This window comes from Pleurodeles waltl, chromosome 6 (genome assembly GCF_031143425.1).
Source record: "Pleurodeles waltl isolate 20211129_DDA chromosome 6, aPleWal1.hap1.20221129, whole genome shotgun sequence".
Classification (NCBI taxonomy): Eukaryota; Metazoa; Chordata; class Amphibia; order Caudata; family Salamandridae; genus Pleurodeles; species Pleurodeles waltl.
The window spans coordinates 708,370,176-708,658,533 of record NC_090445.1 but is presented as its reverse complement, the minus strand read 5'-3'; positions in this window follow the sequence as shown (position 1 = coordinate 708,658,533).

Below are 288,358 nucleotides of genomic sequence, written 5' to 3'. Positions count from 1 at the left end.
TCTGTCCTGCATTGCTCAACTAGCTGAGTTGACCAGCGACTTTGTGGGACTCTCCTTTGTAGTGTTGAGACGACTGCTGTGCTCAGATTTCTTGAATGCATGTTCAAGTGCTTCTACGGGTGTTGCCTGGTTGTGAATGGATTCTCTGTACTGCTGAGTGCCGCCTCTGTCTCCTCCTCCAAGGGGCAACCTCCTGGTCCTTCCCAGGCCCGGTCAGCACCCATTTTTTCAACCGCAACCTTTGCAGATGGCAAGGCTTCTTTGTGGTCTTTCTGTGTGAAAACAACTCTGAATCCTCCAGCACGCCGTGGGACATCTTCTGTGCAAGGGAGAAGTTCCTGGAATCTTCCGTTGCAGAATCTTCAGTTTCTTCCACCCGGAGGCAGCCATTTTGCACCTTCATCCGGGGTTTAGTGGGCTCCTGCCCCCCTGACACTTTTGTGACTCTTGGACTTGGTCCCCTTCTCTTGCAGGTCCTCAGGTCCAGGAATCCATCTTCAGTCCTTTGCAGTCCGTTGTTGTCCTTGCAGAATCTCCTATCACGACTTTATTGTGTTTCTGGGGAAGTAGGGTAACTTTACTCCTACTTTTCAGGGTCTTGGGTTGGGGTATCTTGGACACCCTTAGTGTTTTCTTACACTCCCAGCAACCCTCTATACACTACACTAGGCCTAGGGGTACATTCGGGGTTCGCATTCCACTTTTAGAGTATATGGTTTGTGTTTCCCCAGGCCTATTGCATCCTATTGTATTCTACAGTGTTTGCACAACTTTTCTAACTGTTTACTTACCTGATTTTGGTTTGTGTGTATATTTTGTGTATTTTACTTACCTCCTAAGGGAGTATATCCTCTGAGATACTTTTGGCACATTGTCACTGTTAGACTTTTCATCCTTGGCGTGGTCTCCCTTAACTTTTTGCCTCTGTTCCCCAGGTTATTGATGTGTGCTGGACTCTGATTTTGCTGTTTTTATTACTCTGGGCACTTTACCACTGCTAAAGTGCAAGTGCTCCTGTTTAAAATGTGTATGTAATTGGTTCTCCATGATTGGCATATTTATTTTACTGTTAAGTCCCTAGTAAAGTGCACCAGAGGTGCCCAGGGCCTGTAGATCAAATGTTACTAGTGGGCCTGCAGCACTGGTTGTGCCACCCACACAAGTAACCCTGTAATCATGTCTCAGACCTGCCACTGCAGTGTCTGTGTGTATATTTTTTACATTGTAAATTCGACTTGGCAAGTGTACCGCCTTGCCAGGCCTTAACCTTCCCTTTTCTTACATGTAAGGCACCCCTAAGGTAGGCCCTAGGTAGCCCCAAGGGCAGGGTGCAGTGTATGGATAAGGTAGGACATATAGTAATGTGGTTTATATGTCCTGACAGTGAAATACTGCCAATTTCGTTTTTTAACTGTTGCAAGGCCTGTCTCTCTTAGGATAATAGGATTAAAGTGTAGATTCCCCTAGAGAGTAGATGGACATGTGGAGTTTGGGGTCCCTGAACTCACAATTTAAAAATACCTCTTTTAGTAAAGTTGGTTTTGAGATTGTGTGTTTGAAAATGACACTTTTAGAAGGTGAGCATTTTCTTGCTTAAACCATTCTGTGACTCTGCCTTGTTTGTGGATCCCCTGTGTGGGTCAGTTTGACAGTTGGGTTGTTTTCCACCTCACACTAGACAGTGACACAAAGGGAGCTGGGGTGCAGCCTGCATTTCCTAATTAACCATCTCTGCTAGGAGGGAGGTGTGGAGTGGTCACTCTCATCTGAAAGGACTGTGCCTGCCTCTGACGATGCAGACTCCAATCCCCTGGTGTGTGTCTGAGGCTTTGCCTGGGCAAGGCAGGATTTCATAAGTAAGTGTGAGTCCCCTTTGAAGAAAGGTGACTTCAAAGACTAAAATGGGTATAAGAAGGGCACCCAAATCTACAGACTTGAGAAACACTTCTGGAACCAAGAGGAACCTCTGCCTGGAGAAGAAGAAGAGCTGCCCTGCCTGTGACTGTGCTTTGTGGAGCTATCCTGCAGTTGCTGCTTCTGCCAGAATAAGAGGGCAAAGACTGGACTTTGTGTGCCTTCCATCTTGAGAAGAAATCTCCAAGGGCTTGATCTAGAGCTTGCCTCCTGTTGTTTGAAATCTCAGGGACAGCAAAGACTTCTCTCTGCCAGCACCTGGAGTCTCTGGAGAGACTCTGACTCTGCCCTGTGGTGCCCATCCAGTTCCTGGGACCCTGAAAGGAGAAGCTGGCAGACTAAAGACAAGAAAATCCACGCACAGAGCGCCGTGCGGGGAAAAGATTGACACAAATCTGATCTGAGTCTGAAAAAACGACACGCCGCCGGCTCCGCAGCTGAGAAACGACGCTCGCAGGAAACGCAACTGAAAAATCGACGCACGGAGCAGGAAAAAACAACGTGCAGCATTGCTGATGGAGGCTGGGAGATCACAACCGCCGTGCGGAGTTATTTTTGACGCACACCAGGTATATTTTCACTCTAGCAGCCCTAGTGTGTTTTTAAAACTACTTAAAGACTCTTTTTGATTTTTAATTGATAACTTGACTTGTGTATGGTGGATTTTTGTCTTTTTGGTCTTGTTTTGTTTAGATAAATATTTCCTATTTTTCTAAACGGGTGTTGTGTCATTTTGTAGTGTTTTCATTAAGTAACTGTGTGTGTTGGTACAAATACTTTACACCTAGCACTCTGAAGTTAAGCCTACTGCTCTGCCAAGCTACCAAGGGGGTAAGCAGGGGTTAGCTGAGGGTGATTCTCTTTTACCCTGACTAGAGTGAGGGTCCTTGCTTGAACAGGGGGTAACCTGACTGTCAACCAAAGACCCCATTTCTAACAGTCACTAAAATAAAGTACCTTTATTTTTGGTAACTCTGAGTATTGTGTTTCTTAGGATATAGTGCTATATGATATAAGTGGTATAGTAGGAGCTTTGCATGTCTCCTAGTTCAGCCTAAGCTGCTCTGCTATAGCTACCTCTATCAGCCTAAGCTGCCAGAACACTACTAATCTACTAATAAGGGATAACTGGACCTGGCACAAGGTGTAAGTACCATCAGGTACCCACTATAAGCCTGGCCAGCCTCCTACACTGCTGAGTTGAAGGACCGGTGGGGCTGGGCTGGGCTGCCCAGAGCTGTTACTGTCTGGTTTCCCCTCTTCCCTTCCAGAGATTTGGTAGGTCTGTTGGGGGAAATTAGTCCTAGTGGTCTTGTGGGGACCGATGCTTGGAGGGGGAATCAGCTCCCAGCTGCAGGTGACTGGTGACAGCTTCCAGTATCTGTATATGACAATGGCCCTCACCGAATGGTGCTACTGGGAACTCAACATTGCCCCACTACTGGCGAGAACATGATGAGACATGGGGGAGTGGTTGAAGTAGGGCTTCTCGATTGCCAGCAGGGATCTCTCTTCAAAACGGTGGCCCACCTCCTGTTCTTATACACACTACAACACTATCCTTATCCGCTACCACCTCCCTTTTTTATACAGACCTACAGGCCCAAATCTCCACCTTTATCTGGGTAGACAAGGTCCCTAGAGTCTTTCTTGTGAAATGAAGAGCTTCCCCATTCGAGGTGGGGCTAGGCTGGGTGGACGTCAAATTATATTATTGGGCATCATAGTTGGTAACCATAAATGACTGGTTTCATGCAGATAGAGAAGGCCCTGCAAATAGGCTGGAACTGGAGCTGTTACACCCCTGTTGGCTACTCTCATTACTTTATGACATATCACCCTGTCATTCATTACTTCCCATTATCCTAATTCCCATTCAATGTTGGTACTTTGCCCCATCCACACACAAAGTGGTTTGGCACCCTCACCAGGGTGACCCTCCCTATGGCATGGGACATGGCTGTCTGAGTCGGCTAGACTGGCCAGTAACTCGACCTTGGGGAATGTCTGGGAGGGGAGGGCACATGAAATCCTTCCAGGAGCTCACTGAAATGTTTAATATGCACTCATCCCAATTGTACAAATACCTTCAGCTACGTCATGCCCTTGGCAAACACAAGGCCCAATTGAATGCCCTCCGGGAATTTAGCCCTCTTGACTGTAAACTGGTTGTTGAGAAGCTGGGCGGGAGTGGCATCTTGTGTCTCTATAAGACTAATGACCAACATGCCGGATCCCCTACTTACCCTCATGGCCATATGGGAGGCAGATGTGGGCACCCTGGATGATGACAAATGGGCGGAGGAGAAGATGGCCTCACTTGAGCTAGCTATTTCCATGTGCCTGCATCTTTTCAGCTCAAATTTTTTAACAGATTTATTTTTCCCCTGAGAGACTCTGGTGCATGGGCAGGCCCCGAGGGCAGGGTCTCCTCACTGCGCCCCCTCCCAAGGCTCCCCGGGCTCTCTCTATCATGGGTTGTGGGAGTGTCGGCAGTGAGGGAGTACTGGGAATTAACAGCAGGATCTGGTGGGTTGTCACACACTGTAACTAGACCCTAAAAAGTATGCTGTTGGGGATCATGGATTTGATGGGAAAGACCCATGCCACAAGCATCTTTCTAGCCATCGCATATCTGGTAGCCATACAGGACCAGGCCCGACACTGGAGAGGCAAATCAGCACCACTGCTAGCAATCACGAGTGGGCAAGGGCATGGATTACTATGCAGCAATGTAGAAATTGGTGTATAAGGTGCATGGGTTTCCCCAAAAATATAAGCACATCTGGGCACCCTGGAGGAAAGGTGTCAGACTCCTTGACTGAGAAACTCTCGGGGGGTTCAGAGGAAGTCTCTCGCCTCTGAGCTGACTCAACCAGATAATGTACTACTATGTATGTCATATTCAAAGCTCTGAGCTTGGACCCCGAGCCACAGGGGTTGTAGACGGAATTGCATTGTTGTTTATTCATGTGAAAAACCATTAAAATGTTATAAAAAAAATTACATGGCCAGCGTTGTAAATACACTGTACCAGAGTCTGTTCATAGTCTACTCTAGGGGTGTCTTATATGCATTACAAAGGAAGATTTGGGCCTGGCAAAAGGTTTAGTTTGCTAGACCAAAATAGAAGTTTAAAACTGCACATACAGGGTGCAATGATAGACCTGAGACAAGGTTAATGTGCTACTTTAGTGGTTGGCAGAATCAGTGCTGCAAGCCCACTGTCAGCATTTAATTCACAGGCCTTGAGCACAGATAGTGCCACTTTACTAGGGGGTTACAAGTAAAATAAATTTGCTGATTGGATATATGCTGATTCTGCATTGTTTTAAGGAGAAAGCACTTTACCGATGGGTAGCCGTGGTAAAGTATGTAGAGTCCTAAAGCCACTAAAACAAAGTCAGAAAACAGGAACCTTGAAGGCAAAACGTTAGGAGGAATACCACACCGAGGATGCCAGGTGTGACAGTGATGACTTGGGGTCTGGAAGGGTCGGTTGCAACACAGGAGTTGATAGGAGACCTGAGGGTGAGACTAAGATGTGTGGATAGCAAGGAACCAGAGAGAGAAATTATGCAGACTGGAGGTGAATTTACGAGGATGAAAGTAACATGGGTGTGACACATGTTTTGAGAGTATTGCTGACAAGGAGGAGAAAAAAAACAATGTAAAATAACTAGTGCAGAGGATTAGCTATGTCATAGAGTAGAGTATTAATTGTGCAGAATAACTGTTGGACGTTTGGCTGAAGAGGGGAGGATGTCTTGGTGGTAGTATGATTTGCTTTATCACATACTCATGATTATTTTAATGGCCTATTTGTGGTTTCTGAGGTACTTTGGATCCTTGGCTGACGGGCAGCTGCAGGAGGCATACTATCGAGAAGAAAGTGAATGTGAAACTGTTGTTTTAGAAGATAAAAATTACATCCACGTTATGGATTTCATCAAAGTCACAAGGATTAAATCAGATGTGAACGTATTTTTACACATAGAAATTGCAGTTGTAAGTTGCAAGGCAAGAAACCTCAAGAGTTATGTGGGCGAAGGTGTTATCAGAAAAGGAGGGATCGATTCTGCAACAGCAGTGCGGTGTCAGTGACATAAATAAAAGGCTTGGATCCCAGGTACAGCCATGGTAAAATGTAGGAGCAGATTGGTTATTGTTTAGTTAAGTTTATCTAACAGAGTTGGCCGAAGAAGCTATCTTTTAGTTGTTCTTCCGACTTAAACAGAGTTTTCTGAGGACTATCAGTTGTTGGAGGATAGCAGTCCATTGAAAGGGATATTTAGATGTTTAAATAGTTAAATGATTAAATCAGAGGAAGTTATAATGCTAAAATGGCAACATGTGCAGTGTCAAGATGGAAGGAAAGTGCTAGCACAGTGCATCATTGATAGACAGAAGGTGGCCGTGGGATGGGACTCTGGTTAGTTTCTGCAGATTATGTCGAACAGACATTAAGATACCTGAACCACTTGTTCTAGTAGCAGTTTTAAACAACCCATTTGAATGAAGAGACATCCTCATGACCCTCCATCCTAGGAAAAGCCACTTGGCATTACTGTTGCCATTGCTCTATCCTGAGAGATCTAGCTTCCCTCGCTAAACCTGTGGGGGACGACGAGGATGCAGTTTTCGTCAGGAAGCACCAAAACAGAAACATCTTCAGCACTGAAAGTATTCTTCTGTAATGCTGCAACCAAACTCTGGACTGACTTTGTCCATAAAAACCCAACTAAACCAACATTGTGCGAAGAAACTAATGAAAACACTAAGGTGGTCATTACAACCCTGGCGGTCGGTGTTAAAGCGGCAGTAAGACTGCAAACAGGCTGGCGGAAAAAAATTTGGAATTACGACAGTGGCGGAAACCGCCAACAAAGACAGCCACTTTAACACTCCGACCGCCACGGCGCTACAAATAAACAGCTCGGCGGTCACCGCCAAAAGACAGACGGGAGACAATGTACCGCCCACACTATTATGACAGGCCAATCCGCCACCTTTTCCGGGGCGGATTCACCACGGATAAAAACACAGCGGAAACAGGCATTTCGAAGGGAAAACGCTCACCTCTACACACTCCACGAGGAACGACGACACCATGGAGCCGGAACTCCATATTCTTCCTGCGCTAGTCTTCCTGCTCCTGTACCAGGAGCACCAATGCCGGCGGCGAAGACCACGGTGAGTACTGCGCCTATGACATAGGGGAGTGGGGAGGCAAAAAACAGGGACACACACACGCAACACCCCAACCACCACCCCCACCCTCACCCACTACAGCACACACACACCAATGCATATCCAAACATTACAGTAACACCCCCCAACACCCCCGGAAGAATGCAAAGACAAAAGGAAATGAGTGTAACTATTGTAATATATCAAAATTCAGTAAGCAAATATATACATATATACACTATTAACAAAATATACACCACGAATAGTAGTCCAGGTATTGCACTATTCATAGTCCGTGGACCACTGGGCCCAAAATGCATGGGCGAGGCCCACACAAGATACCCGAACATGACGGAGAGAACACTGCAGGGGCATCAGATAGAAATACAACAGGCACCTCAGGGGGAAGGGAAGGGGGGGGGCACCTCAGCCGGAGGAGTGCACAACACCAGATCCACGAGGGGGCTCCATGCCCATTGATGTATCCTGGGGAGTGCAAAGCCACAGTCTCTCAAGTCTCTCCAGTGGGTGGTTTGCCCACTGCTGTATCCTGGGGAGTGCAAAGCCACAGTCTCTCAAGTCTCTACAGTGGGTGGTTTGCCCACTGCTTTATCCTGGGGAGTGCACAGCCACAGTCTCACAAGTCTTTTCAGTGGGTGGTTTGCCCACTGCTGTATCCTGGGGAGTGCAAAGCCACAGTCTCTCAAGTGGATAACAGTCTCCACTGGTTCTGGAGGGGGACTGGTGCCCAGAGTGCTTCATCCTGTGCAGGACAGACGAAGTGGATGCAAGTCTCCACTGGTTCTGCAGGTGGACTGGTGCCCAGAGTGCTTCATCCTGTGCAGGACAGATGGAGTGGATGCATGTCTCCACTGGTACTGGAGGGGGACTGGTGCCCAGAGTGCTTCATCCTGTGCAGGACAGACGGAGTGGATGCATGTCTCCACTGGTTCTGGAGGGGGACTGGTGCCCAGAGTGCATCACTCACCCGTGACGGTCCCTGTTGCGTCACTGCCCCTGCCGCTCATGGGCTAGCGGTGCTTGAGTTGGCGGTGCTTGCCCTGTTCAGCAGTGCTTGAGTTGGCGGTGCTTGCCCTGTTCAGCGGTGCTTGACTTGGTGGTCCTTGCCCTGTTCAGCGGTGCTTGCCCTGTTCAGCGGTGCTTGAGTTGGCGGTGCGTGCCCTGTTCAGCGGTGCTTGACTTGGCGGTGCTTGCCCTGTTCAGCGGTGCTTGAGTTGGCGGTGCTTGCCCTGTTCAGCGGTGCTTGACTTGGCGGTCCTTGCCCTGTTCAGCGGTGCTTGCCCCGTTCAGCGGTGCTTGACTTGGCGGTGCTTGCCCTGTTCAGCGGTGCTTGAGTTGGCGGTGCTTGCCCTGTTCAGCGGTGCTTGACTTGGCGGTCCTTGCCCTGTTCAGCGGTGCTTGCCCTGTTTAGCGGTGCTTGAGTTGGCGGTCCTTGCCCTGTTCATCGGTGCTTGACTTGGCGGTCCTTGCCCTGTTCAGCGGTGCTTGACTTGGAGGTCCTTGCCCTGTTCAGCGGTCCTTGACTTGGCGGTCTTTTATTGCCCAGCTGGGCTGGGGCTGGCGGTCCTTCATTGGTCAGCTGGGCTGTGGCTGGCGGGGTCCTCCTGGTCAGCTGGGCTGTGGCTGGTGGGGCCCTCCTGGTCAGCTGGGCTGTGGCTGGCGGGGCCCTCCTGGGCAGCTGGGCTGTGGCTGGCGGGGTCCTCCTGGGCAGCTGGGCTGTGGCCGGTGGGGTCCTCCTGGACAGCGATGATGGGGCTGGTAGTGGCGTCCTGGGCAGCGATGATGGGGCTGGCGGTGGCCTCCTGGGCAGCGACGATGAGGCTGGCAGTGGCCTCCTGGGCAGCGACGATGGGGCTGGCGGTGGCCTCCTGGGCAGCGACGATGGGGCTGGCGGTGGCCTCCTGGCCAGCGGGGATGATGGCGGTCTTCTCCGCCGTGCTGCTCCTCCCAGACTTTGAGGGTTTCTTCTGCTGCTTCCCCACCTTGGGAGGAGTCACAGCTGAGTCCACACTCCCCCCGGGGCCCCTGTGAGCAGCTTGGCTGGCTGGAGTCTTCCCCCTCTCACGCCGGGCACTGGACAACTTCTGGTGCTTCACGGGGGGGACTGGCTGTGCTCTGGCTCTGTGATACACTGGCTGGCCTGGTGGCCAGTGCACTCCACATACCTGTGACAACAGGCACCACTGGTGCTGTACGGGACCTATGAGTTGGACGAGGGTGGTGGGAAGTAGGTTAAGGGTGGACAGAAAAAGTTGTTTGGAGACACTGGGACGGGTAGCTGGAGGGGGTTTGGGAGTGGAGGAAGAGGTGGTGGTTGTAGGAGGTGTTACTTTTGTGGCTTTGGGTGCAGGTGCATGCGCTGGAGGCTGTCGTGAGGTGGATGTATGTTGGGTGGGTGTGTGCCTGCATTTGTGTATCTTGGGAGGGGGCATCACAGACACACTGGGAGAGGACACAGGGGACGTGTGAATGGTAGTGGGGGTGGTGACTGCACGTGAGCGGGGTGTGCTGGTGGGTGTGCTGGTGCGGGACGTAGTGGCTGTAGTGGTAGTGCATGCAGTTGTGAGTGTAGACGAGACTGGGAGGGAGGAGGGAGACGAGGAGGAGGGGGACACAGTGGAGGCAGTGGATTTTGGTGTGTCTGTATGTGTGTGTGATGTTTGCGTGAGTGCCTGTGGGATGTGTGGTGCTAATGTTTGCCTGAGCTTCACTTGTGTGGTGAAGTGTGTGCAGGCTGGTCTGATGGTGTGCTTGGGATAGGCAGAGGTACAGGGGATTGGGTCTGGGTGGAGGAAGTTGGAGGGGGGAGCCTAGACACAGGGACAATGGCTGCCATCAGTGCTGAGGCCAGAGTCTGAAAGGTTTGATGAAGGGCAGCCTGACCAGAATGAATGCCCTCCAGGAATGCATTAGTTTGTTACAACTCCCTTTCTACACCCTGGATGGCATTCAAAATGGTAGACTGCCCAACAGTGAGTGACCTGAGGAGGTCAATGGCCTCCTCACTGAGGGCAGCAGAGGTGACAGGGGCAGGGGCTGAGGTGCCTGGGGCGAAGGTGATGCCCACCCTCCTGGGTGAGTGGGCACGGGGCACACGCTGAGGGGTGCTGGGAGGGCGGTGCTGGTAGGGGGGGTGGCGGCTGTACCTGTAGTTTTGGGGGACACAGATGTTGCTGCCACCACAGGGAAGCTCCCATCGGAGGACGAGTCCGTGTCGCTGGTTTCAGCACCTGTCACCGCCATGGTGCTCCCCTTGCCCTCCGTCCCACTGGTGTATTCAGAGTCCGTAGTGTGGCCCTCCATGGCCAAATGGGACGCAGCTCCCTCGTGCTCCGGTGCCACTGCTCCTCCTCCTGATGATGCTAATGCACACAAGAACAGGGACACTGCAAAAAAGGGGGGGGGAAACAGAAGAAAGACAGGTTGAGTGCATGGCTTACCGCTACCATTGGCGGACAAGACAGACACAGCAGCCCCCTGTACTACGTCGCGCTGTTGGGCTCTACAGTGCAAGTCCTGGGAAATGGCCTACAAGGCTATGGATGACATCTGCACACATAGATGACACAGGTGCATGAATACCTGTACTTGGCACTCTACAGCAGTGGGGTGGGGGGGCCACAGGGCCATGCCTTACGAAGGGGCCTAGCCTACGGAACTCGCCCTGGTCTAGGGAAACCCACAGACCTCCTCCCCCACCCAGACCCCTCCACTGCACACAAAGTCAGCTGAATGAGAGTGTACTCACCCCCTTGTGTCTGCTGTGATGCCCTCAAGCGCCCATCCAACTCCGGGTAGGCCACCTCCAGGATCCGGAACATCAGGGGGGGTCATGGTTCGACGGGCACCCCTCCCACGTTGAGAGGCCATCCCCAGCTGAGCCTCTGCCGTCTTCTTGCTCCAGCGGCGAATGTCCTCCCATTTCTTCCAGCAGTGGGTGCTCCGTGTGTGGTGGACCGCCAGCGTCCGGACGTCCTTAGCGATGGCACGCCTAATATCCTTCTTCTGGTGGGCGCTGACCTGCATGAAATGTACAGGGGAAGAAGAGAAGTCATTACCAACTGCGCCGTCAAATTGAGTGGCCCCCATCCCTACCCTTGCCATGTGGCACATGCACCCACCGTCTTTCATGCACGCAGAACTCTGCCCCCTTCCTTCTTACAACCAGCCCTCTCCACACAGGCATAGCCCATACAACATGCCCCCTGTGTACTTACGTGTTGGTCTGGAGGACCGTAGAGTAGCGTGTACTGGGGGAGGACCCCGTCGACGAGCTTCTCCAACTCCTCCAATGTGAAGGCAGGGGCCCTTTCCCCAGATGCACGAGCCATTGTCTCTTCCAGACCGAGGTCACAGCAGCACTTGCAGTGTAGGTCCTCTCCTGTCGAAGATCAGGTATTGAGTGATTCAACAGCTAGAAAATGGCGGTCACGTCTGCGGCGGTCACGTCCGCGGCGGTGCGTACCATCACCGCCGGCGTACATTGTCATTGGCTCCTGGGACCCATAGGGTCCGAAGTTAACCAACGCAGCATTGTGCTGCGGTCTTTGACCGCCTACTGCGATGGTGTACAACGCCAGCGCAGTTACCTCACATCCCATTGTCCCACTTTAGAGGTCAGGCAGCCGCCATTTCAGGGGCCCACGTGGCCTAATTACCAACTGCGTCACACATACCTAGGCCTACTCTCAACACACATACAATCCAGATTTTGTGTATGAATCGTGTTCTGTGTAGACTGTGGGTACATACCTCTGACTTGTTTGACTCCCTGGTCGCTGTTGTCCTTCATAGGCACCATCCGCTGGGACATGTGAGGAGATGGCGGAATCCCCCGGTGTACCGACCGCTGGTGGACCTGTTGACAATGGAGAAAAGAAATCTGATAATCACCTACAGGTTTGACTGTGCCACAATCCAGGAACTGTGTACCCAGTTGGAGCCAGACCTGATGTCAGCATTCCGCCATCCCACAGGAATCCCCCCTCAATTGCAGGTGCTATCAGTGCTCCATTTCTTCGCAAGTGGGTCATTTCAAACAACTGTGGCCATGGCATCAGGTATGTCCCAGCCTATGTTTTCCAACGTATTGTCCAGAGTGTTGTCTGCCCTGCTGAAACACATGCGGAGCTACATCGTTTTACCTCAGGTGGAGGACTTGCCTACAGTGAAAGGTGACTTCTATGCCCTTGGACATATCCCCAACATTATAGGTGCCATTGATGGGACCCATGTGGCTTTGGTCCCCCCCCCCACAGGAGTGAATAGGTGTACAGGAACCGGAAGAGTTATCATTCCATGAATGTACATATGGTATGTTTGGCAGACCAGTACATCTCCCATGTGAATGCCATGTTCCCTGGCTCAGTGCATGACTCCTACATCTTGCGGAATAGCAGCATCCCTTATGTGATGGGTCAACTTCAGAGGCACCGTGTATGGCTATTAGGTGACTCTGGTTACCCCAACCTGTCATGGCTACTGACCCCAGTGAGGAATCCCAGGACAAGGGCAGAGGAACGCTACAATGAGGCCCATGGGCGTACTAGGAGTGCGATCGAGCGGACCTTCGGCCTCCTGAAGGCCAGGTTCCGGTGCCTCCACATGACAGGTTGATCCCTATTCTACTCACCAAAGAAGGTGTGCCAGATCATCGTGGGCTGCTGTATGCTTCATAACTTGGCTTTGCGACGCCAGGTGCCTTTTCTGCAGGAGGATGATCCAGATGGCGGTGTTGTGGCAGCTGTGGAGCCTGTGGACAGTGATGAGGAGGAAGCAGAGGAAGAAGACATTGACAACAGGGACTCAGTCATCCAGCAATATTTCCAGTGAAGCACAGGTGAGAATACATTCCTGCCTACTACAAGTACTTTTACACTTCTACCTCTATCCTGTCTGTCAATTTCACCCAGTGTATGGTCACTGAGTTGTCACTTTCCCTTACGATTTCACAGGTGTGGGTCCCAACGTGTGTCATCTGCTTAGATTCCACAGGGACTAGAGCTGTGTGACATAGGTATGTTGACATTACTATTTCCTGGAAATTTTGTCACTGTAATTGCAAATACACTATTTCAAAATCACAGATAGACTCCAGATCTTTTGGTGCTTTAGGTGTGTTTATTTACATACAAAATGTTGGAGGGGGAAGTTAAATGGTGAGGATTGATGGTGGAGGAGTGTCCATGGCAGAGTCCAGTCTATTTGTCTCATAGGTGCATTGCCCATATGGGCATAGCAAGTGGAGCTGGGGCAGTTTCAATATGGACAGGGTGACAAAGTGGGACAGTGGGTTGACAATCAGGGTGGTCTCATTTCTTGGCAGGGGTCTTGGCATCGTGCTATGTCTTGTTCCTGGATCTCAGGGACTGTTTGCAGGGTGGTTCTCTGTCTGCAGGGGGTGGGGTGCTGGTGTGGTGGTCCTGTGGCGGTGCCTCCTGTCCACTAGCGCCAGCGGAGGTGGTGGGCAATTCATCGTCCATGCTAGTGTCAGGGGCCCCTTGTAGTGCCACAGTGTCCCTCCTGGTGTTGAGTATTTCCTTCAGCACCCCTACGATGGTGCCCAGGGCGGAGCTGACGGTTCTGAGTTCCTCCCTGAACCCCAAATACTGTTCCTCCTGCATGCGCTGGGTCTCCTGAAACTTGGCCAGGACCGTTGCCATCGTCTCCTGGGAGTGGTGGTATGCTCCCATGATGGAGGAGAGGGCCTTGAGGAGAGTGGGTTCCCTTGGCCTGTCCGCCCCCTGTCGCACAGCAGCCCTCCCAGTTCCCCTCCATCCCCTGGACCGTGTGCCCACTACCACTGCCCCCAGGTCCCTGTTGTTGTTGGGGTGGTGGGTTATCCTGGGTTCCCTGTAGTGGTGGACACACAGCTGATTGACGTGTCCTGGGGACAGAGGTATGGGCCCGCTGGGTGGGTGCTGTGCTGGTGTTACCAGAGGGGGGAAGGTCTGTGGTGGCCTGTGCCTGTGTGAGGAGAACCGACTGTCCAGAGGCCCACAATGGTCTGGGCTGGTCATCTAGATCCAGTTGGACAGAGCTGCTGTCATCACTGTGGGCCTCTTCTGTGGGTGGGGTGGAGATGTCTGGACCCTCCTGTCTGGTGACATTGGGTAGTGGTCCTGCAGGGGTGGAAAAGCATGATTATTGCATCTGTGTGTGTCATGGTGTGTAATGGATGGGTGACCGTGTTCCCCAGTGCTGGCATTCCTGTGTGATGATGTTTTAGGGGGGTGTATGGGTATGTGCAGTGGGCATGCTTTAGTGATTGGTGTCCATGTTTTTTGTTGCATGCAGAGCTTGGTGTTGGGATGAGTGGTTTGTGATATTGGTACATTTGTGAGGAGTTGGAGTAATAGGAGTGAGGGCGAGGGTGGGGGTATGTGATAGCATGCAGGTAGGGTGGGGGATGTAAAAGTTAAGATTTGACTTACCAGAGTCCATTCCTCCACCAACTCCTGCGAGGCCCTCAGGATGCAGAATCACCAAGACCTGCTCCTCCCATGTTTTTAGTTGTGGGTGAGGAGGTGGGGGTCCGCCGCCAGTCCGCTGAACCGCCTGGTGGTGTCTTGAGACCACAGAACGCACCTTCCCCCGTAGGTCGTTCCACCTCTTCCTGACGTTGTCCCGATTTCTTGGGTGTTGTCCCACTGCGTTGACCCTGTCGACTATTCTTCGCCATAGCTCCATCTTCCTTGCAATTGACATGTGCTGCACCTGTGCTCCAAATAGCTGTGTCTCAACCCGGACGATTTCTTCCACCATGATCCTGAGCTCCTCCTCCGAAAACCTGGGGTGTCTTTGCCGTGCCATGGGATGGTGTAGGTGATGTGTGGGGTGGTGTGTGTGGTGATAAGTGTGGTGATATGTAGTGGTGTGTGGGGTTTTGTGCGTGGAAGTTGTGTGGGTGGTGGTGTTGTGTGCATGTGGCTGCTAGTTTGTGGATGGTGGTGTCTCTCTCTGGCCTTCTTTACGAATTTTTTGTTGTGGGGGTTTGTGGGTGATGTGGGTGTGTGTTTTATATTGTATTGGGTGTGTGGGAGTGGTGTGTGTCTCAGGTGTGTGTATTTCGAATTGTCCAATGTGGCTGTGTTTTGTAGAAGTGTGTGTATTTTGAGCACAGCGGTGTGTACCGCCAATGGAATACCGTGGTTGAAAGACCGCCGCGTGGATTCGTGTGTCGTGATAGTGTGGGCGTATTTCTGTTGGCGTGACGGTGGAGGTTTTTTTTCACCAGTTTATCACTGACCTTTGGTGTGGCGGACTTGTGTGGGTGTCTGAATTTTGTCGGATTTCGAGATGTGGGTCATAATAGCTGTGGCGGAATTCCGCGGCCGCGATGGTGTGTTGGCGGTCTTCTGCACGGCGGTAAGCGCCTTTTACCGCCAATGTTGTAATGCCCCCCTAAATCTGTTCTATGGGCAACTGGGAGTACCACAAATCCTCATCTCCTTTCTCTTCACTCAATCCCCTTTCTGACATTTCATTTGGCTTTTATTATTAGACAGCAGCCGTTCCAGTACATCATCAGCATTGTTTTTGTTTACTTTCCTTTGCTCTATTCAATGTACACTAAGGCGTCTCAAATTCATCAGTAGTATTAGAATGCTAAATACATAATTGAAATGATTTTTTTTTTTTCTAAGAACATATTACCTCTAAAGGATCCAAAGTTAGAGAGCAAATAGTTACCTATTGGTAATAAAACACAAGCACTGATATATTTCTTAGAATTTCCTAAAATCCCTCACCCATCTAAAATGGGGCTTGGGGCTTAGGACCCAAGAAGCCTGGAAGCACGAAAGACTTCGTAAGTGATTTACCAAATAAAGATATATGTGAAGGTTTTTGATATTTCCTTTTTCTTACACTGTGGAATACTCTAAAATGGTATACATAAATTGCCTAGGCGGTGGAGCTGCATTTGCATGCGTCTATTTTTTTATACAAATCATATTTAATCGTGAAGGATCTAGAATCCTGGCTGCTGAGAAAGATTAGAGATTGTGAGATTATAAAACAAGAATCAAAGCCTGCCCTTGGAAGAGCTATACCCTAGATTAATTTAAAGGGGCATTGAATAATAGGTACGGCATTCTACTCACAGGTTAGTATATTAAATGCACTTATTGTAGGTTCTTGAGGAATACGTTTTTGTGAAAAGTCCAAAAAAGATTTCAAGAAATAAAGGTTCCACAAAGTTCCCTAAAAGCTAGAGCAGTTGACTGGGCTTCGGTGATGCCTGTAGAAGTTAGGTGCTGGATTATCTAAGAAGTTGTTGTCAGTCATTGAATGCAATAATGGTGTTAACTAAACCACAGGCAAACCAGTGGCTGCTGGCAGCTTTAGGAGGGAGGGGGCGGGCGGGAAGCACACACACTCATTCTTTCACACACACACGCACATCCATTAACAGCAAGCATAATATTCAAACATGCACACTCGCACCAAACATTCATTTTAAAAGATCACACACACACACTCATTCTTTCACACACACACGCATGCAAGCATGCACATCCATTAACAACACTCATAACTTTCAAACATGCACACACGCACCAAACATTCATTTTAAAAGATTACACACACACTCACTCACTTACCTTCAGCCTCAGAGGTCCCAGGAGGGTTGGGACTGCTGCCTTCCCTCATTGGTGAGGGAAGGCAGCAGTCCCAACCTCGTCACAAAGTGGGATGGGGTCAGTGAGACTGCTGACCCCACCCCACCCCACTCTGGGACGAAGTATCACTGATTGATACTCGCCCTGGCCGCTTCTGGGCTTAAACCTGAAGCACCCAGGTCGAAGTCAATGGGTGACACTTTCCTCGTCACCCAGGTGATGGCCTCGAGGCACCTCTGCTGAGCCAAGGAGGTCACACCCATAGGAGCTGTGACCTCCTCAGCGCAGCAAAGTTCAGCTAAGGCAAATCTCACATGTCTGCTCCTGGCTGACTGACCTGAACATGAAGAATGTCTGTCAGGCTGATCTTTGTTCAGCCTCACAGACAATCTTCATGAAGGACAAAAGGTGGGGGTCATGGCCCCTCCGCCCTATAGGACGGGCTGCGCCTGCGGCCAACCCTTTCCAGTTTAAAAGCCTCAGTGTTGCAGACTGACTGCAGCTAAATCACTGTGGTCCACAACAGCTATCCAAACCCAAAAGGAATTGCTGGAGAGTGTGACAACCACAGTTGCACATGAACGTTTGATCTTCTGACTGAATAATCACAAACACATACTCCCTGACTTTTGATGCCTTCTGCTCTGTGAAGCTTTGCGATGGAATGTTGTCCCTAGAGCCCCGACGGCTGGGTAAATTCACTTTATCTGACCCTAATCTGTCCCTCAGTTTCTTGAGCTAATACACATAATTGTATAGTTGAATCCCGATGCCCCATACTTCCTGCTAGCTGATTCTACAATTCTGCTTCATTTATTGCAAAAGCCATGGGGTCCACTGCCTGTTAGCCATCTCCCAACCCACCTTTATTACCCAGCTGTCTTGCATCACTTTCAATGTTATCATTTACCATTGTCTTTAAATCTGCTAAAGGACTTGTTCAACTTGTCTGGCTGACCTATATTCCTTATATAAACCTTCTCATACTTTCAGTCCAGCAGGGTAGGATCTAATTTACTTCACTCCCCCTACCCACCATGTTCCCTCTTGGCTTAGGACTTTCATTCTACTAGGCTCAATGTTATGAAATATTCTTAGTCTCCTATCTGGTTTTCTTTAAACTTTTGTGATTTAAAAAATTACAAATGTTCTTTACCACATCTTGGTTAACTATTCCAGTCGGAATAAGTTACCTTTTTCGTGCTCTGTCAGTAATTGTTGCCAGGCCTTGCAAGTGCTACTTTTCATATCTATTGCGCCAAAGACTAATGGTAAGGTGTATTAAAAACAGATCCAAATTAGAAGCAAACGCAAACCATTTCCACACAGCTCTATATTCTACTCTTGAAGAGTGGTGAGGTGCATTATTGCTAGGTTTATGCTCGACAACATCATGCATACTCATTCTCCAATGGGAAATGCACTATGTTGTTTACAGCCCATATTCTTTTATCATGAGACTCTTAAATTGTTTCATTTCTCACTAATTTCCAAAACACTGTCACAATTGAAATGTAATCATCGTTTGTACTATCGAATTCTTTATGTGTGTCTGTGTATATCAAAGCAATGAATGTTTATGATATTGAGCCAGATTTGAATTATTTGTTGTTTGGTGTTCTTGGCAAATAACAGGAATTCTGTCTTGGTTGGGATGAGCCTCAAGTAAATACTGGACTTCCAGATCTAGATAATGTGCAGGCAGTTTCAAAGGAGTTGAATGACTGAAGCAAAAGGGTTTTTCAAGTAGAGTTGTGTATTATTGGGACCTTAGTCACTGGTAATTACTACGCTTTGCAGCCCAGACCATCTCTTTTGCCCACCATGGGCCAGATGTATCAAAGGGTTTTACCCATTTTGTGTCTATGGGAAAATGTGTTAATACATATGGCCCCATGTCACCTTAATTTGGACTCAGCCATATCCAACTTAGTCTTGGCCCTGTTCCATTGCCGAAACAAAATATGTTCTTGTTCAAGGGGACCTGGCCTGGCAGTTCAGGCAAGACTGCTCCCATTGGAGCAATGTCAAGAGTGATTTACATTACAGAGGTATACAACAAAGAGATTGATGGCTTGCTTGCTGGTAGATACTCCAGCCTCATCCTAGTCCATCTTTATTTTGTACCCTGTGCCACCCTCGGTTCGGACCCAGCCATATGCAAATCATTCATGACCCTGCTCCAAGAGGAACAGTCCTTCTCATACTGCCAGACCAGATCCTCCCTAAAAAAATGTGTTCCTTTAAATCTGGCACATAACAGCTGACATTTTAGAAGACCTTAGTATTAACCATCCCCGCAAGCCCCATTCTTGTACCTCATCAGCTTCAACCATGTACACTCTAAAACAGGACTGATTTTAAAGTAAAGAAACAACTTCCCTAAGGGATTTCTTTAATGTAGACCTTCTAGTTAGATCTTTACAGATCTTTACAGAGTCACTGTCTTAATTACTGGGTGTAGGGTGAAGGCTAAGTAGTCACCAGGGTAGGGTAGGGTAGGGTAGGGTAGAATTCATTAGACAGTATAGGAGGGGTTGACCATCCAATTTGTTCATTCCTCCTGAGTATTTCACTTGTGGAGCTCGGGTCAATCATTGCATCAGTCACTGTAGCTGGGCCGCTGCATAGTCTAGCTCATAATTAGGAGTTCCTAGTCTGCCCGCTTCTAAGGGGCATGGAGCTTACCAAGAGCCGCTCGTCCTCTACCATCTCCCCACATGGGCCCATCAATAACCTTGCAAATTCCTGGAAAATGGTTTCTGCATGACCAGCGGGATGGGCGCAAAGAAATGCAGCAAACTGGGCAACAGCAGCATTTTACCAACATTCCTGCCCCTTGGCAATAGTGGTAAATGCTAGATCAGGCTTCACACTTAGAAATGGCACGGTGGGTGCGGATTACAGTCTTGCAAGTACTGAGGGTAGCACAGACTGCAGACAGCAAGTGACGAGGAAGCATGGACAGCAGAGCAGAAGCTGTTGGGACAAGCATTGTGACTGGAAACTGTGACAGTAGTGCAGCTATGAAACTAGAATTGAAGACGGCAGCAGAAGCAGCATGGACGCAAGTGTTGAGGGCGGTGCAGACGTCAGTGCTGCACATTGTGGGGACAACAAAGGTGCAGCAGAACCCACGGCGCTCAAAGTGATGAAAGCATCACCGGTGTTTCCACTTTCTTCCATGTCTGATCATACATTGTACATCCATTCAGTGAAACTTTGCAATGACCTGTCTCTTCCCCAGTGAGCACAGCACGATCTACTTATTACTCTTTTAAGATAAGCCATAAAGGCTTGGCCTTTCCTTTCTAAAGTCTCCATTCATTTTTAATCCTTTTTCCGTTTCTGCCATGCCGTCAGCCACTCAACGTTGTAAGCAGCGCTCTTTTATGAGGGCAAGTAAAGCATGGAGGTTTACTTTGTGAGAGCAAGGCAAGTGGTGTGGTGGAAAACGTGAGGCACCCACATGCTGCAGTGATGAGAGTGGTGAGGGCACCAGAGTCTGGAAAGTTGGACTTGGTAACAAACACGACTAGCTGCTTATCTGTGGCATTTAAAGTTACACAACCTTGTTGGTAAGGTAATTTGCTGCATTTCTGTTTTGTTTCTAGCAACACAATCAACAGCGAGTCTATCTTCAACCTCCAACGAAGGAACGACAGTCCCAGGTACTGTACGGTATTGCAGTTTTTCTTAATTTTACAGATGTATTATAATTGCTTAAAAATAATGCAACTATGTAGATATTAATAAGTACTTATTATCTGGCTTGCCAATTACTAATTGTTTGTCAAGATTGTATATATCACTCGATAAAAGCTGTGGTACATCTGGCCTACAAAATATCTGTACGTAACCCAAGACGTTCTGAACGACATTATATCCCAGGGTGCTGCTGCTTTGTAAAGCATTACTTGTTCAAATGCGCATTTTTCGTCAACAAATGAATACATTATTTCAATGTTAAAAATTATTGTTTTGTGCATGCGGGGTAATTAATACTGAGGAATTAGTGTCTGTAAGAAATTAAGTTATTAGCTAAGAGGGGTGGAAGCCACACTCAAATAATAAGCACAGTTCTTTTCAGGGTGAACCACAAAACTAACTAAAGAAACCTGTGCTTACCCTCTGGTAGTTTGGCACAAAACCAGCCTGGCGTAACTTAGAGGCAATGTGAAAAGAAAGCATGCAACTCTCAAACAGGAATAAAATGAAACCACAACACAAGAAACATCCCAAACCGATTTAGAAGAATAGGGTACATTTTAATACATGAAATAACACCACAATGCCAAAACTCCAATTAGCAGATTTGAATTTTCAAAGTACTTGGTGAAAATAGCACCTATAAGCACAAAACACTAATCACAGTTATCTGGTTCTGCAGGACCGTGGAAAAGTCACAAGTTCAGGCTGACCGCAATTGAGCTTGGGTCAGATACATGGACCTGGTTAGTCCCGCTGAAGAATTACCTTTGTGTTGGACAGCTTTGTTGGCACAAGGAGAAGGTCGGGCTTTGCTGACGGTTGTACAGCAAAGGATCTGTAGTTGCTGGTGCTTTGCGCTGGTGGTCATCCTGCGCTGCAGTCTCAGCTTTCGCATTGGCGTTCGCTGTTAATGGTTCCTGTTGCTGCAAGGAACAGGTCCACGTGGAGCCTTGCTTTGGCGGTCTTCCCAGGCAGTCGATTCTTGTCTGAAGAGGTCATTTGTGTGGTCACGAGGAGACAAGAGGACCAGGACCCTTGGGGCCAGGACTCACTCCAACTTGGCCTGCAACAGTGCTCACGCAGGTCCAGGTGTGTCCAGGTGGTCCTGGTCAGTTGGGCAGGTGGAGGGAGGGCTCTGCAAGCTTATTATCCCTATAGCTCAAACAGAAGGTCAGAAAACTCACCCTTGGAGTCACCCTGGAGAGCCAAGGTTCAGGAAAAGCAGATCCATTCTTCCTTTGTAAGACAGTTGGGCTGTCCTTCTGATTCTTCTACAGGTCTAGGAGTGTTCTGATGAGAGGTTCTGAAGATGCCACATTTAAACCTGGTGCCAGCCTATGTGTGGGACATTCAGTGGCCTATTGCCAAAACTGTTTCTGGTCAGTTATCCCCTGAGTTTGGCTCAAAACTGTCTAAGCTGACAAAGACAAGGGCATGTCTGATGTCAGGTTTATTGTGTGTGCTGCAGACAGAGCCCTTTGCAGTGTATTCAGGGTAGGGCAAAACTACTTCCCAGTCATCCTGTTAAAAAGTCCCACTCCCTCAACATTTAGGCCTCTTTTATCTCAATGACTGGAAGCAATACACAAAACAGACAGGAGGAACATTCACTGTCATATGATCCATGACACTGGCAGAAAGGCACACACGGTTTAGGCAAAAATGCCAACTTTCTTAAAGAGGCATTTTCAGAATAGAAACTTATAATATGACCTTACCATTAATGAGGACTTGTTAATGTGTAATAATGTAATACAGAATTAGCAATGGGAGAGATAGCATTAGAATAGTTAAAAATAAATTTAGGAGTATTTCACTGACTGGACGTTTACAACTTAACTTGTGCTACTTTTTAAATACCGTGCTCACTGTCCTATAAGCCTTTAGAACCTACTTCAAGGGTTATTTACAAGTATTAAATAGGAATTTTTAGGACTGACAAAAGGTTTATTTCGCCAGGTTGAAAATATCAGTTTAAAACTGCATTACAGGCTCCAGTGGCAGGCCTGAGACAAGCTATGTAAGTGGGTGGCACAATGAGCTCTGCAGCCCACCAGCAGCATTTAGTTTACAGACCCTTGGTAGTAACGTGTACTAGAGACTTACAAATAAAATTAAATGTACTAATCAGGAGTAGGCCAATTTTACCATATTTTAGAAAGAGAGCACAAGTACTTTACCACTAATTAGCAGGGAAATATTGTGCTGAGCCCTAAAAGCAAACAAAGTTGGCTCAGCAAAGGGAGGCTAAAATATGGGGTGACCTTTCAGAAAGGGCCAATTTCAAAAGTGACAGAGCAATGTTCAGTAACAAAAATGTTAGCTACTGTTTCAGTGGCAAAGATGAGCTAGGAATAGCACACAAAGGTTCCTAGTAGAGAAGGTCATAACACGGGGGCGAAGAGAATAGAGGTGTACAGGGTAACAGAAGCAGAAGACATAGCACATTTTATAAGCTCTTTTGTAGAGCATGAGTGATGAGCAATCTAATGAGGACTGCTCATCTATCTGTCACATATTCATGTTAGGAGGTGGGTGGTATATGATGGAAAGGAGAGGAAAATTGGGTATTTGGGTATTGTCAGCTTAGTGGTGATAGGAGATTCGAATGAGGAGACAACCTCACAGATAGAAGTGATATGTAGTAAAAAGAGGAAAAGGTTGAGGGATGAGCTTTGGGGATATAATGGTTTGTGATTGTTGAATGCTGTTGGAAGGTTGAGAAGATGAAGCTCACTTGAAACGTGATTGTGGTTGAGATGATACACTTCAATACATGTGTAAGAGCAGCTGCATCAACACCAGATATTAAGGACTGCATAAACTGTGAGTGGAGAGATAGTGTGTGAATCTACAGCATATTAGTAGTTTCTGTGTTTTTGAAAAGAAGGGAAGCTACGAAATAAGTAGAAATTGGAGAAGGAGTATCAGCTATTAATTTCATAAGCACTGATACAAAAGAAATAATTTAAAGAGACTGGAGATACAAGGCAGCATTCTGCAGCCCTACAGCATGATTGTGAGGAATTGGGTTAATGGTTGATGGGGTAGGGTGAGGCACATGCAAACCCCCAAATTAACCGGTGCTCAACCCTCTGGTAGCTTGGCACAGAACAGTCACTTTTACCTTGGAGGCAATATGTAAAATGTTTATGCAGCACCTCAGGCAAAAATACATTGAAAATACAAGCAACACAAGAAAAATCCCACACCAATTTTAAAAATAGAGTAGATTTTAATAAATAAAACAGGGCCAATATGAAAAAATTAAATCAGTAGAACCAGAGACATTCAGTTTTAAAGATGTTTAGTGAAACTGGCACAAAAAGCATGAGGCGCCAACTGAGGATATCTGGTTTCGCCAGACCTGGACAAAGTCACAAGTTCAGACTGATCACGAAGGAGAGCAACAGTCCATTAAATTCTATTTACAGAGCATTGTGAGGTCCTGCATCAAGGATGTGTTGTGCAGCTGGGGCGATGAGTCGGTTCATGGGAGCTGCAGAGCTGTGATGCCAGGTCCTGCATCATTATCAGGGATCCCGTCAACTAGGGCTTGCAAATGTGAACTTCAGTGTTGAGGCTGTGTGACGCAGTCAAGGAAGATGCATCCATTCTGAAAAGCTGTGAGGTTGCTGTGTGAGAAACTGCTTACCGCCGATGCTGCTGTCCATAAGAGATTTGTGATCCAAGGGCCTGCATTAGTGAACATTTGAACAAGGATGATTCTGATGTGGCTGCAAGGTCGATTTGGAGTCCTTGTGCTGGGAGAACCATTGCAGCAGAGGCCATGCGTTGGTTCCACGCAGGACTGCGCCGGGTAGCACAAGTGATGTGTCAGTTCTGCTGGGTCCACAGACAGGCTATCAGAGCACCTTCAGGCCCACTTCCAATAGTCCAGGCTGTGGTGGCATGACTTAGTGGAGTTCAAGTGCTGGGTTGAAGGATGTTGGAGCCTTCTATCCTTGAGACTCTAGTCAGGAAGCCAGCCGACAAGCACTTATAATAACTTTGGGATCCTGAGTTCAACAGATGTAGGTCAATTCCTTCTCACCCAGGCAAGAGGGCAGCAAGTAGCAGGTCAGCAGTCTTTCAGAGCACCAGTCCAGCAGAGTGGCAGTCCTTTCAGCAGCTCAGCAGTACTTCTTCCTGTCAGATTATCCACATGTCCAGAAGTGTACTGAAGAGTTGGTGTCTGAGGTCCACTGTTTATACCTGAGCCTTCCTTTGAAGTGGGAGAAGCTTCTACAGGTTTCCCTTTGAAGTATACAGGCATCCAGCCTTCACTGTCCTGGCTCCATACCAACTACAGGGGGTATGCATCACTTTGTGTGGAGGCAGAACAAAGTCTATTTAAGTATACGTAGGGCTTTGTTCAGCTTAGGCCTCTCATCATGCCAGTGATGGCTCATCCAGGACAACCTAAGCTCTCTATTGTGTGTAGTTGTCTAGGGGAATACCCAAAGTCCAGCAGTCAGCTGCACCCAGTCAAGTGACCCAGGGACAGTCTGCAGGCAATAAATGGCTAAGGTAGGAAAATGCCAAGTTTCTAAAAGTGTCATTTTCAAATTGCCATGATAATGGATTTTTCAATACAATCCCAAAGACACCAAACATGACCTGCGTACCTGCTCCCATTTGGAAATTATGAATTATTAGGCGTAACAATCTAACTCCAATGTTAGCCTATGAGGTAGGTAGGCCGTGCAGTAGTGAAAAAACAATGTAATAGATTTTTACTACCATGTACCACCAAAAAGTACAGGGGGGCAAGGCCAGCAGTCAAGATGGCAGCTGCAAAGTTATAACCTCTGCAGAAGATCCCTCCTCCATCCTTTATAATCCTGAACCCCTAGGCCCCAATCTGAGCTCAAAACAGCCCCTGAGAGTCCCATGTCTCTCCGGACTGTGCATCAGTCACCCCTGTCCCGCGGGCCACCTCCAGGAGCCGACAGGAACAGCCTCGCTGCAGCATGAGCAGTATGGCTGCCAGTACTTGATGGGGTCGGTGGCTTGAGGAAAGTGACGCTGAGGACATCCAAAGTTTGGGACCTGGCAGGCGAGCAACAGCCCAGTCAGAGAGGAGGAGGGTGTTGGCCGTACCAGTCGTGGAGGTGAGAACCAGGAAGGCTAGTTGAGAAACCCATTGCGGTACTACCTCTTCTTTCCTTCCCCTTCCCGCTTTGGATTCCACATCATGCAGAGAGGGGTGAGTGCTGGGGGCCACCACCAGTACCCTTACCTTGATCCATGGCCTAGTAACCTTTGCACAGATGGTGACCGGGCAGTCGGCTTTAGTGGATGAAGGGGCAGTAAGGCCCTATCCCCCCAGGTGAGGAACATGAGGAGTGCAAGAGCACACTGGGAGGTTGTTGGCCCTCCCCAGGATGAAGCGGAGCCCTACACCTACACACCAAGACTCATACAATGTACCCTGGTGCGGTTATGTGGAGGCAGTGACCTTGTACAGAGGGGGAGGTGGCTGAGGAACCTCTCTTGGTGGCTGCTGAGTTGAAGGACCGGTGGGGCTGGGCTGGCCAGAGCTGTTGCTGTCTGGTCTCCCCTCTCCCCTTCCACAGATGTGGTAGGTCAGTTGTGGGAAATCAGTCCTAGTGATCTTGTGGGGACCGATGCTTGGAGGGGGAATCAGCTCCCAGCTGCGGGTGACTGGTGACAGCTTCCAGTATCTGTATATGACCATGGCCCTCACTGAACAGCGCTACTGGGAACTCAACATTGCCCCACTACTGGCCAGAACATGATGAGATGTGGGGGAGTGGTTGAAACAGGCCCTCTCGATTGCCAGCAGGGACCTCTCTTCAAGATGGTGGCCCACCTGTAGTTCTTATACACACTACAACACTATCCTTATCCGCTACCACCTACCTTTTTTTACAGACCTACAGGCCCAAATCTCCACCTTTACCTGGGTAGGCAAGGTCCCAAGAGTCTTCCTTGTGAAATGAAGAGCTTCCCCATTCGAGGTGGGGCTAGGCTGGGTGGACGTCAAATTATATTATTGGGCATCATAGTTGGTCACCATAAATGACTGGTTTCATGCAGATAGAGAAGGCCCTGCAAATAGGCTGGAACAGAAGCTGTTACACCCCTATTGGCTACTCTCATTACTTTATGACATATCACCCTGTCATTCAGTACTTCCCATTAGCCTAATTCCCATTCAATGTTGGTACTTTGCCCCATCCACACACAAAGTGGTTTGGCACCCTCACCAGGCTGACCCTCCCTATGGCAAGGGACATGGCTGTCTGGGTCAGCTAGACTGGCCATTAACTCTACCTTGCGGAATGTCTGGGAGGGGAGGGTACATGAAATCCTTCCAGGAGCTCACTGAGGCGTTTAATATGTACTCATCCCAATTTTACAAATACCTTCAGCTACGTCATGCCCTTGGCAAATACGAGGCCCAATTGAATGCCCTCCTGGAATTTAGCCCTCTTGACTGTACACTGGTTGTTGATAAACTGGGCGGGAGTGACATCTTGAGTCTCTATGAGACTAATGATCAACATGCCGGATCCCTTACTTACCCTCATGGCCAGATGGGAGGAAGATGTGGGCACCCTGGATGACGACAAATGGGCGGAGGAGAAGATGGCCTCACTTGAGCTAGCTATTTCCATGTGCCTGCATCTTTTCAATTCAAGTTTTTTCAACAGATTTATTTTTCCCCTGAGAGGCTCTGGTGCATGGGCAGGGTCTCCTCGCTTACGCCACTTCCCAGGCTCCCCGGGCTCTCTCTTTCATGGTTGTGGGAGTGCCTGGCAGTGAGGGATTACTGGGAATTAACAGCAGGATCTGGTGGTTTGTCTGTCACACACTGTAACTAAACCCTAAAAAGTATGATGTTGGGGATCATGGATGGGATGGGAAAGACCCATGCCACAAGCATCCTTCTAGCCATGGCATATCTGGTAGCCATACGGGACCTGGCCCGACACTGGAGAGGCAAATCAGCACCACCGCTAGCAATCACGAGTGGGCAAGGGCATGGATTACTGTGCAGCAAAGTAGAAATTGCTGTAGAAGGTGCATGGGTTTCCCCAAAAATATGAGCAGATCTGGGCACCCTGAAGGAAAGGTGTCAGACTCCTTGACTGAGAAACTCTGGGGGGGTTCAGGGCAGGTCTACCACCTCTGACCTGACTCAGACTAGATACATTTTTTCTTTTCCTTCCCTTTTCTCACTTGCAAGATGTATTCTGTACCATTGCCGATCTTTGTCAAAGCCACATGCTTGGGATGAGATTAATGTACTACTATGTATGTCATATTCAAAGCCCTGAGCTTGGACCCCGAGCCACAGGGGTTGTAGACGGAATTGCATTGTTGTTTCTTCATGTGAAAATCCATTAAAATGTTATAAAAAAATTACATGGCCAACGTTTTAAATACACTGCACCAGAGTCTGTTCATAGTCTACCCTAGGGGTGTCTTATATGCATTAAAAAGGAAGATTTGGGCCTGGCAAAAGGTTTAGTTTGCTAGACCAAAATAGAAGTTTAAAACTGCACATATAGGGTGCAATGGTAGACCTGAGACAAGGTTACAGTGCTACTTTAGTGGTTGGCATAATCAGTGCTGCAAGCCCACTGGCAGCATTTAGTTCACAGGCCTTGGGCACAGATAGTGCCACTTTACTAGGGGGTTACAAGTAAAATAAATTTGCTGATTGGATATATGTTGATTCTGCATTGTTTTAACGAGAAAGCACACCAAGGATGCCAGGTATTACAGTGATGACTTGGGGTCTGGAAGGGTCGGTTGCAACACAGGAGTTGATAGGAGACCTGAGGGTGAGACTAAGATGTGTGGATAGCAAGGAACCAGAGAGAGAAATTATGCAGACTGGAGGTAAATTTACAGGTATGAGAGTAACATGGGTGTGATACATGTTTTGAGAGTATTACTGACAAGGAGAAGAAAACTAAAGATGTAAAATAACTAGTGCAGAGGATAAGCTATGTTATAGAAGAGAGTGTTGGACGTTTGGCTGAAGAGGGGAGGATGTCTTGGTAGTTGTATGATTTGCTTTCTCACATACTCATGATTATTTTAATGGCCTATTTGTAGTTTTTGAGGTACTTTGGATCCTTGGCTGCCAGGCAGCTGCAGTGGGCATACTGTGGGGAAGAAAGTGAACGTGAAACTGTTGTTTTAGAAGGTAAAAATGACATCGATGTTATGGATTTCACCAAGGTCGCAAGGATTGAATCAGATGTGAACGTATATTTACACATAGAAATTGCAGTTGTAAGTTGCAGGGGAAGGAACCTCAAGAGTTATGTGGGCGAAGGTGTTATCAGAAAAGGAGGGATCGATGCTGCAACAGCAGTGCGGTGTCAGTGACATAGATAAAAGTCTTGGATCCCAGGGACAGCCATGGTAAAATGTAGGAGCAGATTGGTTATTGTTTAGTTAAGTTTATCTAACAGAGTTGGCTGAAGAAGCTATGTGTTTTGGTTGTTCTTCCGACTTAAACAGAGTTTTTTGAGGACTATCAGTTTGTGGAGGATAGCAGTCCATTGAAAGGAATATTTAGATCTTTAAATAGTTAAATGATTAAATCAGAGGAAGTTATAATGCTAAAATGGCAACATGTGCAGTGTCAAGATGGAAGGACAGTGCTAGCACGTTACATCATGGATAGAGAGAAGGTGGCCGTGGGATGGGACTCAGCTTAGTTTCTGCAGATTATGTCGAACAGACATTGAGATACTTGAACCACATGTTCTAGTAGCTGTTTTAAACAACCCATTCGAATGAAGAGACAGCCTCATGACCCTCCATCCTGGGAAAAGCCACTTGGCATTACTGTTGCCATTGATCTATCCTGAGAGATCTAGCTTCCTTCGCTAAACCTGTGGGGGACGATGAGGATGCAGTTTACGGCAGGAAGCACCAAAACAGAAACGTCTTCAGCACTGAAAGTATTCTTCAGTAATGCTGCAACCAAACTCTGGGCTGCCTTCGTCCATAAAAACCCAACTAAACCAACATTATACGAAGAAACTACTGAAATCACTAAGGGGGTCATCACAACCCTGGCGGACGGTGTTAAAGCAGCGGTAAGACCGCAAACAGGCCGGTGGGAAAAAAAAGGGCGGTACAGACAAGCAGCGTGGCGGTCACCACCAACAGACAGGCGGGAGACAAAGTACCTCCTACAGTATCACAACCTACCAATCCACCACCTTTTCCGGGGCGGATTCACCGTGGATAAAAACACGGCGGAAACAGCCATTTCAAAGGGAAAACGCTCACCTCAAACACTCCACGAGGACGGAGGGCACCATGGAGCCGGAACTCCAAATACTCCCTGCGATAGTCTTCCTGCTCCTGAACGATCATCATCAACGCCAGCACCGAAGACAACAGTGAGTACTGCACCTACGACATAGGGGAGGCAAAAGTCAGGGACACACACACGCAACACCCCCACCCCGACCCTCACCCACTACAACACACACACCAATGCATATCCAAACATCACAGTAACAACCCCCCCGGAAGAATGCAAAGACAAAAGGAAATGAGTGCAACCATTGTAATGTATAAAAATACAGTAAGCTAATATATACAGATATATATACACATTCAACAAAATATACATCACGATTAGTAGTGCAGGTATGCACCATTCAATGTCCGTGGACCACTGGTCCCAAAATGCATGGGCGAGGCCCACATCAGATACCTCAGCAAGACGGAGAGAACACTGCTCGGGCATCAGATCGAAATACAACAGGCACCTCAGGGGGAAGGGAAGGGGGGGCACCTCACCCGGATGACAGCACCACGCCAGATCCACGAGGGGGCTCCACGCCCATTGATGTATCCTGGGGAGTGCAAAGCCACAGTCTCTCAAGTCTCTACAGTGGGTGGGTTGCCCACTGTACCATCCTGGGGAGTGCAAAGCCACAGTCTCACAAGTCTCTACAGTGGGTGGTTTGCCCACTGTACCATCCTGGGGAGTGCAAAGTCACAGTCTCACAAGTCTCTACAGTGGGTGGGCTGCCCAATGCTAAATCCTGGGGAGTGCAAAGTCACAGTCTCACAAGTCTCTATAGTGGGTGGTTTGCCCACTGCTTTATCCTGGGGAGTGCAACGCCACAGTCTCACAAGTCCTTTCAGTGGGTGGTTTGCCCACTGCTTTATCATGGGGAGTGCACAGCCACAGTCTCACAAGTCTTTTCAGTGGGTGGTTTGCCCACTGCTTTATCCTGGGGAGTGCAAAGCCACAGTCTCCCAAGTGGATGACAGTCTCCACTGGTTCTGGAGGGTGACAGGTGCCCAGAGTGCTTCATCCTGTTAAGGACTGAGGTAGTGGATGCTGTTCTCCACTGGTTCTGGAGGGGGACTGGTGCCCAGAGTGCTTCATCCTGTTAAGGACTGAGGTAGTGGATGCTGTTCTCCACTGGTTCTGGAGGGGGACTGGTGCCCAGAGTGCTTCATCATGTTAAGGACTGAGGTACTGGATGCTGTTCTCCACTTGTTCTGGAGGGGGACAGGTGCCCAGAGTGCTTCATCCTGTTAAGGACTGAGGTAGTGGATGCTGTTCTCCACTGGTTCTGGAGGGGGACTGGTGCCCAGAGTGCTTCATCATGTTAAGGACTGAGGTAGTGGATGCTGTTCTCCACTTGTTCTGGAGGGGGACAGGTGCCCAGAGTGCTTCATCCTGTTAAGGACTGAGGTAGTGGATGCTGTTCTCCACTGGTTCTGGAGGGGGACAGGTGCCCAGAGTGCTTCGTCATGTTAAGGACTGAGGTAGTGGATGCTGTTCGCCACTGGTTCTGGAGGGGGACTGGTGCCCAGAGTGCTTCATCCTGTTAAGGACTGAGGTAGTGGATGCTGTTCTCCACTGGCTCTGGAGGGGGACTGGTGCCCAGAGTGCATCACTCTCCCCGTGACAGTCCCAGTTCCGTCACTGCCCCTGCCGCACATGGGCTACCGGTGCTTGAGTTGGCGGTGCTTGCCCTGTTCAGCGGTGCTTGCCATGGCGCTCTTTGCCCTGTTCAGCGGTCCTTGCCCTGTTCAGCAGTGCTTGACTTTGCAGTTTCTGACCTGTTCAGCGGTGCTTGCCATGGCGGTCTTTGCCCTGTTCAGCGGTGCTTGCCCTGTTCAGCGGTTCTTGACATTGCTGTCTCTGACCTGTGCAGCGGTGTTTGCCATGGCGGTCTTTGCCCTGTTCAGCGGTGCTTGCCATGGCGGTCTTTGCCTTGTTCAGCGGTGCTTGACTTTGCTGTCTCTGACCTGTTCAGCGGTGCTTGCCATGGCAGTCTTTGCCCTGTTCAGCGGTGCTTGCCCTGTTCAGCGGTGCTTGCCATGGCAATCTTTGCCCTGTTCAGCGGTGCTTGCCCTGTTCAGCAGAGCTTGACTTTGCTGTCTCTGACCTGTGCAGCGGTGTTTGCCATGGCGGTCCCTCATTGCCCAGCGGGGCTGTGGCTGCCAGGGCACTCTTGGGCACTGACTCTTGCGGTGGTCTCCTGGCCAGTGAGGCCCTCCTGGGCACAGACTCTGGCGGTGGTCTCCTGACCAGTGACGATGGGACTGCCCTCCTGGGCACTGACTCTGGTGGTGGCGTCCTGGCCGGTGACGATCGGGCTGGTGGAGGCCTCCTTGGCAGCGGGGATGATGGCGGCCTTCTCCGCCGTGCTGCTCTTCCCAGACTTTGGTGCTTTCTTCTGCCCCTTCCCCACCTTGGGAGGAGTCACAGCTGAGTCGACACTGCCCCCGGGACCCTTGTGAGCGGCTTTGTCGGCTGGAGTCTTCCCTCTATCCCGTTGGGCACTGTCCAACTTCTGGTGCTTCACAGGGGGGGGGACTGGCTGTGCTTTGGATCCGTGTCACACTGGCTGCCCTGTTGCCCGGTGCACTCCACATACCTCTAACAGGCACCACTGGTACCGGAGATTTTTTGGCTGAGGTGCTAGTACGGGACCTATGAATTGGAGGGGGGGTGGGAAAGAGGACAACGTTGCTCAGGAAAAGTTTCTGACGAACACTGGGACGGGTAGCTGGAGGGGGTCTGGGAGTGGAGGAAGAGGAGGTGGTTGTAGGAGGTGTAACATTTGATGATTTGGGTGCAGGTGCATGTTCTGGAGGCTGTCGTGAGGTGGATGGATGTTGGGTGTGTTTGTGCCCGCGTTTGTGTACTTTGGGAGGGGACGTCACAGACACACTGGGAGAGGACACAGGGGACGTGTAAATGGTATTGGGGGTGGTGAGTGCAGATGAGCGGGATGTGGTGATAGGTGTGCTCGTGTGAGTCCTAGTGGCTTTAGTGGTAGTGCATGCAGGTGAGAGTGTAGACGACACTGGGAGGGAGGAGGGAGATGACGAGGAGGGGGACACAGTGGAGGCAGTGGATGTTGCTGTGTCTGTATGTGGGTGATGCTTGTGTGAGTGCCTGTGGGATGTGTGGTGCCTATGTTTGCCTGAGCTTCCCTTGTGTGTTGACGTGTATGCAGGCTGGTCTGATGGTGTGCTTGGGATAGGCAGAGGTACAGGGGATTGGGTCTGGGTGGAGGAAGTTGGAGGGGGGAGGCTAGAGACAGGGACAATGGCTGCCATCAGTGCTGAGGCCAGAGATTGCAGGGTTCGATGATGGGCAGCCTGACCAGAATGAATGCCCTCCAGGAATGCATTAGTGTGTTGCAACTCTCTTTCTACACCCTGGATGGCATTCACAATGGTAGACTGCCCAACAGTGAGTGACCTGAGGAGGACAATGGCCTCCTCACTGAGGGCAGCAGAGGTGACAGGGGCAGGGGCTGAGGTGCCTGGGGCAAAGGTGATACCCACTCTCTAGGGTGAGCGGGCATGGGCGAAGGCTAAGGGGCTGCTGGGAGGGCAGTGCTGGTAGGGGGGGTGGCGGCTGTACCTGTAGAAGTGGGGGGCACAGATGTTGCCACCACCACAAGGGAGCTCCCATCGGAGGACAAGTCCGTGTCGCTGGTTGCTGATCCGGTGACTGCCGTGAAGCTCCCCTCGCCCTCCATCCCACTGGTGTATTCTGAGTCAGTGGTGTGGCCCTCCATGGCAATGTGGGATGCAGCCCCCTCGTGCTCTGGTGCCACTGTACCTCCGCCTGATGATGCTGATGCACAAAAGAACAGGGAGAGCACAAAAAGGGGGGGGTGAGACAGAAGAAAGACAGGTTGAGTGCATGGCTTACTGCTACCGTTGGCGGACAATACAGACAGAGCAGCCCCCTGCACTACATTGCGCTGTTGGGCTCTACAGATGCAGTTCCTGGGATATGGCCTACATGGCTATGTTGGACATCTGCACACATAGATGACACAGGGGCATGTATACCTGTACTTGGCACTCTACAGAACTCGCCCTGGCCTAGGGAAACCCACAGCCCTCCTTCCCCACCCAGACCCCTCCACTGCGCACAAAGTCAGCTGAATGAGAGTGTACTCACCCCCTTGTGTCTGCTGTGATGCCCTCAAGCGCCCATCCAACTCAGGGTAGGCCACCGCCAGGATCCGGAACATCAGGGGGGTCATGGTGCGACGGGCACCCCTCCCACATTGGGAGGCCATCCCCAGCTGAGCCTCCGCCGTCTTCTTGCTCCAGCGGCGAATGTCCTCCCATCTTTTACGGCAGTGGGTGCTCCGTCTCTGGTGGACCCCCAGGGTCCGGACGTCCTTGGCGATGGCACGCCAAATATCCTTCTGCTGGTGGGCGCTGACCTACATGACATGTACAGGGGAACAAGAGAAGTCATTACCAACTGCACCGTCGAAGTGAGTGGCCCACATCCCTGCCCTTGCCATGTGGCACATGCATTCACAGTCCTTCATGCTCACAGAACTCTGCCCCCTTCCTTCTTACAACCAGCCCGTCTCCACCCAGGAATTGCCCATACAACTTGCACCCTATGTACTCACCTGTTGGTCTGGAGGACTGTAGAGTAGCGTGTACTGGGGGAGGACCCCGTCCACGAGCTTCTCCAACTCCTGTGCAGTGAAGGCAGGGGCCCTTTACCCAGACGCACGTGCCATTGTCTCCTCCATACCGAGGTCACAGCAGCACTTGCAGTGTAGGTCCTCTCCTGTCGAAGATCAGGTATCGAGTGATTCAATAGATAGAAAATGGCAGTGACGTCCGCGGCGGTGCGTATCATCACCACCGGCGCACTTCGTCATTGGCTCCTGGGACCCATAGGGTCCAATGTTAACCAATGCAGCATTGCGCAGCGGTCTTCGACCGCCTACCGCGACGGTGTACAACGCCAGAGCAGTTACCTCACATCCAATTGTCCCAGTTTATAGGTCAGGCAGCCGCCATTTCAGGGGCCCACATAGCTTCATTTTCAACTGCATCACACATACCTAGGCCTGAACTCAACACTCCTACAGACAACATTTTGGATTATTTTTCGTGTTCTGTGTAGCTGTGAGTACATACCTCTGAGTTGCTTGACTCTGTGGTCGCTTTTGTCCTTCCTAGGCACCGTCAGCTGGGACATGTGAGAAGATGGCGGAATCCTCCGGTGTACCGACCGCTGGTGGACCTGTGAGCGACATTTAATCATCACCTACAGGTTTGACCGTGCCACAATCCAGGAACTGTGTACCCAGTTGGAGGCAGACCTGATGTCAGCAATCCGCCATCCCCCAGGAATCCCCCTCAAGTGCAGGTGCTATCAGTGCTCCACTTCCTTGCAAGTGGGTCATTTCAAACAACAGTGGCCATGGCATCAGGGATGTCCCAGCCTCTGTTTTCCAACGTGTTGTCCAGAGTGTTGTCTGCCCTGCTGAAACACATGAGGAGCTACATCGTTTTCCCTCAGGTGGAGGATTTGGCTACTGTTAAAGGTGACTTCTATGCCCTTGGACATATCCCTAACATCATAGGTGCCATTGATGGGACCCATGTAGCTCTGGTCCCACCGCACAGGAGTGAACAGGTGTACAGGAACCGGAAGAGATGGTATGTTTGGCAGACCAGTACATCTCCCAGGTAAATGCTATGTTCCCTGGCTCTGTGCATGACGCCTACATCCTGCGGAATAGCAGCATCCCTTATGTGATGGGTAAACTCCAGAGGCACCGGGTGTGGCTATTAGGGGACTCTGGTTACCCCAACCTGTCATGGATATTGACCTCGGTGAGGAATCCCAGGACAAGGGCAGAGGAACACTACAATGAGGCCCATGGGCGGACTAGGAGGGTGATCGAATGGACCTTCGGCCTCCTGAAGGCCAGGTTCAGGTGCCTCCATATGACAGGTGGTTCCCTATTCTACTCACCAAGGAAGGTGTGCCAGATCATCATCGCCTGCTGTATGCTTCACAATCTTGCTTTGTGACCCCAGGTGCCTTTTCTGCAGGAGGATGGTCCAGATGACGGTGTTGTGGCAGCTGTGGAGCCTGTGGACAGTGATGAGGAGGAAGCAGAGGAAGAAGACATTGACAACAGGGACTCAGTCATACAGCAATATTTCCAGTGACACACAGGTGAGAACACTTTCTTGACTACTACAAGTACTTTCACACTTCTATCTCTATCCTGTCTGTCAATTTCAACCAGTATTTGGTAACTAAGTTGTACATTTCCATTACGGTTTCACAGGTGTGGTTACCAACGTGTGTCATCTGCTTGCATCCTTCATGGACTTGTGATGTGTGACATAGGTATGTTGACATTACTATTGAGAACGGATTTTGTCACTGTCATAGCTAATACACATTTTCTGAATCACAGACTGACTCCAGATTGTTTTGTGGTTCAAGGGTGTTTATTGAAGTGCTAATTATTGGAGGGGGTGGTAAAATGGTGAGGGGTGATGGTGGAGGAATGTCCATGGCAGAGTCCAGTCTATTAGTCTCACAGGTGCACTGCCCATATGGGCATAGGAAGTGGAGCTGGGGCAGTTTCAATATGGACAGGGTTACAAAGTGGGACAGTGGGATGACAATCAGGGTGGTCTCATTTCTTGGCGGGGTCTTGCCATCGTGCTCTGTCTTGTTCCTAGATCTCAGGGACCGCTTGCGGGGTGGTTCTCCATCTGCAGGGGGTGGGGTGCTGGTGTGGTGGTCCTATGGCAGGGCGTCCTGTCCACTAGCGCTGGCGGAGGTGGTGGGCAGTTCATCGTCCATGCTAGTGTCAGGGGCCCCTTGGAGTGCCACGGTGTCCCTCATGGTGTTCTGTATGTCCTTCAGCACCCCTACGATGGTGCCCAGGGCGGAGCTGATGGTTCTGAGTTCCTCTCTGAACCCGAAATACTGTTCCTCCTGCAGGCACTGGGTCTCCTGAAACTTGGCCCGGACCGTAGCTATCATCTCCTGGGAGTGGTGGTATGCTCCCATGATGGAGGAGAGGGCCACGTGGAAAGTGGGTTCCCTTGGCCTGTCTGCCCCTGTCGCAAGGCAGCCCTCCCAGTTCCCCTGTGTTCCTGGGCCTCCGTCGCCTGGACCGTGTGCCCACTACCACTGTCCCCAGGTCCCTGTTGTTGTTGGGGTGGTGGGTTATCCTGGGTTCCCTGTAATGGTGGACACACAGCTGATTGACGTGTCCTGGGTACCGAGTTATGGGCCCGCTGGGTGGGTGCTGTGCTGGTGTTTCCAGAGGGTGGAAGGTCTGTGTTGGGCTGTGTCTGTGCGAGGGGAACCGACTGTCCCGAGGCCCACAATGGTCTGGGCTGGTCATCTGGATCCAGTTGGCCAGAGCTGCTGTCATCACTGTGGGCCTCTTCTGTGGGTGGAGTGGAGATGTCTGGACCCTCATGTCTGGTGACGTTTGGTAGTGGTCCTGCAGGGGTGGAAAGCCATGATTATTGCATCTGTGTGTGTCATGGTGTGCAATCGGTGGGTGACCGTGTACCCCAGTGCTGGCATTCCTGTGTGGGGGCTTGTGTGATGATGGTTTAGGGAGGTGTATGGGTATGTGCAGTGGGCATGCTTTAGTGATGGGTGTCCATGCGTTGGTGTTGTATGCAGGGCTTGGTGTTGGGATGGGTGGTTTGTGTTATTAGTACATTAGTGAGGAGTTGGAGTGATAGGGGAGGGGGTGAGGATGGGGGTGTGTGATAGCATGCAGGTAGGGTGGGGGATATGATAGTTAAGATTTGACTTACCAGTGTCCATTCCTCCACCGACTCCTCCGAGGCCTTCAGGATGCATAATGGTCAAGACCTGCTCCTCCCATGTTGGTAGTTGTGGGGGAGGAGGTGGGGGTCCGCCGCCAGTCCGCTGTATCGCAATGTTGTGCCTGGAGACCACGGAACGCACCTTCCCCCGTAGGTCGTTCTATCTCTTCCTGATGTCGTCCCGATTTCTTGGGTGCTGTCCCACTGCGTTGACACTGTCGACTATTCTTCGCCATAGCTCCATCTTCCTAGCTATGGAGGTGTGCTGCACCTGTGATCCAAATAGCTGTGGCTCTACCCGTACGATTTCCTCCACCATGACCCTGAGCTCCTCCTCGGAGAACCTGGGGTGTGATGATGTGTAGTGGTGTGTGGTGTTTTGTGCGTGGATGTTGTGTGGGTGATGGTGTTGTGTGCCTCTGTGTGGTGGGGTTGTCTATTCTGTGCTCTCTCTCTGGCCTTCGTCAATCAGTTTTGGACGTGGGGGTTTGTAGGTGATATGGGTGTGTATTTTATATTGTGTTGGGTGTGTGGTGTTTGTATGTGTATCAGGTGTGTGTAATTCGAATTGTCCAATGTGGCTGTGTTTTGGAGATGTTAGTGTATTTTGAGCGCGGCGGTGTGTACCGCCAATGGAATACCGCGGTTGAAAGACCGCCGCGTGGATTCGTGGGTCGTGATAGCATGGGCGTGTTTCTGTTGGCGTGACGGAGGAGGTTTTGTTTTCCCCAGTTTATCACTGACCTTTGGTGTGGCGGACTTGTGTGGGTGTCTGAATTTCGGCGGATTCCGAGATGTGGGTCATAATAGCTGTGGCGGATTTCCGCGGCTGCGGCGGTGTCTTGGCGGTCTTCTGCACGGCGGTAAGTGGCTTTTACCGCCAATGTTGTAATGACCCCCTAAATCTTTTCTGTGGGCCACTGGGAGTATCACAAATCCTCAACTCCTTTTTCTTCACTCAGTCCTCTTTCTGACATTTCATTTGGCTTTTATTATTAAACTGCGGCCGTTCCAGTACATCAGCAGCAATGTTTTTGTTTACCTTTCCTTTGCCCTATTCAATGTACACTAAAGTGTCTCAGGTTCATCAGTAGTGTTAGAATGTTAAATACATAATTGAAATGAAAAAATGTTTTTCTAAGAACAGATGACCTCTAAAGGATCCAAAGTTAGAGATTAAATAGTTACCTATCGGTAATAAAACACAAGCATTGATATATTTCTTAGAATTTCCTAAAATAACTCACCCATCTAAAATGGGTCTTGGGGCTTAGGACCCAAGAAGCTTGGAAGCACGAAACACTTCGTAAGTGAATACCAAACAGAGATATATGTGAACGTTTTTTATATTTCCTTTGGATACACTGTGGAATACTCTAAAATTATATATATATAAAATGCCTAGGCGGTGGAGCTGCATTTTTCATGCGTCTATTTTTTTATACGAATAATATTTAATGTTGAAGGATCTAGAATCCAGGCTGCTGAGAAAGATTAGAGATTGTGAGATTATTAAAACAAGAATCATAGCTTGCCCTTGGATGAACTATACCCAGATTAATTTAAGGGGGCATTGAATAATAGGTACGGCATTCTACTCACAGGTTAGTATATTAAATGCACTTATTGTAGGTTCTTGAGGAATACGTTTTTGTGAGAAGTCCAAAAAAGATTTAGAGAAATAAAGGTTCCACAAAATTCTTTAAAAGCTAGAGCAGTTGACTGGGCTTCGGTGGTGCCTGTAAACGTTAGGTGATGGATTATATCAGGAGTTGTTGTCCGGCATTGAATGCAATAATGGTGTTAACTAAACCACCGGCCAACCAGTGGCGGCCGGCAGCTTTAGGAGGGAGGGGGGCGGGTGGGAAGCACACACACACTCATTCTTTCACACACACACTCACATCCATTAATAACACGCATAACTTTCAAACATGCATGCACACACCAAACATTCATTTTAAAAGGCCACACACACTCATTCTTTCACACATGCACGCATGCACATCCATTAACAACACTCATGACATTCAAACATGCACGCACGCACCAAACATTCATTTTTAAAAATCACACACACACACTCACTCACTTACCTTCAGCCTCGGAGGTCCCAGGAGGGTTGGGACTGCTGCCTTCCCTCATTGGCTCAGCCAATGAGGGAAGGCAGCTGTCCCAACCTCGTCACAGAGTGGGATGGGATCAGTGAGACTGCTGACCCCACCCCACTTTGTGACGAAGTGTCACTGATTGGTACTCGCCCTGGCCGCTTCTGGGCTTAAACCTGAAGCGTCCAGCTCAAAGTCAATGGGTGACGCTTTCCTCATCACCGAGGGGACGGCCTCGAGGCACCTTTGCTGAGCCAAGGAGGCCATGCCCATAGGAGCTGTGACCTCCTCAGCCCAGCAAAGTTCAGCTCAGGTAGCCACGAGTCTCTGCAAATCGCCTGACCTGAACATGAAGAGTGTCTGTCAGGCTGATCTTTGTTCAGCCTGTCAGACAATCTTCATGAGGGGCACAAGGTGGGGGGCGTGGCCCCTCCACCCTCAAGAATAGGCTGCGCCCAACCCTTTCCTGTTTGAAAGCCTCAGTGTCACAGACTGACTGCAGCTAAACCGCTGTGGTCCACAACAGCTATCCAAACCCAAAAGGAATGTCTGGAGACTGTGTCAACCACAGCTGCTCATGAATGTTTGATCTTCTGACTGAATAATCAGGAACACATACTCCCTGACTTTTGAGGCCTTCTGCTCTGTGAAGCTCTGTCTTTTGGAATGTTGCCCCTAGAGCCCCAGTGGCTGGGCAAATTCACTTTATCTGACCCTAACCTCAGTTTCTTGAGCTTGTACACATAATTGTATAGTTGAAGCCCTATGTCCCATACTTCCTGCTAGCTGATGCTACAATTCTGCTTCATTTATTGCAAATGCCAGGGGGTCCACTGCCTTTTAGCCACCTTCCCACCCACCTTTATTACCCAGCTGTCTTGCATCCCTTTCAATGTTATCATTTACCATTGTCTTTAAATTTGCTAAAGGACTTGTTCAACTTGTCTGGCTGACCTATATTCCTTATATAAACCTTCTCATACTTTCGGTCCAGCATGGTAGGATCTAATTTACTTCACTCCCCCTACCCACCATGTTCCCTCTTGGTTTAGAACTTTCATTCTACTAGACTCAATATTATGAAATAATCTTAGTCTCCTATCTGGTTTTCTTGAAACTTTTGTGATTTCAAAAAATTACAAAAGTTCTTTACCACATCTTGGTTAACTATTCCAGTCGGAGTAAGTTACCTTTTTTGTGCCCTGTCAGTAATTGTTGCCAGGCCTTGCACGTGCTACTTTTCATATCTATTGCGCCAAAGACTAATGGTAAGGTATATTAAAAACAGATCCAAATTAGAAGCAAACGCAAACCATTTCCACACAGCTCTATATTCTACTTTTGAAGAGTGGTGAGCTGCATTATTGCTAAGTTTATGCTCAACAACATCGTGCATACTCATTCTCCAGTGGGAAATGCACTATGTTGTTTACAAACATATTCGTTTATCATGAGACTCTTAAATTGTTTAATTTCTCACAAATTCCCAAAACACTGTCACAATTGAAATGTATTCACCGTTTGTACTATCGAATTTTAAACAAAAACTTATTTCACAAATGAGACCCCGGTCCCACAGTCAATGTTAGGCCTGAAAGGAGACTAGGGCCAGTCGCTCTACCCCCAGCAATATGTCTCTATGTGTGTCTGTGTATATCAAAGCAATGAATGTTTATGTTATTGACCCAGATTTGTACTATTTCTTGTTTGTTGTCCTTGGCAAATAACAGGAATTCTGTCTTGGTTGGGATGAGCCTCAAGTAAATACTGGACTTCCAGATCTGGATTATGTGCAGGCAGTTACAAAGGAGTTGAATGTCTGAAGCAAAAGGGTTTTTCAAGTAGAGTTGTGTATTATTGGGACCTTAGTCACTGGTAATTACTCCGTTTTGCAGCCCAGACCATCTTTTTTGACCACCATGGGCCAGATGTATCAAAGGGTTTTACCCATTTTGTGTCTATGGGAAAATGTGTTCATACATATGGCCCCATGTCACATTACTTTGGACTCAGCCATATCCAACTTAGTCTTAAACCTGTTCCATTGGGAAGAGTCCTGCCCAGAATGCCGGGCAGGTCCTCTCTGAACCGAAACAAAATATGTTCTGGTTCAAGGGGACCTGGCCTGGCAGTTCAGGCAAGACTGCTCCTTTTGGAGCAGGGTCAAGAGTGATTTACATTACAGAGGTATACAACAAAGAGATTGATGGCATGCTTGAATCAATCTCAGCCACTAGTAGATACTGCAGCCTCATCCTAGTCCATCATTATTTTGTATCCCTTGCGACCTCGGTTCAGACCCAGCCATATGCAAATCAGTCATGACCCTTCTCCAAGAGGAACAGTCCTTCTCAAACTGCCAGGCCAGACCCTCCCTGAAAAAATGTGTTCCTTTACATCTGGCACATAACAGCTGACATCTTAAAAGACCTTAATATTGTCCATCCCCGCAAGCCCCATTCTTGTACCTTATCAGCTTCAACAATGTACACTCTAAAACAGGACTGATTTTTTAAGTAAAGAAACGACTTCACTAAGGTATTACTTTAATGTAGACCTTCTAGTTAGATCTTTACAGATATTTACAGAGTCGCTATCTTAATTACTGGGTGTAGGAGGAAGGCTAAGTAGTCACCAGAACTGCATACAGTTCATACAGAGTAACTAATAGCAGCCAACTAAAGTAAAATGTGCAAATACTATTTCTTACTCTTCTTTCCTCCATCACACTGCTAAATGGTGCAACCCAAGACATGATAAAGCTGCCACTCTAGCTACTCATCCACAGCACTAAAAAGCTTCCCTAGGACTTATTGAAAGTACAACACTCGGTCAGCCAAGCACTTCTTTGTGGTATAGCATGCTATCTTTCTGATAATGCACATTAATGCCCTACTATAGGATATGAAGTGCTATACAAAGGCAAATACAGTACAATACAACACAATACCAAAGCAACACAGCTACTATAGTCCTGTAAAAAGACACTGCCCCATTTTGAAAGCTATCAAATCTGTAGCTCCCTTTCAAATGTTGCTATCTGCAAAATGAGGACTATATAGTTGTTATACCGTTTACAAATATGTTCATTGGTTTTGATATATACAGAATGCATATAGCATTTACAGGTCCAGTAACCCTAGCTAAAGAGGAGAAGTTGATGGTGCATTTTTCATGCCTGAAAGGTAAGAAACACAGTGGAGTGCTCACATGCCCCCTGCTATGATATGATTATTGCCCACAAGGGGATAGCAATACATTTGAGCAATCAGACCAATATGTGCAGTGAGCAGCAGGGAAGAGCAAAATGGAGCAGAAAACTCCAGTAACCATATGTTTGTGAAGCATAGACGATATAAAAATAAACAATTATGAACTGTGTGTGTGTGTGTCCAGCCCACCCCCCAAAGTCCTGTGGTTTTCCAGTCTTAGATCAGAACGACCGTCACCCATGTGCTCTCACTTGTGGTACATGGGCATGTGCTCTGCTCTTGGTCCTCCCACTATTCAGGGCATGTGTACTGATTGAATTGATGGGTGTGCAAGGTGTTGACCCATCCCTCCTTGGCCCCACAAGGGCTAACAAACACATTCACTGGGGAGTTTATCAGAACTCACCTCCAATTTTCTTGGTAAGCACCCCAGCACCCTTGTACGCAGCACCCTGTGCACAGCCAACTCAGTGGCCCATTTCTGCAACTGTGCTCACCAGCACTTCAAAGGAGGGGCTCCAGCTGACTTCCACACCATGGATATGCATCTTTTTGCGAGAATCAGGGCTATGTTCTGAAATTGCAGGAGACCCTTTTTCTTCCTAGAGATTTGACACATGTCTAATTGGCACCCGATTGGGTCCAGTTGGAACAGACACTCCGTCACCTCTGCTATACTCTGTGTCCATTGAAGCCAGAAAGAGGATATCACTGTACACAACCACACCACGAGCAGAAAGTCTGCATCAATCATCCCATACTGTGGGCATAAACTGCTCGCTCTTGGGTACATCCTCCCGATCTTCTTCGAGGTAATGTAAGTGTGGTGTAGATAGTTAACCTGAATAATTTGGGATCGAGCACTGTGTGAGATCAGTCAAACTGACTGACTAAAGCGGGTCCACACCTTGTCTGCTATATCCGTGCATAGCTCAGCCCTTTGTCAGTCCCTGAGCGCCCCAGTACCTGCTGCATAGTATTGCCTCAGGTCAACATATCAATGAGTAATGGCCTTGCAACACTCCCCTTCAGTCAAAAATGTCTCCAGTGGAGCTCCTGTGGGTGGAACCCTATGATCAATGCCCCAAGTCTTCCACATGACCCCCCTCAGGGCCGGATGGAGCAATAACTGCTCCAGCCCTAGCTGATATTCATCTTTCAGTTCTTCAAAGAAGCACAACCCCTCCTCCGATGTCACATCTGCCCATGTCTGAATCCCTGCTTCTACCCCGTCTCTACTCCAATACGCTGTACGGATAGTCTCACAGATTAGCATTGCCCATATGGGGAGACTGGGGGCATAAGACGTAAACCCTTGCACCACCACAGATATAACATCTCCAAGTGTAAAGGGCCATCTCCAGTAATACACTGTAAGAGTCTCTTGGTAGGGTAGAAGTCATCAGATGGTACAGGAGGGGTTGACCATCCAATTTGTTCATTCCTCCTAAGTATTTCACTGTGTAGCTTGGGCCAATCATTGCATCAGTCATTGTAGCTGGGCCGCTGCATAGTTTAGCTCATAATTAGGTGTTCCTAGTCTGTCCGCTTCTAAGGGGCGTAGAGCTTACCAAGAGCCACTCGTCCTTTACCATCTCCCCATATTAGCCCAGCATTTTACCAACGATCCTGCCCTTTGGCAATAGTGGTAAACCGGTCCAGAAAGGGAGCGATCAGCGGATTGAAGTTATCGATTTGCCTAGGTTTTCCTAAGTTAAGTTGGCCTTCTTAGATATTTAATATTGTTGAATTCCCAGAACAAGTCAGCTCATGTCAGAGCCGCTCATTGCTTTCCCATCCACAGTGTCAAGGGGAATAAGCAGGACTTATCCCAGTTAACTCGTAGTCCAGCTACTTGCCCAAAGTCCTTCAGTAATGCCTTTACCCCCATGAGCACTTCTGCATCTGCCTTCAGGTAGATGAGCACATCATCTGTGTACAATGATATGATCTAGGGTGTCCTACCACTGATAGGCCCCACTGCTTGCTCGTGCAGAAGGCACCCCAGTGGGTTCATCACCAGGGCATAGAATGACCCCTGTCTTGTCGCTCTACCAATCAGCAAAGATTCAAAGACTACTCCCCCAGTGTGTACGAGGGCTACTGATGTTGTATTCAAAAGCATTACCCACTTGAGAAAGGACACACCAATACCCATTTGTCTCATGATCACGATGAGACATGTCCACCCCAGGGTAACAAACACCTTTTCAATGCCTAATGATGCAACCCAACCAGATGACCATGTTGTGAAATGGCTGGTTCAGGTTAAGAAATGTGTTACAACCTGGTATAAATCCATTCTGATAGGAGTGTATTAATGTTTCACCTACCACCAGCAGGTGATTGGTGAGTAACTTACAAACACCTTACAGACCAGATTTAGGAGAGACAAAGGGCGATAGTATGTCACACTCATGGAGTCTCGTCCACGTTTTGGAAGTACCACGATCATGGCCTCCCTCAAGGAGTTCAGCCGGGACCCGCAAAACATCACCTCCTCATATACCTTCAACAATCTTGGGGCCATTTGGGCCTGGAAGGTGACATAAAACATAATTGGGAGACCATGAGTTTCCGGTGCCACCACATCATGTATGCTACCCCCCCCTTTAAATACCCCAGGGTTAAAGGGCTATCAAGGTTCTGTTATGTAGGTTGATAATTATGGGGGCTCCTATCCTCTGTAAATATGCCATGGCCTTGTCCTCTGACACTTCCATGGTGTCCGGGTATCATTTCCTGTAATAGGCTTCAAATGCCATATTCACATCTGAGTGGGAGTTCACCTTTCGTCCCTGAGCAGAGAGAGGCAGCAGCTGTAGGACTACAAGGGGATTCTGTCTTTAGCAGTGATGCTAAAAGGCTGCCAGGCTTGTCCCCCATTTTGTGTTGTCGCTGGAGGCAGGCCTTGTAGTCAGAGTTAACGTACCTGTGTAGCAGCAGCTCGTATTCTTTTCTCAGCTCTATCAGTGTCACCTGGCTGCCTGGGCATGTCACACACTTGTTTTCCAGTCATTTAATTCAGTACTCTATACTAAGTGTTTCGGCTTTCAAAACATTCTGTACCCCATACACATTCTTCTTGCACATATCCTCAGGACCACCTTAAATGCATCCCAACAGATGAGGGCATCTGACGCTGTTCCCTCGTTCTCCTTGAAATACTGTTCTATGGTTTTGCTTGTCTGTGCGCAGAACCCTTCATCATTGAGAGCAGTCATTGGCAGGCACCAAATGGGGTTTTCTGCTTAAGCCTGTCCCACATGAGTGACACCAGTAGTGGGTTGTTGTCTGAGAGGGGGCACCCCAGGTATTACCCTCACTTGAATTTAGATACCAGGTAAAGGGAGTTCTCACTGTATCTAATTGTGATACCTACCCCACCTGCATGTTGTGAACGCAAGAGCGGGACTGGAGTGCAAGACTGTGCCCCTGACGATGGGGGTTTGCATCTGTTTTTCATGAGATCCAGGGTACCATTAAAGTAGCAGTACCATATGGCTGACACAATAGGGTTATGCAGGAGGGCGGGTGTCAGAAATGCAAAGAAGGCTGCCAGCCCCACGTTCGGTGGACACACAGCCACCAGTGTCAGTGGTACCCCATCTAGTAGTCCATCCACAACTACTACATATCAGTCCCCTTGGTATAACTTAGTGAGTGACTGTGTAGGAGACACCAGAACGCCCCTGGCATACCCAAAAATAGTCATACAAAAGACCCCACCCTGCCAGCACTTATGCAGTTTAGAAAGTTCTGCCTCCATTAGGTGTGTCTCCTCCAGACATGCAAACTGTATCTGGTGTCTCTTCAAGCATGCATAAACCTTGTGCCCCTTTACATATGTACTCATGCATCTCATCTTTCATGTAAGCAGTCAATAGTTCTGTTGTGCTCTGGAGAGTAAATGCACCTGTCTTTCCCTGAGTCTCTGGTACATCGTATTAAGAGGGTGCAGCACACCATGCACAAAAGTACGCACATGAAATCATATACAATATTTTGCCAAATCTCTCCCTTCCGAGGTTGTCACACAACAGTGCTGTACAGCCAGTAAAGGTCTCTGTGGTTAGTGTGGGGTGAGGCACGCTAAAGATTAAATACAGTAAGCTGACACAAGTTACCCATAGCACCTCCCCAAGTTAAGAGTCCACCTCACTCTGACAATTCCATTGATCTAAGCCACCATTATCTCGGCCTAGGACATCCATACAGCAGTTTGCAATCAGACTGTAATACATTTAAAAAGGTACAGCAATATAATATGCATGAAAGGAACTCTGCTGTCATCTGGGTGACTTGGAGAAGCCTAGTGAGGCCTCTGGGATCTCGTCTGGGAGCGATTCCCACAGCAAGGGCACCCTAGCAGCGTCAAAGTTGTTGATTATGAGTGTGTCCAATGTCGGTTCTAGGGACACTTCCAAGTTTTGCACCGCATGAAGTAACCCAGCAAAATTAACATTAGTGTCCTGTAGGGTGGGGTGGTGTCCCTTGCTGTGAAGTCCCTGTGTTGCTCAAAGAGGGTGGTTGTTGGCTCTCCCCTGTCCTGACCCCCTTCTGCTTCACTATTTTGGGATCTCAGGTAGTGTCTTGGGTGCATTGGGAACCTGGTGCCAGGTCACTCCTCACCTCTCAAATGTCCTCCCTCCATGCTGCAGCCCAGTGCTCCCTGGTCCTCCATCTCCTCTTTCTCTAGTTCTCCAGTAGTCATGACGTGGAGGGGGTGAATAGTGGGGGAGAGAGGGCTACACATTTTTCCCGTTCCCCTGTTGGTCCAGGGATCCAGTGCGTTCAGTATGGTAGCACCTTTGGGCCCAGGGAACATCCACCAGGGTTCACAACATTCTGAGGGGCCCAGCACATGTCTCACAACAGGGTCCATTAGTGGCTCACATGTCCCCTCGATTAACCTCCTGTGCTGGGAGGTCAACCAGGCCTCCCATTTACGAGTTCAGAGGGAAGAATACATGCAGCAGAGACTCACATCCATCCCCGCATGAAATTAACCACAATCACTGCTGGGTGGTTGTCCTATATGGCTGCCAGCTGGCTGAACAGTTGTGCAAGGAGCAGTGTTCACTTGGACTCTCACCAAGACCCCTGCTGGTGAGAGCCTGTGTGCACCTACCAGCGCTAAAATAATAGACCTCCAAGGAGCAAGAATCACCAAATGCGTCAACATGCCAGAAGATCATTTGTTAGGGCATGCTAGCTCATCTAAGTTGCATTTGCCTCCATTGTGGCTAGCATCCAGGCCATCTCAGCAGTCAATTATATGGCCTTCTGAGCCTCATAGCATTAGCTTGCACAGCCCCTGACAGCCAATGATGAAGAGGTGGGGCATGAGAAAGGCACAGCTCGAATCCTCTGTCGCCGGAGTGGGCCTTGCCCTGGTCTTGGCTAATGTTATGTCCCCAAGGCCACGTACGGCCAGTCTCCTCACTATGAGAGGCTTTAGGGGCAGGCGGGCGAACTCACCATCACCACTCAGCTGAGGGCCTCGAAGGGAAATGGATCATGCCTGCTAGGGTTGTCTGCACCAGTTGCCGTTTGTAGGCCTCAGAGCACCAGAGAGGCTGCAGAAGGTTATGGGGTGCTCCCTGACGGTCTGCTGGGCATCAGACAGTTTCCCCAATTCACCATTGAGCCAGGAAGAGGGTATGTCAGTGATTTCCACCAGGATCCTTTTGGCTCTGTGACGAAGCTCACAACTATGCGACCACTCCTGCCACCATCTTGGCCATGCCCCCCTAGTTTTTCTGCCTCTTTCTGCTCCTTCACAAGCTTGCCACAGCCATAGAACCAAAAGGATGAAATATATGACCACCATTAGGAGAGGTTGTTTAAATAAATAAAATAAATTTCACAATTATGAAAAACATTTCCCAAAACTAAGAATTGCTATATGGTACCCTATGCATGTCTGTGCATAATCAGCAATTTTTAACTGTGGGAAAAATTGCCACAAAGTGATTGAATTCTTCCGCATTAAGGATAGAGGGTATTAGAAGTGGAGATCTGTCCTCCAAATTTTCAGCTTGTCAAAAACCCTCAAGCATCCAAACATATAGACTGTGAACAAACCTCACCTCACAGTTCAAACCATGGACCATTCCTGTTGTGTCTGATATTAGACACTTACGTCCATATTTAGGAAAAATGATGCAAAACTGCGCTAACGCAGTTGTGAGTCAATTTATTTAGCGCAAGCTAACCCCATTCCATAGCACCATCCGTGCGCCATATTTAACAAATGACGCAGGATGGCGTTCAGAACTTGCTAGCGTAAAAAAAAAGACATTAGCTAGGTCGGAATGGCATTATGGAAAATGGCGCTAGTGGGTCAGAAATGACGTTAGGCTGGTTAACTGCAAAAATCAGCCTAGAGTCAATTTTTGACACACATGCTTCCAAAAAATGACTCCTGTCGAGGTAAAGACAGGAGTCATGACTTTCACCCCAATGCCTACCACCAGGGGACCAGTGTTTCCTGGGCATGACCACAAGACCCAGTGCCACGCAGGGGGCCCCATGTAAGGGGCCCCCAATGGCAAATGAAAAAATAGTGCCCCTCTGGTGTGGAGGAGGGTGTTGCTGGGACTTGTAGTGGACATCTGTGGCCCCATTTCATGGTGTTTGGCCATGGAAATAGGTTCACAGGTACCCTAACGCCTGGTCTGACCCAGGTGTTAAATAATGGCGCTAAGCAGGCTTAGCACCATTATTTGGGTCTGCCTACTCCATGCGTGTCGTTTCTGCGCTGGAGTATAAATAAGGTGGTGGGGGATTAGCGTCATGTTGTGGACGGGAACGCCTACCTTGCATCTAATTAGTGCAAAGTCATTTGCCACATCCACAATATGATGCTAACTCAAATATTGTGATGCTAGATGGGTCTAGCGGCAAAATATAAATATGTAGTTAAGTTTGCGGTGTTTTAGCGTAAAACAATTGCGCTAATGCGGCGCAAACCAACCATAAAATCTGGGCCGTATTGCCCTATTTCTACCTTGGCAGATGACCTGATGGTTCTGCTTGGGGGTGAAAGTTATGATCTCAGTTGCCCTAGCGAAGCACTGTCCTATTTCGAGATCCCACCTACCTGGCAGGGATCTCTGTGCCCAAAAGCGGGCCATCGCATACATTTTTCTGAAAGGTGCTATGTTTAAATTTCCCATTAGATAAATATTTTTGTTGGGAGAAAACAAACTCCCAAAGCAGGAGTTTGTTTTCTTAAAAAAAATCAAATGGCCCCAATACTAATTATCCTTGCACCAGGGACCATTTATTATTTTTACGGCCCATAATGCTTTTCATGGTGGGCGCAAGTAGATAAAATTAATGACAGTCACCTGCCCTCAGAATGGCGGGGCGACCAACACTGACCCAAGGGTTACAGAGTATAGGCTACCATGTTAGAAGTTTTTAGTGCTATATAAATCCCTATTTGGATTGGTTTGGTCCTGTGGTGAACAGACTGCTGGGGCAGGGGTTACAGTCACTGTATCACTCATTGGAACATTGAAATCTTGAGAGCTCCATTGAAGACAAGACAATGGAGTAGCTCCGGGTTTATAAGGGCTGGTATAAGCATGGATGTTTTTATTAAGAAAATTCTACCCCCACTGGGTGGAATGTTCTAATAAGCCTCATAGCCTTTCTACCTTCAGCTATTCCGATTGTTAAAGGGCCTCTCCCTTGCGGCTCGGGCCGATAACTCGGGTTGGGGGCCTTTAACAACTGATATAGCCCATTGCAGCAGGCTATAAGGCTACATTACTAACTCCTATTTAAAGTCCAGCTTTTCTATTGTTTTACTCTCTGCTACATTACAGTGCCTCATTTCTTTTGCCCCTCCTGAAGGAACAAACCCCTCCTACCATTGTAAATTTTATATAGCCATTTCTTTCTCCAACAGGGGAATATCCTGCTGTTAGACTTGTCGATGGATGGAGTCCCTGTGCCGGGCGGGTGGAATTGTACAATCATGGTATCTGGCAACCAGCATGCACTTATCAGTGGGGAGTGAATGAAGCACAGTCAGTATGCCACATGCTCAACTGCGGAGAGCTGATTTCCATCCCAAGTGCCAATTGCCTTGACTACGGGCGGTGCCAGTCATACTGTCCAAGTAACGGAGGGAATGGACCTACAAACAGCCGATGTGAAGAAGCAGCGACCATCTGCTCAGGTATGTTCACTTCAGAAGTCATGGGCCTTCACTGACCGACAGCCACTTGTATGGTGGAATCTGTTGTAAATCTAATTGGTAAACTTTACCATATGATGACTAATGATGGAAATAAAGCATTTTTATGCCACGGTTTTCTTAAGGTAACGGTACTAAGCCACAGAGGGTTTGCATTTTCCTAGGATTCCACACTGTGTTCACGTGGAGAAGACAAGATTAGAACTAAGACAGTGAAGTATCAGAGTTGAAGATTTAACCTTTGGAACAGTTCCTTTTGACTGGACTGTTTTGCCCACCACCTGGCAGTTAAAGAGGCATCCAGAGTGGTTGTAGACTCTGAAAGTCGCAGAACAGCTAAAATGTGACTATCCTAATTTTCCCTTCAGTCTGTCAGTAAGTCAAATTATTTTCAAATCCCAGCACACTTCTTACTCTGATCCTAAAGAAACAGGGAATAGCTGCTAGGATTGCTCAGTCATTTCTCCCACACCCAGAAGTGTAATGAATATTGTTCTTCTCCATGTATCCTCTCTTTTGCTGCTGCAATCGATGGATCAGGACCAATGTGGTTGCCCTCTCAAAATTTTGGACAAAATTTATCACATGAGAGCCTCTCAGTTAGAGTGGGAAGACCTTGATCTTTGGGGGTAGGACAAGGACAATCAGGAGGCTAGACAAAGCATTACTGTCTAGTGGCAGGACATACCCTAAGATGCAGCGGGTAAAGTAAAGCCAATAAATGTCAAGGGGCAGGACATTCTTCTAACTCCAGTACAAGGTGCAGTGCAAGTGACTGGAATGTGACGTAGAATTAAAAGCACTTGTTGAGATTAATTCACTTTTTACGACTGACTTGACAGCGCAGTTGATTGCATTGCGTACCCATTCTTTCTAATATACAGTGCTTTGAGTCAGCCCCTTCAGCCACTGTTTCTTTTCTGCCACTACTTTGCGTGGCTTTGCATGGTCTTGTAGATATGGGGTAAGGCAACACAGTGCAAGTCGCTGCATTGCCTTACTTTGCATCAGGGAGGCGTTTCCATGGATGTTGCGTGGGTGTCCCATGCAACACCCATGGATTATGACACATTCCCAGATTTACATGGTGTTGTAAACTTGGGAATGCGTCAAAACCCTACACTACCCCTAAGGCGGCATAGAAGTGACTCAACAGGGAGAAATATACTTATTTCTCCCCGTTTTTTCCTCTTTGTATGTGTGCACACATAGAAAGAAGAAAACTCCTCTTGGGATTACCCCACCGTGTGGGCGCACGGCAGCAATTTGTGCACCAGCGCAGAGGAAAAAGACAGGAATGTGCCATATCTTGTAGATACGGCGCATTCCTGCCCTTTTGCTTTGATGCTGGGCAGCACAGCAAGAAGACTTACAGCGCTGCTCTGCACCAAAACATTGTGAATATCCCCCTCAGTGTTGTGCCTCAATTCCTACATATATTATAATAATATTTTAAATGTCTAAAAAATGGTTGTGTGCTGTTCATTATGGATGTATGATGGAATACCGAATGCCATTACAATGAATGGCTTTATTACACAAGCGTTATAAAAAGAATGCTTTTAGAACAAAAGGCTTTTACAACTAAATTTATTACTTCAAACATGCCTTTACAACAAAAGTCTTTACCACGGATATGTAAGTATTTAACAAGTAAGAATAAACCTTTTTTACACACAGACACAAACACACAGGCACACACAAAAAATGGGTTTAATTTTACTCATAGTAAGGCATCCATGGTAAAGGTATATATTTATATAGATTTATCTTTCAACCATATAAGTACATATTTATTTGTATTTATATATATATATATATATATACATACACCTTTTAACCAACAACTCCTATACCTTAAAAAAATCCGTCCCACCCCAACATTCCGTTACCACTCCCTTGCCATCCAAACACCCATAACCACCTTAAATCCTACAAGTTCCCCTTACCAACCAAAAACCCATCCACACCCTAAACCCTAAAAATTCCTTTACCACCCAAAAACCCATACCCACCCTAAACCGTAAATATTCCTCTTACCAACCAAAACCCATACCCACCCTAAATCCTAAGAATTCACTTACTACCCAAAAAACTATACCCATCCTAAACCCTAAAAATTCCCTTTCCACCCAAAAACCTATACCCACCCTAAAACCTAAAAATTTCCCTTACAACCCAAAAACTCATACCCACACTAAACCCTAAAAATTCACCTTACCATCCAAAAACCTGTACCCTCTATAAACCCTTAAAATTCCGCTTATCACACAAAAACGTATACCCACCTTAAACCCTGAAAATCCCCCACCACACAAAAACCCATACCCACCCTAAGTCCCAAAAATTCCCTTACCACCCAAAAACCTATACCCGCCCAAATTTCTAAAAATGTCGGTACTACCCAAAAACCTATCCCCACCGTAAACCCTAAAATTACCCTTACCGCTCAAAAACCTATACCTCCCAAAACCAAACATTTACCTTACCACCCAAAAACCCACCCTAAACCCTAAAAATTCCCTTGCCACCCAAAAATCTATACCCTCCTTAAACTCTAAAAATTCCCTTACCACCGATAAACCTATACCACCCTAAACGCTAAAAATTCCCTTGCCACCCAAAAACCTTTACTAAACCATAAAACCCTGCTTACCACCCAATCACCCATACCCACACCAAGGCCTAAAAATTCCCTGACCACCCAACACCTATACCCACCCTAAAACCTAATATTTTCCTTGTTACCCAAAAATGTTTACCCACCCTAACCACTATTATTCACCTTACCACCCAAAACCCCATACCCCCTGAACCCTAAAAATTCCCTTACTACCTAAAAATCCATACCCACCGTAAAATCAAAAATGCATGGAAAGTTTCAAGGTGATCCATTAAGCAGGGGACGAGAAAAAGAGGACTCAAAAAAGGTTGTGTTTCCCATAGTGATTTCCATGGGATTATTTAAACACGACTACAGGTCGAACCACTGGACGGAATTGCACCAAATTTGGCAGAAAGCTAGCTGTCCTTACGTAGATCACGCTTTTGGTTATTTGGTGTGAATCTGTTCAGTAATTATTGAGAAATTTAGGGTAATTCAAATTTGTATATCCCTGGCCATGAAGTATTTGCAAACAAAGACAAGCTCATGCAGGGAAATGCAGAGCTCTGATTGGCTACCAACACCTCAAACCAGAAGTGATGTCAGCCATCTTGGGACTCGGTTTGAACCAAATCCCAGAAAAAAAGTAAAAATAAAATAAAAGGTGCTAGGATAGAGATACCCTGAACCCTAGCCCTGGTGGGGGGTGGGGTCCCAGAGGGACACCCCAGATCAAAAAAAGCTATTCGTGAATTTGCGGCAAAGTTTAAAAAAAAAAAACAAGTGTGGACTCCTGCGCTTGTCTTTCTTTAAACCCCCCCGGGGGTAATAAAAATGTAGTGTGGGGGGGGCTCCATTTCGGGATTTAACAGTGGGACCTTTAAACAGGTACCACTTTCAAAATCCGAAGTTTCATCTGTGTCTCCTGCACACATGCAGGGGACGGAGATGGAATGCTTCAGCAAGCATGGAGCTGCGGTCAAAGCAGCTCGGTGCTTGCTGAAGCTATGGCACTCCAAGGGAAGCCTTAAGGCTTTCCCCGCAGAGCTGGGTAGCCCATAAAGGGCAATTTAGTGGCGCCCTTAAGTCTTCCCCTGCGGTGCCAGATAGCCTGTAAAGGGCTTTTGATTAATGTTTTATATTTTTTGAAAGAAATAATATGAAAGCCCATAAAAGGCTAGAAAAAAAATAATAACCCCCCCATAGCTCAGTGTGAAGGTTGCAGACTTTCACGCTGAGCTACTGAGGTTTGAGTCCAGCTAGACTCATTTTCCTTTTTTTTTATAAAAAAAATTATATAAAAAAATAAAAAAAATAACATATTTTAAATTGGAGACAAAAACTCATTTTAAGTATGTCACGGCCTAAAAAACTCTATCTCTCACTTTCTTTCTCCCTCTCTGTGTCTCTTTCAATCAATTCCCCCACTCACACATCCACTCAGACACTTTACACACCCACTCACTGACCCACTCAGACACTCACACACTCACTCACAGACCCACTCAGGCAGTCACGCACCCATTCACAGACCCACTCAGACCCTCATGTACCCAGTCACAGCCCCAGTCAGACCATCATGCACTTACTCAGACCCACTCAGACAGTTATGCACTCACTCACACACCCACTCAGACTGTCACACACCCGCACACCCACTCACCCTGATGCCCACTCACAGACCCGCACATAAACTGATTCACCCACTAAAACACTGATGTACGCACCCTCACACCCAGACATACACTCTTACAGTCACTCTTATCCCAAGATACAGCCTCTCACACCTATTTTCACACCCGCAGAAGCCGTGGCTAACTTCCACCGTACATGGGAAAAGGGCCTTGCACAAAATTAAGTTGGGTAGTTAAAGTGGTTGGCCGCATGGACTGGCTGCAGGCCAGTCCTTGCAGACAACCTCCACTGTGCACGGGAGAAGGCAGTGCACGGTGAAAGGTTGGTTGCTTATAGGGGGTTGGCCTCAGGGCAGGGCAACTGGAGGAGGTTGGGTTCACATACAGCAATTAAAATTAGTACATATAAAAAAAAACGTAGAAATTCACTGAAAAAAACAAAGGTTGCAGGAAATTTATAGTTAGGTTCCGAATTTTCTCGTACAAAACCATAGAAATTCAGCTGTTATAGTTAGCTTTCTTTCAAGTAACTACAATTCACACCCTAAGGTAATTATAACATGCGCCTTTGCCATGCACAGGCAATTACTTACTCCACATATTATATAATTGATGACATCTTCTATGCCATCTTTCAGAACTATAGGGACAACCACCTCCCCTGGGCTAAATGAAACATTGGAGGAGGACTGCGCAGCCCCCTTGGAAGAGCCATGGATGGCTCTGGGGACTGCCACACCTTAGGACCAGCTTCTGCTAGGTCCTAGGGTGTCCACCCCTGGGACATAATTGTTTGCTCTGACTTGGTGGGAGCCTGGACAGCTTCCATCAACTCGAAGCGAACAATCAGTGGGCAAGAACTGTGAAAGTGCTCTTGCCCACTGGAAGCAGAGGTTTCATCTCTTTCCCTGCCTGCAAATATGAAAGAGAGGAAACGTTTGCTTTTGCAGACAAGGAGCTGCATGTTTAGCAGCTCCCTGTGTGAAAAAGAATTGCCGGCTCCCGCAATAGGCAGTTAGCTGGCTGGGACCTCTAGGGTCTTGAGGCTCCCCCGTGGTCCCAGTGCACCCTGGGTGCCCACAGGGCACCCAGGACATATGGTCAGGCCCCAGGGGATGGGGTCCCCAGAGCCAAATTCTGCCCAGGAAGGGGGTCTGTGTGGCCTCTCCTCCCCCATTGAATTGTAATGGACCTTGGGGATAGGGTCCCCAGGGCTGAAATCAGCTGTGGAAGTGGGGTCACACAGCCCCCGTCCCCACTTAATAGTAGTGGGCCACAGGGGATTGGGCCTCTAGGGCTGAAATCATCCAGGGGAGGGGGCAGGAGGGCCAAGTCCTTGACACTGGACAGTTACCCAACGATGTAGCACTTACTAACCAACCCGTCGAAAGTACTCTAGTTGGGCAGACATTTAGTGCAAAACTATGGACTCTTGTTGGATAAACAAACAGGTGATCTTCCCTTTGGGCCATGATGCTCATGTCACAGAACTTAAACCTCAACAGGAAGCACTGACAAATATGAACATAGCAGGTGTCTCAGTTGAAGTTCCACTTCTGGAAATGACAAATGATCCTAACTCCTGGGTTGGCAAAGGCAAAGCAAGTGAGTTTACTCAGTGATTCCAAACTGAAAAATGATCTGAAATCCTTTTTAGATGTGAATGCATCTTTCATCTATTGCAGCACAATCTGTTTGTGACTGTTACAAGTTGGTTCTTTCTTGTCCTCTCCTGGTGACAGCAGAGTCCCTGGTTCTCTCTTTAAATTGCTACAAGTATGTAAATGTGCAAATCACCTGGACGCTCTGCCTGCTTGGCACCACTCCATCCACCTTAGTAGTATGCAAAGATCTTCCTACCTTTTGCCAGTATGATGGACAGCTTAACAAAGGGTCCCCCAGTGCATTTCCCACCGATTTTGGTGGCTCATTCTTGATGCCGAGGAATATGAGGATATCCCTACCAAACAAAGAAGCACTTACATCATATAGCTAAGAGGAAGGACCGTGGTGTGGTGGAGATACACATCTTTGTAGTAGGCTTTATGATATCACAGAATTCTGGAGAAAGACACACGAGGAACAATAACATTGCCAAACGCACACAAGGTCACTGGAGACATTTTCTCCTGGTCCATTATTCAGCTGTAGTATAGGATACACGCAGGACATTTACCAAAGTAGCACATACTAACTAACCAGTAGAAAGTACTTCAGTTGGGTAGACATTTTGTGCAAAACTGTGGACTTTTGTTGGATAAACAGGCAGGTGTGGTTCCTTTGTAGCCGAGTGTTAGACCTGACAGCCTTGGAGTGGTCATCCCACAACATTTTGCATGCCTCCTTCCATTTTTCTGACCCTGTTTTTGCTGGTTTTAAAACTCTGTGCACTTTACCACTGCTGAACAGTGCTAAAGTGCTATTGGTCTCTCCCCTAAACATTGTAACATTAGTGCACTCACCAACAAATGCACTCAGAGACTCATGTACCCACCCACAGATCTACTCTGATACTCACACGCACTCACAGATCCACTTAGACACCCACGCACTCACAGACACACTCAGAGACTGACGCATCTAATCACAGACCTACTCAGACACTCACACATCCACTGCCAGACCCACTCAGACATTCTCACACCCACTCACAGCCCTTTTGTGAAACTTATGCACTCACTCACACATTCTCTGTCAAAGGTTAGAGGTTACAGTAAGGAAATAAAATTATTTAAAAAAAACTTAGAAATTCACTGAAAAACCCAAAGGTTACAGAGACGTTATAGTTAGGCTCACATTTCATTTGTACAAAACCAGTGAAATTCAGCAGTTATAGTTACCTGAGCTAACTATAACTTACGCCCCTTGAATGCACAGCTTATGACCTGTTGTTACGCCACTTTCGTTCAATTTCAACGCTTAAAAAAAAAATCAGTTTCTTAACTATAACGTCCCTGTACCCTTTGTTTTTTTTGTGAATTTATATTATATTATAATTTATTTTATTATATTATATTATATTATATTATTATATATATACACATATATGTTTATATATATATTTATATATATATATATATATACGCTCATTTTTATATATATATATATATATATATATATATATATATATACATTTAAAGATTTAAATTATTTTTACTTACCTGTATTATACTTACATTGACCACAATTTTCGTTGTAAAAGGCACCCATTGTAAAGGTATATTAGTTGTAAACAATTTCGTTGTGAAAGCATTTTGTTGTAAAGGCGTTTTCGTTGTAAAACCTTCCTCTTAAAGGCCTCTCGTTGTTTAGGCTTTGTGATAAAGGCTGTTTCCTATTCATTATATGACCACTGATTTCCCAGAATGTTCAAGATTTGTCTAACCTTCATGGAGAGACTGCAAACAGCAACTGTAAAGTTGGGCAATCTGAGCTCAACCATTTCAACCTGTTTGTACAGCAATATTAACAAGCATTAGCGTGGCCAATAGTACTGCTTTTAATATGATAATACAGGGAAGTACAGGTAGGCACAAATGTTCATTGTGAATGTCAGTTTGTCTGTGTTAACACATTAAACTCAGAACTTCTGGTTTTGCCAATGCTTGTTTTAACCTTCAATAAGACACATTAAGCTCAATAGGTATAGCCAAGCGTCTATTCTGTAGCTTAATGTGCCACAGGTCTTAAGCTGCACCTCAGTGATGAGGCCAATGAGACTGAAACCTATCCGGTGTTTGTTTTGGTTCTCATCAGAAATGAGATGACCTGTCAGTCATGGGTGAATTATTCCCACTGGAGCAGCATCAAGGCTGATTAACAAAAGGCTGGTCACTCTTTGTAGTGAAGAAGCAAGTAAAACCCGAAAGACTAAGAGACTGGCCAGAGTAATGCCAGTGGCTGAAATTAATTCAAGACTTCTACCAGTTCTTAATTTTTTAGACATTGTCAAGACAAAGCAGGGCCTCACGATCGTTGTGCAAGACGTGGACTTTCAGTCAGTTTCCAGAACCAGGACATTGTTGATAGAAGGGAGGGATATATTTCCAAAAATGTTTTCAATATTATTAAGAATTGTAAATAAGTGTGCTTCTCCCATTTGTTACCTTAATTGTGTATAGTCTTACAGCTTTAATTAACATTATGCAACACACATTTTCTGATTTGTATCTTTTCTTGTATTTCTTCACAGATGCTTTGACGACAACAGATTGTCCACCTGGTAGGTGCAACTGTCCTCAGTAGTAACACAAAGTAGAAACTTTATAACAAGTTAGAGCACATGCAGGGGCCTGGTCGACAAAAATAGTAGCTCCTAACTAGACCTAGGAGATTTTTCTGTAATAAAGCTGTTTGTTTGTTGCTTTTTAAGTTCCAAAATATTTACCATTAGGCCATTAAAAAAAATCCCCAAACACACTGGAACAACAAAGCACGAGCAGCTGTTGTTTGCAGGACTTTAGTGTTTGATTAATGCAAAATGCGTTCTTTGTCAAAAGTTGATGCAAGGACACATTTCGTGATAAAATATGATGAATTTCCAGGTCATGTAATTTCACATAATGTTGCCAAAATGTTGCGTACTTACGAGAAAGAAAATTAAGCATATTTCATACACCCCTACTACTCTAGGGGGGCAGGTAAATTATTTATCACTGGAGCACTTCAGTTGTTAAAGTACCAGCTTCGCACTTTCTCTTTTTTGTTCTACAACCTGCCAAGCAGATCAGGTTGATGCTTAGTTTGCAACTTCAAATCTGCATTTCCCTAGCAGCAGACCACTGCAGAACAACACCATGTCGATCTGTGTTTGAAAAGGTTTGCTGCAGGTTTATCATCAAAAAGTAGCCATGGTAATGCACGTTCACATAAGTACTTGAAACATAATACCTGATTATTTGCAGTTTCCCATCTGTACAGGAGGATGACTTTTAGGCTGCAGTATAGTTTTTGAAGTATGTTCCCCTACCAAGCATTCAGTGACCAAAGCGAATTTTGTCAGATGAAGGTGAGCTTTTCTCTCCCTTACAGCCGATCTATATTATTGAAATGTTTTTGGGGGGGTTCCCATTGAGCTTTGCACTTGATAGATGCTAGGCTTAGAAGCAAAATTTAGAGTGTGTGGCTCTTCCTAATCGGAGGCCAAACCACTATTCGGCATCAGTCAGCAGGGCCGGACTTGCCTTTTATTCCTTTGGCATTTTCCTGGTGGGGTGGAGCCATTGCCCTGGGCCACTCCTGGTGCCTCTGTTATTTTCCGCAACTCCACAAGATTAATTGCAGCAGGTAAAGGAAGCTTCAAGTGAGTGAGATAAAGGCAAAGGAGGGCAAGCGATCAGAGACGGAAAAGAGAAAGAGGCGAGAAGAGAGAGCGAATGAATGGAATGAGAAAGAGTGAGGAGAGGAAGGAAGCGGGAAGATTTAAACATTATTTTGCCAGGGCTGCTTTTGGTTCCCCAGGCCGGTCCTGTCGGTCAGCTCAGTCTGATTCCACTATAAGGGATGGATAGATAAACACTGCTTCCCTTAAGAAACCTTCGAAACCAGGGTCCTCTGGATCCTTTTTTTAAGAAATCCCTTTTCCCTTCAATAAGCTTTTAAACGTGATACCTTCATGGATAACAAATCAATAACACGAGCTAGTGGTTACTTATTTTAGTTTTCAAAATCTCTTAGATTTCATCTCTCTTTATTCGGCTTCTTGACAGTAATGCTTTCATGAATAATAAAACAACAGTGACCTCACAGAGGTATTCGGACACTCACGACCAGAAAGGCAGAAGAAAGGGGAGGAGGTTAGTAAACAAAGGTTTGTGAGAAGACGAAGGCTTTAATTTCTTTCCCAGTAGGTTGCAAGGGGCTGAATGATAAAAATAGATGTAGCAAATATGTATAAAAATTTGGGAAGCAAGTACTTTAAGGGACAGCTACAATCACTAGATTGCTTGTTTTGAGGAATTTTCAGAAATTCAAAGATCGAAGAATGAAAAGGATTATCTTGAGGATTTTCGAGATCCTGTTCATCAGGAGGCATTAGTTGGAAGTAAGCTTGGCAATTTGAGGTTTGATAGTTAGCTGTCAAAGATAATACCAACGCTTAGCTTGTGTGGTTTGAGAAGGTGGAGGGCCCATGCATGAGGGCAGCCATATCTCTGATCAGGAAAGAAGGTATAGGAGCACAGATAAGGGTTTCTGTTTCATTGGTATGTAGCTTGAGCTGGTTCTGCTGCACAAACAAGTAGGCATCTGACAGAGAGCTTTAGATGTGGTCAGCAAGGGGAGACACCTTAGAGGCAGAATGAAGGGAGAAGACAAACTCTGTGTCATTGGCATAGGATAAATCTTATAAAGTGGTCAGTAATCACCAGCATGTGATTCCACCATATTACAATATCCATAGGATATAATGGAAAGGTAGTACAGTGGATAGAATATCTGTCATGTTTAAGATGGAGTAATCCCATCCACCAAGATCGTAATCAGGCAAATAGTGTTGTTCCATGTTACCGATTTAGAAGACAATAAAAATACATTATTCCCAAAAAGGTCTAAGTTCTGTCATACTCCAGCCTATACATTGTCATCATCGAGGTGCATGCACCGGACCAGTGGTTTTGGTTTACTCAACTTCTTTGTGCTGGATGTGAATGAATCACTGGGATTCCTCAGTTGTGCACCTTTGAAAGCACTCATTGTTCAAGGGTGGAAAAATGTCACAGCCTGGGACAAAATGTTCATGCATATGAAGTCCAGAGACTCACTGCTCTGCAGATGCCTAATATCTGCCTCTTTTGGGACACATATTTTCTGGCAACAATTAGAGATCCTACATTATTGTTCCATGTTAAACCTGGCATCCTTGGTGTGGTCTCCCCAAACCATTTGCCTCTGCTTTCTAAGTTGTTGCTGTGTGCTGGATTCTGTTTTTGCTGTTTTTGTTACTCTGGGCACTTTACCACTGCTGACCAGTGCTAAAGTGCAAGTGCTCGCTATGTAAAATTGTATGTGTAAATCGCTTTTCTATGATTGGCATATTTGATTTACTAGTAAGTCCCTAGTAAAGTGCACTAGAGGAGTCCAGGGCCTGTAAGTCAAATGCTATTAATGGGCATGCAGCACTGATTGTGCCACCCACATGAGCAGCCCTGTATTGTTTGTTTGAAAATGCCACTTTTAGAAAGTAGACATTTTCTTGCTTAAACCATTCTGTGACTCTATCTGTTTGTGGATTCCCTGTCTGGGTCAAAATGACACTTGGGCTGTTTGTGAATCTCCTCTAGACAGTGACACAAAGGGAGCTGGGGTATAGCCTGCATATCTGATGAGCCATCTGGGCTCGAGTGGAGGAGTCACTTACACCAGAATGGCTGCCCTCACACAATGCAGTCTCCAGTCACCTGGTGTGTATCTGGGGCCAGGCCTGGGCAAGGCAGGATCCTGTAAACAATGGAGAATTTCCTTTGAAGTTTGGCTACTTCAAAGGCATAAAGGAGTATAAGTATTGGACCCCAAACCCCTGATTTTTAGAACACTTCTGGATTCAGGAGAAACCTCTGTCAAGAAAAAGAGCTGAGGAGAAGTGCTTCCCCTGCCTGTGACTGTGCCTTGTTGGGTTATCCTGCAATTTCTGCTTCTGCCTGATCAAGGGGACAAAGACTGGACTTTGTTGTGCATTCCTGCTTGAGAAGAATCTCCAAGGGCTTGGACTGAGCTTGCCTCCTGTTTTGAAGTCTCAGGGCCATCAAAGACATCCTCTGCGAACACCCGGACTCTCTGCAGAGACTCCTGCCCTGCCGAGTGGTGCCCCATCCAGTGCCTTGGCCCTTGAAAGGTGAAGCTGGCAGATCAAGGACTGAAATCCACGCACAGAACACCGCGCAGGCAATTTTCAATGCACCACCTGCAACGCGGCTGAAAAATGACATGCCACCCGTTTCGCGGATAGAATTGATGCTCCACCTGCATCATGGATGGAAGATCGACGCATCATGGCAGGAGAAATTACTGAACACCCACTTGCAGCTGCTGATGATGCAAACCCTACGCAGCGTGGTTTTCTAACACCGTGCAACAGGATTTCTCATTCATCGTCGCTGGGCATCAAAGTAATCGTGGACCTGCGCAGATCTGACTTGCCCTGTCTGGAAATCGATGCATCACTCTCTTGTGAGAGACAAAAACGACACATCACCTACCTGACTGGAGAAGAAACAACACACAGCCTCACTTGCGAGTAAGGAATCGAAGCATTGCTGACTTTTACAATGCACACTTGCTTGTGCGGCTTTATTTTTTACGCTTTTGACACAAACCAGGTACTTTGTGTACAATCAACATTTCCATTGTTTTCTAAGGAGTAAGACTCTTATTCTTTAGAAAATTCATATATTGACTTGTGTATGTTGGATTTTTGGTGTGGTGTTTATTTTGTAGTGTTTTCACTGTATTACTGTGTGTGTTGGAATAAATACTTTACACATTGCTTCTGAGATAAGCCTGACTGCTTATGCCAAGCTACCAAGGAGCGGAGCAAGTGTGTATCTCCATTGCCCTGACTAGAGTGAGGATCCCTGCTTGGACAGAGTGCAAACTGACTGCCAACCAGAGATCCCATTTGTAACATTCCACATCACTGGCTTGATGAGGAAAGTAAAACTGACACTTGTCTATGCCTAACATTCCCGATGGCATTTAACTGATGCAAAGACCTGGATCTGCAGAAGTGGCACTTCTTTAGCATCAGGCCCTGTTCCCTCACACTGTCAAGAACCTTCAAAAGTTTTCTTTTATGCTAATCACATGTCTTTCTGAATGCAATAATGTGATCTGGGTCGATGAGTACTTTTACAAGATTCATAACTACCAATGTGTAGTGCACAAGTATCTGAATATTCATTTGGGCTCCAGGAAGGCCTTGTAGCATTATTCTGAATTCACAGAAAATCAGTCAGCAGGTTTAGGCTGTCTTTACGTGGTTTCTTCTAAAGTGCTTCACATATCATGTTTTTACATCCAACAAATTAAACCAAAAAACTCCTTGCAATGGATGAAGGGAGCTGTACACTTTAATCAATGTGCATACATCTGGAATTATGAATTATTGAGAATACAGTAATCTGTGCACAGCCGCAACATGGTGTTTCTATGGGCCATTCTGATAAGTGAGCCATGTGTGCATAGGGGCTCCTGGATAATACCAGTAGCTTTAAGGGCTGCCAGGTGCCTTCTCATATTCTGAAGATCTTCAGACCTAAAGCATTGGGATCTCCCTCTGAAGGGTTTGATGTTCTTTTAGTGAAGCTGATGCTCTACTTCTTTGGCTTCTAAAACAACCCACAGACATGTGAGACATCTCTACAGTAGTTTGTATTTGTGTTGATGACTTTGTGCAGCTATCTCAGGCTTTAGGAAGTCATCAGAGCTAAGGAGGTTTGCATGGTTAAACTTCTCTCCTTTTTAGTTGGTAGACTGTACTGCTGTGGCTGTAAGGTCGATCTGTGACAGACTGTTTCCTCTCGGAAAGAAAACAGAACACTGCATCTGGTTTCAGTCACAGCCGGCACTGAATATTACCAGCAATCCACATGTACCCCTAAGTCTACACCTGACTGTCCCCCTGCAGGTTGTCTCTTCCAGTAGCTTTCATAACAGCCAAACATTGGTATGGCATGGTTCTTTGGACTATTTGGCAACTCTCATCATGAATGGTAACTTGCTGTCCTGTAAGCAGAGTAACTGCTTCACCGGTCAGAACTCAGGTACCTCCTTTGCTGGCTACAAACAGAGGTAGGCTCGCTGGCATAGTGGTTGCATCTCCAGGCAGATTGTGTTATCTGTTCCAACTATGCCACAGTTTATGTTAGTGAATGTACTGAATATAACTAAGTTGGTCTCTTCCTTCTTTTCAAAGAAACACACTACTGCAGAGGTAGGCAGTTGATGGTGAAATTCAGGAACCTATTTTGGTAGGCACAATGCCAGCAGGAACTACTCCAGGTGGGGGCAAATACTTGTCCCAATCTGAAAATAGCTAGTCCTACCAGCAGTAAGAAGCCAAGGTAATTTCTGTAGATTAGTTTATAGACAGTGATAGCTTAGCAGCCACTGTCTGGTGTCACCTTAAACATCATCTATTAGCACATTCATTTTGGGGTCTTTAAGTCACTATATATGTTTTATCCGTCTTTAAGCTCTCTGGAATATCAAGATTGGTGATGTTCAATATTTGCAGGGATTAAGCCAAGTACTCTGGTGTTTGGACTGGCGTGGTGCATTCTTTCTTCAGAAGTCCAAGATGCTCCCACTTGAATAATGCTTTTGTTTCCCAGAGGTTCCAAAATATAGTTTAGCTTTTAACTCTCTGGTACTTAAATTGGATTATTTGCATTGAGGCATCTAGTGATGGTTTTAATTCTTTTTCATGCTGCAAACACAATGGTAACATCAATGTTCTCTTTTAGGTGGCTCCTTTCAGAGAAAATGTTTCTGTCTCCCCACAGTTATGTCTTGATATCTCTGGAATCATCTGTTGGGCCTATTCCTCTGTGGTGGGGGTGAGGAATGTCACACATTCAAACCATCTCCCTGTGATTATAGCTCCTTCACTGCTATCACTAAATCTTCCTTCGTATGGCTGGGTGATTGTCTTCTGCATTTTGTGATCCACCTAATCTCAGTGTTGGAGAGATCTGAGGCTCTCTGACCCATTTTTCTTTAATTCTCTCCGGGTTTCTCAAGAAAGCTGGAAGGGCTACTCTGAAGTTATGGTAGCATGAGCCTGAGAAGAATCAATTGATCTTCAATTGCACAGCAGAGCACTGACTTCTTATGTGGTAATCAGATCGGCTAAAAGTAGTACCACTTTAATGGATTCTAGATGTTGACAAATCCAGATTACTTAATTTGGGGGAGTCACGTTACAGGAAAAGAAACGTTCTCAATATAAAAAAGGGAAAATTCTCATTATAAGTCATCAGCAAATAAACTTTAACATCAAGGAGAGGCTTGAGACACGAATCTTATTCGAATACGTATTTAATAGCCAAAGTAATCATTATAAAAAGAAAGGAAGTTACTTAAGGGAATTAGTATAATTGAATCATAAGGATCAAATAGCTGACCAACTCTAAGATAAAGTCTCTCAACAAACCGCCTTAAGAAATCTTACCAAATACTTGTCTCACCACAAAAAAACATGGCTTCTTATAGTGTTTTCAGTCAATGTTGCTTTTGCGTATCAACCAATCATATTATTAGTCATGAAACACTAAAGATGTCACCTACTTCCAAATGAGCGTGACTGATTAAACAAATACATGATCGAACTACCGAAAGTAAATAGCAGAAAATGAAACATTTAACAAAGAGCCTTATCTGCACATTCATAACTACAAACCTACCCTTGTAAATTTGTTCTTTTAAAAGTAAGCTTGAAAATTGTTGTTTGAAAAGTTCGACACACACAGAGACCATGAATGCTTCTGAATTAAAATGATTGTCAGAAAAAAAACATACTTGAACAATCTTAGCTCCTACACAGCAAAATAAACATGCACTTCTTTTTGAACTGCTGCAAGAATTCTGTCAACGTGGTCTAATGCAGCCTAGTCATGTCAACCAAAGCAACCTAATCTAAAATAATATTTTATTTTATTTTATTTGTGGAACTACACTACATTGTAACAGCGGCTCAGATGTTCTCGACAGGATACTTGTCATGAATCAGCACTTCTTTCTTTGTCCCTTGATTCCCTATAGGTCATCGAAGTGGAGGTAACTTTGACTGAATTCTCTGAAAGCTCTGGAGTTGCTAAGTTCATGCATGAAGGACCTCTCAGGGACACTACTATCCTTAATCTGTTCCCTAGCATTACTGGCCCACTCTCTGTCTAGCTGATATACTTGGGCTAGCAAGACAAGGAAAGTTTATTTTCTTTGCAAACTTGATTTTATCCCGAAATGCATTAATGGACAGCATACTTGCTCCATCAGTCTTGGAATAGTTCAACTTGCTGAGAGCCTTTCTCAGTGTGCTGGAGAGAGAGGAGTAGTCCATGTCATCAACATATTCTTGAGATACAGCAGTTGCTGCTGTCATATTATCATGACGCTTACTGGTCCCTTACTCTTTACAAGTCATTTTATATGTCACTGACCTTAAATACTGTGGTTGGTGTTGCAGGGACCCTCAGCGCTGTCAACTATGGCTCTTTCGGTTCTAGCATTTCGATCTTCTGGAGAATCTATCAAATAACTAAGGATATATATATATATATATATATATATATATATATATATATATATATATATTAATCTTTATTTGGTGCAAACGATCATAAAAGCACATACAAATCGTTACATGTACAAAGAGCAATCGATCAAATCCATTAAAATCGGTAAATATAGTATTACATACATTAAAAATACTCTATACAAATCGCTAAGCAAATTACAAAATGTGGCTCCCAATGCTCAATTATATAACTAGAGCACGGGGTAGGCATAATGCACTTTTCATAAATCAATACATACTGTTTCACCAGGGAAATACAATTTTTTTCAAAAATTTGGTTCTCCGTAATGCCATCGCCTAACAGGATAATGCAAGGGTTACAAACTAATACAAACTGTTAAAATCGGATCACATGTTCCACTGACACCCAGGATCAAGCCCGATGGGAGTGTCAAATAACTATAAATACAGTACAGCCAAGTCATTAAAACAATAAAATCTGTTAAGACCAACTGTTCTTTGTGGGCATTAGAACTAGAAGTACCCCTTTCCTAGTGACGCCTTAACTCATTATCAGATTTCCTAATCATAGTCCCCCCTTGTAGATCAAGTGTTAGCCACAGGATTTTGGTTGTTCAATCAATCCTTACCTAAAACTTTGGCCCGCTTGTGCCAAACACCACAGAAAAGGAAGCTACTTAATGAATACACAATTTGCACTGCAGTATTTGTCCTAAATAAGTGCAGCACCACCTGATAATCCAGGACCCCTAAAGATAGACAAATAGGTCAGAGCCATTGACGTCTTGCTTCCCGATGACCTGGACAAGCAATAAAGATATGGTTTATTGACTTCGGAACTCACCCACATACAGGGCATAAGGCAGATACACACTCCTCGGACCATGCACTCCGGATGTGTTCAGTCGCAGGCACCCATACCTAAATCGCAGATGAAGGATCTTGACCAAATGGGGGATAGAACGTCCAGGAAATACTCAAACAACTGAGCAATCTTAACCTCTAAATATCTTTTGGTTAGATGAACCAAGTCAACCCTAGAATATTGGTGCTCAGAGGAATAACTCCAGTATGCAGACTTTACAACTTGTCTGACCGCCTTATGGATCTGCTCTTGATTGCCCCAAAGTCCCAGTATCTTCAATCTCTTGTGCCAAGTATGTACAAACCTCAACCAAGGTACTTTAAGGGCCTGGTCAAGTCTTATTAAATAAAAGTCTTATTAAATCCCCTAAAAAGTCTCTGTAAACATTCAGTTCAGGTGTCGACCAAATACTCACCCAGTAGAGGAGAGGTTTTAACTGAGCAAGGTCTGACATCCCATTAATACCTAGATCATATTGTGGGATAAGTGGCTTTCTGACAGGGACGGCCGCTAGGGCCCTAATGAAATTGTTTTCAGTCAGTGCTAGCCTGTGTGTGTTTGTGTACCCCTAAATTTCAGATCCATAAGTGGCAGCATTCAAGGCCTTAGCACGATAGGCCTTAAGAGCAGGTGAGCTTGATCGAGTGAAAGTTGCTCTAAAGAAGCATAAAATAGCATTGGACCTATGCACCAGCCAACTCTTTAAAATTTGGGAATCCCACTTAAACTTTCCCGACAGGGTGACTTACAGATAATTGCAACCCAACAACTCGTCAAGTTTTTCATTACCCACCTAAACACAATTAGTTCTAGAGGTGTTCTTACCAAGGATCATGTATTTAGTTCTTGAACAATTTATCTCTAGAAATTAATAGCGAGTCATCTGCAAAAAAAAGAATTGGGATTTTTTTCCCCATTCAAAGTGGACGAGTCATTAACACAATGTCTCAAAGTCTCAGTCAAATCATTTATATCATTTATCTAGAGAGAAAATTGAGTCGGGCCAGTACTCCACGGCAAATGGGGATCCTGGATGTCAATTCCCCCTGCTCTCCCCACTGCTCTTGAACATAATTTTCATAATGTATCCAAAACATTCACAAGTTCACCAGGAACACCAATATTCCTCAACACTCTCCATAGGTTATCTCAGGGTATCAAGTCAAAGGCAGCTCGAAAGTTGACAAAAGCTACATATAGCTTCTGTCGACACAAGGTGACCAGCTTCCAATGTAGGAGAGAAAACCGGAACACCTGATCGATGGAACAGATTTTCACCCAAAACCCCGCCTGCAGAGGGGAGAGTATATCCACACTAGAAGCCCAAGCTAGCAGTCTTTCTAATACGTGCCTCGCAAAACATTTTTTTAGATTGTCCAATAAACGAATGAGCCGATAATTGCCAGGGCACCCTTCATGCCCATTTTCAAAAACTGGGATAATTTCAACCCCTTTCCAGGTGCCCAGTATCTCACCCCATTAACTATAGCATTAGAAAGGGTGTTCACATACCAGGTCTATTATTGGAGTTCTGACTTATTTAAGCCCCTCGGATAATATAGTTTGTAATGTGAGCTCTGTGTCAAGTCAAGTTCACAAAATATTGTTACTTATTAAGAAGGCCTGAGACAGATGGTCAGAGGTTAATATAGGCACCTGGTGCAAGACTAGCGTCCTGATAAGGTCTGCCCTACATTGACTATTGCATATTCTCTTGTCTTCCTTATCGCTTGAACAATAAATGCCCCTCACGACATAAACTATTTATAGGAAAGACGACTTCATTTTCTTGGGCTAAATTAGAAGCTTAACCTGTTGTAGATGTTTTTATGTGTTAAAATCTGGGCCGGTATCAATCACTGATCACACTCATACATCTTTCACAATGGATCTCAGATGGGAATACAAAAGATTGTGTCAATGCCAACAGGTGACAAAGCTCGAAGCCCTTTTTCTTCACCTATGGATATGTCTCTGAGATGTCTATGGATCTTTGATGACAAAAATTCTTCAGACTTATTGGCAATAATGTTACAGTTTTCCCAGACTAATTCATATGGCACAACCCGATATTTGGATTAATGGTATTGGGAATTGTTGATAAAGGATATTAGTAGTGTAATAAATATTTCAAAATGGGGAATTTGCGCTATTTCACCTACTGATGATTGAATGCAATTGATAGACATAAGATGATTTGTCACTCAATGGCTCATCTTAGCCTGAAAGAAATGAAATGGAGATGCATTTAGGGATCTATTTACTTAAGACCAGCTTGCCAACCAGCCATTTTTGTTGTGCATTAACTGGTTAGCAATCTGACCTTCATTCTGCAATCCAATTGATGCTAATCAGAAGCATTGCAAACTGTGGAATCACCGATAGTTGCAAAACATCCTCCACAATAATTATTAATTAAGCTGGAGGCATTCTGCCACCCACGGAAAGCAGGAATGGTGGAGGTCTGCAATTCCAGCAAAGGACCCACATAATTGTGTTCTCATTCCTAACATGAAAACATTTATTTTTTAACACACCAATGTTTCTTAAGGTAGAGGTGTTGTTTTTTTTCAAACCTGTTTTTGTTAAAAGTAATGACATTTGTGGGAGTACATAGTAATCCCCTGGAACACTGTCTGTATGCCCTGAAACTGGCAGTCATATTTCCCTTTTGCAGATCAGTCTTCACAACCCATTAATACATCCGTTTGCGACTCACAAAGCACAGGTGAGTCTTCTTTCATGACTGTTCCTGTTTTTTAGTCCACAAAAGGACTTTAATACATTACAAAAAGGTGTTTTGCAAGCCTCATGCTTTGTATATCACAACCTTTTCAACTGAAAACACCTACATTTAGCCCGTTCTTTAGTCCTTTCATTCTTGGGGGTTAGATTTGTTAGGGTTTTATCAGTTTCCAATTTTTATTACCTTAATAAATCATTTTCTGCATCCCTACAGAGCTCCCAAGTTAGCTCTCCCTGGTTAGACAAACTGGGTTTACAACTCAAGTATTCTCCTTGGATGTTGGATGCTAGACCTGAACCTTGGGTGGTACTCCCCCACACTCTTTACCTTCACCCCTCCTATTTTGCTGAATTCATTTTTATTGGCTCTGTGCACTTAACCACTGCTAACCAGGGCGAAAGTGCTTGTACTTTCTCCCTCAAACATGGTATAATTGACCTACATGTAACTGGCACATTTCATTTAACTGCAAGTTCCTAGTATATGGTATTACATGTATCCAGGACCTGTAACTTAAACGCTGCTAGTGGGCCTGCAGCACTCATTGTGCCATTCACTAAAATAGCCTTTTAAACACGATGCCTGAAACTGCATCCCTTAGTGCAGTTATATCGAATGCCATTTTGATCTTGTAAAATATACCTTCCAACAGGCGGCCCAAACCTTCCTTTTTAATACAAATATTTCACCCCTAAGACAGTCCCTAAAGGCTCACACAGCAGGGTGCATTGTATTTACAAAAGTAGGACTTGCAACTTTAGATTTGACATGTTCTGGCAGTGAAAAACTCGAAGTTAATTTTCGCTACTTCAAGACTATTGCCCTCATAGGGTAACATTAGCTTACACTTAATTAGTGACAGATATAGCTTGGGAGCAGATAGGAAAATGATGTTTACACACAAATGAATTGTACTTTAAAATCCTCCGTAATTGTAAAGTCAGATTTTACGTCACAATCCAAAAATGCCACTTTTAGAAAGTTGACATTTTCTTTTCCTAATCATTTAGAGACGGCTGCCTGTGTCTTGGGTCACATGACTGTGAATAGTTTGTCAGTTCTCGTTTGTGCATTCTTTCAAGACAGTGAGACACAAGCGGAATAGATGTTGGTTGGATAGGCCATCCTGCCAGGGTGGTTGTGGAGCAGTTGTTTCAAAGGTCTTCTTCCAGCACACACACACACACAAAGGTACCTGATGTTAGTCTTGTGGAGCCCTGAGTACTTGGAACATTGGCAGGGGATGGGAAGGACTCTCCAGAGCGAGAAGTAAGGGTTACTATTGGGAGATCCCCCACTTCAAAGGCTGGCACCGGGTATACATTTTGGAACTCCAGAGAAGCTCATCAGATCACTTCTGGACCAGTGGATGACTAGAAGAAAGACCGCCCTGCTGCCTGAAGAGGGGAGCTGGGACCTGTTTATTGAAAAAAGGGCTGTTGGAGGCGGCACCTTCTGGATGGCTGTGGCCGGGCTTCACCCCGGCAGAATCTCCCATTCCCGTCGGGTTGGTGATTACACTCACTGCATAACCTGCGCTCATCTATGGGTATGCTTAGGAGGCATTTGACAAACAAAAGGGGGTTGGCCACCACTCAGGAAGTTCACGCACAGGATGTGAAGCAGAAGTGGCTGAGGGCAATAGTTAATTCAATTAGAGAGTTTCCTAACATGCCCTCAGCCACAGCTCAATTCAGCAAAGCACTGGGGGGGGATGAATAGGTCACGCAGTCTCTTGACCCGCCTCCGGCTCTCTGGGCACCGTTCCTTCAGTCGAGTCAGTTACTCTCTCCACTCAGGCCTCGTCTCAGCAATAATACCTGGCACATGCTATCTTCTGGGGCCAGGTGGGGAGAGAGCAGCTAGTTCGTCAGAGGGCCCAAAAGGAATGATCGATAAAGAGGGGAATGTATCATGGGAGGCTTTCGGAAAGTAGAGGTGCCCCGTCAGGTACATGTTGAGTAAAGTTGTACCTAGGCAATCCAGGTACAATGTCTGGTGTACCATGATCCAAGTTGCACCAGACGATTCCGACTTTACATACAATGATGAGTTGCAAACTCCGTGCCTAAATGGAAATGATGCACAACACCCAGTGCGCATTGATATGGGTCACATCAGACAGTCCTGATCACTTACGATAAAGAGTTGCCAATTTCGTGCCTCCCTAAAAATGAGGCACAATGCCTGGTGCACATTAATCAGAGTCACACCAGCCAGTTTCAATCACACACAATCGAAGATCTGCAAATTCAGTACCTCCCTGGAAATGAGACACAATGCCCAGTGCGTGTTTATACAGGTCACACTAGACAGTTCTGGTCCCACACAAAGGTTCATGTTTAGTAGGGTCACATGAGGTAAAATGAGGCACTACTGTGGGCACACACCCACCTCTGAGGGTTGCAACCTGTGAATCAGACACTGCATGCAATGAGCAAGAAGTCGGCATGACGCATAAGGGAAAAGTGGCACGATCGACGAAGCGAGCCACACCAGGTCCTGCAACGAGTGAATCTGCTCACCACCAACAAGATGCTTATGTGTGCTTAGGCCCCACAATGAAGGGGCCACACTCTTTAGGTGCCAGCAGTACTTTTGTGACTCAGTTCCAGGCAATCCAGTCTCCACGCACAAGTCTTATCTTTGCGCTCATACCGTGCTGTCAGTTTGAATCCAGCATGTTGGAAAATGGGTTATTGGTAAGGGCAGGTAGGTACCCACACTTAGCAATAGGCCACTAACCTCCACTAAGGTCCAGTAAGGTTTCAGTAAATTAACCCCAGCTCAACCCTTGGTAGCTTGGCAACGAGCGTCAAGGCTTAACTTAGGAGACAGAGGTGGTCATTCTGACCTCGGCGGTAAAAGGCGCCTACCGCCGGTCAGAAATCCTCCATAATTCCGCCGCGGTCGCAGTAACCCGCCGCGGTCATTCTGACCCGCAGCAGCCAAACCTCCGAAAATCCGACAGCCACAACAGACCGCCAGACCAGCGGTCGGCGGAAAAGTGGAGGTGACCAAACCTCCACCGTCACGCCAACAGAAATACGCCCATGCCATTACGACCCACGAATCCACGCGGCGGTCTTTCAAACGCGGTTTTCCATTGGCGGTACACACCGCCGCGGTCAGAATACACACAAACGAACAAAACTCAGCCACATTGGCCGATTTGAATTCCACACACCTGATACACATACACACACCACTCCCACACACACATTACAATATAAAACACACACTCACATCACCCACAAACCCCTACGACCAAAAATTCAGAAAGAAGCACTGAGAGACACATCAGCGATCACAGAATACCATCACACAGAGGCACACTACACCATCACCCACACAATATCCACACACAAAACAACACACACCACCACACTCAACACACTTAACTACACATACTCCACCCCACACATCATACACACCACTCCATGGCACCCCAAAGACACCCCCGCTTCTCAGACGAAGAACTCAGGGTCATGGTGGAGGAAATCGTTCGGGTAGAGCCCCAGCTCTTCGGCACACAGGTCCAATACACCAGCATTGCCCGGAGGACGGAGCTATGGCAGAGGATTGTCGACAGGGTCAACGCTGTGGGACAGCACCCCAGAAATCGGGAAGACATCAGGAAGCGATGGAACGACCTACGGGGGAAGGTGCGTTCCATGGTATCCAGGCACAACATCGCCGTGCAGAAGACTGGCGGAGGACCCCCACCTCAACCCCCACAATTTACAACATGGGAGGAGGAAGTCTTGAACATCCTGCATCCTGACGGCCTCGCAGGAGTCGGCGGAGGAATGGACACTGGTAAGTTGAAGCTTCACTACTGCTTCCCCCCCACCTGCATGCCAAATCATACCCCAACCCTCACCCCCATCCTCGAACCCCACCCTCACCCCCACCCCCATCCTCACCCCCACCCTCACCCCCACCACCATCCTCACCGCCACCACCATCCTCACCCCCACCACCATCCTCACCCCCACCCCCAGCACACCTATTCCCTGCCAATGTCTCACCATCACAACCCACACATCCCAAAACCTAGGCCTGCATGCGTCCACTAAGCATGGACACCCATCACCAAAGCATGCCCAATGCATATACACATCCCCCCCACAAGCCACCCTCACCAAAGCCCCCACACACGAATGCCAGCACTTGGGGACACGGGAACCCACAGATACACCCATATGCCACACATTGAAACTATAACCATACCTCTATACCCCTGCAGGACCCGACCGTCAACACACCGCCACGGAGGGCCCAGAATTCTCCACACCCCCCACCCAAGAGGCCGTCAGCGATGACAGCAGCTCTGTCGACCTGGACACTGATGACCAGCCCGGACCATCGGGGACCTCTGGACAGTCGGTTCCCCTCACACAGGCACAGGCCACTACAGACCCAAACCCCTCTGGGAACACCAGCACAGCTCCCACCCAGCGGGCCCATGCTTCTGTCTCCAGGGCGCGTCAATCTGCGGTGTGTCTACCACTACAGGGCACCCAGGATAACCCACCACCCCAACAACAACAGGGACCTGGGGGCAGTGGTAGTGGGCACACCGGCCAGGGGGCAGAGGCCCAGGGAAACAGGGCAACTCGGAGGGCAGCTGTGCGACAGGGGGGGGACGGGCCCAGGGAACCCACTCTCCACGAGGCCCTCACCACCATCATGGGAGCATACAACCGCTCCCAGGAGACGATGGCGACGGTACTGGCCCGGTTCCAGGAGATCCAGGTACTGCAGGAGGAACACTATCGGCGGTACAGGGAGGACATCAGAGCCCTCACCTCCACCCTGGTTACCATGGTAGGGCTGCTGCAGGACCTCATCAACACCAGGACGGATACTCAACAACAACAAAGGGCCCCTGCCACTAGCCTGGACCAAGAACAGCCAACCACCTCCGCCGGCGCTAGTGGACAGGAGGCCCCCGCACAACAGCAGCCCACCAGACCCCCACCTCCTGCAGGAGAAGAACCACCCCGCAAGAGGGCCCTGAGATCTCGCAAGAAGACAGAGTAGGATGTCAAGACCCCGCCAGCAAAGGATACCACCTGATGTCATCCCACTGTCCCACATTGTCACCCTGTCCATCCTTGAACTGCCCATGCTCCATCTCTCCACAGGCCTATGGACAATGCACCTGTGTGACTGTTACTCTGGACTCTGCCATGGACATTCCTTCACCATAGCCCCCACCCACTTGAAACCACCCATCCCATTTTGAGCACTTCAATAAACACCTATTTTGCACAAAACTATCTGGAGTCTGGCTGTGATTTCAAAATATTGTAATTGACATGACAGTGCAAATATGTCCTTGTACATAGTGAAGTCAACAAACAGCTGCCACAAAGCTGTAGTCCATGGGGAAACGAAGCACAGGACTCGTAGTGGGGACCCCAGATCTGAAATAGGGAGGGAAAAGCCACAACTCAGTCATCATACACTGGGGCAAATAGACAGGCAGCAGAGATGCAGGATAGTAGTTCACATTTACTAAATTATGTTTGAATTGTTACCTGTGTCCTATTGGAAGTACTGTTCAATGATTCTGTCCCTGTTGTCTGTTTCAGCCCCGTCGTCTTCCTCCTCGTCACTCTCCACAGGTTCCACAGCTGCCACAACACCACCGTCTCGACCATCCTCCTGCAGGAAAGGCACCTGGCGGCGCAAAGCCAGGTTGTGAAGCATGCAGCAGGCCACGATGATGTGACACACCTTCTTAGGTGAGTACATTAGGGATCCACCTGTCATATGCAGGCACCTAAACCTGGCCTTTAGGAGGCCAAAGGTGCGTTCGATCACCCTCCTAGTACGCCCATGGGCCTCATTGTACCGTTCCTCTGCCCTGGTCCGGGGATTCCTTACTGGGGTCAGTAGCCACGACAGGTTGGGGTACCCAGAGTCCCCCAATAGCCATACACGGTGTCTCTCTAGCTGTTCCATCACGTAAGGGATGCTGCTATTCCTCAGGATGTAGGCGTCATGCACTGACCCTGGGAATTTGGCATTTACATGCGAGATGTACTGGTCAGCCAAACACACCACCTGGATGTTCATGGAATGGTAACTTTTTCTGTTCCTGTACACCTGCTCCCTGTCTCTTGGGGGAACCAAAGCCACATGGGTCCCATCAATGGCACCAATGACGTTGGGAATATGTCCAAGGGCGTAGAAATCACCCTTCACTGTAGCCAATTCGCCCACCTCAGGGAAAATGATGTAGCTCCTCACGTATTTCATCAGGGCAGACAACACTCTGGATAACACCTTCGAAAACATGGGCTGAGACATCCCAGAAGCAATTCCCACTGTTGTCTGAAATGACCCACTTGCCAAGAAATGGAGTACTGACAGGACCTGCACCAGAGGGGGAATTCCTGTGGGTTGGCGGATGGGGGACATCAGGTCGGGCTCCAGCTGGGCACACAGTTCATGTATAGTGGCACGGTCAAGCCGGTAGGTCAGGATAATGTGGCGTTCTTCCATTGTCGACAGGTCCACCAGCGGTCGGTACACGCGAGGATTCATCCGTCTCCTCGCCAAACCCAGCGGACGGTGCCTAGGAAGGACAACATGGAGCACACAGTCAAGCAACCCACAGGTACGTAATCACAGCTTGCACAGTAAACGATTCTCTATGCAGTGAATGGCGTGTCTGAGTGGCTATGCAAGGCCTAGGCCTGTGTGACGCAGTTGAAATTGAGCCATGTGGACCCTCGAAATGGTGGCTGCCTGACCTGTGAAGTGTGACAATGGGATGTGAGGTCAATGCGCTGGCGTGGCACACCGCGGCGGTCGGCGGTCGAAGACCGCGGCGCGTAGCTGCATTGGTTAACATTGAAGCCTATGGGTTTCAGGAGCCAATGGCGAAGGGCGCCGGCGGTGGCGGTACGCACCGCCGCGGGCGTGACCGCCATTTTCTATCTACTTATCCACTTGCGACTTGAACTTTCACAGGAGAGGACCTATACTGCAAGTGTTGCTGTGACCTCGGTCTGGAAGGGACAATGGCTGCTGCGACTGGGGAAAGGGCCCCTGCCTTCACTGGAGAGGAGTTGGAGAAACTTGTGGATGGGGTCCTCCCCCAGTATGCGCTACTCTACGGTCCTCCAGACCAACAAGTGAGTTTAATTCAATATGGATTTGGGGCCACTGGCTGGCTTGGGGGCCTGGCGGGGGGCATGTTGGGGCTGGCGGGGGGCCTGGCGGGGATGGGGGGCATGTTGGGGCTGGCGGGGGGCCTGGCGGGGGGCCTGGCGGGGGGCCTGGCGGGGATGGGGGGCATGTTGGGGCTGGCGGGGGGCCTGGCGGGGGGCCTGGCGGGGATGGGGGGCATGTTGGGGCTGGCGGGGGGCCTGGCGGGGGGCCTGGCGGGGATGGGGGGCATGTTGGGGCTGGCGGGGGGCCTGGAGGGGGGCCTGGCGGGGATGGGGGGCATGTTGGGGCTGGCGGGGGGCCTGGCGGGGGGCCTGGCGGGGATGTGGGGCATGTTGGGGCTGGCGGGGGGCCTGGCGGGGGGCCTGGCGGGGATGGGGGGCGTTGGGCCACAACCACTGGCAACGAAAATGCAGACAAACTTGAACGTGGTATTTCTCCCTCCCTGTACGTGTCACATAGGTCCGCGCCCATGAGAAGATCGGGATTTGGCGTGCCATCGCCAAGGAAGTCCGGACCCTGGGGGTCCACCATCGACGGGGCACCCACTGCCGCAAGAGGTGGGAGGACATCCGCCGCGGGACCAAGAAGACCGCCGAGTCTCTGCTGGGGATGGCCTCCCAACGTAGGCGGGGTGCCTGCCGTCAACTGACCCCCCTGATGTTCCGGATCCTGGCGGTGGCCTACCCTGATTTGGATGGGCGCGTGAGGGCAGCACAGCAGACACAAGGGGGTGAGTACAAGCATTATCTACTCTGTTGTCGCGCAGTGGAGGTGTCTGGGTGGGGGAGGAGGGCTGTGGGTCCCCCTAGGCCAGGGCGATATCTGTAGGCTGGGCACCCCCGTAAGCCCCTGTGTCCCCAGCCACCACCCTCAGTAGTGTGTCAGTACAGCCATCCCTGGGCCGTGTCATCCATGGGTGCAGTTGTCAACTCTAGGCGTGTAGGGCATGTTCCACGGAATGCGTAGCGGACCCCAAGTGCGCAACTTAGTGCAGGGGGCATCTGTGTCTGTCATGTCCGCTAACTGTACCGGTGATCCATGTACTCAAAATCTCTTTATTTCTCTCTCCCCCCCTCTTTTTGTTTGTCTTTCTGTGCTTGTGTGCATCAGCATCATCAGGCGGAGGAGAAGTGGCATCAGGGCAGGAGGGAGCTGCATCTCACATGGCACAGGAGGGCCATGCCACAGAGTCTGACTGGACCAGTGAGACGGAGGGCGAGGGGAGCTCCACAACGGGGACGACTGGACCCTGCAGCGACACGGACACATCCTCGGAAGGGAGCTCCCTTGCGGGGGTGGCACCATCCGTGCCCCCCGCCATTACAGGTACAGCCGCCACCCAGCGCACCATCTCCGCCCTCCCAGCAGCCCCTCAGCGTTCGCCCCGTGCCCACTCTGCAAGGAAGCCGGGCATCTCCTTCGCCCCAGGCACCTCAGGCCCTGCTCCTGTTACCCCCGCTGCCCTCAGTGAGGAGGTCATTGACCTCCTCCGAACGCTCATTGTTGGGCAGACTACCCTTTTGAATGCCATCCAGGGGGTGGAGAGGGAGGTTCATCGCAGCAATGCGTACCTGGAGGGCATTCATTCGGGTCAGGCTGCCCATCAGCGATCGTTCCAGGCTCTGGCCTCAGCACTGACGGCAGCCATTGTCCCTGTCTCCTGCCTCCCTCTACTAACTCCCTCCTCCCAGTCTCCTGTTCCTCTGCCTGTCCCACCCACCCCATCAGACCAGCCTGCACACACCTCAACACCCAAGAGCAGCTCATCCAAACATAAGCACCACAGATCACGCAGACATTCACACAAGCAACATTCCGATGCAGACATGCCAACAGTCACTACCACCTCTGTGACCCCCACCTCCTCGTCTCCCTCCTCCCTCCCTGTGACGTCTACACTCACACCTTCATTCACCTCACCATCAGCCAGTGTTTCCATCACCAGCATACCCTCCACTCCAGTCCGCACACGTGCAGTCACCACCCCCACTGCCATTTACACGTCCCCTGTGTCCTCTCCCACTGTGTCTGTCACCCCCTCTTCCACACCACACAAACGCAGCCACCCACCCACCCAACAGCCATCCACCTCACGACAGCCTCCCGCTCCTGCACCTGCACCCAAAGACAGCAAACTTGTCTCGCCTACAACCACATCCTCTCCCTCCACTCCCATACCCACTGTTCCTACCACTCTCCATTGTCCCAAGAAAATCTATCTCTCTACTGCTACCTTCTTTCCTGACCCTGAGCCCCCCCCTCCTTCTCGTCGGGGTAAAAAGAGCACCTCAGCCACCACCAGCCCTGCAGCCCCCTTGACAAGGGTGCAGGGGTATTGGAGCCCACCAGCCCGCAGGTCTGGATCTTCGCCCAGCAGCAAGGGGACAGCCAGCCCACCCCCTGGGAAGAGGAGCAGAAGGCGGAAGGGCCGCCGCCGGAGCCCGGATTCGATATCCCCCCAGGACACTAGCCAGCCACCGTCAACAGCCACAGCTCCAAAGGGAGGAAAGGGCCACAGACTCCCGACTAAGGAGGGCAAGGGCACCAAGGCGGAGAAGTCAGGCAGCAGGCCTGCTGCCCATGGAGGACCCGTCACAGCTGCCCAGGAGGAGCCCGCAACCCCCATAGCCGCTGCCCCGGGAGGAACCGGCACAGCTGCCCCGGGAGAGCCCACCACCCCCATAGCCGCTGCCCAGGGAGGACCCAGCCCAGCTGGCCAGGAGGGCCCCACCACCCACAGCCCAGGTGGGCATTGAAGGAGCACCATCCCCGCTGCCCAGGAGGGCACCACCAGGCAATGAGCAGTTGGCCATAGAATGGCCGCCGTCTCCAGCACCGCTCCGCTGGGGCCCGCCGTCTCAAGAACCGCTGAACTGGGCCCTTCAAGGCAAGAACCGCTGAACTGGGCCCCGCCGTCTCCAGCACCGCTCCGCTGGGGACCGCCGTCTCAAGAACCGCTGAACTGGGCCCTTCAAGGCAAGAACCGCTGAACTGAGCCCCGCCGTCTCCAGCACCGCTCCGCTGGGGACCGCCGTCTCAAGAACCGCTGAACTGGGCCCCGCCATCTTCAGCACCGCTCCGCTGGGGACCGCCGTCTCAAGAACCGCTGAACTGGGCCCTTCAAGGCAAGAACCGCTGAACTGGGCCCTTCAAGGCAAGAACCGCTGAACTGGGCCCCGCCGTCTCCAGCACCGCTCCGCTGGGGACCGCCGTCTCAAGAACCGCTGAACTGGGCCCTTCAAGGCAAGAACCGCTGAACTGGGCCCTTCAAGGCAAGAACCGCTGAACTGGGCCCCGCCGTCTCCAGCACCGCTCCGCTGGGGACCGCCGTCTCAAGAACCGCTGAACTGGGCCCTTCAAGGCAAGAACCGCTGAACTGGGCCCTTCAAGGCAAGAACCGCTGAACTGGGCCCTTCCAGGCAGGAACCGCTGGCCCTTTGGCAGACGTGGCAGGGCAGGATCTGTCTCGGGCAGGGCTGCAGGATGTCCTCTGGCCAACATGCCTCCTCCAGTGGCAGTGGAGTCTGTTATGGACTGTTTGGACTGTGGCTTTGCTCTCCCCAGGATGGCCCAGTGGGCAGGCCACCCACTGTATGGACTGTTTGGACTGTGGCTTTGCTCTCCCCAGGATGGCCCAGTGGGCAGGCCACCCACTGTATGGACTGTTTGGACTGTGGCTTTGCTCTCCCCAGGATGGCCCAGTGGTCATGGAGTCCCCTCGTGGATCTGGCGTCGTGTACTCAAGTGGCTGAGGTGCTCCCCCTTCCCTTCCCCCTGAGGTGCCTGTCCTTTTTTCTTTCTGATGTCCCTGCAGTGTTCTCTCCGTGGAGTTCTAGTCGTGGGACTGGGCCTTGCCCCTTTGCTCAGGACCCCTGTGGTCTACGGACAGTGGTTGGACTACATTTAGTAGCTGTATATATTTTGTACATAGTTTATTTATTTATTTGGATTACTACTGTCCATTTTTCAATATATCTGCCCGTTTGAGATCTCTTCTTTTGGTCTTTGCATTATTTCGGAAGGGGGGGGTTTGTGGGTTGTGACAGTGATCTGTGGGAATGCATTGATGTGTGTGTTGTAGTGGGTGTGGGTGGGTGGGTGGGTGCCGGTAATCTTTTCCCTCCCCTGTGTCGTAGGTGCAGTACTCACTGATGTCTTCCGCGCCGCCGGGCGTGCTCCTGGTACAGGAGCAGGTATAGGAGTGCGGGGATGACCTGCAACTCGGGTTCCATACTGCCGGAATCTCGCGTGGTGTATGTGGAGGTGAGCGTTTTCCCGTTCGTAGTCTGTTTCCGCCGTGTTTTTATCGGCGGTGCTCCCGCCCCGGAAAAGGTGGCGGATTGGTGGGTCGTGATAGGGTGGGCGGTACATTGTCTGCCGCCTGGCTGTTGGCGGGGACCGCCGCGCTGTTTGTTTGTTCCGCCGTGGCGGGCGGAGTGTTAATGCGGCGGGCTGTGTTGGCGGTTCCCGCCAGGGTCAGAATTGCATATTTTGGACCGCCGGACTGTTGGCCTATTGGCCGCCGCTTTATCACCGACCGCCAGGGTCAGAATGAGGGCCAGAGTGTAAAGCATTCAAATATAACAAAACAGTAATTAAATAAAACACAGGAAACAGTTTAAAAATCCAAAACCAATTCATAAAAATAGATTATATTTTTATCTTTAAAATGACACCAAAACAAATAAAATCGGATAAGGGGAACCGGATATATGAAATTTTAAAGATTTTATTTTTAGCGCCTAGAAACAAAAAGCGCCAATCGGGTCATCTGGTTGCACCTCAACCGGGGCAAAGTCAAATTTTAAGGCCGACCGCGATGGAGCCCTGCTCGGCTACAGGCCACGGGAGGCCTCGGTTAAAAGTTTACCTTCACACTTAGGGGGTCATTCCAACCCTGGCGGTCGGTGTTAAAGCGGCGGCCAAACCGCCAACAGGCTGGCGGTAAAAAAAAAAAAATTCCGACCCTGGCGGAAACCGCCAACAGAGACCGCCACTTTAACACTCCGACCGCCACGGCGGGACAAACAAACAGTGCGGCGGTCACCGCCAACAGACAGGCGGGAGACAATTTACCGCCCACCCTATCACAACCCACCAATCCACCACCTTTTCCTGGGCGGTAGCCCCGACGATAAAAACACGGCGGAAACAGACATTTCAAACAGAAAACGCTCACCTCCATACACCCCACGAGGAATCAGGACAGCATGGAACCCAAACTCCACATCCTACCAGCCATTGTCTTCCTGCTCCTCTACCAGGAGCACGAACGCCGACGCAGAAGACAACGGTGAGTACTGCACCTACGACACAGTGGAGGGGGGAGGAGAAAATATTACGGGCACACACATACGCGATACACCCACCCTCACCCACTACAACACACACATCAATGCATAGAAATACATCACAGTTACCCCCCCAAACCCCCCGGAAGAATGCAAAGGCAAAAGGAAATTATTATAAATATAGAATTATATTGTAAGACTGAGTATAAAATATATCACACATCTATAACTTTATATACATAAATTGTCCAGTCCGATATGTCTATCAGCCATTGTTCGTGGGCCACTGGGCCAAAACACATGGGCAAAGCCCAAACAGGATACCTGCCTCCAACGGAGAGAACACTGCAGGGGCATCAGATAGGAAAACTACAGGCACCTCAGGGGGAAGGGAAGGGGTGGCACCTCAGCCAGATGAGTCCATGAAGCCAGATCCACAAGGGGCCTCCATGGCTACTGTGCCATCCTGGGGAGTGCAAAGCCACAGTCTCACAAGTCTCTAGAGTGGGTGGGTTGCCCACTGTGCCATCCTGGGGAGTGCAAAGCCACAGTCTCTCAAGTCTCTACAGTGGGTGGGTTGCCCACTGTGCCATCCTGGGGAGTGCAAAGCCACAGTCTCTCAAGTCAATATCAGTCTCCACTGGTACTGGAGGGGGACTAGTGCCCAGAGTGCTTCGTGCAGCCCTGCCCGACACAGATGCGGGCCTGCCCCTTCCGCCAATGGGCCAGCTGTTCTTGAGATGAAGGGCCCTGTTCAGCGGTGCTTGAGACGGCGGTGCCCTGTTCAGCGGTGCTTGAGATGAAGGGCCCTGTTCAGCGGTGCTTGAGACGGCGGTGCCCTGTTCAGCGGTGCTTGAGATGAAGGGCCCAGTTCAGCGGTGCTTGAGACGGCGGTGCCCAGCGGAGCGGTGCTTGAGATGAAGGGCCCTGTTCAGCGGTGCTTGAGACGGCGGTGCCCTGTTCAGCGGTGCTTGAGACAGCGGTGCCCTGTTCAGCGGTGCCTGAGATGAAGGGCCCAGTTCAGCAGTGCTTGAGATGAAGGGCCCTGTTCAGCGGTGCTTGAGATGGCGGTGCCCTGTTCAGCGGTGCTTGAGATGAAGGGCCCAGTTCAGCGGTGCTTGAGACGGCGGTGCCCAGCGGAGCAGTGCTTGAGATGAAGGGCCCTGTTCAGCGGTGCTTGAGACGGCGGTGCCCAGCGGAGCAGTGCTTGAGATGAAGGGCCCTGTTCAGCGGTGCTTGAGACAGCGGTGCCCTGTTCATCGGTGCTTGAGACGGCGGTGCCCAGTGCAGCGGTGCTTGAGATGAAGGGCCCAGTTCAGCAGTGCTTGAGACGGCGGTGCCCTGTTCAGCGGTGCTTGAGACGGCGGTGCCCAATGCAGCGGTGCTTGAGATGAAGGGCCCAGTTCAGCGGTGCTTGAGACGGCGGTGCCCTGTTCAGCGGTGCTTGAGAGGGCGGTGCCCAGTGCAGTGGTGCTTGAGATGAAGGGCCCAGTTCAGCGGTGCTTGAGATGAAGGGCCCAGTTCAGCGGTGCTTGAGACGGCAGTGCCCTGTTCAGCGGTGCTTGAGATGAAGGGCCCAGTTCAGCGGTGCTTGAGACGGCGGTGCCCTGTTCAGCGATGCTTGAGACGGCGGTGCCCAGCGGAGCAGTGCTTGAGATGAAGGGCCCTGTTCAGCGGTGCTTGAGACGGCGGTGCCCTGTTCAGCGGTGCTTGAGACGGCGGTGCCCAGTGCAGCTGTGCTTGAGATGAAGGGCCCAGTTCAGCGGTGCTTGAGATGAAGGGCCCAGTTCAGCGGTGCTTGAGACGGCGGTGGCCTGTTCAGCGGTGCTTGAGATGAAGGGCCCAGTTCAGCGGTGCTTGAGACGGCGGTGCCCTGTTCAGCGGTGCTTGAGACGGCGGTGCCCAGCGGAGCAGTGCTTGAGATGAAGGGCCCTGTTCAGCGGTGCTTGAGACGGCGGTGCCCTGTTCAGCGGTGCTTGAGACGGCGGTGCCCAGTGCAGCGGTGCTTGAGATGAAGGGCCCAGTTCAGCGGTGCTTGAGATGAAGGGCCCAGTTCAGCGGTGCTTGAGACGGCGGTGCCCTGTTCAGCGGTGCTTGAGATGAAGGGCCCTGTTCAGCGGTGCTTGAGATGAAGGGCCCTGTTCAGCGGTGCTTGAGACGGCAGTGCCCAGCGGAGCAGTGCTTGAGATGAAGGGCCCTGTTCAGCGGTGCTTGAGACGGTGGTGCCCTGTTCAGCGGTGCTTGAGACGGCGGTGCCCAGTGCAGCGGTGCTTGAGATGAAGGGCCCAGTTCAGCGGTGCTTGAGACGGTGGTGCCCTGTTCAGCGGTGCTTGAGACGGCGGTGCCCAGTGCAGCGGTGCTTGAGATGAAGGGCCCAGTTCAGCGGTGCTTGAGACGGCGGTGCCCTGTTCAGCGGTGCTTGAGACAGCGGTGCCCAGCGGAGCAGTGCTTGAGATGAAGGGCCCTGTTCAGCGGTGCTTGAGCCGGCGGTGCCCTGTTCAGCGGTGCTTGAGAGGGCGGTGCCCAGTGCAGTGGTGCTTGAGATGAAGGGCCCAGTTCAGCGGTGCTTGAGATGAAGGGCCCAGTTCAGCGGTGCTTGAGACGGCAGTGCCCTGTTCAGCGGTGCTTGAGATGAAGGGCCCAGTTCAGCGGTGCTTGAGACGGCGGTGCCCTGTTCAGCGATGCTTGAGACGGCGGTGCCCAGCGGAGCAGTGCTTGAGATGAAGGGCCCTGTTCAGCGGTGCTTGAGACGGCGGTGCCCTGTTCAGCGGTGCTTGAGACGGCGGTGCCCAGTGCAGCTGTGCTTGAGATGAAGGGCCCAGTTCAGCGGTGCTTGAGATGAAGGGCCCAGTTCAGCGGTGCTTGAGACGGCGGTGCCCTGTTCAGCGGTGCTTGAGATGAAGGGCCCAGTTCAGCAGTGCTTGAGACGGCGGTGCCCTGTTCAGCGGTGCTTGAGACGGCGGTGCCCAGCGGAGCAGTGCTTGAGATGAAGGGCCCTGTTCAGCGGTGCTTGAGACGGCGGTGCCCTGTTCAGCGGTGCTTGAGACGGCGGTGCCCAGTGCAGCGGTGCTTGAGATGAAGGGCCCAGTTCAGCGGTGCTTGAGATGAAGGGCCCAGTTCAGCGGTGCTTGAGACGGCGGTGCCCTGTTCAGCGGTGCTTGAGATGAAGGGCCCTGTTCAGCGGTGCTTGAGACGGTGGTGCCCTGTTCTGCGGTGCTTGAGACGGCGGTGCCCAGCGGAGCAGTGCTTGAGATGAAGGGCCCTGTTGAGCGGTGCTTGAGACGGTGGTGCCCTGTTCAGCGGTGCTTGAGACGGCGGTGCCCAGTGCAGCGGTGCTTGAGATGAAGGGCCCAGTTCAGCGGTGCTTGAGACGGCGGTGCCCTGTTCAGCGGTGCTTGAGACGGCGGTGCCCAGTGCAGCGGTGCTTGAGATGAAGGGCCCAGTTCAGCGGTGCTTGAGACGGCGGTGCCCTGTTCAGCGATGCTTGAGACGGCGGTGCCCAGCGGAGCAGTGCTTGAGATGAAGGGCCCTGTTCAGCGGTGCTTGAGACGGCGGTGCCCTGTTCAGCGGTGCTTGAGACGGCGGTGCCCAGTGCAGCTGTGCTTGAGATGAAGGGCCCAGTTCAGCGGTGCTTGAGATGAAGGGCCCAGTTCAGCGGTGCTTGAGACGGCGGTGCCCTGTTCAGCGGTGCTTGAGATGAAGGGCCCAGTTCAGCGGTGCTTGAGACGGTGGTGCCCTGTTCAGCGGTGCTTGAGACGGCGGTGCCCAGCGGAGCAGTGCTTGAGATGAAGGGCCCTGTTCAGCGGTGCTTGAGACGGCGGTGCCCTGTTCAGCGGTGCTTGAGACGGCGGTGCCCAGTGCAGCGGTGCTTGAGATGAAGGGCCCAGTTCAGCGGTGCTTGAGATGAAGGGCCCAGTTCAGCGGTGCTTGAGACGGCGGTGCCCTGTTCAGCGGTGCTTGAGATGAAGGGCCCTGTTCAGCGGTGCTTGAGACGGTGGTGCCCTGTTCTGCGGTGCTTGAGACGGCGGTGCCCAGCGGAGCAGTGCTTGAGATGAAGGGCCCTGTTCAGCGGTGCTTGAGACGGTGGTGCCCTGTTCAGCGGTGCTTGAGACGGCGGTGCCCAGTGCAGCGGTGCTTGAGATGAAGGGCCCAGTTCAGCGGTGCTTGAGACGGCGGTGCCCTGTTCAGCGGTGCTTGAGACGGCGGTGCCCAGTGCAGCGGTGCTTGAGATGAAGGGCCCAGTTCAGCGGTGCTTGAGACGGCGGTGCCCTGTTCAGCGGTGCTTGAGACAGCGGTGCCCAGCGGAGCAGTGCTTGAGATGAAGGGCCCTGTTCAGCGGTGCTTGAGCCGGCGGTGCCCTGTTCAGCGGTGCTTGAGAGGGCGGTGCCCAGTGCAGTGGTGCTTGAGATGAAGGGCCCAGTTCAGCGGTGCTTGAGATGAAGGGCCCAGTTCAGCGGTGCTTGAGACGGCAGTGCCCTGTTCAGCGGTGCTTGGAATGAAGGGCCCAGTTCAGCGGTGCTTGAGACGGCGGTGCCCTGTTCAGCGATGCTTGAGACGGCGGTGCCCAGCGGAGCAGTGCTTGAGATGAAGGGCCCTGTTCAGCGGTGCTTGAGACGGCGGTGCCCAGTGCAGCTGTGCTTGAGATGAAGGGCCCAGTTCAGCGGTGCTTGAGATGAAGGGCCCAGTTCAGCGGTGCTTGAGACGGTGGTGCCCTGTTCAGCGGTGCTTGAGATGAAGGGCCCAGTTCAGCGGTGCTTGAGACGGCGGTGCCCTGTTCAGCGGTGCTTGAGACGGCAGTGCCCAGCGGAGCAGTGCTTGAGATGAAGGGCCCTGTTCAGCGGTGCTTGAGACGGCGGTGCCCTGTTCAGCGGTGCTTGAGACGGCGGTGCCCAGTGCAGCGGTGCTTGAGATGAAGGGCCCAGTTCAGCGGTGCTTGAGATGAAGGGCCCAGTTCAGCGGTGCTTGAGACGGCGGTGCCCTGTTCAGCGGTGCTTGAGATGAAGGGCCCTGTTCAGCGGTGCTTGAGACGGTGGTGCCCTGTTCTGCGGTGCTTGAGACGGCGGTGCCCAGCGGAGCAGTGCTTGAGATGAAGGGCCCTGTTCAGCGGTGCTTGAGACGGTGGTGCCCTGTTCAGCGGTGCTTGAGACGGCGGTGCCCAGTGCAGCGGTGCTTGAGATGAAGGGCCCAGTTCAGCGGTGCTTGAGACGGCGGTGCCCTGTTCAGCGGTGCTTGAGACGGCGGTGCCCAGTGCAGCGGTGCTTGAGACGGCGGTGCCCAGTGCAGCGGTGCTTGAGATGAAGGGCCCAGTTCAGCGGTGCTTGAGACGGCGGTGCCCTGTTCAGCGGTGCTTGAGACAGCGGTGCCCAGCGGAGCAGTGCTTGAGATGAAGGGCCCTGTTCAGCGGTGCTTGAGCCGGCGGTGCCCTGTTCAGCGGTGCTTGAGACGGCGGTGCCCAGTGCAGCGGTGCTTGAGATAAAGGGCCCAGTTCAGCGGTGCTTGAGATGAAGGGCCCAGTTCAGCGGTGCTTGAGATGGCGGTGCCCTGTTCAGCGGTGCTTGAGATGAAGGGCCCAGTTTAGCGGTGCTTGAGACGGCGGTGCCCTGTTCAGCGGTGCTTGAGACGGCGGTGCCCAGCGGAGCAGTGCTTGAGATGAAGGGCCCTGTTCAGCGGTGCTTGAGACAGCAGTGCCCTGTTCAGCGGTGCTTGAGACGGCGGTGCCCAGTGCAGCGGTGCTTGAGATGAATGGCCCAGTTCAGCGGTGCTTGAGATGAAGGGCCCAGTTCAGCGGTGCTTGAGACGGCGGTGCCCTGTTCAGCGGTGCTTGAGATGAAGGGCCCAGTTTAGCGGTGCTTGAGACGGCGGTGCCCTGTTCAGCGGTGCTTGAGACCGCGGTGCCCAGCGGAGCAGTGCTTGAGATGAAGGGCCCTGTTTAGCGGTGCTCGAGACGGCGGTGCCCTGTTCAGCGGTGCTTGAGACGGCGGTGCCCAGTGCAGCGGTGCTTGAGATGAAGGGCCCAGTTCAGCGGTCACACATACCTAGGCCTTGCATCAACACTCATACAAGCCATTCAATGCATTGGGAATCGTGTTCTGTGCAAGCTGTGGTTACGTACCTGTGGGTTGATTGACTCTGTGCTCGCTGTTGTCCTTCATAGGCACTGTCTGCTGGGACATCCGAGGAGATGGAGGAATCTTCCCGTGTACAGACCGCTGGTGGACCTGTCGAAAATGGAGGAACGACATTTCATACTGACAGACAGGCTTGACCGAGCCACTATACAGGAACTGTGTGCCCAGCTGGAGCCAGACCTGATGTCACCCATCCGCCAACCCACAGGGATCCCCCCTCTAGTGCAGGTGCTGTCAGTACTCCATTTCTTAGCAAGTGTGTCATTTCAAACAACAGTGGCCATATCATCAGGGATGTCCCAGCCTATGTTTTCCAAGGTGTTGTCCAGAGTGTTGTCTGCCCTGCTCAAACACATGCAGAGCTACATCGTTTTCCCTGAGGTGGGGGATTTGCCTACAGTGAAGGCTGATTTCTTTGCCCTTGGACATATCCCCAACATCATAGGTGCCATTTATGGGACACATGTTGCTTTGGTCCCCCCCAGCAGGAGTGAACAGGTGTACAGGAACCGGAAGAGTTATCATTCCATGAATGTACAGATGGTGTGTTTGGCAGACCAGTACATCTCCCATGTTAATGCCAAGTTCCCTGGGTCAGTGCATGACGCGTAGATCCTGCGGAATGGCAGCATCCCGTATGTTATGGGTCAACTCCAGAGGCACTGGGTGTGGCTATTAGGGGACTCTGGTTACCCCAACCTGTCATGGCTACTGACCCCAGTGAGGAATCCCAGGACAAGGGCAGAGGAACGGTACAATGAGGCCCATGGGCAGACTAGGAGGGTGATCGAGCGAACCTTTGGCCTCCTGAAGGCCAGGTTCAGGTGCCTCCATATGACAGGTGGATCCCTAATGTACTCACCAAAGAAGGTGTGCCAGATCATCGTGGCCTGCTGTATGCTTCACAACCTGGCTTTGCGCCGCCAGGTGCCTTTTCTGCAGGAGGATGGTCCAGATGGTGGTGTTGTAGCAGCTGTGGAGCCTGTGGAAAGTGGAGAGGAGGAAGCCGAAGAGGACGACATAGAGAACAGGAACACAGTAATACAGCGGTATTTTCAGTGACACACAGGTAAGAGTACACACCGTCATATTACATTTACTTAAAGACTCCTACCTCTCTACTGTCTGACTTTTTCCCCCAGTGTATGGTAACTGTGTTGTGACTTTCCCTTCCGTTTTCAGAGATGTGGGCCCCACTGCGTGACATCTGCTTTGTTTCCCCATGGACTACAGCTGTGTGACAGCGGTTTGTTGGCACCACAATGTGAATGTACATTTTGGCAAGGTCATGTCTAATACATTTGTTCTAAATCACAGCCAGACTCCAGATTGTTTTGTGCAATAAGTGTTTTTATTCAAGTGCTCTAAATTGGATGGGTGGTTGCAAATCGGTGAGGGGTGATGGTGGAGGATTGTCCATGGCAGAGTCCAGACTATCAGTTTCACAGGTGCATTGTCCAAATGCCTGTGGGAAGTGGAGAAGGGGCAGTTTAAGGTTGGATAGGGTGACAATGTGGGACAGTGGGATAACAATCAGGGCGGTATCCTTTGCTGGCGGGGGTCTTGACATCTTACTCTGTCTTCTTCCTGGTTCTCAGGGCCCGCTTGCGGGGTGGTTCTCCTTCTGCAGGGGGTGGGGTGCTGGTGGCCTGTTGGTCTTATGTCGGGGCCTCCTGTCCACTAGCGCCGGCGGAGGTGGTAGGCAGTTCTTGGTGCATGCTAGTGTCAGAGGCCCTTTGAGGTGCCACAGTGTCCCGCAATGTGGTGACTACCTGATTCAGGGCCACTACGATGGTACCCATGGCGGAACTTATGTTTCTTAGTTCCTCCCTGAACCCCATATACTGTTCCTCCTGCAGAAGCTGGATCTCCTGAAACCTGGCCAGGACCGTCGCCATCGTCTCCTGGGAGCAGTGGTATGCTCCCATGATGGAGGAGAGGGCCTCGTGGAGAGTGGGTTCCCTGGGCCTGTCCCCCCCCCTGTCGCACAGCAGCCCTCCCAGTTCCCCTGTTTCCCTGGGCCTCTGTCCCCTGGACCGTGTGCCCACTACCACTGCCCCCAGGTCCCTGTTGTTGTTGGGGTGTTGGGTTAGCCTGGGTTCCCTGAAGTGGTGGACACACCGCTGATTGACATGTCCTGGGGACAGAGGTATGGGCCCGCTGGGTAGGTGCTGTGCTGGTGTTCCCAGAGGGGGGGGAAGGTCTGCTGTGGCCTGTGGCTGTGTGAGGAGAACCGACTGTCCCGAGGTCCCCGATGGACCGGGCTGGTCATCTAGATCCAGGGAGACAGAGCTGCTGTCCTCACTGTGGGCCTCTTCTGGGGGTGGAGTGGACATATGTGGACCCTCCTGCGTGGTGACGTGGCGTTCTTGTCCTGCAGGGGTATAAAAGTATGGTTATTGCTTCTGTGTGTGCCATAGCGTGCAATGGGTGGGTGCCCGTGTACCCCAGTGCTGGCATTCCTTTGTGGGGGCTGTTGTGACGGGGGTTGGGGGGGGTTGTATGTGTATGTGCAGTGGGCATGCTTAGGTGATGGGTGCCCATGCTTTTTGGATGCATGCAGGGCTAGGTGTTGGGATGGGTGGGTTGTGATGGTGAGACATTTGCAAGGAGTAGGTGTGATGGGGGTGGGGGTGAGGGTGGGGGTATGAGTTGGCATGCAGGTGGGGTGGGGGGAAGAAGTAGTTAAGATTTGACTTACCAGAGTCCATTCCTCCGCCTACTCCTGCGAGGCCCTCAGGATGCAGGATGTTCAAGACTTGCTCTTCCCATGTAAATTCTGGGGGAGGAGGTTGGGGTCCGCCGCCAGTCTTCTGCACCGCGATGTTGTGCCTGGATACCATGGAACGCACCTTCCCCCGTAGGTCGTTCCACCTCTTCCTGATGTCATCCCGATTTCTTGGGTGCTGTCCAACAGCGTTGACCCTGTCGACTATTCTGCTCCATAGCTCCATCTTCCTGGCAATGGTGGTGTGCTGCACCTGTGCCCCGAACAGCTGTGGCTCTACTCGTACAATTTCCTCCACCATGACCCTGAGTTCATCATCAGAGAACCTGGGGTGTCTTTTTGGTGCCATGGGGTGGTGTGGGTGATGTGTAGGGTGGATTGTGTGGTGCTAAGTGTGGTGATGTGTATTGTTGTGTTGTGTGAAGTGCGTGCAAATATTGCTGGGTGACAGTGAATTGGGCGTCTGGGTGCTCGGATGTCTTTTCTCAGTGTGTGTTCACGAATCTCTAGGAGTGGAGGTTTGTGGGTGATGTGGGTGTGTATTTTATATTGTAATGGGTGTGTGGGAGTGGTGTGTGTATGTGTATCAGGTGTGTGTATTTTGAATTGTCCAATGTGCTTGTATTTTGTAGGTGTGTGTGTATTTTGAGCGCAGCGGTGTGTACCGCCAATGGAATACCGCGGTTGAAAGACCGCCGCGTGGATTCGTGTGTCGTGATAGTGTGGGCGTATTTCTGTTGGCGTGACGGTGGAGGTTTGGTCATCGCCAGTTTCTCGCTGCCCTTTGGTGTGGCGGACTTTTGTGGATGTCAGTATTTTGGCAGTTTGACTGTTGTGGGTCAGAATGACCGTGGAGTTTACCGCGGCAGCGGCGGTGTTATGGCGGTCTTCTGAACGGCGGTAAGCGCCTTTTACCGCCGAGGTTGGAATGACCCCCTTAGTCTCTTTTTCGAAGATTTTTCTTCAGCGGGACGAACCTGCCAGTCCAATCCACCTCCTGGAGCCCTTCTCCGGATACGCGATGCGGAAATCATCAGTGGAGATTTTTACCTTCGGACTTAGTCGTTTTTTCGAGGTGAAAATCCTTCGACCGGGGTAAACCTGGATCTTGATCCAACGTCCATGGAGCCCTCCTCGGATACGCTGGCTGGAAGGTCCCGGTCAACTTTTTACCTTCGGACTTAGGCCCTCATTCTGACCCTGGCGGTCGGCGGAGAGACGGCGGTCGGACCGCGAACAGACCGGCGGTATTAAAAATGGCATTCTGACCGCGGCGGTCCCCGCCGCGACCGACCGCCACTTCTCCACTCCGACCGCCACAGCGGTCATGACCGCGGGGCTGGAGTTTGCGCACTCCGGCCCGGCGGTCGTCCCAAGACCGCCAAGGGTATTATGACCCTGCCTACCGCCGCGGTTTCTTGCGGGCGGGAACCGCAGTGCGAACCATGGCGGTAAGCACTATCGGGGCCAGGGAATTCCTTCCCTGGCACTGATAGGGGTCTCCCCCACCCCCCACTACCCACCCGAGTCCTCCCCCCACACCCTCCACCCCCCTGCCACCCCCCAGAGGTGGTACGAACCCCCTCCCCACCCCCACCCCGACATGCACATACATGCACCCCGACATGCACACACCCCCAACATGCACATATACACACCCCCTACACACACATACACAACGGGGACACATACCCGCACACATACATGCAGACATGCGCACCTGCCGAACAGCACACATTACCCATAGACACAGCAGCACCCCCCGCCCGCATACACGCACTCACACACCCCCTCTACACACTCACACGCACACCCCCATGCACGCCCACATCACACAACACCCCCCCACCCCCTCCCCTCACGGACGGTCAACTTACCTTGTGCGTTGGTCCTCCGGGAGGCGACGGGAGCCATGGGGAGGTGACCGCCAACAGAAGACCGCCAACAGAAGACCGCCACACAGAAATGTGGGTCGTAATTCTGTGGGCGGTGTTCTGCTGGCGTGGCGGTGGAGGTTGACCAGTCTCCACTTTCCCGCCGACCGCCAGTGTGGCTGCTTGCGGTTTTCCGGCGGAACGCTCCCAGCGGTCAGAATGCGCACAGCGGCATACCGCCGCGGTCGGCGGTCTTCACCGCGGCGGTAACTCGGCGGTCTTGCGAAAAGCCGCCAAGGTCAGAATGAGGGCCTTAGTCTCTTTTTCAGAGATTTTCTTTACCGGGACGAACCAGCAAATCAGGCCGGGTCGCGATTGAGGCAAGCCAGCTAGAGTTGCCGCGGCGGGTCGGTCCCTCAATGGAGCTTTTTTACAAAAGTTGTCCAAACTTCTCCAAACTTCTGTGGCTTCTCCCAGATGTCCTTTTAAGGTTATTTTGGGGTCCACAGCTCACCCCAAGGGTCCAGAAGTTCTGAGATGGTCCTTGGGGGGTGCGGACTACAACTCCCAGAATGCACCTGGCGCAAACTCCTTTTTGGCCACTGGACAGTGGTCAGCTGGTCGCTTTCTTCAGGAGTTGGTGCAGGGGACTCTGGTTAGCAATTTTTCACATGTAGCAAACAGGGAGTCCATCCTTGAACCAGTTGAAGCCAGGCAAAGTCCTTCTTGTGGTGAAGTCCAAGTGTGCAGCTGGTGCAGTCCTTCTGAGTGCAGGTTTCAGGTGCAGGCCAGGGGTCCAGCAGGGCAGTCCTTCTTCTTCTGTTGTTCTTCCTTGTTGGATGTGGTAGGGAACTGAGGTGTGGGTGCAGGTCTGCCAGTTTTATCCTTGCTCCTGGGTGAAAAGCAGGGGGGTCCTGGTTCTCCAATCAGGTGCAGGGTCCTTTCCCCTGTGATGACCACTTCCTGGGAAGTGTGGCAAAAATCAATCCCAGGAGGCAACATTCTCTAAAAATCCATCATGGCTGAATCTGATTTTTGGAGGTTACATCTGGCTGAGCCCACCCACTGGTGTGGCTAAAAATCATAAACACTCCCCTCTCCTGCCCTCTCCTAATCTAATCAAGGGGGCACCTAGTTGTCTGGGGTTGCAGGATGTGGGGGAGTTGCTGGTTGCTCCAAATGTCCTTCTCTGCCTTTGAAGACCAGTTTGGCAGCCTTCCCCCTTCCTGTCTCACCATCTGCTGAGGGGAGATTCCTTCCCACAGGCACATTCCTTTGTGTGAAGCCAGGCCACTTCACACCTCATCAAGGCAGCTAAGACAAGCTGCTAAAGGCTGGCCAATCAGAGCACAGCTGCAAAAACAATGCAGGGCTGAAATTGGCAACTTTTTAGGTAAAGTTTAAAACTCTTTACCTGAACAAGTTATATTAAATCCAACAACTGGAAGTTGTGGGATTTATTACAACAATTAATTTGATACCAAATTCTTGGTATGCATCATTTAAGGAGACTTTAAAAATTAAAATAAAGTCTCCCCATTCTAGCCTATGAAGGCCATTTACTACAATGAGGGAAAACGAATTTGGCTGTTTTTACCTCACCAGGGCTTATAAAACTATTTTTATAAAGTCCCTGCTTATAGTTACATGGCACCCAGCCCTAGGGGCACATAGAGCACACCTTAAGGGTGACTTATATGTAAAAATAAGGTAGTTTAAGACTTTGGAACTACTTTTAATTCCAAAGTAGAATTTGCATATAACTTTAATTTAAAAGCAGCCAGCAAGGCAGGCCTGCCTTTAAAATGACACTGGGCACCTCAGCAGTGCACCTATGGGTGCACCACCTATGCTGTAGTCCCTAAACCTACATGCCCTACCATATACTAGGGACTTATAGGTAGGTTAACTTAGCCAATTATAATTAGCCTAATTTGCATATCCATTTTACACAGAGCACAGGCCCTGGGACTGGTTAGCAGTGCCCAGGGCACCATCAGAGTCAGGAAAACACAAGCAAAAAGTGGAAAATGGGGGGAAAAGGTTAGGGGGGCTCTGCAATCAGCCCTGTTTTCTCACACAGCAGATGATGTGGCACTTATGTGGGCACCACTCTCCAGGTGTCACAGGCAGACAGTGTGGGCCCCTCAAAGGAGGTATTTGATATCCCTGAGACCTCTACATAGAACAGGAGGCAAGCTGACAAACCCTTGGAGAGCACACCTCAGGGTGCCGCACAGTGTCAGGAAAACTACTTCCCCTTTTCCTTGTATCCACATTGGTTGCAGCAGCGTCCTCACTCTCGGTGGCTCTTGTGGAGGCTGTTCCTAGAACTAGCTTCTTCAGGTTTAACTGCCACTCAAAATGGTGGTTGCAAATCCTTGTGAGGTCAGCCCTCTAGTGTTTCTAAGTTAGTCTTGTGCTGAAGCTTTCCTCCAGCTGTTTCTCTCTGGGAGCCCTGCACTTCAACTGTCATCCTGAGGAGAATGAGCAGTGTTCCTGAGGCCCTTCGTTTCATACAGAATTCTTCCAGTTTTGAGTAATTAATTATTTTTCTTGTTATGGTGTGCACACCAACTACTTTTCCCCATTTGAAGAAGCTGAATTTTTTCCTTCTTCCAACAACTGGCTGTCGGCTTTCTGAGGAGAATTTGTTTTGGCTTCACAGAACTTCAAGCAATTGCAGTAAGGAATCCTTTTGTATGATTTTCAGACTTGCCAATATATATAAGTACATATATATTCAAGAACTGTTTGCATTGCAGACTTTTCAGTCTTAGAAACAAACCTCAGTGATCAGACTAATTCCTAGAGACTGTGATTAGGAATACTGAGCCTTGAGAAGGAGTTTTCATTTTCTGTAAAAGACATTAGTAGTTTGTATATTTTTGAACTTTTGAACTGTTCTCCAGAGAACCTTGGAAACTGCTGACTCCTGGAGAAAAGAAGATATTAAGTTAACATTGTTCTCTTAGAGAGAGGCTAGTCTCTCAAAAGATCCAAGTTAGGAGAACAATAGAATTGGGTGAATGTGAATGGCTGAACAGTTGAATGCACAGTAGGAATGTACTTATCTATGCTCTTATCATCCAACTGCAGGTCCTTCCTTTAAAGAAATCCCAATAAGAAGAAAGGTGCAAGTTTTCAAAGACACACACTAAGGGCCTCATTACGACCCTGGCGGGCGGCGGAAGCCGCCCGCCAGGATGCCGCCCTCAATAATACCGCTCCGCGGTCAGAAGACCGCGGAGGGTATTATGAGTTTTTCCCTGGGCTGGCGGGCGGTCTCCAAAAGACCGCCCGCCAGCCCAGGGAAAAACTCCCTTCCCACGAGGATGCCGGCTCGTAATCGAGCCGGCGGAGTGGGAAGGTGCGACGGGTGCTACTGCACCCGTCGCGTATTTCACTGTCTGCTATGCAGACAGTGAAATACTAGCGGGGCCCTCTTACGGGGGCCCCTGCAGTGCCCATGCCATTGGCATGGGCACTGCAGGGGCCCCCAGGGGCCCCACGACAATCCTTACCGCCATCCTGTTACTGGCGGGCGAGCCGCCAGGAACAGGATGGCGGTAAAGATTGTCAGAATCCCCTCGGCGGCGCAGCGAGCTGCGCCGCCTTGGAGGATTCTTAGGGGCAGTGGAAAACCGGCGGGAGACCGCCGGTTTTCCCTTTCTGACCACGGCCAAAGCGCCACGGTCAGAATGCCCAAGGGAGCACCGCCGGCCTGTCGGCGGTGCTCCCGCCCCCGTTGGCCCTGGCGGTTCTCTACCGCCAGGGTCATAATGAGGCCCTAAATATCCTATCTTCAAGTGGGAAACACAAGTTGGAACTAGATCTCTTTTTCTATTTCCATTCCCCTTTCCCCCTAGTGGAGGCAGGGTTCAGATAATTAGTTAAAGTCTGAGCACGCATCTGTTGGAGGGAGTTGAGTGAAAAGCATCTGATTTAATGGGTAATCTTCTGACAGATTGAAGTGCCTAAAAATACTTATTTCCACACGAGCAGAATGGCTCAAAGTTTAGATTTTAATGCCTTGGCGTCACTTATAGACGAAATGCAAAAACAGTTAACCCTTACCCTAGATGAAAACAAAAACTTAAGAGAGGAAATAAAAAGATCCCATGTTGAGACCCAACAGGTCTTGAACAAATTAAATAACTTCACTTTTGGGAATATTGCAGGGACTAGTGGGGTTTCAGGTAAAACCTTCCCTACCTCTAACTCAGAAATATCCACACATCATTCATTCCATCTCCCCTATCATTCCCCTGACCCCACCTGAAAGATTTAGTGGAGATCCTTACACGGTGCAGATATTTTTAACCCAGCGCTCCTTACACTTTCTTTGTCATCCCGTTATTTTTACAGAGGATCAGTCAAGATCAACGTTCATTTTGTCTTATTTGAGTGGAGATGTGGCTTCATGGTCCATGCCTTTGGTGTCACGAAATGACCCTATATTATATGATTTTGAAGTCTTTAAAACCAAATTCCTTTGAATCTTTGACCGCAGAACAATTTCCCTAGCCACAGATAATGAATTACTAGACTTAAAACAAGGTAATAGGGGTTTGATCTCTTATCGGGCCCAAATCAACAAATTAATTGTGGAGACTGGTTGGCCTGATAGCAAAATTGCTGCGTTTGTTTTACTGAGGTTTATGAGAAAAACTAAAAGATGCGCTAGCCCAAATTCCAGATCGACCTACTGATGTGTCAAACTTAATTGATCTAGTTTTACAGATTGATCAGCGTCTGTTTGAATGAAAAGCTGAATGCAAGAGACAATTTCTTCTTTTCCCACCCCGTTTCAATAGGAAAGATTTAACACCTCCGAGACACACTCTTCGGAAGAGCCAATGCAAGTCGGCTGTGTTAGAGGTCCCCTGTCTAAAGAGGAAAAGGACAAGCAAAGATCTAAGAATCTATGGCCCTCATTCTGACCTTGGCGGGCGGCGGAGGCCGCCCGCCAAAGTCCCGCCGTCAGGTTACCGTTCCGCGGTCGAAAGACCGCGGCGGTAATTCTGACTTTCCCGCTGGGCTGGCGGGCGGTCGCCTTCAGGCCGCCCGCCAGCCCAGCGGGAAAGAGGCTTCCACGATGAAGCCGGCTCGGAATCGAGCCGGCGGAGTGGAAGCTGTGCGACGGGTGCAGTTGCACCCGTCGCGTATTTCACTGTCTGCACAGCAGACAGTGAAATACATTTAGGGGCCCTCTTACGGGGGCCCCTGCAATGCCCATGCCAGTGGCATGGGCACTGCAGGGGCCCCCAGGGGCCCCGCGACCCCCCCTACCGCCATCCGGATCCCGGCGGTCGGACCGCCGGGATCTGGATGGCGGTAGGGGGGGTCGGAATCCCCTCGGCGGCGCAGCAAGCTGCGCCGCCTTGGAGGATTCAATGGGGCGGCGGTACACTGGCGGGAGCCCGCCAGTGTTGCCGGTCCGACCGCGGCTTTACCGCCGCGGTCGGAATCCCCATTGGAGCACCGCCGGCCTGTCGGCGGTGCTCCCGCGGTCCTCCGCCCTGGCGGTCTTTGACCGCCAGGGTCAGAATGACCGCCTATGTCTCTATTGTGGGTTGTCTGGGCATTTTGTAAGAGAATGCCGAAAGAAGCCTAAACACGATAATTCAGGAAAAGATAAAACTCGTTCTACCAAGAGAGTAGCCCTGGTTGACTTACAACACCAATCACTCCCTGAATCCCAATTAGTGGCAAACACCTTAGAGTCTGCTTCTCCTCATCTTACCATCTCTTTTGACCTCATCTTCAGAGAAAAGAAGCTGCAGGAGGTTTCAGTGAGGATTAACTCAGGAGCTACAGGAAATTTCTGCAACATCCAGTATGCCACAAAAATGGGAATACATTTTGTGAAAAAGAGAATAGCAGAGCCTGTTCATGCGGTGGATGGAACAAACCATCTTCAGGTACTATCAAAAATGAAACTGAAACTATAGTTCTGAAAGATCATCTAGGACACCAAGAAAAGATATCTTTCAATCTCATAGCTGCCCCACAGTTTCAGCTGATCTTGGGCATGCTATGGCTTACGTAACACAACCCTGAAATTAATTGGGAAAAGAGGACTGTGCAATTAAATTCAAGTTACCGTTGGAAGCATTGTAATGGTCCTCAAGAGATAAGTATTGTACCATCTCCTGCTCAAGTTTTAGCTACTAAATCCAATGTGATTTGTGCTCTGGAAAAGGTTGTCATTCCCTTAGAATATAAAGAATTGTCTGCAGTGTTTGACCAAGCAAAGGCAGAGAAGCTCCCTCCCCACAGATCTTATGATTGCAGGATCGAACTTGAGCCAGGTGCAAATCTACCTTGCGGTAGAATCTACTGAAAAGGAGAACAAGTTCCTAAAAGAATATTTGGAAAAATATTTAGCAAACGGTTTTATTCGTCCCACTCAATCCCCAGTCTCTTCCCCCCTTTTTTCATCCCAAAGAAGAAGAATGAAGAGTCAAGAGCCTGTATCGATTATTGAGCGTTAAATCAAGTTACGGTGAAGAATCGATATCCCCTGCCCTTGATTTCAGTACTGCTAGATCAGGAAAAAGATGCAAAAATCTACACTAGATCTTCGTTGCGCATACCATTATTTTATTTATTTATTTATTTTTATTTATAAAATTTTACAGTAATACAGCAACAATAGCCCGGTAGCTGAAGACAGAACAAGAGAAGTCCATCAGTGCGCTCATGATATCACAAGGGAAGCCAAGATAGAACCCTTTTAATCAAAGGACCCACATGCACAATTCCACCAGTCCGAGCGGTCCCCCTTGTATCAAGCAAAGTAATAACGTAAGGCACACTCGTAGGAGTGATCTGAATGCGAGAGATCTCCAGGCACAACTCATTAACAAATACAACAACGTACAAAGGAAGTCGGCAGAGCAGACTCTCGTAGCAGGACCATCCATCAAACATCACATAGTACCCAGCAAGAAACAACCTCCAATGCAAGCAACCTAGAGAGCAATCGTGCACATATTTCAAGTCTTCCCAAGTCAGCCCTGGGACTCCAAAAAAGCGCGAAAGGATGCCCAAATGTCTCTAGGGCGAGAGCACGCAGGAGCCAGCTCCCAAAAAATTGACAGCTGCTCCTGGCAAAACACAGCATCACACAGCCAATCAGCCCTCTGCGGAACCCGTCCCGCCCCCAACACATCGCCACTCTTCTCTTCACCAGCAAGAGCAGCATGCCCACCAGACGTCTCCACTCCGACAGGACTTCATCCAGCAACCCAAGCAGTGCCAGCACTGGGGAAAAAGGCAGATCCAAACCAGTCACACCAGCTATCACACACATCACCTCTCCCCAAAAGGAACGCACCTCACCACAGTTCCACGGCAGATGTAGAAAGTCCGCGTCTGGAGCGCAGCATCGCTCGCAATGTGCATCCTCACGAAGCCCCACAGCACGCAAGCCTCGAGGAGTATAATATAAACGGTGTAGAAATTTCTAATGTATGAGCCGCAGCCTATAGTTAGGCGACAGGGCTCTCATATGGCCACAGCAGCTTCTCCACATAGCCTCAGTAATAGTCTCCCCAACATCCCTCTCCCATTTAACCTTAGCAGCCTCTACCACCACCTTGTGCTGCTCCTGCATGCAGCCATACAATTTAGTGATGAGCCTAGGAGACGACTGTGCGTGCCACAGCAATTCAAGCGCCGTAAAGGTCCTAGGCATCGACGGAAGACCAGAAAATCACGCACGAAGCATTGCATATACGCAAAGTAAATATAACCGATGCAGCCCAGTATGAGCTCCGGGCCGCAGCGCCTCCTCCAGAGAAATCAACCGCTCATTCTCAAACCAGTTCCCCAACAAGGACAACTCCAAGTCAACAAGGAACCCGCGCAGACGTGCGTCGCAAGACATCCTCTCATCAGCAACATCCAACATCTGCAACGTAGGTGCAAAGGGTTCACTCATCCCCGATCGGCGCACCAAAGCAGCCCAAGCCCCAGAAGTACACGCAACCGTGTTCACCACCCTGGAACGAGTCCGGGCCATGCATCCAAGAATCCTCGGCAGCCGGTCCGGCCCAACCACATCGCCTTCGGCCGCCAGATGAGGCAGATATCTAATAGGCCGGATCCAAAAATACGCAAAGTGAGCCTGCGCACAATAATAGTAAAGCTTCAAATCCGGGGCGACGAGCCCCCCCATCTCGAACAGCAGTGTCAGTTTCTCCCAGGAAATCCAGGGCTGCCCGCCCACCCACACCAGCCGAACTAAAGCCGACCTGAGCCTCCGCAAAAAACTTGCAGTGAGCACCAGTGGGAGGTTAACAAAAAGATACAGAAACTTTGGCAACACAACCATCTTGACCAGGCCTATGCGCCCAAGAAGCGAGAGCGGCAACGGATGCCACACTTCCAATCTATCTTCCAACCAAGCCACTAATTTGCCATAATTGGCCAACCAGAGAGTTTCCGCATCACAATTCAACCAAACTCCCAAATAGCGAACCGAGCCATCCGCCCATTCAATGGGATACCGCAACCAAACACGTGTGGTGCCACACGTAAGAGGGAGCACGACCGATTTAGACCAGTTCATCGTTATGCCCGAAAACACACCAAAACAGACAATCTCGGTGAGCAAAATATCAAGATTCACACCCGCCTCTCGCACGTACAGCGCAATATCATCTACGTACATTGAAATTCAAATCGGACGTTGCCTGAACTGCAGCCCCCTATGATTATGATGCTGCCGCAAGAAGGCCGCCAGGGGCTCCATCGCTATAGCAAAAAGGAGGGGGGACAAGGGGCACCCCTGACGAGTTCCCCGGGCCACAGAAAAGGGGGCCGAGATGCAGCCATTTAACCGCAGCCTCGCAACAGGCTCTGTGTACAACAAACGTATCAGCTTTATAAAGCGGCCACTCATACCCACTGTGCCCAACAGCTCAAATAAATATGGCCATGCCAAAGAATCGAATGCCTGTATTGCGTCGAGAAACACCGCCGCCGCCTCATCTTCCGCCACAAGGCTACCCAGAACTGCAAAAAACGTACGCAAGTTATGCGCCGTCGACTGCTCCGGCACGAATCCAGACTGATCCGGGAGCACCAGGTGCGACATCAGCGGCCTCAAACGCAGCACCAACAGCTTAGCCAAAATTTTGTTATCCACATTAATCATGGAGAGCGGCCGGTATGACTCACAACTACAGGGATCCTTACCCAGATTAAGTATCATAACGATCAATGCCTCCCGCAGGGAAGCAGGAAGAGACCCAGTTTCCAGCGCCTTGGCATAAACATCCCGCAGATAAGGGTCCAGAATCTCCGAATACTCCTTATAAAAGACAGCAGTTAAGCCGTCCAAGCCAGGGGACTAATCACCAGGCAAGCCACTGATTACAGCTTTAATCTCATCCACTGAAAAGGGTTAATCACAGTAAGCTCTATGTGCATCTTCGAACCAAAGCAAACTAATTTCTGAAAAATAAGCGTGAACCGCGTCCAGATGCAACTCAGTAAGAGCCGAATATAAAGCCTCAAAATAGCTCATAAAAACCTTCATGACACCCTCCCTGCCAATCACCCGCTCACCTCCCTGTCCCTCGATTTCAGTGACGTAATCGCTTGCCCAAGGTTTACGCAGCATGTTCGCCAGCGTTCGACCCGCCCTGTCTCCCTCCGCGTAACGCCGGGCTCTAGCATATCGCCCTAAAAAACAAACTTCCTGCTGGGAAGCCTCCTCCTATCGCGAGCCCGCATCGCGCAAGGCCACCAACGTCCCACCAGACCAATCCTCCACCAATCTCTTCTCCAGCAAATCTATCTGCAATTCTAGCCCCGCCAGCTCAAGGCGCAGAGCAGGGAGCACACCATGTTGGTTGGAAAGGCACTCTCCTCGAATAACCACTTTAAAGGCCTCCCACAACATTCCAGCCGAGCTAACCGATCCAGAATTCTCAGCAAAATAATGTAGGATGGCCGCATGTATCTCCTCGCGAAATACCTCATCCCTCAGAGCAACTCGCGGCAAGCGCCAAGCAAACGCAGTACCTGGAATCCCAGGGATCGACAGCTGCAGCCTAACCGGGGAATGATCCAAAAGCGTCCGGGCCAGATGCTCCACCGACTGCATCCACATCTCTACATCCCTAGTGCCCAACCAACGGCCCAAACGGGACCAGCTATTGTGCACATAGTTAACACATGTGCCCTCTCTCCGATCGCCATGCTTAGCCCTCCATAAATCAACGAAACCACCATCACTCATCAGTCAGCAAAGTAGCAGCAAACCTGCTCCAAAACCACATTGAAGTCTCCCCCCCACATCACAGCCCCGCCCCCCACTGAGTCAACCAGATGCCACACTTCACTGAAAAAAACAGGGTCATCAACATTAGGGCCGTAAACCGACACCAGCCGACAGGGCCGATCTAGAAGTGTCCCACTCAACAACACATAGGGGGTCATTCCTACATTGGCGGGCGGCAGTCGCCGCCCGCCAAGCAGGAACCGCCACTTGGCCGCTCCGCGGTCAAAAGACCGCGGAGGCCATTCTGGCTTTCCCGCTGGGCCGGCGGGCGCCCGCAAAGGGAGCACCCGCCGGCCCAGCGGGAAAGGCCCTGCAACCCAGAAGCCGGCTCCGAATGGAGCCGGCGGTGTTGCAGGGGTGCGACGGGTGCAGTTGCACCCGTCGCGATTTTCACTGTCTGCTAAGCAGACAGTGAAAATCATGCTGGGGCCCTGTTAGGGGGCACCTGCACTGCCCATGCCAGTGGCATGGGCAGTGCAGGGGCCCCCAGGGGCCCCACGACACCCGTTCCCGCCATCCTGTTCCTGGCGGTAAAAACCACCAGGAAAAGGATGGCGAGAAGGGGGTCGGAATCTCCATGGCGGTACTGCTTGCAGCGCCGCCATGGAGATTCAGCCCAGACAGGGGAAATCCGGGGGCCCCCACCGGTCACCACCAGGCCCACGCGACTCCACGCCACGCCCAGAGAGCAGAACAGGCCTCGCCGCCTCCGACGCGTCCCAAGCGGCAAAGCCCCTCCAGGCCGCGGGTCGCTGGAGGCGAATAACACCTCAAGGGGGGGCGAGGCCCGACAAGACCGCCGAGAGCCCCCCCCAGCAGCACACGCCCCTCACCAACGGAGGCCAAAAAGCACCCCCTGCAGCAACACGCGGCAGCCCGCGCAGGCCGGGCGCGCTTCTCCCCGCGGGCCCAACACCAGCCAGGCCCACCTCTGCGGCACGGCCCAAGGCCTCTTCCCAGCCTGGCACCGGCACAGACGAGGGCATCTGCCCAAACTAAGGGCCTGATTACAACTTTGAAGGAAGGCGTTAATCCGTCCCAAATGTGACGGATATACCACCAGCCGTATTACAAGTCCATTATATCCTATGGAACTCGTAATACGGCTGGTGGTATATCCGTCACATTTGGGATGGATTAACACCTCCTCCAAACTTGTAATCAGGCCCTAAGTATCTCCGGGCCGGTGGGAGCGCTAATCACGCCGCTCCGTCAGGAGAAATGCTGTAAAGAGCCCTAAGTCCGGCAGAGCCTCACTCAGTGACGGCCATCTTGCCGGCCTGCTAGCTCCGCCCCCGCGCATACCATTATTTCAAGTTGCTAAGGGAGATGAATGGAAAACGGCCTTTCGCACCCGGTTTGGTCTATACGAGTACCAAGTGATGCCTTATGGGCTATGTAACGCGCCAGCCGCTTTCCAGCACTTTGTGAACGATGTTCTGAGAGAGTTTTTAGATCAATTTGTAGTAGTCTACATTGATGATATTTTCATCTTCTCCCAGAATTTGCAAGACCATGTAGATCATGTGAGAGCAGCTCTAAAGAAATTGTTGGAAAATAACCTATATGTGAAGTTGGAAAAGTGTGCCTTTCATGCGAAGGAAGTAGAATTCTTGGGATTCGTCTTATTGGAAAATGGAGTTTCCATGGATCTTGCTCAAATTCAAACAATCCTGGATTGGACTTCTCCTAAAACGGTGAAGGAGATGCAAAGTTTTATTGGCTTTGCCAATTTCTACTGCCAATTTATAAAAGAGTTTTCTAAAAAGGTGGTCCCCATTACAAAACTTTAGATAAAAGGAGTACCCTTCCATTGGTCAACTGATGATGAAGATTCTTTTGAGTTCCTCAAAAGAGCCTTTACAACAGCCCCGATCCTTCTCCATCCTAAACCTGAGTAGCCATTTTTTGTGGAAGCTGACGCCTCCGACCAAGCGATTAGTGGTGTATTGTCTCAGAGGCACAAGGAAACAGGTCACCTTAACCCAGTGGCATTTCGATCCAGGAAATTAACTCCTCCTGAAAGAAATTATCCAATTGCTGACAAAGAGCTATTGGCATTGAAGGATGCCTTTCAGGAATGGCGACATTATTTTTTAGGGGCTCGTCATGTAGTCACTGTGTTCACCGATTATAAAAATCTTCAATTTTTAAAGTCTGCTAAGACATTAACTCCAAGGCAATTGAGATGGTCCTTGTACTTTGCAGATTTTAATTTTACCATTACCTATTGATCTGGTTCTGCCAATGGTAAGGCAGATGCGTTATGAAGAATGAATAATATACCTGGAGCCGGAGAAGCTGAAAAGATTCCAATTATTCCAGGAGACAAGTTTGTTTGTACCTTACAATTTTCTGGGAAAAAAAGGGAGGTTCGAGAATCCATGTCGGACCAAGAAATCTTATATTTGCCCAACAAAAAAGAAGGAAGAAGGGTTTTAGAAAATCTTCCTTTTGTTGAAAATTCTTTATATTTGCCAACTCATGAGTTGCAAGAACTAGTGCTACAAATGTGTCATGATGATCCTTTAGCTGGCCATAAAGGAATTTTGAAGACTCCCGAGAGGTATTTCTGGTGGCCTGCCATGATCCCTTAAATAAGACAATATGTTCAAACCTGTCATAAATGCATCCAGGGAAAGACAACACGATTAGCTCCTTAAGGTGAGCTTCAGCCTTTTCCCATTGCAACATATCCCTGACTCAACATTAATGTGGATTTGATTGTAGATTTACCTTCATGTCAAGATTTTGACACAATCCTAGTTTTTGTAGACACCTCTTCTAAAATGAGTCATTTCATCCCTCTGAAGAAGGTTCCCCGAGCCTCTCAGTTAGTACAGTTATTTTCACAGCACATAGTGAGAGCTCATGGCATTCCGGTGGTTGTAATCTCAGATCGAGGTCCCCAATTTTTTTCCCAATTCCGGAAGGCCTTTATGAAATAACTTGTAATAGACTCATGTTATTCTACCAATTATCATCCGGAAACGGATGGACAGACAGATAGAGTTAACCAGGAGATAGAGCAGTACCTATGCTTATATCTCCTGGACCAAGATAATGATTGGCCAGATTTCAGTTGGACAGCAGAATTTGTGTACAACAATGCTATTCATGCCTCCACTGGTTATTCTCCTTTCTATGTGAACTCTGGAAGGCACCCAAACATTATCTTAGGAAGGACGGGAGGCTCAATCCCAGCTGCGAATGAATTCAGTAAGAAAATTCAAAAGACCTACCAATCCACTACAGAACACTTGACCAAGGCGACGGTCTCTTACAAGAAACAAGCTGACAAAAAGAGGAGAGGCAACCCTGGTTATTGCGAGAAGGTCTGGCTGGCCACTCAACATTTACATTTAAGAGGGAACAAAACTTTCCAGCCTAGATATGTAGGACCCTTTAAAATAAAGAAAATTGTAAATCCAGTAATAGTCAAACTCGCCTTGCCCCCTCAGATTAAGGTTCATCCAGTATTCCATGTCTCGCTACTTAAAAGAAGCACTCCCAATGTTAAGACAACCACCCCTCCAGATTCTATCCAAGTAGATTCACATTTAGAACATGAAGTGAATAGAATTTTAGATTCAAAATTTAAAAAAGGAACAATATATTACCTCATTGATTGGAAAGGTTGTGGCCCAGGAGAAAGGTCCTGGGAAGTCTTCCAAAATGTGCATGCTCTAAAGATGATAAAGCAATTTCACGACACTTCCCCCAACAAACCTTCTGTGGGAGGGAGTTCTTTGGAGGGGGATACTGTCAGGAAAACTATTGCCAGCATTGTTAAGTTCTTCCCTCAGCAAAAAGATTGCCTTTTCCTTGTACCCACGTTGGTTGTAGTAGCGTCCTCACTCCCGGTGGCTCTTGAGGAGGCTGTTCTGAGAAATAGCTTCTTCAGGTTTAACTGACACTCAATATGGTGGCCCCGAAATCCTTGTGAGGTCAGCGCTCTAGTGTTTCTACATAAGTCTTGTGCTGAAGCTTCCCTCCAGCTGTTTCTCTGTGGGCGCCATGCACTTCAGCTGTCATCCTGAGGAGAATGAGCAATGTTCCTTAGGCGTTTCATTTCATAGAGAATTCTTCCAGTTTTGAGTAATTAATTATTTTCTTGTTACGGTGCGCACACCAGCTACCTTTTCCCTTTTGAAGAAGCTGAATGTTTTCCTTCTTCCAACAACTGACTATCGGCTTTCTGAGGAGAATTTGTTTTGGCTTAACAGAACTTCTAGCAACTGCAGTAAGGAATCCTTTTGTATGATTTCCAGAATTGCCAATATATATATGCACACATTTATTCAAGAACCTTTTGCTTTGCAGACTTGTCAGTCTTTGAGACAAACCTCAGTGCTCAGACTAATTCCTAGAGACTGTGATTGAGAAAACTGAACCTTGAGAAGGAGTTTTCGTTTCCTGTAAAAGACATTAGTAGTTTGTATATTTGTGAACTTTTGAACTGTTCTCCAGAGAACCGTGGAAACCTCTGACTCCTGAAGAAAAGAAGATATTAAGTTAACATTGTTCTCTTAGAGAGAGGCTTGTCTCTCAAAAGAAGAATTGGGTGAATGTGAATGACTGAACTGTTGAATACTCAGTAGGAATGTTCTTATCTGTGCTCTTATCACCCGAATGCAGGTCCTTCCTTTAAATAAATCCCAATAAGAAGAAAGGTGCAGGTTTTCAGAGACACACACTGAACATCCTATCTTAAATTGGGAAACACGGGCTGGAACAGCATCTCTCTTTTTCTTTTTCCATTCCCCTTCCCCCCTAGTGGGTGCAGGGTTCAGATAAACAGCTAAAGTCTGAGCACGCATCTGTTGGAGGGAGTTGGGTAAAAGAGATCTGCTCCTGTGGAAGTTTGATTTAATGGGGAATCTTCTGGCACACAGCAGCAGGAAGTCTGCCACAATTTAGGATGGGTGCTGTTGGACTTTTTTGCTTATGCAGGGTCATCCCCAATCTTTTTGCCTCCTACCTCCTATCGTTTCTGGCCTGTTGCTGTTGGCTTTTGAACTCTGAGCACTTTACCACTGCTAACCAGTGCTAAAGTGCATATGCTGTCTGTGTAAATTGTATGGTTGATTGGTTTATCCATGATTGGCATACTTGTTTTACTGTTAAGTCCCTAGTAAAGTGCACTAGAGGTGCCCAGGGCCTGTAAATCAAATGTTACTAGTGGGCCTGCAGCACTGGTTGTGCCACCCACACAAGTAACTCTGTAATCATGTCTCAGACCTGCCACTGCAGTGTCTGTGTGTGTATTTTTACACTGTAAATTCGACTTGGCAAGTGTACCCACTTGCCAGGCCTAAACCTTCCCTTTTCTTACATGTAAGGCACCCCTAAGGTAGGCCCTAGGTAGCCCCAAGGGCAGGGTGCAGTGTATAGATAAGGTAGGACATGTATAAATGTGGTTTATATGTCCTGACAGTGAAATACTGCCAACTTTGTTTTTCACTGTTGCAAGGCCTGTCTCTCTCATAGGATAATATGGGGGCTACCTTTAATTATGATTAAAGTGTAGATTCCCCTAGAGAGTAGATGGACATGTGGAGTTTGGGGTCCCTGAACTCACAATTTAAAAATACATCTTTAAGTAAAGTTGGTTTTGAGATTGTGTGTTTGAAAATGACACTTTTAGAAAGTGAGCATTTTCTTGCTTAAACCATTCTGTGACTCTGCCTTGCTTGTGGATTCCCTGTCTGGGTCAGTTTGACAGTTGGGTTGTTTTTCACCTCACACTAGGCAGTGACACAAAGGGAGCAGGGGTGTAACCTGCATTTCCTAATTAGCCATCTCTGCTAGGAGGGATGGGTGGAGGGGTCACTCTCATCTGAAAGGACTGTGCCTGCCTCTGACAATGCAGACTCCAACCCCCTGGTGTGTGTCTGAGGCCTTGCCTAGGCAAGGCAGGATTTCACAAGTAGGTGGGAGTCCCCTTTTAAGAAAGGTGACTTCAACGACTAAAATGGGTATAAGAAGAGCACCCAAATCTACAGACTTTAGAAACACTTCTGCAACCAAGAGGAACCTCTGCCTGGAGAAGAGCTGATTAGCTGAGGAAGAAGTGCTGCCCTGCCTGTGACTGTGTTTTGTGGAGCTTTCCTGCAGTGCTGCTTCTGCCAGAGTAAGAGGGCAAAGACTGGACTTTGTGTGCCTTCCATCTTGTGAAGAAATCTCCAAGGGCTTGATTTAGAGCTTGCCTCCTGTTTTTTGAAGTCTCAGGGACAGCAAAGACTTATCTTTGCCAGCACCTGGAGTCTCTGGAGAGACTCCTGCTCTGACAAGTGGTGCCCTATCCAGTCCCTGGGCCCTTGAAAGGAAAGCTGGTGGAAATCCAAAGAAATCGACTTCGGCCGACTTCGGACAGACGCCGCTGCTGAATCCGGTGACACCGCCTGCACCCGACACCGTGACCTTCGCTGGAACGCGACGCTCTTCGCAGGCCCGACGCCGCTCCAGCCTCGCTGAAGTCCGCGACTCCATGGAAGTCGCCGCACCACGTCGTGACCGAAGCCGCTCAAAGTGCACGGATTCAACGTTTCGCACAGACGCCGCGATCCCCGACTTCGCACATCGGCTTGTTTTCACTCTTCACCAAAGGTACTGTACTTGGGGGTCGATGCGACTCCGTGTCCGGCGCCGCTGGTGTCAGCTTGTTGGGAATGACTCCGTCACGACGCCGTGTTAACACATCATCGAAGCATTTTTGTTTCTAAGCACTATTTTTGAGTTTAATCTTTAAAAATTCATAACTTGACTTGTGTATGTTGGATTTTTGTCGTTTTGGTCTTGTTTTGTTTAGATAAATATTTCCTATTTTTCTAAACTGGTGTTGTGTCATTTTGTAGTGTTTTCATTAAGTTACTGTGTGTGTTGGTACAAATACTTTACACCTAGCACTCTGAAGTTAAGCCTACTGCTCTGCCAAGCTACCAAGGGGGTAAGCAGGGGTTAGCTGAGGGTGATTCTCTTGTACCCTGACTAGAGTGAGGGTCCTTGCTTGAACAGGGGGTAACCTGACTGTCAACCAAAGACCTCATTTCTAACAGGTGCACAGTCCCTTCCAAGGGCAGTTATCCTCCTTGTTCACAACAGATTCCTCCGGCAGTGTGTACCACACAGTCTAGGGTCTATGGTCCAAAGTACCTGAAAGTGTATCTATACCCTGCTGCAGTATGCCAGTAGTTATAATGTAGTGTGTCTTTGAAGTTTGGGGTGGTTCTAAGGTTCTTCCTTTGACCCACAGGTGTCTCTCCTAAATTTCAGTCCTGTCTGTCATGGAGCCATGGAATGCAGATTTTAATCTGTAGTGGGGCCATGGTCTGGCTCACAGAGGCCAAGTGTCAAAACCTCTCGCCCCAATCTATCCAGCCAGGCCCTCAAATGGCAGAGGTCTGTCGTTTCAGTCCTGTGTTGATTGGAGTCAGGTAGAAAGGCACACAATTCATTTTGGAGCAGAGAAATGCCCACTTTCCAGAAGTGGCATTTCTCAGTGATTAATGACAAAGTCACCCTTACCAGAGGAAGGGGTTTGTCACTGCAAAACCAGTGATAAGAAACATCATGAGGCTGCTCCATTGCAATCTACTATTGCAGTTGGGAGTGATTTCAATAATTCCCTATGTTAGCCTATGGGGAGAGCAACTCTCCGCGGCAGTGAAAGCACACATGGAAATTCTTCACTATGTTAAGAAGCACCCTTAGTGCCAGTGCGCACGCACAAGTCTACAATGGCATGAGGGTGTCAGTGGGTCTGTGAGTGGGTGCGTGAGTGTCTGAGTGGGTCTGTGAGTGAGTGCGTAAATGTCTAAGTGGGTGTTTGAGTGGGAGAAATTGATTGAAAGAGAGACAGAAAGAGAGAAAGAAAGAAAGTGAGAGAGAAAGAGTTTATTTAGAATGAGATATTCTTTTTAGATTTAACAAAAAATGTACGTACTGTATTTAAAAAAGTAAATAATTTTAATAAAAATAAAAAAAAGAAAATTAGTCCACCTGGACTCGGACCCCATATCTCAGTGTGAAAGTCTGCAACCTTCACACTGAGCTATGGAGGTTTTCTATTTTGTTTTAGCCCTTTGTGAGCTTTCTAGTGAAAAAAATAGACACACACGTGTGTATATATATTCATCATACTAGGTAGTTATAGTTAGGACCTAGTTTCTATAGAAAAGCTTTTTTTTTACTTGCTCATTTCTTTGGCGCCGGTTGACGAATCTTCATAAATTTTCAAAAAAAATAAGACGCTCACGTCAGCTGCTGTTTGGAAAGATTTGGGGTGATCCATCAAGTGGGGCCGAGAAAAAGGAGGGGTCCTAAAACGTGTTTTTTCATGTTAATTTCAATAGGGATTTTGAACACAGATAGGGGCCAAAGTGCTGGACAGAAATAAACCAAATTTCACCAAATTTAGCAGAAAGCTTGCTCTAGGTCCTGAAAGATCCTTTGTTTTATTTGGTGTAATCCATTTAGTAGTTTATAAAATATTAAAGAAAAAGAAAAATGTGTATATATAGGGACGCAAAGGCTCTGTGAATCCTCCTGATCTTGTGCTGAGATCTGAATCAACAAAGAAGTGTTGGCAGCTATCTTGGGACTCGGATTCAGCCGAGTCCTAGAAAAAAAGATATAAAATGAGAAAAGGGACCAAAATAGAGATGCCCTGTTCCATTACCTCTGGTGCTGGGGTCCCAGAGGCACCACCCACAGGGAAAAAAGTACTTTTCAAACAACAAAAGTTACAGGGTCACAAATTAATGACAGGGGTCACAAATCTGCGGTAACATTTGAATAAAAAAACAAGCTTGGTCTCCTGCGCTTGTTTTAAGAAAGTCCGAGGTGGGCCAGGCCTCGGGGCATGTTAAAAATAAAGGAAGGGGGCACACGGGTCCCCCTTCCTGGGCTTATTTATGTCCTAGGGACTGCCACCTCCCTGGGGTTTCATTTATATAGAATGCGGAGGGCCACAGACCCTGCCCCCGAAGACCTTCGCCTCACTGGGGCTAAAGAAATAATGAATGCGGAAGGCCGCCACCTCCTGGAGCAGAAGAAATAATGAATGTTGGGGATGCAGTGCTCCCCTGAAGCCCCAGGAACCGCCACCTCCCCAGGGCTAAAGAAATAATGAATGCTGAGAGGCCGCTCAGCCCCCCTCCATTCCCAGGGACTACCACTTCTCCAGGTCTAAATAAATAATGTTGCGCAGCTGTATGGCTCTTCCACAGCCCCAGAGACTGCCACCTCTTTGGGGCTAAAGAAATAATGAGGGGGGCTGCACGCCCCCTCACAGCCCTGGGGACCGCCACCTCACCGGGGGCTAAAATAAAAGAATGAAGGGGGTCCGTTGCAGGCCCATAGCCCCGGAGACCACCACCTCCTTGGGGCTAATAAAACATTGCGGGCCACCAGCAGATTCCACTAGTCATTGTGCTCCCCCAGCAACCTGGAACATAAAACTTCTACATCCAATCCAAACCAAATACTTAAAATGTACTAGCTCCTCAAAAAATATCCCTTTTTTCCAACAAGGGCATTACATTTGATGCTTGCCTACTTTTTAAAAACATATTTCTTTGCCATTTCCTTTCGTAAAATTTCAAAACAATGTACTTTTCTTGTGTGAGGCTATACTCCTCATTCACTTCCTAGTTCCATCACGTTTGGGCTACTGTTGATATTTGTTTGTAGGTTTTCAGCAATATGTGATGCTTTCATTTCAACCCATTCTTTATTCTTTTGTCCCCATAAAGAGAGATCTTTCTATTTTCACATAACTCCATTGGGTACTTGTCTTGCCTCTTGAACTGTGTTTAAATATGGTATAGGTCTTGCTTCAATTTATCTGACTAACCTATATTTGTTATATCAACCAGGTCATAATTTAGGTCAGCTGGGCAGTGTCCATCTCCTTTACAACGCTCCCCCGACCCACCATGCTTCCTCTAGGTTTAGGTCTTTCACTCCATCAAGTAGGCTCAAGGTTTTGAAGCAATCTTAACCCTACTATCCAGCATTTCCGATAATTTTGTGAATTAAATAAATATTGAACGTTATTTATCACGTCTTGGTTACCTATACGAGCTAGAGTTAGATCATTTGGACCAGTGTTTTGGGTAAATGTGATTTAGACATTTTTTTTTAAACATAAGCTTAATAGACTCATTAGCTTGCCATATTTATAATCAACATTTAGAGAGTTGTTACAGAATCTTGCCAGCTATGCTTATAAAGACGTGAGACTGAGAGATAAATGTTTAATTTGGAATAAGATTTTAAGAAACTGACTCTTGCATATTACAAGGTATTTATTTATTTTCACAGGTAATGAAACAATCACCCCGATAACGGTAACTGGAACTGTTACTGGTAGGTCTGTTTTTTATGTCTTCCAATCAGTGTTTAATTATTATCACTCTTGTGAGTACAGCATGCAGTTAAGTAATCAATAGCCTAGTCATTACTTTAGCACATTTGGCTGTCTTTCGGTTTTGCTTACCTCTGACTGCCACTTTTCAAACAAAACTTCTACATTCTAGAAGACTATCTTCATGGGATCCTCCCTAAGTAGTACTGCATCATTGGGCTGAAATGCTAATAATAACATCATAATTATGGTGATGTTAACATAAGGTTAATCAACCAAGAACATATTTCACATGGCACTTTCTTACCACAAAACGAACACTAATGAATGTGCATCAGCTGGTGCAAGAATAGTCATGCTGTGCAGAGGAGATGTGGGTTACAGGGGTTATATTACAATCCACCCTCCTCACTTCAAAAAATTGTTTCGTCTTAGACCTTGTCCAACTTCACTTCAGGTTAAGTGAAGGTCAGCTGGCCATACAGTAGACTGGATTTTCTGGTGCATGGCGTCACCAGCCTGTGCCAGGAAATTGTGAGATGACAGTCAGCATCTCCCCACCCCAACTCAGGATTGTGAGTTGATGGTGGGAGTTGGTGGGAAAAACGGTAGACAGATGCACAACTGCAGTTTGAGGCAAGGTGTGGGGCTCTAGAAGGATGGGCATGGGTCTGCTGCAAGTTATACAACTTCTCAATGATGCATACTATCAATCTCTGTAGGAATACTTCCATGTACCCTCTACTCTGGGAGGACAAAGTCTTGAAATCCTTCACTGCAAGCTATATACATTCTCTCACTCTTCATTGCTCCTTTGCTGGTAGGCGTGGCTCTACATAAAATGTTGAAATAAACAAACAAGTAATGGGTCGAATGCTTGAATTAATCTTAGCCACTGGTAATTACTCAGGCCTCAATTCAGTCCATCTGTTTTTGCCCAGCACACCACCTCAGATTAGACCCAGACAGTTATAAGCTTCAGTATGTCCTGCTTCAGTAGGAACAGTTCAGCATGAGCTACCAAGCCAAGGTCTCTGTGAACCGGAACAACTACCCAAGAGCAGTCCTGCCCCAGTTAGGGATCTTCAGTTGGGTGTAGCTTGTTTCCAGTGGCACAGTGAGCATGGAAGCCACATCTGGTTATACTTGTAGAACTTAGGGTGTCACACTGAAGAGCCCCAATCAGAGCTGGGTCCAAACTAAGGTGGCATGGTGTGTGAAATAACAATGGACTGGTATGTGGACTAAGTAATTACCAGTGGCTGAGATTAATTCAGCATTTCACCCAACACGTTTATGTATGCTTCTGTACATGGAATTCTAGCACTTGTAAGTGTTCAAAGGTAGTTAGGACCAGAGGCAGCAGATGTATGCTTATTTGGACCTGGCGTCACCTGCATTAGTGTCCTATGTAGGTCTGGGTTACAACCTGTATCCATATGTGACATGCAGAATGTAGGGTCATGTTAAAAATGTGCCCTTTCTGTAGGGTCATCCTAGATCTTTTGCCTTCTGCTGTTGAATCTGTCTTTGTTGGCAACAGTACTCTGTACATTTTACCCTTGCTAAAAAAGGTTAAAGTGCATTTAAACATATTCAAATTGGCATACACATGTTTGCCACATTTAACTTACTTAAAGGTCCCTAGTATATGGTACTACCAGTATCATGGGTCTGTACATAAGATGTTGCTAGTTGGCTACAGTACTCATTGTGCCACCCACTAAAGTATCTTCCTCAAATATGTCTCAAGCCTGCCATTGCAGACTTTAGGGAATATTAAACTGTCATTTTCACCAGGCATTTTGACTGAACTGTGCTGTCACAGAAAAGTACAGGCTAAAGTTTAGAGACATGTTATCAGAAAGATTAATTAATTTCACAATAATCTACTCATTACATCACTGGCAAGATGAAATGAACAGGAGTGATAATTGTGGAGTTCATTATGTATTCCAACATCTCGTCTACATGTTTCAGTCTTAGAAAATACCAACGGTTTGGTTGGCTTTCTTTGGGACCAATATACACTATTTTGGAATATTATTGTTCTTGTTTGGTCAGGTTTGTGCACCCAAATCACATCATTCACAGTCACACATTTGTGACTGCATCCCACACTTTTTTTACCACACTTCCTGAGGTGCCTCCATAGTTATTTAATTGATTTGTGTTGTGTTCCCTGAGACAGGCTCAATAGGGATGATAAATGACCACAAGAACATCATGCTTTAATCTTGCCATGAGTCCAATTAGAGTCTACAATAAACTCTCATTTTTCAGATTGGTTGCTCTGAGGCTATTTTAGATGTAAGATCCCGCCTAAAACATACAACTAAGAGCTCCCTTGAATCCTTCCAAGGTCTAGCCCACTCACATACCAAATGGTATCTGGTGAGGACTCAATGATGAAGTATGCCATTAAAAGAACCAGCATTGGGTTAGAGTCCTTTAAAAAGGCATGTGTTTTGTGTGAAACCATGAGTTTCACCTGAGCTAATGCCCATTAAACTGCATAAGTTCACTTGGGATTTACCAATATTAAAGTATATTAAAGCTTCTAACCACGCTTGGATGTATTTTGTGGATTAAACCCATAAGGCACTGGGTGGTTGGGTGAATGACAGTAATGTGAATTTTTATTTTGAACTGTACAATCTTTTTATGCAAGAGCACATGTTCCGCAGTTGTTTTCCAGAGTTGTGTCACCACTTAGTTGATTCCAAGCTCACTGTACACAGAAAGCTTGCAAATTAAGAGGACCTCTAACTCAGCACCAGGCTTCACAGGTAGGTATCTAGGAGTGACACCAAGAAGGGTGGTTCAGGTCCCCCTCAGCAGAGTGGAAGTTGGCGTCCAGGGTGAAACAGTTTCAAAAAGGACCTCAAAATAGTGTGGGGGAGGTTTCAGGTGTCCCTTCTGAGACTAAGGGGGGAGGTTCTGATGGGCATAGGCCCATAGCATCCTTCTTCAAGCCAAAGCACTTTGACTGTTTCCACTTAGTTCACGGTCAAGGGGATCCTGTCTGTACCAGGAAACCACACACTGGTGGAAACTTCACAAGGGTGGCCAATGTGACATTAATAGTAGGTACTCCCCAGGACCAGAAGGTAGAGCATGCCCTAGAGTCATTTAAGGCCTGATTTAGAGTTGACAGATATCCTGTCGCCAAAATCTAAACCCCATTATTTCCTATGGGATTTAGATTTCAGTGGATGGGATATCTGTCATCTTTATGATGGAGTAACCCCTCTGACAAAATTTCTATATCAGGCCCTTAGCTGGGAAGGAGACCTATGAGCGAAGCTGGTGATTCATGAGGGTGGGAGTCATCACTTCCACCAGGTCACTGTGAACGGGGTCCCTGTCACTGCTCTGAAGGATAGCCATGCCAATTAGACAATGATAGTGGAAATTATGCTTTCCCCATAACAGTCCCTGTCAGGGCAGGTGTGTGGGGTAACCCAGGTAAAGGGCAGGACTTCTTCTGCCTTGTGGCCCTGGTCTATCTGGAATGGGGTGGGGACGTCACCCAGAGCAGAGCCATTGCTAGTCCCCATGTGCCTATTGACTCTGTCCTGGGATATGAACTTCCACCAGTGATACATGAGCTGGGTTAAGCAGCCATCCACTGCACTCCTAAAGTTCAGTTTTCTGGGGGTACTCTTCCCAAATGGAGAGTATGGAAGTGAAGATGGAGAACAAGGGGTAGGAGGTGGAGGAAATCAGTGACCATTGGATCAGGGATTACCCATTCTGAAAGAAGAGCACTCTCTGACTGACACTAGTGAGGCTACTTCTGATCTAAAAGTACGACCTGTGCTGTATCAGAGGCAGAAGATAGGAGAACTGCACCAGGCAGACACCTGCATGACAGAGAATATCACCCTTGAGGGTGATGGTAGTTTCAACCTGAAAGTCCTGGCTTGCCAGCCACTGATTCAGCCACAGAGTACATATCAATGGCTGAGAGGCCAGTCCTCCATGCCAGCAGTGAGATGGCAGGTGTGAGAGTGGAAGTATGGCACCCATATTACCTTTTTTGCAGGTCACCCCAGATGTTTTTGCCTTCTGCTGCTGACCCCCTTTTTGTTGGACTTAGCACTTTGTGCCATTTACCCCTGTTAAATAGTGGTAAAATCTGTGTGCTTCTTCCTTAGTAGAATTAGCATATAAATGATTGACACATTTCATTTACCTATAGGTACCTGTACCAAGGGCCTGTAAATGAAATGCCTGTAGTGGCCTGCAGAACTCATTGTGCCATCCACTAAAGGGACTCCCTAAACTGTTAGGCCTGCCTTTGCACCCTGTAGGGCAATTATAAGCTAACGTTTCCACATGGCAAAATAAACCTTTTGCCAGGTCAAACCTTCCTTTTAAATAGTTATGTCACCCCTAAGGCAGGCTCTAATCACCTGTAGAGCAGGATGCTTGGTTTCAAAACGTAGGACATGCATATTTAATGTTTTACATGTCCTAAGATCAAAAAAAACTCCAGTAATTTTTTACTGTGGCAAGGCTGGCCTTCCCTACACTAACACTGGTTTACGCAATTACATTCAATAAGTGTTACATTCAGTTTGAAGACACCTATAGAACTACTTTGTTAATTGTAATTCAAAAATCCTCTTTAATGATAAGGTAGGATTTCAAATCACTGTTTTGGAAATGCCACTTTTAGAAAAGTGTCTTTTCCCTGCCTAAGCCTGTTAGGGCCTTTTTGTGAGTGGCTAGTTGCTCTTGGGCTGGTGTTTGCTCCCCCACTGGGAAATGTGTGTTAGCACAGTGGACAAAGAGACCTGGGTGCAGAGGGGAGTGGGACTTCCTGAGAGGATGGCTGGGGAGAAGCTGTGCCCTGTCCTATCTTTTGACCCACTGGCCAGCCTGGACACATAAGGGGAGAAGAACTGTCCAGGACTAGTTTTTGAGAGGATTATCCCCACCCATAGGTTTGCACTGAGTATAAAAGTTGCGTCCTCAGAGCCCGAAATCAGAATACTCCTTCATCTGAGAAGACTGAGAAGAATGTTTGGCCTGCTGTCTGAAGAAGCAAGATTTAACCTGTTTCCTTTGAACCCAGGACCTCAGAAGTGACACCAAGGGTCAGTTGGCTAACCTCGAGTTTGAGCTATACAGGACACAACAAGCCTCCAGAAGCCTTTTCTGCTTTCCAGCTGACCAGGACTTATGGGGCCTGACCTAGTCCCCTCCTCCTTTGGCATCTGTGGGAGTGAGTTGTCTCCCCATGTGCTGTCCTAAAGATCCTGTTCACTTGGCTGGAGTCAGAGTGTACTTCTCCCTGCTTAACTGAAGGCTTCACAGGATCAGATGCGGAGCGGTTCAGAGTGACATAGAGCCTCACATTGCAGGACTGCACATCTCCTGACCAGCAGCTTCACTGAATCTAAAGCAGAGCAATGTAGAGCGACAGAGAGCTTTGCACTGCAGCACTGCACAGCTTCTGCACCAAGGAAATAAGGGACAACTGCCAGAAGGCTGAACCTGGGCCTGCACCCAGTCCATGCTCCATCATGGTCAGCCTGAACTTGTGACTTTGTCCTGGTCCAGGTGTGACCAGATACCTGCTGATGCTGCTTCATGGTCTATTTTGAACATTAAGCTTCAAAAACTCATATCTATGGTTCTTCTGATTTGATTTTTGTAGTTTTTATGTCGTTTATTTTATTCAAATTTTCTGTATTTTTCAAAATTGTTTTGGGGACTTTTCTTTTGTGATGTTTTTGTGTTATTACTGTTTGAGTGTTGCAAAAATACTTTACACATTACCTTTAAGTTAGGCTTGACTGCTTTTCTGTCAGGCTACCAAAGGACAGGTTTATTTAGTGGCTGTTGTGGTTCGCTTTGACAAGAATTGTGGTTATTCTTTGAAGTAGGTTCTCACCCCCTTCTGAAAATACCTCAAGTTCTTACAGGTTAGGTTCTCTCCCCTTTCACAAATAACTTGAGTTATTACAGGTTCCATGTATTTAAACTGCGCTTAGAGAGTAGTAGTGTCAGCTGCTTTGGTAGGGCAACAAAATGCCTTCTTAACTCAGCCAATCTCTATGGCACTCAATACTAACTCCTACTTAATGTGTAGTTTTTCTATTGTTTTACTCTATGTTTCTTTGCAGTGCCTCATTACTTTGGCCCGCCTGATAGAACAAGTTCCACCTACCATTGTAAATTTTACATACACTCTTCTTTCTCCAACAGGGGAATATCCTGTTGTTAGACTTGTCGATGGCTGGAGTCCTTGTGCTGGGCGTGTGGAATTGTACTATGATGGCACCTGGCAACCTGCATGCACTGATCAGTGGGGAATGAGTGAAGCACAGACGGTATGCCACATGCTCAACTGTGGAGAACCAATTTCTGCCCCAAGTGCCAATTGCCTTGAATACGGGCCGTGTCAGTCATACTGTCCAAGCAATGGAGGGAACGGTCCTACCAGCAGCCAATGCGAAGAAGCTGCAACCATCTGCGCAGGTATGCTTACCTTGGAAGTCATGGCCCTTCACTGAAGGACAGCCATTAAAAAGGTGGGATCCATTGGATATAAATGTATTGGTCAAGCTTTACCATATGATTACTAACGATGGAAGTAAAGTTATTTCTAAAGCCCCCATTTAAGCTTGGCAAAGGAACTAATTCAATGAGAGATATAGTGACTGGCATTGCATCACACAATGTTGTCACATGGAGAAGCCAAGTTTAGAAATGAGACAGTCAAGTTTGAGAGCTAAAAATGTAACTCCTAGAACAGTCCTTCTAACCGGATAGTTTTGAATTTGAACACCCTCGACAGTTAAATGGGGCATCCCTGCAAGTCTGCATGTCTCACAGGACACCTAACATGTAACTGTCTCCATTTTCAGAGGCACCAGCTTATTAGGAAATGGACTGTACTTCCAAATGCCAGTGCACCTCTCACTCTGATCTTTAATAAACTTGGCGGCTCAGTGACTGCGCCCACATCCAGAGCTGTATTAAATGTTCTGCTTCTCTTAGTTCTCTTCCCTGTGCTGTTACAAGTTCTGGAACAGAATCAATGTGATTGTCCCTTCAACATCTGTCCTCCTGGCTGCCGTGGGAAGGGCCTTACTGCAGTGATGGTAGGACAAGACCTCTTAGGTGGCCAGTCATGTCTTATCCATCTAGTGGTAGGACAAGTCCTGAGCTGCAGAGGGTTCACGGCAATCCTCTCAATCTTGTAAAAGAAGTGTACAAGTTACTGGAATTTGGCTCAGAATTATACCCGTGGCTGAGATAAATCCCAACATTCCTCCCATCAATTTTTTTGGTCCGCTTGACACCCCAGTCGTGACTGCACTGCATATCCGCTCTTTCCAATGTACAGGTCGAGCTTTGAATCTGCCTCCGTCAGCCATTGATTTGTTTAGGTAATCCCCGTTTAGCCATTGCTTTAAAACTTTATAATCACAATTTGGAGAAACGCGGAGCAGTATACGTTGCCCACCTCGAGCTGTTGGCACCTCTAAAGTAGTAAGTTCCATTCAAAAGCATGAGGGACCATTTTCAGAAAAGTAAACTGCCATCACATTTTGTGTAATGATTGGTTCTTCCTCTTCTGTGTTCATTCTATAAAACAAGAAATCCTTTGTGTAACTTTTTCTTTGCAGTGAAGCCTTCTGGTACATTATTATCTGGATTTCAATAGCATATCTGGAACCATTATTTTAAGCAACTAGTAATATATGTATAGAAAGTCGCCAAGTTTGTTTGTGATTACTCAAATGCATTCCAAATAAATGTATCCATATCAGTTTGATATTTTGTTTGCCTTGAGCATTAACATCTATAAAAGCTTAGAAAGTATCACCGACAGTGTGCATTTCCCCTTTATGATTTTTATGAATGTGTGTTCGTGTAAGTTAGTTTACAACTGATGTCTGCTTTACCTTAATGTACCAAAGGGCTTTATCTGCACCTCACTAATGGAAGAAGCCTAAGAAGGCTGCAACCTGTCTGGGGGTCTTAAGGTTCTTATTTAGAGAGAACGTGACCTATCAGTTCTGGGTGAGCTGGTCCTATTTGAGCCGGATCAAGAATGATTGCCTAAAGGCTGATGGCAGTTAATAGGGTGGCAGTGCAGTAGATAAAAACAAAAGACTGAAAGGCTGACCAGACTAACACTGGGTTCTGAAATTTATTCAGGAATTTTACTGATTCCTCCTTTTTTTTCACATTGACAAGTGGGCAGAGCAGCGCCTCCCAATGACTTGGGAAATATGGACACTCAGGGCCTGGTTTAGATAATGGCAAGGGAGTTACTCAATAGAATAAAATGGGACTTAAATTTTGGTCAACGGGATATCCATCACCGTTGTGACGGAGCAACTCCTCCACCAATAACTAAATCAGGCAGTCAGCTGGATTCCAGAAACACGATGTTGCTGAGGGCGAGTTTGGTGGTGCACCCTGAATATTGAACTAGAATAAAGATGGTACAGAATAGCAAGGACAAAATATTGGCTCCAAAATATTGACAGGTAAGCAAGTTATAGATATTCTATGCCTAACTCCACAGGTATGTCCTGGCAACATTTAAATCATCAAGATCCATAGATGTGAAGTTATGAAGCGCAAACCTATACTTCCCCATATGAACTTATCATTCAATATTTTGTCCCTGGATATTTTGCCCTCGATATTCTCATAGGTCGATATTCTGGGGATTGACATTTTGTACTACAACCGAGAGGGGTGGGGGGGCTGGGGGTATTTTGTAAATTGATTTTGCTATCATTAATATTTGTACAAAACTGCCTTTCTCCCGTGTGTTCCTTTAATTCTATGCATACTTATGACTGGAATTAACCCTGAGCAATAGAAACTTTCTAATTTGTATCTTTTTTTGTTTTTCTTCACAGATGCTTTGACAACAACAGATTGTCCACCTGGTAGGTGAAGCTATCAATAACACAAACTTAAAACTCAATAACAGGCTAGAGCATGTACAGCGGCCTGGGCCTTGGGCAGGAGCTCCTAACGTGGCAGGCGCATTTTGTATCACTGGAGCACTTCAGTTGTTAAGGTGGCAGTGACTGTACCAGCTCCGCATCATTTATTGCTTGTGCTTTAACCATTGTTGAACTCGGGCCTTAGAAAGACAAAGCTGATACTTTCTTTGCAACTTCAATTCTGGGACTCCCTAGCAGCAGATTACATCAAAACAACATGCAAAGTGCATGACTAGCCAAAATGTAGATTTCATATATGAAGCCAACGTAAAATAAACAACAACTGACAAATTGTGGAAAATATTCACATTATAATAGAGTAATGAGTTTACAACGCAACTGCAAAGTGGAAAATGCTTGCAGTAAACAAAGCCACAACCATAATGCGAATTCACATAAACACCTGAAGAATAATAACTGATTAATTGCAGCCTCCCATCTTGTGCAGCGAGTTGACCTGTAGGATGCAGCATGTAGTGAAAAAAGAGAGTTTTGTCAGCGTTGAACTATTATCCTTACACCCATCTCGATCATTCCTATGTTTATGAAGTTTTCCTATTTAACTTTGCCAGGGAAGTTATCTTAGCACTAATTGAAGTTAGGCAAAGACATCTAAGAGTGTGTGGCTGTTCCTACTCTGAGGCGACGCCCTTTTCTAGTAAGTCAGCTCAATCTCACTCCACCACACCGCGAGATGGATAGACACTATTCACTTCATAGACGTTTTTGAAAGCAGGAACTGCCAGTTACTGTGCTAAATTTGTAGAAATATTTTAAGATGATTATACCTTCATTTGGATAGGATCAGTTTTATATTTATTTTTCCCATCATGGTTGACTGCTAGCAGTCATGACCCAAGTGCTACACCTTGGCACTCTCCCAAGATTTAGACGCCTTCTAATTTCTAGAATCTTCTCAGCGACTCAGAGACCTCACAGATCCACCTGAGCTCCCAAGCCATGTGGCCAATGATGTACCAGGTGCGTTATAAGTGATAGAGGCACCTGCTTCCTGTTAACCTCAGCCCACCTCAGCAGAGCTTCCAGGAGGCTCTCCTGCGACTCCTATGACCTTAGCAAAGGTACAGCGTAAAGGCTGCGTCGGTACTAGATAAACACCTTTCTCTGCTTCACTTTGCTCCTGTGTTTGAAAGTTCAAGATCCCAAGAGGGACAGGCTCCCTCAGCACATTTTTTTAAATTACACAAGGGAAAATAAATGATAGTATAACCGAGGAATTGTGGTCATGCTAATTTGTAATGTGTAGTCCGTCCACTTTATTATTTTAAAGAGAAAGGCCACGTAGGAGCTGTAGTGACACTAGGAAGTAAGTAACCTGTTTCAAAACAATGCCTCACGTATACACTTTTTGGCCAATGGAACCACTGAGCACAACGCCTAAACTGAGAAAATATGTTTAATTCTCTGTTCCTCGAAGAGAAATAGATTAATGAGTAATAAGGTTTTTCAGGGATGAAAAAGTGACAGTTGGAGTTGTTTACCACAGGTGCTCTGAAACCTCCATACTAATTAAACCCAAACTAGCTTAAACAGTACTTTACTGCACCACTTGACTTGACTTGACTTCCTCGCGATAGAGAAGCAAAGAAGACTAGAGCCGTTGAAGGTGGCTTGGGTTAGAGACTTAGAAAGCAATCAGACCAATCAAACACCTATAATAACTGATTGTCAAGTCATTTTAATTGAATATATAATAAAATAAATACCACACATAAAAATGTGCATGGAAAAAACACGGGACTCCGTTCCCCTGCTTAATGAAAGAACAAAGTCCAAACGTTATTATGACATATACGCACTAAACTCCTGATTTTTCATAAACTGCCTGAGGTCACTCTTGTTCATTGGATGATGACTGTGAAGTTAGGGTTTGTTACTTTGAACACAGTCCGTGGGATTATAGTCCACAACCTCAGGGAAAAGGCCTCAGTCCTCGACAATCAAACGAGCAGTGCACGACCTTAAATCCTCCCCCACATGCTTGAAGTGAACATTAGTCCAGTCTGTCACACTTTAATCAGGGAACGTATCCAGTGTTTAATTTGTAAATTAAAGCGTGCCAGTGTTGAAAGCCCTCCTCTGAAACACGCGGCTGGTGCATTTAAATGTGCGAGCACGGAATACTGAGGCAGCGTAATCCTGAAGCCATCTCGGGCCTCTTCAATCTTTTTAAAGCCACTCGCCGCCCCTTCAGCGCACTCTAGCAGCTTTCTGCTTTCTACCTTTGTGACGCTTTTTCGTTTTTCTCTTCCTCCGTCTTTCCTATATGTGTCTTTTGCTCTCAGCAAATGCCAGAGGCAGAATAATAAGCGCCGGCCCTGAAAAATAAGTGCCGGTGCTCCGCACCGGAAACAACAAACATAGATTAAGCACTGAGGGCCATATTTATACTTTTTTACGCAAAACTGTGCTAACGCAGTTTTGCGTCAAAAAAATTAGCGCCGGCTAACGCCATTCTGAAGCGCCATGCGGGCGCCGTATTTAATCAATGACGTTAGCCGGCGTTAGCCGCCGGCGCTGCCTGGTGTGCGTGGAAAAAAACGACGTACACCAGGCAGCGCCGGCGTAGGGGGATATGGAGCTTGGGCGCCAAAAAATGGGGCAAGTCAGGCTGAGGCAAATTTTTCGCCTCAACCCGATTTGCGCCATTTTTTTCGACTCCCAACCCCCATAGAAATGACTCCTGTCTTAGCAAAGACAGGAGTCATGCCCCCTTGCCCAATGGCCATGTCCAGGGGACTTCTGTCCCCTGGGCATGGTCATTGGGCATAGTGGAATGTAGGGGGGCACAAATCAGGCCCCCCTATGCCACCCAAAAAAAAAAAAAAAAATACTTACCTGAACTTACCTTAATGTCCCTGGGATGGGTCCCTCCAGCCTTGGGTGTCCTCCTGGGGTGGGCAAGGGTGACAGGGGGTGTCCCTGGGGGCATGGGAGGGCACCTCTGGGCTCATTCCGAGCCCACAGGTCCCTTAACGCCTGCCTTGTCCAGGCTCTAAAAAACGGCGCAAAAGCAGCCGTACGTCATTTTTTTTGACCCGCCCACTCCCGGGCGTGAATTTTGCCCGGGAGTGTAAATACGGCGCACATGCCTCGGAGTAAATTTTTTAGACGGGAACGCCTACCTTGCATCTCATTAACGCAAAATAGGTGTCCACGCTAAAAAATGATGCAAACTCCATGGACTTTGGCGCTAGACGCGTCTAACGCCAAAGTATAAATATGGAGTTAGTTTTGCGTCGGAATTGCGTCAAAAAAAACGACGCAATTCCGGCGCAAACAGAGTATAAATATGCCCCTGAATGTATCTAAGTATTACTTTGTTGCGAGTTGTGCTCTTATTCAAATATTTGGTATATGTTAATAGGTTTCAAGGCACCTGCACCAAAATCATCCACACCTAAACACCAACAACTTCTAAAATGGCCCGAAACATGCAAAGTTGAATGTTTGTAAAGGGATGGTAAAGATGGCACATCCACTGGCTGATGATAGACGTTGTCCATAGAAGTTCTCTTTAGTGGGAGTCTAAAGACCCTTATGGCCTTACATGGAAATCATTGCACTTTGGCCGAAAAAAACCTCTGTTCATGGTTCGATTTTACAGCTCAAGTGATGCCCACGGATCTCAGGGCAGAGAACTGTAGTTTCTATCATAGATTCCCATGTTGCCTACTCCCTCTTTATCTCGATGGGGAAAATAATCATTCATAATGTGAATGTCACTGGCCAATCCACCTTAACTGTAGATCTGGCAATATTATAAAGAATGTTTGCAGTCACCATCCACTACTACACCCCTTTGAGGCTCACATAGTGAAGGAAGTGCTGCTTTAATAACACGTTCAGATTCTTGACAGGAGATATTTTGCTGATGGTATGTGAAAGAGGTGAGGTAAAATCTTTGGTACTTTGTCTCACATGATAGGCTTTTCTGAGTACTTCATTGTTTTTTGTAAATATGATTTTGCTCGTCCGAATTTGATATCTGGTGTAGACGTGAAATATTGGTCTCCTTTAGTTCTTCTACTCTGGTTGTACTGCTCCAAGGTAAGCCTCTACCAGTTTTGCAGTTGCATAAAGGTAACGTACCATTGGTAAAATCTTAACGTTCCATCCGTTTGGGGATATGTTGGACTATTTTGAAGAATTCTAAAAAAGAAAATAGAATTATTTTTGTATATGCATGCTGGGTGGTTCTTTTGGTTATTTTCTGTAGCAGTTTTGAATAACAAATCTTCACTTTATTTGATGCCCTCAATGCATACGGTGGCATTCCAATACATATTTGTTAATTCTGGTGACAGTCCCTCGTACCAATGGACATTTGGTTGGCTTTGATGGAATACATTTGATGGTCCAAACTCAGTTTATGTTATCATTATTGTGTCCTATGTTTCAACAACAATGTAAGTGAAATAATCTGTGTGTTCGACAAGTGTGGAGTAATTTCATACCAATTTAATGAGTTGCATGATTACCTTTTAAGAGAACTAATTCGCTCACATTTATTTTTCGTCCATTTGTGCGACGATTCTGTTGTCTTTTTTAATATCATTCTGTATATTGGTGGTAATTAAAAATAAAACTATTTAAACCGAAAGCATGAATGAGTGGTAGTGGCAATGTCTTATTGAGACTCATATCTCAAGGACTCCAGCTTACATAGTAAATAATAACTGAATACAGTTACTGCCACTCTGATAACAAGACTGCTCTTGAGAGCCTTTATCCATTTTAAGAAAACAATTACAATGTAACACGACAACAAGGCCAGCATACAGGAATTGGTCTTTCTGATGGTTAATCTCGTGTGGGCTTAATTACATAATGACACTTGTATCTCAGGTATTTACTCAGTACCGCAGTAGCCTTAACATTGCAATTACCGTGGTTTCAATTCAGTACCCGCCTAGTGCATAGCTGGCAAGTTTCCTAGGTCCATGCCTGATGTGCTGCCGCAGTCCAGTTTGTTTCTATGAATTCTGAAAGTCCCATTTTATAATATAAGAAACAAAACTACAAGTGCCAGAATTCAATGAAAAAACCTGGACTGGTGCAGCACATCACACATGGACCAAAGAAACGTTGCAAGGGTGCTGGTGCCAACAGTAAAGGGAATATGGTTCCTCTATTGCCTTGGTCTCTTAAACTTCCATATTTTTGTGATTTATGAACTTCTCTTGGGAACTCTCCGTTCTTTTTGGAACTTTGCACTTTTGAGTGAACCTTACCAACACATAAGCTGTGTCTACAAAGGCTGTTTTTGAGTTGGAGAAACTGGAGGAGTACAAAGTGGCTCAACTGAAGCAATTTTGTAAGGATCCTGTCTGCCCAATCAGAAACTCCACCAGGAAGGAGAAGATGGAAAAGCATTGAGGGCCTGGGTGGCAGCCAAAGAGGTGGGCACACAGAGGAGGAGGATAAGGGTGAGGAGGTGGAGAGTGTTCATAATGTGGTAGTGGGTATGACTGTTCTGCCTGCAGGAGGATCTCCAGGGTAGGAAGCAGTGTGTTATCCAATGGTCTGACTCCTGAGGATTTGGAGGACAGACAGACAGAGAGGATGCACCAGATGCAATTAGAGAAGCTTAAAATGGAGACGGAGGAGAGAAGGTTGGCCATAGAGGAGAAAAAGATGCTATTGACTCAAGTGCTCAGTTTAAGGGAGCTGAATCAGAGAAGCCAGTCTGGCAGAGATTGTGGCAGCAGTACCTCAGTGCAGCCTGAGAAGAAGGTACACATTTCAAAGGACTTACGCCCTGATTCTAACCCCGGCGGTCTTCGACCGCCGGGGCGAGGGTCGGCGGGAGCACCGCCGACAGGCCGACGGTGCCCCGCAGGGCATTCTGACCGCGGCGCTTTGGCCGCGGTCAGAAAGGGTAAACCGGCGGTCTCCCGCCGGTTTACCGCTGCCCTTAGAATCCCCCATGGCGGCGCAGCTTGCTGCGCCGCCATGGGGGATTCTGACACCCCCTACCGCCATCCTGTTCCTGGCGGTTCGCCCGCCAGGAACAGGATGGCGGTAGGGGGTGCCGCGGGGCCCCTGGGGGCCCCTGCCGTGCCCATGCCAATGGCATGGGCACGGCAGGGGCCCCCGTAAGAGGGCCCCGCAAAGTATTTCAGTGTCTGCCTTGCAGACACTGAAATACGCGACGGGTGCCACTGCACCCGTCGCACCTTCCCACTCCGCCGGCTCGATTACGAGCCGGCATCCTCGTGGGAAGGGAGTTTTTCCCTGGGCTGGCGGGCGGTCTTTTGGAGACCGCCCGCCAGCCCAGGGAAAAACTCATAATACCCTCCGCGGTCTTCTGACCGCGGAGCGGTATAATGGGGGCGGAATTCTGGCGGGCGGCCTCCGCCGCCCGCCAGAATCAGAATGACCCCCTTAGTAAAGAATTACAAGAGGTAGGATGACATATATCTATGGTTTAAGGGGTATGAGGCATCTCTCCACATGAACATGGTCCATGAAGCACATTGGGTGGTGGGTCTGTGGAAGTACTTTGAAGTAGAGGGGAGGGTCACTCTGACATCCTTAGGGGATCCTCAGGGACTTACCTACTCTATCATAAAGGATGCCCTACTAACAAGATGTGGTCTCACCCGAGCAGTACAAGGACGTGTTTAGGTCCTACAGAAAAAAAGAATCTCAAACCTGGTTTGAATGTGTAGACTCTTTATGCAGGTCACTGGAAGGTTGGGTGAAGGGCAGCAAGGTGACAGCTTTTGAGGGGCTGTACAATTCGATTGCTTGGGAGCATTTGTCCAGTTTTTGTTTTCCAGAGCTGCACCAGCACCTGATTGATAGCAAGCTGACTGACCCCAGAAAGGTTGTGCAGGAAGAGGACCGGTGAGAGAGCACCAGGGCCCAGAGGAGTTATGGGGGAGACTATGCCAAGGGTGGGCAGGGTCCCCATCAGAAAACGTCTGGAGTAAGGGTAAATGGGAGGAGTTCTCTAAAGGACTCCAACCTTGTTCCTACGGTAAGAATCTCCAGCAGAAAAGAAACCATGGGTCTCTACAGGGAAACCTGCAGAGAAGGGTCCCCATAAGTGCTTTTCATGTGATCAGGTGGGTCACCTGAAGGGAGATCCCAAATGTCCCAAGGGGACACGGGCACCAACTGGTGCTCAGTCACAGGGTTTGGCCAGTGTATCTCTTGGGGAAGAGTTGGTTCCAGGTGGTTGGGAGCCAGTTGAGATGACCCTTGTCTCACTAGCGGACAAGTAAAGGTTTAAATTTTTTACCTACTCCACAAATTGATCTGTTCAAAACCAGAACAGAATTAGCGGGTTTGTTCCTCAAGATTCACCTCAAAACCTTCTTTCTTGGTAAAGAGTATGAGACTCCTGAACAGAACACAGGACTGCGTCCTAAGTCCGTCTTTTGTCCAACCGCAGGGCAAATGCCTCCTGAGGTTTTGGCATTCAAGAAATCAGTGTCCCTTAAGATCAATGGGCTCACAAAGACATCAAGCAGAGTATTTCACAACATGAGTAAGGAGGAGCTCGAGACCCTTACACGTCTGACATCCGACCCCAGCATCATTATAAAACCAGCCGATAAAGGCAGAGCAACGGTGATTCTACCACAAAAGATGTACAGAGATGAGTGTGAGCGACTCTTGGGTAACATTAAACACTACAAACGCCTTGCCCGTGACCCCACTCCTGATATCCAAGAAGAAATCTCCTTCTTGGTAACTAAAGGTATGGAGAACAACTGGCTCACTGAACACGAGGTAGCTTTTCTAATACAGACTAACCCTAAGATCCCTTACTTCTACATTCTGCCAAAGGTACATAAAGAAAAGATTCCCCCTCCAGGTAGACCTATAGTATCCAGGATCAGCTCAGCATTAGAGCCCTTGTCGAAGTTTGTGGATTTCTTTTTACAACCATTAGTGAAAAGAATCCCTACTTACCTCAAGGACACCACCGATGTCCTACTACTACTGGAATCCATATCTTTTGACAAAACTAAAGAACTCCTGATTACTCTAGATGTGGAATCTCTATATACTAACATCCCCCAGGAGGCCACACTGGAAGTAATCAGTAACCTGTTAGAAGCAAATATGGGCGAATCTATAACCTCATCCGAATTCATACTGGACCTCGCACATCTTGCACTCACAAGGAACTACTTCAAATTCGAAGAAAATTTCTTCTTACAAATACAAGGGACATCAATGGGCAGCACTTTTGCCCCCAGTTTGGCATGTCTATATGTCGATAACTTCGAGAGACTTGTGGTCCTTCACGATGACAACCCTTACCGAGACCAGATAAAACTCTGGAAGCGGTACATTGACGACGTCCTGCTGGTTTGGACAGGAAACAAGGAAGAGGCCCTTGCTTTTGCTGTCTGGCTCAATGGGGCCAACCCCTTCCTCACTTTCACCATGACCATAGGTGATAACAAACTACCTTTCCTTGACCTTCTCATCTATGAGCACAATGGTGGCTTGGCAACAGAAGATTACTATAAACCAACGGACCGCAACAATCTGCTACAATACCAGAGCTTTCATCCATGAGCTCTGAAGGATAACCTCCTAGTGGGACAATTCCTACGACTGAGACGGAACTGCTCGTCTGTAGCGGAATACCACAAACATGCTGACAAACTAGCCACCAAATTACAAACAAAGGATTATCCCACACATCTGGTCAACAGGGCTCGCAAGAGAGCACGCAACAACAACAGGGACCAACTATTGCAGCCCCGGGCAGTGAAACCAGACCTAGAGAAGATCGTGTGTGTCGCCACTTTTAGCCCCTTATCCAATAAGATTCAGAAGATTATTAAAGATGACTGGAAGACTCTCACATCAGGTGGCTTACCATTCCAGCCGCCACTACATGCATATAAGAGAGCAACCAATATACGTGACCTAGTGGTCCATACAAGACCTAAAGAAAAGCCCCGTCCCAGCCAGACTATGCTCTGGCATTTCCCACCTCCAGCAGGCCACTACCCCTGTGGCAATTGCAGTGTGTGCCACCTAACCCGTAAATCTACTACCATTAACCTCGACCTCAAAACCCCATGGGTACAAAAATCTCTTACGAACTGTAATAGTAAGAATGTGGTTTATTTGATCAAATCTCCCTGCCAACTCAAATATGTGGGTATGACCACCAGAAAGATCAGTACTAGAATCTGCGAACACAGAAGCACGATCCGGTGTAAACGCGATGCCACCAAATTAACAAGTCATTTCCTTCTGAAGAACCACTCTCCAGATGACATGTCCTGGATGGTCCTCGATCAACTTCCCCGACAACCCCCAACATGTCACAAAAACTGTTTCGGGCCGAACAACACTGGGTGTGGAGGTTGCACACAGATACTGCTGGTCTAAACAATGAGATACCCTGGTTCTCTCTCCAAAATTAGGTCCTCCGCTAGTTGCCTATTGAACCAAGTCGGTATTTCTGCCACACCTGCCTTCTCCCACTGCTCTTGCCCTCTGTGCCTTTCAGTTTTCCCAACACATCCACCTCCGTTGCACTTTTTACCTCCCTTTCCTTTCCCTCTCTTCCCCATCCTACCCTTCTCTCACCCCCGTATCTCCTCCCCCCCCCTTTTTGGTTCCTCCTTTTTCTTTCTTTTCACCCCCTCCTTCCTGCCTTCTTTTACTAATTTTTTCCTCTTTTCATCCCCCCCTCGGCCCCTTCCTTCTTCCTCCCCCGCCCTTTTATCCTACCTCCCATCCCTCTTTCCTTCCTTCTTTCCGCCTTTTTGTCCTCTTTTCTTCTCCCCCCCTTTTCCTGTTCTCCTCCCTGGAGCCCCCGCCGCCCCCCTCCCCTCCTGTCCTCCTTTTGCCCTCTCTGACTCTTTCCCCATCCCTTCCACCCCTCTTTTCTTCCCCCCCACCCCCTTTCCCTTTCTCGTTTTATCTTAATTCATTGTACTTTTATTTCCTCTCCCCTTCTCCGCTTAATTTTCCTAGGCCGCGGGCTATCGGGCAGACCTGTTCCCCGGCTTTCCCCACGGGCGCCGGGAAACTACATTTCCCGTCTGCCCCCGCGGGGCTCGCCTCACTTCCTGACACGCAGACCCGCGGTAGGGCCATGACCACGAACCGGCCGACCGCAATGTAAGCCCCTCTTCAAAGCCCCACGTCCTATTGACGCTGGGCACGGGGGAGACAACGAACCGGCCGACCGCAATGGAGGCTGCTCTTCTGGGTCCCACGTCCAATTATCGTCCGGACCACGGCCTGCGGCGGTGATTGCCTCCACCTGTTTACAATTAACCCTGGCGATTATCACTATATTAACCCGTCTCTCCCAGACCACTTCATCCAAGCGGTCCTGGGAGAGGACAGGTTTAGGCGCACAGTGAGCACCCACCTTTGATGCAGTGAGTGATCCGGCAACCTCTGGACAACACAGATAAGATTTCAATACGCTTCCTTCTCTCTCATCCCTTTCGCATCTCTAGAGGCCGGTCGTTTTTTCCCTTTGGTTTTTTCTTCACGTAGTTTTCCCCTTACTCCTTCTTCTGAACCTTAGTGTCTGACAATAAGGGGACACTCCCACTCCTGGACACCAGAGGCCAGTAGCCTCTAGGGACAGGGTAAGAACTTCTTACATACCATCCTAGTATTACTGTCCACTACTTAGTTGTGATTTTGTCCATAAATTATGTGATGAATGCGTTGTGCACCCAGTAATTCTGCTTGCTGCATGATTTTCTGCTTCACGTGTGCTGTGGTTTGCTGTGCAGTGCTGTGTCACAATGCTACTCTCATTGTTGGTCTGTTTTACTTCCAATAGGCCCCCTCCCAGGTAGTTTCCTGGCAAGGTAGGCCCCTTATATTATATATATATATATTTTTTCTGCACTTATTCATACACTTAGCATGAGTAGGAGGGATCCTTCGCCCTGATGAATGCCCCAAGACTTTCCAGAGCTCATTACTGAGGGCAGAAACATGTCGGCTCCTTCCTCCTAGATAGGTGACCCTGTGAGTCCTTGTCCTCACAGAGGTGTCCCAATCTCCACTGTTTTAACCACACCAAACAGAACCTTCTATTAAATACTCACATAGGTATCTATTTAGGTGCTTTTATTCCTTAGTTTAGCTGGATCCCACTATTTCCAGAACCAGAATTAATTTACGCACTCCCTCCTGTTCCTTTAACAGTGAGGTTGAGTCCGCCCAGGTGGCACTGTCCTACCTGGGTGGGGCTAGGTGGTCATATGATGAAGCATGACACTATATAGTGTGTGAGACCACTTAGTCCGTAAATGAAATTCCCTTCCTTCCCCCCCCTGTTTTCCAGACCCTCTGCAGCACCATAGCTAACTGATACCCCGCCTCCAATTGAGGACCACAAGGGATCTGGTGTCACAATTGATACACCATTGATCCATCCCTCGTTACATTAAAAAAAAAACGTACTCCCTGTTGTGTTTTTACTGTGAGTAGTCACCTAGTGTCTGAAGAGCAGGTAGTTCCCCATGCACTTCAGCAAGTTGTTGCAGTAGACAACTCTAAGCGCCTGTGCAAAGTGGCGCAGGTTTCCTTTGAGTGGAGGGGGGTCTCCGGTTCCTTGAGGGCAGCTGTGAGTCCAACCAGCCTGTAGATTGTCTGCTTGGGAATGACCTGGGGGATCCGAATTGGAAGGAGGTGGAACACAGGTCTCACTTGGAGAAGCTGGGCTGGGGGGTGTGTGTGTCCACCCGGTCAATGGCAGCCTGTCTGGGTGGTCAGGGAACCCTGGAGCCCAAAAGAGTGGCCCAGTTGTCTGCCAGAAGTAGGAAGGGCAAGGGGTGCTAGAAACCCACCCCAGAAGTTCCTAAGGTCCAGGAGGAGGCTGAACCTGAGGGGGATGCCCCATAGCCTACAGGTGAACAGATAGGGGAACCCACCAGGGAAGCATTCTGTGAGGCACAGAAGACATGCCCTAGTCTGGCAGGTTTGTGGCAGCAGGCTGCAGACGAGGCATCTGGCGAGGAATCTGGTTCACATCTGATTTATTGAGAGGATGGACTTCTCTATAGCGAGCCTAAGGTTTTCAGAGCCTGGGGCAGCATGTGTGCTCGTGGTACCCCGGGGATTCAGAGCCTTCCTACTGGGTTTGCTCATGATGGGCCTTTAACTGGACATTTGGGGCAGGGCAAGACCTTTGAGAGGCTTGTCACCCACCTTTACTGGCCTCAAATGTGCATGCACTCTGATGCATATTGTAGGTCTTGCCAAATGTGTCAGACAAGTGGCAAGAGTAGGGGGAAATGTAGGAATCCCCTCCAACTTTTTCCTGTTGTCAGCACCCCTTTTGAAAGGGTTGAACTTGAGGTTGTGGGGCATCTGGATCCCAAGACAGCCATGGGCAACAGGTTTATCTTGGTCTTGGTGGACCACGTCACCCGATACCCAGAAGCTATACCTATGAGGTCAATCTCAGCCCCTTTGGGGGGACGGGCATTGATGAGAGTTTTTACACACATGAGGTTCCCTAAGGAGGTGATATCTGGTATGGGTAGCACCTTCATATCTATCTATATGAAGTCTCTGTGGAAGGAGTGTGGGGTGACATACAAGTTCACCACTCCTTACTACCTCCAAGAAATCGTCTGGTTGAGAGATTCAACTGCAGGTTGAAGGGCATGATCATGAGCCTGTCAGAGCCCTTGCGGCGTAAGTGGGACTTCCTCTTGCCATGCCTTCTGTTTGCTTACAGGGGGAGCCATAAAAGGTACATGGTTTTGGTCCCTTTGAATTATTGTATGGACTCCGTATGAGGGGGCGTCTGAGTCTGGATAGGGAAGGCTTGGAGAAGGCCTCCAGTAAGCCTCCCAGGATGTATTTAGCTGCATGCTGTCTACTATAACCCAGACAAGTCACTTCAGGAAGCTCGCTCAGGAGAACCTGGAAGCAAGCCAAGAAGACATGAAACACTGGTATGACCAGAATGCCACTCTGATTGAGTTTCAGCCTGGCCAGAAATGTGGGTGATGGCCCCAGTGAAGCCTAGGGCTCTCCAGGACAAGTGCACTGGGCCTTTTGAGGTGGTGGAGTGCCAGAGTGATGCCACCTTTCTGGTGAACTTGCTGACTTCAAGGAACCATTTAAAGGTCCATAACTGTGAACCTGCTCAAACCTCACTTTGAGAGATCAGAGTTGACAATGCTCCTAGCAACATACAATGGGGTGGAGGAAGAGAGTGAGCTTCTTCCTGACCTCCTGTCTACTCAGAAGAAAGATGGGTCTGTGAAGGGTGGGAACCTCTCCCTCTCCCTGTCCCTAGAGCAACAGAGGGACTTTCGCTAGATGCTGGTACAGTTTGCCTCATTGTTTTCCTTGGCCCAGGGGTCACTCATTTGTGTACATATGATGTGGACACTAGGGGCAGATCACCTGTCAAACACAATATTTACAGGGTGACTGACAAGGTCAGGGCTAACATCAAGGATGAGGTGTCCAAGATGTTACCATTAGGGGTTATTGAGTTCTCCAGTAGCCATTGGGCCAGTCCTGTGGTCTTGGTCCCAATGGCTGCTGCTCCTGGTGCCACTCCAGAACTCTGGTTCTTTGTGGACTACCGGGGACTCAATGTGGTTACTAAGACTAGCACTCACGACATTCCCTGAGCTGATGAGCTCATTGATCTGTGAGAAGCTGCCAAATATCTCAACACATTTGACTTAACATCTGGCTATTGGCAGATTGTTCTGATTGAGGGGGCTTACGAGTGGTCTGCATTTTCTACCTCTGATGGGCACTACCAGTTTAGGATGATGCCCTTTGTGATGAAAAATGCCCCTGCCACCTTTCAGAGGTTGGTTAACCAGGTTTTGGCTGGGCTGGAGGACTTCAGTGGCACCTACCTGATGACATTTCTGTGTTCAGCCCTACTTGGGAGGAACACTTGCAGCATCTCTTCAAAATGTGGAGACTCTGCAGAAGGATGGCCTCACTGTTAAGGAAAGCAAGTGCCGAATAGGGCAGGGTTCTGGTGTTTACTTGGGATAATAGGTGGGGGATAGTCAGGTGGCACCCCTATAGCCAAAGATTGACACCATTCTGGCTTAGGAGCCTCCCATGACCCAGACTGAGGTGAGAGCCTTTTTAGGTCTCACCTGATGCTATAGGAGGTTTGTGAAGGGGTATGGTACTATTTTTACTCCCTTGACTGGGTTCACCTCCAAAAAGCAACCCAGAAAGATGATCTGGACTGAGGCTTGCCAGACAGTTTTTGATGGTTTGGTTTCAACGTGCTGCTGAACTACCAGCCAAAGCATTTAACCTGATTATATCAGGGCTGCAGATCCTTAACTTTAACATAGGACCACACCAAAAAGTTTTAAAAAGGACTTTAAACACTTGGGTCATTTTCATGGAACGATCTAAGACCTTCCTGAAGCCATTAGATGGCAAAGTAAAAAAGTGGTATTATTAACCATACACCAGGGCTACATGAGATGGAAGGTGAATTGGTATAGTTTAATTGTTAATATGACTAGGATGTGTCTGAGTACATTAAAAATAAGGGTGCTTCCCATTTCAACATTCTGTCCTGATGATGACCCGCCTGAATTAATTTCTTTGATTAGGGTCGAAACGTCGACAGTGTATTAGGAATTGTGGATTGACTTTGAAAAATTCAGCAGGCTCACAGTACCGATGGTTATAGGTGCTTATTTGAGACCTGATACTTTTAACCACAGTTTAGTTTTATTTTTCATGTAAATAGCAATGCAACACTTATACTAACACATAATTCACTCACACTGCGCCATTATACAGGAGCACCTCGATTACTTTACTTTAAATTGTTGAATTTAAGATTCCAATAAATGTGATGTATTACTCACAAACCTCATCGGTACTATAAGTTCTTTATAGTACAACCACTGTCATGGAGGTTAATTCATATCCTTCCCACAGAGAGAGCAAAACATTTTTGATATATTCTTTACTTTTAGAAAGTGAGTATTTCTCTACCCTTAAATCCTTTTGTGCCTTCCAATCCACGTCTGGCTAGGTTTAGTTGATAGCTCCCTTGTGCATTCACCCAGACAGCCGCAAACACAGGATGCTCAGTCACACATGCATACATCTGCATATTGAATGGGTCTTCCTGGGCTGGAAGGGTGGAGTGCCTGACACTTACATGTCAAAGGACAGTAGCCTGCCCTCACACAAAGGACTGCCACACCCCCTACTGGGACCCTGGCAGAGAGGATGGAACTGAAAGGGGACCTTGTTCACTTCTAAGCCACTCTTTGAAGTCTTCCCCACTTCAAAGGGATATTTGAGTACTAAAGCAGGGTCTCTGACCCTACCAACTCAGACACTTCTGAGGTAGACACTCTACTTCATCAAGACACTTCCTGGAGAAGAAACCCTGCAACCTGCCAAGACAAACTGCCTGGCTGCCCAAAGGACTTACCTGACTGCTTTTCTGAGAAGGACTGCTGCCTTGCTGTTGCCCTGCTGCCTTGCTGCTCTCTGGCTGTGCCGAGAAGTGCTCACCAAGGGCTTGTACAGAGCTTGTCTCCTGTTCCCTGAAGTCTCAGGACCAAAAAGACTCCATTCCTGCAAAAGAACTCCTTGTGTGACAAAAATTGATGGACAGGCTGCAAGAAATGAAGCACAGCCTGCATCGCGGTGAGAAAATCACTGCACGCCGAACCAGAATGACGCAGCCCGACTTCACAGGAAGAAGATCGACGCAGCACCAGCATTGTGACTGGAAATTTAACGCACGGCCCACTGGATCGACGCAAACCCGAGCCACAACAACACAGTCTGACTTCCTGAGAGGAATCGATGCAGCGCCTGCCGTGTGGTAGAAATTTCCACGCATCCCCCACTTGATCGAGGCAGCCCCTGTGACTTTGTCCTGCAAGCACCCGATTTCAACGCGTTCATGCCCGGGGCGTCTGAAAACCCCGCAACCCGAAGAGGATCCAAGCCCGTGTGCTGGAAATCAAAGTAAAGTCTTTCCTGTGTGGAAAACAAACGACGCATCGTCTGTGTGCGGCCGGATATATCGACACACATCTCCCCATTTTCCACACATCTCCTCCTCTGTGGTCCCTTGTGGAGAATTTGAATGCAAATCAGGTACTTTGTGCTTGCAAGAGTCACTTGTTGCTTTTTAAGAGACTAAAGACACTTTATATCATTTTTACAGTGATATCTCAATGTATACTTATTGAATCTTGATCGTTTTGACCTGCATCTTACCAGATAAATATTATATGTTTTTCTAAATGCTGTATGGTGTATGTTTATGGTGTCCTACTTTGTTATTGCATTATTTATTGCACAAATACTTTACACATTTCCTTCTAAGCTAAGCCTGACTGCTCAGTGTCAAGCTACCAGAGGGTGGGCACAGGATAATTTGGATTGTGTGTGACTTGCCCTAACTAGAGTGAGAGTCCTTGCTTGGACAGAGAGTAACCTGACTGCCAACCAAAGACCCCATTTCTAGCAATTAGCAAAGCCCAAAAACTGTTGCACTTCCTTGATGGATCTTGGGGTTACCCAATCCACCTTGGACCTATCCATGGAAATTCCATCGGGAGTGATCACATATCCCAGGAATTCAACAGTCATAGCATGACAAACACATTTTTCCAGCTTGACGAAGAGATGATGCTCACAAAGCCATTGTAAAACTGCTCTTACATGCCCTATATGTTCCTCAGTGGAAGACGAATAGATCAAAATGTTGTCAATGAATGTCACAACACAGATGTCCAGGAATTCCTGCAGCACTTCATTGATGAAGAATTGAAATACTGCAGGAGCATTACACAACCAGAAGGGCGTCACTGCGTACTCGAAAAGTCCAAATTTAGTTTGGAATGCCGTCTTCCACTCATCTCCCTTCATTACTCAGATCTAGTGATAGGCACCCTGGAGGTCAAGTTTAGTATAAATGATCGACTGACGTACCTGATCTAAAAGTACCAGGATCAACGGAAGTGGATATTGATTTTTTATGGTCACTTTGTTTACTGCCAGATAATCTATACAGGTGGGCAGCTTGCGATTCTTCTTGGGCACGAAGAACAAAGACGACGATACTGGTGATGTTGAATGACGAATGAAACCCTGAGCCAATAAATCATCCAGGTCTTGCAGGTATCGATTCTCAGGCTCAGACAGAGCATACACCCTACTACATGGTAGCGTTGCCCCTGGAATCAAGTCTATAAGACAATCGTTTGACCGATGTGGCGGCAGCTGGGTGGCCTTCTGTTCACTAAAGACATCATGGAAGCCTTTATATGGTGCAGGAATGGCCAGTGTGTCGTCCGGCTTGATAGGCGTAATATGTGTGGCCCCACAATGCAAGGGTGTCACTAGTAATGGTTTGTCTTGGTAACAGGAGTGTCAGCAATGTTTAGAGTCTAATGTCACTGTCCTTGCTGCCCAATAAAGTTTGGGGTTGTGTAACTGAAGCCAGGGTATCCCCAAAATGGCTCCAAATAGTGGGGTATCTATGAGGTCAAACTAAATATGTTCTGTATGGTTGTTTGCACAAAGCATGGAAAGGGTGTTGTCTGATAAACGATAAGCCTGGAGGAGAACTCTGAGCCATCCACGGCTCTGGCTGGTTCAGGGACGTCTTTTTTGACAGTCGTAATATTTAGGGTTTTAGCCAAACCCAAGTCTAAAAAGTTTCTGGTTGCCCCAGAGTCAAACAATATGGGAAAGACCTTATGAACCTGAGGGGACAACATTAACGTCACAATAAGAGTTAGATGTCAAGGTACTGGACTGGTGGTATTAGCCAGAAGATGTGAGACCATATTGAAAGAGGCACTCAATAAAATGGTCTCAAAAGTTATCGAACCAGTTACCTTTCCGTCTGGTTAGGAAGAGAGAATTCAGGCCCTGTTACTGCTCCGATGGCTTTTTTTTTTTAGCAGTAGGCTTGTTAGGACATTCCTGAGCAAAATGCCCTGCCTTACCACAGTATGAACACAGTTTCAGTTTTTCCCTACGTTCTTTCTCTTCCTTAGATAGTGGGCCTCCACACTGTCAATTTGCATGGGCTCAAGTGTATCGTGAGTGGGAGTGATGGACTCCTTTTTCTCAGTTTTGAGCACCAATAAGCGTGTTTCACCCCAGAATATTTCTCCCTTATGTTCATTTGGGTGGTGATCCAATCGTACCACCAGGTCAATGAACTCGGAACACTCTGTAGGAGGTTCCACAATTTAGGATAGAACATCCTCGAGATCGTCCTGAAGGCCACAATAGAAGAGGGCAGTCTCTGCCACCCACCGATTGAAAGAGATGATATAGGACAGTAGAACCTTGTTTCCCTGGTGCAAATTCAGCAACTCATTGTCACTGGCTTGCATGAAGAGGTGTTTGGTGAACAGTTTCCGCAAGCTTCCTTGAACCGGTTGAAATTATACAGTATAGGGTCATTGCTCTCCACTGGCGGAACAGACCAATTAGCTGCATTGCTTCCCAGATATGAGATAATAAAAGCTGCCTTTGCAGCATCGTTGGGGAATGCAGCTGCCCAATACAAAAACTGTAGCTGGCACTGGTTAAGAAAAATGTTGAACTTGGCACTATCTCCAAAACACCTTTCTGGAGAAGCTAAGGGCACAGGGGTTGGTGTTGTGACCATTACCTGCATGGGTTGTGTGGTGGAAGTCGTTGGGCCTGAATTGGGTCTAGGAACATGATTAGACGGGTCAAACCGAGGGGCCTGTATTACTGGAGATCTTTGTTTTATTTTGACCCCTCCACAGGGGTTTACATTTGGTTAAAACTGCTGTAGCTCAGCGTGCAACTCCAGGTTCTCCTGCTTTAAGGAAACAACTTCCTTCTGTAATCCCGCTAGGGCCCTAGTTAAATCTAATCAGATGGAGCTTCCTGATCAGCTGGTAAAGCCTGTGCTAGACCTTTGAAGGTACCCATTGAGGAATCCATCGCTCAGGAAGCCTTTTATGTTGTGGCTTGGCTTTATGTCGTGACGCGGCCACTCACCTGAAAAGCAGGATGTCTGCAGGGGCGATGGTGTGCCCCCGTCTTCCTGGGACACCTCTCGGCACTGCCTGGTGGACACAGAAGCCCCGGAATTTGTCCCAAAAGGAAAGGGGAATTGGAAGAGAAAGAGACAAACACTGCCACGTCTTGCCGACCGTTCCAGCCAGGCACCCCGTATATAGGGGAGGGGGGCATAGGTCGTTGTTGACAGAATGATAGTAGAGTTAGTGCTCCCAACTTTCTTGAAACTGAATCTCTCTTTCTGATATGGGCACAGGAGTGGTATGAGAACCCTGGGATGCTCCAGCACTTGTCTTGGATAATAATAAATGTTGGTACAATTACTAACACTGCATTAACAAAACTCCAAACTGAGTACCATAACAATACGTACTGCAACACTAGGGCTGGCTTCACAGAGATTCACTGTTGCACACTACAATTAGAACTGTGGTTGCATAAGAAAGACAAATAAGGGCATTCATTTTATCACAAATAACTTTACTGCATGCATAGGGTTAAACTAAAAGGAACAAAAACAATCCAAGAAATACAAATGTCCACTCTGGGTTCAAACATTTTGGGTGGCACAGTTTGGTTTGGTTTCAACAACGTGTGTGAAAAATCCTTCAAAAGGCAAATTCCCCAAAATTGAAACACAGGCATCAATGACACAATTTAAATCCAAGAGTTATGCCTTTAGAGAAAGAAAAGTCATGTAAATGCTCTTTTAAAATTGTACTGTCACTTTCTGTAGTACTTGAGCTCAAGCAAAATTTCCTGAAGCACATTCAGGCAGGTAACTACAATAATAATGTAGAATGTTCAGAAATGCATTTGTCTCTTCAAGATAAGCACTCTGCCAAAATACGAGGTCTGAAATACACCAGCTGTTCTAGGAAAGCGCAGCACTCAAAGAATAAACTCCCTGGAGGATACTAGTCACTTAGCTGCAGTCTTTTCCGATGTGCTTGAGGAATGCCTGGTGTCAGCTGGTACAAGAATGAAGAACAGAATTGCCACAAAAATCCTGAATACAAGTGTTAGAAATGGGGTCTTTGGTTGACAGTCAAGTTACCCCTTGTTCAAGCAAGGACCCTCACTCTAGTCAGGGTAAAAGAGAATCACCCTCAGTTAACCCCTGCTTACCCACTTGGTAGCTTGGCAGAGCAGTAGGCTTAACTTCAGAGTGCTAGGTGTAAAGTATTTGTACCAACACACACAGTAACTTTAGGAAAACACTACAAAATGACACAACACAGGTTTAGAAAAATGGGAAATATTTATCTAAACAAAACAAGACCAAAATAACAAAAATCCACAATCTACAAGTCAAGTTATCAATTAAAAATCAAAAAGAGTCTTTAAGTAATTTTAAACACACACTAACACTGTTAGTGTGAAAATGTACCTTGGGTGCGTCACAAATAACCCAGCACTTGCGAGTGTGTGTCAAAAAGGGCTTGCGATGCGTCAATTCCACTCACGAGTGGGACCTTGTGTTGTTTCTCCTTTCATCGGGTCTGGGCCCATAGTTTCTTCTCTCTGCAGGAGAGCGATGCGTTGATCCGGTCAATACTCTCGGGTCAGGGCAGGCCTTGCTTTGTTTTTACACACCCAGCGGTTCTTGCATCGGAAATCAAGCTGCACAATGATTAAAAAATCATGCTGCGCGGGTTTCGATCTCCGAGTCTCTGTCAGCGATGCTGTGTGTTGTTTCTCCAGCTCCGGGCATCGATTCTTCGTTCGCGTTTCCAGTGAGCGTCGATTTCCAGCTGAAAAGCCAGCGGCGTGTTGTTTCTTCAACCGCAGATCTGAGTCGCATTGATCTTTTCCCCGCACGGTGCTCTGTGCATGGATTTCCTCCTCTTAGGCTGCCAGCTTCTCCTTTCAAGGTCCCAGAAACTGGATGGGTACCACAGGGAAGAGTAGGAGTCTCTCCAGAGACTCCAGGTGCTGGAGAGAGAAGTGTTAGCTGTTGCTGAGACTTCAAACAACAGGAGGCAAGCTCTAAATCAAGCCCTTGGAGATGTTCTCAAGATGGAAGGCACACAAAGTCCAGTCTTTGCCATCTTACTCTGGTGGAAGCAGCGACTGCAGGATAGCTCCACAAATCAGAGTCACAGGCAGGGCAGCTCTTCTTCCTCAGCTCTTCAGCTCTTCTCCAGGCAGAGGTTCCTCTTGTTTCCAGAAGTGTTCTAAAGTCTGTGGTTTTGGGTGCCCTTCTTATACCCAAATTCTCCTTTGAAGTAGGCCTACTTCAAAGCAAAGTCTCTATTGAATGTGAAATCCTGCCTTGCCCAGGCCAGGCCCCAGACACTCACCAGTGGGTTGGAGACTACACTGTGTGAGGACAGGCACAGCCCTTTTAGGTGTGAGTGACCACTCCTCCCCTCCCTCCTTGCACAGCTGGCTCATCAGGATATGCAGGCTACATCCCAGCTCCCTTTGTGACACTGTCTAGTGTGAGGTGCAACCAGCCCAGCTGTCGAACTGTCCCAGACAGGGAATCCACAAACAGGAAGAGTCACAGAAATGGTGCAAGCAAGAACATGCTCACTTTCTAAAAGTGGCATTTTCAAACACAATCTTAATATCAACTTTACTAAAAGAGGTATTTTAAAATTGTGAAGTCAGAGACACCAAACTCCCCATGTCCATCCGCTCCCAAAGGGAATCTACACTTTAATCAGATTTAAAGGTAGCTCCCATGTTAACCAATTAGAGAGACAGGCCTTGCAACAGTGAAAAACGAATTTAGCAATATTTCACTGTCAGGACATATAAAACACATTACTAAATGTCCTACCTTAACCATACACCGCACCCTGCCCTTGGGGCTCTCTATGGCCTACCTTAGGGGTGTCTGACATGTAAGAACAGGGAAGGTTTAGGCCTGGCAAGTGGGTACACTTGCCAAGTCGAATTTACAGTTAAAACTGCATACACAAACACTGCAGTGGCAGGCCTGAGACATGATTATACAGCTACTTAGCTCGGTGGCACACCCAGTGCTGCAGCCAGGAGGTTAAGCTCAATCCAGGCCCTTGGAGATTTTTCACAAGCAGGAATATACCACAAAGTCCAGTCTTTGTCTTCTTTCAGGCAGAAGCAGCAACTGCAGGCCAGCTCAGAAAAGCACAGTCACAGGTGAAGGGGCAGTACTCCTCCTCCAGCTCTTCTCCTTGGCAGAGGTTCCTCTTGATTCCAGAAGTAATAAACAAAACTGGGGTATTGGGTCCACTACTTTGAGCCCTTCCTGCCTTTGAAGTAGGCACACTTCAAAGGAAAGTCTCTGTTGTTCACAAGATCCTGCGTTGCCCAGGCCTGGCTCCAGACTCACCCCTGGGGGTTGGAAACTGCATTTCGTGAGGGCCGGCACAGTCCGTTCAGGCGTGAGTGACCACTCCTCCCTCCACTCTAGCCCAGATGGACCATCAGGATATGCAGGCTACACCACAGCTCCCTTTGTGTCACTGTCTAGAGGGAATTCCCAAACAGCCCAACTGTCAGTCTGACCTTGACAGGGAATACACAAGCAGGCAGATTCATAGAATGGTTTGAGCAAGAGATGCACACTTTCTAAACGTGACATTTTCAAACTCACAATTTTAAAAACAACTTTACAAAGTTCAAAGACACCAAAAGATTTCTATCTGCTCCCAAGGGGAAACTGCACTTAAAAGATATTTAAAGGTAGCCCCCGTGTTTGCCTGTGAGAGAGATAGGCCTTGCAACAGTGAAAACTGAATTTGGCAGTATTTCACTGTTAGGACATATAAAACACACCAGTGCTGCAGGCCAACTAGTAGCATTTGATTTACAGGTCCTGGCACCTCCAGTGCACTTTACTAGGGATTTACTAGTAAATCAAATATGCCAATCACTTGCACTTTAGCACTGGTTAGCAGTGGTAAAGTGCCCAGAATAACAAAAGGAGTAAAATCAGAGTCCAGCACACATCAACAACCTGGGGAACAGAGGCAAAAAGTGAAGGGAGACCACGCCAAGGATGAAAAGTCTAACAACAAGGATGACAGCAGGGTCTAGACTGCCAAGTCAGATGTTGAGATCCGGAAGCAAAACAAAGCCAAGCAGGGAGGCAGGCTTACTCTGCTATTTATCAGGAAAGCAGTTAAGTTTCCACGTGTGGATGAAAATAAACATCACCACCCCCAATCAGATGCACATGTCTACACCTACTCACATTCGCAAACAAGCATTGGTAAAAGAAGCATTGATAAAACCAAATGTGCAACACAGCACATTGTGTTCACTTAGAAACATGAAGGTTTAACCAAGAACAGAGATATGATCTAATCTTAATCCCTCGGGATGCTGACACATAGCGCAGAATACACCCGGGTGATTCCTGACACAGGTAATAGATTTTATGGTTGAACACTGCCCTGAACAGAACACGCCATTGCTGATGGTCTGTCCAGATTCTTCCGCCTTAGTGATGAGAACTCCCATGAGGTTGAGTGGTTCTCCCCACTTTCAGCTGAGGGATACAAACGTTAGACCTGGCATCCTTGGCATGGTCTCCCCTGTCATTTTTGCCTCTGCTTCCCATGTTTAGACTGTGTGCTGGACTCTGTTTTTGCAGTTTTTTGGTACTCTGGGCACTTTATCACTGCTGACCAGTGCTAAAGTGCAAGTGCTTCATGTGTAAAATGTATGTGTAATTGGCTTTTCCATGATTGACACATTTGGTTTACTAGTAAGTCCCTAGTAAAATGCACTAGAGGTGCCCAGGGCCTGTAAATCAAATGCTACTAGTGGGTCTGCGACACTGGTTGTGCCACCTACATGAGTAGTCATGTAAACATGGCTCAAACCTCTACAGCAGTGTCTGTGTGTGCAGTTTTAAACTGCTAATTTTGCCCTGGCAAGTGCAGACACTTTCCAGGCCGAAACCTTCCGTTTTTATACACGTAAGGTGCCCCTAAGGTAGGCCCTAGATAGCCCCATGGACAGGGTGGAGTGTTTGTTAAAGGTGAGGTATGTTTTGAAGTCTCAGGGCCATCAAAGACTTCCTCTGCCAGCACCTGGACTCTCTGCTGAGACTCCTGCCCTGCCAAGTGGTTCCTCATCCAGTCCCTTGTCTCTTGAGTGATGAAGTTGGCAGAAGAAGGACTGAAAACCACGCCCAGGATGCCGTGAGGGGGAAATTTGGATGCAACACCTGCAACGTGGCTGAAAAATGACATGCCACAAGCTTTGCAGCTAAAATCAACACATTGTGGCTGAAGAACCGACACAAAACCCACTTGCAATTGCTGATAATGGCGCAAACCCTGCGCAGCGCAGTTTTCCAACAACGTGCGGCCGGATTTCCCATGCATCATCGCTGGGCATCAAAAATCAATGAGATAGCTGATGAGAAATCAACATGACCGGAGAAGAAACAACGCACATCTATACCTGTGAATAAGGAATTGGCTCATTACTGACTTTTCTGATGCACGCTCGCCCGTACGGCTTTGTTTTTGATGCAAACTAGGTACTTTGTGTAACAACAACGTTTCCATTGTTTTCTATGGAGTAAGACTTTTATTCTTTTGTAAATTCATATCTTGACTTGTGTGCGTTGGATTTTTGTCATTTTGGTCTTGTTTGCTTTAGATAAATAATGCCTATTTTTCTAAACTAATGTGGTGCCCATTTTGTAGTGTTTTCACTGTATTATTCTGTGTGTTGGTACAAATACTTTACACATTGCCTCTGAGATAAGCGTGACTGCTTGTGCCAAGCTACCAAGAGGGTAAGCAGGGGTTATCCTAGGTGTGTATCTACATTGTCCTGAGTAGAGTGAGGGCTCCTGCTTGGACAGAGTGCAAACTGACTGCCAACCAGAGACCCCATTTCTAACACATAGGCCCTTATTGTGAGTCTGGCTGTCTGAAGACCGCCAGACTCATGGTGGTGGTCGGACCGCTGCCATAGTGGCGGTTTGACCATCACAGTACGACAGTGGCAGAGCCGCCACAGTCGGACCGCCGACACCAACAGGTTGATGCCAAAAGAGAGCCTGTGGGTCTCGGCAGTCTCAATCAGGCAGAGCAGCACTGCTTGCCGGAGGTACACTGCACTGCTCTAGCCCATGCACTTGGCATGGGCAGTGCAGGGGCCCCCATGGACAGCCCCATCGTGCTTTCCACTGCCCGAATGACCGGCCATGGTGGTGGTCTCACTGCTGGCAGTGAAGACTGCCCCACTGCCACACAGCCAGCACTGACAGTCTTCTGGCACCCACAGCTTTGATGGTCTTTTAAAAAGACCACCGAAGTAGCAAGGAGGGCCATAATGATTGAAAAAATTTCCAGTGGATGAAATTGGCTACCGTTTTAGGTCGAGAGTGCAAGCTCTCTGGACTGTTGTAATCTATCCGTGGGCTTTTAACCATTTCCACCTCACGCCCATCACTATCACTCGTTCATGGACTTGCCTTTCAAAAATCCCTTGCTATCATTGGTAAATGCTCTACTTTTGTCCCACATTAGGCGTGCCTTGGACACTGACCCTGTTACATGGATAATTGCATTGTTGCTGATTCGTTTGACTGTGAGCAAAATTATTTTCCCATTTATCTCTCTCCTTCACACTTATGCTCATGGTGGCTCTTTGTCCAAGCTTGATTATGTCAAATGTTTTACTTTTCATTTTCAATTTACATGGCAAGAAAAGTCCAGTTAGGAATTTACAATACTAATAACTCTAACTCGAGCAAACGTGAGACCCATTGCATGGCAAATGCTTTTTACATTTGACTCTGTTCCACAGTCGGGGCTTAGTGGAGAACATCTGTACATTCCACAGTGACAGCTATAAATCATAGGCACCACTGGAATGAAAGCCCACTGCCATTCCAGGGCCTGGCTGGATAACTTGGAGGTAGAGATTTTGACACTTTGGCCTCTCTGGGCCAGATCATGGCCCCACAATAGATTAAGATCTGAATTCCACCACCCCATGACAAAAAGGGCTACAATTTAGGGAAGACATCTGTGGTTCAAAGGGGAACCCTTTCAACCACCCCCAACTTCAAAGGAACAATACAGTATAACTACTGGTGCCCCACTGTTGAAAACTAGAGATACACTTGCAGAGATGTGGGACAGAGAGCCTGGACCTCATGGTGCACACTGCCAGAGGAATATGTTGTGTGCAAGGAGTATTTTTTTACCTCGGAAGGGAGCTGCGCACCCTTCACTCATCATGGCTGACCTAGGCTGACTGCTGCTGTGTAGTGTGCTCTCCACGGGCTCGTTGGCTTCCCCCCTATTCTCCATGAAGGTATCAAGGACATCAAAGACATTCTGTGAAGGACCTTCACACTCTACCCATTTCAGTCTGGAGAGTGGTGCTGTCCTAAGTACCTACATCATCTGCTGGATTCCACCTGGTAGCAGCAGTGTGAGCATAGAGCTAAGCATTGTGCCTGGAGACTGGAGTGCCTGGTGCAGAGCCTTCAAAGTACTGCCTCCATTTAAGGAGTATGGCCCTTTACCGCAGGGCCAACATATGCAGTAGCGTCTTGTTGGTAGTGAGTGGATTTACTGTTTGCAGGACCTCGCTTTGCCTGCTTTGTTGATAGTGCCACATTTCTCTCAAGCAACATACCCACTACCTGCTCATTGAGTGTGGTGTTCGATTCACAGGTTGTGGCCCTGGGAGGTGGGGTTGTACCCAGAGCAGTGCTTCCTTCTACCTCGTGTGGCACCACTGAACTTGGGTCTTTTGTGTGTGGCCAGAATTGTCAGGTGGAACTCAAGTCATTGTGCACCGATGTGCCTCATTCTAGGGAGGTGCGAAAGTTGGTAGCTCTTTGTGTGTGTTCGGACCTGTCTGGTGTTATCCAAGACCTCGAGCTCCAGCCGTTTGTGCCTCATTCCAGGGATGTTCAGAAATTCGTAACTTAGAAACTCTTCATGTGCGACCAGGATTGTTGGGTGTGACCCAAGTTACTGCACACCCGATGTTGTGCTTCATACCAGGGAGGTGCGGAATTGGTAACTATTTGTATACTGCAGTGCCTGGCCTTGTTGGGCACTATTGTGAACAGTGTGTAACCTATGGTGACCCTCCCCTCATGCTTTGCAGATGTGGGACAGTGCTGGAAGGCATGGAGTGGAGACCTTTGAGTGAACTTCATGAGTGGTGGCCAAACCTCGATTTGTCAATTGTTGTCTGATCAGCCTGCTATTTATTCTTTCCCCCACCTTTCTACAGGGACCCTAACTAATTATGACTCTGGCCGTGATCAGCTTAGTATCCGGGGAAAGGTTGCTTTCATTTTAAGCTTGTGGGGGGGAGGGTAGGGTGGTTGGGATTGGTTGAAGGGTGGAGGGAGGTTTGGCCCCATGGGTCTGCAAGTACAGTGACAACTGAGCTGTCTGATATCAGTGCACAACATTAGGGTGCTGGGAGTGACTGTGTGTGAAGGTTGGAGTCAGCCTGATATGTGTGGCACCGTGAAGCTATGTGGAGCGAGTGTACAGGAGTGACTGCCTGTGATTGACTACACCACACAGCGGTGTTGCTGTGCACGTTGTTTCCTTGCCAAAAGTCTATCACAGTTGACATTGGGTTTTACCAATGAAGCGTAGACCGTAGAGCTATTTAAAAGTGCTAGAATTATCTGTGCATACACATTGCTGCTAACGTTGTGAATCGGGGTGCACCCCATAACTGTGTGATACTGAATTGGGATAATTGATCGGGAGGGTGTCATTCTGACAACGCTTTCTCACTACATGAGGGTGTTGGGAGAGGATATAGGATTTAGTAAGTATACATATTACTGATATGGTTGGGCTTAGTACTGCTAGTGATATTTCTAAATGTGGTTTTTGCCCAGATCCACATGATGTTCATGTTGTGTTAACTAATGTGTGTGTTAAATACAAACTTTCTTTCCATACACCTTGTGTGAAGTCTCTTTTGTGATGCTCAGTGGATTTGCTGTGCAAGAGCACTGTGCCAATGCTTAAGACTTTGCCCCTGTGGTAACACTGACTGCTCAGTACCAAGCTACCCAAGAGTGAGCGCAGGTTATTCATTCCTTGTAATCAGTCACCCCTGATCATGTTAGCAGGTTCTGCCTGGCTAGGGCCTTGCCTCAGCCAACCAGAACATGCCACTTCCAACAGGAAGTACATGCCCTTGCCGACTGATGGAAATGTCAGAAAATTGCTGTCTAAGAGGCAGGACATCCACTCTTTGCCTTAAGGGTCCACTGGTAACCTAATTTTTTGTTCCTCTTATGAAGAAATAACGCACTGATAAAGAAAAGTCATAAAGTATTGTGCATAAACTCTGCATCCTAAAGATTCGCTGGAGAGAAACAGATAGTTTCTTTCTCTCAAATGTACTACAAACCCCACGTCCCAAAAGCAGTGGCATAATGCCACCACCGGAAGTCCATGTGAACATCAGAACTCCTTTAATGGGAAAGAGAATGGAAAGACATATTGGTCCTCAATTTGACATTGGCTGTCTTTTACAAAGACTAGTGTTGGCAGTCTTCAGACTGCCATATTATGGCTGCTGGCTATTCTCCGCCGCTATTAGGCGGGGAAGCAGCCAGCAGCCATACTGGAGGTCGGCGGTCTGGTACAGGTTGCTCCACTGGCACCGCACCTCACCACAACACCAACTGCCATAATACATCATTGTAAACGGTGTGGCGGTGTTGTGGTGATGGGGCGCTGGTGGCAGAGCAAACACCATGGGCCCTGTTCCCTCCCAGAAGACCACCAGGTAAGGTGATTGACCGACAGGGGAGGGGGTTGTTGAGTGTTGTGTGCATGTGTATGCAAGTGTATGTGTGCTTGTGTGAATGTGTGTATGCGGGGTGGAGGGGTCTTGTGGCCGGTTGTGCATTTGTGTGTGAATGAGTGTGCGTGTATGTGTGCATGCATGTATGTATATGTGATGTGTGCATGTATGGATGTACGGGAATGGCAGGGTACAGAATGGGGATTGGGGGAAAATGGGTGTCACTGCTTGGGCAGTAGGGGGGCTTCTCATGGGGTCGGGTGGTGGTCAAGTCGTACATGGAGGGGGGGATGGGGAGTCCTGAGGTGGCAACAGGAATTAATATTCCTGTCGTCATTATCGTTACTGCCAGGGATTCTGTGGCAGGGCTGTTGCCACAGAATCCCTGGCCATAAGGATACTCAAAATACCGCGGGCGGTGTTAGGTGGACTGCCGGGTCTAAGGTGGTCAACCTTCCGCCAGTCGGTCCTACCACGCTGGCGGTACTGGTGGTGGTGCAATGCAGCCAGTTCACTACAGTTGTCATAATTTGGCGGTCCTGCACCGCCACGCTGTTGGCGGTCTGCCCGCCACCGCCGGAGTGTCGAGCAGGTCCAAAAGGCTCATAAGGATCCCTGTAGTCTTTAAGTGTGAGAGGCAGGAGACTGAATCTCATCACTTGGTCTCCTGCCTCAGGTAGAGGGCATGGCATTAGTTGAAAGCCTTTGGAACTAGAAGATAGGCTGGCCATGGCTGGAACTCTGTGTATTGAGGACCTGCATTCCCAGAGTGCTGTTGTTGGCAGGAACTGGGATTAATAAACAAGCTAAATGATTAGTTGCGGTAATTATAAAAATAACCCTTTTATTTTCTGTTGTTTACAGATACAACCCCCTATTATTCCACACCAGAGTTTTCCACAGGTAGGAGCACTGCAGTTTTGTCCGCTTTCTGTCCCCATTACTGACATGAAGTACTTTCATCTTGCCATACTTTTACACCACTATATTGCAGCAGGGCTTGCTAATAACTGAAGTAAATTCTGAAATGTTAAACTATTTAATTATGCCATTAATGTTTTCTTATCTAATTTCATTCTCACCAGGCAACGGTGTCATTGTGCTCTACATAAAAAACAACTACAGAGAAGCAGAATTCTCTTTGCAAAGCAATGAAGATCTGCAATTGACAAAGGAGGAAAGAAGGGAAGCAATAAATAGATTAGGAAGGTGCTGAGTGATCTAGAAACTGAAGATCACTGAGAACATAAGCTTTTAGGAACATATGGGTACAAACACATTAGATTTGGGTTGGAGGTGCTGATAAATGGGTTAGATTGTCATGTATTGATTGAAAAGAAATGTTTTCCGTTTCCTACCAAATTAAAGAATTAAAGGAGTTTTCTTGACACTAGTGGCCCCCCCAAGCCACAACTTCATGGGTCCGCCTCAGCACATCAAACTGTGCATGGTGACAGGCCTCTGCCTCGGGCCATGGCAAAGGAGGTCCCTCCATGTACTTTGTATGGGGGCACCCTCATGTTTCTTTACACCACTGCTTGCAACTCACGTTCTATGGGAAGAACATGCCTAACTGTTGGATCTGAACCAGAAAATTATTAAGATGCAGCTAGATAAAAAATATATTTCCTGGTTCAAGAACTTAAATTGCCTCTGCTCCTCAGCTATTTCCAGTGGCCAAAGATTTTCACTGATTAGGCTATGGTAGGTGTTAGACCTGGCATGCTTCATGTGTTATTACCCCAAACATTTTGCCTTAACCCCTCCTTTTTGCTAATTTGTTTTCGGGTTTGCTTTTTTAACTACATTCACCTTGCCACTGATAACCAGTGTTACAGTGCTTGTATTCTCTTCTTCAAACACTGTAAAATTGAACTGCACCTAATCAGCACATGTAATTTACTTGTAAATCTCTATTAAATTATGTTACCTGTATCCAGGGCTCCTAAATTAAATGGTACAAGTAGACCTGCAGCACTCGCTAGAGTAGATTTTTAAAACATGTCTCAGGTTTGCCACTTCAGCCTGTAGTGCAGTTTTAATCTGCCATTTTTACCCAGAAAAGTAAACCTTTTGCCAGACCTATATATCACATTTTAATGGTTGGTCACACCTAGAGGCTTCTAGGGCATGGTGCATTGTATTAAAAAAGTAGGACATGTCTATTTAAGTTTTGTCCTAATGTCATATTTCATTGTTGTAAGGTTCATCTCTCCCCTTGGATAACACTGTGATACCATATTACATTTAATAAATACCTTTTGATAGCAGATAGAGAAATGTTGTTTACACTCAAACGCATTGTAATGTAAAAATCCCTTTAATTGCTAAATCAAATTTTAAGTTAGAATTATGACAATGTTACTTTTTGAAAGCTGACATTTTCTTGTCCTAGCCATCTGTACTTTCTGCCAGTGTCTGGGGTCACATGACTGTGATGCCTCTGCTCCTGGGATTTGTGTATTGCTTCCAGACTGTAACACAAAGAGGGGCCCTCCTGGCAGGATGATTGGAGAGTGGCTGGTCCCAGCCCCACCTACACTTGAATGGGCTTTGTCTCCTGTCCCCCCAGAACATTTCGAGCTTTAAGAGGGAAGATGGATGAATTGTCCAGAACCAGATGTGCTGCAGAGGACATGGAGGGCCCCACACACAAGAAGGCACAAGTTCAGAACACTCCTGGATCTGTGGAAGTTACAGAAGCTGATGCCAGAAGAGTACTCTGATGTTTGAAAGACTGCTTTGCTATCTTAGAAGGAAGATTGGACTTGCTACCCAAAGTTACTCCAAGGGTCAGTTGGCTGACCTCCTGTGTGAGCTACAGGGACTCAACAAGCTTCTGAGGTCTCCTAGCAACTGGCTAGCTGCCCTTCTGCAACTGGACCTGCCTGAACCTGCAAACCTGCCTGAATCCAGCTGGCCTCTGCTGGAGTGAGTCCTGAACTCCAAGAGCTGCCCCAAGGCCCTGGAACCTTGGCTGGCTTTAGAGTGTACTACGTGTAAAGAAAATGTGAAGATTCTGAAGTTTTGACTCCTCAAGCCCTAAAATGGGCCTCTTCACACCAAGATTCTGCTGTCTGTGACAGTCGCAAATGCAAATCTCTGGTGAAACCTGCTGTTCACTCTATCAATGACTGTAAGTGCTGACTAGACTCACAAGACTTGCACTTCTCACCACAGCAACAACTGCAAAAATTGACAGCCAACAAGAAGCCACTGAAACAACAGTGCACAATGCCTGACTTTGAATATACATTTTTGGCTGGACTAACTTGGTCCCTGTGTCCGACCCACTCTCTATCGAAATTGGATTGAACTTGTGAATTATCCCAGTCTAGCACAAACTGATGAGTGTGAGTGGCGCTTTGTGCTTTTAGGTGCTATTTTTTCTGAAAACTTTGAAATGAAATATCTTCAGTTCTTCTGAGTGGACTTTTGTCATTCTAGTACAATTCTATTAATTAAAATGTACTCTATTTGTCACCATTTGTTTGATGTGTTTCTTGTGTTTTCACTTTAGTACTATTTGTGTGATGCATAAATACTTTACACCTTGCGTCTTAGTTAAGCCTGACTGCTTTTGTGCCAAGCTATCAAAGAGTTAAGCACAGTTAATTTAATGACGTTTGTGGTTTACTCTGACAAGGATTTTGGTTGCTGTCTGAGTGGGGCTCATATCCCCCTCCACCAATAACCCAATTTCTTACATTAGGTTTTAAGGGGCATATTTATACTCTGTTTGCGCCGGAATTGCGTCGTTTTTTTTGACGCAATTCCGACGCAAAACTAACTCCATATTTATACTTTGGCGTTAGACGCGTCTAGCGCCAAAGTCCATGGAGTTTGCGTCATTTTTTAGCGTGGATACCTACTTTGCGTTAATGATATGCAAGGTAGGCGTTCCCGTCTAAAAAAGTGACTCCGAGGCATGTGCGCCGTATTTACAATCCCGGGCAAAATTCACGCCCGGGAGTGGGCGGGTCAAAAAAAATGACATCCAGCCGCTTTTGCGCCGTTTTTTAGCGCCTGGACAAGGCAGGCGTTAAGGGACCTGTGGGCTCGGAAGGAGCCCAGAGGTGCCCTCCCATGCCCCCAGGGACACCCCCTGCCACCCTTGCCCACCCCAGGAGGACACACAAGGATGGAGGGACCCATCCCAGGGAACTTAAGGTAAGTTCAGGTAAGTATTATTATTTATTTTTTTGTGGCATAGGGGGGCCTGATTTGTGCCCCCCTACATGCCACTATGCCCAATGACCATGCCCAGGGGACAGAAGTCCCCTGGGCACGGCCATTGGGCCAGGGGGCATGACTCCTGTCTTTGCTAAGACAGGAGTCATTTCAATGGGGGTTGGGAGTCGGAAAAAATGGCGCAAATCGGGTTGAGGCGAAAAATTTGCCTCAGCCTGACTTGCCACATTTTTTGGCGCCCAAGCTCCATATTCCCCTACTCCGGCGCTGCCTGGTGTACGTCATTTTTTTTTACGCACACCAGGCAGCGCCGGTGGCTAACGCCGGCTAACGTCATTGAATAAATACGGTGCCCGCATGGTGCTTCAGAATGGCGTTAGCCGGGGCTAATTTTTTTGACGCAAAACTGCATTAGCGCAGTTTTGCGTCAAAAAGTATAAATATGGCCCTAAGTGTGAATTGCTTGAATATGATACAAACTAGTTTGAACTTACTACAGGCAGCTATCAGGAATTAATAGAGATTTATCAATGCAGGAGTGATGGGAATGAATGTTCTTTCAACTAAAATAGGTCTTGCAAATGACTGTTGCACAGCTTTAGGGGGAATAGTGAGGATTTGTCAAGTCTAATCAATACTGCATTTCCACAGCTAAGCCGTGACTTTCATGGGAGTCGCAACAGATATGAAATTATTTGGGGTTTAAAAATGGTTTTACTTTTTTTTACTTCTTGGAGCATGCCTTTGACTCTTTTAAAAAATTATGATTATGGACACTAATGGTAAGCCAGGCACCCTGAATATAGGGGAGGGGGGATAGGTCGTTGTTGACAGAATGGTAGTAGAGATAGTGCTCCCAACTTTCTTGAAACTGAATCTCTCTTTCTGATATGGGCACAGGAGTGGTCGGAGAACCCTGGGATGCTCCAGCACTTTTCTTGGATAATAATAACTGTTGGTACAATTACTAACACTGCATTACCAAAACCCCAAACTGAGTACCATAACAATATGTACTGCAACACTAGGGCTGTCTTCACAGAGATTCACTGTTGCACACTGCAATTAGAACTGTGGTTGCATAAGAAAGACAAATAAGGGCATTAATTATATCACAAATAACTTTACTGCATGCATAGGGTTAAACTAAAAGGAACAAAAACAACCCAAGAAATACAAATGTCCACTCTGGGTTCAAACAGTTAGGGTGGCACAGTTTGGTTTGGTTTCAACAACGTGTGTGAAAAACCCTTCAAAAGGCAAATTCCCCAAAATTGAAACACAGGCATCAATGACACAATTTAAATCCAAGAGTTATGCTTTTAGAGAAAGAAAAGTCACGTAAATGCTCTTTTAAAATTGTACTGTCACTTTCTGTAGTACTTGAGCTCAAGCAAAATTTCCTGAAGTACATTTAGGCAGGTAACTACAATAATAATGTACAATGTTCAGAAATGCATTTGTCTCTTCAAGATAAGAACTCTGCCAAAATACGAGGTCTGAAATACACCAGCTGTTCTAGGAAAGCGCAGCACTCAAAGAATAAACTCCCTGGAGGATACTAGTCACTTAGCTGTAGTCTTTTCCGTTGTGCTTGAGGAATGCCTGGTGTCAGCAGGTACAAGAATGAAGAACAGAATTGCCACAAAAATCCTGAATACAAGTGTTAGAAATGGGGTCTTTGGTTGACAGTCAAGTTACCCCCTGTTCAAGCAAGGACCCTCACTCTAGTCAGGGTAAAAGAGAATCACCCTCAGCTAACCCCTGCTTTCCCACTTGGTAGCTTGGCAGAGCAGTAGGCTTAACTTCAGAGTGCTAGGTGTAAAGTATTTGTACCAACACACACAGTAACTTTATGAAAATACTACAAAATGACACAACACAGGTTTTGAAAAATAGGAAATATTTATCTAAACAAAACAAGAGCAATAACTAAAATCCACAATCTACAAGTCAAGTTATCAATTAAAAATCAAAAAGAGTCTTTAAGTAGTTTTAAACACACACTAACACTGTTAGCGTGAAAATGTACCTTGGGTGCGTCAACAATAACCCCGCACTTGCAAGTATGTGTCAAAAAGGGCTTGCGATGCGTCAATTCCACTCACGAGTGGGACCTTGTGTTGTTTCTCCTTTCATCGGGTCTGGGCACATATTTTCTTCTCTCTGCAGGAGAGCGATGCGTTGATCCGGTCAATACTCTCGGGTCAGGCCAGACCTTGCTTTGTTTTTACATGCCCAGCGGTACTTGCGTCAGAAATCCAGCTGCACAATTATTAAAAAATCATGCAGCGCGGGTTTCGATCTCCAAGTCTCTGTCAGCAATGCTGTGTGTCGTTTCTCCAGCTCCGGGCGCCGATTCTTCGTTCACATTTCCAGTGAGCGTTGATTTCCAGCTGAAAAGCCAGCGGCGTGTCGTTTCTTCAACCGCAGATCTGAGTCGTGTTGATCTTTTCCCCGCACGGCGCTCTGTGCATGGATTTCCTCCTCTTAGCCTGCCAGCTTCTCCTTTCAAGGTCCCACGAACTGGATGGGCACCACAGGGCAGAGTTGGAGTTTCTCCAGAGACTCCAGGTGCTGGAGAGAGAAGTGCTTGCTGTCGCTGAGACTTCAAACAACATGAGGCAAGCTCTAAATCAAGCCCTTGGAGATGTTCTCAAGATGGAAGGCACACAAAGTCCAGTCTTTGCCATCTTACTCTGGTGGAAGTAGCAACTGCAGGATAGCTCCACAAATCGGAGACACAGGAAGGGCAGCTCTTCTTCCTCAGCTCTTCAGCTCTTCTCCAGGCAGAGGTTCCTCTTGTTTCCAGAAGTGTTCTAAAGTCTGTGGTTTTGGGTGCCCTTCTTATACCCAAATTCTCCTTTGAAGTAGGCCTACTTCAAAGCAAAGTCTCTATTGAATGTGAAATCCTGCCTTGCCCAGGCCAGGCCCCAGACACTCACCAGTGGGTTGGAGACTACACTGTGTGAGGACAGGCACAGCCCTTTCACGTGTGAGTGACCACTCCTCCCCTCCCTCCTTGCACAGATGGCTCATCAGGATATGCAGGCTACATCCCAGCTCCCTTTGTGACACTGTCTAGTGTGAGGTGCAACCAGCTCAGCTGTCGAACTGACCCAGACAGGAAATCCACAAACAGGAAAAGTCACAGAAATGGTGTAAGCAAGAACATGCTCACTTTCTGAAAGTGGCTTTTTCAAACACAATCTTAATATCAACTTTACTAAAAGAGGTATTTTTAAATTGTGAGGTCAGAGACACCAAACTCCAAATGTCCATCCATTCCCAAAGAGAATCTACACTTTAATCAGATTTAAAGGTAGCTCCAATGTTAACCAATGAGAGGGACAGGCCTTGCAACAGTGAAAAACGAATTTAGCAATATTTCACTTTCAGGACATATAAAACACAATACTAAATGTCCTACCTTAACCATACACTGCACCCTGCCCTTCGGGCTCACTATGGCCTACCGTAGGGGTGTCTGACATGTAAGAAAAGGGAAGGTTTAGGCCTGGCAAGTGGGTACACTTGCCAAGTCGAATTTACAGTTAAAACTGCACACACAAACACTGGAGTGGCAGGTCTGAGACATGATTACAGAGCTACTTAGCTAGGTGGCACACCCAGTGCTGCAGGCCAACTAGTAGCATTTGATTTACAGGCCCTGGCACCTCCAGTGCACTTTACTAGGGATTTACTAGTAAATCAAATATGCTAATCATGGATAAGCCAATTACATACACATTTTGTAAAGGAGCACTTGCACTTTAGCACTGGTTAGCAGTGGTAAAGTGCCCAGAGTAACAAAAAGAGTAAAATCAGAGTCCAGCACACATCATAAACCTGGGGAACAGAGGCAAAAAGTTAAGGGAGATCACGCCAAGGATGAAAAGTCTAACAACAAGGATGACGTCAGATGTTGAGATCCAGAAGCAAAACAAAGCCAAGCAGGGAGGCAGGCTTACTCTGCTATTTATCAGGAAAGCAGTTAAGTTTCCACGTGTGGATGAAAATAAACATCACCACGCCCAATCAGATGCACATGTCTACACCTACTCACATTCGCAAACAAGCATTGGTAAAAGAAGCATTGATAAAACCAAATGTGCAACACATCACATTGTGTTCACTTAGACACATGAAGGTTTAACCAAGAACAAAGATATGATCTAACCTTCATCCCTGGGGATGCTGACAGATAACGCAGAATACACCTGGGTGATTTCTGACACAGGTAATAGATTTTATGGTTGAACACCGCCCTGAACAGAACACGCAATTGCTGATGGTCTGTCCAGATTCTTCCGCCTTAGTGATGAGAAATCCCAGGAGGTTGAGTGGTTCTCCCTACTTTCAGCTGAGGGATACACGCATTAGACCTGGCATCCTTGGCATGGTATCCCCTGTCATTTTTGCCTCTGCTTCCCATGTTTAGACTGTGTGCTGGACTCTGTTTTTGCTGTTTTTTGGTCCTCTGGGCACTTTATCACTGCTGACCAGTGCTGAAGTGCAAGTGCTTCATGTGTAAAATGTATGTGTAATTGGCTTTTCCATGATTGACACAGTAAAATGCACTAGAGGTGCCCAGGGCCTGTAAATCAAATGCTACTAGTGGGTCTGCGGCACTGGTTGTGCCACCTACATGAGTAGTCCTGTAAACATGGCTCAAACCTGTACAGCAGTGTCTGTGTGTGCAGTTTTAAACTGCTAATTTGCCCTTGCAAGTGCACACACTTTCCAGGCCGAAACCTTCCCTTTTAATACACGTAAGGTGCCCCTAAGGTAGGCCCTAGGTGGCCCCATAGACAGGGTGGAGTGTTTGTTAAAGGTGAAATATATACTGGTGTGTTTTATATGTCCTAACAGTGAAATACTGCCAAATTCAGTTTTCACTGTTGCAAGGCCTATCTCGCTCATAGGCAAACACGGGGCTACCTTTAAATATCTTTTAAGTGCAGTTTCCCCTTGGGAGCAGATAGAAATCTTTTGGTGTCTTTGAACTTTGTAAAGTTGTTTTTAAAATTGTGAGTTTGAAAATGTCATGTTTAGAAAGTGGTCATCTCTTTCTCAAACCATTCTATGACTCTGCCTGCTTGTGTATTCCCTGTCAAGGTCAGACTGGCAGTTGGGCTGTTTGTGAATTCCCTCTAGACAGTGACACAAAGGGAGCTGGGGTGTAGCCTGCATATCCTGATGGTCCATCTGGGTTAGAGTGGAGGGAGGAGTGGTCACTCACACCTGAGCGGAGTGCGCCTGCCCTCACACAATGCAGTCTCCAACCCCCAGGGGTGAGTCTGGAGCCAGGCCTGGGCAACGCAGGATCTTGTGAACAACAGAGACTTTCCTTTGAAGTGTGCCTACTTCAAAGGCAGGAAGGGCTAAAAGTAGTGGACCCAATACCCCAGTTTTGTTTATTACTTCTGGAATAAAGAGGAACCTCTGCCAAGGAGAAAAGCTGGAGGAGGAGTACTGCCCCTTCACCTGTGACTGTGCTTTGCTGAGCTAGCCTGCAGTTGCTGCTTCTGCCTGAAAGAGGACAAAGACTGGACTTTGTGGTATATTCCTGTTTGTGAAAAAGCTCCAAGGGCTTGGATTGAGCTTGCCTCCTGTTTTGAAGTCTCAGGGCCATCAAAGACTTCCTCTGCCAGCACCTGGACTCTCTGCTGAGACTCCTGCCCTGCCAAGTGGTTCCTCATCCAGTCCCTTGTCTCTTGAGTGATGAAGTTGGCAGAAGAAAGACTGAAAACCACGCCCAGGATGTCGTGAGGGGAAAATTCGGATGCAACACCTGCAACGTAGCTGAAAAATGACATGCCACCCGCTTTGCAGCTAAAATCAACACATCGTGGCTGGAGAACCGACACAAAACCCGCTTGCAGTTGCTGATAATGGTGCAAACCCTGGGCAGCACAGTTTTCCAACACCGTGCGGCCGCTGGGCATCAAAAATCAATGAGATAGCTGACGAGAAATCAACATGACAGGAGAAGAAACGACGCACGGCTTCACCTGTGAATAAGGAATTGGCTCATTGCTGACTTTTCTGATGCACGCTCGCCCGTGCGGCTTTGTTTTTGATGCAAACTAGGTACTTTGTGTAACAACAATGTTTCCATTGTTTTCTATGGAGTAAGACTTTTATTCTTTTGTAAATTCATATCTTGACTTGTTTATGTTGGATTTTTGTCATTTTGGTCTTGTTTGCTTTAGATAAATAATGCATATTGTTCTAAACTAATGTGGTGCCCATTTTGTAGTGTTTTCACTGTATTACTCTGTGTGTTGGTACAAATACTTTACACATTGCCTCTGAGATAAGCCTGACTGCTTGTGCCAAGCTACCAAGAGGGTAAGCAGGGGTTATCCTAGGTGTGTATCGAACATTGCCCTGAGTAGAGTGAGGGCTCCTGCTTGGACAGAGTGCAAACTGACTGCCAACCAGAGACCCCATTTCTAACACATAGGCCCTTATTGTGAGTCTGGCGGTCTTAAGACCGTCAGACTCATGGTGGTGGTCGGACCGCCGCCATAGTGCCGGTCTGACCATCACAGTACGACCGTGGCAGGGCCGCCACAGTCGGACCGCTGACACCAACAGGTTGATGCCAAAAGAGAGCCTGTGGGTCTCGGCGGTCTCAATCAGGCAGAGCAGCACTGCTTGCCAGAGGGACAGTGCACTGCCCTTTCCCATGCACTTGGCATGGGCAGTGCAGGGGCCCACATGGACAGCCCCATCGTGCTTTCCACTGCCCGAATGACGGGCCACGGTGGTGGTCTCACTGCTGGCAGTGAAGACTGCCCCACTGCCACACAGCCAGCACTGACAGTCTCCTGGCACCCACAGCTTTGGTGGTCTTGTAAAAAGACCACCAAAGTCGCAAGGAGGGCCGTAATGATTGAAAAAATGTCCAGTGGATGAAATTGGCTACCGTTTTAGGTCGAGAGTGCAAGCTCTCTGGCCTGTTGTAATCTATCTGTGGGCTTTTAACCATTTCCACCTCACGCCCATCACTATCACTCGTTCATGGACTTGCCTTTCAAAAATCCTTTGCTATCATTGGTAAATGCTTTACATTTGTCCCACCTTAGGCGTGCCTTGGACACTGACCCTGTTACATGGATAATTGCATTGTTGCTGATACGTTTGACTGTGAGCAAAATTATTTTCCCATTTATCTCTCTCCTTCACACTTATGTTCATGGTGGATCTTTGTCCAAGCTTGATTATGTCAAATGTTTTACTTTTCATTTTCAATTTACGCGGCAAGAAAAGTCCAGTTAGGAATTTACAATACTAATAACTCTAACTCGAGCAAACATGAGACCCATTGCATGGCAAATGCTTTTTACATTTGACTCTGTTCCACAGTCGGGGCTTAGTGGAGAACATCTGTACATTCCACAGTGACAGCTATAAATCATAGGCACCACTGGAATGAAAGCCCACTGCCATTCCAGGGCCTGGCTGGATAACTTGGAGGTAGAGATTTTGACACTTTGGCCTCTCTGGGCCAGATCATGGCCCCACAATAGATTAAGATCTGAATTCCACCGCCCCATGGCAAAAAGGGATAAAATTTAGGGAAGACATATGTGGTTCAAAGGGGAACCCTTTCAACCACCCCCAACTTCAAAGGAACAATACAGTATAACTACCGGTGCCCCACTGCAGCAAACTAGAGATACACTTGCAGAGATGTGGGACAGAGAGCCTGGGCCTCATGGTGCACACTGCCAGAGGAATCTGTTGTGCGCAAGGAGTATTTTTTTTACCTCAGAAGGGAACTGCGCACCCTTCACTCATCATGGCTGACCTAGGCTGACTGCTGCTGTGTAGTGTGCTCTCCAAGGGCTCGTTGGCTTCCCCCTATTCTCCATGAAGGTCTCAGGGACATCAAAGACATCCTATGAAGGACCTTCACACTCTACCCATTTCAGTCTGGAGAGTGGTGCTGTCCTAAGTGCCTACATCATCAGCTGGGTTCCACCTGGAAGCAGCAGTGTGAGCATAGAGCTAAGTATTGTGCCTGGAGATTGGAGTGCCTGGTGCAGAGCCTTCAAAGTACTGCCTCCATTTAAGGAGTATGGCCCTATACCGCAGGGCCAACATATGCAGTAGCGACTTGTTGGTAGTGAGTGGATTTACTGTTTGCTGGACCTCGAGTTTCCTGCTTTGTTGATCATGCCACATTTCTCTCAAGCAACACACTCACTGCATGCTCATTGAGTGTGGTGTTCGATTCACAGGTTGTGGCCCTGGGAGGTGGGGTTGTACCCAGAGCAGTGCTTCCTTCTACCTCGTGTGGCACCAAAGAACCTGGATCTTTTGTGTGTGGCCAGAATTGTCAGGTACAACTCAAGTCATTGTGCACCGATGTGCCTCATTCTAGGGAGGTGCGAAAGTTGGTAGCTCTTTGTGTGTGTTTGGACCTGTCTGGTGTTATCCAAGTCCTCGAGCTCTAGCTGTTTGTGCCTCATTCCAGGGATGTTCAGAAATTCGTAACTTAGCAACTCTTCATGTGCGACCAGGATTGTTGGGTGTGACTCAAGTTACTGCACACCCGATGTCGTGCTTCATACCAGGGAGGTGCGGAATTGGTAACTATTTGTATACTGCAGTGCCTGGCCTTGTTGGGCACTATTGTGAACAGTGTGTGACCTACGGTGACCCTCTCCTCATGCTTTGCAGATGTGGGACAGCGCCGGAAGGCATGGAATGGAGACCTTTGAGTGAACTTCATGAGTGGTGGCCAAACCTCGATTTGTCAATTGTTGCCTGATCAGCCTGCTATCTATTCTTTCCCCCACCTTTCTCCAGGGACCCTAACTAATTGTGACTCTGGCCGTGATCAGCTTAGTATCCGGGGAAAGGTTGCTTTCATTTTAAGTTTGTGGGGGGGAGGGTAGGGTGGTTGGGATTGGTTGAAGGGTGGAGGGAGGTTTGGGCCCATGGGTCTGCAAGTACAGTGACAACTGAGCTGTCTGATATCAGTGAACAACATTAGGGTGCTGGGAGTGACTGTGTGTGAATGTTGGAGTCTGTCTGATATATGTGGCACCATGAAGCTATGTGGAGTGAGTGTACAGGAGTAACTGCCTGTGATTGACTACACCACACAGCGGTGTTGCTGTACACGTTGTTTCCTTGCCAAAAGTCTATCACAGTTGACATTGGGTTTTACCAATGAAGTGTAGACCGCAGAGCTATTTAAAAGTGCTGGAATTATCTGTGCATACACATTGCTGCTAACGTTGTGAATCGGGGTGCACCCCATAACTGCGTGATACTGAATTGGGATAATTGATCGGGAGGGTGTCATTCTGACAACGTTTTCTCACTACATGAGGGTGTTGGGAGAGGATATAGGATTTAGTAAGTATACATATTACTGATATGGTTGGGCTTAGTACTGCTAATGATATTTCTAAATGTGATTTTTGCCAAGATCCACATGATGTTCATGTTGTGTTAACTAATGTGTGTGTTAAATACAAACTTTCTTTCCATACACCTTGTGTGAAATCTCTTTTGTGATGCTCAGTGGATTTGCTGTGCAAGAGCACTGTGCCAATGCTTAAGACTTTGTCACTGTGGTAACACTGACTGCTCATTACCACGCTACCCAAGAGTGAGCGCAGGTTGTTCTTTGCGTGTAATCAGTCACCCCTGATCAGGTTAGCAGATTCTGCCTGGCTAGGGCCTTGCCTCAGCCAACCAGAACATGCCACTTCCAACAAGAAGTACATGCCCTTGCCGACTGATGGAAATGTCAGAAAATTGCTGTCTAAGAGGCAGGACATGCACTCTTTGCCTTAAGGGTCCACTGGTAGCCTAATTTTTTGTTCCTCTTATGAAGAAATAGCGCACTGATAAAGAAAAGTCATAAAGTATTGTGCATAAACTCTGCATCCTAAAGACTCACTGGAGAGAAACAGATAGTTTCTTTCGCTCAAATGTACTACAAACCCCACGTCACAAAAGCAGTGGCATAATGCCACCACTGAAGTCCATGTGAACATCAGAACTCCTTTAATGGGAAAGAGAATGGAAAGACATATAGGTCCTCAATTTGACATTGGCGGTCTTTTACAAAGACCAGTGTTGGCAGTCTTCAGACCGCCATATTATGGCTGCTGGCTACTCTCCGCCGCTATTAGGCTGGGAATAAGCCAGCAGCCATACTGGAGGTCGGCGGTCTAGTAGAGGTTGCTCCACTGCCACCGCACCTCACCACAACACCAACTGCCATAATACATCATTGTAAACGGTGTGGCGGTGTTGTGGTGATGGGGCGTTGGTGGCGGAGCAAAAGCGATGGGCCCTGTTCCCTCCCAGAAGACCACCAGGTAAGGTGATTGACCGACAGGGGAGGGGGTTGTTGAGTGCTGTGTGCATGAACGGGGGGTGTTTATGTGAATGGAGGGGGTTGGGGGTGTTGTGTGTGTTTCTGTACATGTGTATGCAAGTGTATGTGTGATTGTGTGAATGTGTGTATGCGGGGTGGAGGGGTCTTGTGGCCGGTTGTGCATTTGTGTGTGAATGAGTGTGCATGTATGTGGGCGTGCATGTATGTATATGTGATGTGTGCATGTATGGATATACGGGAATGGCAGGGTACAGAATGGGGATCGGGGGAAAATGGGTCTCACTGCTTGGGCGGTAGGAGGCTTCTCATGGAGTCGGGTTGGTGGTCAAGTCCTACTTGGAGGGGGGGATGGGGAGTCCTGCGGTGGCAACAGGAATTAGTATTCCTGTCGTCATTATCGTTACCACCAGGGATTCTGTGGCAGGGCTGTTGCCACGGAATCCCTGGCCATAAGGATACTCAAAATACCACGGGCGGTGTTAGGTGGCCTGCCGGGTCGAAGGTGGTCAACCTTCGGCCAGTCGGTCCTACCCCGCTGACGGTACTGGTGGTGGTGCAATGCAGCCAGTTCACTACAGTTGTCATAATTTGGCGGACCTGCACCGCCACGCTGTTGGCGGTCTGCCCGCCACCGCCGGCGTGTCGAGCAGGTCCCCAAGGCTCATAATGATCCCTGTAGTCTTTAAGTGTGAGAGGCAGGAGACTGAATCTCATCACTTGGTCTCCTGCCTCAGGTAGAGTGCATGGCATTATTTGTAAGTCTTTGGAAATAGAAGATAGGCTGGCCACAGCTGGAACTCTGTGTATTTAGGACCTGCATTCCCAGAGTGCTGTTGTTGGCAGGAACTGGGATTAATAAACAAGCTAAATGATTAGTTGTGGTAATTATAAAAATAACCCTTTTATTTTCTGTTTTTTACAGATACAACCCCCTATTATTCCACACCAGAGTTTTCCACAGGTAGGAGCACTGCAGTTTTGTCCGCTTTCTGTCCCCATTACTGACATGAAGTACTTTCATCTTGCCATACTTTTACACGACTATATTGCAGCAGGGCTCGCTAATAACTGAAGTAAATTCTGAAATGTTAAACTATTTAATTATGCCATTAATGTTTTCTTATCTAGTTTCATTCTCACCAGGCAACGGTGTCATTGTGCTCTACATAAAAAACAACTACAGAGAAGCAGAATTCTCTTTGCAAAGCAATGAAGATCTGCAATTGACAAAGGAGGAAAGAAGCGAAGCAATAAATAGATTAGGAAGGTGCTAAGTGATCTAGAAACTGAAGATCACTGAGAACATACGCTTTTAGGAACATATGGGTACAGACACATTAGATTTGGGTTGGAGGTGCTGATAAATGGGTTAGATTGTCATGTATTGATTGAAAAGAAATGTTTTCCGTTTCCTACCAAATTAAAGAATTAAAGGAGTTTTCTTGACACTAGTGGCCCCCCAAGCCACAGCTTCATGGGTCCGCCTCAGCACATCAAACTGTGCATGGTGACAGGCCCCTGCCTCGGGCCATGGCGAAGGAGGTCCCTCCATGTACTTTGTATGTGGGCCCCTCATGTTTCTTTACTCCACTGCTTGCAAATCACGTTCTATGGGAAGAGCATGCCTAAGTGTTGGATCTGAACCAGAAAATTATTAAGATGCAGCTAGATTAAAAATATGTTTCCTGGTTCATGAACTTAAATTGCCTCTGCTCCTCAGCTATTTCCGGTGGCCAAAGATTTTCACTGATTAGGCTATGGTAGGTGTTAGACCTGGCATGCTTCATGTGGTATTACCCCAAACATTTTGCCTTAACCCCTCCTTTTTGCTAATTTGTTTTCGGGTTTGCTTTTGTAACTACATTCACCTTGCCACTGATAACCAGTGTTACAGTGCTTGTATTCTCTTCTTCAAACACTGTAAAATTGGACTGCACCTAATCAGCACATGTAATTTACTTGTAAATCACTATTAAATTATATTACCTGTATCCAGGGCTCCTAAATTAAATGGTACAAGTAGACCTGCAGCACTCCTTGTTCCACCCGCTAGAGTAGATTTTTAAAACATGTCTCAGGTTTGCCACTTCAGCCTGTAGTGCAGTTTTAATCTGCCATTCTGACCTGGAAAAGTAAACCTTTTGCCAGACCTATACATCACTTTTTAATGGTTTGTCACACCTAGAGGCTTCTAGGGCATGGTGCATTGTATTAAAAAAGTAGGACATGTCTATTTAAGTTTTGTCCTAATGTCGTATTTCATTGCTGTAAGGTTCATCTCTCCCCTTGGCTAACACTGTGATACCATATTACATTTAATAAATAACTTTTGATAGCAGATAGAGAAATGTTGTTTACACTCAAACGCATTGTAATGTAAAAATCCCTTTATTTGTAAAGTCAAATTTTAAGTTAGAAATATGACAATGTTACTTTTTGAAAGCTGACATTTTCTTGTCCTAGCCATCTGTACCTTCTACCAGTGTATGGGGTCACATGACTGTGATGCCTCTGCTCCTGGGATTTGTGTATTGCTTCCAGACGGTAACACAAAGAGGGGCCCTCCTGGCAAGATGATTGGGGAGTGGCTGTTCCCAGCCCCACCTACACTTGAATGGGCTTTGTCTCCTGTCCCCCAGAACATTTCGAGCTTTAAGAGGGAAGATGGATGAATTGTCCAGAACCAGATGTGCTGCAGAGGACATGGAAGGCCCCACACACAAGAAGGAACAAGTTCAGAACACTCCTGGATCTGTGGAAGTTACAGAAGCTGATGCTAGAAGAGTACCCTGATGTTTGAAAGACTGCTTTGCTATCTTAGAAGGAAGATTGGACTTGCTACCCAAAGTTACTCCAAGGGTCAGTTGGCTGACCTACTGTGTGAGCTACAGGGACTCAACAAGCTTCTGAGGTCTCCTAGCAACTGGATAGCTGCCCTTCTGCAACTGGACCTGCCTGAACCTGCAAACCTGCCTGAATCCAGCTGGCCTCTGCTGGAGTGAGTCCTGAACTCCAAGAGCTGCCCCAAGGCCCTGGAACCTTGGCTGGCTTTAGAGTGTACTACTTGTAAAGAAAATGTGAAGATTCTGAAGTTTTGACTCCTCAAGCCCGAAAATGGGCCTCTTCACACCAAGATTCTGCTGTCTGTGACAGTCGCAAATGCAAATCTTTGGTGAAACCTGCTGTTCACTCTATCAATGACTGTAAGTGCTGACTAGACTCACAAGACTTGCACTTCTCACCACAGCAACAACTGCAAAAAATGACAGCCAACAAGAAGCCACTGAAACAACAGTCCACAATGCCTGACTTTGAATATACATTTTTGGCTGGACTAACCTGGTCCCTGTGTCCGACCCACTCTCTATAGAAATTGGATTGAACTTGTGAATTATCCCAGTCTAGCACAAACTGATGACCGTGAGTGGCGCTTTGTGCTTTTAGGTGCTATTTTTTCTGAAAACTTTGAAATTAAATATCTTCAGTTCTTCTGAGTGGACTTTTGTCATTCTAGTACAATTCTATTAATTAAAATGTTCTCTATTTGTCACCATTTGTTTGATGTGTTTCTTGTGTTTTCACTTTAATACTATTTGTGTGATGCATAAATACTTTACACCTTGCGCCTTGGTTAAGCCTGACTGCTTTTGTGCCAAGCTATCAAAGATTTAAGCACAGTTAATTTAATGACATTTGTGGTTCACCCTGACAAGGATTTTGGTTGCTGCCTGAGTGGGGCTCATATCCCCCTCCACCAATAACCCAATTTCTTACATTAGGTTTTAAGTGTGAACTGCTTGAATATGATACAAACTATTTTGAACTTATTACAGGCAGCTATCAGGATTTAATAGAGATTTATCAATGCAGGAGTGATGGGAATGAATGTTCTTTCAACCAAAATAAGTCTTGCAAATGACTGTTGCGCAGCTTTAGGGGGAATAGTGAGGATTTGTCAAGTCTAATCAATACTGCATTTCCACAGCTCAGCTGTGACTTTCATGGGATTCGCAACAGATTTGAAATTATTTGGGGTTTAAAAATGGTTTTACTTTTTTTACTTCTTGGAGCATGCCTTTGACACTTTTTAAAAATTATGATTACGGACACTAATGGTAAGCTAGGCACCCTGTATATAGGGGAGGGGGGGATAGGTCGTTGTTGACAGAATGATAGTAGAGTTAGTGCTCCCAACCTTGTTGAAACTGAATCTCTCTTTCTGATATGGGCACAGGAGTGGTAGGAGAACCCTGGGATGCTCCAGCACTTTTCTTGGATAATAATAAGTGTTGGTACAATTACTAACACTGCATTACCAAAACCCCAAACTGAGTACCATAACAATACGTACTGCAACACTAGGGCTGGCTTCACAGAGATTCACTGTTGCACACTACAATTAGAACTGTGGTTGCATAAGAAAGACAAATAAGGGCATTAATTCTATCACAAATAACTTTACTGCATGCATAGGAATAAACTAAAAGGAACAAAAACAATCCAAGAAATACAAATGTCCACACTGGGTTCAAACAGTTAGGGTGGCACAGTTTGGTTTGGTTTCACCGTGTGTGAAAAACCCTTCAAAAGGCAAATTCCCCAAAATTGAAACACAGGCATCAATGACACAATTTAAATCCAAGAGTTATGCTTTTAGAGAAAGAAAAGTCACGTAAATGCTCTTTTAAAATTGTACTGTCACTTTCTGTAGCACTTGAGCTCAAGCAAAATTTCCTGAAGCACATTTAGGCAGGTAACTACAATAATAATGTAGAATGTTCATAAATGCATTTGTCTCTTCAAGATAAGTACTCTGCCAAAATGTGAGGTCTGAAATACACCAGCTGTTCTAGGAAAGCGCAGCACTCAAAGAATAAACTCCCTGGAGGATACTAGTCACTTAGCTGCAGTCTTTTCCGATGTGCTGTAGGAATGATTGGTGTCAGCTGGTACAAGAATGAAGAACAGAATTGCCACAAAAATCCTGAATACAAGTGTTAGAAATGGGGTCTTTGGTTGACAGTCAAGTTACCCCCTGTTCAAGCAAGGACCCTCACTCTAGTCAGGGTAAAAGAGAATCACCCTCAGCTAACCCCTGCTTACCCACTTGGTAGCTTGGCAGAGCAGTAGGCTTAACTTCAGAGAGCTAGGTGTAAAGTATTTGTACCAACACACACAGTAACTTTATGAAAACACTACAAAATGACACAACACAGGTTTAGAAAAATAGGAAATATTTATCTAAACAAAACAAGACCAAAATAACAAAAATCCACAATCTACAAGTCAAGTTATCAATTAAAAATCAAAAAGAGTCTTTAAGTAGTTTTAAACACACACTAACACTGTTAGCGTGAAAATGTACTCTGGGTGCGTCAAAAATAACCCCGCACTTGTGAGTGTGTGTCAAAAAGGGCTTGCGATGTGTCAATTCCACTCACGAGTGGGACCTTGAGTTGTTTCTCCTTTCATCGGGTCTGGGCACATAGTTTCTTCTCTCTGCAGGAGAGCGATGCGTTGATCCGGTCAATACTCTCGGGTCAGGGCAGGCCTTGCTTTGTTTTTACACACCCAGCGGTACTTGCGTCGGAAATCCAGCTGCACAATGATTAAAAAATCATGCAGCGTGGGTTTCGATCTCCAAGTCTCTGTCAGCGATGCTGTGTGTCTTTTCTCCAGCGCTGGGCGTCGATTCTTCGTTCGCGTTTCCAGTGAGCGTCGATTTCCAGCTGAAAAGCCAGCGGCGTGTCCTTTCTTCAACCGCAGATCTGAGTTGCGTTGATCTTTTCCCTGCACGGCGCTCTGCATGGTTTTCCTCCTCTTAGGCTGCCAGCTTCTCCTTTCAAGGTCCCAGGAACTGGATGTGCACCGCAGGACAGAGTAGGAGTCTCTCCAGAGACTCCAGGTGCTGGAGAGAGAAGTGTTTGCTGTCACTGAGACTTCAAACAACAGGAGGCAAGCTCTAAATCAAGCCCTTGGAGATGTTCTCAAGATGGAAGGCACACAAAGTCCAGTCTTTGCCATCTTACTTTGGTGGAAGCAGCAACTGCAGGATAGCTCTACAAATCAGAGTCACAGGCAGGGCAGCTCTTCTTCCTCAGCTCTTCAGCTCTTCTCCAGGCAGAGGTTCCTCTTGTTTCCAGAAGTGTTCTAAAGTCTGTGGTTTTGGGTGTTCTTCTTATACCCAAATTCTCCTTTGAAGTAGGTCTACTTCAAAGCAAAGTCTCTATTGAATGTGAAATCCTGCCTTGCCCAGGCCAGGCCCCAGACACTCACCAGTGGGTTGGAGACTACACTGTGTGAGGACAGGCACAGCCCTTTCAGGTGTGAGTGACCACTCCTCCCCTCCCTCCTTGCACAGATGGCTCATCAGGATATGCAGGCTACATCCCAGCTCCCTTTGTTACACTGTCTAGTGTGAGGTGCAACCAGCCCAGCGTTCGAACTGACCCAGATAGGGAATCCGCAAAAAGGAAGTCTCACAGAAATGGTGTAAGCAAGAACATGCTTACTTTCTAAAAGTGGCATTTTTAAACACAATCTTAATATCAACTTTACTAAAAGAGGTATTTTTAAATTGGGAGGGCAGAGACACCAAACTCCACATGTCCATCCACTCCCAAAGGGAATCTACACTTTAATCAAATTTAAAGGTAGCTCCCATGTTAACCAATGAGAGGGAAAGGCCTTGCAACAGTGAAAAACGAATTTAGCAATATTTCACTGTCAGGACATATAAAACACATTACTAAATGTCCGACCTTAACCATACACTGCACCCTGCTCTCGGGGCTCTCTATGGCCTACCTTAGGGGTGTCTGACATGTAAGAAAAGGGAAGGTTTAGGCCTGGAAAGTGGGTACACTTGACAAGTCGAATTTACTGTTAAAACTGCACACACAAACACTGCAGTGGCAGGTCTGAGACATGATTACACAGCTACTTAGCTGGGTGGCACACCCAGTGCTGCAGGCCAACTAGTAGCATTTGATTTACAGGCCCTGGAACCTCCAGTGCACTTTACTAGGGATTTACTAGTAAATCAAATATGCCAATCATGGATAAGCCAATTACATACACATTTTGTAAAGGAGCACTTGCACTTTAGCACTGGTTAGCAGTGGCAAAGTGCCCAGAGTAACAAAGAGAGTAATATCAGGGTCCAGCACACATCAACAACCTGGGGAACAGAGGCAAAAAGTTATGGGAGACCATGCCAAGGATGAAAAGTCTAACAACAAGGATGACAGCAGGGGCTAGACTGCCAAGTCAGATGCTGAGATCCGGAAGTAAAACAAAGCCAAGCAGGGAGGCAGGCTTACTCTGCTATTTATCAGGAAAGCAGTTAAGTTTCCATGTGTGGATTAAAATAAACATCACCACGCCCAATCAGATGAACATGTCTACTCCTACTCACATTCGCAAACAAGCATTGGTAAAAATACATTGATAAAACCAAATGTGCAACACAGCACATTGTGTTCACTTAGAAACATGAAGGTTTAACCAAGAACAGAGATATGATCTAACCTTAATCCCTGGGGATGCTGACAGATAATGCAGAATACACCCGGGTGATTCCTGACACAGGTAATAGATTTTATTATTGAACACCGCTCTGAACAGAACACGCCATTGCTGATGGTCTGTCCAGATTCTTCCGCCTTAGTGATGAGAACTCCCATGAGGTTGAGTGGTTCTCCCCACTTTCAGCTGAGGGATACACGCGTTAGACCTCATATCCTTGCCATGGTCTCCCCTGTCATTTTTGCCTCTGCTTCCCATGTTTAGACTGTGTGCTGGACTCTGTTTTTACAGTTTTTTGGTACTCTGGGCACTTTATCACTGCTGACCAGTGCTAAAGTGCAAGTGCTTAATGTGTAAAATGTATGTGTAATTGGCTTTTCCATAATTGACACATTTGGTTTACTAGTAAGTCCCTAGTAAAATACACGAGAGGTGCCCAGGGCCTGTAAATCAAATGCTACTAGTGGGCCTGCGACACTGGTTGTGTCACCTACATGAGTAGTCCTGTAAACATGGCTCAAACCTGTACAGCAGTGTCTGTGTGTGTAGTTTTAAACTGCTAATTTGACCTGGCAAGTGCACACACTTTCCAGGCCGAAACCTTCCATTTTTATACACGTAAGGTGCCCCTAAGGTAGGCCCTAGGTAGCCCCATGGACAGGGTGGAGTGTTTGTTAAAGGTGAGATATGTACTGGTGTGTTTTATATGTCCTAACAGTGAAATCCTGCCAAATTCTGTTTTCACTGTTGCAAGGCCTATCTCTCTTATAGGCAAACACAGGGGCTACCTTTAAATATCTTTTAAGTGCAGTTTCCCTTGGTAGCAAATAGAAATCTTTTGGTGTCTTTGAACTTTGTAAAGTTGTTTTTAAAATTGTGAGTTTGAAAATGTCACGTTTAGAAAGTGGTCATCTCTTGCTCAAACCATTCTATGACTCTGGCTGCTTGTGTATTCCCTGTCAAGGTCAGACTGACAGTTGGGCTGTTTGTGAATTCCCTCTAGACAGTGACACAAAGGGAGCTGGGGTGTAGCCTGCATATCCTGATGGTCCATCTGGGCTAGAGTGGAGGGAGGAGTGGTCACTCACACCTGAACGGAGTGTGTCTGCCCTCACACAATGCAGTATCCAATCCCCAGGGGTGAGTCTGGAGCCAGGCCTGGGCAACGCAGGTTCTTGTGAAGAACAGAGACTTTCCTTTGAAGTGTGCCTACTTCAAAGGCAGGAAGGGCTAAAAGTAGTGGACCCAATACCCCAGTTTGGTTCATTACTTCTGGAATCAAGAGGAACCTCTGCCAAGGAGAAGAGCTGGAGGAGGAGTACTTCCCCTTCACCTGTGACTGTGCTTTGCTGAGCTGGCCTGCATTTGCTGCTTCTGCCTGAAAAAGGACAAAGACTGGACTTTGTGGTATATTCCGGCTTGTAAAAAATCTCAAAGGGCTTGGATTGAGCTTGCCTCCTGTTTTGAAGTTTCAGGGCCATCGAAGACTTCCTCTGCCAGCACCTGGACTCTCTGCTGAGACTCCTGCCCTGCCAAGTGGTTCCTCATCCAGTCCCTTGTCTCTTGAGTGATGAAGTTGGCAGAAGAAGGACTGAAAACCACGCCCAGGATGTTGTGAGGGGAAAATTTGGATGCAACACCTGCAACGTGGCTGAAAAATGACATGCCACCCGCTTTGCAGCTAAAATCAACACATCGTGGCTGGAGAACCTACACAAAACCCGCTTGCAGTTGCTGATAATGGCGCAAACCATGCGCAGCGCAGTTTTCCAACACTGTGCGGCCGGATTTCCCATGCATCATCGCTGGGCATCAAAAATCAATGAGATAGCTGACGAGAAATCAACATGACAGGAGAAGAAACTACGCAAGGCTTCACCTGTGAATAAGGAATTGGCTCATTGCTGACTTTTCTGATGCACGCTCGCCCGTACGGCTTTGTTTTTGATGCAAACTAGGTACTTTGTGTAACAACAACGTTACCATTGTTTTCTATGGAGTAAGACTTTTATTCTTTTGTAAATTCATATCTTGACTTGTGTATGTTGGATTTTTGTAATTTTGGTCTTGTTTGCTTTAGATAAATAATGCCTATTTTTCTAAACTAATGTGGTGCCCGTTTTGTAGTGTTTTCACTGTATTACTCTGTGTGTTGGTACAAATACTTTACACATTGCCTCTGAGATAAGCCTGACTGCTTGTGCCAAGCTACCAAGAGGGTAAGCAGGGGTTATCCTAGGTGTGTATCTACATTGCCCTGACTAGAGTGAGGGCTCCTGCTTGGACATAGTGCAAACTGACTGCCAACCAGAGACCCCATTTCTAACACATAGGCCCTTATTGTGAGTCTGGTGGTCTTAAGACTGCCAGACTCATGGTGGTGGTCAGACCGCCGCCAGAGTGGAGGTCTGACCATCACAGTACGACAGTGGCAGAGCCGCCACAGTCAGACCGCCGACACCAACAGGTTGATGCCAAAAGAGAGCCTGTGGGTCTCGGCGGTCTCAATCAGGCAGGGCAGCACTGCTTGCCGGAGGGACACTGCACTGCCCTTGCCGAGGCACTTGGAATGGGCAGTGCAGTGGCCCTCATGGACAGCTCCATCGCACTTTCCACTGCCCGAATGACGGGCCACGGTGGTGGTCTCACTGCTGGCAGTGAAGACTGCCCCACTGCCCCACAGCCAGCACTGACAGACTTCTGGCACCCACAGCTTTGGTGGTCTTGTAAAAAGACCACCAAAGTCGCAAGGAGGGCCAAAATGATTGAAAACATTTCCAGTGGATGAAATTGGCTACTGTTTTAGGTCGAGAGTGCAAGCTCTCTGGCCTGTTGTAATCTATCTGTGTGCTTTTAACCATTTCTACCTCACGGTCATCACTATCACTCGTTCATGGACTTGCCTTTCAAAAATCCTTTGCTATCATTGGTAAATGCTTTACATTTGTCCCACCTTGGGCGTGCCTTGGACACTGACCCTGTTACATGGATAATTGCATTGCTGCTGATACGTTTGACTGTGAGCAAAATTATTTTCCCATTTATCTCTCTCCTTCACACTTATGCTCATGGTGGCTCTTTGTCCAAGCTTGATTATGTCAAATGTTTTACTTTTCATTTTCAATTTACGTGGCAAGAAAAGTCCAGTTAGAAGTTTACAATATTAATAACTCTAACTCGAGCAAACGTGAGACCCATTGCATGGAAAATGCTTTTTACATTTGACTCTGTTCCACAGTCGGGGCTTAGTGGAGAACATCTGTACATTCCACAGTGACAGCTATAAATCATAGGCACCACTGGAATGAAAGCCCACTGCCATTCCATGGCCTGGCTGGATAACTTGGAGGTAGAGATTTTGACACTTTGGCCTCTCTGGGCCAGATCATGGCCCCACAATAGATTAAGATCTGAATTCCACCGCCCCATGACAAAAAGGGCAAAAATTTAGGGAAGACATCTGTGGTTCAAAGGGGAACCCTTTCAACCACCCCCAACTTCAAAGGCACAATACAGTATAACTGCTGGTGCTCCGCTGCAGCAAACTAGAGATACACTTGCAGAGATGTGGGACAGAGAGCCTAGACCTCATGGTGCACACTGCCAGAGGAATCTGTTGTGCGCAATGAGAATTTTTTTAACTCGGAAGGGAACTGCGCACCCTTCACTCATCATGGCTGACCTAGGCTGATTGCTGCTGTGTAGTGTGCTCTCCAAGGGCTCTTTGGCTCCCCCCCTATTCTCCATGAAGGTTTCAGGGACATCAAAGACATCCTGTGAAGGACCTTCACACTCTACCCATTTCAGTCTGGAGAGTGGCGCTGTCCTAAGTGCCTACATCATCTGCTGGATTCCACCTGGTAGCAGCAGTGTGAGCATAGAGCTAAGTATTGTGCCTGGAGACTGGAGTGCCTGGTGCAGAGCCTTCAAAGTACTGCCTCCATTTAAGGAGTATGGCCCTTTACCGCAGGGCCAACATATGCAGTAGCGACTTGTTGGTAGTGAGTGGATTTACTGTTTGCAGGACCTCGCGTTGCCTGCTTTGTTGATCGTGCCACATTTCTCTCAAGCAACATACCCACTGCATGCTCATTGAGTGTGGTGTTCGATTCACAGGTTGTGGCCCTGGGAGGTGGGGTTGTACCCAGAGCAGTGCTTCCTTCTACCTCGTGTGGCACCACTGAACTTGGGTCTTTTGTGTGTGGCCAGAATTGTCAGGTGCAACTGAAGTCATTGTGCACCGATGTGCCTCATTCTAGGGAGGTGCGAAAGTTGGTAGCTCTTTGTGTGTGTTCGGACCTGTCTGGTGTTATCCAAGTCCTCGAGCTCCAGCCGTTTGTGCCTCATTCCAGGGATGTTCAGAAATTCGTAACTTAGCAACTCTTCATGTGCGACCAGGATTGTTGGGTGTGACTCAAGTTACTGCACACACAATGTTGTGCTTCATACCAGGGAGGTGCGGAATTGGTAACTCTTTGTATACTGCAGTGCCTGGCCTTGTTGGGCACTATTGTGAACAGTGTGTGACCTACGGTGACCCTCCCCTCATGCTTTGCAGATGTGGGACAGCGCCGGAAGGCATGGAGTGGAGACCTTTGAGTGAACTTCATAAGTGGTTGCCAAACATCGATTTGTCAATTGTTGCCTGATCAGCCTGCTATCTATTCTTTCCCCCACCTTTCTCCAGGGACCCTAACTAATTGTGACTCTGGCCGTGATCAGCTTAGTATCCGGGGAAAGGCTGCTTCCATTTTAAGCTTGTGGGGGGGAGGGTAGGGTGGTTGGGATTGGTTGAAGGGTGGAGGGAGGATTGGGCCCATGGGTCTGCAAGTACAGTGACAACTGAGCTGTCTGATATCAGTGCACAACATTAGGGTGCTGGGAGTGACTGTGTGTGAATGTTGGAGTCTGCCTGAGATATGTGGCACCATGAAGCTATGTGGAGTGAGTGTACAGGAGTGACTGCCTGTGATTGACTACACCACACAGCGGTGTTGCTGTGCACGTTATTTCCTTGCCAAAAGTCTATCACAGTTGACATTGGGTTTGACCAATGAATCGTAGACCGCAGAGCTATTTAAAAGTGCTGGAATTATCTGTGCATACACATTGTTGCTAACGTTGTGAAGCGGGGTGCACCCCATAACTGTGTGATACTGAATTGGGATAATTGATCGGGAGGGTGTCATTCTGACAACGTTTTCTCACTACATGAGGGTGTTGGGAGAGGAGAAAGGATTTAGTAAGTGTACATATTACTGATATGGTTGGGCTTAGTACTGCTAGTGATATTTCTAAATGTGATTTTTGCCCAGATCCACATGATGTTCATGTTGTGTTAACTAATGTGTGTGTTAAATACAAACTTTCTTTCCATACACCTTGTGTGAAGTCTCTTTTGTGATGCTCAGTGGATTTGCTGTGCAAGAGCACTGTGCCAATGCTTAAGACTTTGCCCCTGTGGTAATACTGACTGCTCAGTACCAAGCTACCCAAGAGTGAGCGCAGGTTATTCATTGCGTGTAATCAGTCACCCCTGATCAGGTTAGCAGGTTCTGCCTGGTTAGGGCCTTGCCTCAGCCAACCAGAACATGCCACTTCCAACCTTCAACCTTCGGCCAGTCAGTCCTACCCCGCTGGCGGTATTGGAAGTACATTCATTTGCCGACTGATGGAAATGTCAGAAAATTGCTGTCTAAGAGGCAGGACATCCACTCTTTGCCTTAAGGGGCCACTGGCAGCCTAATTTTTTGTTCCTCTTATGAAGAAATAGCGCACTGATAAAGAAAAGTCATAAAGTATTGTGCATAAACTCTGCATCCTAAAGATTCGCTGGAGAGAAACAGATAGTTTCTTTCTCTCAAATGCACTACAAACCCCACGTCCCAAAAGCAGTGGCATAATGCCACCACCGAACGTCCATGTGAACATCAGAACACCTTTAATGGGAAAGAGAATGGAAAGACATATAGGTCCTCAATTTGACATTCGCGGTCTTTTACAAAGACCAGTGTTGGCAGTTTTCAGACCGTCATATTATGGCTGCTGGCTACTCTCCGCCGCTATTAGGCTGGGAAGCAGCCAGCAGCCATACTGGAGGTCGGCGGTCTAGTAGAGGTTGCTCGACTGCCACCGCACCTCACCACAACACCAATTGCCATAATACACCATTGTAAACGATGTGGCTGGGTTGTGGTGATGGGGCGCGGGTGGCGTAGCAAACCCCATGGGCCCTGTTCCCTCCCAGAAGACCACCAGGTAAGGTGATTGACCGACAGGGGAGGGGGTTGTTGAGTGTTGTGTGCATGAACGGGGGTGTTTATGTGAATGGAGGGGGTTGGGGTGTTGTGTGTGTTTGTGTGTATGTGTATGCAAGTGTATGTGTGCTTGTGTGAATGTGTGTATGCAGGGGTGGAGGGGTCTTGTGGCCGGTTGTGCATTTGTGTGTGAATGAGTGTGCATGTATGTGTGCGTGCATGTATGTATATGTGATGTGTGCATGTATGGATGTACGGGAATGGCAGGGTACAGAATGGGGATTGGGGGAAAATGGGTGTCACTGCTTGGGCGGTAGTGGGCTTCTCATGGGGTCGGGGTGGTGGTCAAGTCCTACTTGGAGGGGGGGATGGGGAGTCCTGCGGTGGCCACAGGAATTAGTGTTCCTGTCGTCATTATCGTTACCGCCAGGGATTCTGTGGCAGGGCTGTTGCCATGGAATCCCTAGCCATAAGGATACTCAAAATACCGCGAGCGGTGTTAGGTGGACTGCCGTGTCGAAGGTGGTCAACCTTCGGCCAGTCAGTCCTACCCCGCTGGCGGTACTGGTGGTGGTGCAATGCAGCCAGTTCACTACAGTTGTCATAATTTGGCGGTCCTGCACCGCCACGCTGTTGGCGGTCTGCCCACCACCGCCGGCGTGTCGAGCAGGTCCGCCAGGCTCATAATGATCCCTGTAGTCTTTAAGTGTGAGAGGCAGGAGACTGAATCTCATCACTTGGTCTCCTGCCTCAGGTAGAGTGCATGGCATTAGTTGAAAGCCTTTGGAACTAGAAGATAGGCTGGCCACGGCTGGAACTCTGTGTATTTAGGACCTGCATTCCCAGAGTGCTGTTGTTGGCAGGAACTGGGATTAATAAACAAGCTAAATGATTAGTTGTGGTAATTATAAAAGTAACCCTTTTATTTTCTGTTTTTTACAGATACAACCCCCTATTATTCCACACCAGAGTTTTCCACAGGTAGGAGCACTGCAGTTTTGTCTGCTTTCAGTACCCATTACTGACATGAAGTACTTTCATCTTGCCATACTTTTACACCACTAAATTGCAGCAGGGCTCGCTAACAACTGAAGTAAGTTCTGAAATGTTAAACTATTTAATTATGCCATTAATGTTTTCTTATCTAGTTTCATTAACACCAGGCAACGGTGTCATTGTGCTGTACATAAAAAACAACTACAGAGAAGCAGAATTATCTTTGCAAAGCAATGAAGATCTGCAATTGACAAAGGAGGAAAGAAGGGGAGCAATAAATAGATTAGGAAGGTGCTGAGTGATCTAGAAACTGAAGATCACTGAGAACATACACTTTTAGGAACATATCGGTACAGACACATTAGATTTGGGTTGGAGGTGCTGATAAATGGGTTAGATTGTCATGTATTGATTGAAAAGAAATGTTTTCCGTTTCCTACCAAATTAAAGAATTAAAGGAGTTTTCTTGGCACTAGTGGCCCCCCAAGCCACAGCTTCATCGGTCCGCCTCAGCACATCAAACTGTGCATGGTGACAGGCCCCTGCCTTGGGCCATGGCAAAGGAGGTCCCTCCATGTACTTTGTATGGGGGCCCCCTCATGTTTCTTTACTCCACTGCTTGCAACTAACGTTCTATGGGAAGAGCATGCCTAACTGTTGGATCTGAACCAGAAAATTGTTAAGATGCAGCTGGATTAAAAATATATTTCCTGGTTCATGAACTTAAATTGCCTCTGCTCCTGAGCTATTTCCGGTGGCCAAAGATTTTCACTGATTAGGCTATGGTAGGTGTTAGACCTGGCATGCTTCATGTGGTATTACCCCAAACATTTTGCCTTAACCCCTCCTTTTTGCTAATTTGTTTTCGGGTTTGCTTTTGTAACTACATTCACCTTGCCACTGATAACCAGTGTTACAGTGCTTGTATTCTCTTCTTCAAACACTGTAAAATTGGACTGCACCTAATCAGCACATGTAATTTACTTGTAAATCACTATTAAATTATATTACCTGTATCCAGGGCTCCTAAATTAAATGGTACAAGTAGACCTGCAGCACTCCTTGTTCCACCCGCTAGAATAGATTTTTAAAACATGTCTCAGGTTTGCCACCTCAGCCTGTAGTGCAGTTTTAATCTGCCATTTTTACCTGGAAAAGTAAATCTTTTGCCAGACCTATACATCACTATTTAATGGTTGGTCACACCTAGAGGCTTCTAGGGCATGGTGCATTGTATTAAAAAAAGTAGGACATGTCTATTTAAGTTTTGTCCTAATGTCGTATTTCATTGCTGTAAGGTTCATCACTCCCCTTGGCTAACACTGTGATACCATATTACATTTAATAAATAACTTTTGATACCAGATAGAGAAATGTTGTTTACACTCAAAAGTATTGTAATGTAAAAATCCCTTTAATTGTGAAGTCAAATTCTAAGTTAGAATTATGACAATGTTACTTTTTGAAAGCTGACATTTTCTTGTCCTAGCCATCTGTACCTTCTGCCAGTGTCTGGGGTCACATGACTGTGATGCCTCTGCTCCTGGGATTTGTGTATTGCTTCCAGACGGTAACACAAAGAGAGGCCGTCCTGGCAGGATGATTGGAGAGTGGCTGTTCCCAGCCCCACCTACACTTGAATGGGCTTTGTCTCCTGTCCCCCAGAACATTTCGAGCTTTAAGAGGGAAGATGGATGAATTGTCCAGAACCAGATGTGCTGCAGTGGACATGGAGGGCCCCACACACAAGAAGGCACAAGTGTGGAAGTTACAGAAGCTGATGCCAGAAGAGTACCCTGATGTTTGAAAGACTGCTTTAATATCTCAGAAGGAAGATTGGACTTGCTACCCAAAGTTACTCCAAGGGTCAGTTGGCTGACCTCCTGTGTGAGCTACAGGGACTCAACAAGCTTCTGAGGTCTCCTAGCAACTGGCTAGCTGCCCTTCTGCAACTGGACCTGCCTGAACCTGCAAACCTGCCTGAATCCAGCTGGTCTCTGCTGGAGTGAGTCCTGAAATCCAAGAGCTGCCCCAAATTCGTGGAACCTTGGCTGGCTTTGGAGTGTACTACTTGTAAAGAAAATATGAAGATTCTGAAGTTTTGACTCCTCAAGCCCGAAAATGGGCCTCTTCACACCAAGATTCTGCTGTCTGTGACAGTCGCAAGTGCAAATCTCTGGTGAAACCTGCTGTTCACTCTATCAATGACTGTAAGTGCTGACTAGACTCACAAGACTTGCACTTCTCACCACAGCAACAACTGCACAAAATGACAGCCAACAAGAAGCCACTGAAACAACAGTCCACAATGCCTGACTTTGAATATACATTTTTGGCTGGACTAACCTGGTCCCTGTGTCCGACCCACTCTCTATAGAAATTGGATTGAACTTGTGAATTATCCCAGTCTAGCACAAACTGATGACTGTGAGTGGCGCTTTGTGCTTTTAGGTGCTATTTTTTCTGAAAAATTTGAAATGAAATATCTTCACTTCTTCTGAGTGGACTTTTGTCATTCTAGTACAATTCTATTAATTAAAATGTACTCTATTTGTCACCATTTGTTTGATGTGTTTCTTGTGTTTTCACTTTATTACTATTTGTGTGATGCATAAATACTTTACACCTTGCGTCTTAGTTAAGCCTGACTGCTTTTGTGCCAAGCTATCAAAGAGTTAAGCACAGTTAATTTAATGACATTTGTGGTTCACCCTGACAAGGATTTTGGTTGCTGCCTGAGTGGGGCTCATATCGTCCTTTACCAATAACCCAATTTCTTACATTAGGTTTTAAGTGTGAATTGCTTGAATATGATACAAACTAGTTTGAACTTACTACAAGCAGCTATCAGGATTTAATAGAGATTTATCAATGCAGGAGTGATGGGAATGAATGTTCTTTCAACTAAAATAAGTCTTGCAAATGACTGTTGCACAGATTTAGGGGGAATAGTGAGGATTTGTCAAGTCTAATCAATACTGCATTTCCACAGCTCAGCTGTGACTTTCATGGGAGTCGCAACAGATTTGAAATTATTTGGGGTTCAAAAATGGTTTTATTTTTTTTTACTTCTTGGAGCATGCCTTTGACACTTTTTAAAAATTATGATTATGGACACTAATGGTAAGCTACTAGTCAATCGAGAAGCCTAGAGATTACCTTTGTGTTCAAATTCGAACTGTCTGGAGAGAAGAATGAACTCATGCTTTTTGGAGTTAAGGCTAGGTATTATGAATTTTCTGGTGTGGCATTACTTGTTCCAAACTGGATGTCCTTGTCCATCCTCTCTCCCATACTGATTAGATATCTTCACCTTGTGTAGGGATCCTGCAGTTCTTGGACTCCCTCCTTTTCAGAAAAGATGGAATGTTAAGCTTCTTAGAAACCCCAACATTCAAATATTGTATACATACAAGATGCCTTTACCTTGATGATTTATAAAAGAAAGCTCTGAAAAAACAGACGTTCTATTAAATTAGATCAATACCTTAAATTGGAGTGACCCAGAGCTCCACTGGATTCCATTCTATAATCCAGAACAGCACTCAGTTGAGTGATCCTCCCTCCACCACCACTCAAGAGACAGCGGAACCTCTTTGGCCCTTTCCTTCTCAGAAGCAAAATCACACTCAAAATAGAAGGTTGAACTGTATGTCTAGGATTTGCATTTACTAAACATGTTGTGGTTAGAAAACATTAGGAATGTGTGATGCTGGAAGCACAATACACAGCACCTTTTTAAAACGTTGTCTGCTTGACAAATGTGGGGAAGGTTTTTTGATTAATAGGAACTATTAATAATTTTACATTTATGTAACAGCAGGAGCATTTTTCTAATGCTTCCGATAACTGTCAACCCCCTACTGCAGCCCTAAGCCACAGCTCACCTTTTAATTTCATCCAGGCAACTTGTAAAAAACATATCCTACCTACCAGAGATCCTCCTCCTTAGGACAGGGATCTGGTGAGCAAGCAATTGACAGGACTGTATTATTTCTCTGCTGCCACAGAGAGCTGCTAAAACTTTAAGCACTAGAAAGGAAAACAGGAAGGCAATTCTCTCCGGCATTTTGTTCCGCTCTTCTCAAATGGAACATCAGGATTTTAGAGGAAAAAAAGTTGAACTCCTCCTTTGTCGAAGTTAAGAATCCTGGCTCGTGTTGGCAAAAGATGAAGTTTCCTGACTTACCAGCATCATGGGAGAATGTAAAAGTTCTCCCACCTCTAGAAAGCATCTACATTTATCCCCAGAGCAAATACTTTCAACACTTTTTTGAACAAAAATGAAATCTTCATTCAACGGGTAGATGCCCAGCAATATGCTTCGCCCATGCATCAACAGCAGTGATTTACTAAGTCCCTGCCCCTCTCTCTTTCCTGAGGAAGGACTAGAGGATTCATTTAGTGTTTGGCCAAGCAGTAGCTCCATTAAAAATTGCAAGAAATCCCTCCTCATCTGATTTGTGGGCCCTCTGCCTCATCTAGATTTGATGGAACCGCTGGGTTTCCGAGTGGGGAAACTAACTGTCTCTACCATTAGAGAATCTTGAACCATGGTTATGTAATTAACATGTCACCATTTTCTGCTATGTCAGGGAGCTACCCTGACATAGCAGAAAATGGTGACATGTTTTCTGTGACCACACAACGCTCAAAATGTGTGACTATTTTTCAAAACAGTAATGAGGGTATTTTTTATTGAAATGAGGAGACGGAATGTTTGTAATTTAATAAAAAACAATTGTTGTTTTAGGATGTCCACAGAATGAAACCTTCGTTTTTTTAAATGTATTTTTATGTGAGAGTCATAGCCATTGGTTGCACCTCTGTTAATATCTACAAAACAAAATCCTACTTTTTCCAACTTTAATATCTTGGGAGGTAATTAAAATGGAGATGCTGCCTGGATGAGGAGGAAAGAATAAAAAATTCCCAGTCAATCTTATGCAGAATTATTGCTAATGTTGTGATAAAGTCATATTAAGCATACCTTATTGTATAGTGATAGTTTTAGTTTTATATCCGAATTTGTATTTTTTAGCACTCTATATGTGCATATGAAGTTGATGCTTTCCTATGAATTTATTTCACTCTGTCTACAGGTTGTGACTCTGTGACCGTTGTTCATTCTAGGTGTACAGGAGACAGAAAAACCCTTTACCTTTATAGCACACCTAAAGCCAGATTATAAAACAAGACTTATTTACTAATAACGAGTTTGTCAATCTCTAGATGCACTCTTTTAATAGAGAAGGGGATACTGACATTTGCAACTCATCTTCTGATATGTACACATATTGCATCAGTGGAATGTGTGGAAGTATTTTCCTCATTTGCTTGAAGCCTTCTGCCATGCAAATGAGGGAATGCATTGACTGTAAGTCTTGTCATGTTACCAACATAGATGGGTATGAAAAACGGCCCTCTGGGATGTGCTAATTCTGAGTCATCCAGGAGATGGAATAGAATTAATGCACCCTTCAATGGTGGGATTTGGAAACGCCCTGGATGGTCCAATACCACCTCTGGCCTGCAGTCCTTGTTGAAGAGTTACAGACCCTCCCCCAACTAGGTGGTGATTCCTACAATTCCTACAGAGACACCGAAAGTGTGCGGGATACATGCTGTAAGGGTTTCCACTGTCAAACCCACAACCATAAGGGTACTTGTCGAGGGTGGCCTCATCCATGTGAGTATGAAAGGGTCAAAGTGGTCCTTCTGAACAGAAGAATTGAGCGACTTCTCTGGGATCACTTCAAACCAGTTCAAGGTCAACTCCTTACCCAAAAATTGGAGACCGGCTGACTAGGACAAAGGAAGGGCCTGCTCAGGTGTAAGCTAGCATTTATCTGTGAGAGGGGAGGCCTCTTTGAAGTTAATCTGGGACTGGGCACTGTCCAAATTGCTATCCTTCCAGAAGAACACTAACAATTCCCCACACAAAGGCCTTTGACTCTTCCTCTGGGAGAGGTTTTCACACCTCATTCAGGGCTAAGCACTCATTAGACTGAAGCTGGAGGCTAATGCAAACTCCCCTTATTGGGCTTTAGTCATTTTGGTGTCACTGTTTTATTTCTTATCAAAAATACTTTGATAGGATCAATTCAATAAGGGAGTCAGTATTTTAAAAGTGTGTGTGTAACTATATCCCTGGTCTTATTCCATATCTCAACATTTTGACCACGACAAAAGTTTCAGGATTGTCATCAGTATGAATTTAAAATGTTTGGAGACACTGTGCTTCCTATTGTCAAAGTGAGATTCAGTAGGTTTCCAGAGGGAGAGCACCCAGTACTTAGGAATTGTCCACAAATTCACAACCCTTATTTTTAAAAGCCTTGCCTATTTTACTTGAAACTAAGATCAATGGCAATATGGAATATGCCAATAGAATCTGGGTCAGGTACTGTAGGTTGTAGGTGGTCTGCATGAAAAGCAGCTTAAAGAAATGGCCATGCATTCTGCAGGACACATGGAAAGCGGTATCTAAAGAGATTGTTTTTGGGCAGAAAGTTGTCTCTTCCTCCACAGAAAAAATAAACAATCCTGCCTATAGTGCAGAAACCCTTGCAGTATTGTGCTAGGGTGCCTGCTTTGGTCCTATACAATACACAGTGCACCAGCACAAGGAGAGAGCAGAAATGCTGCATGTCTTTGTTAAAATAGAGCATTTTTCTCCCGCAAAGCGGTCAACAAATTCCCTTGCTGCACTGCATTCTGTTCTGTTCATTTATAGTGAATGTGCCTCTAGTTTTATTGAGCTTTGACAAGACATTTTAATGCTCCTCCCTGTTTTGAAAACAAGATAAAATAAGATGCACCCTAAGTTGTGCAATGTTCCTTGAACTACGCCCTTCACATTTTCTTTCTTTTGGTAACAGTAGGCACATTCTTTTTTTTTTTCTTATGAAATCTTATGTGGTGGTGCTTGAGGAAGTGGAAGGCTTTCATATCTCATTTGTTTTTGACAATTGTGAAGTAAGAACTCAGATTGTGTCCTGATGCGGGGTGTGGGGGCATCCTGGTCTACTCTCTTTTGCTTTTGACACTTACTCCTCTGCAAGACACAACTCTGTCATAAGGAGTTATTGATTGTTCTATAACAGTAACGATGGTGAAATAAGTCACCTAGACTTAGATATGTTTTACAACACAAAGCATCATCATAAATGTCTGGTTTATAATCTGTTGAAAGACCTGAGATTTGGCCCAAGTGTTGCAAGCATGTCCTTGCAGGCGCTGCCTTAGGGCACTGCAGGACCTCTCAGCATCTCTGAGAATGTTAAGGCGCGAGCACAGGCATCTGCTAGTCGATGCGTCTCTGCCGGAAGTAGACGGGCTGTTGGTGGCATTAGAGTATGGGTGTGCAATGGGGCCTGCATTATAGGGTTTTGCCAGCAGTAGGGGTGAGAAATAGTATTGAATTAATCACAGTTTTTTTGAGTGAATTCGTCAATCCCAATTGTAAACACTTATTTTATTTTCTTCCTTTTCAGTATCTACTGGCAGTGCAGAGGGTCTCACAGACAGGTGTACTGCATTCTGCTGGTATTACCCACTACTGAGAGGGGCACAGCACTCTATTGTACAAGGGATATATAGTACATGTACCACTGCACCTTACAATTTAGATCACATAAACAGGGCCATAACTGTCCCCTCGTGGATTCAAGAGGTAGACAGATCATGTACTGATGCATACTACAGTCCCCCAGCTGTTCCTGGTCTCTTGTAAGCTAGTTAGCAGCAGCCAATGTACTTTTGCAAATCTCATCAAGAGTGCAAGCTGGTTATACATTGTTGATGGACTGCTCATGCCTCTTGCCAAAGCCAGTTTTCATAGAGATCTTTGTGTGTGACTGTGTTCAACAACTGACTTGTGCCTCTTTTTATCCAAAATCTTGTTCTGTGCTCAAAAATAATTTATCTTAAAAAGTCGTCTTTAATGTTCCTTTTTGTTAGAAGCTGCTATTGTGTTTACCATGGAAACGCGAGGTACACCACCTCCACGTATGCTCTGCTTTTCTGCAGTACTTTTTATGAGTAGTGTTCAACCATGTTGCCCACGTGCAGATAGCTACAGTGTGTGTACAATTTCTGGCATGGGGTGTGAAAAGAATTCACTCTGTTTAAAATGTTAGACTTTCAAATTATAGGATTTAAAAAAGCCAAAATTAGCCCCAAGCAGATTTCATAGGACGACCTACGTGAAAATAGTTTTTGAACAATCCTTGCAAAACCAATAGGAATGGCTGTTGTATAAACAAAAGTGAATCTTCACGGAAAGACCTCTGATATGCAAGAGGTAGACAGGACTTGTAACTCTGCACCCTCCGGTATGCAACAGACTGACAGGTCCTTTAGCGCTGCATCCACTGATGTGCAACAGGCAGTCAGGTGTGTACAGGAGGGAGATGGGCCCAGAGCTGTCCCAGCCCTCTAACTTACAAGAGGCAAATGGGTGCAATGTACAGCATATTGAATATTTACCATGTGATCATCTCTGTTATCATGGAAGCAGAGGGCCATGTATCAATCAGCAACTTTTCATTAGATACGTCTATTGTGTCTACCATGGAAACGCTAAGTACACCTCCGCCAGGTATGTTCTGCTTTTCAACAGTACTTTTTAGGTTGAGCTTGGCAGGGCGCATGCACTGACAGCAAGACATGTTGTATTTACTAAAAGGGCTTTGATCCCGCCTGTTGCTTCCCATAGGTTCACTCCAGCGTCGCTCTTCTTTGCTGGCTCCTGATTGGTTGGTGCACCAGATACATTACTTCTGTTTGTAGCTGAGGAGCAACACTCAACTACAGATTAATTCCCCCTAATTAGGGGCCATCCACTTGATCGGGTACTATTTGTTATACCCCACCTCCCAATCCCCCTGCCCTAGGGCCTTATTCACATGCTCGCTCTAGGCCGCTTGACGGCTACAGTGCTTTATCACACAGAATGGCAGCCTCTTATTGTAAATTGGGACAAGCACTTCCCATTAGTGCTCATGTTTTGTTTTCATATTTAGTGTGCTTTATTAGGCAGCTACCTACTGTATGGCGACTGCTTAATTTTTTACTAATCCGGACCATGCGTTTCCAGACACACAGGTCCTGCGGTCCACATATACATGCACATGTGCAGCATGGTCTTTTTCTCCATGTCTAGGTCTGGCACATGTGCAATATGATCCTCCTTTCAATTACTCAACTTAGGTACCACAAGGTCAGCTTTTTAGTTTTTCGCCATATTATCCTGAGCTGAGGTCACATGGCGCCTCTAACTTTCGCGCTTCCTTTTGGTCATTAAGTCAGGACAACATGGAGGCAGCACTCACAATTCACTGATGTGTTGGCAACGAAGAGATGACATATGTAATGAAAAACCCATAGCTAAGAGACAATGGCCCTCGTTATGATCCTGGCGGTCGGCGGTGATATGGTGGAAAGTACTGCCAACAGGCTGGCGGTACTTTCCACCATATTATGACATTGGCGGTTTGACTGGAGCCAACCTGCCAATGTACCACACAGACCGCCTAACAGCCGGCGGGCTGGAGATATCAATCTCCAGCCCGGCGGCCATCAATGTACCGCCTGCAAGACCATGACCCCGCCTACCACCATGATTTCCGTGGCTTCCTTACCACCACAAAAACCATGGCGGTAGGCACTATTAGTGACAGGGAATCCCTTCCCTGTAACTGATAGAGGTCTTCCCCACCCCCTTCTCCAGAGACCTCCACCACCCTCCCTTCTCTCCAAACCCCCCCACATTCACACACTCTTCACCCACACACACACACACATGCATACACACACCCATTCCCACATGCATCAATGCATGCATACATCCATTCACACACGCATCCACACACACTTTCATATATACACGCAGACACGCATTCACAGAACACAACATACATGCACTCACACATCCATACATGCAAAAACATTCACCCCCCACACACACACAACACCCCCTACTACCACTTACCTGTGTTCAGGGGGTCCTCCAGCAGGAGCCGGGACGGGGTGCTGCTGCCAGCAGCAGCATCTGCCAGCAGAACACCGCCAGGCCATATTATGGGTCATAATATGGCTGTCAGCGGTCAACCGGCATTGTGCTGCTGCTGGCAGCAGCGCCACCTTACCGCCATCTCCTAGCATGGCCACAGATGGATTTCTGCTATTCTTCTGGGGGAAATCTGTCTGTGGTCATAATACGGCAGATGGCTAGTAGCCGCTGCGACAGTCTTTTGGCGGCCGTTGCTGCAGCGGTGGGCGGTTTTTACCGCCAATGTCATAATGAGGGCCAATGTCATTTACAAAGCTGATAGCTCTAACTATGGATGTTAGGGGGGTCAGGGTCCGACGGGTACCCCTTCCTCATTGGGAGGCCATCCCCAGCTGGGCGTCCACGGTCTTCCGTGCCCAGAGTTCCCGGTCCTTCCACCGTTTCTGACAGTGGGTGCTCCGCCTGCCATAGAACCCAGAGTCTGCACCTCCTTGGCGATGGCACACCATATTCCCTTCTTTTGATGGGTGCTGAACTGCAGAAGCAATACAGACAGGAGAACACCATTAGACAAACAGTCCAGCCTGTCACACAAATGGCCCACCATACCCGTTTCCATCACCATTGGCACACACATAGCCCAGCGCACACCATGTACACCACCAGAAGACATTACCCCTGCCCCCTTAATGACACAATGCTTGCACACACATCTCCAAGCTTCCTTCCCACATGCATCGTGCCCAATGTGTACTCACCTGTTGGTCTGGTGGCCCATACAGCAGTCCGTGCTGGGGTAGGACCCCATCCACCAGTCGCTTCGCCCTGCCTGGGTCACATGGGCCATGGTGTGTTCCAGACACAGGTCACAGCAGCACAAGCAATGTAGGTGTTCTCCTGTGGAAAGTCAGGAAACAAGTGAGGAATCAGATAGAAAATGGCGGTCACATCTGTGGCGGTGTACACCGTCACAGATCCCCATTGGCCACTGTACTCCATAGAGCCCCATCTTATTCAATGAGGAATTGCAAAGCAGTGCAAGACCGCCTTCCGCCATGACGCCCAACATCGGAGGAATTACCTCACTTCCACCTGTCCCTAAATACAGGACAGGCAGTCGCCATTTCAGGGGGGGGAACAACGGTCATATCGCCATTATCTGCATCACAGATTAGATTGGCACATACCTCACCATTAACACTGTCCCATTACCTAAGTGCACCAAGTACACTGAAGTTGTGGTTCCAATTGTGATAGCCTACTCACTCTTGTGTCCCTTAGATACCTACTGCTGCGGATGAATAGGAGGTGGAGACATACCCCCGTATAGAGACCTCTTGTGGATTTGACTACACTGGAGGACAGGCACATTATACTCACCTAAAGACTGGACAGGGCCAAAATCACAGAGCTGTGTGCCCAATTGGAGCCTGACCTGATCTCATCAGTCTGTCATCCCACTGGGATCCCCCCTGTTGTGCAAGTGCTATCAGTGCTCCATTTTTTGGCAACGGGTTCTTTCCAAGTGACAGTGGGCATGGCAGCAGGAATGTCACAGCCAATGTTCTCAATAGTGCTGGCAAGAGTCTTGTCTGTCCTGGTGAGACACATGAGCAGCTACATTTCTTTCCCCCAAGTGGAAGATTTGGCCCCTGTGAGGGCCGGATTCTATGCATTGGGACATATCACCAGTATTATTGGGGTGATTGACGGGACACATATTGCGTTTGTCCGCCCCCGCCAGAATGAACAGGTGTTCAGGAATCGTAAGAGTTTCCACTCACTGAATGTGCAGATGGTGTACCTGGTGGACCAGTACATCTTCCACGTCAATGCTAAGTATCCTGGGTCTTTGCATGATGCCTTTGTTCTGAGGAATAGCAGCATCCCAAATATGATGGCCCAACTACAGAGGCACAGGATATGGCTAATAGGTGAGCCTTGGTCCCCACCCACTGAATGTTAGTGTATGCCTTCAGGTCTTCCCCCCATAGGATTGTGTGAGGCTAAATGTGGTCCCTCGATAGTTGCAGGTGACTCTGGCTACCCAAACCTATCATGGCTGCTCACCCCTGTGAGGAATGCCAGGACTGGGGCTGAGAAACGTTATAATTAGGCACATGGGTGAACCAGATGGATCATCCAGAGGATCTTTGGCCTCCTGAAGGCCAGGTTCAGGTGCCTCCATCTGACCGATGGATCCCTGTGCTACACACCCGTGAAGGTCTGCCAGATAGTAGTGGCATGCTGCATGTTGCACAACCTGGCCTTTTGATGCCATGTACCTTTTCTGAAGGAGGAAGAGACTGGAGATGCCCCTGTGGCAGCAGTAGACCCTGTGGACAGTGAGGATTAAGAGGCTGAGGATGAGGACAACAGAACATCAGTTATCTGTCAGTACTTCCAATGACACACAGGTGAAACAGAGCAACTGTACATTCCTATGACTGGTGTATTCTGTGTGGCTATAGCATGATGGTATTAACTTCTTTTGCAACTCAACTTACTGTCACCTATGGCTTGTCATTTTATAGATGTTGGTGATATAACAACTGTGTACTGATATGCTGACTACAGATAGCTACAGGTCATTATTTCTATGCTCTCACAGTGTACAAATCATTTACACTACATGTGACTGTTTCCATAAATGCACATTTTCAAAACATAAAACACTAGTAGTCAAGTTGTGTTCAAGGGTGTTTATTGTAGTGCTAAGAAATTGAGGGGAAAGTGCAATGGAATGGGGTGATGATGGAGGAAAGTCCAGGGTTACTGTTCCAGTCTGTTTGTAGCACAGGTCCAGTGTCCAAGTGGCCATAGGAAGGGGAGCAAAGGCAGTTCAAAGTGGACAAGGTGAAAGTGTGGGACACAAGGGGGACAATCAGGAGAGTCTCATTTCCTGGTGGTGGCCTTGGCAAGTGTCCGTGGTTTCTGTCTGGTTCGCAGGGATAATTTGCGGGGTGGTACACCTTCTGCAGGGTTTGGGGTGCTGGTGGCTTGTGGGTCCTGTGGCTGGGCCTCCTGCCCACTGTAGGAAGGTAGCCTCTTTCTAGCCTTGTTATCCCCACTTTTGGCATGTTTGTGAGTATATGTCACAGTGTTTTTACTGTCTCAATGGGATCTTGCTAGCCAGGGCCCCGTGCTCATAGTGAAAACCCTATGTTGTCAGTGTGTTTTATATGTGTCACTGGGATCCTGCCAGCCAGGACCCCCAGTGGTCATAAGTTTGTGGCCTATGGGGGTCATTCTAACTCTGGCGGGCAGCGGAGGCCGCCCGCCAGAGTTCCCCCTCCAGAACACCGCTCCGCGGTCCGAAGACCGCCGCGGTGATTCTGTGTTTCTCGCTGGGCTGGCGGGCGACCGCCAGGAGGCCGCCCGCCAGCCCAGCGGGAAACCCCTTCCCACGAGGAAGCCGGCTCCGAATGGAGGCGGCGGAGTGGGAAGGGTGCGACGGGTGCAGTTGCACCCGTCGCGAATTTCAGTGTCTGCTAAGCAGACACTGAAATTCTTTGTGGGGCCCTCTTACGGGGGCCCCTGCAGTGCCCATGCCATTGGCATGGGTACTGCAGGGGCCCCCAGGGGCCCCACGACACCCCATACCGCCATCCTGTTCCTGGCGGCCGAACCGCCAGGAACAGGATGGCGGTATGGGGTGTCGGAATCCCCATGGCGGCGCAGCAAGCTGCGCCGCCATGGAGGATTCCTAAGGGCAGCGGAAAACCGGCGGGAGACTGCCGGTTTCCCTTTCTGACCGCGGCCAAACCGCCGCGGTCAGAATGCCCTTGAGAGCACCGCCAGCCTGTTGGCGGTGCTCTCGCGGTCGTTGACCCTGGCGGTCAATGACCGCCAGGGTCAGAATGACCCCCTATATGTGTTCCCTGTGTGGTGCCTAACTGTATCACTGAGGCTCTGCTTACCAGAGACTCAGGGTTTATGCTCTCTCTGCTTTCTAAACTTGTCACTGCAGGCTAGTGACTAATTTTACCATTTCTCATTGGCACACTGGTACACCCATATAATTCCCTTGTATATGGCACTTAGGTAACCAGGGTATTGGGGTTCCAGGAGATCCCCATGCGCTGCAGCATTTCTTTTGCCACCCATAGGGAACTCAGACAATTCTTACACAGGCTTGCCAATGCAGCCTGAGTGAAATAACGTCCACATTATTTCACAGCCATTTTTCACTGCACATAAGTAACTTATAAGTCACCTCTATGTCTAACCCTCACTTGATGAAGGTTGGGTGCCAAGTTACTTAGTGTGTGGGCACCCTGGCACTAGCCAAGGTGCTCCCACTTCGTTCAGGGCAATTTTCCCAAACTTTGTGAGTGCGGGGACACCATTACACGTGTGCACTGCACATAGGTCACTACCTATGTGTAGCGTCACAATGGTAACTCTGAACATGGCCATGTAACATGTCTAAGATCATGGAATTGTCACCCCAATACATTCTGGTACTGGGGGGACAATTCCATGATCCCCCGGGTCTTATAAGTGCCTGCTCTGGTACTTCTGAGGGTGATGCTTGCCTCTGCAGGGACTCTCTGAGTTGCTGAGCGCCCCCTCTGTCTCCTCTTCCAAGGGGCGACATCCTGGTCCTTCCTGGTCCCCAGAAGCACCCAAAAACCTCTACAACGACCCTTGCAGCTAGCAAGGCTTGTTTGCAGTATTTCTGCATGAAAATACTTCTGCTACATCCAGCATGCCATGGGACATCTTCCATCCAAAGGAGAAGTTCCTAGCCCTTTTCGTTGTTGCAGAATCTTTGACTTCTTCTACCCGGAGGCAGCCCTTTTGCACCTTCATCTGGTGTTTCCTGGGCTCCTGCCCCCCCTGGACACTATCGCAACACTTGGACTTGATCCCCTTACCTTGCAGGTCCTCACGTCCAGGAATCCATCTTCAGTGTTTTGCTGGTGCTTGTGGTTCTTGCAGAATCCCCCTATCACGACTATTGTGTCCTTCTGGGGTAGTAGGGTAACTTTACTCCTACTTTCCAGGGTCTTGGTTGGGGTATTTTGGACACCATTACTGTTTTCTTACAGTCCCAGTGACCCTCTACAAGCTCCCATTGGTCTGGGGTCCATTCGTGATTCGCATTCCACTTGGAGTATATGGTTTGTGTTCTCCCTAGACCTATGTTTACCTATTGCATCCTATTGAGATTCTACATTGTTTGCACTACTTTTCTTACTGTTACTTACCTGTTTTGGGTTTGTGAACATATAACGTGTGTATATTACTTACCTCCTAAGTGAGGGTATTCTCTGAGATACTATTGGCACATTGTCATAAAAATAAAGTACCTTTATTTTTAGTAACTCTGAGTATTGTGTTTTCTTTTGTTATTGTGCTATATGACATAAGTGGTATAGTAGGAGCTTTGCATGTCTCCTAGTTCAGCCTAAGCTGCTTTGCCATAGCTACCTTCTATCAGCCTAAGCTGCTAGAAACACCTCTATTCTACTAATAAGGGATAACTGGACCTGACACAAGGTGTAAGTACCACAAGGTACCCACTATAAGCCAGGCCAGCCTCCTAGACCCACTAGCTGTAGCGGAAGTGGAAGGCTGGTCAATGGACTGGCTAGTGGTGGGGGCCCACTGCTGTGCTGTTGCTTCCCTTATAATGTTGGCCATGTCTGCCAGCATCCCTCCTATGGAGATCAGGGTGGTGTTAATGGCCTGCAAGACAGCCCCGATGCCCTGGTACTGTCCCTCCTGCAGCCGTCTGTTCTCCTGCACGTTGTCATGGATCTGTCCCATCTTGTCCTGGGAATGTTGGTAGGCTCCCAGGATCTCAGAGAGTGCCTCAAGGAGAGTCAGTTCCCTGGGCCGGTCCTCCCCCAGCACACAAAGTGTTCCTGTTGCCCTGTGCCCCTGTCCCCTGAACGGTGTGCCCACTGACCCCAGGTCCCTGGTTGTCTTGGGGGCGAGGTGTGGACTGGGGTCCCTGTACAGGTGGGCACATTGCTGATTCACGTGTCCAGGGTACAGATTTGTGGGTCACTGGGTGGGTGCTGTGGTGTTGGATACTGATGGGCAGTTTCTGTGGTGGACTGTGAGTGGGCTTGGGTGACCGGCTGTCCAGTGGTCCATGATGGGCCAGGTAGGTCATCCAGATCCAGATATCCAGAGTTACTGTCATCACTGGGGGCATCTTCTGTTGGGGGACTGGATAGTTGTGGCACCTCCTCTCCGCTGACATTGGCTGGGGTACCTGTGGGGATGTAAATGATGTATTATGCTTCATGTGTGTGACATATTATACATCCCTGGCTTCCCCTCTATTGTTGCTGTTGCCCTGCCACCTTTTGCTTGTGTATGGTGATGTATTGGGTGATTGTTAGTTTCCCTATGCTGTGCATGCTTTGGCGATGGGTGTTCATGCAGGGCTAGGAGGGCTGTCCACGCATTGGTATAGCATGCAGGACTTGGCATTGGGATTAGTCATGTGTGTAGGTGCAGTATGTGGGATGTGGTGGAGTGATGGGAGTGAGGGTGAGGGTGTGAGATGGCATGCAGTTAGGGGGGGTGATAAGTAGTAAATTTTGACTTACCAGTGTCCAGTCCTCTGGCTACTCCAGCGAGTCCCTCAGGATGCAGTATTGCCAAGACTTGCTCCTCCCATGCTGTGAGCTGTGGAGGGGGAGGTGGGGGTCCACCACCAGTCCTCTGTATGACGAGCTGATGCCTTGCTGCTATGGAACATACCTTCGTCCCTTGTTCTTGGATGTTGTCCCACAGTGTTCACCCTGTCCATGATTCTCCGCCATAGCTCATCTTCCTTTCAATGGATATCTGCTGTACCTGTGCTTCAAACAGCTGTGGCTCCACCATGACAATTTCCTCCACCATGACCCTTAACTCCTCATCAGTGAAACGGGGATGCCTTTGTGGGGACATGGATGTTGTGTGGTGTGTGTTGATGAGAGTGTGTTGAGTAATGTGGTGGGGTGTGTGATGTGGGGTGCATAAGGGATGTTTGGGTGTAAGTGGTGTGTGTCTAGTTGTTGCAGTGGTCTTGGTGTTAGTCTGGTGGCAATGATTTGTATTCCTAGAGGGTTGTGGGTAATGTGGGTGTTTTATAGTGGTGTGGGTGTGTGGGTGTGGTGTGTGTATGAGTGTCAGGTGTGTGCCTGTAGTATTGGCCTGTGTGGTGTTGTTTTGTATGTAGGTGTCCATTCTGAGCGCAGCGGTATGTACCGCCAGTGGTTTACCGCCATTGAATGTCCGCTGTGGTGATTCGTGGGTCATAATGTGATGGCCATTGTTTTGTTGGCGTAACGGCATGGGTGTTGGTATCACCACTTTATCACTGACCTTTGGGATGGCGGATTTGTGTATGTGGCTGTATTCTGCCACCATTTTATCACTCACCACCAGGGTCATAATGAGGGCCAATGTGTTTTATTACAATTGTTGAGTAACAGAATAAGCATCATAGCCCACTTGAGGCTTGCCTTGCATGACTCATCATTGACTGTCGGAAATCGACTCTCCCCTGCATGGTGTTCCCCTGTCCTGAGCGCCCAGCTGCATGCATCTTGCTTTGACTCCTGACCCTGGTGTCAAATTCATCTAGCTAGTGCACAGACCCCTAGGCCTGTCCCTGACATGAATAGGCCCTGGACCTGTCCTCTGTCCTGGAGGGGTACATCACATGTGCCATCATTGACTGACAGTGTACTAGTGTCAATATCATGGGTTTAGAATTATTGGTTTAGTAGATAGAGTGGTGGCATCATACAATGTTTTGAGAATCCAGTTTGTGACCAGTGCCTACTGGCCCACTTGTGTAAACTTCCTCTTTTCTGTGCTTACTCTATCATTAGCACTAACATCCCAAGTGCATGGTATGCGTGTTTCCTCAGTGGTGTATGTATGGTGTATGTGAGTGATCCAGAGTAATGGAGGCTTCTGGGATCTATTTTGGATAACCCATGTATAACCTTTACACAAGATGGAGGTAGTGTTGTGAGACTATGTGCGCTAGGACCCCTGTGATTCTAGGCAGACTCAACAGATTAGTTACGTAACTGTTAGAACTGGGGTTTCTGGTTGTCAAAGGATGCACCCTGTACAAGGAGGACCCATTTCTTTAGTCAGGGTAAACTAGATAGACACTTAGAGATAACCTGTGCTTACCCTCTGGTATTTTGACAAAGAGTAGTCAGGCTTATCTAAAGAAGGAACGTGTAAAGTATTTGTGTAACACACACAGTAACAAAATGAAAACAGCACAAGAAGTACTCCACGGTTAGAAAAATATGTTATCTTTTTCATGAGTAAAACAAGACCAGAACATTAAAAAATCTGTATCAGTAGAAGTTGAGATGTTGATTTTTAAAGAAAGAAACAAAAATAGTGCTTAGAAGTAAATAGTGCTGAAAGATTACTTGAGGTTGAGCTTGACCTGGGTAAATCCAAAGTTCAGGCTAATTGCAATGTAGGGCACTCTGGCTACAGCACCACGCAGAGGTACCTTAGATGAAAGAAGAGTCGACGACTGGGACTTATGCGTGTAACAGAGAAGATGCAACACTGTTGATTGAGTAGATATAGGTGATACATTGGTTCTGAGCTGCACAGCATAGAGAATGCGTAAAAGATCAGGTAAGGTTGGGTATCGAGGTGAGGTGTCATTGTTGAACTGCCAGGTTGGAGTGATACATTGGTGCCAATGAGTCATTGAAGTGCACAGAAGCCCTTTCTCATCTGTTGCTCCAGACTATCAGTAGGGGGTAATCAGCTTTTTGTGTGGGAACAGGCGCTCTCTATTTAGGTATATGTGTCAGCTCCACTCCACCCTTCCTGCCCAGGAAGGGCCATCAGAATGCAGATGAATGCAGATGGATACTCAGACACACCTAACCTTCCTGTGTTTGTGGCTGCCTAGACAAAATGAACTGTGTAGCCATCACCCACCCCACACATGTATTGGAGACAGGCTGTAGGCATACAGAGCTGTAAAAGCAGAAAAATGCTAACTTTCTAAAAGTGGAATTTCTAAAATTGTAATGTTATATTCCACTTTACCGGTAAAGAGGATTTATCATTACCATTCCAATGATATTAAACTTGATGCAGCTACTCCTTTCAGATCAGGAATTACAGCTTAAATGTGTATTAAGGAATTCCCAATGCTGGCCTGTGAGAGACATAGTCCTCATAGTAGTGAAAAACTACTATCAGAACATGTAAAACTGAAAGATAGATGTACTACAATTTAGTTACATAGCACCCTGCCCTATGGGCTACCTATAGCCTTCCTTAGGTGACATATGTAATAAAAAGGGAGTTTAAGGCTTGGCAAGGGGTATTAAATGCAAATTTGATGTGGCAATCAAACTGCACACAGAGGTTCTGCAGTAACAGGGCCAAGACATGTTTAAAGGGCTACTTAAGTTAATGGCACAATCGGTGCTGCGGGCCCACTAGTAGCATTTAATTTATAGGCACTGGGTATATGGTGTGCCGCTTCACAACAGACATTCAAGTAAATTAAATATGCGAATTGTTGATACACCAATGTTACCTTGTTTAGGGGAGAAGCACATGCACTTTAGCACTGGTCAGCAGTGGTAAAGTGCTCAGACACAATATTTGTGCATGCCACATGCACCTAAATTGATGGGAAGTTGGTGTGTGAGGCATCAAAGCCCAGCTCCAGCATATATATGGCCCTCAAAGAAGTTGAAGGCCCTGCAGTGGGCGCACTCAAACTCAAAAGTCAATCAGAATCCATTGGTAAAGGCTGAAAAAAGAAATAGAGTATCATGCCATAACACGGAGCTATCAATACAAAGTGAAAAGCTAAAGGCAGTGACAACCAGGTATGGTGCAGAAAGTTAAAGGTAACAATGATCGAGAAAAGGAAACTTTACCCAGAACTATGACCTCAAATCGGGTATAATGACCGAGTTCGAGCACACAGCCACTACTTACAAAGGCTACGGGTCCAGGTGAACAGTGGCAGTCATCTGAACAGCTTATGCTCTCAACAGCAGTACAAAAGAGCTCAAAGTGTGATGCAACTGTGTTTCTAAACCACCACTGCCAATCAACACCACCAAAAAGCAAAATATTGGTGCCAGGTGGACCGTATGCATCGAGACATTTGATGACTTCATAGATACCCTAGAAGAAGTACATGATAAGAAAATCATTAAGTATGTAAAGAACCTTGCTGGTGACGGAGTAAAAGAAGTGCTGAAGAACGTTTCTCAGACTGATGCAATATCGTACCATCAGATCAAAGAAGCAGTAGGTACCGAGTACAATCTGATGCCAAATGTCGACTATCAAAGGTACATTTTCAATCAAGCGAGACAGCATGCTGATAAAACGATGGGTGAGTTTGCTGAAAGGATTGATGTGCTTATCAAATACTGTAGGTTAACTGAATTTAATGATAATGAAACCATACGCTTCAGAGTCATTGATGACTGTCTTCAATTTTAGAAGACATGTTGAGAGAGACACTCAGTTTAGATAAAATACTAATGGCTAAAAAAGCCAATGAAACAGCAGATTGAGAAGCTGCTGATATGAAAGCTGGAACAGCGAAAAATGAATCATGAAAAGCAAGGACAACTACAAGATAACCAAACTTAAATTCTTTGGGCATATATTCTCTTATGGGAGAATTACTTCTAACCCGGATAAGGTGCACGCATTCATTTACCTGCCCCCCCAAAAGATATAACCATGCTACAATCCTTCTCAGGGATGGGTAGTTATTGCTCAAGGTACATTCATGACCTTACTACAGTGAGTGCCCCATTAAGATACAAAGCAGAATGTCGTATTTCAGTGGTCTAATGAATGCAAACACAGTTTCAGAGAAATAAAACATGTGATTGAGAATGCAAATGAAATGGTCTATATTGACCCAACGTTACATACTGAGATCACAGTAGCTATGAGCCAATTGGGGCTGGGGGCAATCCTCGCTCAACACAAAAGCCATCCAAATGTCCAGAGACACATTGGCGGTCATTACAACCCTGGCGGTCCGAGATCGCCAGGGCTGTTGTGACGGAAGCACCGCCAACAGGCTGGCGGTGCTTCCAAGGTCCTTATGACCACAGCGGTTGCGCCGCGGTCGCACCGCCGGCAGTTTCCCGCCACATTTGCCCCGGCGGTGATAATCCGCCTTGGCAGCCCTGCTCGCAGGGCTGCCCAGGGGATTACAAGTCCCCGACCGCCAGCCTTTTCCTGGCGGTTTGAACTGCCAGGAAAAGGCTGGCGGTACGGGGAGTCGCGGGCCCCTGGGGGCCCCAAGCAGCTTTTCACTGTCTGCTATGCAGGCAGTGAAAAGCACGACGGATGCAACTGCTGGCTCCTGTGTTGCGGCCGAGATCCCCGCTGGGTCAGATCATAATGAGGGCCATTGTGGCCTAAGCCAGTAGATGCTGACAATGTCTGTCCTTCCTGCGCATGCATGGTAGATAGTTACAGTTGATTTCTTTGGGCCTCTAGAAAATGGACATCATCTCTTGGTAGTCATTGATGAATACTCATGTTTTCCTTTAGTGGAAGACTTATCATCTATAAACCTTGATAAAGTCATTAAGCGGCTTGATTACATCTTTGCAACATGGGGCACCTTAGCTATTCTCAAATCTGGCAATGGCCATCATTGTCAGGGGTGTCAAGGTTAGACTCAGGTCCCTGTACTGTGGGGCTCACAATAGATTGAACAGTCCTTTGTACACAGGTTTGGGGGCAAATGGTTGCCTGTGATGTCGATGCAACAGGGATGACCGTGTCCCAGATGAGCCAGGTTGTTCGTCAGTGTCCAGACATCCAGAGATGTAGTCCTCACTGGGGCCTTCATCCTGAGGGGTCTCATGTATCCTCAACATGGTGGCAATTTCAGGGTTAGATGTGGAGGAAGTGAGACACTGAGTTCAGGTTAGAATGTGTGTTTGGGTGCTTATTTGTGAGACAATGGCTTTACATGATTCCCTGCAATGACTTTGACGGATGCAGCACAGCATACCTTAGTTGTACATACGACTCCATGACTTGTTTTCCTTAATCCATGTTGTGAGCTGTCATACTATTTGGGCACAGGTTTTTGTGCTAATGCAATCAGCTTATGTCTGGTATATGACATGACTGTTCAGCCCTGTTACCTAGTGAATAGCCAGGCTTGCTAGTTGGCTCACACTAGAGCTGCACAATGCACCATGGTGTCCTAGTGAGTACACAATATGTGAGTATGCAGGGGAAATGTTCCTGTAACTAGATGTTGTGCATGTGCCTGGAGTCTGCCATCTTACTTTTCAAACCAGGTCAGTCTATTTCAGGTTTGTGATCTTGGATCTGTGGCCATTTGGAATGATCACTGAGCTGTAACTGTGTTTTGCTTTGTTTGCTATTGCGTGTCTGCCATTGCATTGCTGTCATTGCCATGTACTGGTCCTTGGTAGATCAGTCTAGTTGATATAGTTAGTACATTGGTCATACATGCACGAAATGTGATGTGATGTGCACAATCCAGGTTTTTACAATGATGTATTAGTGCATTTTGGGAGTTCTAGTGATCTGATGAGCCTGTAGGGAGTGTCCTATTGCCAAGGGCTGTGAGGGCAGTTGGGCTGAGTGGAGAGGTGGAATGCAAGAGAGGGGCATTAGGTGATTAGGTGAGAGGTGTAGTGGTACAATTAATTAATTAGGGAGGATTCGGGTGGTGCTTGAGCATGCAGGACTAGTCAATAGTGTGACATGAATGTTGTGGGTACTTACCAGACTCCAGTCCCCCAGGTATTCCAGTCAGGCCTTCAGGATGCAATATGTCCATGACCTTCTCCTCCCATGATGTGAACTGGGAGGAGATGGGGGCCCACCGCCAGTCTTCTGCACCGCTATCTGGTGCCTGGATGCCATGGAACAGACCTTTCCCTGTAGGTCATTCCACCTCTTCCTGATGTCGTCCCTTGTCCATGGATTACTACCTACAGAATTGACCCTGTTGACTATCCTTTGCCACAACTCAATTTTCCTGGCAATCGTTCTTTATTGGACCTATGCTCCAAACAGTTCTGGCTCTACACTGATAATTTCATGCACCATGACCCTCAACTTGTCATCTGTGAAATGTGGATGTTTTTGTGGTGACATGGTAGTGGTTATGTAGGTGGTGTGTGGGGGTTTTGTGAGTCTAAGGGTGCATTGTTGGGTAATTGGTGAGGTGTGGATGCTGTGTTGTGAACGTGCTGTTTTAGCAGATTGTATGTGCTTGTGATGTGTGTTTTGTGATAGTTGTGCTGATGTGGGGTGTGTGCTGAGTGAGATGTGTAAGTGTACTTTTCAGTTGCAAAGGAGTGTGGGTTGTGTATGGGTGTATCATAACATGCAGTGAGTAGGTGTGTGAATGTGTGTCTGGTGTGGGGTATTCAAACTATCCAGTGTGGTGTTGTGTTCTGACTGATGTGAGTTGGGACCGCTGCGTTTTGCCCCGCCAATGGTTTTCCGCCATGAAAGAACCACTGTGGTGATTTGTGGTTCGTAATCTGGTAGGTGGATTTTTGTCGGGCTGGCGGTACTGGTGGTGGGATCGCCTCTTTTCAGTCCGTCAATGTCCTGGCTTTGTCAGACTTTTGGCTGTTTTTTTGGCAGTCTTCACAGTGTAGGTCGTAATACGGCAGTCGGATTACCACCAACATGGCGGTCTTCCCAAAAGACCACCAAAGTCTTAATGAGGCCCAAAGTCTTTTGCCATTTGTACAGCTAAATCTTTAAGCATAGGATGAACACAGTGCCATCCTTGACGATCTGTAAAATAACAAAAGCCATTCACCTCTCCAAGCACAGTATTACAGCTTTGGACTAGTAAAATACCATCCAATCCAACTTCAACTGAGCGAAAGCAACCCCTGACACGTGTTTCGCTACCATTATAGATCTTCAGAGGGGTTTAGCTTTGTCCCAACCCCAGGGAGCACCCAGTATAAAACCCTTTCAGGGTTAGAGTGATGCATAAATTAGGCAAAAAAGAAGAGAACTTTGGGACACAAGCAACACTCTAGATTTCCTCACCTCAAACATCTGTGTGTATATACGTATACATCTATATGTATATATATATATATATATATATATATATATATATATATATATATATATATATATATATATATATGATAAATTAAAAACCATATAACTAAACTGGAAAAAATTTAAACAAAAAAAACAATTTAATTACACATAAAAAGTAAACAATATAACTGAATACATTTTGCTAAAAAATATATTATTAGTTACAAACATTACTAATTAAAAAATATATAATTTAAAATACACAGAAACATAATAATAATATAATATCAAACAATATAAATAAAACTATAAATTGCTAGGAATAACACATTACTATTCCCACTCGAGTCTGTGCAAAAGTAGGAAAAGTGTTAGACACAGGAGGGTGAAATGCACTATTCCCACTCCAGTTGGTGCAACAGTAGGGAAAGCATTGGACTCAGAAGGGGTAGAATTTAATATTCCCACTCCAGTCTGTACAACGGTAGGGAAAGCATTTGGACTCAGCAGGGGTAAAATGTGCCATTCCCAATTCAGTCAGTGCACCAGTAGGGAAAGTTTTGGACTGAAGAGGGGTAAAATGTAATATTCCCCTCCAGTCTGTGCAACAGTAGGGAAAGCATTGGACACAAAGGGTAAAATGTACTCTTCCCACTTCAATCTGTGCAACAGCAGAGAAAGTGTTGGACTCAGGACGAGTAAGATTTACTATTCATACTCCAGTCTGTGCAATAGTAATTTACTATTCCCACTCCAGTCGGTGCAGCAGCAGGTACAACGCTGGACTTAGGAGAGGTATAATTTACTATTCCTTCTCCAGTCGGTGGAACAGTAGGGAAAGCATTGGACTCAGGAGGGGTGAAATTAACTATTTCCACTCCAGTCTGTGGAAGAGTAGGGAAAGTACTTCACTGCAAACACATACCTTATTTTAATAGTATTAATTTCATAACATTAGGCCTTCATGGAAAATTCAGGGAGAATTCAAAGCATTATCTTGTAATGCACATCATTCCTGTTTGGAATGGGAAGGGTATCCTCCCAGAGCCACTGGAAATGCTTTGAAGGGCACAGATGGTGCCCTCCTTGCATAATCCAGTCTACACCAGTTCAGGGACCCCTAGTCCCTGCTCTGGCACGAAAATGGACAGGGAAAGGGGAGTGACCACTCTCCTGTCCACCACCACCCCTGGAGTGGTGCCCAGAGCTCCTCCAGAGTGTCCCTGGGTTCTGCCATCTTGTTTTCAGGATGGTCAGGGAACTCTGGGAGCATCTGAGTGGCCAGTGCCAGAAGGTGACATCAGGGACCCCTCCTGATAGGTACTTCCTGGTTAGGTGACCAATCCCCCTCTCAGGGCTATTTAGGGTCTCTCTTCTGGTTGTTTCCTCAGATTCAAATTGCAAGACTCCAGACTCAATCCTCTGCAACCTCTGCTTCACCTTCTACAATTAGATCGACTGCAGAACTGCTCCAGGAACTCTACAACTGCAACAAAGTATCCAAGAAGGCTACTGCAGCTTTGTAACTTCAGCCACCAACTGCAACAGTTTCCAGGTTGTGCAAGTTCTGAAGACCGCCTGTCTTCATCCTGCACCAGAAGGACCCAAGGAATCTACTGTGGAGTGGCAGAGTCACTTCCCTGCTTCAGCAGGCACCTTTCTGCAGCGACGACAAGTACTCTGGGTCCCCTCTCCTGATGACTAGTGTGGATCCTGGAACACAGGTGGTGGACCAAAGTGATCCTGACTGTCCAAAGGTGCTGCTGTCCAAATTTGGTGGAGGTAACAGCTTGCATCCCCGTGCCATACAGTACCCCTGTGCACTGCGTGTTTTGCAGCTCCTAGGGCCTCTGTGTGCTTCTTCAGGGAATCCTTCATTCACAGTGTAGCATAGGTCCCCAGTACTTTGTTCTGTAACACTCAGCTCCCTGTGTTGTTCTCCTGCAGCGTGGGATCCCTTTGTGTAGTGCTGCAATGACCGTAATTTGCAACTCTTTTGGCCCCATGTCCAGGGACTCCTGTGGGTGCTGCCTGGTCTTCTGAGATCTCTCTGAAGTGCTGAGAGCCCCCTTTGTCTCCTCAATTTGAGTTGAGACCCTCAAGTCCCTCCTGGGCCCACGTAGCGCCTTTTCCCACTAAACACGTCTTTTGCATGAGCCAAGGCTTGTTGGTGGAATCCAATGATGAAAACCAGTGTGCATACATCTACTCGATGTGGGACATCTCTTGCACCAAGCAGGAAACCACAGCTGTCTTCTTTGGCGCATATCTTACTTTTTCTTCTAACTGGAGAATCCACTTTTGCACCTTCATCCAGGTTAGCAGGGGCTCCTGTTACTCCTGGACTCCTCAGTGACTCTTGGACTTGGTCTCCTCTCTCCGCAGGTCTTCAGGTCCAGGAATCCATTGTTGGTGTCTTGCAGTCTTGCTTGATTTTTGCTTAATTCTTTATCACGACTTCTAGTGTGTTCTGAGGAAACTTGCTGTACTTTACTCCTGCTTTCCTGGGCTCTGGGATGGGGTACTTCACTTACCTTTGCTGGTTTCTTACACTCCCAGTGCCCCTCTACACACAACTCTTGACTAGGTGGGAAACCGACATTCGCTTTCCACTATTTTATTATATGTTTTTTTCCCTCCTAGGCCCACTGTAACCCATGGTGATTTTCACTATTTGCACTATTTTATGAGTGTTTACTTACCTGATTTTGGTTACTAGTGTATATGTAGGTAAGTACTGTGTGACTACAGTGGTATTGCAAGAGTTTTGCATGTCTCATAGTTCAGCCTTGGCTGCTCTGCCTACAGCTACCTCTAAACAGCCTGGCTTCTAGACACTGCCTACATTTCACTAATAAGGGATAATTGGACCTGGTATAAGGTGTAAGTACCTTAGGCATCCATTACAAACCAGGCCATCCTCCTACACCTCATGTAGTGAAAAATGGCAGTGAAAGGGTGCTTGCACCTTTTCACGCAGGCTGCAATGGCAGTCATGCAGAAGCCTTTTCATGGGCTCCCTATAGGTGGCAAAATATATGCTGCAGCCCATAGGGATCCCCTGGAACTCCAATGCCCTGGGTACCTAGGTACCGTATACTAGGGACTTATAGGGCGGCTCCAGTATGCCAATTGTGGGTGAAATACAGACTTTTGGGGGAGAGAGCATAATCACTGGGGTCCTGATTAACAGGATCCCAGTGAACACAGTCTAGCACACTGACATCAGGCAGAAAAAGGGGGTAACCATGCCAAGAAAGAGGATACTTTCCTACAAACACTCCCAACCCTCAGACTTCTGAAGTTAGGGACATGTCAGTCTTTCACTATCCCAGGAGGCAAACATATTGGCTCAATGTATCATCAGCTAATGCCTTATCACATACCCATATCAAAGCTCCCAAATAACCACATCCATGAAAAAGATAGAGGTCACCCCAAATGTCCCCAGTTATGGAACCTTCCACTTACCATGGTCAGGTATCTCTAGGCTTGCCACTTACCTATGTCAGACACATGCACATTGGTTTGCAATGAGGAAATACACTGACAGCTACATACAAGTTAGTTTATAGCAACACAAAGCATTCTAATGTTAGAGGTTATGGATAGCACATGAGGACGTTTCAGAAACAAATGAACACACCCAGCACCATTGGCCCCACATCCAATGACAAGCAGGTCTTTAGTGCGGAATAGGATACTACCATCCCACTACCCTGACAGTCAGGGCATAGAACTCACACACCACAAGTCTCAAGCCTGAGAGTTCCTGGTTCAATCAATGGCCATTTTAATTATCAGTTTGCAACTCCCATGTGCCTGTGACACCGTCTGACATTGCAAATGAGGATGAGCCTGTTAATGTATCTGCAATATGTAAATGACAGAAATGAGGTACAGGCCACATTGATACATAAACATTACACAGCTAAATTCACATATACAGATATAACTCTGACTGTGCATTGTGATAAACTTTGACTATGTTGATCAAATGGCTGGACAATAATCCATGTAACAATCTGCATGCATTTCTGAGGAATAGGCTTTCGAGCTAATTATGACCTCTCTGATGGCCATACTAAGACACTTTCAAGCATTCCTAACCCCACCAAATCCTAACTGAATCACTTTAATTACATACCATCAAATACCTAAAGTCTGGTAAAGTTCTGATTGATGAGGTCAGGCATGATGCCTCCAGCTTCATCCTCATTATAGTCATGCTCACTTGGCAAATCTGCATTTTCACCAGCAGGAACTGCAGGCTCCTCCTCATCTGGTATAAATGGGATTTGATGTCTCAGGGCTAGGTTGTGGAGCATGCAGCAGGCAACAATAATTTGACCAACTTTGCTGGTTGAGTAGAGGAGGGCTCGTCTAGACTTATCGATGCAGCAGAATCTTGCCTTCAGGAGCCCAAAAGTCCGCTCCACAACACACCTTGTACTTCCATGGGCCTCATTGAAGCAGCCTTCCCCTGGCGTGGTTGGGAACCTCAATGGCAATGTCCACCGCCAGTGACGGTCTTGTACATGGCAGACGTTACTGCCATCTAATTCTTCATCTCTCAATTGACTCCTGACACTGCTGCCAGCAAGACCAAGGACAGTTTGGGTAGCCAGAGTCCCCTGTAAGGAATAGTTACAACAAGCTAAACATAAATCTTGGACATCCACATATCTGGTAGATGATGTAAGTTACAGACCCATGACATATGTGACTTACCAACTATCCAGATTCTCTTTATTGTCGTGGCATCAACAGTGTGATATTGCAGTTCAGCATGATGAAGGAATTATGGACTGACTCCTGGTACCTTGCACAAGCTTGTGAAATGTACAGGTCAGCCAAACAGACCACTAAGACATTAATGGAGTGGAAGTTTTTCCTGTTCCTGTACACCTGTTCATTGGCATTTGGGGGAACCAAGGCTACATGGGTGCCATCTATGGCTCCATTCACATGTGGAATGTGTCCCAAAGCATTAAAATCATCATCTTCATTGGCCAACTCTTCACATTATAGAAATCTGATGTAGGTGTTTCAACAATGCAGACAGTACAGCCTTCAAGACCAGACTGAACATAGGCTGAGACAGCCCTGCAGTTAGGGCAATGGTATTTTGAAAGGAGCCTGTGGCCAGGAAGTGCAGCACTGAAATTATTTGTACAATGGGAGGTATGCTATTGGGATTATGAATGGCAGGCATCAGATCTGTCTCCAACTGATGGCAGAGGTCCATGATTGCATGCCTTTCCAGTCGGTAGATCTGAATCACATGTCACTCCTCCATGGTCTGCAGGTCTGCTGGTGGATGGTACACTGGAGGTTGTCTCGCTCTACTCATCCCAGAGTAACTATATGGGAGAACACCAGAATGTATGTGTATCACTCAATCTGTAGAGCATAAGTATGATCACACCTACGTCACATATAATGCTGAATATTGAAACATTAAACTGTAAATATGTTGTACACAGCACATACCTATGCAAATAATGGCTTATAACTGCATTCACATCCCCTAACCCCATCATGTTTCTAAAATGGAGAAACATGTCACTGACAGTCTATGTGAAATTAACTTTGCTAACGTGCATATATTTGGTACACATATACCATTTTCAAAATGTCATTACTCTGCTGACAATACTATTACATGTGCATAACTAAGGATACATCAGTTTTACACCCTGCACAAGATACATGCACATTTCAACATGTTTGCTTAAAGCCAGCAGTGAACACAATGTCGTAGATATATTTCACAGCTTGTGATGCAATTTTAAAAACATTTTCAGTCATATATGAGCCTTAAAATGGCAGCTGCCTGACCTACTGTACTGGACATTAGGAAGTGACCTAACTCAGCCGGCGGATGTCATCATGTTGGTAGGCGGACACAATCACGGTGGACATTGCCTTTGGAACACTTTGCTACCTTTGGCGGTCTTGGGCCAATGGCAATGTCCACCACCAGTGACGGTCTTGTACATGGCAGATGTGACTGCCATCTAATACTTCATCTCTAAATTGACTCCTGACACTGCTGCCAGCAAGACCTCCACGACCTGAGCTGCTGTGTACTGCCTCTGGGAGCAATCATACCACATCCTACAGTTGATAGGGGCCCTGCCTTCTTGCTGGAAGAGCTGGAGAAGCTGGTGGAGGAGGTCCCGCGCCTGTATGGACAGCTCTATGGTGCACCAGAGTAGCAGGTAAGTGCAATGCAAACCCAATGTTTGAAGTGTTGACTGTATGATGATGTTCAGGAAATGTGGGTGAATGAAGGATTGAGGTACTATGTGTGGGTAGATGGACATGTGCACATATGTATAGATAGATTCTGAGTCCTGAGACATAGTAGAGCATGTGTAATGTATGTACCCCGACCCACTTACAGACTGTATTACATGATAAGTGAAGGTGCTGTGAAAATTATTTGGACAGATATACCATGTTTGGTGATATGCTTGTGGTCTGGTCATATGTTTCAAGCTGACACCTGGTGCTGGATATACATGTTGTATGCCTGTCTCAATGTCACACATGGCGTAACTGCAGATGGTCGTTCATCATTGAAGGGGATGTTGAAAGCAGTTTGTGTATGGCTACTTGCACTAACTTCTATTTTCACCCTGCTTGTTTTGGTATAGTGCATGTGGACATGACATTCTCTCCTTGTGTGTGTCATCCATGCACATCAATGCCCATCAAAAAAAGGGGACTTGCCATGCCATTGCCAAGAAAGTGTGGACCCTGGGGGTCCAGAGCCAGCAGAGCACCCACTGTAGGAAGCGGTTGTGTGAAAGTAGTCTCTTTCTAACATGATAACCCCCATTTTTGGCATGTTTGTGAGTGTTTGTCAGTGTGTTTTTACTGTCTCGCTGGGATCCTGCTAACCAGGACCCCAGTGCTCATAGTTAAAACACTATTTGCCAGTGTGTTTCCCTGTCTCACTGGGATCCTGCTAGCCAGGACCTCAGTCCTCATAGTTTGTGGCCTATTTGTGTGTTGTCAGTATGCTTAATTGTGTCACTGAAGTTCTGCTAACCAGAACTCCTGTGCTTATGCTCTCTCTACTTACCAAATTTGTCACTATAGGCTAGTGACTCCATATTCCAATTCTAATTGGCACACTGGACCCCGCTTTTAAGTCACTAGTATATGGTACCTAGGTACCCAGGGCATTGGCGTTCCAGGAAATCCTTATGGACTGCAGCATTTGTTTTGCCACCCATAAGAAGCTCAGACAAACCTTTCTTCAGGACTGCCACTGCAGCCTGAGTGAAATAGTGCCGATACTATTTCACAGCACTTAAGTAACTTATAAGTCACCTATACGTTTAACCTTCATTTACTGAAGGCTAGGTGCAAAGTTACTGTGTGTGAGGGCACCCTTCCACTAGCAAAGGTGCCCCCACATTGTCCAGGGCCAATTCCCCGGACTTTGTGAGTGCGGGGATACCACTACATGCGTGCACTACATATATTTCAATACATATATGTAGCTTCAAGTTGGTAACTCCGAATATAGCCATGTGAGGTGTCTGAGATCATGGAATTGTTCCCCCATTCCAAATCTGGTATTGGGTCGCCAATCCCATGCACCCTGGAGGCTCCACCATGGACCCCCAGTACTGCCAAACCAGCCCTCTAAGGTTTCTACTGCAGCCCCAGCTGCTGCCAACTCACAGACAGGTTTCTGCCCTCCTGGGGACCGAGCAGCTCAATCCCAGGAAGGCAGAACACTGTATTTCCTTGGGGAAGAGGGTGTTATACCCTCTCCGTTTGGAAATAAGTGTTACAGACTTGGGAGGGGTAGCCTCCCAGAGACTCTGGAAATGCTTTGAAGGGCACAGATGGTGCCCTCCTTGCATAAGCCAGTTTACACTGGTTCAGGGACCCCCAGTCCCTGCTCTGGTGCAAAACTGGATAAAGGAAAGGGGAGAGACCACGCCTCTGTCCATCACCACCTCAGAGGTGGTGCCCAGAGCTCCTCCAGTGTGTCCCTGGTGTTAGCCATCTTGGATTCCACTGTGTGGGGACACTCTGGAGACCTCTGAGTGGCCAGTGCCAGCAGGTGACGTCAGAGTCCCCTCCTGATAGGTGCATACCTGGGTAGGTAGCCAATCCCCCTCTCACTGCTATTTAAGGTCTCTCCTCTGGGTGTATCCTCAGATTCAGCTTGCAAGACTCCTTCAGGGATCCTCTACATCCTCTGTTTCAGCCTCTGACCATCGGATCAACCGCAGATTGCTCTAGGAACCGATAAACTGCAGCAAAGTATCCAGGACGACTCCTGTGACCTGCAACTTCAGCTCCATACAGCAAACACTTTCCAAGGTGTGCATGGTCTGAGGACTCCCTGTCTTCACCCTGCACCAGAAGAACCAAAGTAATCTCCCGTGGAGTGACGGGTCATTTCCCTGCTCCTGCAGGCACCCTTCTGCAAGGATGACCAGTTCTCTGGGACTCCTATCCTGACTACAAGCATGCTCCCTGGAACACAGGCAGTGGACTGACATGACCCAGACTGTCCTAAGGTCCAGCTGTCCAAATTTGACGGAGGTAAGAGCTTGCCTTTCCGGTTTGTGACAGTACCTCTGTGCACTGTGTCATCTCCAGCTCCTTGAGCTTCTGTGCACTTCTTCCAAGAATCCATTGTGCACAGTGTAGCCCAGGTCTCCAGCACGCCATCCTGCGATGCACAACTCGCTGAGTTGTCCTCCGGTGACGTGAGAACTTCTTTTGTTGTGCTACACCAACCACACTTTGCATCTTCTTTGTCTCCATGCCCTGGGACTCCCGTGGGTGCTGCCTGGTCTTCTGTGGGTTCTCTCCAGTGCTGAGAGCCCCCTCTGTCTCCTCAATCTGAGTTGAGACCCCCAAGTCCCTCCTGTGTCCAGGCAGCGCCATTTTGACGCAAACCACAAAGTTGCTTGAACCAAGATATATTCGGGGTTACCATTGTGAAGCTACATATATGTACTGACCTATATGTAGTGCACCCGTGTAATGGCATCCCCACACTCACAAAGTCCGGGGAATTGGCCCTGGACTGTGTGGGGTCACCTTTGCTAGTGCAAGGGTGCCCTCACACCTATTAGCTTTGAACCTAGCCTTCAGTAAATGAAGGTTAGACATATAGGTGACCTATAAGTTACTTAAGTGCAGCGAAAATGGCTGTGAAATAATGTGTGCACTATTTCACACAGGCTGCAGTGGCAGTCCTGTGAAAGGGTTTGTCTGCGCTCCTTATGGGTGGCAAAAGAAATGCTGCAGCCCATAAGGATCACCTGGAACCCCAATGCCCTGGGTACCTAGGTACCATATACTAGGGACTTTTAAGGGGGGTCCAGTATGCCAATTGAAATTGGTAAATAAGGTCACTAACCTATAGTGACAAACCTAAAAGCAGAGAGAGCATAAGCACTGAGGTTCTGATTAGCAAAGCCTCAGTGACACTGTTAAGCACTATTCACAACACAAACATTAGGCCAAAAACTAAGGGCCAGATGTAGCAAAGGTTTTTACCCATTCTGTGTCTATGGGAAAAAGTGGTTGTGCATATGGCCCTATGAGCGTTAGGTCATTTTAGTCCTGACAGAGTACCAACCAGAACAGCCTTCTGGTCATGCCATTACTTTTGGAGCTCTTGGCTGGCCTGAAGGTTTTTAGTGACCTTTTTCATGTACTCAGCCATTTTAGATCTTAGGCCAAGTACATAGTCTACAATGTTTTGCCTTGGAGGTTTTAAAGGTTTCTCCCACCCTCCTTAACAAGAGCAAAGGGACCCCTAACAGGGTGACCAAAGAGCTCAAAGGGGCTGCAGCCCACTCCTTTTTGGGGTAACTCTCTTCAGGCGAAAAGGAGGCATGGCAAGAGGACATCCCATCTCCTTCTGAGTTTCTAAGAGAGCCCCATGATCATGCCTTTGAGAGTTTTATTAAACCTCTCACCCAATGATAAGGGGTGGTGTAAATGATCATGCCTTTGAGAGTTTTTCTTAACCTCTCATCCAATGATAAGGGGTGGTGAACTTGTAAGTTACACCACAGTCCTTCTACATTGCCTTGAGGTATGCAGACATGAAGTTACTACCTCTGTCTCATACAACTTCCTTAGGGAAACCCACCTTGGAAAATATTCCCAGGAGGGCCTTTGCCACAGCAGGTGCTGTAGTGGTCCTCAAGGGGATAGCTTCTGGATACCTTGTGGCATGGTCTACTACTACAAGGATGCATCTATTGCCAGAAGCTGTTGGAGGGCCAAGGGGACCAACAATGTCAACCCCTACCCTCTCAAAGAGCACCCCAACCACTGGCAGTGGGACTAAGGAAGCCTTTGGGGTGCCACCAGTCTTGCCACTGGCTTGGCAGGTGACACAGGAGCGACAAAACTCTTTTGTGTCTTCTGACATATGGGGCCAGTAAAAATGGGGAACAAGTCTATCCCATGTTTGACTTTGGCCTAAATACCCAGCCAAAGGAATGTCATGAGCTAGAGTTAGGAGGAATTCCCTATACTGGAGGGGGCTGACCAGTCCTGGCACCAGGTTTAGGGTCACTTTCTTCAGTATAGAGGAGATTATTCTCCCAGTAGACTCAGTGGCTGTCATTGACATCCTCATTCTGCTGTTTGACAGCTTGCTGTCTAAGACTCTCTAGTGTGGGACATGTCTGCCTAGTGACCTGGCCTCTATGTGTGAAGGGAGCCCTAGTAGTGTGTGAAACCTTCCCACTTCTAGTTACACTAGGGGGTTTGTTGACAGAAAGATCAGTGGAAGGACCCTCCCCAGGATTATCAGTGTGCTCCTCTGAGCTTGCCTGGTTGGTATCTTCCTCAACTTCCCCATCTGGCTGATCCTGACCAGTGCTAAGTCCCTAGCCATCCTTCGGGAGAAGATTTTAAAGGAATTCCTTATTGGGGTACTTCCCAATCCCTAAACTCCTTTCAATGCAGAGACCCCTCAAACTTTTAAAGTTAAGATTCCCATATGTTGTTTTCACAACTCTAGGGGTGGCTTCTACAGAAGACATGTTGAAAGAAAAAGAGTTTAGGAAAGTGAGTAAAAGGTTGGTAGACCAACAGGCCTAACTTTTTAGAGAAAAGAAGAAACTTTTCAGAAACTTTGTAAAACTTTTGCAAAGTTAAAATAACTTTTTAGAAAGTTAGAAATGGCTTCTAGGTATAATTATGTATAGCTTAAAGTATTGGAGCAAACTTGTCTTGTGAAAAGCACGAGTACCAAAGTGGTAAAGCAATTGCAAGTACTTATCCCACTGCTGCACCACCAATTTAGGAGGCTGGCCTGGTTTGTAGTGGGTACCTTGGGTACTTACACCTTATACCAGGTCCAGTTATCCCTGGTTAGTGAAATGTAGGCAGTGTTCTAGCAGCTTAGGCTGATAGAGGTAGCTATAGCAGAGCAGCTTAGACTGAACTAGGAGACATGCAAAGCTCCTGCAATACCACTTATAGTTACACAGTACTTACACACAATTAAAGACAATACTCAGTGTTACCAAAAATAAAGGTAGTTTATTTGGGGGACACAAGGACAAAAATATCTTAGACTCAATACTCCTTCTGGGGGTAAGTATTATACACAGTATATTCACTAGACTCAAAAACAAGGTCCCTTGCCTGGTACATGACATCAGATCAAAATGTTTGTATGTGTTGTGTTTGGGCATGGGATATGTGGAGTAAATGTTATGTATATTTCCCATAGCTTGGTTGACTATGTTGTTGTGGATAGGGACCCAGTATCATGTGGCCAAGTCACCTTGTCATGTACTGGTTGGTGTGATAGGTCTACTGATATCATGGTATTGTAGATGTGATAAATGCAGATTAGCTGGTGTATAACAAGGCTTTTACTGAGGATTGTACATTGTATCTTCTGACATGATGTTGGCCCTAAACTGATACTACCTGGGGATGTCGCACAATTAAAAGTGATGTTATTAATGGGTACAATGTGATGTAAGTGGTATGTAAAGAATGTGTTAATCCTACCTCACTTTCAGTTTTCCAGCATCAGCATCAGCAGTCGAAGGACATGGGGCACAGCCAAGTGGGGAAGCTGCTGGCCACGGGACCACCAGTCATCAGAATACCGACACGGAGAGACCCAGTGGCCCAGAGGGCAAGGGGAGTGACACGGGGGAGACTGGATCCAGTTATTCATCTTCAGAATCTTCCTCCAGTAGACACTCCCTGGTGGTGGCAGACTCATCTGGGACCACCCCAGCACCATTTCTGTCTGCCATTCCCCTTTCTATCACCACCCTCCCTGCAGTTCCCCACCCAGTTGGCAGTGCCCGCTCATCCAAGAGGGAGGGCATCTCCTTTGCCGCAGGCACCTCTGCCCTAGCTACTGCTTGACCTGCTACCCTCAGTGAGGAGGCTATTGACCTCCGGAGGTCTATCTCTGTGGGTCAGTCAGACATCATGAATGCCATCCAGGGAGTGGCAAAGCAGATACCACAGAGTAATGGGTTCCTGGAGGGCATTCACAATGCACTGGCTGGCCTACAGAGATCATTTCAAGCTCTAGCGTCACACTGATGCAGCCAGTCACCCGTTAACTCCCGTCCCCTGCCACCTTCCTCTTCCCAATCCCAATGCCACCTTCTCCGACTCAGCTACAGCACACAAACAGACAGGCATGCATCCACCTATACATCGATGGGTAGCACAGACAAACTTAAGCACCATGGAACACACCACTGGCATTCACACAGGCAACATATACCTACACACACAACAACAGTCACAACCTGCCCTGACATCCCCACAACCTCTAGCATCACAGACACCACACCTGACATACCTGCAGACACAACACCAACATTCACAAATCCAGCCACCACACCCATCCTACACGCAGACAGCACCCCAGCGGACCCTCAGACGTCCACCCCAGTCACCACACCCGCAGTCCCCACAACCACTGGCATGCCTACATGCAGCACAACCACCATACCTGCAGTCACCAACCCAACAGACAGCCATGCACCCACCATTGCATTCCACAGCACCTCCACCCCCTCAGCCCAAGACACATATACCCCCTCACTCACCCACCCAACAGACACCCACTATCCACAAGCATACAGCCCACAAACACATACCCAAGACATCCACACTAACACCTCTTACAACTACTCCCTCTCCCTCCATTCCCAAACCCTTTTGTTATGACCATCCCTGTGTGTGCAAAAAAGCCTTGCTCTCGGAGTTTGCTCCTTTCCCTACTCCTCTCCCTATGACACCTCTAAACATACTGTTTCCCTCCACAATGCCATCCCTTCCACCTTAAAGGCCTCCCCCACCCCTTTGCAAGTACCCATGCCCCTCCCCACACCAAGAAGTTAACCCCTCCCAAGAAATGCCAACCCTTCCCCAAAGATAAATCATAATTCCCCCTCCCAAGCCAAATCCCAACGCCCTCCCAAGCCTAAGCGCAACCCCGCCCCCTCCAGATCATCCCTGAGGTGCCTGCCTACCCCTTGATGTCCCTACCTGTGGAGATTACATGGCAGTTTGGAGTCAAGTTGGGGCACCACTATGTGCCTCTGGTGTACAATCTGTGGACTATAGACTGTCCTATTGCCTTTGACTGTAATCTTATTAATATTAAAATAAAGCATAACCAACCAGTTGTTGGTTTCCTGGTTACATCTTTGTCCTGCTTGTCCTTTCCTAGGTTTGAGTTGTTCCTGGCTGACACTGGTTGTGTGCGAGTATTTGTGTGAATGAGGTGCTTGTGTTTCCTGTATTGTGTGGGCAGTATATGGGGGAGTGTACAGTGCTTTTGTCCCCCAGGGCTAGAGTATGTGTTGTGTGATATGCATGTGTATGTAGCAGACATGTTGTTGTCATGGTATTGTGTGGTGTTTCTGTTGATATGTGTTTGATGTTATGGTGTGTGGCTTTCTTTGCTTTGACTGTGTGAGTGTGCGTGTATTGTGCAAGGTACGCTATGTACGATGTGCTGTGTGTCTGATGTGTGTGTCAATTGGTAAGTTGTATGATTGTGTAATCGTGTGTGTTTGTTCTCTGTTTGTTGTATATTGTGTTGTATGTGTGATGTGTCCCTTGCCAGTGTCGGTCGTGGGTGCTTGACAATGTGTTTACGATGGTGCCTTTGTGGTGTTGTTGTGATGTGTTGTTATGCTGTATGGTATTATATGAGACTGGGCCTGTGCTGTGTTGCCGTGTATGAGTGTGTTTCTGACGTGTGGTGTGTGTGTGTGATGGCTGCAGTGTGTGTGCTGGGTATGTGTGGGTGTCTTTGTAGTTGTATGTGTTACATGTGAGTGTAGCCCTTACACTCCCTTCCCTATGGTATGTTATGTAACTGTACAAAATGTAACAATATACAACAGTAACAGGTTTGTGTGTGTACTTACGGTTGTTGTTGTTGGCGGCGGCAAATATTCTGTTGTCTTTCGGTGAGCAGGAGCCACGGGATGACGTTGAGTTCTGGTTCCATGGCGACTCCAGACGAGTGTGGCTTCCTGAAGGTGAGTGTCTCCTTTTATACAGGTTGATTTTGCCTGGGTTTCCGTGGGGGTCCGACTGCGGCATAAGCATTGGCGGTGCCCAACCTCGAAATAGGTCCTTCTGAAACAAAGTCTCCACCTACCTGCTGGTGCCTTCTATCGTCCGCGATGGTCTGGTTGCACTGGCGGTGCCGGCTGTATTCCCTTGGGTAACCGCCAATATCCTAATTTGGCATTATTCTCCACCAGCCTGTTGGCTGTCTGACCACCACAGCCAGCATGGCAGTAAGAGGACCGCCAAACTCATAATGACGCCCTTGGTCTAAGTTTAGAACAAAAGTGTAACATTACCTTTGTGAATCAGGCCCTATATTTCTCTGAAGAAAATAATCTCCTTTATAGTGGATTTTTATTTTGGAGCCCCAAAGAAAACGTTTAAGTCTGCAGTTATGAACTTGACCAGCAAGTATGGCATATGGTGTTAAGGGCTGCCCATAGAGACTCTAACAGCACCCCATTCTGCCATATTTATAATTGACTGCTTCATTTCTGTCAAGAAAAAATGCTGCTAGAGTTTCTTCCGAGATTTGCCAGAAGAGATATGTGGCATTGCTATGATGCCTTCTGCTATTATCACTGCAACTCCTACAAATACTGAAGACTTGTTCCTAATAGTATGAAATGGGAAAAATGTCCACTAACCCACCTAAGAGGCATATTTTTCCACTCTGCTTACTTGGAGGTAAGTACATTATCAAAATATTCATGTTTTATGAGAAGGACATATAGGCCCTAATTACGAGGCCGGTGGTCATGAGACCAACAGTCTCACCGTGGTGGTCCTTCCACCGGGGACCCTGAGGTAAGGACCGCCACATCATGAGTTGCAGGGCTTGGCAGACGCCGAGCCTCCACAACGCCGCCTGGCCCACCTGTGCAGTGGCACCACCGGGCCGGAGGTGAGCACCTCCAATCTGGTGGCAGGCCTCAGCCTGCTGGCTGGATTACGAGGCTGCAAACCTCCAGGCTTTCTGTGGCGGTCACCCCGCCATGACAACCCTGGTGGTCACACACCTGGCGACATGAATCTCAATTCATCTTTCCATCACACACATGCACACATGTCCCCACACATGCCCGCATCCCCTGCCTGTCCAAACACTCACAATGCAGGATTCTTCCACATACACACCCCTCAACATACGCATACATCCACACAAACACTCCCACTCACTCACAGACATACACATAGACACCCTCGCTCACTCGCAAACATGCACTCAGACACCACACATCCTCACATTCATCCACACAGACACCCCTATACAAGCGCACATACACAAAAACACACATTAACATTCACTTGCATACACGTACGCATTCACCACCCCCCTCCACGGACATGCACCCACACACACAGACACCCTCCCCCCATTTGGATGCCCACTTACCTTCTCCCTCGAGGAGGACATCCAGGAGGAGATGGATCCGGGCCATCTAGCACCGCCAACACCACCACACCAGCACGACTACCGATATGCTGTATTACGGCTTGTTATAGGGCAGGTGGAGTCCTGCTGCCTTGGTGGTGCTGGCAATGCACCAGCCACTATGGAGTTGGACTTCTGTCCAGAAATGGTCGGAAGTCCTTCATGGACTCCTAATATGGCGTGCTACAGACCGCCAGCACTGGCGGTCTTTGCCTGCAGCGGCTTCGGCGGTCCTGGAAAAGGACGGCCGAAGTCATAATGAGGCCCACAGTTTTTACAATTGTTAGCAAGATAGTGGCTTTGGCTGCCAACATGGACGCTCTGTGAAAAAGCATACAGACCCGCAAGATTATAGATTTACAAGCTGTATAAGTTGTGCCTCTTTGTACTGTTTGTGCCTTGTTGTCACAAAGTGATCACAGCCAGATTCAGCAGAATCAGATTACATACCAGTTATTTCCTTATGTGATCTCACCACTTACAGTGGAGAAGGTCTCTGATTGCCATGGAAAGTACCAAGGTGGAAGAATACTTTAAAACATTTGTCTCGTCCTGGGACCGTTAAGATACATCCTGTGTTCTGCTCACAGATGTGGTCTAGAGTGGCACAAGTAACCTCCTAAATGGGCCAGGCACTCAATCCACCACGCTATAATTGAGACTTAAGTAAAAAAAGTTCCTGGTAACACAATCATTTGAGGCCAACCTTTTCACAGTTCCTGATCGGGTCAGATCAACTTGGTTTCACTTACATCTTGGATACCTTACATATGGTGCCTTTAAAGGGCTATTCCTACCTCTGGCTAGGGATTTAGAGAATTCTGTAGGCAGTGGACTAGCATGTATGGTTCTCTACAATTCAAGCTAAAGAATGGATCTCGGGTGTACATCCAGATACTCAGAATTGTTGTTCCACAATGGTTACATCAGATGAAGCAGCAGGTTTCACTACAGCATTGTTGCTTGATGAAATTAAACGAGAACCTTCACAGCACTGTAGTGGTCTTTAGAACGAAGAGTATGTTTGACAAAAATGTTCAAAGGGAATATTTCTAGAAAAGATATTCAACTTGTAGAGGTTCTAGGGCAACCTTGTTATCAAACAAAGCTCTCGTTGCCACCAGCGCGGAGACGCTATTTAGATTGCAGTCATTCATATAGGTAACATGATTGCCACATTCTGAATCAAAAATGTTCTGATGTAACATGATTGCACTTGGGGGCCCTTATAACAGTAACAGTATTTGATGTATCCACATTACAATGATTACTAATTTATAAAAGCAGTTCACACCTTAATAAGTTCATATAATCAGACCCTCAGCCCCTGAACATAAAAAACTGCTTCGGGCTAATAGACTGTAACCACAGAAAAAAATACATTCATGATAAAGTAAATTAGACCAACTTTTAACAACGTTTTTAAGTGTTTAAATGGCATTCATTGACCAATAAAACATATATAGTTGAAAAAAAAAAACAGTCCAGTTATTGAAGTCATATTTTAACTTTAAAAAATTATTGCTGCCCTCATTTATGGGAACACAGTTGCGATCAGAACGTTTTGCATTCCTTTAACAATCTAGAGATCAGAAAGCGAAATATAGCATTGCTGAGGGTTAATTAAAAAAGCAAGTTGAACATTTATCCACAATGTCCTATGACCTGAAGATTTTTAGATTATGTATAAAAAGGGAAACAGTTAAATTTCGAACACATGGAACCAACAGTAAAAATTATGTAATTGGCGACAGCAGTTCACCTACATGAACTGACTTATGTGCCTACCGCATCCGGATGCAGGTTTGGGTCAAAACACTTAGCCCAATCTCAGTACGGGCCAAATGTACGTAGGCTTTTGCACGTCGCAAACAGTGAATCGGTCTGTTTATGATGTGCAAAATGCACTTTCCCATGTACCAAACCATTTCTGCGCTTCGGTAAACATTTGAAAGAATCGCAAAAAGGGATTGCGACTCGCAATTAGGAAGGGGTGTTCCCTCCCTAATTGCGACTCGCAGTCCCATGTATGATTGTTTTGTGACCACAAATGCAGTCACAAAACAATCGCAGTTAGCACCAGTGTCACACTGGTGCTAACCCTTTCTCAAACGGGAAAGGATCCCCATGGGACCCCTTCCCCTTTGTGAATGTCAGTAAAAACATTTTTCAGAGCAGGTAGCAGTCCTATGGACCACTGCCTGCTCCGAGAAAATGAAACAAAAACGTTTCATTTTTATTTAAAAGCAGTCACGGACATGGTGGTCTGCTGTCTCCAGCAGGCCACCATCCCTGTGAGGGCCGCCATTCCCAAGGGGGTAGCAAATTGCGACCTGGCTCATGAATAGTCATGAGGTAGTCATTTGCGACCCCCTTGCGAGTCCCAGATAATGTAATTGACACTATACAACATTTGGTTTTGCAACTCGCAAATTACGAGTTGCTCTGACTTGCAATTTGCTAGCCGCAAAACCAAAAGTTGATACATGTAGCACTATTTTCCATAAAGAATTGCACCTTCCGTTAACTCCAATGCACATTATTCAACTGCAAAGAACAGTATTTAAAGTGAAAATTAAAGAAGCAATCAGAAGTTTATGCAATGAGGCCTTTACATGGGGCAGTTAGAAGTTACAAGCAAGTATCCTGGGTTGCATGTCAGTTTATCAACATAAAAAATATCATCATAGAAAAAACTACCTACAGCATTATGAATGCAAGTATAAATAGACAAGTTTGGATCTACTGTTCCTAGCCTCACATCCATGCACCTTGACAAGATATATATATATGTGTGTGTGTGCCCTGATTCCATGCAGTTTGAGGTATAGAAGCCAGCATATAGGGATTTGCCCTCACTGGATCACATCCTACCTACAAAACAGGACAAATGTCATCCATACTCCCCATTTCTCATCCAAACCGTAATTCCTAAAAGCAGGGTCCCCTCAAGGCTCAATCATCTCACTTATGCTTTTCAACATCTACATGAAGTCATTATCGACAATGATCAATGAATTTCAGTTCACATGCTGCAACTATGCAGATGACACACAAATACTCCTTAAAATTGAATGCCTCAAATACATTGGAAACTCACAAACCTTCAGTTGCCTCAGAGCCATTGATCAGTGGATGACATGGAGCCATCTCAAACTGAATGTTTCCAAAACAGAAAGACTTATGTGGCGATTGGAAAAATGATGACGCACACTGCGCCTGGCCTGACAATTTGGGACCGGCTCCTAAAGTATCTAAGGAAGCAACGGGTATTGACTGCAGGGCCTGATCTGAGGTCAGATGCTGCAACAAACCCCACTAACTACCCAAGCCCATAGTCTCTCTGGGTGTGAGAATAGGTATGACAAGGTGTATTTGGGTGTGAGTGAGGCTGTGAGAGTGTTTGCCTGGGTGTGAGAGCGGGAGCAATGTTTTCATCTGTCTTCACCAAATGCATATTTGCGTGCAAGAAAAACAGATGAAAACTCCGCTTGATGCAAGCGAGAGCTGTTTGACAAATCTCCCTTGCAAAAAGTGGGCTTTGTTTGCTTTTGCTTGGTGGGAGCGGTCAGCCCAGGACATAACAGGATCCAACCCTGGCGGGTGGCAGTCCCCAGGGCCATCATTGGCTTTTCAGAGGAGGCCCCACTCCGACTTTGAATTTAGCCCTTAAAAGGTGGCAGTCCTCAGGGCTGCGGGGGTCCAAAATGGACGCTTTTCTTTTTTCTCATCTTTGCCCCGGGAGGTGGTGGTGCCTGGGGGCTCTGGGGGGTCACGCGGCTCCCAGGCATTATACAATCAAGCCCTGGGGAGATCGCAGTCCCCAGGACAACATCAATCCCCGAATTAAAATATAATCAAGCCACGGGGCTGCAGGAGGGCTGCCTTGCCCCCCACATCAATATGCAATCAAGCCCCAGGAAGGCAAAGATCCCCAGCACTGTGGTGGACCGCGTTCCCCCCTGCATTAAATGAAAAGCCCAGGAGGGGGGCCTGTACACCCCTTCCTTATTTTTTACAATGCCCTGGGACCTGGTCCACCGTGGGTCTTAAAAAACACAAGCGCTGGAGCTGGCACATGTTTTTTTTTTTGCTGTGAATTTTTTGCTCTGATGGGATCTCCCTGGGACCCCAGAGCTAAGGACACAGGGTATCTCTACCATGGCCCCTTTTCTTTATTTAATGTTTTCTTTGAGAAACTTGGATGAAGGTGAGTCTCAAGATGGCTGTAAACACTTCAACCAGGAATCAATCAGAGCTGTGTATTTCCCTGCACAAGCTCTTCATTATTTGCAAAGTCATCAAGGCCACAGATATACAAATTTGGATTTCTTTAAATTTCTCAAAAACTACTGAATGGATATACATCAATTTGATGAAAGTGCAATCTGCTTACCTAACGCTAGCTTCCTTCCAAATATGGTGTTATTCCGTCCAGTGGTTCAGGCTGTAGCCTTGTTCTAAAGTCCTATGGGAATTAACATGGCAAACACAACTTTTTTGACTCCCCCTCCTTTTTTCTCACACCTGCTTGACGGAGCACGCCGAAACTTTGCACACAGAATGAAAGTCACTGGGGCATTTTTTGGGGGAAACTTTTGTGAAGATTCGTCAAACAGTGCCAAAGATTTAGGCAAGTCAAAAAATGTTTGTCCTATGAAACATAGTCCTAACTATAACTACCTTACTTTATGTTTTGCACAGTTTCTATATTAGTTGTTTAATTGGATGCTTTTGAGTCTCTGTTTTGGTTATCTATCACAATAGGTAAATGCCATCTTAACTAGTTATCTACATGCATTTCACCATTGAAATATTGAGGAAAGGATAAAAATAATGTTATAAAAAGTACGCAAATAAAGTAACTTGAAATACTGCAACACTCGAAAGTCTGTTTATAATATACAACTTTAAATCTAAATATATTATCTTTCTTACTCATGTAGCCACATTCTATGTAATCATGTTTCTTTATATGTATTGCTTTAGTTCTACTGTACAAGAGAAAAAAATCACCCTCTCCAATGCACTACTCTGTCTCACTCTAAACCACTATCAAGCTATCCTCTATCTCCAATCTCTGGCTCATCCCAATCCTCATTCCACTACTATGATCTCAAAAATAACCCTTTCTAGATTATTCGTTCCTCTTCTCATCCTGACTCACTCCGAACCTGGTTACTGCAATGATCTCTCAAACAACCCGACTAAATTCCCCCTCGTGTATCTCTCCTTTGACTCATCCAGAACATCATTTTACTACTATGATCTCCCTAAACCCTTTCTACAGACTTTTCCCTCCTTCATCTCTCCATCTTTCATTTACTCATCCCAAACCTCATCTTACTACTATGATCTCTTAATTAATACTTTTTAGATTCTTCCCTCTTATATCCCTCAATTTTTCAATTCAATCCAACTAACAGATTCACATGTCCACCGCTCAAATTAACATATATTTCACTATATTAATATTGATACTCTACTCATAATTCCCTATACTAATCCACCACTAATCCTTTTGGGTGCTACTTGCTAAAATGTGCTTCAACACCTCATCAGGGGTAGTAAGTGCTATTTAAATACTATTACTATCACCATTGGCGAGCACCACAGCCGCATTGTAGTTTAGTGTTTAGAAATAAGCACAATTGTTCAGATTGTTACTACCCTAACTCTCTGAGTCAAGGGATTTGCACTTTGAGCACCTAAAGCAGAGGCTTGCACTGCACTCTGCAGTACAAAATGTGCAGTGCACCACAGATTTACAGTAAATATACTCCAGCTATTAAGGTAGTTATTTTTACCATCTAAATGGCAGTTCATTAAAGCACTGGAATAAAAGTATGTTTCACTGGAAATTAAATGAAAAAAGCACAACCACTCTACAGAGGAACAGACTATTAAGGAGAGATTTTAAACAAGTATTGTCAAAGCCCTTAGGTTTTTGCCTATGCAAGATTTATTGGCCTTGTGAATGAATGAATGAATAATTTATTATGTCAATTAATTTAAATTGATACAATTAATCACAGTAAATTAGATAAGAACATAAGAACAAAGTTAAAAACTTGTAAGCTGCAAGGACCTACATTTTTTAAAGTGTATACAAAGCACCCCAAAATAAAATAAATATATGTATAAAATAGCTGTCCAGCCAAAACAATAAGAATGAATGTGTTCACGGCTTTCTCTGCCGAATGGCTGTAAATATTATATTGATGAATTTCCCATAGTGTGCCAAGTACAAGGGAACGATAGTGATCATGCACAATTCCAATGCTTCATTACAAGTATGGACCCTGTTCCACACAAACATTGATTTCAATAAAGTGCAACGTGCGTTAAAAATTCTGGGCAATAACATAGCAGTGAAGCATGGACTCTCTTTTACTCTGGCAGAATCTGCAGGGCATGCGTTTAGTCAAATGAGGAGGATACTCTGATTGGAAGGAGCATGAATCGTGCTCTAGGGATACTGTACCTGTACTCCTTCCTTAGAGTTGCCTTAAGATACTGTTGCAATCTCATCTCCTAGTATGGTTTTACGGTTGGGTTGTCGTATGGAATTGGATGGCTTTGTCAATGTTTTTTAAATATGTTGCACAGCAGTACATGCTGTTCCGCAACATGGCTTAAAGTGGAGGGAAAAGGCACGATGATACAGCCAGCATTGGCCACACCACAGCACTATTTGTTCTTTACTTTCAGCTATCTTCACAATCATTAATGAACTTGCCAAAGCCAGCAACATAGACCCCTCACACACAGCCCCTATATGACGCCCTTTCCAACCACTTCCTCCGCAAAATCCTGGACATCCACAACAGCTTCATGCCACACACACCCACCACACACACCCCTCACTCACCCAACCCCAACCCGCACTTTTGACCCCCCACCATAATCTCCACCTGGACCCCCACCACACACGAATAAACCGAAAAAACCATGAACTCCATCCACTCCGGATCCCTCTCCGACCCCTGCCCACATTGCATCTACAACAAAGCCAGCCCAACCATCGCCCCCATACTCTGCAACATAATCAACTCCTCTTTCGACTCCGCCACCTACCCAGACCCCTGGAAGCACGCGGAAATCACAGCTCTCCTAAAAAAAATACAAGCCGACCCGGAGATCCTCTCCAACTACCGCCCCATCTCCCTCCTCCCTTTCCCCACCAAGGTTGCCGAGAAATTAGTCAACACCGCCTATCCCACTTCCTCGAAGCAAACAACACTCTTGACCCCTCACAATCTGGGTTCCGCAAGAACCACAGCACGGAAACTGCCCTCATCCCATGCACTGACGACATCAGGACCAAAGTTGACAAAGGCGAGACCGTCGCACTCATCCTCCTAGACCTCTCCGCAGCCTTTGACACCGTCTACCACCACACACTCTGCACGCGCCTCCATAACATAGGAATTCGCCACAAAGCCTTAGACTGGCTCACCTCCTTCCTCACCGACTGGACCCAGAGAGTCTGCCTTCCACCCTTCCACTCCAACACTACCAAGATCACCTGCGGAGTTCCCCAAGGGTGCTCCCTCAGCCCCACACTCTTCAACATCTACATGATCCCCCTAGCCAACATCCTCCGAGCACACGGAATCACTATCCTCTCCTATGCAGATGGCACCCAAATCATCCTCTCCCTCACCCGCAACCCCACCACCGCCAAAACCAACCTACACGCTGCTCTCCTCGACACCGCCAACTGGATGACCACTAACCACCTCAAGCTCAACTCCAACAAAACCGAGATCATCATCTTCGGCCCCAACAAAACCACATGGGACGACTCCTGGTGGCCCACCACCCTAGGCCTCGCACCCACCCCCGCTAACCACGCACGCAACCTCTGCATCATCCTGGACCCCTCCCTCTCCATGGCACAGCAAATCAATGCTCTATCCTCCTCCTCCTGCTTCCACACACTCTGCACTCTAAAAAAATACTTCAAATGGATTCCCCCAGAGACCAGGAAGACAGTCACCCACGCACTCATCAGCAGCAGACTGGACTACGGTAACGCCCTCTACGCCGGCACCACACTCAAACTCAAACGCAAACTCCAGAGAATCCAGAACACAGCTGCACGCCTCGTCTTTGGCCTCCCCTGCCACGAACGAATCTCACCACACCTCAAATCCCTTCACTGGCTCCCCATAGACAAGAGAATCACATTCAAGATCCTCATCCACGCACACAAATCCTTCCACAACACCAGCCCAACCTACCTCAACGAAAGAGTGAACTTCCACACTCCCACACGCAACCTCCGATCAGCCGAGCCACAATCCCACGCAGCCAACGCACCACCACAGGAGGCAGGTCCTTCTCCTACCTCACCCCCAAAACCTGGAACTCCCTCCCCACCAACCTTCGCAAAACCAAAGACTTCCTGCTCTTCAGAAAGAACCTCAAGACATGGTTGTTCGATCAGTGACCCTCCCTGCCTCACCCCCAGCGCCTTGAGACTCTCACAGGTGAGTAGCGCGCTCTACAAGTTTTTTGGATTGATTGATTGATTGAGCTATGTTGCCCACGCCGCTGTTCAATATGTTTAAAAAACATTGACAAACCAATATATCTCATGTAGGTGAAACCTATAGGCTTTGTCAATGCTTGTTCTTCTTGTCAGCAATGCTGGTATATTTAGTACCATTAAAAACAATACTACTAGAACAATTATTTTTGTTGGTCATTCTCCCAGTCTTTTTCTTTATTAAGGAAAATATATTGATATAGGTGAAAAGAGCCTTATCTAGAAGCAGAATTTGGCGATCATGACACCTACACAAAGATTTAGAAAGACGTGATCAAACATCCATGTGTAGGAGGGACAGGAGGGAATGACATGCAAACACAGTGAGAACTGTTAATGTGGTTTCCCCTACCTTGCCAGAATGCAACAGTGGGCGAGTGAAGTGCAGCCATCATTGGAAGCTTATAAGAGTATTGGAATAACAGCCTGGTAACTGCAGGCTCCTAATGTTGTCTGGCACCCATAATGCACAGTCATTCCGTACTGGCCTACAGGCCAACCAGGCACTCCCCGACAGACTGGTCTGAGAAGTCAGTGCATGGTTTTCTGGCTGTTTGTGGGCCGGAAGGAGTGCCTGCAGGTTTTTATTGTTGATTTCTTTGATTTTAAAACAGATACTGCCTAGAGCAAGCTCAAATCCAAGCAGTCTTCCATATCTTGCATAATACTCATACAGCGTGCCTATACAAATTAAAACCTTTGAAAGTTTGCAAAACATTGGCCACGTTTTTAGCTGTCTAAATCAATTGGTGGCCAAATTTATTTGACTATCTGGGAATATTTTCTGTACCGGTCTAACTCTGCACACAGGTTTGGCAATTGACAATATTAATGCCAAAATCTTACATACTTCAATTTCTTGTTTGTCTTAGTTCCTTCATTCGTTCACTTCGTCCTTTCTTTTTTCATCCTTTGGTTATTTTCAGTCTTTCCTTTGTTTTGTACTGTTTCTATCTCAGTGGCGGTTGATTCATTGAATAGGCGGTGGGGCAAGCATGTCAGCTATTAGGCCCACTGACCAACAATGCCTTTAACTCCTTCACTGCCAGGCCCTTTCCCCCTTATGTGCCAAGCTTTTTTGGGCTGTTTGGGGTAGTGCAAGCTTAGGCCCTCATAACTCTTTGTTCACATAAGCTATCCACACAAAATTTGCGCCCTTTTTTTCCAACATCCTAGGGATTCTAAAAGTACTCAGAGTTTGTGGGTTCCCCTGGAGGGGACCAAGAAATTAACCAAGATGTAGCTAAAATTTGTTATTTTGAGCAAAAATGGGAAAAAAGTGCTGCAGACAAAAGCATGTTTTTTTTCCCCTGCAAATGTCATCAACAGAGGGTTTGCGGTGATAAAATGAACATCTTCCCAGCTTTCAGGAACAGGTAGAGTTGAATCAGAAAACCAAACTTTGCAAAACATTCATGGCATTTTACTGGAACATACCCCATTTTTACTTTCTTTTGAGCTTTCAGCCTCCTTTCAGTGAGTGACAGAAATGTGTTTGAAACCAATGCTGGATCCCGGGCAGCTAAACATTTCTGAAAAGTAGACAACATTCTGAATTCAGCAAGGGTCATTTGTGTAGATCCTTCAAGGTTTTCCTACAGAAAGTAACAGCTGAAATAATAAAATATTTAAATTGAGTTAAACAAAACAGCCATTTCTGGCTCTCACCAGATTCTCTCACCCAGAATCCTTTGCAAATCTTAAAACGTGGCTAAAAACACTTCGAAAATATTTTTGGTGATGGAAAGTTCTGGATTCGGAGGGCAGCCACAAACTTCCTTCCACCCAGCATTTCCCTCAAGTCTACAGATAAAAATGGTACCTCACTTGTATGGCTAGGCCTAGTGCAACAGGAAATGCCCCAAAACACAACGTGGACACATCAAATTTTTCTAATGGAAACAGATGTTTTTTGCAAAGTGTGTAGATGTGGATTTTGGCCCCTAGCTCTGCCTGCACCTAGGGAAACCGAGCAAACCTATACATTTTTCGAAACTAGACACCTTGGAAAATCCAGAATGCGATGACTTGTGGGGCTTTCACCAGGTTCTGTTATCCAGAATCCTTTGCAAACCTCAAAATTGGGCTAAAAAAACACTTTCCCCTTACATTTTGGGGCTGCTGAGTTCTGGAATCCGACAGAAGCCACAAACTTCCTTTCACCCAGCATTCCCCCAAGCCCCCCAATAAAAATGGTACAGCACTTGTGTGGTTAGGCCTAGTACCCACAACAGGAAATGCCCCAAAACACAACGTGGACACATCACATTTTTCTAATGGCTAGCTGTGGATTTTGGCCTTGAGCTCATACGACACTTAGGGATACCTACCCACACATTTTTCAAAATTAGAAACTTAGGGGAATCCAGGTTGGGATGACTTGTGGGACTCTCACCAGATTCTGTCACCCAGAGTCCTTTGCATATCTCAAAATCTGGCTACAAAAACACATTTTCCTCACATTTCAGTAATAGAAAGTTCTGGAATTGGAGGGGAGCCACAAACTTCCTTCCACCCAGCACTCCCCCAATTCTCTTGATAAAAATGGTACCTCACTTGTGTGTGTAAGCCTAGTGCCCACAACAGGAAATGCCCCAATTGGGCACAATCGGGGCAGTACATACAAGTCTCCTTCCGGATACCTCTGTGGGCCCAGACTCTACATTTCTTAGCAGGAGAATCTTTTTGGGGCGTGGGAGGAGTGTTGATCTTTCAATCTAGCCACATCCTCCACCACTGCATCTCTCAGAACTCTTGCCTGTTCCACTACAACAAGACTCTCTACCACAGACTCCTGAAATTTTACAAATGCCATCTTTGACTAAAGGGAACAATTCTTGCACACTATAAAAGCATTAAAAGTTGCTAAATGGAAGAGATGTATAGCCAACTTTTTATACCAGATGTAAGCCTTGCGAACAGCAGTGTATGGTTCCAACCTCTGATCTACTCTAGCTACACCACCCATGTGTTTATTGCAGTCTAAAATGTACGCAGGTTTGCGCACTTCAGCAATCTGACCCCAAACAGTCACAGAGGAAGTACACTCATCATGGTAGTCAGCAAATTTCATAGCTAGGAGCTCATCACTACTCACTGTCCCCTCTCAGGTTTTTTATATACAAGCTCCATTGGATAGCCTTTAAAGTTAGAGTGGATTGTGCCACATGCAACAGTGTCCACTTTGAACAATTCCCTGAACAACTGCACTCCAGTGTAGCGGTTATCTAGGTACAAATGGTGACCGTTGTTAAACAGTCGCCTACCAAGTTCCCACACAATTTTCTCACTAACTCCAAAAGTGGAGGACAACTAGGGGGATCAATAATAGAATCCCTACCAGTGTAGACCCGGAAATTATAAACATATCCTGTACTACTTTCAGACAGCATATATATCTTAATACCATAACGTACCTTCCTCCTAGGAATGTACTGCCTAAAAAACAAAAGTCCCATGAACAGGACCAAAGACTCTTCAACAGCTCTTTCCCTTGGAACATAGATCTCTTTTAAACGATCTACAAAGTGTCAAGGACAAGCCGAATCTTAAAAAGAAGGTCAGAACCAGGGTGTTCTCGTGGCAGCGCTAAGCATTATCAACAAAATGCAGCATCCAAAGAAGAAGCAACTACAGATTACGACTCCTGGTTGCAGGAAATATAGCCATTGCAATCAAGGGACTAGTAGACCAATATAAAGACAGTGACTGCTTCCTTATCAGCCCCATTAGAAAAGTTAAACCAAAGAATTTCTTTAACTCTTCCAGATTTGTGAGAATCCACCAGGTAGCTCTAGAGTGTGGCCTAAGTCTGGCACTGTTGTTCCTCAAATACTGTTCAGCATACAAAATAGTCTGCTCAACAGTCTCTCCCAAAAATACATCGTCCATAAACAACTGAAAGAACTTGATAGGCAAATTGTTATCCACATTCACTCTACACCCTAGAAGACCAGTAAAGGCACGCAACCCCGCTACTCCATGTTTGGGGCAACCCAGAGTTCAGGTCTTCCAATGGAAAGCCTTTCAACCCCAGGCTGCTTTACTATTGGCACATCAGTGTCCTCCTCTAAAACAGGCACTTCATCTGCACTGAGAGTGGCTTCCTCATCAGATGATTCCTCTCAGACAGACAATTCACTTCCAGAATCTTACACTTCCTCCACTTACTCAGATACAGAGTCATTCTCATAATCATGGTCAGAAGACGACTCAAAAAGCATACTAACAACCTGCTGAGCGGTCACCCTGAGGCTAGCCATGATCCTTCCTAATAAGAGTAACTTGAGAAATGTACCAACAACAACCAACACTGTGTAAAATAAGTAATAAACAAAGTGTGGCTTCATAACAAAGACCTATGTACTCAAAAACTATACTACTCACTTGCCTGAAAAAGCTAGACTGGCCATCAACCACACTGCATAGACACAGCAAGCACCAATGATATCCCTAAAAAGGAAAAATAAAAACAAAAATCAAATAAGAGAACACAAATCTCATTGTGCACACATCGAAGGACAATTTCAGACACAATCCTGCATTTAGTACACCATTTACAAAAAAGTCATTCATGCATGGCAACAAATACTCATTTGGAGTCAATAGTTTTTTCTTACCCAAAACATGCAACTATGCAAACTGCAGGTCAACCACTGCCAAAACCTCAACGAGTCACAACAAAGGAATCAAAAGCTTTGAACTAGAAAAAAAATGAGAAATAATACATTTTAATCACACATGCAAATACTTCCCCAGTTGACAAACACCCCGCCACCAAACATTTAAAATTTTTCCATGGTGTCGAAAAAATAGGCTGGTCCACCCCCACGGAGGGCAGAAAAGGCCAACAGTTATGTGCCCCCTTTGGGGGTGACCTTTTGCAGAAGGCACCACCCCTCCAAAAAAAAAAAAAAAAACATTCCCTGGCTCCTTAGTATCTTCAGCCCCCCTCGAGGGCAGATGGGCCAAAACGAAATAGACCGATCTGCCCCCACGAGGGGAAGAAATGGCCATCAATATTATGCCCCACTTTGGGGAGCAACGCTTGCTCAAGGGGCCGCCACCCACACAAAAAACAAAACTAAACAATCCCTGGTGCGTTAGTGGCTTCTGCTCCGCTTGGGGGCAAATGGGCCTAAAAAACAAAAAATAGGCCAGTCGGCCCCCAAGGGGTATAGAAATTGCCAACAGTTATGTGCCCCCTTTGGGGGACGACCCTTGCCCAATAGGCCACCCCCCAAAACAGAAAAACAAAAGAAAACAATCCCTGGCGCCTTAGTGACTTGCAGATGGTCCTAAAAAAAAAGGCCGATCTGCCCCCAAGGGGGGCAGAAATGGCCATTGATAATATGCCCCCCATAGAGGAGTGACTCTTGCCCAAGAAGCCGATCCCCTAGAATGAAATCAACAAAAACTATAATGCCTGGTGTCTAGTGGGCATTCCCGCACAGCGATCGGGCAGCAGGAATGCTGAAGGAGACATCAAGGGAAAGCAAAAAGCCTTCCTTTCCCCCGATGCCTCTTTTAGACAACAATCCCCCATGGCCGCAGAAGAAACTTACCTTGTGACCGAGCTTTTTGCAATTAGAATCATGCTTTGAGACCCGACCTGTGAGCTAATAGGTCAGTTCATAAAATAAGATTTTGCAATGAGCTGCAATTTGTCACTAACCCTATTATTGTTAACTTAGTTGGTCACAAATTGCAACTAACACTAACTGGCCAGCATCACAGGGATGGTGGCCTGCACGTGTCAGCAGACCACCATTCCTCCGATTGGTTTTAAAAATGTTTTTTAAAGCACCCAATTCCTATATAAGAAACACAGCTGTTTTAAAAAAGCAAATATTTAGTTTCATTGAGGTGTTGCAGTGATTGCTTGGATTACTGCCTACTCTCCTGTGAGAAATCTGGTTGTTAATTGACTGGAGTATGAGCCCTGGTCAAGCATCAGCCACAATCCCTTGCATGATGAACGACAAACAGTCACTAAATAAACCTGAGTTTAACCCTGGTTAGCTTGGCACAAAAAGCAGTTAGGTTTAACTGGCAATGCGTAAAGTATTTATGCCGCATACAAACAGTAATACATTGAAAGAAAAACTCAAGAAAAATCCCACACTAATTTAGAAAAATAGAGTAAATTTTTATAAATTATTTGACACCATAATGTAAAAAATTCAAACAGTAGAATCAAAGTATCTTCTAGTCACGCAAGACCAATGCAAAGTCAAACGTTAGAGCCGATCATTATGGAGAGGATGTCAGACACAAAGAGTGGATTGGGCCTAGTCTCGGTTTGCCTGTGGGCTTAAAATAATTTTGAATAAAAATGTTTTGAGAAGGTAAGGGTGAGCAGCGCCAGGCTGCAGGTGCTGTCCAAGGAGGGAGTGTCATTGTTGGGGTGCCACGCATCGAAGTCGCAGTGAAGATTTCTATGTTTAGACTTAGAGCCTAATTACGTACCAGACCACCAGAACACCACCACCACCTCCAGGATCAGGGATCCCGATGAGTTGGCGGTGTTGCAAGTTGTGGTCAGCCTGTCCGCTAGCCTTTTCATGGCGGGGACTGCTATGAAAAGGCCGGAATGGGTCCCTCAGTGGCAGAAAGTGCATATTCCGAAGGTGCTGGGGAGCACCGTCTGTGCATTGGCATTGGCTTTGGCTCTCCCTGAGCCAAGGCCACTGTTGTAGCACTGTTTTCACCGGCCAGGTCAGTAGATACATCATAAAATGGTGGTAGGGAGGCCACCGGCTTGACAGTTGCCTCCCCACCATCATATTGGCGGTCCGTCGCTCGTACCACCGATATCGTAATGAGGCCCTAAATCTCTGAAATTGAAGTTGAAAATATCCAGCAGGATGAGGCAGGAGGCTGTAGCCGAACACAGTTCCACAAGGCTAGATACCCCTTTGGCAAAAGGACAGCTGAACAAGATTTAATGCTGCAGAAAATAATTAAGCGTGACCTTCCACAAAGTTGATCCAACCGGCAATGCTCCTTCGGTGGCTAGGCATGCTGGCAGGTTCCAGTCTCCTCTCAGTTCTCAGAACAATGTTTAGCCAGCAATTCCCCACTTTTGGAGTTTGGCTATCTGGGCCCCTTCAGCACCACTCCTAAGGGTCCAGAACAAGTGAGGAACCACTTGAAGGGTCCGGACTCACTCAGGCTGAGTTTACGTGTGGGTCCAAGGTAAAAGAAGCCTCTTGCGTGCCTGAGGCTGAGATCAGTAGGCCAGAAAACTACCCTTTTGGAGACTCTCTCGTGGTCCTGGGTTCAAATTGCCATTCTAGTCCTACTTCCCAAAGTCAGAGGGCAGAAGGGCAGAAAGGCAGAAGCATAGAAGTAATTCTTCCTGAGAGAGTATCCACAGGTCCTGAAATAAACTGAGGAATTGGTATCTAAGGACTTTTTTTTTTTTTACTCTGGTGCCCTCTTTTGGGAAGGTGACTGAAGCTTCTAGACCATGGCTTTAACTGCATGGAATTTCCTGACTCCCCTGACCTGGCTCCAAGCTGGCTACAGTGACAATAAGGAGGTGATATGTCCTTTATGTGAAGGCAGATCTCTCCTATTCAGTTGCAAGTAGGGCTGTACTCAGCTCCATCCCCCCATCCTGCCAGCAGATTGCCCATTAAGGTACACCAAACCCCTCCATTGTATAACTGTCTGGGAGGAATTCAAAAACTCTGCCAGTTTGTACATTCCCCTCATTCATGTGACCTGGGAAAGGCAGCAGGCACAAAAGGGCTAACTGCAGGAAAATGCCAACAGTCTAAAAGTAGCATTTTCAAAATTGTGATTAAGAAAACTCCTTTACCATTAAAAGGGGTTATCATTAAGATTCCAAAGACCCGACCATGAAGTAGCCACCTGCTCCCAATTGAAAAGGACAATTATAAAGTCTAATAAGGAATCCCCAATGTTATCCTATGGGAAGAGTAGGTCTCACAGTAGTGAAAAATGAATGTAGGAGTTTTTCACTACCAAGTCATGTTAAACTTAAAAGTAAATGTCCAACCATATATTTATACAGCACCTTGCTATATGGGCAGCTACCTAGAGCCTACCTTAGGGGTGACTTATATGTAATAAAAATTAAGTTTAAGGCTTTGCAAGTAAGTTGAAATGCCAAGTTGACATGACAGTGTGATACTGCATACAGGCTGCAATGAAAGGCCTGGGACATGTTTTAGAGGGCTACTTAAATGGGTGGCACAATAGGTGCTGCAAGTCCACTGGTAGCAAACAATGTATAGGCCTTGGGTGTATTGTACACTACTCTACAAGGGACTGATAAACAAATCAAATAAACCAATTAAGTATATGCCAATCAAACCATGTTTTGGGGGTGAGCTCCAGCACCTTAACACTGGATAGCAGTAAAGTGCACAGAATCCTATGGCCAACAAAAATGAAATCCAGCAAAAACTGGAGGTAAGTAGGCAAACATTTGGGGGAAAGCCATCCCAAGGCTGACAGGTCTAACATTCCCCTTAAAGTTGTACCTAAATTCAGAAAGTAGAAGAGGTCCAAAGGGGCCCCTTCCATTTTGCAAATAGGTTACCTCCCAACTTAGGAGTCAATAGCTTTTCAGATGTTTGCATCTAGAAATCCAGTCACAAAGCATTTATACATTTGGTACGATTCTGTATTTGAGTGAGACACCCAAAATATGCTCCTTTTGAATACGTAATCTCTATCCAGTCACAATCCTATTTTAGGAGTTGCAAAAATGTTACCAACTTCTAAAATGTGCATAGTTACAATCGCAAAAAGTATCACACATCTGTCCCAATATTCCTTCCATTTATATGCTGCCTATACTTTACTGCGGTGAAAAAGGTGGTAGCAAGGTGTTCACTACTCGCTCAAACATCCAACAGAAGTCTTTCTTTCTGTTTTGAAAGAGCACTGTTAAACATCAAACCGAGTGTAGTTAACCTTCTTGTATGATGCACTAGTCCTCCTGCAATGAAATGTGATAGATGCTATTAAATTGGAGATTCATGTTACCTGTACTGTAATATGAGAAAACAAGAAAAAAAATCATTTGTCCAGCCTTTTCAGGGGAAGCTCCCTGCATAGTTGGACACTTACTGCAACTCAGTTGTGAATATGAAGATTGCCTCCAAAGATCTAGTCCACCTTCCCCTTGACACGCCAGGTAATACCCACTTCCATGCACTGACATGACGCTTCCCAGCCTTCCAGAATACCCACCAGCATGCACCGACCAGTCCAAAGGAAGCAGCAATATGCATGCATTGACATGATCCCTCGTTTTCTCTTTTTTGGGTCTCCTACCAAGATGGAGGAACGATAAGCCCAGGACTCACTTTCTCTCTTTGGAGTCAGTATATGTAAATAGGATTGCAACATACTGGTCACAATTTGTGACCAGTATTTGTGAACTTATCTATTTCTTAACAGGTTGGTTCACAATATAAGGATTTGCAATGGGTCGCAACGCAACTACATATTTTACATGAATTACTATTCATGAGGCAGGTCTCAAATTGAAATTTACTTCAGTTAGTGGCTATCATAGGGATGACCTGCTGGGGTCAGAACATAATGTTTCTGATTGTTTTTCATATATGCTTTCAAATGCAGCCCATTTTTTAAATGAGCTGGTATTTGTTAGAAATTGAGTCTTTAGTTGACAGTCAGGTTACCCCCTGTTCAAGCAAGGAACCTCACACTAGTCAGGGTAAAAAAGAATCACCCTCAGCTAACCCCTGCTTACCCCCTTGGTAGCTTGGCAGAGCAGTAGGCTTCACTTCAGAGTGATAGGTGTAAAGTATTTGTACCAACATACACAGTAACTTAACGAAAACACTACAAAATGACACAACACCAGTTTAGAAAAATAGGAAATATTTATCTAAACAAAACAAGTCCAAAATGACAAAAATCCACAATACACAAGTCAAGTTATCAATAAAAATACAAAAAGAGTCTTTAAGTAGTTTTAAACACACTAGCTCTGCTAGCCTGAAAATGTACCTGGTGCAGGTCAAAAATAACCCTGCACGGGTGAGTGTGCGTCAAAAAGGGCTTGCGAGGCGTTGATTCCACTTACGAGCGGGACCGTGCGTCGTTTCTCCTTTCACCAGGTCGGGGCGCATCATTTCTTCTCTCGGCAGGAGAGTGGTGCGACTCTCAGGTCCAGGCCCGCCAGCGGTACTTGAGTCAGAAATACAGCCACACGATGATCCGAAAACCCTGCAGTGCGGGTTGTGAGCTCCCAGACTCTGTCAGCGATGCTGTGCATCGTTTCTCCTGCTCCGTGCGTCGATTCTTCAGTCGCATTTCCTGCAAGCGTTGTTTCTCAGCTGTGGAGCCGGTGGCGCGTCGTTTCTTTAGCCGGAGATCGGAGTTGCGTCGATCTTTTCCCCGCACAGTGCTCTGTGCGTGGATTTCCTTGTCTTTAGGCTGCCAGCTTCTCATTTCAGGTTCCCAGGAATTGGATGGGAACCACAGGGCAGTGTCGTAGTTTGGACTCTTGCTCTGAGCAAGACTGCTGGTTTAAGGATGACAGTACTTTTGTTTGTAGGCGACTGCATCTTTCCTACAACAAGTCGCGACTGTTATCCCAACCTTACCGGCTCACTAGCAGCACCTCACCAGAAACACAATAGGAAAAGGTGATTTATGGCAGCTGTTTACGCATGGACCCAAAAATAAGATATCTCAGGGAGCGTCGGGGTTAAACGGAGATTACCCTTTTCTCACAGATATATTATGTCTCATACAAACACAGGCAATGACATAAATGCAGTAAAGTTATAATAGCTTTTTATTTAACATAACTGCAATTTGTGATAAGTTGCATGGACTGCATTGATGAGGATAATGAATAAAGCAAGTAACAGTATTGTGAAGACGAGAGTCATTGTTACGAAGGCCCCCACCATTTTGCAATACATAGAAAAGATATATGAGATGTAAGATGCCCTACTGTAAAAAGGCCTAACCACCTACCTAAAGGAGAGCTGGGTTTGTTAAACCTAATCTGCCAATGCCATGTCCATGAGAGGAGCCCCCAACCCTCGTTACCTTGGAATGAGGTCTCTATCTCAGACTCCGCAGGGACACGAAGACTGGGTCAGCGTCAAGACGACTGCAGCATCGGTATCAGCGATGGTGGCGATGCCCTCTGGTAGGAATCCCTCTGATTATCTGTCTAAAGTGTGATGTATTTATACAGATCTACAAGGTCCCCTGACGTAGGTGTATTCCGAAACAATAGATAACAGGCATGCTTGGGACATCAATTAATATCAACAATCCCTCGAAAGTATAGAGAGGGAAAATCCCTAAGTGTGAACACCTACTGTTTGTTTATCTTTGTTGCTTGATCTTGACGCCTTGGCATGGTGACACTGATAATGTAACTCATAACAAGTGGCCGAACTATAAACAAGGCAGCCATCTTAGAAGAAATAAATAATTAAATGGGCTAAGACAGAGCAAGCTAAGTAGGTTAAAAGTCACTAGGTGACGGGGGCATGAGTCTACAAGCCAGAGGCTAAGCTAACTCCTGTTATCCCATTAAAACAAACTAGGATTCACTACAGCAGAGTAGGAGTCTCTCCAGAGACATCCGGTGCTGGCAGAGAGAAGTCTTTGCTGTCCCTGAGACTTCAAACAACAGGAGGCAAGCTCTAAATCAAGCCCTTGTAGATTTCTTCTCAAGATGGAAGGCACACAAAGTCCAGTCTTTGCCCTCTTACTCTGGCAGAAGCAGCAACTGCAGGATAGCTCCACAAAGCACAGTCACAGACAGGGCAGCTCTTCTTCCTCAGCTCTTCAGCTCTTCAGCTCTTCAGCTCCTGTCCAGGCAGAGGTTCCTCTTGTTTCCAGAAGGGTTTCTAAAGTCTGTGGTTTTGGGTGCCCTTCTTATACCCAATTTCTCCTTTGAAGTAGGCCTACTTCAAAGTAAAGTCTCTTTTGAATGTGGAATCCTGCCTTGCCCAGGCCGGGCCCCAGACCCTCACTAGGGGGTTGGAGACTGCATTGTGTGAGGAGAGGCACAGCCCTTTCAGGTGTAAGTGACCACTCCTCCCCTCCCTCCTAGCACAGATGGCTCATCAGGAAATGCAGACTACACCCCAGCTCCCTTTGTGTCACTGTCTAGTGTGAGGTGCAATCAGCCCAACTGTCAAACTGACCCAGACAGGGAATCCACAAACAGGCAGAGTCACTGAAATGGTATAAGCAAGAAAATGCTAATTTTCTAAAAGTGGCATTTTCAAACACTCAATCTTAAAATCAACTTTACTAAAAGATGTATTTTTAAATTGTGAGCTCAGAGACCCCAAACTCCACATGTCCATCCACTCCCAAAGGGAATCTACACTTTAATCAGTATTAATGGTAGCCCACATGTTAACCTATGAGAGGGACAGGCCATGCAACAATGAAAAACAAATTTAGCAATATTTCACTGCCAGGACATATAAAATACATGACTATGGGGGTTATTTTGACCTCGGCGGTCTTTTTTAAAGACCGCCGAGGGACCACCGAGTGAAAGTGGTGGCGGTTTGCCGCTCGGCCTATTATGACTGCTGGCAGCTCTCCGTCCTTTTACGTATGGAGAGCCGCCAACAGCCATACTGGCGGGAGGCGGGCAAGTGGAGGTTGCTCCACCTCCACCGCCACGGCAACAGAATACCGCCGAGCGAATCACGTCCTTTGATTCGCCGTGGCGGTGTTCTGTTGGCGGTGTGGTGTTGGCTTAGCTGCCCCCATGGCTCCCGTCCCCTCCTGGAGGATCGTCGGACCAGGTAAGTCGATCATCCGTGAGGGGAGGGGGATGAGGGGGTGTTGGGTGTTGTGTGTGTGCATGGGGGTGTGCGTGTGTGTATGTAGAGGGGGTGTGTGAGTGCGTGTATGCCTGCGGGGGTGTTGTGTGTATGGGAATGAGTGTGTGTATGTCTGTGGGTATGTCTGTATGGATGTGTGCGTGTATGTTTGAATGTGGGTGTGCGTGTATGACTGTGTGTGTGGATGTAGGCATGTATGTCGGCGTGTGTTCGTGTAAGTATGTAGGGGGTGCCTGCATGCGTGCGTGTTGTGTGGGTATGGGTGAAGTGATGTTGGGGGTCGGGGTGGGGAGGGGGGCCCTGCCACCTTTGGGGGTGGCAGGGGTGGTGGGGGGTAGGGGAGGGAGTTGGGGTGGGGGTGGGGGGTGAAGGAATTCCCTGGCACTGATAGTGCTTACCGCCATGGATTTCATGGCGGTTCAAACCGCTGGAAATCCACGCCGGTAAGCCGGGTCCAAATACCACCGGCGGTATAGTGACGGCCGCGAGGCTGGAGACCCAGGTCCCCAGCCCGGCGGGCGGAACGGAGAACCGGCGGATGACCATGGCAGTAACCGCCATGGTCATAATTCCACAAAGTAAGACCGCCAGCCTGTTGGCGGTCTTACCGCCGGTTCTCCGCCTTCCGCCAGGTCATAATGACCTCCTATATGTCCTACCTTAACCATACAGTGCACCCTGCCCTTGTGACTACCTAGGGCCTACCTTAGGGGTGTCTGACATGTAAGAAAAGGGAAGGTTTAGGCCTGGCAAGTGGGTACACTTGCCATGTCGAATTTACAGTTAAACTGCACATGCAGACACTGCAGTGGAAGGTCTGAAACATGATTACAGAGCTACTTATGTGAGTGGCACAACCAGTGCTGCAGGCCCACTAGTAGCATTTGATTTACAGGCCCTGGCACCTCCAGTGGCTCTTACTGGTAAATCAAATATGCCAATCATGGATAAACCAATCAACCATACAATTTACACAGAGAAAATATGAACTTTAGCACTGGTTAACAGTGGTAAAGTACTCAGAGTTCAAAAGCCAACAGCAACAGGTCAGAAAAAATAGGAGGCAGGAGGCAAAAAGATTGGGGATGACCCTTCATAAGCAAAAAAAGTCCAACAGTATTGTATTATAAAAAAGTACTTTTTCAAAATCGTTTGTCTTAGAGTCCGCAGTGGTGTGTTTGATCACTCCCCACTGCCAAACATTTTTTTTTACATTCAATAAGTGGAAGGAGTCCTCTTGTGTCCCCTTCTCGTTTGTGGATGGTAACTACCTCCTTTGATAAATAGGTAATCTAGCAACGGTCAAAATCCAAGCATGGGCTTGCACTTGGAACAGAGAATAGGTGCCCAAGCAGACAGGGACCTCTGATGATAATTTTACTAGGAGGTACATTCCTCCTCCTGAGCCCATGGAGTGCACCCTCAATCAAGGCAAGAAGCCTTACTGGAATTACTGAAGTGACTGAGTATGACTTCTCTCAGATGACTAAATGACATCACAGAGTGTACATACGTTTTTCAAGGTAACCATGGTATCAAGGGAGGAACAGGAATCCAGAGTCCTGATGAAAGCCATTGGGATCTGGCTGAAACATGTAGACAGACAGAAAAAGTAGATAGAGGGATAATTGCAGCCCAGCCCTCCCCATTAAAATCATGCCAGTTTTTAACCTTTGCCAATACAGACCTAAGAATAAATGGAATTCCAGGGCACGGTGGAGGCAATTTTAAAATCATTAACTTTTCCTTTCTGATCCCCTCCCTCACTCTTGTTCACCCCTGTAATCATGCTTCCTTGTCTTTAAGTGTTGCAGCACACCCGCAATACCTGAGTATCAGAGGGTCTCTATGATGAAGCATGCTACTTAACAGCTATTTGGTGAGTGAGAGCCCTTTTGAAGCAAAACGTGTGATTTTGGCTTATCATGTGGACGCACAAACTGCTGAAACTTTGGCAGACCAACAGCCCAATAACAACCCTGCCAGGTGGACCTGACATGGGACCTTCATCCTATGGTTCCGGAAAGCAGTAAGGCTTGTGACCAGCCAAGGCGGCGTTGAACCACTCTTTCCGCCAGCCTTTTTATGGTGGCGACCCTGCCATGAAAAGTCTGGTGGAAAGCCAGTGCCTGGGGCCACAAGGGTCCGTGCACTGCTCATGCCCATTTCTTGGGCAGTGCAGGGGCCCCCCTACCCAGCACGTCAGAATGCACACTATCTGCTTTGCTTTAAGGGTGCGGAGCGTTAGGACATTGGCCTCGGCCAATGGCCAGTGAATGGGTCCCCCTGTGACCATCAGCACACCCTCACTGCCAGCCTTTCTATGTCGGTGAAACCACCATGGAAATGCTGGCAGTGAGGGGAGTTGTAATCAGCCAGGCAGCGCTGAGTTTAGCGCTGCCCTGGCTGAGTACAACTCAGACTGCTGTCATGCCATTGGTAACCATGCTCATGGCGGGGATGACAGTTCTCTGGTTGGACAGCCCACCAGTGTTGTATTTGGGTGGTCAGACCACCGAGAGTGCAGTGGTCTGACCATCAACACAAGTGTGGCAATCTTCGTACTGCCACACTTGTAATGAGGTCCTAAGTCACTTCTGGGAAGTCATGTATAGTTCCTTAGGCAGGTCCCTGTAAAGACTGGTGTACCCCTTCAATGGTCTCATACTCTCCTGATGATTAAGGTATGCATTGGATTTTAGTGATCTTGATTTCACCATTTTAGGCATTCAGTGTGCGCTTGATCTCTATTTCTTTTAGTCATCTTGCTGATGGTCAGACCTCTAGAGTAGCACTTTAGGGAGTTTAATAGGGTAACAGGGGAAGAAAATGTGTTTTTACTTTAAGAAATAGTTCTAATTCTTTAAAGAAATATTTCGTTTCTGGTACATCATCCAGCTGTCCAGTGCTTAGACACCAGGAATTGTTTATACCTGCTTTACAGGTGTTGAAGAGCATTAAGGCCAGAGCCTGCTATAATAGTTGGTTCAATTGTCACATTGGATGCTGATTGTAGGAGGGTCATATCCAAGAGAAAGTAGTTAATACGTGAGTAACAGGTGAGGTGGAGAATAGGTAGATTAATTTGCAACAGGGAAAGTAGCTTCCATATGTCATTTAAATTTTTGACTTGCACATATAATCTGCATGGCTCTATGAGATTTGCATCGTTTAAAGGTATTGGATGAGTGTCTGTCAAGGATAAGGTCTCTGGGGGGATTTAAGTCCCCCTATATACATTGTGTATCTTGTGGAAGAAGCAACAGTTTTGCATTTAGGGAATCCCAAAATTGTGGATTAGCAATGTTAGGATTATGGATGTAGAGCTTGCTTCTCACCATTTTTTAGTCTTGATGGAAGGCATCGACTGTGTTATCCTTTTTAGAAAATGTACAAGTTAGATCCAAATTTTTAGATTTAAGAATAATAATCCCATTTCCCTTTTTCAAACCCCTGAGAAAGCAACATCTACCACCTAACCTGTTCTCATCATAAGAGCCTTCCTGCACGTATTTTTTGTTTCCTGAAGGAAGTTTATATCACCCTTTAGTCTGTTACAATAATCACTAATTCTTTTTACCGAATAGTTCATGCCCTTGGTGTTGGAGGATACAAACTTAGCAGCAGTCTACTTAAAAATCACAAGTGCAGTTTGGTGCTAGTGAAGCACATAGGCCCTCATTACAACCCTGGCGGTCGGTGTTAAAGCAGCGGTAATACCGCCATTAGGCCGGTGGTAAAAAAAAATGGGATCATGACCACGGCGGAAAACACCAACACATACAGCCACTTTAACACTCCGACCACCACGGCTGTAGCAACAAACACCGCGGCGCTCACCGTCAACAGACAGGCGGAGGACAATGTACCGCCCACCACATCACACCCTGCCAACCCACCAGCTTTTCCGGGGCGGTACCAATGCCATCAAAAGCACGGCGGAAACAGTCTATGGAAGGGAAACCACTCACTGCTCGACATTCAACGAAGAACCAGGACGCCTTGGAGCCCGACCTGCAGGTCCTGACGATGCTGGTCTACCTCCTCATACACGAGGAATATCAAAGGCGGCGGCGACGACCACTGTGAGTACTGCACCTAGCACACATGGGACGGGGGGAGGAAAAAGAGAGTGACACACACACGCAACACGCAACACCCCCACCCCAACCCTCACCCACAACACCATACACACAAACACATGCAACAACAGTACATTTACACCCCGTTACCCCCTGGAAGAACGCAAGGACAAAAGGAATTGAGTGAAATAAGTGATATATTGAAATATGCAGATATACGTAATGAATAGAAAAACACTATATACAAATATTTACAATATGTACAGAAGGCCGTACACTGTCCTTTGCAAATGTTCGTGGCCCACTGGGCCAAAAATCATGGGCCAAGCCCACACTTGACTCCTGCCTCAATACGGAGAGAACACTGCAGGGAAATCAGGTCAAAAACACACAGGCACCTCAGGGGGACGGGGAAGGGAGGGCACCTCAGCCAGAAGATGCTACTACGCCACTGCTCCTCGAGGGGGCTCCATGCCCACAGTGATGTCCTGGGAGTGCAAAGCCACAGTTTCTCTAGTGGGTGGTTTGCCCACTGTTTAGTCCTGGGGAGTGCAAAGCCACAGTCTCTCTAGTGGGTGGTTTGCCCACTGCTTGGTCCTGGGGAGTGCAAGTCCACAGTCTCTCTAGTGGATGGCTTCTCCACTGGTTCTGGAGGGGGCCTTGTGCCCAGTGTGCTTCATCCTGCCAAGGATAGGGAGAGTGGATGCATTTCTCGACTGGTTCTGGAGGGGGACTTGTGCCCAGTGTGCTTCATTCTGCCAAGGATAGGGTGAGTGGATGCCTTTCTCCACTGGTTCGTGAGGGGGCTTGGTGCCCAGTCTGCTTCATCCTGCCAAGGATAGGGTGAGTGGATGGCTTCTTCCACTGGCCCTGGAGGGGTCTTTGTGCCCTCTGATGCAGATCTTGGAGAGTGCAAGGTCACAGTCTCTCACCTGGGTGTCACACCCACATGCTTTGCAGGGGCTAGGGCGCACAACAGGCCATGGAGGCAGGACTACCCACTGTCCGCCGGCAGTGATGGCTGCTCAGTTATGGCAGTGGCAGTGCTGGTGTCAGTGCTGGCAGTGGTGGGGGGAGGCTTCAGCCCATCCCCTGCAGCCTCGGTCAGCCGCCCACTGGGGCTGCTGCTGCTGGTAGTGGTGCTACTGTCAGCGGTGCAGGTGGCGGTGCAGGTGGCGGTGCTTGCGGCGGTGGTGCTGCTGGCGGTGCTGGCCGTGGTGCAGGTGCCGGTGCTGCAAGTGGTGGAGGGAGGCTCCAGCCCTTCTCCTTCAGCCTCGGATGGCTGCCCACTGGGGATGCTGCTGCTGTCAGTAGTGGTGGCAGCGGCGGTGCAGGTGGCGGTGCAGGTGGCGGTGCTTGCGGCGGGGCTGCACGCGGTGCAGGTGGCAGGGCTGGCAGTTCTGCTGGTGGGCACCAGGGCATCACCTGCATCCTCCGTCGTCTGAAGTGCCTTGCCTTCGGTTTTCTGCCCCTTCCTCGCCTTGGCTGATGCTGTTTTGCCCTTGGCTCTGTCAGCTGGAGGTTGGGAGGAGGCCTTGCTGGGTGGGACGTCATCCATGCCCCTACTGCATGCTGGCCCCTTCTTCACCTTGGCAGGTGGCGGTATGGTTTGGTCCTTTGCAGGGGTTGGTGGTACACTGGCTTTCCTGACGGGTGACCCCTTTGAGCCACTGGGAGTTGCAGGGTCCACAATGGACGGACACTTGGTGACTGAAGTGCTGGGATGGGTTCTGGACACCCTGGCCCAAAGGGAATGATGGGGGGGAGAGGTAGGGAACAGGTCAATGTTAGCTAGGAAAAGATGTTTAGACACACTTGGGTGGGACAAGGGAGAGGGTTTCGGAGTAGAGGAAGAGGAAGTGGTTGTAGGAGGTGTCTGTCTGCTGAGTTTGGGTGAAGGTGCATGTGCTGGATGCTGTTGTGACGTGGATGGCTGTTAGGTGGGTGTGTGCTTGCATTTGTGCACTTTGGGAGGAGGGGTTACAGAGACAGTGGGAGAGGACACAGGGGACAAGTGTATGGTTGTGGGGGTGGTGACTGCTCGTGAGGGGTGTGTTGTGATGGGCGTGCTGGTGATGGTAGTGGATGAGGATGTAGTGCATGCAGGTGTGAGTGGAGAAGATACTGGGAAGGAGGTGGATGAGGAGGAGGTGGGGGACACAGTGGAGGCAATGGATGTTGGTGTGTCTGCATGGGGATGTTGCTTGTGTGAATGCCTGTGGGATGATGTGTGGTGCTTGTGTTTACCTGAGCCGCTCCTGTGTGTTGTCTTGTGTGCATGCTGGTCTGAAGATGTCCTTGAGATAGGCTGGGGTTGAGGGGATTGGAAGTGGGTAGAGGAAGTTAGAGGGGGAGGCTAGACACAGGGACAATGGCTGGCATCATTGCTGAGGCCAGAGCCTGAAATGCTCTCTGTTGGGCTACCACGCCAGAGTAAATGCCATCCAGGTATGCATTTGTCTGTTGCAAATGCCTCTCGACATCCTGCATGGCATTCAGAATGGTTGACTGCCCAACAGTGAGCGATCTCTGGAGGTCAATAACCTCCTCACTGAGGGCAGCAGGGCTGACTGGGGCAGAGCCTGAGGTGCCAGGGACGAAGGAGATGCCGAACCCTCCTGGGTGAGGGGGCACAGGAAACACGCTGAGGGGCTGCTGGGAGTGTGGTGCTGGTAGGGGGGGTTGCGGCTGTACCTGTTGTTGGTCTGGGCACAGAGGTGTCCGCCACCGTCAGGGAGCTTCCATCGGAGGAGGAGTCACTGTCTGTGGTGTTCCCTCCTGTCCCCGTTGTGGAGCTCCCCTCGCCCTCCATCCCACTGGTGCCCTTACCATCTCTGGATTCGACCTCCAGGCCCAAGTGGGATGCAGCTCCCTCCGTCGCCGGTGCCTCTGCTCCTCCGCCAGATGATGCTAATGCACATAAGGACAGGGTGACAAAACAAAAAGGGGGGGAGAGACAGACGATACAAGTGGTCAATGCCAGCAACACCACTACTGTTGGCGTACACAACACACAGGGAGCAGCCCTATGCACTAGGCCATGCCCAACCAGTTCCTAAGATAGCCACCAGCCCATAGGATACAATGCCTAACGCCACCAGCTGCACCCCAGAAACCCGAAGGACCCTGCCCAGTAGTAGATGCCCACTAACACTATTGGTGTAGGTGGGCCTCAGAGCCTGCCCAACAAGGGACCAACCCTGCAATCTACACACTGGTCTAGGGACATCCATAACCCCCAGTCCCCACCCAGGTAACTCCTAATGTGTGCACAGCAGGAGTCAGGTGCAGTACTCACCCCTTTGTGGCTGCTGTGATGCATTCAAGCGCCCATCCAACTCCGGATAGGCCACCGCCAGGATGCAGAACATCAGGGGGGTCATGGTGCGACGGGCACACTTCCTCGTTGGGAGGCCAGCCACAGCTGGGCCTCTGCCATCTTCTTTGCCCAGTGGCACAGGTCCTCCCACCTCTTGTGGCAGTGGATGCTCCGCCTGTCAAAGACCCCCAGGGTCCTAACCTCCTTGTCGATGGCACGCCAAATACCCTTTTTCTGGTGGGCGCTGACCTACAGGGAAAGGGGAATTAGTCACCCTTCCGGACCGTCACACTCATTGCCCACAAAATCCCACCCATCCCCTGACGCACATACATTGACCACCATACATGCTGCACTCTGGCCAGGACCCCTCAGCCCCCCCCCAACATGTGGCTTACACACACAGTACTCCAGACATTCATGGCCTACGCATCATGCTCACAGTGTACTCACCTGTTTGTCTGGAGGACCGTGGAGTAACGTGTACTGGGGTAGGACCCCATCCACCAGTTTCTCCATCTCCTCACAGTGAAGGCAGGGGCCCTTTCCCCAAACACTCGAGCCATTGTCGCTTCCAGACACAGGTCACAGCAGCACTTGCAGTGTGGGTCCTCTCATGTTGATGGCGAGGTAGCAAGTGAGTGGATAGATACAAAATGGCGGTGACGTCCACGGCGGTGCGTACCGTCACCGCCGGCATACATCGCCATTGGCTCCTGGAACCCATAGGGCCCAATGATAACCAATGCGAAGTTGCGCGACGGTCATCAACCGCCTACCGTGACGGCATACAACGCCAGGGCAATTACCTCATTTCCACTTGTCCCTCTTCACAGGTCAGGCATCTGCCATTTCAGGGGGCCACAGGGCATGGCACATAACTGCGTCACAGCAGACATTGGCACGGCAAATGACTTTAGGATTCACATTTTGTTTCTGTAAAGTTAAAAAAACAGCATTAGTGCAATAGATGTGGGAATGGGACCCTCTGCTCACCGTTCTCTTCCATAGGCTCCAACCTCTGAGGCTGAATATGAGATGGCAGCATCCTCCGGTGTACAGACCCCTGGTGGACCTTTTAACAATGGAGGACAGACACATTATCATTACCTACAGACTTGATCGTGCCACAATCCAGGAACTGTGTGCCCAATTGGCGCCAGACCTGATGTCAGCTATCTGGCAACCCACTGGTATCCCCCATCTAGTGCAAGTCCTGTCAGTGCTCCATTTCCTGGCAAGTGGCTCCTTCCAAACAACAGTGGCCATGGCATCAGGGATGTCTCAGCCAATGTTCTCTAACGTGTTGACCAGAGTGTTGTCAGCCCTGTTGAAACACATGCACAGCTACATCGTGTTCCCCCAGGTGGAGGATTTGGCCACAGTGAAAGCTGACTTTTATATCCTGGGACATATCCCCAACATCATAGGTGCCATTGATGGTACACATGTGGCATTTGTCCCCCCCTGGAGAAATGAGCAAGCTTTCAGGAATAGAAAAAGCTATCACTCTATGAATGTGCAGATGGTGTGTTTGGCGGACCAGTACATCTCCCATGTGAATGCCAAATATCCTGGTTCTGTGCATGATGCCTTTATCTTGAGGGATAGCAGCATCCAATATGTGATTGGCCAACTCCAGAGGCACTGGGTGTGGCTAATAGGTGAGCCCAAGGTCCCCACACAGTATGAGTAGGTGTCAGGGAATGGGGTTATCCCTAAGAATTAGTGAGTGTCTAACAGGTATCCCTCAATATTTCCAAGTGACTCTGGTTACCCCAACCTCTCATGGCTACTGACCGCAGTGAGGAATGCCAGGACAAGGGCAGAGGAATGTTACAATGAGGCACATGGGTGTACAAGGAGGATTATAGAACAGACCTTCTGGAGCCTTCATCTGACTGGTGGATCCCTGTACTACTCACCCAAGAAGGTGTGCCAGATCATCGCTGCCTGTTGCATGTTACACAACCTGGCCTTGAGACGCCAGGTGCATTTTCTGCAGGAGGATGAGCCTGGAGATGGTGTTGTGGTAGCGGTGGAGCCTGTGGACAGTGAGAAAGAGGAGGCAGAGGAAGAAGATGTTGACAACAGGAGCAACATTATTCTGCAATTCTTCCAGTGACACACAGGCAAGACATTGTACGTTTATATTACATTTCAGTTAACTGTTGGACATAGTACAAAACAGCCTTTTACCATATGTCTCTGGCCACTGACTTTACCCTTTGCCATCTCTATTTTCAGATCCCTGTGCCCCAGACTGGTTCCTGCTTTGTGTACTGCTGCCCACTACAGGTCATACCAATGTATATATAACTGGACATATGGATTGACATGTTTACAGCGTGTTCACCTAATACATTTTGCAATCAATTGACAGATATTTGGTCCAAGGGTGTTTATTTCAGTGCTCATAAGTAGAGGGTGATGTGCAATGGGCAGGAATGAAGGTGGAGGAAGGTCCAGTTAGAGTCCAGTCTCTTTGGATCACAGGTGCATTGTCCAAGGGGCATAGGAAGGGGAGTAATGGCAGTTCAAGGTGGACAGGGTGACATAGTGGGACAGAAGGTTGACAATCAGGAGAGTCTTATTTCCTGGCGGGGTCTTGGCAATGTTCTCTGTCTTCTGCCTGGATCGCAGGGACCGTTTGCGGGTGGTTCTCCTTCTGCAGGGGGTGGGATGCTGGTGGCCTGTTGGTCCTGGAGCGGTGCCTACAGTCCACTAGTGCCCGCTGGGTCTCCTGCTGCTTGGCCAGTATCTGGCCCATGGTTTCCTGGGAATGGTGGTATGCTCCCAGGATGTTGGAGAGAGCCTTGTAGAAAGTGGATTCCCTGGGTCTGTCCTCCCCCTGTCGCACAGCAGTCCTCCCAACTTCCCTGTTGTCCTGTGCCTCTGTACCCTGAACCGTGTGACCACTGCCACTGACCCCAGGTCCCTGATTGTCCTGTGTTTGTGGGTTTGCGTGGGGTCCCTTTAGTGGTGGACACACTGTAGTGGTGGACACACTGCTGATTGGCGTGTCCTGGAGACAGTGGCATGGGCCTGCTGGGTGGGTGCTATGCTGGTGTTTCCTGAGGGGGGAGGCTCTGTTGTGGGTTGGGACTGTGGCAGGGTAACCGACTGTCCAGAGGTCCGTGAGGGCCAGGTTGGTCATCCTGATCCAGGCGTGCAGAGCTGCTGTCATCACTGTGGGCATCTTCAGGGGGTGGACTGGTTGTAGCTGGCACCTCCACCCCGGTGACGTTGAGTAGGGGTCCTGTGGGGATGCAAATGCATTGTTAATGTATCTGCGTGTGCCATCTTGTGCATGGGTGTGTTTCCCTGTATGATTGTGATATCCCTATCAGTTTGGCCTTGTGTTCGTGGTGGTGTTGTGGGCTGGGTGAACCTCTGTGATGGACACACTGTGCTGATGGGTGTCCATGCAGGTCTGTGATGGGTGTCCATGCATTGGTGTTGCATGCAGGGCTTGGTATTGGGATGGATTGGTTGTGATAGTGGGGTACATGTGAGGTGGTGGAGTGATGGGGTGAGGGTAGGGGTAGGAGTTTGTGATGGCATGCAGGTGGGGTGGGGGATTTAGTAGTAAAGATTTGACTTACCAGAGTCCAGTCCTCCTGCTACTCCTGTGAGGCCCTCAGGATGCATTATTGCCAAGACTTGCTCTTCCCATGTTGTTAATTGTGAGGGAGGATGTGGGGGTCCACTGCCAGTCCTCTGTACTGCTACCTGGTGTCTTGCAACCACGGAATGCACCTTCCCCCGTAGGTCATTTCACCTCTTCCTGATGTCATCCCTTGTTCTTAGGTGCTGTCCCACATCGTTGACCCTGTCCACGATTCTCTGCCATAGCTCCATCTTCCTTGCATTCTGCTGCACTTGTGATCTGAATAGCTGTGGCTCTACCCAGATGATTTCCTCCACCATGACCCTTAGCTCCTCCTCTGAAAACCTGGGGTGTCTTTGGGGTGCCATGGATGTGGTGTGAGTGGTAGGTGTGAGGATGTGTGGGGTGATGTGTGGGGTGATGTGGTGTGTGGTTGGAGGTGCGTGGATGGTGCATGGGTGATGTGTTCTGTGCCTCTGATTGAGTGGGTGCTCCTGCCTTGTCTCCCTCTCAGTTGTCAAATCCTTGGGGTCATAAAGGGTTGTGGGTAATGTGGGTGTGTGTTTTATAGTGGTGTGAGTGTGTGGGTGAGGTGTGTGTATATGTGTCAGCTGTGTGTATTTGGAATTGTCCAATGTGGTGTAGTTTTGTAAGTGTGTGTGGATTTTGAGCACGGCGGTGTGTACCGCCACTGGTTTACCACGTTTGAAAAACCGCTGCTGTGATTTGTGGGTCGTGATACTGTTGGCGTGTTCCTGTTGGCATAACGGTGTGGGTTTTGGTACCGCCAGTTTATCACTGACCTTTGGTGTGTCGGACTTGTGTGGGTGTCTGTATAGTGGCAGTTTTTCTGTGTGGGCCATAATACACGTAGTGGATTTCCGCTGAGGGCCATAGTCTGACAATGGAGGGAGCCAAGATGAAGGAGAGAATGGGGAGGTGAAGGGATGAGAGAGAGAGAGAGAGAGGAGGTAGATACCTAGGAAAGCCCAGGTCGAGAGAAAAGTAAAAATAAATTAACATCTCAAATGAAAACCCATGCTCTCCCTCCCAACCCATCAATGGTGGTCTCATTTTGCTGGCAGCCTAAAATAACACTGAAGAGTATTTAACAATACAACACAGCAATATATCTCGTAATAGAATTAAAAGGCTCTACTATGGACTTTAACAAACATATGTTGAAATAAGAAGTAAATAGAACTTAAATGACAATGTGCATATTACATTGAATTTAGTGAGCCTTCTACTATGAAGTGCCTTCTCTAAACAAATGGTGTGAAGTGAAAGAAACATTTGAGGTAAATGACTACAAAATGATTATTTATGTAGATCATGCCTCACAGGCATAAACCATGGGCATGATTTAGATTTTGGCGGTACTGGCCCCCCTGTCGGTTTTGTAACTCAAACCCACCCACCACCATGATGGTCTGCCTTTCATCTTTAGATGTTGGGGGTCTCAGGGACTTTAGCCCACCCGATTCCTGCTGACTCCATAAAAGAATCCCATCCACTGTCACAGCGCCATAGGAAAGAGTGGCTGATGGTGGGACTTACCACTGAGCTCACCTTTTCTCCTGATTCAACTTCTGTTTCCGGCTGGATACGAATGGACAGGCCTGTACGTCTCTGCTGCCATGGGGCCCTGGAGAAATCACAACCCCCCCCTTCACTGAACATGAAGGTAGCCAATCCGCATTGGTTGTGTACTCTGGAGGGTCACTGCACATGATCATAAGACCATTGCAGACATGTACGTGTCACTATAATTTTTAAAACATTTTGTGAGATGAATATGTCAAGAACATGGGTGGGTCATACATGGGTTGGGGGCACACTGGTATACAACACATCAAAGACATACACAACTGTCATTATGGCATCAGTGCTGACTGGCAAATGAATGCTGGCACCACAATGACGTACATTCACATACATTCACACTTTTCAACTGTGCCGATGTGTGCATATTGCGAGGGGACATGTACCTGTTATGTTGTGCTTGAGTCGTGTGTGACTGAGGGGATTTTCCTGAAACGTTTTGCCGTTTTGCTTTTTTTCTCTCAGTCTTTGCTGACTCTCTCTGCATGACCTTAGGACTCTGGGCTCTTCCCAACTGTCTTGCAGTGGGAAAGTGGGTGTGCCCATCATACCTATGGTAGGAGGGGGCGGGTTGGGACATGGTTGAGGTGTACTACCCAGGAAGGCCCTGTGAAACAGGTATACCACATACCTGGGGCAGGTACAGTCCTGGCTACTAGGGGGACTGCTCTGGGTGTGCAACTCCCTAGAAGACCCCGTTAACCAAGTGCTAGCCCTAGGGAAGAGCCCTGCAGGGGTGCTTGCGCACCTGCGCTCAGCGTGGCAGTCTCGATGCAGGGGTCAACTCTGAGCTGCCATACAACTTCCCCAGAGGGGCCCAACAGCGGGGCTGGTGGTAGATGGAGGGCAGGATGGGGATACAAAGATGTACCCTCTCCGGGCAGAGGAGCACCCCATTTGGGTGTCCCCTTCCTACAGGGGGTTGGTTGCATCCATAAGGGTGGGCTGTCCTCTACTATTGGCCTTGAGCACTGTCCCCTGTATGAGCGGGGGAGTGCACGTGCATGTCCTCCCCTTGAGAGGAGGTGGCCCTGACCAACATGTGCGGGTTCCGCCATGGCAGGGCCCAAGGGGTGCAGAGAGGCCCTGGGGCCTCCAGAGGTACTGAACATGGCATACAGGGCCAGTGGGTGCACACTGACATGATGGGGGATTTCAGGTATGTCACGCCTGGCACAGCTTAGTAATAGGGTCACTCTTGTCAAGAGGTGCAAGGTCATATAGTGAGCCCGGACCAGGGGAACTCTCCATGCCCATGTGCATGTGGGAGTTCATATATATGGGGAGCTTGGCATAGCTAGACTCAAGGTCTCTACTTACAATAGGGTGACATACATTTAATGTGACCGGCACAACTTGCCAGTGTGTGCATACTTGCAAATTAGGCTCAATTCTACAGGTCACAGAGTAGAGCACATCTGTGCATTTCCCTGGTTGCCACTATAAAACTTGGACATCGAGAATGACAGATCCCTGCCATTTGGGTTATGGTTAGATAGATTGGGGGAGAGGTTTTTGACATGAGACTTCCTGAAGCCAGGGCATGGCCCCACTAAAGATAAAGTACTGCATTCCAGTGCCTCAGAGCAGACAGGGACGACATTTAGGGAAGACATCTGTGGTTCAAAGGAGAACCCTTTGAACCACCCCCAAATTCAAAGGAACCATCAAGTATAACTGGGGGTACTCAACGTCTGCAAGGCAGAGTAACCTTTATGGTGATGTGGGACTGGTGCTGCTGGACTGAGTGGCCAAACTGCCAGAGAAATCTGTTGTGCTCAGGAGGATAACTGTCTGAGGAGAAAATCTGTGCTTCCCTTCCTGCTTAGAAACTGGCTTGGGGTTGATTGCCAGCTGTTGAGTAGCATCCCAAAGGATGACTCTCCAAGGCCGGGTTGGCTTGCCTCCTGTTCTCTGAGGAGGTCTCAGGGACATCAAAGACCTCCTGACAGGGACTTAAATCAAAGACCGGTAATATCTGAAGAGCGGTGCCATATGCTGCTTCTACATTGTGGCAGCAGCAGTGTTAGCATGGACTGAGTATTGTGTCTGAAGACCGGAATTTCCTTCTGCGGAGATTGACAAGGACTGCTCACACTTCAGGTGAGTGTCCCTTCATCGTGGGAACCACTGCACGCCAAAGCATCTTGTTGGTGTGAGCAGAATTACCCAGTGCGGGAGCCGGCTATTGTCAAGTGTGCTGCATTTTTCTCATGTGAGCATCGGCTGCATGCTCATTGTGTGCAGTGCCTTGTTCATTGGTTACAACCCTTGGAGATGGGGCTGCAACCTGAGTTATGCTGTGCTTGGCCTCGTATGGCACAAATTAACTTGTGTTGAAGTGTGTGACTGGAAAGTCTTGGGCAACCACAAGTCATTGACTAGTAGATAGTCTGCCTCCTTCCAGAGAGGCATGTAAACCAAGTTCTGAGGGTGGCCGAATGGTCTGGTGTGATTCAAGTCATTGTGTGCTACAGGCTGTGCCTCCCTGAGGGGTGCAGCATTTAAATCTTTTGCAGGAGAGTCAAGGAAGGTCTGGTGCAGTTCAAGTCATCATGCACTAGACTGGTGCCTGTGTCCAATGATGTACCACCTTAGGAATTGGCTTGTGAATCGTACAGGCAGGGTGACTCAGAAATGCTGATCCTTGACATTGTACCTCGTTTCTGTGGCGGTACAGTACTAAGCACTTTTCAGGTGGATTCGTAACCGTCTGGGGTCACTTGAGTCTTCGTGCCCCAAATGCGGCATCTCCTGGGACAGGCCTGGTAACATGTGCAAATTGAATGTCGAGGGCGACTTATGTCAACAATTCTCGATGGCGCCTCTCAGTTCTGGAGGTTCTGACATTGGTAATTATCTGGTAACATTGAACTGGTTGGTTGGGCTTGTCACTTCGGTGTCTGACGGTGGCTCCAGTGACCCCTTACCTGTGTTTTGCAGAGCTCTAAGTGAACCTCCTGTGGCGAGATCGAATGTCTCCTCCTTAGTTGATTACCGGATTTTGTCTTTCTTTTCCCCCACCTTGCTCCTGGAAGCCTGAGAATGATTGTACCATTTTCCTCATGTGCAAAGACAGTAGTAGTGTCTAGCACAGCTAGGCCTCATATTTTGGCTTCCATTGCAAATTTGGGCATAGGGTCAGAGTTATGTTATAACAGTACTGGGTTGATAAAGTGTGTAGTGAATACTATCTTTTTAAATATATACTGTGTGTGAAGTCTCCTTTGAGCTGGGTAGCGTGGTTGTGGCAGGGAAGTGCTGTGTCTCTGCTTTACACATTGCCTCAGTAAGAAGCCTGAATGCTCTGTGCCAAGCTACCCAGGCGTGAGCACAGTTTATACCATATGTTTCAGCAGGCAGCCTTTCCAGGAGTGGCGGGTTCGGCCTGGCTGGGGCCCTGCTTTAGCCAACCATAATGTGCAGCCTCCAACAGTGTGTCAGTATTTGTATATATGTGTGCAATACAATTGGCTGGGTGAGGTGGAGGGAGGTGTAGTGGATGATGTGGTTGTGTCAGTGGGCTAGATGTAGGAACCGTTTTGCTTAGCACAAACTGCGAAATTTGCAGTTTGCGCCATGCAAAACGGGCATTGCGATGCACATTCCCATTTTGCGAGTCGATACTGACTCACAAAATGGGAATGCGACTCGCAAATAAGAAGGGGTGTTCCCTTCCTATTTGCGATTCGCAGCGCGATGCAGAATTGCTTTGTGACCGTGAACGCGGTAGCAAAGCAATTCGCAGTTAGCACCCATGTGAAGTGGGTGCTAACTCATTCGCAAAAGGGAAGGGACCACTGCCTACTCTGAAAAAAATGAAACCAAATGGTTTCATTTTTTCGTTTGTATTGCAACTAATTTTCCTTTAAGGAAAACGGGCTGCAATACAAAAAAAACAAAAAACTGCTTTATTAAAAAAGCAGTCACAGACATGGTGGTCTGCTGTCTCCAGCAGGCTACCACCTCTGTGAGTGCAGGGAATCGCAAGGGGGTCGCAAATTGTGACCCACCTCATTAATATTAATGAGGTGGGTCTTTGCGACCCCCTTGTGATTCGCAGATGGTGTCATGGACACCATTCTGCATATGGTTTTGCGAGTCGCAAATTGCGAGCAAAACCATATCTACCTACATCTGGCCCAGTATGTGGGTCACTTGCATACGGCATGGATTTTGTTGTGCATGCTGTGTTGGTGCATGCAGAACTCAGGTGTTGTTGTTGTGTGGCAATCGTTGTGATGTGTGTAGTTATGCTTGTGTGTGTGTGTTTGTGTAGATGAGTGTGTTGGTTGTTGTGGTTGTGTGGTGTGTGGGTGCAGTGTCACTAATGTGTGTATGTTGTGCAATGGATCTACGTGTAGGTGTGTTTGCAGCATGTAGGTGTTGTGTTGTGGTGTAATGGCAATGAACAATGGTGTCTATGTGGTGTGGTGTGTCGTGTTTGATGCTGGTGATACATATGTGAAGGGTAAAGTGTGTGTGACTTACCTCTTTTACACTGTCACTGTCATTGTCCGATGTCCATTGGGTCCAGCGATGACCTCCCTGCTTCAGCAAACCGCCACCAGTATACCGCTTGCCCAACTGTAACATCTAATTAGGGCCAGCGGAAACCCACCTGCCTGACAGCTAGGGAGAGTACTCCATGGTGGTGGTCTGTGGCTCAGTCGTAATACATCTCAATACAGGGGGAGGAAGATCTCCGACGGTGCATCTGACGCACCTCAGTGCGACCGGCAACATCTAAATTAGTCCCCATGTCTGTTTATCTTGACAAAATTAAATTGTAAAACCCCTAAAATTGACCCAATGCATTCTGTTTCGCAAATTGCAGTGGAAAATTGAAATTAACTACACGATCCATGACATTGCTTCAGCTTGAGGGAATGGTTTTTGCATCATTAGAGCTGTTTACTAGTTGGGAAGAGAGATTTTTAAGACATTACAGTGAAGTCTTACATCAGGCTGGGGGACATGCACATAAAGCAAAATATGTATAAGGCAGATATATAAGTAGGACCAAGAGGTAGAGTTGTAGGCCAATGTAGATGTGGTAAAATGTGCTAAATATGGGCAACTGTGTGCTTCAGACTTCCTGAATAAGGACTAATGCGATTAGTATTTCCTAAATGCATACATTGCAAGAGTGGCTATCTGGAGAATACCCAATCCAAAGCAACAAAAGTGAAAATGAACAACTGCCTGTTTACCTTCCCATATACTGATTAGCAAAATCAACTGAAGCAGGTATGCCAAAATGGTGCATGAAGCCTAATTCACATTATTCGTAACAAAATCTTTTGTTCCTTTTAAAAGATCCCTCAACTACTGACCTAGCTGGTGGCATGCTTCATCATAGGGGTCCCACCACGGGTGCCTAACGCCACTGGGGTGTGCTTTTATGCCTGATTACAGCAGAGCGGGCTGAAAAGATATGAATAGTGTCAATGCACCTAGACTCTGAAATGTGCAGAAACAACAAAGAAAGTCAGTGGTATTCAAATTGTCTAGAGGGTGCCTTTGTACAAATGAACCTACTTTATGATTGGTGCTCTCTGACAAGATTAAAAGCAACTGTGATGTATCTGGGATTTTCATGTAGACCTACATCTATATTAAGGTCAACATGTTTCAGCCATAAATCTCTATGCCCCCAACGGGGTCAATATTAGTTTTCTTCAGGATCTACTGCCTCATCAGCTTACTTAAGCTGGTGCATCTATTATTATTCCGCTTACTCACGGATCCCTCCTTTGTACTGGCACTACTCCATTCTGCAGGAAAAAGGGGGAGAAGACAAAGAGAAGAAACATAGACAGGAGCTGGAATCATGATTACATTGCTGTCATAAATCAATAAATCATCTCATTCCACCACCAGACATTCCACTCAAATGATTGGGAACACACTAACATGTCATTGCCCCAATTCAAGTTTTATCCAAATCCCTGAGCTACATTTAGCCCATCACTTTACAACTCCACATGCTTGCAGACACATGGTTGAAACCCACATTAGTATTGCTTAACTCCCTGTATTATCGTTGCTCCACAATGTCAGAGCCCAAACTGCAAAACTTTCTGGCAAGTGTAGGCAACCTTATTCTTGATACTATATTTAGGCAAATCACCTTCTCAATGTGACTCAGAACAACAATGCTAGCGTGTGTCATTGTTGCTCCATACACATTGTGTCAAAAGTGCAAATTATCCGGCCTGCGTGGGCAGTGTTTTGCTTACTATTACACTCAGGAGAATCACTTTATTGATTGGTGTCTGATAATGATTACAACTGTGTCTCTACCCTGGCACACCATGTGTAACCACAACAACACTTTGAATTGATTACCACGCTCGTTAGAAAAGGGGAATCATTTTCTTATCCTTATGTCTAATGATTATTAACATGAAAGAAAGTGCTTGGGTACTTCTTAGCATGCATGTGCCCAAGTGGTGCTAAAACTACAGATTACATACTTGTGCCTTCTATTTACATCTCTTCATGGAGGTCCTGGGGACAGGGGGTGAGCCCTGTAGTCACAAAGTATAAATAAGCTTACAATATCAAGATTTTGTCAAGTTTTTTGTCAACATCTTCCCATCTCCAACAAACTAATGCCAACCCCTTGCGACCCCACTTACTTCTTCAAGGTGTGTCACCCGCCATTTGTCTAGATTCATCCCCAGGTCCTCCGAATATTATCGGAGTAGTTGTGCCTTACCCCTTTATATCCATTCCTCTGTTAGGTAGATGCCGAAAACCATGTGAACGCACCTGTTCCGGAAGTGACTGACATACCCGGCCTCATACCTCACCCGTTCGTCTCTATGAGAGGCTTACCTATGTTTCTGAGCGGAGAATCAAAATCACTCTATTATTCAATCACACAACTAGTGCACATCTCCACGTCAAAATCACACTGTTTTTCAATCACACAATTGGTGAGTGTCCCAGTCCCTTCAGAAACGGGTGCTGTGCCTAACCTCTGTTGTTTTCTTTACTATTAATACTTCTAGTCAATTTCACTATTATTATAGACAAATAACCTGGAAGTTATTCTAGAGAGACCACACCAATTTGTGTACTGAAAATCAAGGTGGGCAGCCTGGGGAGGAGTGAAAAGCGAGAGAGGCAAACAGAAAAAATAAAAATAAAAATGAAAAGGAGGAGCTGTCAGTTCATTCAGTAGTATCCCTCCAATATGTTATTGCCACGGCCTCTGATTCTAGGGTTCTCTGGTGTTTGTAGTATTATTCCTAATATTAAATGTATGGCATTCCAAAATGCAATAGGATCACTGCTATTTCACACAATAAGGTTACTATGCTATTCTGATATAAGGGTGTACATGCTAGTTTGATAAAAGAATACCATAGCATCGTCACAAGCCAGTGTAGTACATGATACTTATGGTGCTAAGGATAATCACTCCTTCTCCAGATAAATAGTTTGTAGTGGAACATTCCGAGCCAAGATCCACTCAGTTACTTCACTAGATCTTTATACTTTGTAGTGAAATACTCCTATTCAAGCTCTACTGAGTTCCAGGGGTTATTGTCATTCAATCCCTCCTTACAGCCTGACAAGAGATAGATTCATCTCTGTTCTTCTTCAAAAAGCCTGTGCTTCAGAACTTCTCTACGTCTTTCTATCTAGAGAATACTACAAATGTGTCAAGAAAATTAAATTGTTCATTCAGTCATCCATCCCGGATTCAATGTTATTATTAAGACAAGAATCAAGGTTAGATGATTCAGCAACACCAACGTCTGCCCTTAAAACAATTCTGAATTTAGATGGACCAGCAAATGAGTGCTGGATAAACATTTCAGCTTCTTATGGAGAACGAGAAAACCTTTCCAACTGGACACTGGGGCCCTCATTATGACCCTGGCGGTGTTGCACCGCCAGGGCCAACGGGGGCGGGAGCACCGCCGACAGGCCGGCGGTGCTCCCTTGGGCATTCTGACCGCGGCGCTTTGGCCGCGGTCAGAAATGGAAAACCGGCGGTCTCCCGCCGGTTTTCCGTTGCCCATTTGAATCCCCCATGGCGGCGCAGCTCGCTGCTCCGCCATGGGGGATTCTGACACCCCCTACCGCCATCCTGTTCCTGGCGGTTCGCCCGCCAGGAACAGGATGGCGGTAGGGGGTGTCGCGGGGCCCCTGGGGGCCCCTGCAGTGCCCATGCCAATGGCATGGGCACTGCAGGGGCCCCCGTAAGAGGGCCCCGCTAGTATTTCACTGTCTGCATAGCAGACAGTGAAATATGCGACGGGTGCAGTAGCACCCGTCGCACCTTCCCACTCCGCCGGCTCGATTACGAGCCGGCTTCATGGTGGGAAGGTCGTTTTCCCCCTGGGCTGGCGGGCGGCCTTTCGGCGGCCGCCCGTCAGCCCAGGGGAAAAGTCAAAATACCCGCCTGCGGTCTTGCGACCGCGGTACAGTATTTTGATGGCGGGACTTTGGCGGGCGGCCTCCGCCGCCCGCCAAGGTCCGAATGAGGGCCTGTGTCTCTAGCAAAGATCTGTGAGATTGAGATTTTGGCCCCATTCCATAGGCCAGCTATATTTTTCCTTGTGGGCATAAGAAGAAGCCCTAAATGTTGATGTTTTAGTGACTTAAAAATCACAGGCCTCTGAGAGCAGCCATTTTTAGTTTTAAAGACTGGAGCACGATGGGCACACTCTTGCCCACTAACATTTTGGGAACCCATGGTTCTAAGAACTCGATGACTTAGTGTGCTAAGTTCTCCACCCCTTCTGGGAGACCAAATATACAGAGATTGCTGCTTCTATTGTGGTCCTCTAACTCAGTGATCTTCCATCTGAGGGACATGATCAGTTTGTTGGATCTGTGCATTTGCTTTGTAGGCTGCTATTTCTTCTGAAGCACTGATCCAGGTCTCCTCATTGGTGGTCTAAAATGTAAGTCTTTAAGATCCTTTCTGAGTCCAGCCACTGCAACTTGATAAGGATCTGTGTTGGTTTTCGTTCCTGTGTAATATCATGCACCACGTTGAGTTTCTTCAAAATGCTATCCAGGATTGTTGTATCATCCAACATGAGTGATTCAGAGACCATAACTTGTTTCATTTTCTTTAGAATGGCTTTGGATTCGTTTTTTTAAATCTTTCTATCGGCCATCTTGTTTGAGTAAATGTGCCCTCACAACATGATTTTTTGATATGGTAGAGCTGATAGTTAAACTGGTGGTATAATTGTAACCCCATATGTGGAGAGGAGAGGAGCTGCTCACATATGTGAAGAAGTAGAACATAACAATAATAGAGGTAGGCATATGACACAGTAGCTATCTCCTCAGAAGTACACATTGATTGATTAGTCAGCACATGTAAAATAAAGTTGAAATGCCAGAACAAACACTGTGAACAATGATGCTGTTGAGACATGGCATGAACATAGGCACAGAGTTGCAGTCAATGCGAGAACAATACTGTGCTTAGCCCTGTAGCAGTATCCATTGAAGTTAAGCAGCTTTAGTGGCCAGGGTTAATGCACCAATTGGGGTGAATTAAATGAAAGGAGATATCTGGGTATGTAGGATGAATCAAGCTGTATGACTCAGTTGAAGCCGCAAGTTGCCCTCGTTATGCTGCTCACTGGAGAGAGAGACCCAGTTTAATATGATGATAAGTGGGTGGCATACACTGTTTGAAGTGAGCTTGTCAGTCCCAGAAAGCCTGCCATAAAACAGTTTAAGAGTACGGGCAGACATATCAAACCACCGAGCAGTCGTACATACCACCTGGCCTTTTGACTGCCAGATCGGACACTATGCTTCGCCCTGTAGCCCCACACCTAGACTATCGCAGATGAAGTATAAAGCAGGTTGGTGTCCTTAACTGTGCTTGTGCACTGAGGATTCCATTCAGGCAAGCCGGTCGACAAATAATCACTGGGAAAAGTGAGGTCTTCAGCTGTGCAGCACCATTTTCTTACCCCGCTGCGTCTGCACTGATCTGGGAATCTGTAGCCATCCATAGGATTAAAATAATCTTTGGCAAGGGTGATGACTATAGAGCCACACTGCCTGCTCCATGGTCTGTTTTTTTTACCTCACTGGTGGCCGACTAAGGGAGAATTCTTGTGGGAGAGAGAAGGATTTGCAGGAGCTTACACAGAAGCTGACTTCATGCCAGAACCCCAAGCCAAACCCCCTCCAACTCTCTCTTCTTAGCCTCCTGGACTTATATACTCTGTTCTATAAAGTGGACCACTCTATTATTTCACCACTCTCTCTGTTGAATTCATGGGCTCTGAGTTGGACTAGTTCTCATCCTACCTATCTATTCATTCATTTCTGTTTTCTGGTTCAGCGTTGATTGTCTTGTTCCCTGTACCTGGGATGATCCAATTCTTCCTAATATCTATGCCCAGCTTCTTTAGCTACAAACCTTAACATACTCCTTATAATCAGCTTACTTTTTCATTTGCCCTCTTCTGCTTTTTATCATAATCAGAGCTGTCAGCAGTCTTGACTTCAGTGGAATGGACTACTGCAAAAGCCTCTGGGCCAGACTAACCAAGCACTTGCTCAACCCATTAGACAACATTATGAACTTTTTCACAAAGACCTTTCTTAACCTCATCATCCTTGCCTGGAGTTCGACATTCCAGCATTAAATATATTTGTTGTCTCTGTAGAATCAAACTCTTTACAAACTTATGATTCTTCTATGTAAGATTTTTCTTGGCATGGCCTGATGTTTCTCTCAATATGACAAAACTCAGTCCAGCTCACAACTTGCATTCATCCATTACTAACCTTCTTTGTACCCATAAACCACCAGCACATCGTCAGATTTTGATCCATTACATACCTAATAATTACCTCTTCCTTTCCTCCCCTTCACAGTCTTTACAAGTTGAGGTGCCCTGCCCTGCTCAAGGCTCTATTAGTGTCAAATACATTTTAATTTTCAGTGAAAATAGACCCACAATGCCTCTGATGGATTCCTCTCCCACTTCCATTTTTCCTGTCCCTATATGGGTTGCATTTAAGGTAAGCAGGTGAAATGGTTTACCTACTCTTACTGATCTGCATTTTGCTCTACAACTGTTGTTTGGTGCAGCAGTTTGTCCTGCAGCTCCCCCTCCATGTCCTAGGCTGGTGCAAGGAGCATTAGAGCAGACATGTTAAGCTGCAGTTATGTCCTTCGAAGTGGGGCAAACTGACTTTCTACATTCGTGCATGCGAGGGAAACGCTCGGCACCACGCCAATTACGTTTCTGCAGTGGGGTGATCTTGCGAGATGAGATCTTGTTGTTATATAAAACCGCTTGCAAAGAGAAACTGCTGCTCTCACTGCAGCCTGGGCAATACATGCCAATGAATGGAATGCGCCATTAGGCACTACAGGAGCCAGAGAATGAAATGGTCCCCGTATGCACTGGCCTGCAAACAGTGATAGTAGAGTCTGCATACTGTGCTCTGAAGCAGCCTGCCGCAAAAAAGCAGAGCGCTGATCAGGAACATCAGTTTATTGTGCCTCAGGGAAAGCATGTGTGAGGAGCACAATTCAAAGAGAGGTTTTGCGGTTTGACTCTGCACCTCAGCAGTCCGATGATTCTCAGAGCCGTAGACAGGAGGATTCCCTTCCTATTCATAAAGTCTTGAAAATACTTTTTTTTCTCAAAAGATTGGAAAGATGTGGATAAACCATCTTTTCTGTGGTTCTTGAATACAAATATTCTTAGCAGGAATTTTGAAGAGACAGGTGCCTGAGTTGAACATGATACTCACAAGCATGGTTTCTTTTTCATCTCTAGCCTCCGAAGAAGCTTTATCATCAAATTAATTCAGTAAAAAGGCGCAGGGCTCGTTAAAACGTGCATATTCCTCTGTTTATTTTGCAATCACAACAGGTTCTTATGCTTTGTATGCATGAAAAACATTGTTAAAATACTTCCAGATGCCTTTTACGTGTTTGCAGGAGGGATTTGATCCTCCTGGCATCCTAGGAAATGAAACTATTGGCAATTTTTTTATACAACGTTTGACTCTTTATGGTCAACAGCAGCAACCAAATCTTGAAAAAGACATCTTGGACCTAAGCCCTATTTCAGGACAGAAGCTCTTTGGCCTTGAATTGAATGATCTATTCCAAAAGACATCCGAACAAAACAGAGAGAGGAGGGTACATTTGAGGGGTTGCATAGAGTGGACTTACAGGGCTGTCTTCAATTAGGCGAGAGAGGTGACAGCTCACTGGTCAGTAAAAATATAATTACTTACCAGTAATCTTTATGACCTCGATTTACAGTTTTTTCTGTCACAGCCCTTACGGACTGAGGTAATCTACCTCCCTCAAGATAGTGGTATTTCCGAGTTTTTTCCATAGTCACTAAAGAAAGCAAATATCCCCCCTTCTACTTTATGGTATTTTCTAATATCAAGGTTGTGACCAGGAAAGGTAATATGTTAGAGAGGTAGGGAATGAAGGACTCTGATAGGAAGTACTATAGATCAAGTTAAGGGAGATTACCAGAAAGTATTTATATAATTACTTTCATGCTGTTGGAGGCTGGCCCTCTATGCAGTGTACAAAAAACAAGCACACTATGCAGAGGGTCCGAACAACCACATGCTAGTTTTTAGGGGTAAAAATCAGACCACCTAATGATTCAAGTTTTAAGGTAGCTGATCTTAGCACATCTCCTGGATTAGCCTAACTGCTCGACCAGCGTTTTAGGGGGAACCCGATAGTGTCTAATGGGGCACTTACCTTGGGTGGCTACACCCACTACAGTGACCAATTCCTGTGGGAAAGGTCACTTCCCTTAACCTCATTGGCTGTTTCTATCCAATACAAGATGGATAAATCTGAAACAGAGGGTCCACTTCGCATGCAAGCCCTTAGGGGTGGTGCATGCTCAGTGAGGCCACTCATCCTACCCTTTGTCTGGTTTCCCACCTTTGCTCCCCCCAAGAGTGGGGGTTTGCAAAGGGGAAACCCTCTGCTGCTAGCAGCAGGCCTGAAGGCTTGAGTTTCAGGGGCTGTAGCCCTCTGGAGCTCACCGCCAGGTTATGCAGTTAGCTCCTCCACCCAGGAAGGGCATTGTCTTACAAACCAGAGATCCAGGGCTCTCGCCCAGGTTTTCAGATTGGCTGTCTGGAGTGGCGGCTGGATGGAACCAGCCAGCAACTCTGCCAGTTAGGTTTAGCTTTTGCAGGGGGCACCTCTAAGGTGGCCCCTGGGTACATTTAAGGTTAAATCCAATTCTGGTGTCAACTTGGATTTAATATTCTGAGTTGTTTGATACCAAACAACCCAGGGTGCAGAGTGGCCATTATGTAGCTGAGGAACTCGTGTTTGACCAGTGCCCAGCACATACATTAAAATGGCTGCTCAGTTCACTCACTATGTCCTAAGTTGAGCAAGGACACAGTGGGGGAATATTGCTCATGCAGCTATGCCCTCACATATGGTATGGTGCACCCTGCCCTTGGGCTGAAAGGCCTGCGAGAGGGGTGACTTTCCCATAATATTTCAGTGTATGGTGGACAGGGCACACAGAGAGTGGGCAATGTCGAAGTTATCCTTTTAGGGTTGCTCCAGTACACTCAGCCTGCAATGGCAATTCTGGGTGCAGGGCCCATGGGGGTGGCACAATCAGTGCTGCTGCCCCCAGGGTCCTACTCTCAATATCTCTTGCCCTGGGTACCGGGGAACCCATTTACTAGGGACTTACAGGGGTATTTAAGAGCATAACCAATTGTGCCAAGCATCACAACAGTTTTAGGGAAAAGGAATCTGGCCCAGGGAACCTGTTTAGCAGGGACCCTGGGCATTACCAACTTCAAGAACACATCAACATCAGGGAAACAGTGGGGCTAACCATGCAAAAAGAGGCCTCCTCTCACACATGCATCCTCCCCATCAGAGTTCTTACAATTTCAGTATGTGGCAAATTAATTTACGTACCGCAGGTACACAGATAGTCACTGTTTCAGTACAAGTGTGGATTTATAGGCCTATTATCAGTACTGGAACAAAAAATAAGGCTTCTCAGACCTAGGGCAATGGAGGAGAGAGAGCAAGAGAAAGCTTTTACATCTGGTCACAGTGCAGGTATTCTGAAAGAATCTCAAGAGGGGGTGTGAGTCACTAGTTGAAAAAAGTGCATATGGTATTTTAGAGAAAGACAGAAATACATGATTTTCCAAACAAACATATAATGAGCATATTTACTCACGACCTCCAAAAGGTAGGTCCCAGTGAACAGGAGAAAGTGAAGTTCGTTCAGCCCCAGTGCCAGCCAAGGATTTGGTCTATGTCTGATCAGGGAACTAGGGTGGGATAAACAAAGCCACATAAAAAAAAAACAGAGTCCAAAGAACAAGGTAGGCATGTCAGGGAAAATGGGTTAGAGAGTTGTACAAGTAAGTCTTCGGTAAAACTCCAAAAAGCTAAAACAAAATCTAAGCAGAAAGGTCAGGATACACAGGGAAAGGGTCTAAAAAGGCACAGAGGAAGAAAGTCAAGTAGAATTCAAAGAGTAAACTCAGTGTAAACAGGCAAGGTGATCAAAGGAATTGAGTAACTGTTGAAAACAACAAATGTGAGGGACTGGAACGTTAGACACATTTGCAACAACAAAGAGCCAAAATAATGCAAAGTTACCAGACAGCTTTCAAGTGCACTCCTGCACGTTAAATATTTAAGTTACCTGTTGTGGTCCAGAAGGTCAGCCTTTCTCCCTGGTCAACTAGGTTTTTTCACAGTGCCCCAGCTGCCATAAACCAGTATTCCACGGCCTCAAAGGAAAATGTTCACTGCTAGTTTTGAGATTTTCTAGAACCTTGGAAAACCTGCTGATTTCTGTCACCAGTCCTTACTCCAGCTGAGGCTACTAGTAGGGTCATGTCCATGTCCAGTTGCTTCTGGGCAGCTGGTCACTCGAGAGAAAATGCCTCTTATAGCATAGTGTGTGCTGTAGCCATAGAGGTGGTCAGCCAGCTGAGCCTTGGAGCCCTCTTCTCATTCCTGGGAGCTGGTGGGAGCAGGTCCAGATCCTCAGGTCTCCACACAGGTTATAGATAACAGGTCCAGTCCTCTTCTGTTCTCCCACATGTCCAGATGTTGCCAGATGAGCTATTAGTGAGGTTTCACTTTTGTAGGATTCATTACAGTGTATGGGGGTGAATCTTGGACACACGTTAACCAATGAAAAAAAGTTATCTGGGGCAGCCATTCTTCTGTGGAAGCAGTTTTCACATCTCCACAATGAGAAAAACTGAAAGGAGCCAGCTCCTGGCAGGGTAAACCTAATTAGTCTACTTGAGGTTGAAGCAGACAAATATTTTAAAGTTATGTTTCCTAAACATTTCTTAAAACATTTGACTGCACCAGTGAATTATATTTTTTATAAAATTAAAAATAGAGGCTTAATCATTCCTGTAGCTTATCCCAAACCTGACTTAGCAGAAATAGTATTTTAATCTAAACTTTAGTATTTCTCAAATGACAGCTAGTGCTGACCTCTGTAGGTACATGCAAACACTAAGGGCAACATGTACAGAGTATTTTTCTAGTTGCAAATGGCCAAGTCTCAGAATCAACCCATTTGCGACTAGAAACATCCTTTTGGGGATGTACAAAGCCTAAATTGTGATTTGGTAACTTGTTACCGAATCGCAATTTTAGTTTTGCGATTGAGTACCTGGAAGGAGCAAGGGTTTCCCTTGCTAATACTGAATCGGAAAGATATGTACGTATGTTTTGCGACTGAAATGAGGTTACAAGATATTTGCAGTTTTCTACCAGTTTTCTACCAATAGAACGTTGGTGGTGACCTATTGCAAATGGGAAAGGGTCCCCATGGGCCACAGTCTACTTTTAGAAAATGAAAGCCTGTGATGGCTGTGATTTATAATCGGGCGCAAATTGCAAGCTCCCTCATTAATATTTATAAGGTAGGTCCTTTTGCAACCCACTATGAATCGCAAATGAAACTCTAAAAGATTTCATACATTTGAATTAGTGATTTCCTAATTATGATTCACAGGAAATCGCAATTAGGAAATTGCTTGTACAAACGTTTGTACATGTAGCCCAAAATTCTTGCATGCACCACTTTTAAAAACCAAGCACCTTGCCTTGTGGTCTGCAAGGCCTGCTTTGGCCTGGCATATTTAATATATAAAAGTAGGATTCTTTCTTGTCAAGAAGAGTCATTCTAACAGGTTTATCTGAAGGTTTAAAAGCTGCAGCAGTAAGGCTACACTGACAGGGGCTTGTGGCTAGGTTTTCTTTGTATGTCTAGTGGATGGCGAAACATGTCCTGCAGTCCACAGGTGACATTTATCTTTCCATACCATTGATTCATTTTAATTGGACATTAGCCAATTTTTCTACATTTCAGGGGTCGAAGCACATATCCTAAAGACTGGGCAGCAGTGTTCCAGTGTGCAATGCCAGCAATATCAATCAGCAAAAAATGTGATTAATCACACAAAAAGAGGGGTTTTTCATAGTAATCAACTAGATAATGACATTAAATACATGGGTCATAATATCAATACAATTTAATGAAATACAATAAAACATACCTGCAAAATATGCCTTAAATAAGTTAACTACAGTAGCATTCAGTCCATCTTATAGTTGTATATCGACAGTGATTAAATTATAAATATGCAAGCTGTGACATAACTATGTTATAAATCAAATAGTACCTACAAATAATTTACAAATATACTGTAAGACAAACATATGTATGATATTAAAGGATTTTTATAATTTCCCTTTATATTTAAGTTTTATTGTAACCATTTAAAGATGAAGTAAGTTACGCAATGATGAGTTTGTAACTCATTGTTTGTTCGTAAGTATAGTAAGTCAACCCTTTGCCTTATACCCTACAACCTGTTTTATTAAAAATACCAAATGTATTTAAAAATTATAAAAACATGTTATTTAAAATCTGAATATTAAATAAAAGTATTATTAAGTAATTGTCAATTAAATTATTTGCATAATTAATGCATTAATTAATGATTCTCAATTTATAAATAGTTCATTTTAAATGCTACCCACCAAATCTCATTGCTTGAATTTAGAATTAAGTACATGAACTAAAAAATAGCTAACATTTGAACAAATTAATAATCAAAATATTGAAAAGGAATAACATAATGATCAATTACTATTAATGCCTATACAAGCAAAGATCCAGGAGAGTGTTGCCTGGGGCAATGGGGCGCTGAGAACTTCATCTCCCGGCACCGATAGTGGCTGGGAGAGGCTGCATATTAACTGCTCATGCCAGGAGCACTTAATTACAACTGCCTTCACCCGCTTTGTGGGAAGCAAAGATATAGGAGAGTGTTTCCCAGGTCACTAGGGGGCCGAGAACTTCACCTTCCGGCACCAAAAGTGGCTGGGAGTGGCTGCACGTAACCTGCACATACCAAGCGGTGCTTCTTTACAACTGCCTGTACCCACTGCAAGTGCCCTGGTGAAGACTGTGCCAAAAGTGAGCCTATCTGCACCTGTCCGTGGTTGTTCAAGACCTGGCCGGGCCCCGTCTCTTGCTTCTTGGCCTTGGGATTCTCTGTGTACTTTGCCCAACATGCAGTGACCATCCTGGCCTTTGTTATTGGGTCTACCCTAGTGAGCTGATTCTTGGTGTTACTTCTGCGATAATAGCCAGTGGGTGCACTTGAAACAAGAGGGACTCTGTCATTCTCTATTTTAGGAAAGTGCCTGTTTGTGACCACATTGAGTGGCATTGTGGAGAGCCCGGCTTGGTCTGAGCCTGATTATAATTGGTGCTATGGGTAAACGCAAGAACAGGAGCGCCAAACAAGCCCCTGAGGCAAACTGTACCACTATTGACTCTTTTCTAGCAGGAGTTGTGGATGTTATTTCCCAAAAAATTGAATTGGAGGAGTGGTGCCTTTCTTTGGACATGGGTGGTTCCAGCAAAGTGGTTATGCCCTCCCCAGAACGTAAAGACTCAACCATTAATACAGGTCCTGATGGGGAGCAAGAGGGGTCTGGGAGACATGCTCCTATTTTAATGGAAACCCGTGGACCCCCCAAAAGACATTGAATGTTACAGCTACTACTATCATATCTGCAGCACACTCACCTGTAGTAAAAAATAAGAGGAGGTGTAGAAAGATTAATGTTGATAATTTGAATATATATCATCTCATATAGTGGTTGGTAATCATTCCCCTCTTCCAGGGGCCCCAAGGGAGGCCTAACTTGGACTAACCTTTATGCCCATTTAGGGATCTGCTGACACCACTTCAAGAAAAATTGGATAGGCTAGACGGGAAAATTGGAAAAGCAATTTCATTATTCCAGTTATTAATCATTCGGAGCGTGGGGCATGCAAATCATGTAGGGACTTGCAACGTGGCGGGCGTGCTAATATTAGTTCTTATCCAGGTCAGACATTTTGCCTGAGGTCTTACTGAAATGTAACCTCCCTGTGGCATCTGAGGGCCATATATTAGGCCAGGTGCAATATATGGCACTGGGCCACATAACACAGTTATTAGATATGGCGCCTGACTGTGTTAACTTACCTTCCATTGTAGGCACTCAGCCACAGCCTTGTTTGAGCAATCTGGTTGATACTAATGTACAATCATCTATGGGTGGCCTGGTTGCAATTAATCACCCCTGGCTTGTTGCAAATATGTTGCTGTACTTGGTAATGACCCTCCCCTAAAAGCAGGGCAGGTGGGGATGCCCAGGAGTCTAAAGAATAAAGGGGGTCATTCCAATGTTGAATTCCCCCCTCCGAAATACCGCGCCGCGGTCAAAAGACCGCGGCGGGTATTACAAGTTTTCCCCTGGGCTGGCGGGCGGTTGCTGAAAAACCGCCCGCCAGCCCAGGGGAAAACGACCTTCCCACGAGGATGCCGGCTCGTAATCGAGCCGGCGGAGTGGGAAGGTGCGACGGGTGCAGTGGCACCCGTCGCGTATTTCAGTGTCTGCAAGGCAGACACTGAAATACTTTGCGGGCCCTCTTACGGGGGCCCCGGCCGTGCCCATGCCATTGGCATGGGCACGGCAGGGGCCCCCCAGGGGCCCCGCGACCCCCCCTACCGCCATCCTGTTCATGGCGGCTTTCCCGCCATGAACAGGATGGCGGTAGGGGGGGTCGGAATCCTCATGGCTGCGGAGCGCGCTCCGTAGCCATGGAGGATTCACACGAGCAGCGGAAAGTCGGCGGGAGGCCGCTGACTTTCCGCTTCTGACCGCGGCTGAACCGCCGCGGTCAGAATGCTCGTTGGAGCACCGCCAGCCTGTTGGCGGTGCTCCCGTGGTCGGTGGCAGGGTCAGAATGACCCTCAAAGTGTTGCATTAGCTAGCTTCCAACTATCTTTTTCCTTTGGACAGAGCACACCAAATCCTATTTACCAGAAGAGTTGGGTGGGTGGGGGTGGGTGGGCCCGGGTGGGCCCACTAAAGGAAAATATAGTAGGTGATTGTATCTTTGTTAATTTTCAATACCCTAGATATGCAGGGGAAATCCTAGCTAGAGTAGCACAGCGTTCTTTCGTCCGCTGGGTTTTTTCTACTGCCATTTACAACCCAGTGCTCATTTATTTAAAGAACTAGCAAGTATGCATGACCTACCTGAGTATAGATAGTCTATTCAACCCTCCCTACCAGTGGCTAAAAGGGACCAGGCTTCATCTTCCATATCTGAAAACCATTGACAATATGTATTTAGGCTGAAGAATAAGAGGGCATCTGCTGATGGTTTAGAGTGGGCTACAATAGCTAGAATTAATAGAGCACAATCTGCTGGTCATTTAGTTCCTAGTGGTATGGTAGTAGCTCAAACTTTGTCTCAAAAGGAAGCCGTTAATTTTGAATATACACCCAATAATTTACATAACCCAAACAAATCCAGTTATGAGTTAGGGGTTAATGTGAGAGGGTTATTGAAAAAGATAGGGTCTAAAGAATGGAACAATATAATAAAGGATCTTGATATTATTTGTATTCAAGAAATTTGGTGTGTGCCACCAGTACATGTACATGGGTTTCCATCTCACTTCCTTGGCGCTATGTCTTCGCAGACAGGGAGAGCAAAGGGTGGGCTACAAATTCTTATTTTTTATAACCTTTCCGTTACTGTGAAAAAATCCCACTTGACAGGCCAGCACATACAAATGTTGTGGTTAGCACAGCAGATGGGACAGGACCTGGAGTTAATTAATTTCTGAATAATGTTTTGGATTCCAGACATAGTAGAGTTGCACATGCCCTCGATCTGGGTTTACAAACATTTAAAATCTTTTAGCTCAATCCATGCTAACTACATACTCTTATGGCCCGGTGATTTCAATATTCAAACATGCCCTCTACCAGCAGCACGGGTTTTGGATTCACCAATCAGGAAGGTGGGGAATAGTTAATTTTTCCCATAATTATTATGGAGACACTCTGAATTAAATAATTATCAAACATGGTCTTGTGTTGTTGAGGTGTAAATTAGTGGCATTGGGGAGCCCATCCCAACATTTATGGAAAGGTCTTACTCATCGGTCATTGATCATGTTTTGGTGTCTTCCTCGGCAAATGGGATTTGTGAACTACACATATTGCTCAGTCTATAGCTAGTGATCATGATCCTATCATACTCTCATTCACTTTTTGGGACCCGAGTTCTGCTTAGGTGGAACATCATTCTAAAATCTATAAGCAAATTAACAGGGATCATGTTCAAGAGGAGGATGGAATAAAGAGGGATCCTCTTCCACTGAATATTTAGATTGAGGAGGTTTTCTTAGCCCAAGGTCTTTCTTGCTGGGGAAAGGCCCTGAGCCGAGATGGGGTGCTGGTAGATGTATTTAAATCAACCCCTAATCTGTGGGGACCAAATCTTAGAAGGGTGTTTAATTTCACAGCTGTTGGGGAGATCCCCTCCTCTTGGGCCTCCTCAATAATTATTCCGATATTTAAAAAAGGTGATAAATCTGATCCTAAAAATTACCACCCAATTTCTCCTCAGTGAAGGTGTTTAGTAGGATATTGCTCAGAAGGCTGGAAGAATGGGTACAAGAACATAATAATCTATCTCCTGTACTATTTGGCTTTAGGAAGGGTCTAAGTACTATTGAGCACTGCATAACTGTGGATTTATTAATAGAGAAGTACACTAGGGCTAAATCTGGAACCCTGTACTTCTGTTTTGTAGACTTAAGTGGTGCCTTTAATCTTTGTAAACCATACTATTCTTTGGTCTACTTTGTCTAACCTTGGTGCCCCAAGGGAGATTATCTGGTTTTTGGCTTGACTTTATGGTAGCCTATTTTGCAGGGTATGTTTTGGCCCTTCCGGTGAATGTACACACCGCTTAAAAGTAGAGAGGGGCATCTGCCAAGGTTGTGTCTTAGGCCCATTTTTATTTTCATTATTCATATGTGGGGTTGACGCTTTCCTGAAATATTTACAGGCTGATGCTCCTACTGTGGTAGTCCAGCCTATACCTGTGTTACTATATGCTGATGATGCTGTCCTGTTATCTAGGACCCAGAAGGGGCTACAGATATCAATGAATGTGTTAGCAGATTATGGGTGTCAGTACGACCCTGGCGGTCGGAGACCGTCAGGGGTAATGTGGCGTCCGTACCGCCAACAGGCTGGCGGTACGGAGACCCTTATTACGACAGCAGCGGTAGCGCCGCAGTCGCACAGCCAAGGCCGGCAGTTTCCCACCGTTTTAGCCCCGGTGGTGATAATCCGCCAGGGCAGCGCTGCAAGCAGCGCTGCCCTGGGGATTATGACTCCCCTACCGCCAGCCTGTTTCTAGCAGTTTGCATAGCAGACAGTGAAAAGCGCGACGGGTGCTACTGCACGCGTCGTATGGCCACAACACCGCCGGCTCCATTAGGAGCCGGCTCCTATGTTGCGGCCTCATCCCTGCTGGGCCGGCGGGCACAAACTAGGATTGCGCCCGCCGGCCCAGCGGGGATGTCGTAATGGGGTCCGCGGGAGTGCGGCCGCATTTGCGGCCGCACAGTGGTTACCGCCTCCCGCCAAGCTCGTAATGTCCCCCTATATGACCTCTAGAGGGATGGTGATAAATAAAGCTAAAACATTTACTATGGTCTGTGGTCAAAAGGTGAAGAAATGCAAAATGTTCCTTATTGATAACACCACGATCACCAATGTAAACTCTTTTAACTATCTGGGGGTTATGTTTTGCTTGTAGTGTGTCCTGGGAACAGCATATACATCCAAGGCTAAAAAGAGTAGATATTCAAATGGGATCTTTCGATTCTCAAGGAAACTAGGAAGCCACCCTTTTAGAGAGATGGTCGAAATTTACAAGGCAGGAGTGGTGACCATGGCCACCTATGCGGGAGGTCTTTGGGGTCACCATTACAAGTAGAGGAAAACAACTTTCTGAAACTGTTACTTTGTTTACCTACCTCACCATCTACATGGTTTATACACCAGGAGGTAGGACTACAGTTTTTAGAGGATGTACTTCTGATAAGACCCCTGTTACTGTGGTATAATATCTGGGCTAAAGAGGAAGCCCTTTTTACTAAACTGATCATCCAAGATTGTTTAAACCTGGATAATGCTGTTCAGATTCCATGGCTTGCTTATAGTGATTCCTCTTTTAACAGTTTGTTTAAATTGTTAGTCAAGGCGGACCCGCAACAGGTGCTTTTGCTTACTAAGAAAACTATCTCCGATTTTTTTGCAACAGAGATTAGAAGGCAGTAGGGGGGTTGAAATGACGAAACCGACAGTTGTTTTTTATATGTCTTTTGAGCATGAGGATGGTTGTAAAAGCTATCTGTCCAGTTTAACTCATATGCAACATCGTTTTGTATTCACAAGATTAAGATTGGGAACTATGCACCATTTAGTGACATTTCCTAAGATGAAATCCTGCCCATCGGAAACGTTTGTATGCCCATGTTGTGGTTTTAGTAAACAAAGCACAGATCACTTATTTTTGTTTTGTAAATTGTATTCGCAGTATAGGAGTTTTTATTTTAGACATTTTTTTGCTGCTTAAAACATTAGATCATATGAATTGCCTTGAGATTTTTACTCACCTTACATGATCCTTACCTGTTCTACCATGCTGCACTTTATATAGCTAAGGCTATTTATGTGAGGAAAAATATTATTATTCAATAGACAAGTGTTATTTTTTAAAGTGTGTAATGAACTCCATGTAAAAAATTATGATCCTGTGAACTTTGTTCTTGTGTTTTTTTAATTATTTATTGTTGTGTATATTTATATTTTGTGTTTGAGAATGTTTTTAGGTATTTGTTTGACTATCATGTTCTTAAATGCACTTTGATGGCTATATTTATATATGCCGAATAAAGTTTGTAAATCGAAATCGACAAATCGAAATCGACTAAATAATAACAAATGTCCCACCTTATCCTCAAAAAAAAGAAAACTACAGCCCAAAAGTAAAATATAATGCAAAATGTAAAAAATGATCACACTGAAACAAGTATGTAAAAAACAACATAACAAAATACTAAATTAGTATTAATAATACCTAATTGGAAACCATTAATTACCAAATCCCTCAAGAAACCAAACTGATGAAATCTAATCTATGTGGATTTCTAAAGCGGGTGGCCACCCAAAGGCTTCCCTCCACTACCCGAACCATAGTGCTGCACTTGCGCTGATTGGCACCATAGAATGAGGTATTAGCTAGTTGGGAAAGAGACCAGACTTAAGCTGTTTCCTAAACATTGTCTCCCTATCTATGCTTCTTAGTTCTAAGGGCAGTAAATTCCATAGTTTAGGGATTAGATGGATGAAGAATTGTCCACCCTAGTGAGTCCTTTGAGTTGGAGACATCTTCAGGAATCTGAAAGTAGAGGATCTCATAGCCCTGCTAGGGGTATATAGTGCCAGCGAGGCCCAAGTCAGGGAGGGCCCATTAGAGTAGAGTTCTCTATGTGCTTGACATAGTGCCTTGAAATTTACCCATTGCTCACCGGGGAGCCAATGTATTGAGGCCAAGGCATTTTTAGCCAACGTATGTTTTGGGACACTGAGTAGGGAATTCCCACAGTCAAGGTGAGAGTGAATAAGGGATTGGACCACATTTCTTCTGGAGGGGAGAGATAGTAGGTCAAGGATTTTTCAGAGTGTTCTAAGGATGACACTGCAGATAGCAGCAAGTTATTTTTCTTGTGCATTCATAATGAGGTAAATGTCAAGCCACCTTTCCAGGCTTTTTCCGGGGGAGGTAGGGATTGTTAAATTGCCAATACACTCCAGCCATTCGAGAGTCGGTTGTGGGTTGGATCTATTACCCAGTATCATGATCTCTGTCGTTCCTCTTTTAGTTTGAGACAGCAAGTTGTCATCCGGCTTGATACATTTTCTAAACAAGAGGCCAAGTGCTGGTAGTGTGCTCCTTTACCAGAGATAAGGGAGACAACCAGTTATGCATCATTGGCAGATGAGACAGTTGATAGCCAAACTCCTGAACAATGTCAGCTAGCATGTGTATATATAAGTTAAAAAGTATGGGGCTGATGGCTGAGCCCTGTGGCATCCCACACTTTTGGAGGAAAGTGTCCGAAAAGCATGAATTATTGCAGAATTGAAATATTCCATATTTTAGGAAGGAAGTGAGCCAATTTAGAAAGATGTTTTTTATTTTGGCTTCACTGATTCTTTGGGTAACTATCTGAAGGTCCACCGTACCAATAGGCGCACCCCAACCCGGGAGGTTAATGGCAGTGGATCCCTTCTGTCTGGGTAGACGGGGAGAATTTTGTACTAGAAATAGTGAAGCACTTTGGTTAACATGTTTTTCAAAAATTTTCCCTGTAGCGAAAAGCAGGGAAATGGACTTATAGTTCCCCTGGCATGAGAGATCTAGACTACTTTTTTTTTATTAATGGTTTAACTATTGCATATTTCCATGCGGGAGGGAATAGTCCAGTATTAAGTGAGAGATTGAGAAAATCTAGTAGTGCTGGGAGGATAAATTATGCTTTTTGAAGGAGCATGTGGGGCAGTGCAGGGTCCAGAGGGGATCCAGATTTTACTTTGCTGAAAAATGTTGGGAGATTTTTCTGTGGGGAAAGTTTGAAAGGCACGAAGAAGAGGGTTAAAAAGTATGTTTCTCTGAGGTGGCTTTCAAAGTACTTTTGTCTTTTGTAATGAACAGTATATATCAGTGATTTGTTTTAAATAATTTTGCAAGTTCATTGCAACGTGCCACTGTTGGTTCAGGGAGATTGCTGACAGTCTTTGGTTTAGTAAGGGATTTGACAATTTGGAATAATTCACTTGTAGAATTTGCTGCTTTATCAATTTTAGTTTGATAGTAGGAGACTTAGAACTTTTTAATTTCAAGGTGGAAATTCCTAATTTCAAGAATATAGGTGTTTGAGTTCATTATATGTTTTCCTCCATTTCTAGCTTTTGCATTAATTTTTTGAGGTCAGTAGGTGAGGGGTGAATCACGGGGAGTGTTTTTCCTGGTGACCTCTCCCAATTGAGGTTGTGAAATAGCCTCATCAAGGATTTGTTTTACCCAATCTCTGAATTTATTATAGGCAAGGGTAGGGTGGTCACCTAAGGTGGGTTTAAAGGAGGCTAGAATACAATACCATTGATCCTTGTTAAGTTTTGACAACTTATGATCAATTTGAGGTACTGGTGTAGTGTAGTGCCTATGGATGGCAATTTTCAGTCCAACGTCAATGAAATCAGGAAGTGGCGTGTACACAACATAGGACAGGATGAGTTACCTTATGATTGGGGTTGTGACTAAAAACTGGGTTGAGGAGATGCACTTTTTCGTGCCTGTGGTCATCTACACTTCGTGTTAGTTGTAGGGATTTAAGGTCATGTAGCATGCCTGATGATGCCGGTTAATTGGTAAAGTCAAAATCAGCATTAAAGTCCCCAATAGGGTTCAAGTTGTTTCCTCAATGGCTAGACTGGTGATCAGAGTGGGAGGGAATAGAGCATGGTACTGGGTGGTCTGTAGGTCAGGACACCTGAAAATCAGAATCTGGGGGACATATGGATGGAGAAAAAAACATTCTTGCAGTTGGAGATGGGGAGAGGATCATAGGAGCAGCTATCAAAGTCTTCCCTCCACTCGTAATGCACTTTGAAAATTCGTTGGTGGTGCTGGGTTTATATCGAGTGTAGGCTTATCATGTAGCCAAGTTTCTGTGGTATCTGGTTGTTTATCCTCAATAAGTGTAAGTAACTCTGGTTTGTGGTGCGGAAGAGATCTGAAGCAGATTGCAGCTTTTAACTGAGGAAGGTTCAGACCTTTCTTCCTTAGTCGCATATAGACAGAACCTGCAGTTCAGTCATTGCCGCTCTGCACTTTGTAAGCTTATAGGGGGACAATTGTGATTTTTAGGTGAAGTCCTTAGTCCTTATAACTGTTATGAGCAGTAGCATACCTTGTTTGTAGAGACTTAAGCATGGTTACTGGCCCCTGGTCCACAGTGCGCCATCGGAGTGTCATTTTGTTTTACACTCCAGTGGCTCTGTGTGCCATCCCATAGTTACAAGGCGACGCAAAGCCACCTTGTATGGTAAATATGGGACCCTTTCATGCATAAAGCTGCATGAAAGTGGCATTCCATGGGTTTTGCTGTGTATGTTCCCACCCAACACCCATGGAATGCTACAGAATCTGACGCATTCCCAGATTTACAAGTTTGGGAGGGTCAGATTCCTATGCCACCTCAGAGGTGGCATAGAATTGACGCAACGGGGAGAAATATCTTTATTTCTCCACGTTTCTTCCTCTTTCTATGTATGCTGCATTTTGCAGCATACATAGAAAGAGGGAAACACCTCTCTTGATTGTTTTTGTGCAGGAAAGTGTCCCTTCTTGAACAAAAACAATCTGCCCCCCCAATGCACACATCCTTGCACCATAGTGCAAGGGTCCCTGCACTGATACACAATTTGCTCCCTAGCACATTTCTGCCCTTTCCCGGTGTCTTGTTGAGCTACCCCGCACCACGGGGCTTGTAAATAAGCCCTTAGATCTAAAGTGTTAACGTACAAAGTCCTTTGACTCACTTCCCCTTTTGTTTCAAGTTCCCCTTTTCTAAAAAAAAAATGTAGCTTAAGATCACATACCATGCATAAAATCAGTTTTTAGGAGCAATTCTATAAATGTAAGTTCTCCTGTTGGATCTCAGTGCAGGGAGTGGCTCAGCTGCAGGCCCGCACCCCAACCGTCATTTATGTCTGCAATAATACAAAACAATAGAGCACCAACCTTATTAGCGACTCTCGGTCTAAAGGTTTAGCATGGAAATTGCTTTGATTCACTTCCCCTTTCTTTTCAAGTCCCCTCTTTATAAAAAAAAGAATTTAGCTTAAAATCACATACAATGTGTAAAATCAGTTTTTAGCATCAATTCTAAAAAATATAAGTTTTCCTTTTGGAGCATGGTGTAGCATGTAGCTTAGCTGCCTACCTGAAAATAAATATCCATATGTAATTAAAAATATATTAAACATTTAATACGACCTACTTAACAAATTCATCAATTGACATTAATAATAAATTAAAAAAATCCTCAATATATCCAACAATACATAATTAGAATGCAATACATGATTTAAGCTATATAAAACATTTAAACAAATGGTGGCCAATTAAAATATATAACATAATTAACAAATTAATCAATTCATATATAATTAGGATATATAATTAGAATTAGAAGTCACCTAATAACTCAATTAACACAACATGAAAAATATACCTTACAATAATATTTAATTAAAAAATTACAATAGCATATAGAACAAAACCTATAACAATACACTAAAACACTATTATACAAATATATCAGCCTTTATACTTCGATGTTGTAGTAAAAATAATATACTTAGCTTCAATATTCTGGTCCACAATATTTATGCATAGACTATTGTGAGACCTATAAGCCTAAGGGTGGTCTGTTCCCAAACTTTTTGCTTTACCCCTCCTATTTTTTTGCTGATCTAATTTTGTTTTGTCTTAGGACTTTGCGAACATTACCATTGTTAACCAGTGTTTGTACTTTCTCCTTTAAACATGGTGACATTGGCTTACACCCAACTGGCATATTTAATTTACTTGTGTTTCCCTAGTAAAGTGGTAATACATGTACCCAGTACCTGCAAATTAAATGCTACGTGGTGGACCTGCAGCACTCATTGTGCCACTTATCTAAGTAGTCCTTTAAACATATCTCATACTTGCCATTGCAGCCCATGTGTGCAGTTTCAAACTGCCATTTAAACCTGGCAATATAAACTTTTGCCCCGCCTAAACCTTCTTTTTCAACACATATGAGCTACCCCCTAGTGTGGGACCTAAACAACCCAGAGGGCAGGATGCAGTGTATTAAAAAAAGGTGGGCATGCCCTTTTAGGTTTTACGTGTTCTAGTAGTGAAAAACCCTTAAATAAATTTTTCACCACTGCAAGGCTTACCTCTCCCTTATGATAACATTGGAATACCTTATTACATTTAATAAGCATTCACTTTCAATTGAGAGCATGTGTTGGGTTTGGGTTTGGTGTCTAAAGAATTGTCATTTAAAACCCTCTTTAATGATGCAGTCATATTTTAAGTGACATTTGCGAAAATGCCACCTTATTACATTTAATAAGTGTTAACTTTCATTTGAGAGCATGTATGGAGGTCAGGTCTGGTGTCTAAAGAATTGTAATTTAATACCCTCTTTAATGATAGAGTCGGATTTTGAGTCACAATTGTGAAAATGTGCTGAATGCGGTGAATCGAATAAAAAGCTGACCTGTGCTGCTATAAGCCAGGGGGCCACATTTAAACATAAGGAGGGCTACAAGCGGCCCCCACACCTTAATTAACTATCACTGATCTAGAACATCAACCCTGTATTTATCAGGACTGACCCCCAAACCTGCTCTGATTTAGTAAACAGCTGAAGATACACCTCTTTAAGAACACTACGTAATGACAAAGTCCACTTCCACTCTTCGAATCTCACGACCTCTTTAGCACTCACTGTGACTGTATCTTTTTCTTTGAATGTGAGGTGCTTTGTCTCCTCCCTGCTATGCTTACACCATACAAATACCACATACATATATACATACATACATAAAAACACTGGTAGCTACATTTGTGACGGAGGGTCTGATTCATAAACAGACTTACGACTCGTAAAGGTACGAGTGTGGAGTCTCCGCACTCGGATGGAACCTCTCCACTGAGCGCTGCAATGCGGAGATTCCATCACTAGTGCAGAGAGTTCTGCGCTCATAACTTAACAAGTCATAAGTCCCTTTGTGAATTAGGCCCTGAGCTCTGTAAATCCTGCAACTACAGCAGAGGCCTTTGTGTTCCTAAAATGAAGGCCTTACTATTAGTTAATCACAGTAGGGTGAAGGCACCTACCACCACATTTCTTTTTTTGTTTTAGTTAAAAATATTTTAATGGAATTTGAGGTTAACAGTCCAATAAATAAATGGATAATAATACCTTAGCTTGAAAAATCTGTATAATAACCAATTTTCAAATGTTATATTGAATGGAGCCGTAATGTGCTGAATTTATGTATCAAAAGCATAGTTTAAACGAAATCAACATTAATGTCCAAGAGATAAAACAAGCTATTTGTAGCAAAGGATTAACATTTTAAAGTCATGCATGTGAGGTTTTGCTAGATGTCAAACCACTTATAAGCACTAACTAGAGAGTGGCCATAAGGCCAGCCCTCTTCAGTCTTTCGCTTTCCCTTCCAGTTAAGACAGGGCATTATCATCTTGGGTTAGCCAGAGGAGCCTTTCTCTTTCACTTAATGCTATTGCATGTGCAGTGTATTATTCTGCCTACTAAGTAGTGAGTCCATGACAATGCATGAGGTGCATGGTTTGCAGTATCTATCAAGGACTATTTTCTTAATGTAAGAGCACTCTTGAAAATGATGGGTTGATCAACTGTAACTTCTTATTCCATGTAGTATCTGATTGTCAAATCTGTATTATCTCATTGATCAAGCCCTTACTGCTTGCACTCACTACCTTTGAAATTCAAGCTTTCAAAGAGAATATTGTGGTCCTCTATTTAGAATTTAATAGTCCTTAAAGCTTGGGACACTGGTAGTAAAGGATACTGCTCACTACTGACACTGCTCAGAAACCTTTGACATGTGAGGCATGGAAATTTAGTGATTGTCTCGCTGCTCAAAGAGGGACTACCTTAAGAGCCCGGAGGCAGATAGGAAAAGGGTATTCTACTGGTGGAGCGAGCTTTGATTCTGTTGGTGGAAATCCTCTGGTTCTCCCACCTCTAAATGGGGCAGAGGGATCTATGAGTGGGTGTACTGGCACATTTTGACAGTTCAGCCACTTCTTCATCTTTAAATGTGAGCTATATTCTATTCATCTTTCTGAGATTGACAATATCCCACTAGTGAACAATTGCAATGCCACCCCAAATGAAATTTGTACAACACTGTGGCTTTAGATTCATTGCCACTTGAATATTCATTGACCACATCAACCTTCAAGTATCACAAACTTACATGTGTCCTTGTTATATTGGTGGGCCAGTTCTAATGAAAGAAAAACGCATTTACTGTGCTAATATGTCTGTACTTTTCTCTTTTTCTTCCAGTTGATTCTTGTGACTATATCCTGTCTCAGCCATATGGAAATTTCTCAAGCCCAAATTATGCAGGTTCCTATCCCAATAATGCAAGGTGCCGGTGGCAGATCGACGCAAAGAAGAACTTCTGCATTAAGGTTGTTATATCTGAAATGAAGTACGTATAGAAGGAACTAATTCCAGGACTTTGTCTTCCTAATTAATTGAAATTTTAAACATTGCCATATCAAAGTACAAACTGATGGCATTTTAGAGGAAATGCCTCTGTTCTTTGAAGGCCTGGTATTTAGATTGACGGACACAGTGAGAGAATGATATGTGAATGATTCAGATAAAAAGGGGACCAAATCGCTAAGCCAGTGCTTAATTTTTGCTGGTGGTTTCTGGTGCAGGACACTGGCCCTTATTTCTGAGTGCCAACACTTACTTTTCCACATCAGGCATTTACTGTGAGCAAAAGACGCATATGGGAAAGACAGAGGAAGAGGAAAGCTAAAAAGTGTTTCAAAGGGAGAAAGCAGAAAGCTGCAATAGTGAGCTGAAGGGGCGGAAGTGGCTGTAAATGGATTAAAGAGCCCCAAGATGGCTTAGGGATTAGGCTGACTCAGTAATCTGTGTTGGCACATTAAATTGCAGCAGCTGTGTGTTTCAAAGGAGAGTTTTGGGAACCAGCACATTTTTATTAACATTTTAAGCAATGGGCTAAGAGTTTCAGAATCTTTACAAATGTGAAGTCCATGTCTACAGTGTTCACTGTTTAGTTACTTCCATGATATAGACATCATGATTGATGTTGACATTCAAGTCTCACCCAAAGCAGCATATAGTCCTATGTATTTGTCACTCAGTCAAGCAACATATTTATTGCTAATGTTGCTCACATAATCAATGACTAGTAAAATGCGTGCCAGTAATAGCAAAGGATTTCTGATCAGACAAGTCATAATAGAGCTCATAAAAAACAATAACAAATAAACAAGACATCTGCCTAGAATTTTGCAGCTCTTTGAATCAGATTAATCTATGAATATGCTATTGAAAGTGCCCCAGTCATTACACTTGTATAATGGAGATAAAATCAATGGCATTAACCTACGTATGGGGGGTTATGCCCCCACCTCTCCTGTCTTTTATATGTGGAGATCTCTGCCCCAACATTTCTTAACTGCTTTTAAAAATCAAATTCATTGGTAAAGGTAGATTCTTTTCTAAGTAGTTAGGAATATATATTTCAGACAAGTTATATATACTTTCTTGAGCTGCAATATGCTAATTGGCCTTAGTCTGCAGCCCTGACTGTAATGAAATTCCTTCCAGGAGCCCATCCATAGCCCACTTTGATTGATAGGTTGACCTGAATGGGCAAGGATGACTTATCTGAGCAAAGCAAAATAATCAGGGTGACTCTACTGAC